General features: G+C 42.1%; 4 protein-coding genes across 12 annotated transcripts; 2 read left to right on the top strand and 2 right to left on the bottom strand.

Annotated features, from left to right (window-relative positions):
- Nucleotides 1–39,647: 39,647 nt before the first annotated feature.
- LOC132525253 (large ribosomal subunit protein eL21-like) lies at nucleotides 39,648–40,162 on the bottom strand. The gene has a single exon (XM_060157791.1). The coding sequence runs from the start codon at nucleotides 40,138–40,140 to the stop codon at nucleotides 39,658–39,660; it is 483 nt and encodes a 160-aa protein (XP_060013774.1). The 5' UTR covers nucleotides 40,141–40,162; the 3' UTR covers nucleotides 39,648–39,657.
- Nucleotides 40,163–45,644: 5,482 nt separating this feature from the next.
- Nucleotides 45,645–57,655, top strand: PTH (parathyroid hormone). Of its 3 annotated transcripts, XM_060157794.1 has the most exons (5): nucleotides 45,645–45,745; nucleotides 47,651–47,741; nucleotides 47,861–47,940; nucleotides 54,195–54,296; nucleotides 57,386–57,655. In XM_060157794.1, the coding sequence occupies exons 2-5, from the start codon at nucleotides 47,656–47,658 to the stop codon at nucleotides 57,535–57,537; spliced, it is 420 nt and encodes a 139-aa protein (XP_060013777.1). In that variant the 5' UTR covers nucleotides 45,645–45,745; nucleotides 47,651–47,655; the 3' UTR covers nucleotides 57,538–57,655. The 3 variants fall into 3 exon arrangements, with proteins under 3 accessions (XP_060013777.1, XP_060013775.1, XP_060013776.1); XM_060157792.1 differs by lacking the exon at nucleotides 45,645–45,745 and having other exon boundaries at nucleotides 46,787–47,741; XM_060157793.1 differs by lacking the exons at nucleotides 45,645–45,745; nucleotides 54,195–54,296; nucleotides 57,386–57,655 and having other exon boundaries at nucleotides 46,787–47,741; nucleotides 47,861–48,263.
- Nucleotides 57,656–65,980: 8,325 nt separating this feature from the next.
- BTBD10 (BTB domain containing 10) lies at nucleotides 65,981–137,938 on the top strand. Of its 6 annotated transcripts, none has more exons than XM_060159628.1 (10): nucleotides 65,981–66,149; nucleotides 66,677–66,724; nucleotides 113,792–113,988; nucleotides 116,019–116,304; nucleotides 119,101–119,203; nucleotides 120,699–120,819; nucleotides 130,683–130,880; nucleotides 132,670–132,774; nucleotides 133,408–133,518; nucleotides 136,837–137,938. In XM_060159628.1, the coding sequence occupies exons 3-10, from the start codon at nucleotides 113,835–113,837 to the stop codon at nucleotides 137,145–137,147; spliced, it is 1,389 nt and encodes a 462-aa protein (XP_060015611.1). In that variant the 5' UTR covers nucleotides 65,981–66,149; nucleotides 66,677–66,724; nucleotides 113,792–113,834; the 3' UTR covers nucleotides 137,148–137,938. The 6 variants fall into 6 exon arrangements, with proteins under 6 accessions (XP_060015611.1, XP_060015608.1, XP_060015605.1 ...); XM_060159622.1 differs by lacking the exon at nucleotides 66,677–66,724 and adding an exon at nucleotides 92,323–92,447 and having other exon boundaries at nucleotides 66,133–66,149; XM_060159625.1 differs by lacking the exon at nucleotides 66,677–66,724 and having other exon boundaries at nucleotides 66,015–66,149.
- Nucleotides 137,939–138,766: 828 nt separating this feature from the next.
- On the bottom strand, nucleotides 138,767–216,705 carry BMAL1 (basic helix-loop-helix ARNT like 1). 2 transcript variants are annotated; one of them, XM_060159629.1, is made up of 20 exons: nucleotides 215,869–216,705; nucleotides 212,047–212,119; nucleotides 174,666–174,794; nucleotides 171,866–171,989; nucleotides 170,674–170,819; nucleotides 168,394–168,432; nucleotides 168,060–168,101; nucleotides 166,329–166,486; nucleotides 164,498–164,577; nucleotides 159,604–159,696; nucleotides 158,366–158,483; nucleotides 155,709–155,858; nucleotides 153,002–153,248; nucleotides 151,383–151,489; nucleotides 149,848–149,998; nucleotides 148,981–149,069; nucleotides 147,321–147,444; nucleotides 144,300–144,393; nucleotides 140,162–140,264; nucleotides 138,767–139,409 (listed from the first exon to the last, which is right to left on the bottom strand). In XM_060159629.1, the coding sequence occupies exons 5-20, from the start codon at nucleotides 170,811–170,813 to the stop codon at nucleotides 139,249–139,251; spliced, it is 1,896 nt and encodes a 631-aa protein (XP_060015612.1). In that variant the 5' UTR covers nucleotides 170,814–170,819; nucleotides 171,866–171,989; nucleotides 174,666–174,794; nucleotides 212,047–212,119; nucleotides 215,869–216,705; the 3' UTR covers nucleotides 138,767–139,248. The 2 variants fall into 2 exon arrangements, with proteins under 2 accessions (XP_060015612.1, XP_060015613.1); XM_060159630.1 differs by lacking the exons at nucleotides 170,674–170,819; nucleotides 171,866–171,989; nucleotides 174,666–174,794; nucleotides 212,047–212,119; nucleotides 215,869–216,705 and adding an exon at nucleotides 169,840–169,928 and having other exon boundaries at nucleotides 147,321–147,429.
- Between the last annotated feature and the right edge of the window lie 71,653 nt (nucleotides 216,706–288,358).

A 288,358-nucleotide genomic window follows, 5' to 3' on the forward strand; every position in this document is an offset into this window, starting at 1 on the left:
AAATATATCCTTCCACATTTAAAGTTTTGGCTTTTAACATTCAAGACAATGATTCATCCCAAGTTAATATTTGTGTGTGAAATGAGTCAAGGTTCATTTTTTTTGGTAGAATATCCAGCTGTTCTGGCACTATTTGTTGAAAAAACTTTACAATACACACTGAACTTTCTTGGCACCTTGACAAGTGTCTTTCTTTTTAAATTTTTATTTAGTTTTTGGCTGCATTGGGTCTTCATTGCTGTGTGTGGGCTTTCTCTAGTTGTGGCGAGCTGGGGCTACTCTTCGTTGCGCTGTGCGGGCTTCTCATTGCGGTGGCTTCTCTTGTTGCAGAGCATGGGCTCTAGCTGCATGGTCTTCAGTAGTTGCAGCACACAGGCTCAGTAGTTGCGGCACGTGGGCTCAGTAGTTGTGGCTCGTGGTCTCTAGAGTGCAGGCTCAGTAGTTGTGGTGCACGGGCTTAGTTGCTCTGCAGCATGTGGGATCTTCCCGGACCAGGGATTGAACCCGTGTCCCCTGCATTGGTAGGTGGATTCTTAACCACTGCACCACCAGGGAAGTCCCGACAAGTGTCTTTTAACATTAGTGGGGTTTTTTTTGGTTTTTTTCTGTTGTTGTTTTTTGTTTTTTTGCAGTACGCGGGCCTCTCACTGTTGTGGCCTCTCCCGTTGCGGAGCAGAGGCTCCGACGCGCAGGCTCAGCAGCCATGGCTCACGGGCCCAGCGGCTCCGCGGCATGTGGGATCTTCCTGGACCGGGGCACGAACCTGTGTCCACTGCATCAGCAGGCGGACTCTCAACCACTGCGCCACCAGGGAAGCCCTAACGTTAGTTTTAAGAAGCATCCCTACTTCAGAAATGTTAAGCTGTGGGGCAAAAACTGCATCTTAGAATTGAGAAAATAGGAACTTCTTTTGGAGTCTCACAGCACCTAGCAACTGTATGTGGGTCACACACAGGGAGTGGCATAAGGAGTTTTGGAATCAGACAAACCTGCATTCTGACTTAACTCTTCATGGCCTTGAACAATTTATCTAATTTCTTTTAGCCTCAGTTTCCTTGTATATACAGTGAGGATCCAGTGTTGTGATGAGAAATTAAACTATGTAAAATGCCTGGTGAAGCTATTTGATAAATATTCCTTTCCCCTCATATTTTCATTTTTTCCAATAAATATTTATTATCTTCATTTGTCTCAGTGACTTGGGATGTAGGAGGAATTTCTCTACCTAATTTCTGTTTTGTTTTTTTTTTTTTTGTGGTACGCGGGCCTCTCACTGTCGTGGCCTCTCCCATTGCGGAGCACAGGCTCCGGATGTGCAGGCTCAGCGGCCATGGCTCACAGACCCAGCTGCTCCGCGGCATGTGGGATCTTCCCAGACCAGGGCACGAACCCATGTCCCCCGCATCGGCAGGTGGACTCTCAACCACTGCGCCACCAGGGAAGCCCAGTTTCTCTGTTTTTAAAAAAGACTTTCAAATTATTTCAACTCTCCTTACCTTTAGCAAGATATACCATCTAGTGTTAATCCTATTTTTCTCTGAAATATTCGACTTTTTCAACTTCTTGAGAGAGAGGTTTGCACATATTTATTTGGAAATTTCATCACGTTAAGGAGAAATTTAATAACAATGCTATTTGATCACCAGAAGTCAGAAATCTTTCAGCTTCAGTTAGATTAAAGCAGAGCCTCTCAACTTTAAGGGGCACACGACTCACCTGAGGATCTTGTTAAACTCTGATTCTGATTCAGAAGGTCTGGAGCGGAGCCTGATATTCTGCATTTCTAGTAGGCTCTAAGGAGATGCCAATGCCTCTGGTGTAAGGATCACATGTGCAGAAGCCAGGGATAAGAGGCTCGAATTCTCTGGGGGAAAAAAAATTGTTTTAACTCTGAGGTTCATGAATAATGTTGCCCTTGGCTGAGAATGCTTTGGTCGAAGGGAGAGAGGGGGTTGTTCATTGCATTTTTACTATGCATATACCGTGCAAGCATATGTATGGGGTGAAGGATACGCCGACTGAGCACAAATATTTTCTCTTTTAGGAACTCTGGATTTGGAGTCAGACGATATAGTTTCCTATCCCAGCTTCCCCACTTAGAATCCATTGTGATCTCTGGCAAGTTGCTGAGCTCTCCAATCCTCTCACAGGGTAGTAGTAAAGATGACATGAGATCATATAAATGCATTTATCCTGACTTCTCAATAACATTTACTAGGTATTACCTAAATATGCATTTCTGTGGCAATTCTTGCCAAACTATTTCACTAAATAAAAATAAAGAGCACTGGGTAGAGTGTCCGGTCCTGGGTTTGAGTCCTTACTCTATGCCCTAAGTAGCTGCGTGATCATTGGACAATTGGGAGCCCAGCATCTCATACATAAAATAAGGAGATTGGGTGGGATATTGTCTTACAGTCCTAAGGGTCCTCGCTCTGTAATGAGCCATGTGATTCTTGAGCACCTCTTCTCTGTAAGGCAGAGGCAGGCAAACATTAAATGAAGCTGTCTCTTGAGTCAGGATTATCTGAATTGACATAGCAAACCAAGAGTCAGGGGAAGAAAGAAAAAGAGAGAGAGAGAGAAAAAAAAAAAGGATCTTGAATGGTGCTGACCCATCTCCTTGGTTCTGTCAGCTCGTGCCAGCTTTCAAAAATGAAACAGCTCAGGGGAGGTGGCTTCCAGAGACACCTCATCTGTTTCAGTACTAATACGGGTTTTCAGCCCCTTAGTCACCACTCACCTTTAGGCCTTAGGACTAGGGGATGAGGGGTGGTACATAAAGTATGCCCAGTGGGTCATTGACCCTGAGGTTTGTTCTGAATGCAGCCATCTCTCTTGCTAGGCATATGTGAGACTTCCATCAAAAATGGACTCACAAGTCCCAAACACAAAATTAGAAACTTTAAGGTAAAGAAACCCAAAATGATACTTGATAAAACTAAAGGGTAAGAAAATAAAGCTCTCAACCACAGTTCAAGTTCAGTGTATTTTGCAGAATTCACAGAAGTATGTACAGAAGACATTAGGTACTAAGTAAACAAAGATCAAAGCCATATCAACAAACCATTATACTACTGTGACCAAATAATTATAGCTAATTTTTTTTAACTGTGAACAGTGTCAATGGGTTAAAATCTTAACATAGATCTCCTCATTTGAATGTTAAAACAACCTTCTGAAGTAGGTGCTGTAATCTACAATGTCTAGTTGGGGCACTAGGCCTTAGAGAAATTAAGCCATTTACCCAAGATCATGGTTAGGGGGCAGCTGTTATTTGAAATGAGGCAATCTAATTCCTGATCCCACTTTCCTGATCATGATACTACACTGCTGTGCAGCTTTGTGGACCTGGCTGAGATTTACTCAGTATCAAGGTCTTCAGTCCAGCTTATGTGGGGTTAAATTCCTCAGAAAATATGAAGTAGAGTCCAAGCTACCTGAGCAGCTCACTGTGAGACAAGATTAAAAACATGGAAAAGAAGTATTATCTTTAATCTAGTAATGATAGCCTCATGACAGTGTGCATGACAAAGCTGGCTTAAACTTCAAAATACAGGAGTGTAGAGATTATTTTAGATGAAGAGACTGAGGTCTAAGAGACTAAGTAATTTATCCACATGAAAGACTAATAGAGTTTTGGGCTGCAAGTAATAGGAAACTTCACTCAAATGGTCTTCAGCAGTGAGGAGATATATTAATCGGGTTTATTAAGTCTAGAGACAGGGTAACCTTCAGAGTCAGCACGTCTGGGTTCCAGCTGTACCTTTCTGCACTTCTCTTGGTTCTTTCCTCCATCATGGATTGGCTTTCATCTCACAAAGAGGCAAAAGTGGTTCCAGGCACCCCATTTAAACATGACAATGTACAAAGGAAGAGGGGACCATCTCTCTCTGAGTCTCTATTTTAGGAATGAGGAAATCTTTTTTAGAAGCGTATCCCAGTAAACTTCACATCTCATTGCCAGGATTGACCCACTCCTACACTGATCAGTGGTAAAGGGAAAGGGGTTGCCACTCTTGGACTTGAGGTGGATGGAGAGTAAGTAGCAAATAACCATCAAGATGACAGCAACATACCATGCTGCATCTCCAGACAATGTCTGTTTTGGCCCAGAAGACCTGCTATGGTCCCTGACCAGACTCTCTTGTTTAGTATTCTCTGCCAGGAACATGTCTCATCACATCTCAGGACTCCTTGGACTAAGAGATGGAGATACCAGACCCACAAGACATTTTATCTAATATAATGGATGAGCTCAGCCTTAATTCAAGTATCAGGGAGACTTTTGAGGGGCCCATCGGTTAGGCCACAGCCACCAGGCGAGGGAACAGGGACAAAGTCCCTAGGAAGAGGGCACTGGCAAGAGTGAGGCAGTGTAGCAAGAGCTAAAGTACACATAGAAAAGAACACCAAGATTCAAGGGGCACAGGGTTCCTTTACTCTCTGAGAACATAAGAGCAACACAGGTACTCACTAATCCATACTAAAACTCCTAGACTGGGAAGACAAATGATACTAAACTTCATCAGATACATGGACTTCAGATTCTTTCGTAATGCTATAATCTTATAAAATTTGGGAACTAGGACAGGGCAGATCCTGGGTCAGACCTGATGCAAGAGCCCCAGTGGAAGAGCTGGGGGGACAAAGACAGAACCAACACTAGGGTCTCCCTCCTTAGATGTGGAAGTCAAATGACCTCCTTTTAGACTATGCAAGGCCCTGGAATTTTAGATAGCTCAAGGAGAATAGGAAGCTCTAAGAGGGAGATCTGGAATCTTCTATTGACCTAGCAGATCGGGGCACTAGTGATTTATTGAAAAAAAATGGACCGTGACAATAATTCTATCCTGATTTTTGGGGGTGGTTTATACTGGTTGTACATATAATGGAATAGCGTACAGCTGATTTAAAAACTTATGATACAGCTATACATTTATTTCACAGAAAGATGTCCACAACATATTGTGAAGGGAAAAAAGCAAGTTACAAAATAGCACATGTACTATGATCCCATTTATGTAAAATGATTCACAAAGATAAGTATCAAGTATGTCTTATTTGCTTGAGTATAAAATAAAGTCATATTCTTTTACTGTTCAAATGATAATAACCTCAAGGCTATTCTTCTCAGCTTAGCAGAAAATACAATTTACCTTCTTGAGTCTCCTGCCCCAAGATTCCTCAGTGACATTCTTCAATGTCAATTTTGTTGATCTTTTCACAGAACCAACTTTTGGTTTTGCGATTTTTTTCCCTAATATTTTTCAATTTTTTATTTCATTGATCTCTGCTTTGGTCATTATTGTCTTCTTTCTAGCTTTGGGTTTAGCTTGTTTGAAGGTGCAACGTTAGGTTATTCCTCAGATGACAAGACTCTTACATGAATCTTCTGAATCAGTGCCCCTTGCCACTGCTAAGAAAGCTTGAGGATTCAAATGCGTCACTGCTTTCCAAAGTAGGCCTTGACTTCCCGACTTATAGCTCCTGATGGACAGGCTTTTCCATTGCTTCCATATACACCACTTGCTAGGATCACAAGCTTCCTCTCATATGAACTGAAACAGGGCAGAAGCTGATGTCTGCTGCCCCATTAACCCTAAATCTTCCTCACACTTAATTTCAGGGAAGAAGCCAGTCTACCACCTTCTGTCTTTTTGTTGGTCATGGGCATTTTTTGTCTCAGGGACCAGTTCTCTGCCACCCCAAATTGTTTAAGACCACTGCTTCAATTACTCTGAATATCAAAGAAGGATCTGGAACTTGCCCCTCTTAGAGGCACCAGTGATCCTTATACACATTTTTCCCTCTGTTGTAAATGTATATAAGGTAAATGTGTATGACTCTGCATATCACACACATACATGGAAATATAACTGGAAGGATTTTCACTAAAATGCTGACAATGGTCATGGACTAGTTTGGGTAGTGTCTGCTTTAAAAAAAAATTATATATTGCTGACTTTTTAGAATGGTAAGCATATATACTTTTTATAATCAGAAGAGTAATAAAGAGCTAGCACTTATTAATTACTTACTATGTGCAAAAGCTTTACATTTAATCCTTCACAAAACTCTATGAGGTAGCTACAATTACTGTCCTCATTTTGCCAATGAAAAAACTGAAGCAGAGAGAAGTTAAGCAACTTGCCTGAGTCACACAGCTGGAAGTAACAGAGTCAGGATACAAACCTAGGCAGTTTGTTTTTACCTGCTATGTACTATACTGTATAAAGAATTTTTCTTGGAGTGGGAAGGAGTAAATTAGTGAGAACCCAAAGATGAATGTAAATTATGTGCTCAATATATTAATATTAAATTGTTTGTGAGTTACTAAAAGAAGAATGTTCTGGTTGGGCCAAGAGATATATTTCAGGATCTTGCCACATTTTCATCACTGATAAAAAGCTGAAAGTATTTAAATGCTCCTGCTGCATATTCATATGCATGACCAAATGTTCTTTGCTTTTCACATTTGGTTTGCTCAGCAATACTTATTGTTTCCAGAAATTATGCTTTTATATTATTGTGAATCTGGAAACTTTTTCTAACGTTTTACTAAAGGCCTGGGGCAAAAATGATCGCTAATCAGATACTGCAAATGGTAGATCTCCAAGAACATTCTGCAACTTAAAGCAAGTTGCAGTTTTATTGAGATGCCCCAGCCAGACAGGCAGTTTTTAGACATTATTTTGCAAGTTAAGACAACATGTATGATTATATAGTCAATCATGTTTTAAAGGAAATGTAGGTGAGCAGGAAGGTAGGTGGAAAAGGTTGGAATGTAGGTGGAAAAGGTTGGGTTATTGCACGTGGGTGGAAAGAACAAGTAAAGGGACTAAGGTGACTTCTAGTTTCTTGACTTGAGTGATCAGGGATGTATCGATGCCATTGACCAGGGTAGAAAACAGAAGAATGGCAGGTTGTGGGGAAAATAACTGGATTTTAAGCATTAAGTTGTGAGACATGTGAAGGATGTCTAGGTGGGGGTGGCTGGTAGAGTGTTGGAGATGCAGGTCTGGGATTTGTGACGTTTCGGCTGGGAGTGCCAGTATGCGAGTAGTTAGCATATATACTTCAAGTTGTCAGACTCTGAATAAGTTACTCAGCTTCTCTGGGTCTTAGGATCCTCACATACAAAGTAAGGATGATTTAGTTGTTCCTTCACAGAGACATTAAGAGGATTGAATCAACTACTGTATGTAGAGTGCCTGGTATAGGGGCCAGCACGGTGCAATGACTGAATGAGTGACACTGAGAGGTGGATCATTGACTGATGGTGACAGGTCTAGGTGGCCAGGGGACTTACAGTATCATCAGGCAGAGTAAGCACCTCTGAACTGGAGCAAGTTGACTTCTGTACCATTATGTTAATAAAACTTGGACTAGATTGTATATATCCAATGTATTAATAAACTCCTCTGAAAGTAGACTAAGACCTAGCAGAGAATTAGTGACAGAGAGGAAGTGACATAAGTATAGTGGGCTTTAAAGGAATATATTCTTGAGAAATTATTGCACAACAGAAGAGGCTATGATAATATCATAATTTAGCTCTATTGTAGAAGTTATTTTTGTAAAAATTTTAAGTTATTTTCATTAATATTTTTCCACCACAATAGGCATTGCTAGCCTATAAAACACAGTATGTTAGAGTACAATGAGCTTTAGGTTTGGAGTCAGAAGGCCTGGGATTGAGTTCTGGATTCATCGTTTACTGGCCCCGAATCCTGTGCTCTACATGTATTTAATGGCAGTCTTACCATCCACCTGGTAGTTCAAACTTGGAGTCATCTTCTGATTCTCCCTTTCCCTTAACCCTCCAAATCCAACTGATTGCCCAGTTCTGACATGTCTGACTCCTAGAATCTCTTTAGTCTGCCTGTTTGTTCTCATCCTCATTGAGTCAGCCTTGGTTGGCACTGTCATCATCCCATGCCTGACTACTCCAACAGCCTCCAACTAATCCACTTCCTCCAGTGAAGCAGCCACACTGGCTCCAGAGTTACCTTCTTAAGACATTACTATGCTGACTTTGTAAGCAGTAGAAATACACAGATATTTTAAAAATCCAAGCTCTTTAGAATGGCATAGAGGCCCTTTACAATCTGGTTGCTACTGAGTTTCCCAGGCTCAACCCCATGACGTCTCATTACGTATGTAACTGATGCTCTCGCTAGTCAATGGAATTTTCACCATTCTCTCACTGCCTTGGTCTTCTGTGCTCCCTTGCACGTGATTTTTTTCTGCCTGGAAACCTCTCATCCCTCTACTTTACATAGCAAATTTACTCACACTCTGTGAGATTCAACTCATTACTCTTAGGAAATACTTCCCAACTCTCCCCATCACAGTGGAGGACTTCTTCCTCTGTGTTATAATTACTTTACATATTTACAGCCAACAGTGAGGTTCTTGAACTTATTTCCCTTTTTATTCCTGGAACCTGGTCAAGGGTGTGGTACATAATAGAAAGTATGCAATTTTAGAGTGCTTTCTAAAAAAGTACTCCTGGACAAATCTCTGCTTTTCTGAGCCTCAGTTTCCTCATCTGTAAAGTTAGAATAATAATACCTACCTTGTAAATCAAACCAAATAATTTGCATAAGAGCACTTTTTAAGCCATACATTTTTGTAACATTTAACTTTTGATGTCTCCAAGTATCCGTTCTCTATGCATCAATCTAACACTTAGGTAATAGACTCTTAATAATGTCTGTTGAATTACGTCCAATTCAAAGGCATTCTGTGTGAGCCAGGCTAGTCACAGTGACAACACAAAGGATCAGGAACATCTGAATCAACAAAAATGTCAAACTAGCCCTTTTATTTGTGTTACCCTGGGGTGTTTCTCCTCTCTTCCTGCTTGATGGCAGCATCGCCCAAGTGCAATATCAAGAAACTACACCAGGGGGCTCCCCTGGATTTTCCAAATGAAGTCTGTAAAACCATCCTTCACCACCCTGAATGGTTCTGAGTTCTCAAGTATTAAGTATTTGCTTTCTTTCAGAACAAGGCAATAGAGAAACACAAGACAAGTCGCAAGCCTGAAAAAATACCTTTTATTTATATCAAACCACTGTCTGAGACTTTCTTAGTTTTTCTTAGTCTTTTAAAGAGCTGACAGGGAGATTTATTAGTCCCCATTACCGAAGGGATTTAGGAACTGTAAGTCATTCAACTGAGGACTACAATGAATTATTTATTATCAACAGGCTTGATCCCAAGTTGAGCTAAATAGAAGACAAACCTGATAATAGAAATATTTAATTACTGTGTTCGCAAAACCAAATAAATGAAAATACATTTGTTGCTTTTCTTCTAAAAAAAGCTACAAGTTGTAATGCAAATAGACCTAAATAAGAAGTCAAGGACTGGTTCTAATGCTGGATGTACTTCCAACTTCCGCTACTTGTGTGATCACTCTCCTTTAGATTTCAACTTTTTCATCCTTAAGTGAGGTTTTGGGGTGATGCTGTTTTTAAAAATCAGCTTTAATGACATATTATTTGCATATGCAATGCACCATTTTTAAGTGTAATTTGAAGAGTTCTGAAAATGTATTTAGTCTTGTAACTACCACCATTATCATGATATAGAACATTTCATTTTCATCACCACAAAATCCTGACCCTTGGCAAACAATCTCTTTCCCTTATCCCTGGCCCATGGAAAACACAGATCTGATTTTTATCACTACAATTTTGCCTTTTCAAAAATTTCATGTCTGGTTTCTTTTATTTGGCACAATGTTTTTGAAATTCATCAGTGTTGTGCATATCAGTAACTTGTTTATTTATTGCTGAATTGTATGCCATTGTATATGAATGTATCAAAGTTTTCATCTAATTGTCAACTGATGAACATTTTGGGTTGTTCCCAGCTGTTTTGGGTTTTTAAAAATTTTTATTACTAAGTCTACTGTGAAGACTCATATACAAGTCTTTGAGTGAACATATTTTTTCATTTCTCTTGGGTAAACACCCAATAAGTGGTATTGCTGGGTTAGATAGTAAGTGTACATTTAGGTTTATAAGGAACTACAGACTGTTTTCTAAAGTGACTCTACCATTTCTCATTCCCACTGGCAATTGTAGACAATCTAGTCATTCCACATACTTTTTAACACTTGGTACTGTCAGTCTTTTTCATTTTAGCCATTCTTTTGCAGGAGGGGGCCCCCTTCCAGGGCCTGAGAGTGGGCTCTTGTCTAACACTCGGAAATGAATTGTCTAAGGAGACACACACGCTGACAAAGCAAAAGGCTTTATTGGGAAGGGGCACCTGGGGGCAGAGCAGTAGGGTAAGGGAACCCAGGAGAACTGCTCTGCCACGTGGCTCACAGTCTCAGGTTTTATGGTAATTATGGGGTTAGTTTCTGGGTTGTCTATGGCCAATCATCTTGCTTGGCCCATGTTTGGTGACTCAGGGTCCTTCCTATTGGTGCATGCATCTCTCAGCCAAGATGGATTCTAGTGTGAGGGCTTCTGGGAGGTTGGCAGGACATATCATCTCCTCCCTCCTCCTTTTGGCCCCTTCCAAATTCTCCCAATTAATTTTAGGTAGCACTGCATTCTTTATCAGGACCTCCTGTTGTGAGACAACTTGGCCAAGCAGTTATCATTGTGCCTGGCCAAGGGGGGTGGTTTCAGTCAACAGTTCCCTAACAGTTCTAGTGGGTATGTAACTGTCTCTAATGGTTACTTTAATTTGCATTTCTCTAATCAATAATGATGTTGAGCATCTTTCTTGTATTTATTTGTCCTTCATATGTCTTTTTTGGTCAAAGAAGGTATCTTTAAATCTTTTACCCATTTTTTAAATTGAGTTGTTTGTCTTTTTCTTACGGAGTGCCTTGTATATTCTGAATAAATGTCATTATCAGATTTTTTCAAATATTTTAACCCAGCCTGTGGCTTGCCTTTATAGTTTCATAATAGTTTCATTTGAAGAGAAAACCACTGGTACATATGTCAACACTCAAATTCTTTAGATCTCAATTTCATCACACTTAAAATGAGGTCTTTGGGTAAATGTTCTTTTCTTTTTATAATGCTTTGATTGAGGAATATTTCATATACCATAAAATTTATCCTTTTAAAGTATGTAATTCAGTGGTTCTTAGTATAGCCACAGAGTTGTGCAACTATTGAAACTGAGCAGGACCCTGTGGGGCCCTCCTGGGCACAAAAGCCTTTCACAACCCAGTTTCTTATTTGCAAGATAAAGGCTTCAGCCTCCTAGAACTCCGTGAGTTCCAAAGAGCAGATTCAAACAGTTGCTAATCAGGGAAGTAAAGTAATGCAGAAACAAATGAGGAACAATCAGGAAACTATAGTGCAGCTATTAAAGCAGGATCCTGGTTCCTCCTGAAGGAATATACATAACAATGTCTTTAACTCAAGAACTAAGGCCCCCCATTCAGGGGGAGGATGATAACTTCAGGCTGAGCACAAGATTCCTGGAACACCGCCTGGTTACCTCAACCAATCAGAAGACAGTCACACACCCTGTAGCCTTCACCCCAAATTTTGCCTATAAAAACTTGTCCCCAAAAACCATCGGGGAGTTTGGGTTTCTTGAGCATGAGCCACCCATTCTCCCTGCTTGGTCCTGTAATAAACCTTTCTCTGCTTCAAACTCCAAAGTTTTGGTTTGTTTGGCCTCACTATGCGTCAGGCACAAGAACTTGCATTTGGGCTTCCCTGGTGGCACAGTGGTTGAGAGTCCGCCTGCTGATACAGGGGACACAGGTTCGTGCCCCAGTCCGGGAAGATCCCACATGCTGCGGAGCGGCTGGGCCCATGGGCCATGGCTGCTGAGCCTGCGCATCCGGAGCCTGTGCTCTGCAACGGGAGAGGCCACAACAGTGAGAGGCCCGCGTACCACAAAAAAAAAAAAGAACTTGCATTTGGTAACACTATCATCACTATGTAATTTCAGAACATTTTCATAACCCCCAAAAGAAACTCTATGCTTATTAGCAGTCATTCCTCCCTTTCCCAGCACCTGGCAACCATTAATCTAAGTTCTGTCTCAATGAATTGACCAATTCTGGACATTTCATATAAAAGGAGTCATACAATATTTGGTATGTTGTGTCTAGCTTCTTTCATTAGCATAATGTTTTCAAGGTTCATCCATGTTGTAGTATATACTAGTACTTCATTAATTTTTATTGCTGACTAATATTCTGTTCTATAAATATACCATATGTTGTTTATCCATCCATCAGTTGATGGATATTTGGATCATTTCAACTTCTTACTTTTTATGAATAACAATTTTTATGAACATTTGTGTGCACATATTTTCAGTTCTCTTAGGTACATACTTAGGAGTGGAATTTCTGGGTCATATAACTCTATATTTAACATTTTGAGGAAATACCATATTGTGTTCCAAAGTGGCAGCACCATTTTACACTTCCACCAACAAGGTATGAGAGTCCAGTTTCTCCACGTTCTCACTAAAACTTTTTTTCACTACATATTTCTTTCCTTAAATAATTTTCTGCATTATTTATTGAAGTCTTTTTTTCCCCTGCTAATTCTTAGTAATGTTTGTATTTTTTTTTAATACCCATCCCATGGGTATGCAGTGGTATCTCAATTGTGGGGTTTTTTTTGTTTGTTTTTTGTTTGTTTTTTTTACTTGGCTGCATTGGGTCTTCACTTGTGGCATGTGGGATCTAGTTCCCTGACCGGGGATCAAACCCCGGCCTCCTGCATTAGGAGCATGGAATCTTAGCCACTGGATCACCAGGGAAGTCCCTCAGGTGTGGTTTTGATTTGCATTTCCCTAATGACTAATGATGTTGAGCATATTTTCATGTGCTTGTTGACCATTTGTATATCTTCCCTGAAGAAGTGTCTATTAAAATCCTTTGCCCATTTAAAAATTGGATTGTTTGTCTTTCTGTTGTTGAGTTGTAAGAGTTCTTTATATACTCTGAATATAACTCCTTTATTTAATATGTAATTTGTAAATATTTTCCCCTATTCTCTAGGTTGTCTTTTCACTTTCTTGACAGTGTCCTTTGGCACAAAAGTTTTTAGTTTTGATGAAGTTCAATTTATCTTTTTTCTTTTGGTTGCTTGTGCTTTTGGTGTCATATTTAAGAACCCATTGCCTAATAAAAAGTCACAAAGATTTACTCCCATGTTGTCTTCTAAGAACTTTGTGATTTTAGTTATATTTAGGTCTTTGATCCATTTGAGTTGGATTTTGTTTGTGGTGTGAGTAGGAATCCAGCTTCATTCTTTTGTATGTGGATACTCAGTTGTCCCAATATCATTTGTTAAAAATACTATTATTTCTCCATTGAATGATCTTGGCATCCTTGTCAAAAATCAAGTGACATAAACAATGTGGTCCTGGCATATAGACAGACATATATGTAGACCAAAGGAATAAAATAGAAAGCCCAGAAATAAATTCTTTTCTTATGTGGTCAAATGTTTTTTGACAAGGATGTCAAGACAACTCAATGGTAAAAGGTCAGCCTTTTTAGCAAATGGTGCCGGCAAAACTGGATATCCACATGTAAAAGAATAAATGGACTTTTATCTAACATAACATACCAAAATTAACTCAAAATGGATCAAAAACTTAAATGTAAGGCCTAAAAGTATAAAACTCTTACAAGAAAACATAGGACAAAAGCTGCACAATATTGGATTTGGCAATGATTTCCTAGATGTGAGACCAAAGGCACAGGCAACAAAATAAAAAATAGACAAATTACACTTCATGGAAAATTTTTAAATTTTGTGCATCAAAAGACACTATCAATAAAAGGGCAATCCAAAGGATAAAGGAAAATATTTGCAGATCATATATATGATAAGGGATTAATATTCAGAATATATAGAAAACTCTTAAAACTCAACAACAACAAAAACAAACAAACTGATTAAAAATTGGGCAAAGGACTTGAAAGGACATTTCTGCAAAGAAGATATATAAATGGCCAATAAGGGGGAATTCCCTGGTGGTCCAGTGGTTAGGACTCCATGCTTCCACTGCAGGGGGCATGGGTTCGATCCTTGGTTGGGGAGCTAAGATCCCACACAGCTGCATGACATGGCCAAAACAAAAAACAAAAATTAAAAAAGTTGTCAGGACTTCCCTGGTGGTCCAGTGGTTAAGAATCCACCTTCCAGTGCAGGGGATGTGGGTTCAATCCCTGCTAAGGGAACTAAGATCCCACATGCTGCAGGGCAACTAAGCCCATGTGCTGCAACTACTGAGCCTGTGCGCCACAACTAGAGAGAAACCTGCGCTGCAACGAAGATCCCATGTGCCACAACAAAGACCCCACACACCCAAAAATTAAAATTTTTAAAAATTAAAAAGTTGTCTATAAATGGCCAATAACCACATGAAAAGATGCTCAACATCACTAATCATTAGGGAAATGCAAATCAAAACTATAATGAGATACCTCCCCACGTCCATTAGGACGGGTACTAGCAAAAAAAAAGAAGAGACAAAAAAAACACACATGTTAGTGGGGATGTGGAGAAACTGGAACCCTTGTACATTGCTGGTGGGAAAGTAAAATGGTACAGCCACTATGGCAGTTCCTCAAAATATTAAAAATACAATTACCATATGATCTAGCATTCCACTTCTGGGTATATGCCCCAAAGAATTGGAATCAGGGACTCAAATAGACATTTGTACACCCATGTTCATAGCAGTATTATTCACAATAGTTCAAACATGGAAGCAACCTAAGTGCCCATCGATGGATGATTGAATGGTACAATGTAGTATAAACATACAATGGAATATTATTTAGCCTTAAAAAGGAAGGAAATTCTGGCATATGCTACAACATGGATAAACCTTGAGGACATTATGGTGATTGAAATGAGCCAGTCACAGAAAGACAAATACTGCATGTTTCTGCTTATATGAAGTAGATATTTAGAGTAGTCAAAATCTAGAGAGAGAAAGTAGAATTGTGGTTGCCAGGGGCTGGGAGGAGGGGTTATTGTTTAATTGGTATAGGGTTTCAGTTTTATAAGATTAAAAGTTATGAAGATGAATGGTGGTGATGGTTGCACAACATTATGAATGTACTTAATACCACAGAACTGTACACTTAAAAATGACTAAGATGGAAAATTTTAAGTTTGACATTCTACCTCAATAAAAAGAATTTTTTTAATTAACTGATAATAAACGTAATGGTTTATTTCTGGACTTTCAATTCTATTCCATTGATCTTTATGTCTAGTCTTATACCAGTACTGCACTGCCTTGATTACTGTAGCTTTTCAGTACGTTTTGAAATCATGAAATGTAAGTCCTCCAACTTTGTTCTTCTTCAGAGTTGCTTTGAATAAGAAAGCAACTTTGTTTCTTTCAACTATGTGTTCTATGAGGTAAATATTTAAAGAACGTTTATAATATACCCAAAACTTACATAAGTATCTAATATAATCCTCATAAAAATCCTGTAAGGTAATATTATGATTTTATTAATTAAACAATCATATTTTTACCATCTATTATGTGTCAGGCATTGTGGATGCAAGATACTGGGGCTGCAAGATATGCAACATGATCCCCGTTCTCACACATGAGGGAACTGAGGCTCAGAAAGTTTAGGTAACTCTCTTGAATTAGAATGGAGTTCTCGTGACTCCAAGTCCCATAATATTTTCACTGCAAAAAGGCTGATAGTTTGATCCCTTTTGCAGTTCTCAAACATCTTCTATACTTCCTCTCTGGTCTGAGCTAGGTAAGTGGCCACCTGAGTGGCATGAGGACCAGGATAAATACTGGATCTTACAGCCTTCTCATTTAGGTGGGAGTTCATTCAATTGTTTGTTCATTTAAAGAATATTTATTCAGGGACTACTGTGTGCCAAGGATTAGTGATATAATCAAGAATAGACAATGTCACTGCCTTCGTGAAGTTTACTTTCTTGCACAGGAGACATATAACAAGAAATTTCACAAGTAACAAAATAATTACAGCAAATAATTGCATATTGCTGTAACGAAAAGGAAAGTCTGCCATAATTGAGAATATCAGGGATAACTACTAAGCAAAGAGCACAGTGATACTAGAGAGGTAAGCAGCCAATGATTACAAGGTGTTGTAGGTTATTCAAAAACTGATTTATCCAAAATACAATTAGAAGCGATTAAAGGATTTTAAACCAAAGAATGTTGTGATCTGATTTATCTTTTTAAAAGCTCACTCCTGCAATATGTATAGAATGGATTGGGTATATAGAGTAAACAAGGTTAGAATCTTGAAGTCCAGCTAAGAGGCTATTGAAGCTGTCAAAATGAAAGAAAGATGTGTTAGACAAGGATAGTACTAGTAGAGATACATGGAGAAAAGTAAAAATATTCTAGATGTATTTTAGAAACAAAAGTAACAGGTTGACCCTCAAGTTTCTGGCTTTCCGAACTCACTGGATGGTGGCATCATATGCTGAAATGGGGAAGAATAGAAGAGAACTAGAGAATATATAGGTTTTAAAAAATCATCCAGAATTCCATTTTAGACATGTTGTATTTGAAATGCCTATGAGACATTCAAAAGGCATGTAGGATAAGGGTCAGAGTCTTCCAGCAAGAAAAACAGCTGAGGAAGGGAGCTTACTGTAAAGGGAAGTCTGACTTCTGGGGTGCTGGAGCAGGTGTCAGATGAAGGAGACCATTATCATGAGAACAGAGAAAAAAGAACCAAGAACTAAGAGTGCTACTGCAGCTCATCTTAGCAAATATTTATTGAAGGCCCATAAGAATCACCCTGAGACTACTCTCAGATAATAGGAAGAGGTATGAACTTGAAAAGAAAAGACATGGTTTAAAGTCTGGTGACTTTGGCAAAGTTTAAACTTCTTTGATTTTTGTCAGATGATTGTGAAGATTAAATAGAAAAATTCATGTGAAAGCTTCTGGCTGTGTAAATGGAGGTTTATATTGTACCTTGTGGGAGCAGGCATTGGTATGAGCAATCAATATGAAAAATACTCTATACCTATAACATTGTTTTCTGAAAAAAATCCAAAAACTTTGATGATGACTTAGGATCAAAATAAATGTATTTCACCCTGTACAGGCCAGCTCTTGCATCACCCAGGTGAAACAGATCAGGACAAAATGACACCAAGGAGACTGACGTGTATGTTGCGTTCCCATGTGGGTAAAGAACACACCTCAGAATCAATGGGTCTCAGCAGATCTTACCTTGATTGCATGTGACCATGACTAACAGCAACAGCTTGGTTACACTGGCTGCAGTCTCTTTGCCACTGCATCACAAACATATCAGAGTGTTGTCTGTACATCTTGTACGCTCTTTTAGAGCCCACCTGTCAGCATTAGCCCACGATGTTGGTAAACATGCCAGTGATGATCTGCCTTCCCTCCCATATAATCTCATAGACTTGCTGCTTCAACAGAATAGGCACTTTTTTCACTCCTTTGCTCTAACCATGCAGAACAACTAATTTTTCTCAAATACCATATACTTTCACATTACCAAACTTTTGTTCTTACAAAGTTTCCTTAGGCCTAGAATGTCTTCACTACTCACCTTCCTGCTGATTTACTATTTATACTTACAGGCTCAGATAAATGTAAATTACCATTTCTCCTCAAAATACTCAATGGAATTCATTGCATCCTCATCTATATTTCCAGTTCGTGCTGTTTATAGTTCAATATACTTATTCAGCAAACATTTATAGAATGCCTCCTGAATATCAGGACCTTTTAAGATGCAAATGACAGAAACCCAATCCAAGTAGCTTAAACAAACTAGCTCACCATTTTTCCATCCTCACCTATATTTCCATTTTACTCTATTTATAATTCAACATACTTAGTCAACAAACATTTCTAGAATGCTGCTAAATGTCAGGACTTTTTTAGATGCAAATGATAGAAACTCAAATCCAAATAGCTTAAACAAACCAGCTCACCTAATGGAAAAGTACAATGAAAAACATGGTGAGATCCAGCCATGCAAATGATGTTATTTGTATTCATCTTTCTTTTGTACCGCTTGATTAGGTTGGGTTCCCTAGAAATAGAGCCGGAGGTAGGATTCTCATGAAAGTGATTTATTGAAGGGATGCTTTCAGGAAAAGATGTGAGAGGAAAGAAAGCAGGGGAAGAAAGCTAACTAAGAATGCGGGCTCCACTGGAGAAAAAGCTCCACTAGTTTCAGCTTTTTCCCATGGGGAGATTTGAAGCATAAATCACACCATAGAGTTTATCCCACCTGGAGTCAAGGGGGGTTTGCCTTTTGCACTCCCTTGCCAATCAGTCAAGAATTGTTAGATGCGAAGGTTTGTGCTAATCTCCCCTGTGAACAGGACATGGGTGAGGCAGCAACAGCAACCATGTGGGAGGCATGGTGGCTGCCAAGATTCATCTGCAGCTTGGCCACCCTCCAAGGAAAGATCTTCTCCTTAAGTCTCTGAAAAGTTCAGGGTGAACTCTGATGTGTGCAATTCTTTTGCAATACAGATGGGATCAGAGTCAAGTAAACCACATGCAGTAGATGCTTCACAGGAAAGAGGGTTCTTTTATTAAAGAAGACGGAAGAAGGCTGGGTAGGCAAACACTCTACCAGGTTCCAGGCACTGGTGGGGGCAAAAGTGAGCAAAAAAGTACACACATCTCTGTTCTCACAGAGCATATGAGCCTTGTTTAGTGTATGACAGACTAACAAGAAACTGCAATGACGTAAAATATATGCTTTGGTCGGGGACGGATAGATTACTATGAATGCATTATGTGGGAGGGGTACCTTACTCTTCTCGAGGGCCCATATTTTATCCAACTTTATATATCCAGTGCCCAGATAGTACCCTCAGTATTGTAAGTGGTCAGTGAAAGAGTATATGCAGCTTGTTGTGTGAATTCAGGGGTTTGAGGAGGAAGTAGCGCCTCTCTAGGAGTTGTCTTTTTAGTCAGTTTATGGGCTGTGCAAGATAATCACTCACTACTTAATGGCCACATCATGCCTTTAAGTAGAATGATTCTTATACCTGACTTCTAATGACTTTTTACCTATTCCCAAATTCTGAAACCATTTTCAAATGGTAGATCTGCCAACTTTGAGGATATTTAATTTATCTCAGTTTAGTTCAACATACAACTCATTGATCAACTTTGTGTTAATAGAATGCTAAGTGTTGCAAAAGGTACAGAGATGAATAAACCATAGTGCCAGCAAGCTAACAATTTAGGACAGCTGCCTAGCAGGATCCATGTAATGACTTGTAATGGCAAGGAATGCAAATTTCACTTTGTGCATTCTCTGGTTAGCTGCTAGGGGAATTGCAGATTTTAAAATGTGCTCTTGATCATATTCAGTGTCATTGAATCTAAGGCCAAAAGGACATAAACTCAGAGAGAGAAGCATTTACATAAGTGCACTCAAGACAGGAGCAGCTGGGCTTCCCTGGTGGCGCAGTGGTTGAGAGTCTGCCTGCCGATGCAGGGGACATGGGTTCGTGCCCCGGTCCGGGAAGATCCCACGTGCCGCGGAGCGGCTGGGCTCGTGAGCCATGGCCGCTGAGCCTGCGCGTCCGGAGCCTGTGCTCCGCAACGGGAGAGGCCACAACAGTGAGAGGCCCGCGTACAGCAAAAAAAGAAAAAAAAAAAATTTATTTGGCTGTTTCGGGTCTTAGTTGCAGCATGTGGGATCTTCATTGCAGCACGTGGGATCTTTCATTACGGTGTGCTGGCTTCTCTAGTTGCGACGCATGGGCTTCTCTCTAGTTGTGGCACGTGGACTCCAGAGCATGCAGGCTCAGTAGTTGCAGTATGCAGGCCCTTTAGTTGTGGCATGTGGGCTTAGTTGCCCCATGGCATGTGGGATCTTAGTTCCCCAACCAGGGATCAAATCCACGTCCCCTGCATTGGAAGGCAGATTCTTAACCACTGGACCACCAGAGAAGTCCCTCCACTGTTTTTCAAGAAAATAAAAACAACACAAAAGTAGATGTTTTAGATGAAGCAGCTCAGTTTTCTGTTTGATTACATAAATTTGATGTGTTTTAGCAGTACTACTCTGCAGAATTTGTGCTTACTTGGGAAAAATTATTCTTTCTTTGATTGAATTTAAACAGCTTTATTGTTTGTTCTTATGGAAATATGAGAGTGTGTTTTTACTCCAAGAGATCTGGAAATCTGAAAAATGTACCAAAATATGAGATCCCAAACTTTTTCTGGAGCTGGAGAAAAGAATAGGAAGAAAGGAACTAGACTGAGCTAGACTGGACTGTTGGTTATTATCTACAGGTAATTTGAAGGAATAACCCAATTGTGCTGATGCTGAAATATTTTGATCTGAGATTTCATTTCTGTGAGCCATTGTGCACTGTAACCCTCCTGTGGATAGTAGAAGGGGTTTCTCATGGATGAAGTGGATATTTCCACTCCCACTCGTCCTGTCAGCCTAGAAAGACATTGGTTCTGGAACAGAAAATGAGGACTAGAGTGATAGACCTGAAACCTGCTTCATCATAGATGGAACTTCAACTTCACGTCAGGCGAGATGTTGAGGCAATTCTCTTTTGTGAGACAGAAGATGGTACCAACCAGAAGGTGATGGACCAGCAGCCAGACATCCTTCCATGACCTTGACAGGATGGGTCTGAAGACTCTGAGCAACCACATTGAGCAACAGGTGTACATTATTTTCTCTGTTCTACTTGCTATCCACTATCAATTAAAGGAAGGATTTATTTCCTTCTCTCACTGCCCATGCCAGAAGGGTAGTGGTAGCATATGCTTGACCATGGATGATAATCCCCAAATTGCAGCATGTGATTGGCAGGAAATGAGTGGCCATGCTTATGGATAGAAAAACCAATATTCTGAGGCCAGCAGCTTAATTAGGTAGCATACCCCACCAGGTTGGATTTGTGGGACATGTAAGCTTCTCTGCTGTTAAAACAACTTGGGAAAAGAGCCCGGGGAATGACTAAACTTTCTTCAGTCAAGTGAGATGGGAGCACAAAGCCCTCATAATTTGAATATTAAAGGAAATCACTTCATATTCTCAGTTTGGAGACATTTAGAATCATTAAGTCTATGACAGGTACCACAAGGAACACGAAAAGATTTTGCAGCAAGTTATTTCCCCTCTCAGAGCCCCAGACTCTTTGTTAGTGTCTCAGTCTGTCCAGGTGGCTATAACAAACTGCCATAGACTGGATGCCTTTATAACAAAAACTTATTTCTGTTCTGGAAGCTGGGAAGCCCAGGATCAAGGTGCCAGCAGATTCAGTTCCCAGTGAACCAGCCTTCTGGACTCACAGACAGCTGTTCTCTCTGCATCTTCACATGTAGGAAAAGGGTGAGGGAGCTCTCTGGGGTCTCTTTTATAAGGGCAATAATCTCACTCATGAGGGCTCGCCTCATGACTTAATCACCTCCCAAAGACCCCACCTCCAAATACCACCACATTGAGGATTAGGTTTCAACATATGAATTTTCCGAGGACACAAACCTTCAGTCTGCAGCAGTTAATAACCGTGAAGGTGTTTAAATCATCTCTAATGGCCCTTTTAAATCTGAAACTATGTTTCTTTCAGGTTCTCTTCTCTTTGATCTAGTTGTAGAGACAAGATATACCTGTAAAACTTTTAAGTAATAATGTAATTCCTTACTTTCAAGACCCAGCTAGAAGGCTACCTCCTCTGAGAAAATTTTCTTTACAACCTCTCCACCCCTATCCTGGGATCCGACAGCAGTTTGTGTTTCCATAGCTACCATTAAGACATTTATCCCATACAGTTATGTGGATGTTGGTGTGGAAAAAAATCAAAGACCAACCAAATGAAAAAAGCTAAGTCTATTTATTCTAAGCTTGCTACAGCAAGGGAGTCAGCCACTGTCACTTGTATTTTGTCATAGACTCAAAGGCAGGCAGAGGAGGGATAAACGTTTATAGTGGAAAAAGGGGAAGCTTTAGATATGCTCTGATTAGAGGCCGTTGGCATGGTGAAGCTGTAGGTGGACTAATTAGAAGTAGAGCATCCTATGTGGTTGGTTAAGGGTACATATTTGGCTTCCTCTGGTTGGTCCTCAGTTGAAAGCAGGGACAAAATTAGAGGAACCGTTATCAATCAAGTCTTTGCCATTAGGGGCCAATTGTTACAGAAATTACTGTTTAGCTTCCTGGGCTGTTACCAGAGATAGCAGCCTGGCTTTCTGCAAGTCTGATTTACAGCAGACTGGCTTCCTGTGTTGTTTATTTTGATGAGGGGCTGGTTTCCTGAGTATGTTGCTGCAGGTTGTGGGCCAAGGTCTTGCTTTTATATATGGCCTGTCCATTGTCCATTTGTATATCAGCCTTTCATTGGCTTCTGGTTCTCTTCCCTAAATTGTGAGTTCCCCAAGGTTAGATACTGTTTATTCTCACTTTGTTTTATGCCACACCTAATCCAAGCCTGAAATATAGTAGGCTCCCAATAAATATTTGTTAATGACTTTTTCAAGAAGCCAGTTAAAGCATGACATTGATATTTTCAGTTTGGACACATGGAGTTGGAGTGCAAGTCATAGGATCCAGTTAACAAGTGGAGATATACAATCAGAATTTGGGTGAACACTCGGGACTAATAAAAACATTTTAGAGTCATTGGAAGATTAAAACTTAAACTAGGGCTTCCCTGGTGGCGCAGTGGTTGAGAGTCCGTCTGCCGATGCAGGGAACACGGGTACGTGCCCCGGTCCGGAAAGATCCCACATGCCGCGGAGCGGCTGGGCCCGTGAGGACGGGCCGCTGAGACTGTGAGTTTGGAGCCTGTGCTCCGCAACGGGAGAGGCCACAGCAGTGAGAGGCCCACGTACCGCAAAAAAAAAAAAAAAAACTTAAACTAAAAAAAAAAAAGAAAATCAGTATTTCAAATTTAGAGAGATGACTTTAGCCCCAGACAATATCTTGACTGCAACCTCATGAAAGACCTATCACAAAACTGACCAGCCAAGCCACTGCTGAATTCCTGACCACAGAAAGAGTAGAAATCACAAATAATTATTATCGTTTTAAGCCACCAAGTTTGGGGACAATTTGTAATGCAGTATTGGATTACTAATACATATAGTATAACATAGTGTTAGAAACGGCCCCCCTGGCCTCAGTTTGCACCATGGTGCTAAGTACAGAGATATCAGACATCAAAGTGTATATGAAACAGAGCTCCATAAACAGAATTTACAAAGGAAATGAGAGAAAACCCATTCCATGACTCTTGAACTTTCTCACCCACTTTTAGACTATGAAGCAGTATAGGAGAGATTTTGTGGAAAAGATATCTTTGAAGAAATTGCAATTTTACCTTAAAACCTAGTAAGGGAGGCTTCTGCAGTGCTGTGTAATATGTGAGCCCTACAGTTAACAGTGCAAAATTGACTGTGTATGTATATGTAAAACAGGAGGTTAAAGTGGAAGAGACTTGGAAGGCTTTCCATTGGTCCTAGAAATTAATGGCTTGGAGCTTAGTGGGGACTGAGGGCAACTGGAAGGTGAATGGAATTTGCCATGGAGGAGCCAAGAAAAATCTGCATAGTATCTGGCTCAGAGACACATAAAATTGCTCACTGTTGTTTATACCCCGTAGCTCCCAAGCACATGAGCACTTGATCTCTCTCTTTAATCTCAGATAATTTAAGACTGATTGTGGGGGTTCATGGCAAACAAAAAAATTCAAATATGAAAAGAAATGATGACAGTACTCAAAACCACTATCACACAGCTTTTGTTTTCCTGAAAAGACAAACTCCAAGTCTTTATTAGCCCTCGTTTTGATATTCTTTGGTCAGTCTGCAAGTGTCACAGCTTAGAAGTTAATGTGAGAGGGCTTCCCTGGTGGTGCAGTGGTTAAGACTCCGCCTGCCAATGCAGGGGACATGGGTTCAAGCCCTGGTCCGGGAAGATCCCACATGCCATGGAGCAACTAAGCCCTTGCGCCACAACTACTAAAGCCCGCATGCCTAAAGCCCGTGCTCCGCAACAAGAGAAGCCACTGCAATGAGAGGCCTGCACACCGCAAGGAAGAGTAGCCCCCTCTCAGCGCAACTAGAGAAAGCGCCCACACAGCAACGAAGACCCAATGCAGCCAAAAATAAAATAAAACAAATAAATAAATTAAAAAAAAATCCTGCATTGGTGATGTAAACCAGGAAAATCTTTAAAAAAAGACAAAAAAGAAGTTAATGTGAGAGACAGTGAGAGTAATAGAAATAGCTGGACTTGGGTTCCAGCCTTGGCTGCCATTTTCAGTGCTTTGGTAGAGATGAGTACAAAGTGCCTCAGGAATATCTCAGTGTTCATGCAGGCATCACAGATGAGGTTATAATTGGTCTGGATCTTAGAGATGGGCAGGTATTTGTCAACTGGCCAAGGAAAAACCAGAGCCTCAGAAGAGAGACTTGGCTCATGTAAAATTGCATAGGGGTGAGAAGCAGACTTCTCATTAGTGATTTGAAATTGTTCACATTATCTGTTGAGTAGTGGGATTCTGAGGAAATTCTACTGTAGGATATTTTTTTAGTAGAAAAGGAGGGGGAGAGTGAAAAGAGGCGAGGTAGACAGAGGTCACTTCATGTCCAGCCTCTTTGGCCATGGTTAGGAGTTTGGATTTAGGTAGGTGTATGATGTGATCTGTTTCTGTTTTTAAGTGACTGTTCTGGCTACTGTGTGGAGAATGGATTTTCTGGAGGTTACTTTAGTGCCATTATCCAGATGCAGGGTATTTACAATGACCTGGGTGGTAGAGTTGCTGTAGAGATACTTTGTTTTTTTTTAATTTTTTTTTATTATTTTATTTTATTTTTTAATTTTTTTTAACATCTTTATTGGGGTATAATTGCTTTACAATGGTGTGTTAGTTTCTGCTTTATAACAAAGTGAATCAGTTATACATATACATATGTTCCCATATCTCTTCCCTCTTGCATCTCCCTCCCTCCCACCCTCCCTATCCCACCACTCTAGGTGGTCACAAAGCACCGAGCTGATCTCCCTGTGCTATGTGGCTGCTTCCCACTAGCTATCTACCTTACGTTTGTTAGTGTATATATGTCCATGCCTCTCTCTCGCCCTGTCACAGCTCACCCTTCCCCCTCCCCATATCCTCAAGTCCATTCTCCAGTAGGTCTGTGTCTTTATTCCTGTCTTACCCCTAGGTTCTTCATGACATTTTTTTTTCTTAAATTCCATATATATGTGTTAGCATATGGTATTTGTCTTTTTCTTTCTGACTTACTTCACTCTGTATGACAGACTCTAGGTCTATCCACCTCATTACAAATAGCTCAATTTCGTTTCTTTTTATGGCTGAGTAATATTCCATTGTATATATGTGCCACATCTTCTTTATCCATTCATCCGATGATGGGCACTTAGGTTGTTTCCATCTCTGGGCTATTGTAAATAGAGCTGCAATGAACATTTTGGTACATGACTCTTTTTGAATTTTGGTTTTCTCAGGGTATATGCCCATTAGTGGGATTGCTGGGTCATATGGTAGTTCTATTTGTAGTTTTTTAAGGAACCTCCATACTGTTCTCCATAGTGGCTGAACCAATTCACATTCCCACCAGCAGTACAAGAGTGTTCCCTTTTCTCCACACCCTCTCCAGCATGTATTGTTTCTAGATTTTTTGATGATGGCCATTCTGACTGGTGTGAGATGATATCTCATTGTAGTTTTGATTTGCATTTTGTAGAGCTACTTTGAAGCAACGACACAAATGTAAGAGGGGTAATATTATTTGAAAACATATTTATGTACCTCTTTTTTTGCATTTTTGAAAGTATGATGTTTTGTCTAACAGAATCTAAGCATCATCTGCTTGAGAGAGGTTGGAATTTGTTGCAGAAGGACTACAAAGAAAAAGAAATAAGTAATATCCAGCAAATTTAATGTTTAAAATAGGATATTACAGCAAGAAAGCCAGGTTTTGTGAAAGAATTTTCTAAATTCCTTTAGCTTATATTTAAAGTATCAAAAGTTAGATCTGAATCAGATCACAGTGTTCCTTCCATAAAGTTCCTTCCTTCAAGATAATCCCTCCACTTACTATGATTAGCACAGGAGATGTGCTGCCCGGTGGTAGGAGAGTATGTCATAGGTAAATTAAAATAAAATCCCACCACTTGTGGTCAAAATGGGGGTGGAAGGGAGACTTGTTGGAAGAGCAAGGAAGACTAAGAAGAGGAGAGGACAAGAGAGGAGAGGAGAGGAGAGGTAAGAAGTTATAGTCATGGATTCTCTTCACCTCTTCAGGATTTGCTCTGAGACAGAGTGGCATTGGATAATTTAAAATAAATTCCAAGAGCAGAAGAGTTCTTGCACTGATCCCCGTTTGAGACTTTGTAAGGAAATCACTATCCTGTGTGACTCCATAAAAGAAGGGAAGGTACAGCATAGCTAAGTGAGTTGAGTGGCCTTCTCAGGTAGAGAGAGCTTTCAGTTTGCTCTCTCATGTTCCCTGGGTTCCCCTGTGGTGGGTACTCTGAGTTGAGGGCCAGTGGTTCTGGCATGGGCTCACAATAGCAAAGTAAGATGATATAGCAGCAAAGTCATGAACAGTGGACAGGATAGGCCAAGGCCTGGTTCGAGATTGTGACAGAATCTGGGAGTGGAAACTGTAATACCTAGAGACAAGAGAAACTAAACCAGCAAGGAGAAGCCACTGGAAACTAAGTGAGTAAGAAGACCAAAATTTCATGCCAAAGGTCAGGGATGAACCAACTGTATCTGAATAGATGGCAGGTTGTGCATGTGCGTGGACCAACTTAGGTACAGGACCTTTTACTCATCAGTCTCACAGGATCATGTAGGCCAGAACCCTCCAACTGTGCCCCTGGATACCATCTTGGAGAGGAAAAAGGAGAAGGGGTAAATTTAGAAAGTTTAAATTAAATTTAGAAATCCCTTTAACTGAGTGACTTGAACTAATTTTTTGGTTTTATTTTTTATTGTGGAAAAATATACATAACATAAAACTTACCATTTTAACCATTTTTATGTGTGCAGTTCAGTGGTGTTAAGTACATTCACATTGTTCTACAACAATGACCACTACCCTTCTCCAGAACTTCATCCTCCCAGGCTAAAATTCTGTATCTGCTAACAACTCCTCACCCACCCCACCCTCTGAGCCTCTGGCAACCACTATTCTACTTTCCATTTCTATGATTTTGACTATGCTAGGTACCTCATATAACTGGAATCATACAACATGTGTCCTTTCGTGTCTGACTTATTTCACTTAGCATAATGTCTTCAAGGTTTATCCATGTTGTATCATGTGTCAGAATTTCATTCTTTTTTAAGGTTGGATAATAGTCCATACTATGCCTATGCCACATTTTGCTTATCCATTCATCTATTGATGGACATTTGGGTTGTTTCCACCTTTTGGCTGTTATGAATAACACTGCCATGAATATGAGTGTACGCATATCTGTTCTGGTCTCTGCTTTCATTTCTTTTGGGTATATACCTAAAAGTAGAATTTCTGGATCATATGGTAAGTCTATGTTTAATTTTTTGAGGAACCACCATGCTTTTTCCACAGCAGCTGCACCATTTTACATTTCACTAACAGTGCACAAGGGTTCCAATTTCTCCACATCCTCACCAACACTTATTATTTTCTATTTTGCTTTTGGTTTTGATTTTGGTTTTAAATAGCTATAATGATTGGTGTGAAGTGGTGTGTCATTGTGGTTTTGGTTTGAATTTCCCTAATGACTATTGATGTAGATCATCTTCTCATGTGCTTATTGACTAAATGTATGTCTTCTTTGGAGAAGTAATAAATACTCCTTATTCAAGTCCTTAGCCCATTTTAAAATCAGGTTCTTTTGTAGTTGTTGTTGAGTTGTTGGAGTTCTTTTTCTAATCTAGATATCAATCTCTTATCACATATATGATTTGCAAATATTTCCTCCCATTCCACAGGTTGACTTTTCACTCTGTTGTCCTTTGATGCACAAAATTTTACAATTTTTGTGAAGTCCACTTTGTCTGTTTTTTATTTTGTTGCCTGTGCCTTTGGTGTCATATCCAAGAAATCATTGCCAAATCCAATGTTGTGCAGCTTTTGGCCTATGTTCTCTTCTAAGAGATTTATACTTTTAGGTCTTACATCTAAGTCTTCCATCCATTTTGAGTTAATTTTTCTTTTTCTTGGCCGTTCTGTGCAGCATGTGCGATTTAGTTCCCCCACCAGGGATGGAACCCACACCCCCTGCAGTGGAAGGGCAGGGTCTTAACCACTGGACCGCCAGGGAAGTCCCTTGAGTTAATTTTTTTATATGGTGTAAGGTTGAAAAGACTGTCCTTTTCCTATTGAATTATCTTGGCACCTTGTCGAAAATCATTCGACTATGTATGCAAGGATTTGTTTCTGGGCTCTATTCTATTCTATTCTGTCGGTCTTCATATCTGTCATTATGCCAGTAACACACTATGTTGATTACCATAGATCTGTAGTAAGTTTTTAAATTATGAAATGTTGTTTTCAACTTTGTTCTTCTTTTTCAAGGTTGTTTTACCTACTCCAGGGTCCCTTGAGATTCCACATGAATTTTAGATGGATTTTTCTATCTCTACAAAAAAACACGACTGAGATTTTTATGGGGATTGTACTGAATCTGTAGATTGCTTTAGATAGTATTGACAGCTTAGGAATATGAAGTCTTCTTGGGAATTCCCTGGTGGTTCAGTGGTTAGGACTGTACTTCCACTGCCAAGGGCCCGGGTTTGATCCCCGATTGGGGAACTAAGATCCCGCAAGCCACACGGCATGGCCAAAAAAAAAAAAAAAAAAAAAAATTAAGTCTTCTAATCCATGAGCTTGAGCTGTCTTTCTATTTCTTGGTGTCTTTAATTTCTTTCAGTAATGTTTTGTAGTTATCACTATACAAGTATATAAGTCTCTCACCTCCATGGTTATGTTTATTCTTAAGTATTTTATTCTTTTTATGCTATTATAAATGGAATTGTCTTCTTAATGGGGGGGGATGTTCTTTATTAGTGGAAATAAATGCAACTGGTGTTGTTGATTTTGCATCCTAAAACTTAGCTCTAACAGGTTGTGTGTGTGTGTGTGTGTGTGTGTGTGTGTGTGTTGGAATCTTTAGGATTTTCTATGTACATATTGTCTGTGAACAGAGATAATTTTACTTCTTCCTTTCCAATTTGGATGCCTTTTATCTCTTTTTCTTGCCAAAGTGCTCTGGCTAGGACTTCCAGTATTATGTTGAATAAAAGTGGCAAAAGCCAGCATCTTTATTTTGTTCCTATTCTAAGAGAAAAGGCTTTCTGTCTTTCATCTTGGGCATGATGCAAGCTGTGAATTTTCATATGTAACCTTTATTATGTTGAGGTAATTTCCTTATATTCCTAGTTTGTTGAATGTTTTTATCATGAAAGGGTGATGAATTTTGTCAAATGCTTTTTCTGCACCAATTGAGATGATCATGCAGTTTTCCCACCTTCATTCTGTTAATGTTATACAGCACATTAATTGATTTTTGCATGTTAAGCCATCTGTACATTCCAGGAAGAAACCTCACTTAGTGGAAATTCCCTGGTGGTGCAGTGGTTAAGAATCTGCCTGCCAATGCAGGGGACAAGGGTTCAAGCCCTGGTGCAGGAAGATCCCACATGCCGGGGAGCAACTAAACCCGTGTGCCACAACTACTGAGCCTGCGCTCTAGGGCCTGCGAGCCACAACTACTGAGTCCACGTGCCACAACTACTGAAGCCCACACACCTAAAGCTCGTGCTCTGCAACAAGAGAAGCCACTGCAATGAGAAGCCTGAGCACCGCAACGAAGAGTAGCCCCTGCTCGCTGCAACTAGAGAAAGCCCATGCTCAGCAACAAAGACTCAATGCAGCCAAAAATAAATGAATAAATTAAAAAAAAAAAGTACACTGGAAATAACATTTAAAAAAAAAAGTTGGTTGGAAAGGAAAGGTTGCTGTATTCATATGGCCAGCAACCTGGGGAGAAGGAAGACTCGTGTTCAAGAACCAACTCCAAAGATTCTGCTTGACCATGAAAGTTTTTAAAGGGAAAAAGGGGAAGTTAATTGCAGGGGAGGGGATGAGAGTCTCTGATATCTTCCACTGTATGCAGACTTTCTTCTGATTGGTTGGTACTGAGGTAACAGAGTGCTGTTCCAGGAATCTTGTGCTCAGCTTGAAGTTACCATCCTTCACCTGGGTGGGGGCCTTAGTTCCTGCAGAAGATGGCAAAGATATTGTTATGTATATCTCTTGAGGGGGAACCAGGACCCTGCTTTATCACCGCACTATTATTTCTTGACTGCTTCTCCTTTGTTTCTGCATTCCCTCCCTTCCCGGATTAGCAACTGTTTGAATCTCCCTTTGGTCAGGGAAGCTCAGGGAGGCTGAATGAAGCCTATTTCCTACAAACAAGAAATGGGAGACACAGAAAGTATTTGTACCCAGGAGGGTCCCACAGAGTCCTGCTGGGTTTCAAATATACCATAATTATTATAAGTCATACTCCTGTGTCCAAATCATATCTCTGCCACTATAGTTTGATAACCCCAGACAAGTTTTAAACCTATTTATGTTTCAGATTCCTCAGTTGTAAAATAGTTGTCAAAATAGTCCCATTTTATGACTGTTGTAAAGATTAAACATATAATGTTTATAAAGTACTTAGAATAGTTCCCAGCATATAGTAAGGGCGCTATAAGTGTAACTATTATTATATTATTGCACTCTGACTAATGAAAGATATGAGTATTTCGCTGAATCCAAGCTTAAAATCAAACTGCCAGCTAAATTATTTAGTGGCAAGGAAAGCACTTACGGTTGAAAAACTATAGGCAGAAATCTTTATACTAGATAAAAGATTGTCAGCTTTATCACTTGTGAGTGTCATCTTATTTACACCTGAAAAGAAACCAAGATGCCTATCCTTCAGTGTTCCCTCAGGTAAAAAGAAGTAATCTTCAAATCTGCAGAGACTGCATTTAAGTGAAGGAGTCTGACCTTGAAACTTTTTACCACTAGCAGGAATGAGGTTGTGTGCACATTAAACACCTACATCTGCCTCTCCTTCCCACTCCAATGGTCCTGGTATTATTGTAAATCATATTTGTCTGTCTTCCCCCCAGCACAAACATTCATCAAGGTCAAGGTTCATGCCTGACCTTCTCTATAATACCATCCCTTCCAACACCTTAGCAGATATGTTCTGGATTGAATTCCCTTCTTCCATTCTATTCACCTGTATTCTCTGTAATCTGACATTGCAGGAAAAGCCATGGATATAAGAGACATAGATTTAAATTCAGACCTTGTTCCCTCACTAGCTGAGTAAACTTGAACCAGTAACTTCATAAGTCCAAGCTTCAACTTCTCACTTAAAAGATAGGAATAATGTTTACCTCAAATATACTGTGAGAACAAAATAAGACAATGTATAATATGAAGTGCTGTGGAAAGTGATAATAGATGATCAAAATAATCTTATTTGACTGAATTTTGCTGTATTGTCACCACTCTAATTCTCAATTTAATTCCTAAACTTTTTTTTTTTGCTTAAATTACCACTCATTTATTTATCTTGGCCTGCGATACCTCCATGAACATTTAAAAAATTAATGGAATTCAGGGACTTCGCTGGTGGTCCGGTGGTTAAGAATCCACCTTCTGAGAAACAAGAAGAACTACAATCCAGCAGCCTGTGGACAAAAGACCACGTTCACATAAAGATAGACAAGATGAAAAGGAAGAGGGCTATGTACCGAATGAAGGAACAAGATAAAACCCCAGAAAAGCAATTAAATGAAGTGGAGATAGGCAACCTTCCAGAAAAAGAAATCAGAATAATGATAGTGAAGATGATCCAGGACCTCGGAAGAAGAATGGAGGCAAAGATCAAGAAGATGCAAGAAATGTTTAACAAAGACCTAGATGAATTAAAGAACGAACAAACAGAGATGAACAATACAATAACTGAAATGAAAACTACATTAGAAGGAATCAATAGCAGAGTAACTGAGGCAGAAGAATGGATAAGTGACCTGGAAGACAGAATGGTGGAGTTCACTGCTGCAGAACAGAATAAAGAAGAAAGAATGAAAAGAAATGAAGACAGCCTAAGAGACCTCTGGGACAACGTTAAACGCAACAACATTTGCATTATAGGGGTCCCAGAAGGAGAAGAGAGAGAGAAAGGACCAGAGAAAATATTTGAAGAGATTATAGTCAAAAACTTCCCTAACATGGGAAAGGAAATAGCCACCCAAGTCCAGGAAGGGCAGAGAGTCCCATACAGGATAAACCCAAAGAGAAACATGCTGAGACACATAGTAATCAAATTGGCAAAAATTAAAGACAAAGAAAAATTATTGAAAGCAGCAAGGGAAAAATGACAAATAACATACAAGGAAACTCCCATAAGGTTAACAGCTGATCTCTCAACAGAAACTCTACAAGCCAGAAGGGAGTGGCATGATATACTTAAAGTGATGAAAGGGAAGAAACTGCAACCAAGATTACCCTACCCAGCAAGGATCTCATTCAGATTTGATGGAGAAATCAAAAGCTTTGCAGACAAGCAAAAGCTAAGAGAATTCAGCACCACCAAACCAGCTCTACAACAAATGCTAAAGGAACTTCTCTAAGCGGGAAACACAAGAGAAGAAAAGAACCTACAAAAACAAACCCAAAGCAATTAAGAAAATGGTCATAGGAACATACATATCGATAATGAGCTTAAACGTGAATGGATTAAATGCTCCAACCAAAAGACACAGGCTCGCTGAATGGATACAAAAACAAGACCCATATATAAGCTGTCTACAAGAGACCCACTTCAGACCTAGGGACACATACAGACTGAAAGTGAGGGAATGGAAAAAGCTATTCCATGCCAATGGAAATCAAAAGAAAGCTGGAGTAGCAATACTCATATCAGATAAAATAGACTTTAAAATAAAGAATGTTACAAGAGACAAGGAAGGACACTACATAATCATCAAGGGATCAATCCAAGAAGAACATATAACAATTATAAATATATATGCACTCAACCTAGGAGCACCACAATACATAGGGCAACTTCTAACAGCTCTAAAAGAGGAAATCAACAGTAACACAGTAATAGTGGGGGACTTTAACACCTCACTTACACCAATGGACAGATCATCGAAAATGAAAATAAATAAGGAAACTCAAGCTTTAAATGACACAATGGACCAGATAGATTTAATTGATATTTATAGGACATTCTATCCAAAAACAACAGATTACACTTTCTTCTCAAGTGCCCACAGAACATTCTCCAGGATAGATCACATCTTGGGTCACAAATCAAGCCTCAATAAATTAAAGAAAACTGAAATCATATCAAGCATCTTGTCTGACCACAACGCTATGAGATTAGAAATCAATTACAAGGAGAAAAACTTAAAAAACACAAACACATGAAGGCTAAACAATATGTTACTAAATAACCAAGAGATCACTGAAGAAATCAAAGAGGAAATCAAAAAATACCTAGAGACAAAAGACAATGAAAACGCGATGGTCCAAAACCTATGGGATGCAACAAAAGCAGTTTTAAGAGGGAAGTTTATAGCAATACAATCCTACCTCAAGAAACAAGAAAAATTTCAAATAAACAATCTAACCTTACACCTGAAGGAACTAGAGAAAGAAGAAAAAACAAAACCCAAAGTTAGTAGGAGGAAAGTCATCATAAAAATCAGAGCAGAAATAAATGAAATAGAAACAAAGAAAACAATAGCAAAGATCGATAAAACTAAAAGCTGGTTCTTTGAGAAGATAAACAAAATTGATAAACCATTAGCCAGACTCATCAAGAAAAAGAGGGAGAGGTCTCAAATCAATAAAATTGGAAATGAAAAAGGAGAAGTTACAACAAACACCACTGGAAAACATCCTAAGACTACTACAAGCAACTCTATGCCAATAAAATGGACAACCTGGAAGAAATGGACAAGTTCACAGAAAGGTATAACCTTTCAAGACTGAAACAGGAAGAAATAGAAAATATGAACAGACCAATCACAAGTAATGAAATTGAAACTGTGCTTAAAAATCTTCCAACAAACAAAAGTCCAGGCCCAGATGGCTTCACAGGTGAATTCTATCAAACATTTAGAGAAGAGCTAACACCCATCCTTCTCAAACTCTTCCAAAAAATTGCAGAGGAACACTCCCAAACTCATTCTATGAGGCCACCATCACCCTGACACCAAAACCAGACAAAGATACTACAAAAAAAGAAAATTACAGACCAATATCACTGATGAATGTAGATGCAAAAATCCTCAACAAAATACTAGCAAACAGAATCCAACAACACATTAAAAGGATCATACACCATGATCAAGTGGGATTTATCCCAGGGATGCAAGGATTCTTCAGTATATGCAAATCAATCAATTGTGATACACCATATTAACAAATTGAAAAATAAAAACATATTATCATCTCAATAGATGCAGAAAACGCTTTTGACAAAGTTCAACACCCATTTATGATAAAAACTCTCCAGAAAGTGGGCATCGAGGGAACCTACCTCAACATAATAAAGGCCACATATGACAAACCCACAGCAAACATCATTCTCAATGGTGAAAAACTGAAAGCATTTCCTCTAAGATCAGGAACAAGACAAGGATGTCCACTGTCATCACTATTATTCAACATAGTTTTGGAAGTCCTAGCCACGGCAATCAGAGAAGAAAAAGAAATAAAAGGAATACAAATTGGAAAAGAAGAAGTAAAACTGTCACTGTTTGCAGATGACATGATACTATACATAGAGGATTCTAGAGATGCCACCAGAAAACTACTAGAGCTAATGAGTGAAGTTGTTAAAGTTGCAGATTGCAAAATTAATGCACAGAAATCTCTTGCATTCCTATACACTAATGATGAAAAATCTGAAAGAGAAATTAAGGAAACACTCCCATTTACCACTGCAACAAAAAGAATAAAATATCTAGGAATAAAACCTACCTAGAGAGACAAAAGACCTGTATGCAGAAAACTATAAGACACTGTTGAAAGAAATTAAAGATGATACCAACAGATGGAGAGATATACCATGTTCTTGGATTGGAAGAATCAATATTGTGAAAATGACTATACTACCCAAAGCAATCCACAGATTCAATGCAACCCCTTTCAAAGTACCAATGGCATTTTTCACAGAAGTGGAACAAAAATTTCATAATTTTTACAGAAACACAAAAGACCCCGAATAGCCAAAGCAATCTTGAGAAAGAAAAATGGAGCTGGAGGAATCAGGCTCCCTGACTTCAGACTATGCTACGAAGCTACAGTAATCAAGACAATATGGTACTGGCACAAAAACAGAAATATAGATCAATGAAACAGCACAGAAAGCCCAGAGATAAACCCATGCACCTGTGATCAACTAATCGATGACAAAGGAGGCAAGGATATACAATGGAGAAAAGACAGTCTCTTCATTAAGTGGTGCTGGGAAAACTGGACAGCTACATGTAAAGGAATGAAATTAGAGCACTCCCTAACATCATACACAAAAATAAACTAAAAATGGATTAAAGACCTAAATGTAAGACAGGACACTATAAAACTCTTAGAGGAAAACATAGGAAGAACACTCTTTGACATAAATCACAACAAGATCTTTTTTGATCCACTTCCTAAAGTAATGGAAATAAAAACAAAAATAGGCAAATGGGACCTAATGAAACTTAAAAGCTTTTGCACAGCAAAGGAAACCATAAACAAGATGAAAAGACAACCCTCAGAATGGGAGAAAATATTTGCAAATGAATCAACAGACAAAGGATTAATCTCCAAAATATATAAACAGCTCTTGCAGCTCAATATTAAAAAAACTAACAATCCAATCCAAAAATGGGCAGAAGACCTAAATAGACATTTCTCCAAAGAAAACATACAGATGGCCAAGAAGCACATGAAAAGCTGCTCAACATCACTAATTTTTAGAGAAATGCAAATCAAAACTACAATGAGGTACCACCTCACACCAGTTAGAATGGGCGTCATCAGAAAATCTACAAACAACAAATGCTGGAGAGGGTGTGGAATAAAGGGAATCCTCTTGCACTGTTGGTGGGAATGTAAACTGATACAGCCACTATGGAGAAAGAGTATGGAGGTTCCTTAGAAAACTATAAATAAAATTACCATATGATCCAGCAGTCCCACTACTGGGCATATACCCAGAGAAAACCATAATTCAAAAAGACACATGCACCCCAATGTTCACTGCAGCACTATTTACAATAGTCAGGTCATGGAAGCAACCTAAATGCCCATCAACAGACGAATGGATAAAGAAGATGTGGTACATATATACAATGGAGTATTACTCAGCCATATAAAGAATGAAATTGGGTCATCTGTTGAGACGTGGATGGATCTAGAGACTGTCATACAGAGTGAAGTAAGTCAGAAAGAAAAAAACAAATATCGTATATTAACGCATGTACGTGGAACCTACAAAAATGGTACAGATGAACTGGTTTGCAGGGCAGAAAATGAGACACAGATGTAGAGAACAAACGTATGAACACCATGGGGGGAAAGCGACAGGGAGGTGAGGGTGGTAGTGTGATGAATTGGGTGATTGGGACTGACATGTATACATGTTAGTATATATTTTTATATTATAAAAATATAAATAAAATAAAATTAAAAAATTAAAAAAAAATAAAGAATCCACCTTCCCATGCAGGGATCACGGGTTTGATCCCTGGTCGGGAAATTAAGATCCCACATGCCACAGGGCAACTAGACGTGTGCGCTGCAACTACAGAGAAGCCCACATGCTGCAAATACTGAGTCCGTGCGCTCTAGTGCCTGGGTGCCACAACTAGAGAAGCCCACAATGAAGAGCCCACACGCCACAATGAAGACCCAGCGCAGCCACACTAAAAAAATAATAAAAAACAAATAAATAAATAAGTAAATAATGGACTTCATTTTTAAAAAATTAATTAATTTATTTAGTTATTTTTGGCTGCGTTGGGTCTTTGTTGCTGTGCGTGGGCTTTCTCTAGTTGCAGCGAGCGGGGTGCTACTCTTCGTTGCGGTGCGCGGGCTTCTTATTGCGGTGGCTTCTCTTGCTGCGCAGCACGGGCTCTAGGGTGTGCGGGATCAGTAGTTGTGGCGCACGGGCTTCGTTGCTCTGCGGCATGTGGGATCTTCGCGGACCAGATCTCAAACCCGTGTCCCATACATTGGCAGGCGGATTTTTAACCACTGCGCCATCAGGGAAGCCCAATGGTCTTCATTTTTTTGAAGAGTTTTAGATTTACAGAAAATTTGACCAGGTAACCCAGCACGTTCCCATAAACCCACCCCTACACACAGTTTCCCCTATAGTTAGCATATTATATTAATATGGTACACTTTTCATAATTAATGAGCCAATACTGATACATTTTTATTAGTTAAAAACTGTAGTTCAAACTAACATGCCATTGTAAAGCAATTATATTCCAATAAACATGTTAAAAAAAAAAAGAAACATAGTTCAATATTTATCCTGTTCAAACTGGAAGATTAAATGATTTCTGTAATTTTGTTGGCATTCAGTATTATCCAATTCTCTCACATTTAAAAGCCCACTGACTTCTCTTTCACAAACACAAAGAATGCTCAGTTTACTTGATGCATTAAAATACTTTTTAAAGAAAACATTCCCCAAATTCTTGTTGACTTTTTAAATACTCCATTAAATGGAGCCTTATTTCTTGTTCACAGTTTTCAATATTTCTTTGGCAATCAGATTATGCAAATTAAAAGAAGAACAGCAGTGTTATTAAAGTGCTCCATTGTTTATAGGAACTTTTAAAATATGTTCAATAAGAAAGAATTGATGAAAAGTGTTTCCCTTTAAGTACCTGTTCTTAAAACGGATAACATTACTTATGAATGGGAAAAAAAATTCCAACTTGAAGTGGACAGTAATTATGACACTTGCCATAGCTATCTTTTCCAATGGATTTCATCCCTTGAAGAATTTGATTCTTTTACATGGATAGTCCTAAATACTTATCCAGCATGGAAACAAGTGAAATCATCATGTACAGTGTTGAAGAAGAGGGGAATCAGAATTGGTGACAATATTCTTTTTTGTCAGTGGATAGCAATTTAAAGAGTCATTGATCAAGAGATGAAATGTAATTCTGAAGAAAGGGAAAAGCAGTTCATACCGTGAAAGATGATATTATGTGCTTCAACAAATCAAATTTGAAGAGCAGTTCTTAGAGTTGATTTTATTCCAGTACATGTTCAGGATACCCGCTCATATGATAATCTTGAGCATGTTTTCACATTAATGTATGTTCAGTCCAGAAAAGAATGAAATAATTTGGATGTGGCCACTGTAGAAGCTATGTAACAATGTAATTGGAACATAGACTGTAACTGCAAGAAACCTGGTAAGCAAATTCTACAAAATAGGACCTATTAAAAAAAACCAAGTCATTAGGGAAATAAAGAAAGAGGTACAGAATTCAGATATTTGCTTCAGATAAACTCAAATAATTTTTTTTACACATATGTCCCTTCCCTTGCAATATCTTTTTTATTTTTTTGCGGTACGCGGGCCTCCCACTGCTGTGGCCCCTCCCACTTCGGAGCACAGGCTCCGGATGCGCAGGCTCAGCGGCCATGGCTCACGGGTCCAGCCGCTCCACGGCATGTGGGATCCTCCCAGACCGGGGCACGGCCCGCACCGGCAGGCGGACTCTCAACCACTGCGCCACCAGAGAATCCCACAATATCTTTTTTAATCTCAGTGTACATTTGCATAGGTAATTAGAACTAATTCAAATTTAACTTCTTGTCCTGTGGGATTTTTTTAATTCCTTCTTTTTTTTTTGGCCGAGCCACACAGGGATCTTGGTTCCCTGACCAGGGATTGAATCCATGCTCTTGGCAGTGAAAGCACTGAGTCCTAACCATTGGGCCACCAGGGAATTCCCTAATTCCTTTTTTTTTAAATTGTGGAAAAAACAAAAACATTTAACATGAGATTTACCCTCTTAATAAAACTTTAAATATAGAATATATTATTGTTGACTGGTATTCTGTGTTTTTATTATTGAAACTGGTGACCCTAGTGATTTCAGGATCTGAACTCAGGTCTTCTGACTCCAAATCTAGTGCTCTTTCCACTATCACCTTCCCTCTAATTGATTTTGTAAAATAACCAGCCACATGAGTATGTTTGGAATTGTTTCACAGTGACTTTCCATACTTTACTGCTGCCCTAGACATCTGGAGAATGTCCGTGGCAGGGAAATATAGAATCTCATTTTCATGCCTCTCTTTGCACCCATTAGATCATTCTTTTGGACAGTTTGTTGAGTTAGGCCATGCTGAAGATTCTCTTCATTGTTGAAAGACGAAGTCAATAGCATTCTAGGTTAAGCCTTTAGAGTATCTCTGTGATGTTTGAAATGCCATGCAATCAGCTTAAAATGGGGACACAGAAAGCTACCAATTGGAATTATATGACCTTAACAGGATTCATGAAAATAATAATAATTATTATTATTATTTTACAGTCCAGGTCTTTTATTTTCTTTATACCCATCATGCCATGAATTCATAGGGAATGGGCTCCAACAGTTCAGGCTCCTTTCCATTGGTTCTCATGAAATGTGCTTCTCTGGGTGGTGCAGGCTGGCGCTTCAGTTGAACACAAGTACCTTTCTCTTTGGCTTCCTTCTTTTTCTGATCATTTTCCTTCACCCGTTTCAGGAAGCTATCTTGGCTCTTAGAGTGCTTAATATGCTCGATACGCACATTAATTCTCTTGGCAAGAATCTTGCCCTTAACTTGTTTGTTTACAAGGATGCCAACAGCATGCTGAGTAACATTGTAGACTCTCCCAGTTTTGCCATGGTAACGTTTGTGGGGCATTCCTTTTTGAACAGTGCCCATTCTCTTGACATCTACAATATCACCTTTCTTGTAGATTTGCATGTGTGTGGCCAAAGGAACAGCTCCATGTTTTTTAAAAGACCTAGAGAACATGTAGCGGGTGCCCCTCCTCTTTCCCTTTGTGTTGGTCATTTTGGCGAATTACTGGAAGATGGCGGTTCTGGCCGAAAAGCCATGAAAATAATTATTATTGTTAGTTGTGATTTTAATCAATACCATGTATGCAGTTGACAAAGTGCATTCATATATATTATTCTATGTGATCCTCACAATAACTCTGTGGAGTAGTTCATATCTATTTTTCTGTAGAAATTAAGGTTCTGTGCTAAAATGACTTGGGTTGTGCAACTAATAAGTGCCAAACATTTACCCTCATCTTCCATATTCAGGTCCTGAGCGTTTCACTGCATAGTGCTGCTAGGTGGATGTGAGAAAAACATAGCTTCTAGGGCTGCCTGTCAGTTTAACTTGCATTGGAGCCCACTCTCCAGTCACACTAGGCACATTTTACTACGAACAATAGAAAGATATGCTTAGTTTTAGTTTAAATTTTACAATTCTTTGTGCAATTAGCAAATTCAAAATGGAATTTATGAACACCATAACTGCCTACTGCCTCAGAATTCTTTGCACTTCAGGGGGCTGGGCTGAAGGAGGAAGAGAGCAGATTGAGCCCAGGAGCTCAACACTCTCCATGTTTAGTACTGGGGACTCCTGGAATGAGGTGGACGCATGTGAGAGAATGGGCAAGGGACAATTACCTTTCAGATTTAGATTCAACATGCATTTTTGTTGTTGTTGTTGTTCTGTATGCGGGCCTCTCACTGTTGTGGCCTCTCCCATTGCAGAGCACAGGCTCCGGACGTGCAGGCTCAGCGGCCATGGCTCACAGGCCCAGCTGCTCCACGGCATGTGAGATCTTCCCGGACCGGGGCACAAACCCGTGTCCCCTGCATCGGCAGGCGGACTCTCAACCACTGCGCCACCAGGGAAGGCCCCACATGCATTTTTTGAATGCCATTTACAGTCAAAACACTTTCACATATGATAGCTCATCTCTGAAAGCTCATAACTAAAAGGAGGGAAGGCAGTATTCTACTTTGAGTTGTAGAATTTGAGATCTGAAAAGTTAAGATGCTCTAACTTAAAAAAAAATCACAGGAAAAAAAAGTTAAGGGAGAAGATTGTGAGCAGGGAAATTGCTACTGTTTCTAGACTGGCTTATTTTAGGTGCTCAACAAATCTTTACTATGTTGGATTGAAATGGTAATTTGGACTGACATGCTGGCATTCCTAACTCAGAGTCTGAGCACCCAGATCATTTGACTTAAAGCTTCACTAATGGGAAACCAATACCCCCTGTCCTGCTTTATTTTCCCCACACTATTTTAAAACATAAAGAAAGAATCAAGGTACACAGACTATTGGCTCCAGTTGACTATTGGGAAGGGATGTGAAAGACATTGTATTTCTTTTTCTGATGTCATATATTGCATATAATATTCTACCAAGGGTAAAGGGAAAATGGAGCAGAACTAGGAATCTATTCCAAGGGAAGATTCACATTTACTGAGGAAAACATATTGTCTATACTCCAAATGAGAACACTTGGTCTGAAAAGTATATTTACGAGACAATAAAAGAAGAACGTTTAGAATTAGCGGTGACATCAGTGGTCTGGTCAGCTCACTGAAAAGGGTCATTAAAAATGTGAGACTTTACTTCTTCATTAAATTGCTATGGCCGTCCAACTTCCTTATGGTTCCAAAAATAAAAATGAAAACTCTCAAAGCCTACTTTCCCCCCGCACCTCCATTTCTTTAAGAAACAGAGGGTACAATTAAATCTCAGGGGGCTTTTGAATGAGGAACACTCAAGGACTTGTTCCAGTGCTTACCTATATCATGAGAACATTACAGAGGCATCTGCACTACTAGAAGTCTTTTCAATCAGTAAAGATCCCAAGGCTTCCCCAAGTGACACCCTGGTTTACACTGTGACATTCCTTGCTGTACTTAGAAGGACTCTCTCATCCCAGGCATCCAGAATCTTTTTACCCTCAGTCCCCACCTGCAGAGATGCCTTTTTCTAACTGTGAAAACAGTGCATGTCATTTTAACACTCCTCCATTCCACATAAACATGGAGAAGGAATACAGGCAGGGATGGACGCTCACAGATAGAATGGACAAAAAGCAACAACTAGTATTTTATTTGTGAAAGTAGCTGCATATTTCATCTTTGAAGGGCTACTCAGGTATAATGTATCCCAGGGTTTATAACAGCTTATACATTATAAAGAGATCAATGGCTTATTAAACACTGCCTATCAGAGAACCACATTTGAAATATCCATCAATAAAGATTATGGAGAAAGAAAAATAAAGAAATGAATATTATAAAAAACAAGTGGAAAATTAAACAGTTATTATATGCTGTCCTTTAAAACATTTTTACTCATTGTCTCTAACAACAGAAACGTCTGGGGGCTGGTGAGTAGGAGGGAGGAAAATTGTGTCTGACAGATTAAGAATTCAGTAGCTCAATAACCCACAGGAGAGCTTAGAGCAAAAGAGTAGGTCAACTGTTAAAGACAGTCACCAATTAATCTGTTGACAAAACATGGAAGTAGGAGAACTATAGCTGGATTTCCCAGCGCTGGAAGTTTCTTCTTGATGTTAAGTCCCCAAAGCCATACTAATTCCTATTGAGCAAACAGAAGGAAAAAGTATCAGTCTCAAATTAAACCTCCCATAATGCAAGGGGAAATAACACATGGCCCTTTATCCTTACCAAATGTGAGGAGGAATACAGTAGGTTGTCTGATTCTAGCTTCAGAGAACTTGAGAGCACTGAGAAAGGCTGAGCTTTTCAAAGGAAAAAGCTACGCTCAGCTCTTTTCTGTCACTCTGACATCAGCCTCTTGTGCCCACATAGCCCTTAGCCCTCTTATTCCTAAATGGTTTCCTTCTATCTAATGTCTACAGTCCCAGAGGCTGATGGTTCAGATAAACTATGTGCCAAATCTTGGCAGCTGTGTCTCTTCTTTGTGGGAAGGTCAAAGTAGTACTTTACAAAATCCCAAGGACACAAAATATTACTAATGCACACATGTGTTTAGAGAGGACTACAAGATAAAACTCCTAGGCATACACACAGAAGACTTCCATAACTTGTACCATACTTATTTTTTTAGGGTCATTACCCATCTCCCCTCTCCTCCCACTAGCGTGTATTCAGTCTTCATTGCCCCTATGCCTTTGCACATGCTGTTCCTTCTTGTCCTTTCTCACCTTCTCTGATGGAAAACTCATTCATCCTTGAGAATACTTAAGCTTCTCAGGAAAACCACTTGCAACAAGTACAGGGAAATTAGTCACTTCTTTCTCTGTGTTTTTTGTAAGCCTCTGTTAATATGGCTATTATAACGCCTATTATATTATATTCCAATTTATATGTCAAGTTTCAGGGCAAGGATCATGTCTCAATCATTTAGTGATTAACACAGCCTCCGGCAGATACCTAGTATATACTCAATGCATTTTTTGAATGAATAAGCTTTGTCTGTTTTCTTCATTTTTCTGTAAAACTAGTTTAATAATGTGGTTATCTTCAATATGGCAGTTTATTCTTAAATAATTGTAATAAGAGGAAGACAGTGAAAACAGTGTGCATTACTCCTGGAAGGCTGTCAGTTATACTGAACTTACCCAAAGAAGTGGGAAAAATCTCCAAATTAAAATGTTAAACATGGCTTTATAATAACAATCAAAAAATGTGTTTATAAAACCATTTATTTTTCCAGTTCTTCTACTTCTTAACAGAGCATAAGAAAAAATGGTACACAAACATCAGGTTTAGACTTTGCATCAGAAGAGGTCTTTTAAAGGATCAAAACAATAGATTTTTTTTTTAGTCGAAAGGGACCTCTTGGTTATCTAGTTCAACTCTCTGCTCTGTATGAATCTCTATGATATCTCTGATAGATGCTCACCCAGCTTCTACTTGAACACTTCCAGTGATCGGGAACTCACTACTTAGGAAGGTAATTGATTCTTTATTTTGACAATTACGATATCCAAGTTGAGCCCAAATCTGCCTCCTTGTAATCTTTAGCCATTGGACTCAGTCCTTCCTCCTTAAACCACAGAAGATATTCCTTCTTCCTTATAGAAGCCCTATAAAGAATTAAAAACAGCTACATCATCATCCCAAGTCTTTTCTTTTCCAGACTTTTCCAGTTTGATTCAACTCCTTCTGATATGTCATGTTTATCAACATTTTCACCAACCTGGTTCATATCCTCCAGGCACATTGCAGTTTGTCTCTAAGACTTCTGAAACGGAGCCTGGAACACTACTCCAAATGAGATTTGCTCAGTGTAGAGGATTCCTCAGAACAGCACTAACACATATCTTTCATTCTAGCCTCTGTACAGGTATTTGAAATTTGGACTGGCTCTTACTTGATGTAGAGTCAAAGCTTGGCAAGAGTTAGCAGGAAAGAGGATAACATGAAGCCTGGATAGGAGCAGAGCTAAGAGAACTGATCCAATTCTGGGGCTTTAGTTGGGAGGCAAGCTGCCTAAATGAACCCTAGATATACCAAGGGGATTCAAGGGGTTTTGATCGATAGATGGGGACAAGGCTGTAGCAATATTTGAAATTAGTCAGGTGGTAGCATCTTGCCTCTATTAGGTTTTGGAGCAGGCCCTCCATCACCAGGTGGGGAACATGAGAAAAAAGACCCAACTCCTGGCAAAGAGTCTGGAAAGGGTTAGGCAAATTAGAGTCAGGGAGACTGGGGTTCAAAGAAGGGCTACATTTCTGAGGGGAAACTGAGGTAGTAAGAATTAAAATAGCTCTGGAATCATAAAGACCTTTGTTGAACTCCATCTTCTTCATTTTCCAAACCTCAGTTTCCTCATGTGAAGATAATAGTATTTACTTTAAAGGATGGCTGTGAAGACTTAGTTGGGATGATACAGGTAAAGTCTGGCATACAGTTACTGCTTTTCAAATGTTTTTATTGCAAATTAAAATAAAAAGAGACAAAATGTAAGTTAAATGAATTTTAAAATAATTTCACCTTTGAAGCCTTTCAAATTAATTATGTACTAAGAGCATATTCTCAAAACATTTTTAACACTTCCTTTAAGAAAAGCACTATACCTATTTTTTTGAAAGATGATCAGGAATGATATGGATTGGTTGAATATGGCTTGTAAAGTAAGCATGATGTAATATGATTCATTATAATCCTCATAATAGTTGTGCCAATATTATGGTTATAAGAAATATACTTATTTTCAGATTTTACTTTCAAATAAGTGATGACTTTACCATAAATCTCTGAAGTCAGTCTTTTTTGTAATATAAATTCACTAATCCAGTCAGAATTACAATTCACTATTTGTTAGAAATCTTTGCATAAATCCTTTTCCCAGCCCCACACTGTTTTCCTTTTAATATCCAATTATCTAAAATTTAAGAGGAATGAGCACCGCCCCATGGGAGTGTGTGTGCTGCTCTGATCCTATAGTTAAAATTCAGAGAATTGGGAGTGACGTCATCCGTAACAATAAAAAAGCTTCTCTTGGTGTGTGGAAGACCTATATATAAAAGTCACATTTAAGGGTCTACAACTCAATTCATCAGCTTTCTCAGGTTTACTCAACTTTGAGAAAGCATCAGCTGCTAATACACCTGAAAGAAGATCGTGTCCTAAGACATTGTGTGGTGAGTAATCTTTATTTTCTCTTTTAAATTTCATATGAGTTCTTTTTTATGATCAAGCAGTTATTTAATGTGTACCATTTTCTACAATGTCATGCTGCTTGTTCAAGGTAAAATGTTAAGGGAGGGTTTGAATATTATTTAATCTAAAAATGCTGTAATAAAAAATAAATTTATGCTACTAAAATATGGTTAAATCATTTATTTTTGTGATTAAAGTCTTTTGAGAGGCCTTGCTTTTTATAAACTCATCTGAAATTACATGAAAAATAATTAAAATTTGGCATGATGTGCTTTAATGGTATCTTATTAAAATTTTGAAATAAAACAGCCTAATGAGAAATGAATAATTCTGATTTAAGTAATCAATGTAAATTTATTTCTCTGAGTTAAAATTCCACTTTTCCTCCAGAATATCCTCATAGAGAGCTCAATCTGTGTACTATAGTTGGAGAAACTCAAGTTTTACTGCTGAATATTTATTCCCTTTACATAAAGCCTTTTCTAATTTTCTATTCTGAAAACTGTACATGAATTTTAAGGATGTTTTACAACCATTTTTCAGCTTTTCAAATGACATTCTTGTAAGAACCTCATCTCTCTATTAAGAACAAGGAAGCAAGGCAGAGGCGTTTGGTGAATGTGACAAGGCTAGAATAGGACACCAAAGCTTCTGTCCTCTGGCTATAATGATTGTTTCTAACACAAACCAAAAATGAAGAATATTCATTTGTTCCTCCTTCAATAGCTTTATATTGCACAGTGAAAATAAATATAGTAGATTATAATGCTCCTTATGCTACTTCTAAATGATGCAGATTCCCTTTAAAATATGAGTACATAGCCACCCTATGTGTATGTTAAAACGGAGAACCTTAAGTATTAAGAAAAGGCACGTCTATGATAAAAGGCTTTGCAATTGTTGAAATGCAGATTACGGTAAGACTTTTCTATTTTGAGATGAAAAGCTTAAAAGCAAAAGAGGAATGTACTAAAAATTATACTCAAACAAAATTGTTAATAAAATAAGCTGAAAAGATAAGATACAGACAGGCATTTTATATGGAGTCAAAGCTCTAAATTCATATAACAAGTAATTAATTAGATGATGTTTAAATGCTTTGACACATTCTTTTGAACGGTAGGAGAAGTGTGTGTTAATTTAGTAAAAATCTCTAAATCAGAGCCTATTCATTTGACATTTATGTTTATCATTGCGTTGAAATGAAGTTTACTTATGAAAAAGAGATTTGCTAAGTCAACAAACACTGTTGACAATTTACCTAATTAAAAGAAGTAGGGACTTCCCTGGTGGTCCAGTTGGTAAGACTCCATGCTCCCAATGCAGGGGGCCCTGCATTGGATCCCTGGTCGGGAACTAGATCCTGCACGCATGCCGCAACTAAAGATCCCACATGCTGCAAGGAGGATCCTGCGTGCTGCAACTAAGAGCCGGCACAGCCAAAATAATAAATAAATACATAAATAAATAAATAAGAAGTAGCCATTTTCAAGCTTCTTGTGTATTTAGTCATAACACAAAATGTGGGAGGAAATTCTAAACAGTAAGGTTTTTCATTCTTCATGTAGCTTAAATTCATATATTAAAACTTGCACAAGAACTCTCAAAAAGATACCTAAGAAAGTAAAGCTAATCTGTCTGATTTCTAAGTCAAATTTTGTGTATACATAATATATACTAATTATCTGTATATATAATATATACTTATATATACTGTAAAATAAAGAGGCTGATTCCAAAAGTCTCTCATGAAAAACAATCCAATTAGTTACTGTCACACTCTGTACAAAGTTGTATGATTATAAATATAAACTACTATAAATTTAATTGTATTGTTTGGAATATTAAAAATATTTTAAATGCCTCCATTTCGCTTTTTCTTTTAGTGAAGATGATGTCTGCAAAAGACATGGTTAAAGTAATGGTTGTCATGTTCGCGGTTTGTTTTCTTGCAAGATCAGAAGGGAAGTCTGTTAAGTAAGTACCATAGCCTGTTCTGCACGGTGAGGGCATGGGAATTGGATTTTTAAGGTTGGCTTTATGATTTGGAAGAGGGGAGCTAATGGAGTGATCCTCTCTGATTCTGTTCCCTCTAGGAAGAGATCTGTGAGTGAAATACAGCTTATGCATAACCTGGGCAAGCATCTGAGCTCCATGGAAAGAGTGGAATGGCTGCGTAAGAAGTTGCAGGATGTGCACAACTTTGTTGCTCTCGGAACTTCTATAGCTTACAGAGATGGTAGTTCCCAGAGACCCCGAAAAAAGGAAGACAATGTCCTGGTTGAGAGCCATCAAAAAAGTCTTGGAGAAGCAGACAAAGCTGATGTGGATGTATTAATTAAAGCTAAACCCCAGTGAAAACAGATATGATCAGAGCACTGCTCTAGACAGCATAGGGCAACAACATTACATGCTGCTAATGTTTTCAAGCTCTATTAAGATTAAGTGCCAATATTTCTAATATTACCAAACTTTATGTGTAATCTATTGCTAACTGTGGTAGCAGCAATTTTAATTGATTATTTTGATTTTACTTTTATTCATCTAAGAGCTCTTTTAATAATTCTATTTCTATTGATTCTAAATAAATGAAGTTAAGTATTTCTTCCCTGTTATAAAAATATCTTTTGGTTATGAGTAACACCAATATGTTTAAATTGAATGTGACTAAGAAGAACAACACAAATTTTTTTTTAACCCTATGTCTAACATTCTGATATTTTGAAATTATCCTTTAAATATTATCAAAGTACCAGGTCCCCGAATCATCACTAGCTAGTTACTATTGTCCTCTTCATTTCAGGAAAGGAAATGAAATGCCCTGGTCATATTCCTAGTCTGGACCCCAAATTGCAAGGCATAGAATTTTTGTGTTTAATAGAATATAACTTTGTTCATTTGTCCTTCCTCACACGCATTTCTAACAAAACGGACTGACTTCACCAAAGACAATTTAGAATATCCATGGGCATTATGGGGAACTTTTGAAATCCCCAGACTCAACGTTCTTAAAACCAAATTGGACTACCACAGCTCTAAGAGTTCCAAAACTGAATGAAATGCCTATTTTGATTGGTATTTTGAGGCCTCCAAATATCACCAGGACCCTAAAATAGCCTGTCTGCAAAATAGGATTTTAAGGTTAACTGAGGCAAACAAGCAATTAAAGAAAGATGAAGCGGCTTCGGAAGCCTCGTGCTCCTCCTCCTTGGCGCCTTGTGCTCAGGCTTCACGTCCGGCGCCATCTTCCGCCTTCCCTTCTATACTTCTATACCCACACCTCCTCCACACCCTCAGCTCCCCCTTACTAATTCTCTCATTGAACTTTCATATTTCTTTGAAACCCTCCCCACTCCTTCTTCCTCTGAACTTATCAGAACCTGTCCCCTTAACATTAAGCCTTCTGAGGATCCAGAGACTAAACCCTGAATTTCTTATATTCTCTGGACTAAAGCTAAACTGCGAGCCACAGTCAAATATTTCCCCAAAGTAACCGAAGATCTTCACAGATTTGCTGAGGAATTTAATAGAGTCTTTCAAACTTGTCAACCTTGTTTCTCTGATTTAAATCAGTTAGTTCATATGCTTGTTGGTAAAGGCCCGGCCCAGCACTGCATGAAAACTGGTAATTGGGAAAATCCTGAAAGTCTCTAGAATCACAACTGGGAGACCAGCTTGCTAACTTATTATACGATCAAGCTTGGACAGTTGCTAGGCAACTTCATGAAGCAACTCCTAGGCCTTTTCCAAAGCCTGTTGATTGCAGCAAAATTTAGGTTTGCACAAAAAAATCAGATGAATCTGTTCATGACGATTACAATTGACTTCAGATTACTTTTAAAGAAAATTCTGGTCTTCCTTCAGATGTTTATTCCACCTGGGTAGCTTTTAACTCTATGTTTATTAATGGACTGAACCAGGACCTTTCCCTTCTAGTAAAAAGGATCAGGATGGAATGGGAAAATATGTCCACTCCAGACTTAGTTAATCTGACAAACTTACTCTCTTGCACTCTAGATGACTCACCTAAAAGAAAGACCACTAGGGAATTCCCTGGCTGTCCAGTGGTTAGGACTCCACGCTTCCACTGCCATGGCCCAGGTTCGATCCCTGGTCAGGGAACTAAGATCCCACAAGCTGTGTGGAGTGGCCAAAGAAGACCCCAAAAAACAAAACCAAAAAAAACCACACTAAAATTCTTCAACTCCAGCAAATAAAAACCCCTAAACAAAAACAAAACCCTCCTAGTTTCTGCTATTATTGCAAAAAGCTAGGACACTGGAAAAGAGATTGTTATACCTTTAAGTGCTTTAGGCACCTTCAGCCCTCTAACAAGCCTTTCCAACGTCCTCCCAATTCTCAATGATGGGGCTCTGAGAAAATACAGGGGCTCTTCCCAATCATCCCTCTTGATCTGCTTGGAGAAACGTCTCTCCAGATTGGGTATGAATCTGTTCCAGTCCTAACTGACACCAGAGCCACACTCTCGGTGCTTGACTCCACTACTATGAAATAGCCCCTGCCTCGAAGTACTAAAACAGTTCAAATAGTGGGGATCTCTAATCAACTGCAAGAGATGCCTCTCCCTGAACTTATTTCCTTTTGTTTGGCCCTTTGAGAGATACATGCCTTTTTCTCCTTAGTTCCTCAACCCCATCCATCTATCAGGCTGAGACTTCTTAGAGAAGTATCATGCTGGAATTTCTTTCTTCCAAAGGGAGAAAAAAAAAATCATAAAGGGAATTCCCCGGCAGTCCAGTGGTTAGGACTCCACGCTTTCACTGCCAAGGGCCTTGGTCAGGGAACAAAAATCCCACAAGCCACACAGTGCAGCAAAAAAAAAAAAAAATTGCAAAGGTAGAAATAATTCTAGAACTTCAGAGTAGTCATTGAAATAACAAACCAGGTGAATTAAATGACCCCTTGACATCTTTTATTTGTTCCATCTCTAATGATTCTAGAGCTGATTCTGGAAACACTGACAGTTTGTCCCTATCAATCCAGCTACCATCTTTGTTATGGGCAAAATCTCCAACTGATATTGGCAAAATTCACAGCACACCTCCCATCAATATTCAAATAGATCTCTCAAAACCTCTGCTCAGAATTAATCAATATTCTATAGGAAAGAATCTCTAAAAAGCATAAAGCCCATAACAGAAGATTACAAGGGCCAAGGCATCATTATCCCTTGCACTAGCCCCTGCAATACTCCCATTTTGCTAGTGAGAAAACCTAAGGGCCAAGGGTGGATGCTTGTCCAGGACCTTTGAGCAATAAACAACATTGTTATCCCTCAACACCCTGTTGTTCCTAATATCCATTACTAATATCCACTCCCACTGAAAGCAATTTCTTTACAGTAATTGATTTATGCAGTACATTCTTTAGTATTCCAGTTGATGAAACTAGCCAATACCTTTTTTTTTTTTTTAATGTTTGGCTGCGTTGGGTCTTTGTTGCTGTGCACAGGCTTTCTCTAGTTGCGGCGAGAGGGGGCTACTCTTCTTGCAATGCGCAGGCTTCTCAGCGCAGTGGCATCTCTTGTTGTGGAGCACAGGCTCTAGGTGTGTGGGCTTCAGTAGTTGCAGCATACAGGCACAGTAGTTGCGGCATGCAGGCACTAGAGCGCACGGGCTTCAGTAGTTGTGGCTTGTAGGCTCTAGAGTGCAGGCTCAGTAGTTGTGGTGCACGGGCTTAGTTGATCCGCGGCATATGGGTTCTTCCCAGACCAGGGATCAAACCTGTGTCCCCTGCATTGGCAGGCAGATTCTTAACCACTGCGCCACCAGGGAAGTCCCCTAGCCAATACCTTTTTTACTTCACTTGGTAAGAAAAACAGTTCACATGGGCAGTAATGCCTCAGCCCTTACTTATTTCTCACAAATCCTGAAGGCTTATCCAGGTGATAAAAAGTTCCCTAGAAGTTCTATTTTGTTGTAACTTGTGAAAGAAATCTCTGTGCTCTCCTTCTCAAGCCTCTTCACCGGAAGACAGCATCCATATGTCAAAGCTTTTAGCCTTAAAGAGACATAACATTGTCAAGGAAAAAAATCAGTTTGCCCAAACCCAAGTTTCATATTTAAGGCATCTGATATCAGAACAAGGGCCACACCCAGATCCAGATAGACTTCGTGGTGTCCTAAGTTTCCAAAAACCCAAAACTAAGTGCCAACTGCTAGTTGCTTGTTGCCAAAATTGGATTCCAAATTTCTCTTTTATGGCCAAAACTCTGTATGTTTTACTAAGCAATAACAACTCCAATCCAATTTGATGGGAAGAACCAGACAATATAGCTTTTAAGGCCTTAAAGGAGAGTTTGATGAACCTGCCTGTGTTTGGACATCCCAGTTATCAAATTCTCTTTTTCCTTTTGTATATGAAAAGGAAGGGAATGCCCTGGGGGTACTCACCCAAAAACACTGGGACCACCATTGACCCATATGGTATTATAGCCAATAACTGGACCCTGTGGCATGGAGATACCCTTCTTGCCTTAGAACAGTTACTGTCTCTGCCCTTTTGGTTAAGGCCACAAGAAAGTTATTGTGGGATCCCCATTACCCATTTTTATACCTCATGCAGTAGAAGGCCTCCCCAATTCTCATTACACTCAACCTTTCTCAGTGAGCCCCCTTAACTCCTATGAAGCCCTTTTGTTAACTACTCCTCACGTAACTCTTTTACAGTGTAATAACTTTAATCCTGGTACTCTTCTTCCCACCATCACCAATGACATCTCTCATGACTGCCTAATGCTGATGGATCACCTCCTGACTCCTGGTGATAATCTACAGGCAATTCCTCTGGGTAACACTGGCTTTTCATGGTTCACTGATGGTTCTTATTTAAAAGGTGACAATGGCAAATACTGTGCTGTTTAGTCTATTGCAACTCCTTTTGATACTGATGAGGCACCATCTATACGTATGACTACTTTGGCCCAACAGCCTGAATTATATACCATTACACAGGCTTGTACTTTAGTCAAGGGCAAAACTTCTAATATTTATACTGATAGCAGATATGCTTTCAGAGTAGTTCATGATTTTGGACTGTTTTACAAGCAATGTGGCTTCCTTTCTTCCAGCAGATATAAAATTTTAAATGGCCCCTTTGTTCAGGAATTGTTGGATGTAATGCTTTTACCCTCCACTTTAGCTGTTATTAAGATTCCAGAGCATTCTATTTTTTTAAAATTTATTTTGGCTGCAGTAGGTCTTAGCTGTGGCACGCGGGATCTTTTAGTTGCAGCATGCGGGCTTCTGAGTAGCGGCATGCGGACTCTTAGTTGCGGCATGCATGTAGGATCTAGTTCCCCAACCAGGGATCAAACCCAGGCCCCCTGCATTGGGAGCTCGGAGTCTTACCCACTGGACTACAAGGGAAGTCCCAAGATTCCAGGGCATTCTAAACATGACTCCTGGAAGTAAATCTCCGTGCTGGAATTTCCACAAGGAATGCTGCCCTTAAAGGAACCAAGAGCAATCAGACCTCTGTCATGGTCCAAAGAGATATTTCCCCAAATGACAAGTTAGAAAAACTGGTTAGAGAAGCCCAACAGTTGGCCTCAGAAAAGAAAAAACAAGGTTGAAAATTCACAGTTGTTGGTTTGAAAAAAGAGAAAGCTCTGATTCAAACCAAATAACATTCTAGTCCTACCAGAAACTCTAAAAATCCCATTGCTAGCCACTGTACATGCATTAAACCATTGGTCTATTCATAAAGTGATAGCATTCATGCGTCAATATTGGTGGAGAAACATTAACAAAGTCACAAAATAGTGCCTACCTCACTTGTCGCACTTGTTATAAATACAATCCAGGAAGCCTGTTTGTACCGCTCTCAGACATTTTAAACTGCCTCATGGACCGTTTGAGTTCTGCCCAATGGGTTTCATACAACTTCCTCCATCTCATAGATATACATATGTTTTAGTCATGGTATGTATGTTTTCACACCGGACTGACAGACTACTGCCTGTTCCGTGGCTAAAGTCCTTTTGGATATGATTATCCTTACCTGGGGAACTCCTCTTAAACTTCACAATGATCAAGGAACCCATTTTTACTGTTCATGTACTTCGACCAGTCTGCTCTGTTTGGCTGGTTTTACAACAACTTCACTGTGTTTATCACCTTCAATCCTCTGGTTTAGTTGAAGGTACACAGCATTATTGAGTCAACTGACAAAATTTGTAGAGGCCTTCCAAATACCTTGGCCAAAAGCCTTGCTGGTGGTCCTTCTAAATCTCAGATCTACCTCTTTTGGAACTCATAAACTCTCACCCTTTGGGATAGTCAGAAGATGCCCACTGTACTTGGCTCTTGCCTCTTTTGACCCATAAGAGATGAAAGATACTCCAATATTGCAAAGGTCTAATTGCTTCTACTACAAATAACTATGTTTGATAGAGCAATCTTTTCACAGTGCATTCTCGGGAGAGGAAGACCTTAAGCATTCTACCCTGCAAGCTGGAAAATGCACCTCCAGAAAGACTCTCTTCAACCTTGCTGGAAAGGCCCCTATCAGGTACTGCAAACTAATCCTGTGCTGCCAAACTCCAGGGAATAAACTCTGAGAACATGTGACACACCTAAAGAAAACACCAAACACTGACTGGACCTGCACATTATCTAGTGACCTGAAAGTAAAGATTTCCTGGAATTGAGGCAGACAATATCTGATGAGATAGCTTTCCAAAGATATCTGGACCAGGCCTGTTGGAAGTTTGTCTGCCAAACCATTGATGATGACATAATGCTTCAGGTGATCTCCAATGCCTAATATCTTGATAATATATAAACTTTAAATTAAAAGTGCCTGGGAGTTCTCTCTCTTACCCTCCTTGTTACTCAAATGTGACTTCAATAGGTTTCCACTCTGTGTTCTTTCCCTCTGATGTGAGACATTATACCCAGGAAAAGTCCTTCCTGGCATTGAGGGACAGGGAGCTGCTGAAACGAGAAAACCTGACTCGATCAGTGATACTTTCAAAGAAATATCTTGATTAAAAGAGGGAAATGTAAAAAATTAATAAACAGAAACCTCAAGTAGTCAGGAAACCAGAACAGGGAGCTCTCACGCCCTGCTACCAAAGTAGGACCCAACTGGAAGAAGAAAGACCTCCTCTTCTTTCCTGGCAACAACTCAGCCAATGAAAAGCCCTGGACTGTTTGTTTATTATAGCCCTCCCAACATCCTTTTGCCTTTTGAGAAAGAGTTCTCCTTCCCTTGCTATGTGAGGACTTACATGTTGCTCTCCATGGTGGCAGACCCTGAATTGTAATTCTTTGCTTAACACAAATAAACTTTTTTTTGCTGGGGAAATAACTAGGTTTATTTTAGCTCAACACCTTAAACTGTGAGCCTCCTGGGTCTAGTTCAACATCATCCTGAGCAAAGCTCAGTATGTAAATTAAGTTAGGTTTTAAAATCAATTATTTGTTTTTGTAATTCTTAGATAGTTTTCCCAATCATATAAACTCCTGGTAATATCAGGAAAGCTTGGGGATATATGATGCATCAGTTTCACCCTATATGCTCTTCTTTGGGGATAAGACATAACATATCTCTTTGAAAGGACTGTGGCCAAACTGCAACATCTGTAGCATTCTTGGCACAGATCTTCATGGGTTGTACATTTTCACCTCCTCTTGAGATCCCCAGGAAAAAGGGTGGGCACAGGAGACTCCAAGGTAAGACACATTTTTCATTCTCACCAAGAACTTTTTGAGCAGTGTATTCACTAACTGAACGAACTTTTTGGCCAACTCAATATTTGTGAAGATATATAAATGAAAACCATCAGAGGCATGGAAAAATAAAATGGCTTTCAGGTCCCAGTCCAGAAAAATCCTCACCTCTGTAAGTCTGAGTTCACGTGGAGAACAGTCCTGGTTTCTGTACTGGCAGTGACTTAATGTCTCCTCCTGAGGCTCACAACCCAGAACCCCAGACCTGAAGATACCAGGAAAGGGCAATCATGATATGCAGGATCCCTGCAAACAACCACAGCCAATTCCAGTGTTTCTCCAACTTCCACCTCCTAATAACGTCAGTCAGAGGTGAAGCAGGATGACCCCAGCACACAAGAAGCAGAGATAAATGTTTTGGCATTCTCTGGTTGTCTTGTCTGAACCTACCCATATTCAATGCTCTGCAGGTCATTAAGAGAATAAGAGGAAGTCACTGGCTATCACCAGAGCTAGAGTCATTTTCACATAGAATCTCAGCACAGACATCATCACTTAGATCTCAGTCTCACCAGTTTCCCCAGGGCCATGCTGGTCTGGATCCTCTGGATCTAGGAGATGTCAAGACACTGGAGACAAGAGAAAAGACTGTCCTGATGCCTAAGGCAGGAGAAACAGAAGTTATGTTTGCAGAATGTCAAACAGGGATCTTGGAAATAGTTCAGGCAGGTGAAATGTGTTGATTCTTTTCTGAGTTTTTCTGCCATGGCCATCATTTCAATACGGCTGTTATTAGTTTTGTGCTTCTCTGGGGTGCTGCAACTTCTTAACTGGATCCTAGACTTCTCATGAAGGTATTTTGCTCTGTATATTATTGCTAAATCAGTGTTTCTGTGAGGAACCAAGGCCTAGGACTTCCTATTCCACCATCTTGCTGATGTTACTAACATAGGTTTATTTTTGAGCTCTATGTGTTTATTCTGTTATATTGATGTATTTGTTCTTGCAGTATAAAGTACATACACACACACACACACACACACACACACACACACACACACATATCCTTCTTTATAGACCTTTATTCTACCATTCAATATTTACACTGAATTTGTTGGGTTCTCTTCTAAAAAAATCCAGCTGCAATTTTGATTGGGATTGTATTAAAATTATGTTAATTTTAGGAAGAATTGTCATCTTTATTATATCGTCCTATTCATCAACATAGTAAGCCTTTTCACTTATTCTGACCTACTTTAATACCTTTTAAATAGAGTTTAAACATTTTCTCTAGAAAATCTTATGTATCCTTTGTTAATCGCTAAATTCTATATGGTTTACTGTGAAAGTTATATAAATGTTTATTATATTTTTAATTGGTTATTTTTGGTATAGAGAAACATTGTTCATTTTCCTAATTTTCTCTTATAACCAATAAACTTGCTGAACTGTCTTATTAATTCTAATAACTTATGTCTTGTTTACATTTGCTTTTCTATGTAGATGATCATATAATCTCAAATAATGACACTTTTATCTCTTTTCTCCCTGTGATTACACTTTGTTTTTCATTTCTTATAGTAGTATCTGGCACCTCAGTACCATGCTACTGAATGATGCTACTGGGTTTCTTTATCATATTCTGGACCTTAATGGTAACGTGTATGTAATTTCTCAACAAGAGAATGGTTCTTAACATATTGATGACATTCCCTTCTATAACTAGTTTTCTAAGGGTTCTTTTGAAATTATAAAAGAACTTTATAAAATGCTGTTTCTCCAAAAATATGTAACTTTTCACTTTTAGTCGATTAATGTAATAAATCAAATATTTTTGCATGCCTGGAATAAAATCTACTTGATATTGACGTGTTTTTACTTTTTAAAATAGTAAAATTTATTGTACATACAAAATTTCTTGTACAGGACTTCCCAGGTGGTGCAGTGGTTGGGAATCTGCCTGCCAATGCAGGAGACATGGGTTTGAGCCCTGGTCCGGGAGGATCCCACATGCCGCGGAGCAACTAAGCCTGTGTGCCACAGCTACTGACCTGCACGCCACAACTACTGAAGCCTGAGCTGTGCCTAGAGCCCGTGCTCCACAACAAGAGAAGCCACCACAATGAGAAGCCCATGCACCACAACGAAGAGTAGCCCCTGCTTGCCACAACTAGAGAAAGCCCACACACAGCAACGAAGACCCAACACAGCCAAAAATAAATAAGTAAATAAATAAATTTATTAAAAAAATTTGTACATATATGTAGATTTTTTAAGGAAAAAACACCCATGACTCATTATTCAGATTGTGAAATAGAATATTGCTAGTACCTCAGAAATTCCTGTAAGTTCTTCTCTGTTCATATCTCCTTCATCCTCACTTCCTTATTTTTATATTTATCATTATTCTTTTGCTTTTCTTTATAGAAAGTCAATATCCCTTGGTTAGATTGGATAGTCTAATATGTATATTTCAAATATATGCTGTTGCATAGCATAGGCTCTGTCTTTCCAGCCTGTGGCATCTATTTTCTCACCATCCACTATGGCTAAGCCCCTGCTCCATATTTTTAGATTTTTACCAGTCAGCACCCCATTTAAAGGTACTCATTTCAGAATTAGTTAGGGTGAGCAAATTGCTGTAAAAAATAGTTCCCAAATATATAACCACCTAAATTAAATAGAAGTTTCTTTCTTATTCACATAATATTACTGGAATGTTATATTACTGGTCAGGTGAACAATTCAATAGGGTAGCCAGAGACTCAACTTCTACCATGGTAGCCCTAAGGTTGTCTCCTCTCTAGATAACTGTATGTGGAAAAGGTAGGAATGCCATGTGGGAAGTTTTTACTGGTCAGGCCTGGAAAGGTGACATCATCTCTTCCTATTTCATTAATTATATTGTAGTCATGCAACCATACCTAATATTTTAAAGTGGGGTGGGGTGGGGCAGCTGAAAAATGTAGTCTCTGGCTGCGTAGATACTTCCCAGTGACAACTCTGTACTAGGAAAGCACAGGTTTTGGTGACATATCTATCACAGTTCATATATATATATAAAACATTCTGTGTGTGTGTGTGTGTATATATATATCTTAAAAATTTTTTGTCTGGTTTTGGACAAAATGTCCAAATTTACCATATTATTTACCATATTTAGTATTTTGCATTCTGTTCTTTTCACTTGTGAGATTCATCTCTATTGATGCATGTAGCTGTAGTTTTTGCGTTATGCGGGCCTCTCACTGTTGTGGCCTCTCTCGTTGCGGAGCACAGGCTCCGGATGCACAGGCTTAGCAGCCATGGCTCACGGGCCCAGCCGCTCCGCGGCATGTGGGATCTTCCCGGACCGGGGCACGAACCCATGTCCCCTGCATCGGCAGGCAGACTCTCAACCACTGCGCCACCAGGGAAGCCCTGTAGTTATTTTAATTGTGTAGTATTTCATTGTAAAGTATACTTCAGTTTATTTATGCATTTATTCTTAATGGATATCTGGGTTGTTTTCAGTTTTGAGCTATTACTGACAATGAGCATTCTTTTAGATGTCTTTTACACCTGTAAGAGTTTCCTTAGGATATGTACCTAGAAATGGAATTGCATGTTCCACTTTTCTAGGAGATGCTAACCTATTTTCCACAGTGGTTGTAACAGTTTATATCTCATGCCTCCAGCAACGTATGAAAGTTCCTCTTGCTCTACATTCTTGCCAATGCCAAGTATTGCAAGACTTTCAAAATTTTGCCAATATAATGGGCATCTCATTGTTCTTTTTTTTTTTTTGCAGTACGCGGGCCTCTCACTGTTGTGGCCTCTCCCGTTGTGGAGAACAAGCTCCGGACGCACAGGCTCAGCGGCCATGGCTCACGGTCTGCGGCATGTGGGATCTTCCCGGACCGGGGCATGAACCCGTGTCCCCTGCATCGGCAGGCAGACTCTCAACCACTGCGCCGCCAGGGAAGCCCCTCATTGATCTTTTAATTTGATTTCCCAGGTTACTTGTGTGGTTTAGTGTCTTTTCATATATTTATTTGCCATTTGGGTTTCTTTGTCTGTGAAGTGCCTATTCAATTCTCCTTTCCATTTTCTTTTTTGGGTGTTTGTCTTTTGATATTGATTTATGAACATTATTTATTTTTAAAAATTTGTATTTATTTATCTATTTTTGGCTGCATTGGGTCTTTGTTGCTGCGCACAGGCTTTCTCTAGTTGTGGTGAGTGGGGGCTACTCTTTGTTGCAGCGCACAGGCTTCTCATTGCAGTGGCTTCTCTTGTTGCAGAACACAGGCTCTAGGCACACAGGCTTCAGTAGTTGTGGCATGTGGGCTTCAGTAGTTGTGGCTCGCAGGCTCTAGGACTCAGGCTCAGTAGTGTGGCACGTGGGATTAGGTGCTCTGCGGCATGTGGGATCTTCCCAGACCAGGGAATGAACCTGTGTCCCTTGCATTGGCAGGCAGATTCCTATCCACTGTGCCACTAGGGAAGGCCAAACGTTAATTTTTGAATACCACATTTTTGTCAGTTTTCTGTATTGCAAATATATTGTACATTTTGTGGTTTGCCTTTTCAGTTTCTTAATAATATCTTTTGATGAATAAGAATTCTTAATTTCAGTGTAATCAAAGTACTCAATCTTTTATAGTTTACTGCTTTGTGTCTTTCTTAAGAACTCATTAGTTAGCCACAGCAATCAGACAAGAAAAGGAAATGAAAGGAATATAAATTGGAAAGGAAGAAGTAAAACGTCACTGTTTGCAGGTGACATGATACCGTACATGGAAAATCCTAAAGACATTGCCTAAACAACTACTAGAATGCATCAATGAGTAAGTTGCAGTTTACAAAATTAGTATACAGAAATCTGTTGCATTTCTATACACTAACAATGAACTATCAAAAAGAGAAATTAGGAAAACAATCCCATTCACAACCACATCAAAAAACAATAAAATAAACAATAAAATATCTGAGAATAAGTCTAAACAAGGAGGTAAGAGACCTGTACTCAGAAAACTGTAAGACAATGTTGAAAGAAATTGATGACACAATCAAATGGAAAGATATACTGTGCTCATAGATTTGAAGAATAATTATTGTTGAAATGAACTTACTACCCAAGGCAATCTATAGATTCAATACAATCCCTATCAAAATAGCAATGGCATTTTTCATAGAACTAGAAGTAACAATTCTAAAATTTGTATGGAAACACAAAAGATCCCAAATAGCCAAAACATTCTTGAGAAAGAACAAAGCTGGTGGTATCACTCTCTACAAAGCTACAGTAATCAAAACAGTATGATACTGGCACAAAAAACAGACACGTAGATCAATGAAACAGAATAGAGAACCCAGGAATGTTCCCAAATTTGTATGTCTATTCAAGTCCTTTGCCCATTTTAAAATTCAGTTATTATTATTATTTGCTATTTGCTGTATAGTATGGTAGCTTTATATTTAACTTAAAAAAAATCTAACAATCTGTTTTCCAAAGTGGCTGTAATATTTTATGTGCATGCCAGCACTGTATGAGGGCTCTAACTTCTCCCTATCTTCATCTACACTTGTTATTGTCCGATGTTTTATTATATCCATTCTAGTGGGTGTGAAGTGGATTTCATTGTGGTTTTAATTTACATTTACTTAATCACTAATGACATTGAGCACCTTTTCCTGTGCTAATTAGCTATTTGTATGTCTTCCTATAAAAGTCTTTGCAAATCTTTTGCCATTTTTTGATTGGGTTGTTTGTCTTATTTATTATTGAATTGTAAGAGTTCTTTATGTATTATGGGTACAAGTCCTCTGTATGATTTGCAAACATTTTTCTCCATCTATGGTTTGTCTTTTCATTCTCTTAATACTGTCTTTTGAAGCATAAACTCAAAAAGTTTCCATTTTAATGAAGCCCAATTTATCAATTTTTTCTTTTATGCCTTGTGCTTTTGGTGTCATATCTAGGAACTCTTTGCCTAACCCAAAGTCATGAAGATTTTCTCCTCTAATTTTTTTTAGCAAATTTATAGTTTTAGTTCCTATATTTAGGTCTATGTTCCATTTAAAGTTAATTTCTTTGTGAGGAGAGGATCTAAGTTTTCGTTTGTTTTGGCTTTTTTTTTTTCTTTCCATACAGACATCCAATTGTCCTGGCACCACATACCATGTTTTTAAAAAGACTATCTTTTCCTTACTGAAGTGAATTGTCTTGGCACATTTGCTGAAAATCAACCATAAATGTAAGGGTTAATTTCTGGACTCTCAATTCTATTCCATTGATCTATATGCTTAGCTCATTGCCAATACCACACCATCTTTTTAAAAAATTTTTTATTGGAGTATAGTTGATTTACAATGTTGAATACCACACCATATTGATTCCTATAGCATTGTAGTAAGTTTTGAAATCTTGAAGTGTTAAGTTCTTCAACTTTGTACTTCTTTTTCATAATTCTTTTTGGCTATTCTATAGAACTTTTGCATTTATACATACATTTTTGGATCACCTTGTCAATTTCCACAAAAAAAGCCTAAAAGCATTTGTCAAAAACTGTGAAAAATCTGAGATTTCACTCTATTGCAAGCTAACAAGTTACAGAAAAAGTGTACAGACTCCTACTTTAATCTAATATTCCAAGGTCTTTTTGTCCCAATTTCAATCTTCCTATTCATTTTTTTTTTTTTTTTTTTTGCGGTATGCGGGCCTCTCACTGTTGTGGCCTCTCCCGTTGCAGAGCACAGGCTCTGGACGCGCAGGCTCCGGACGCGCAGGCCCAGAGGCCATGGCTCACGGGCCCAGCCACTCCGCAGCATGTGGGATCTTCCCGGACCGGGGCATGAACCCGTGTCCCCTGCATCGGCAGGCGGACTCTCCACCACTGCGCCACCAGGAAAGCCCTTCCTATTCATTTTTTAAAATATTTATTCATTTGGCTGTGCTGGGTCTTAGTTGTGGCATGCAGGATCTTTGTTGAGGCAGGTGGGATCTTTAGTTGCAGCATGTGGGATCTTTTAGTTGCGGCATGTGGGATCTAGTTCCCTGACCAGGGATGGAACCCGGGCCCCCTGCATTGAGAGCATGGAGTCTTAACCACTGGACCACAAGGGAAGTCCCGTAGTCATTCTTTTTAATTGCTTATTGTTGCCCTTACAAAATACTGAGTTTAGCTATTTAAATACATACCTTTGTTGATCTTTCCATAGGGATGCCCATTCCTACTATAGCTTCAAGCCAGACTCCTATCTATTCTTTAAGACCTCCAGATCAAACATCCTTCCTCTCCTCTCCTGTTTCTGCACCTTCTTCATATCTTCAGTTGGTAGTAATCTTTCCTATTTCTGACCTCCCATAGCACATTATCTCTATCTCTGTATGACCCAACTTCTTTTCCTTTTGTTGTTTAATTACACATCTTATTTTTTTCAGTAGAACCTGTCTATTAATAATGTCTGTATCTCCCCTAGTATTCTTACACAGGGACTTGATCAATACACATATTTGCTGAATAGGGATACAGTTTTTTTTGTGTGTATGATTTTCCTGTTCCTGACATTAGGTGAATGTGCTCAAACCATACTACAAAGAAATCCCAGGCTTTAAAGTTAAATAGGATTCTGGGTATGTGGCTTATCATTTAATTCTTTGAACAAGTATTCAACCAGAGGTCTATCTTATCCTCTGCTTTGAAACAATCTTGTGTTAACATGCTATGAAGTACAATAATATAGACAACCAAAAGAACTTGTTCATTCATTGTTTCTCCATGAAACTTCTCTTTATTTCTGTTCTGACCTCTTTGATACGTGGATTGATATTGTGGAAGGAAGACTTGCATTAAGGATCTGTACCTTAGCTCATTCAGTGAGCTAGCATTTACAAATTATTGTGCAAAGCAGGCTGTGATCAGTGGCATTACCTACTAGATGTATAGGTGCTACCATGCTCCCAAATATTTGAAAGATTAATTTTTTTAAGTGAATGACAGTGATAGCTTTATTAGATTCTTTCTTTCTTTCTTTCTTTCTTTCTTTCTTTCTTTCTTTCTTTCTTTCTTTCTTTCTTTCTTTCTTCCCTTCCTTCTTCCTTTCTTTCTTTCAAGAATAACAGAATAGGGCTTCCCTGGTGGCGCAGTGGTTAAGAACCTGCTGCCAACACAGGGGACATGGGTTCGAGGCCTGGTCCAGGAAGATCCCACATGCCACGGAGCAACTAAGCCCATGCGCCACAACTACTGAGCCTGCGCTCTAGAGCCCATGAGCCACAACTAGTGAGCCCACGTGCCACAACTACTGAAGCCCACGTGCCTAGAGCCCATGCTCTGCAACAAGAGAAACCACCACAATGAGAAGCCCGCACACTGCAACCAAGAGCAGCCCCCGCTAGCCGCAACTAGAGAAAGCTTGTACAGCAATGAAGACCCAATGCAACCAAAAAAAATTAAAAAAAAAAAAAAGAATAACAGAATAAAATGAACTATAGGCCCCTCAAAGCAAGTTTAAATGATTTGACCAGATTCCAGCATGGAATAAAGTTTCCATACTTCATCTGAAATCTTGCACTAATTCTTCCAATGTTTCCTGGAAAATTCCTAGAACTTGGAATAGAATGTGTGAATTATGCTAAGCAGAGCAACTGACTAGCTCACAACAGAGTTTGAACTACTTTTTCTAAAATTTTTAATTTTTTAAAAAATTGAGGAATTGACATACATTATATTATTTTCAGGTGTACAACATAATGATTCAGTATTTGTTTATGACCTTTTTTTTCTATTGGTACAGTAAGCCAAATGTCCCTATAGTATACATATACATAATAATATGAAAATAATATGTCTAAAGGGAGATTGGCAGAAATCCTATAGTAGAATATCAGGGTCTCTCTTTAGGAAATGATAGGTTCTATTTTGATATAGGGAAATAATTCCTCTTTGACAGACCTCACTAAAACTTGGACTATACAACTACTTCTCTTGATCTTATCTTATAGAAGAAAGCTATGATAATAAATAAGTCCAGTGAAGTTTTTGTTATTTTGTTGCCTGAGGGTTTTCCTGAAGTTTCTCCATAAGATACACCTGTATTACAAAACTATTAGATTCTTCTTCTGTCTTAGAAATCTTCAAAGATTTCCACTTTAGCAGAATGTGGCAATGATAATAACTTGGGATACTACGACAATAATCTGTTTCCCTTAGGTCTCTCATAGGTAGTGTCCTTAGGTGAGGACGAGGATGTTCACTATCCTCTATTGTGCAGCTCAACTGCTCATCTCCTTAGCATAAACACTGGTTTGAAAAACATTTTGGTTAGCACATGTAGAAGCCAGGGAGTTTTCCCTTCCCAACTCAACAGTGAGTAAAAGCTTTTCAGGACTTCCCTGGTGGCGCAGTGGTTGAGAATCCGCCTGCCAGTGCAGGGGACGCGGGCTCGAGCCCTGGTCGGGGAGGATCCCGCATGCCGCTGAGCCCATGCGCCACAACTACTGAGCCTGCGCTCTAGAGCCCATTTAAAAAAAAAGAAAGAAAAAAAAAGCCTTTCAGTAAAGTTCTTTCTGGCAAAATCTGTTTTCATAGCAAATTACTCAAACCAGGTCCTCTTCCTTTACGCTTCCTCTGCTTGCAGCGCTCCTACCACTCTTCTCAAAACTGGGGAACTCTTACTCATCCTTCAAGACTCAGCTCAAATGTCACTCCCTGGTGGAAGCTTCCTCAACATGGCAGACAGAGCCGGTTCCTCCCTCTCAGCTCACAGCTCGGCCTTTACCACTGTGTAACAGGATTATCTGTTTTCGGGTGGGTCTCGCCCCCAGGGTGTGAGCTTCGAGGTTGGGGACTGTGTCTTTCATTTTTCTGTTTGTGTAGTCCAGCATGTGACACACAGTAGGCTCAGTAAAGTTGAGTGACCGAAACTCTATTACCGGCACCTTCTGCCACAAGAAGCAATAATATCCCATCCAGGTTACTGTCGACGTTCCACAGGAGCCCAACTGCAAGAGCTCCAGATGGCACACCGGTTCCCGCCAACCCAGCGTTTAAAAACAAACAGCTGCGGACGCTAGGCAATAGAAGGTGGCCCTCACTAGGACCGCCTTTCCTCAACCCAGGCGGGTTAATACCCGCCAGCTGAGCCGCCAAAGGCGAGTTTGGAGTTCGCTCAGTTGAGGGAAACGCTTTCCTTGAGTAAACTCAGCGTCCTTGAGGTATTCTCCAACTCTGGGCTGGAGACGCTGTCCGCTTTTTTCTAACGGTGACAGGAAATCAAGGAAAAACGTGGGATTCAAAGATTTGGGGGGTAACTCTGCTCGCAGCCACTCAGATTCGAAGCTTGCGGTTGATCCCGACCTGACGTCTGTGAGGACCCGCGCCTTACACTCTGCGTCGCCTGCCCCCAGGCTCAACGCCCACCCCATGCAGCCACTCCCTCAACCGCCCGCCCTCTTCGCGCCCCGCCCAACTCCTGAGCGGCGAGCCACCATTCTCGCGACAACTCAGCTAATCTCGCCTTTTTGAACAGCGGGATCTCGCGAGAAGCAGCTTAGGAGCCGGCCTGTAACCTGCTGGGGCGGCTCTTCTAGTCGCAGCTGCCGCAGCGTCCGCCGCCTCAGACACCTCCGGACGGATTCAGTTGTGGGGGAAGCGGAGGTGTCGCTGGCCCCGGCCTGTGCCTGGACACTCAAGGGGGACTACAGGTTCGAGGGTGACTGGACTCAGCTGGAGAACTCGGTGGGGGCGGCGTTGGAGGCTGGGCTTTGGTGGGGACGGAGGGCGAGTTTGGGCTTGAGAGCCGGACTCCTCTGGTGGTGGTCTGGACGTCCCGGACCCTGCTAGGGGACCGTGGGTGAGGTTCTGGGCTCTGGCCGCTGGCGCCCAGTTCGGAGAGGCAGGGAAGGGAGTTGGGTTTCGGGGGTGCTGTTTTTGGGTTGGGAGTCCTGAGGCCTTTCCCCGGAGATGAAGGCGGTACCCTTAACCCTCCTTAACAGGGCAGAGGAACAGTTGTGCGCCGCCCCTTTTCTGTCATCCTGGGTTAACGCCGCGAGGTCCTGAGGAGGGTGCATCACAGTAGGAGCTAAGGTGGCCCGAGTCTCGCTCGCTTTGGGTGAAGAGTGAGACCCCAATAAGGTGTTAAGTGGTTTTATGCTGTAATGGTATCACGTGCGGTAACGCTTTGTTTTCCCCAAACTTGCACAGAAAAGCTGCTTATTTTTTTCTTTTTCAGATTCAAGTCTCCTAACACCCTTTATCCTCGGGAATGGGGTGCAGGGAGGTGAGACATCACTTAGTGATTTGTTAGTGTGGGCGCAATGTGACCATCACTGGGCTTCACAGATTTCGTACTAATCTTTCTCCTCAGTATTTTGAGTTCATGATAAGTCACTAGTCCTGACATGCTAAAGATAGAGCATCACTCGCTTGTCGCTTTATGCACTTAGCATATAAAATTTACTTAAATGTTTTTTAATCTTTAAGAGTCTTCATGCTTTTTATTTAAATTAACAATATCAGAGAAAAATCACAGTATATTGATTTTCTTTGGACAACTGGGTACACCCCCCCCTACAATTTGATCAAGACTTTAGAGAGGGAGTTACAGATAAATTTTGAATGAAATAGATTGTAGAAATTGGTATAAGAGATATAATAAGGAGTGCAACTATACCAGCCAAAAAAGTTTCTGTACTGGGGAGCCCGTCCAGGACTGAAGCCCAAGCCTTGAAAATGAGGACTCTAGTTGTCATTAGAATACAAAGCGGAAAGCAGTAGAAAATACTTGGGGGAGGATTTGATGGTGGATAAAGACTGTTAAAAAAGTGTGTGAGGAGAATTATTTTTGAAGGTGTAAATGTGTTTCATAAATTTCCTAACATTTCTCAGAGTTTATGACCTAACTGCTATTACACATAAAAAAGTGGGAAGGAAGGTTCTGAAGCATGGAGTATGGCAAGGAACCATGGAGTCAGGAAAGCTTTCAGTGTCTTGACAATGTTTTTGGGATTTCACCTTTTTTTTTCTCCCAAAAAAACTTTCAGATGGGCTTTTTACATTCTGTATGTCACCCTTCCACCAATCTGAATTTTTTTCTTTCTCAACCTTTCTTCTAAGCCTTGTGAAAATTTTTTATTATTAACCATGGAGTTACAAACCAGTATGTCCTGCTTTATGGCTTTTTACATTAGGTGGCTTAGTGAAGTGTTGAAGTGATCTGGAAAATATTATGCACCTTTCAGAGGAATAGGTTATGAATAGCAAACTCACATGCCTCCAGATACTACACATATGAAAATAAAAATGAGTGAAATACACTAAAGAGTTTATGCCTCATCTAAGAGGGATATCCAGTTCTCACATTCACCTGATCAGTGCCATAATGAATATGGGCCCAGTGTTCAGCCTTCTCAAGAGAACACAGGAAATCTAAATTTTTGCTTGCGGGTCTCCTGACTTTTAAAAATATTGACAGCTACTCGAAACAGTTAAAAATAACTTCATGTGGCCCAAGCAAACCCAAACCTGTCAGTAGTTGTATCCTGCTCTCCAGGTTTGGACCTGTGTTATGAGTAAGAATTAATAAATTTTACAACTGGAAAAAAAAAGATTTAAAGTAAGTATGCCAATTAGTTTGGAATTTCAGACCTAGGAGTAATTGGGGGAAAATGTCAACTCTTAATTGAAAACAGGTGAGTTTAATAGGCAAGTTTAATAGCCTTTAAATATGGTAGGGCAGATTGAACTGATACTTAGTAATATTTTAACTGGAAATAACTGAAGAAAAACCCTCTCAGTATATATGGTTTAATAACTGAGGGTTCTGAGCAAAGCAAAGGTATCTTGTAAGGCAATTGATTTATTGAGAAGCCCTTTATTGTATTTGCGATTAATATGTAAAATAAATCTAGAAGACCCTCTACTGACTCATCTATGGTTTTGAATGTTTACTGTTTGCTGTACCATCACACTTTGTCTTCCCAGTAATTGACTTTTATTGGAAGCAATATTGAGTCCTTGGATTTTATTCCGTGGCTGATGGTGCAGGGGGGAGGGGCATCGTGAGGGGAAGAAATGGGAAGGGGAAGCGTGAGGTGAAGCAAGCACTCATGTGCTTCTCTTTTACATTGTGCATTACAAGATTGATTTGAGTTAGCTAGTTTTTCTTGTTAAGAAGAATAGGTACTTTGATTGATTAAACACAGTGCCTTATACATAGGAGAGCTTAATGATATTTGTGGAATTGAGCCCCGTGGATTAAACCACATTTATCCATTAGTGGGAAGTACTTTAATCACATAATCTGATTCATTCTTAGTTGGGCTGCGGGGAATGGGAGTTTAGAGGTCAGTCCTAGGAAAGAAGTGAATCTTAGGCTTATAGAGGGCAAGGTGAAGTCTTCCATGGGAGTAAGGGTGAGAAAGGAGGCTAGGTGAAGGAGAGTTTGAAAAAGCAAGATAGAAATGGTCAAGTACCACTTAGTCTACCGTGCAGTTTTACAAAGAGCTCTGCTTTTTGCAACTAAATTTATCATAACTTATGCAAAGACTACATAGAATATTGTTTTTTTAATAGATCTTCATTGGAGTATAATTGCTTCACAATACTGTGTTAGTTTCTGTTGTACAGCAAAGCGAATCAGCCACATGCATACACATGTCCCCATATCCCCTCCCTCTTGAGCCTTCCTCCCATCCTCCCTATCCCACCCCTAGGTCATGGCAAAGCACCGAGCCGATCTCCCTGTGCTATGCTGCTGCTTCCCACCAGCCAGCTATTTTACATTCGGTAGTGTATATATGTCGTTGCTACTCTCACTTCGCCTCAGCTTCCCCCTCCCACCCCATGTCCTCAAGTCCATCCTCTATGATCCTCTATGTCTACCTCTTTATTCCTACCCTGCAACTAGGTTCATCAGTACCTTTTTTTTTTTCTAGATTCCATATATATGCGTTAGCATACGGTATTTGTTTTTCTCTTTCTGACTTCACTCTGTATGGCAGACTCTAGGTGTGTCCACCTCACTACAAATAACTCAGTTTTGTTCCTTTTTATGGATGAGTGACATTCCATTGTATATATGCGCCACATCTTTATCCATTCATCTGTTCACCCACCTCCTAGAGTAACAAAATAGAGTATTGGTTTTTAATCAGGACTACTTTGGGAGTTTGCAGACTTAGTTTTCTTTCTTTTAGCCCAGTCTTCTTAGGTCAAGTTAGTCTAATACCTCTTCACCCAATCCTTGCCTCTCTCTGGTGTGGGAAGTGAAATAGGAGAAGATGTGTATTCTGTGAGATGTTCCTCTTTGAGAGTTTAAAAAACATCCTGAAGAATCTGTTATGTATTTTTGGAGATTATGTTTGTTGAAGGAAGAACCATCATTTTCCTCTCCCCATGTTTCTACATGACTTGTAAAGTAAGGAAGTTCTCTTGGAAGTAGCTTTCCCCCTTCTTTCAACTCCTTGGGTGAGATGCCCTCTCAAGGAAGGATTAGGTGAGGACTGGAAGGAATTGAGTATGCTTTTGCTCAGTGACATCTGGTTCTGTTTTTAGAGCTCTCAATTCTTAGGACATAACATTCTCTACTCCCCTGTAGGATGGATTTATCTGAGCAGCCTGGACCCTATGAGGGAGAAGAAAATAAACGTATACAGTTCTAAGTTTAATTTACAATTGAAGTTAATAGGTAGCTGTTTTGGCCACTGATTTCAGCTATAATTTTACCTTTGTCTGACTCCTTTGTTTCTTTGTTGGTTATAAACCCACAGTAAGGGAGAAGGATGCTCATTAATGGAAGAAGAACTATTTTGAAATCTTGTCTCCTCTTGGATAGAATGTTTATTAGGGTTTAAGCTAATGTTGCATTTCCCTACTATGGCTTGCTCTGGTTTGCTTTGGCATCTTGAAACTGAGAACTGCCTTGTTAAGCAGGTAGCAATCTAGAGCTCAGAGGTGGAAGGTAAGCAATCAGAATTCAAAGAGATCCTCTTTGGGAGAGGATTAAGAGGTTGGTAAATGTTCGATGTAAGCAGTGAGAATACAATGAGCTAAAATACTTGAAATAGTAGAAACTTGACATTAAAGAGGAAAGATTTTATGTGGAATATGTGACCTTATGTCACAGAAGATTTCTGAAGATTTGTAAGATGCTAAAAGGTATCTATGCCAATAAAAGCATCTTTTTAAATCCTAATTAATAGTTTAATTATATTTTTCTGTTTAAAAATGTAAGATATCTGATTACATGGTACTTATTTTTATCTTTGTAGTTGAAATGAATGGTCTGTTAGTACTTTTGGTCATGAACTGAAATTAACATTTGTTATTTGGTTGAGGGTGAGTCTGTCATAGTGAAGTACTAATTGAAGTACTTGATTAGAAACTATGAATAACACTTTTCTAAGGTCATTTAACATTGTAATCATACTTTTCTTTTCATTGTAATCATACTTGGAATACCTTATTTGGGATCACTTAGATCTGTGTTTAAAGCCGACTGTTAGCTTTATGACATAAGTTACTTAACTACTCTGAGCTGTTGTTGGCTCACATGAAAAATGGAGGTAGAACACAATTGTCAGGAGTTTAAGAATGAAATTAAATAAAATATACACAAGGGCTATGTAAATAGTAAAGTGAATATAACTTGTTAGCACTTTGTACTGTGTTTATGCTCAGAAAATAGCATACTGTCTGGTGATCTTAAGACACATCAGGGGAATTTACATTTACATCTAGCTGTCTCATTTGTAGGGAACAAATTCAAATGGCTATTTGCAGCCTTGACAATATGACTCTTCCACTGGAAATTACAAAAGTTTTTTTTTCTTTTTCTTTATTCTAGTCCACAATGAACAGGAGGAACCTCTTTCTTTTCATGTTGGCATTGACTATCCATTGACACATCTGGTATTCTAAGTAATCTTTTAAAAATTGAAATATAGTTGATGTACAATATTATGTTAATTTCAGGTATACTACATAGTGATTTGACATTTGCATATATTGTGAAATGACAATAAGTCCATTAACTATCTGTCCTGATAAAACTTACTGTATAATAGTACTGACCATATCCTTATGCTGTATATTACGTCTCTGTGGCTTGTTTCGTAACTGGAGGATTGTACCTCTTAATCCCCTTCACCTATTTCAACCCCCCACCTGTCTCCCCTCTGGATACCACCTGTTTGTTCTCTGTATCTGTGAGTCTGTTTTCATTTTGTTTTGTTTTTTAGATTCCACATATAAGTGAGATCATATGGTATTTGACTTATTTCATTATAGTATAATACCCTCTAGATCCATCCATGTTGTTGCAAATGGCAAGGCTTCTTTTTTTTAATGGCTGAAAAATATTCCGCTGTATTTATATACCACATCTTCTTTATCCATTCGTCTATTGATGGGAACTTAGGTTGCTTCCATACCTTGGCTCTTGTAAATAATGCTTCATTGAACATAGGGTGCACATATTTTTTCAAATTGGTGTTTTTGTCTTCTTCAGGTAAATACCCAGAAGTTAAATTGCTGGATCATATGGCAGTTCTATTTTTAATTTTTTGAGAAACCTCTATACTGTTTTTCCTTCTGGCTGTACCAGTTTACATTTCCACCAACAATGCACGAGGGTTCCCTTTTCTCCATCCTTGCCGATACTTGTTATTTATTGTTGATGATAGCCATTCTGACAGGTGTGAGGTGGTATCTCATTGTGGTTTTAATATGATTAGTGATCTTTTCATGTGTCTGTTGGCCAGCTGTATGTCTTCTTTGGGAAGATGTCTAGGTCCTCTGCCTATTTTTTAATTGGGTAGTTTGTTTTTTTGATGTTGAGTTGTATGAATTCTTTGTATATTTTGAATATTAACCCATTGTTGGATATGTTGTTTGCAAATATCTTCTCCCATTCAGTAGGCAGCCTTTTCAGTTTGTTGATAGTTTCCTTTGCTGTACAAAAGCTTTTTAGTTTGATGTAATCATATTTGTTTATTTTTCTTTAGTTTCTCTTGCCTGAGGAGACAGATCCAAGAAAATATTGCTAAGACTTATGTCAGAGAGCTTACTGCCTATGTTTTCTTATAGGAGTTTTATAGTTTCAGGTCTTACATTTAAGTCTTTATTCCATTTTGAGTTTGTTTCGGTATATGCTATGAAAATTAGTACATTTTGATTGTCTGTATGTAGCTGTCCTGTTCTCCCAACACCATTTATTGAAGAGGCTGTCTTTTACTCATTGTATATTCTTGCCTCATTTGTTGTAGATTAATTGACCATATAAGTGTGAGTCCATTTCTGGGTCCTGTATTCTGTTTGTTGATCTGTGTGTCTGCTTTGATTTGTAGTGTAGTTTGAAATCAGGGTGCATGATATTCCAGCTTTGTTCTTCTTTCTCAAGATTGTTGGCTATTTGGGATCTTTTGTTTCCATACAAATTTTAGAATTACTAGTTCTAGTTCTGTGAAAAATACCATTGGTATTTTGATTTAGACTGCCTTGGGTTATATGGTCATTTTAACAATATTAATTTTTCTATGAGCATGGTAAATCTTTCCGTTCGTTTGCGTTGTCTTCAGTTTTCTTCAATGTCTTATAGTTTTCTGGGTCCAGGTCTCTTATCTCCTTAGATGTATTCTTAGTTATTTTATTCTATTTGATGCAGTTGTTAATGAGATTGTTTTCTTAATATCTTTTTCTGATAGTTTATTGTTAGTGTATAGAAATGCACAGATTTCTGTATACTGATTTTGTATCTTGCAACTTTACTGAATTTATTAGTTTAGCGGTTTTTAGTAATGTGTTTAGGATTTTCTATACTTAAAACATGTCACCTGTAAACTGGGACAGTTTTATTTCTTCCTTTCTAATTTGGATTCCTTTTAATTCTTTTTCTTGTCTGGTTGCTATGGCTAGGATTGCCAACACTATGTTGAATAAAAGTGCGAGAGTGGGCATCCTTGTCTTGTTCCTGATTTTAGATGAAGTGCTTTCAGCTTTTCACTGTTGAGTATGGTGTTGGCTGTGGTTTTGTAATATATGGCCTTTAATATGTTGAGGTATGTTCCTTCTATACCCACTTTGTTGAGAGTTGTTATCATAAATGGATTTGAAATTTGTCACAGGCTTTTTCTGCATCTGTTGAGATGATAATATGATTTTTATTCTTCAGCTTGTTACTGTGGTGTATCACTTTGATTTGCGTTTATTGAAAAATCCTTGTATCCCTGGGATAAATCCCACTTGATCATGGTATATGATCCTTTTTTATGTATTGTTGAATTCAGTTTGCTCATGTTTCGTTGAGAATTTTTGCATCTGTGTTCATCAGAGATACTGGCATGTAATTTACTTTGTGGTATCTTTGCATGGTTTTGGTATCAGGGTGATAATGGCGTTGTATAATGAGTTAAGAAGCATTCCTCCCTCTTCAATTTTTTTGTAATAGTTTAGGAAGGATGAGTGTTAACTCTTCTTTAAATGTTTTGTAGAATCCACCTGTAAAGCTGTCTGCCTGGACTTTTGTTTGTTGGGAGTTTTTGTTTTTTTTAATTGATGCAATTTCATTACTGGTAATTGGTCTGTTCATATTTTTTTATTTCTTCCTGATTCATTTTTGGGAGATTTTTATGTTTCTAGGAATTTATCCATTTCTTCTAGATTGTTCATTTTATTGGCATATATTTGTTCTTAGTAATCTCTTACGATCCTTAGTGTTTCTGTGGTGTCATTTCTGATTTTATTTCTTTCATTTCTGATTTTATTTATTTGGGCCCTCTCTTTCTTGATGAGTCTGGTTAAAAGTTTATCAGTTTTGTTTATCTTTTCAAAGAACTCGTAATTTCATTGGTGTTTACTTTTTTAAAATTTTTAATTTTTTTAGTCTCTATTTCATTTACTTCTGCTCTGATATTTATGATTTCTTTCCTTCTCCTAATTTCGGGTTTGTTTGTTCTGCTTTTTCTAGTTCCTTTAGGTGTAAGTTTAGGTTGTTTATTTGAGAGCTTTCTTGTTTCCTGAGGTAGGCTTGTATCACTACAAGCTTCTTTCATAGAACTGCTTTCGATGTGTCCCAGAGATGTGGATTGTTGTATTTCCATTTTCATTTGTTTCCAGGTATTTTTTGATTTCCTCTCTGATGTCCTCAGTAAACCATTGGTTGTTTAGTAGCATGATTTTTTAGCCTTCCCATGTTTGTGTCTTTTGTAGTCTTTTTCTTGTAGTTTGTTTCTAGTCTCATACTGTTTCCAGAAAAGATACTTAATATAATTTCAGTATTCTTGAATTTATTGAGGCTTGTTCTGTGGCCTAGCTTCTGATATGTCCATTTGTGCCAAAAAGAATGTGTATTCTGCTGGTTTTGGATGAAATGTTCTATACATATCTATTAAATCCATCTGGTCTAATGTGTTATTTAAGGCCAATGTTTCCTTATTGATTTTCTGTCTGGATGATCTGTCCATTGATGTAAGTGAGGTGTGAAAGTTTGCTACTGTTATTAGTGTCAGTTTCTCTGTTTTTGTTTATTAATATTTCTTTTATGTATTCAGGTGCTCCTATGTTGGGTGCATATATATTTACAATTGTTATATCCTCTTGTTGGCTTGACCTGTTTATCATTATATAATGTCCTTCTTTTACTCTTGTTACAGTCTTTGTTTTAAAGTCTATTTTGTCTGATACAAGTATTGATACTCCAGCTTTCTTTTCCTTGCCACTTGCATGGAATACCTTTTTCCATCCCCTCAATATCAGTCTGCATATAACTTTAAATCTGAAGTGAGTCTCTTGTAGGAAGCATATATATGGTTTTTTCTTTTTTTTTAATCTGTTCAGCCACTGTCTTTTGAATGGAGCGTTTAGTCCATTGACGTTAATTACTGATAGGTATATACTTTTTCCATTTTAATTCTTTGCTGGTTGCTTTTGTAGTTCTTTGTAGTTCTTCTCTTCTTTTGCTTTCTTCCCTTGTGATTTTTTTTTTTTTTTTTGCGTTACGCGGGCCTCTCACTGTTGTGGCCTCTCCCGTTGCGGAGCACAGGCTCTGGACACGCAGGCTCAGTGGCCATGGCTCACGGGCCCAGCCGCTCCGCGGCATGTGGGATCCTCCCAGACCAGGATTGCACCTGTGTCCCCTACATCGGCAGGCGGACTCTTAACCACTGCGCCACCAGGGAAGCCCTTTCCCTTGTGATTTGATGACTGTCTTTAGTGTTATGTTTGAATTTTATTTTTTTTTGTGTGTATGTATCTATTATAGGTTTTTGGTTTATGGTTATGATGAGGTTAACAAATAGCTATATGCACGTGTGTGTGCGCACACACACACGTATGTGATTGTTTTAAGTTGATAGATCTCTTAATTTTGAACAGATTCTAACCACCCTGAATTTTTACCCCCTGCACATTTAATATTTTTCACATATTTAAAATCTTTTTGTTGTTGTGTCTTATTATGGATATATATTATTACTTTTGTCTTTAGCCTTCCTATTAGCTTTATAATGGTTGATCTATTACCTTTACTGTATGTTTGCCTCTACAAGTGATATTTTTCCTTTCATAATTTTCATATTTCTAGTGGTGGCCTTTCTGTTTAGAGAAGTTCTTTCAACATTTCTTGTAAAGCTGGTTTAGTGATGCTGACCTCATTTAGGTTTTGCTGGTCTGTAAAAGTCTGTTTCTGCTTCAAATCTGAGTGATAACCTTGCTGGATAGAGTATTCTTGGTTCTAGGTTTTTTTCTTTCATCACTTTGAATATATCAGGCCAGTCACTCTGGCCTGCAGCTTCTTCTGAAAAGCTGATAGTCTTTTCAGAGTTCCTTGTATGTAACTAGTTGGCTTTTCTTTCACTGCCTTTAATATTCTCTATCTTTAACTTTTGCCATTTTAATTATAATTTGTTTTGGTGTGGACATCTTTGGGTTCATCTTGTTTGGGACTTTCTGTGCTTCCTGAACCTGAGTGTCTTTTCCTTTCCTAGGTTAGGGATATTTTCAGCTGTTATGTATTCAAGTAAGTTCTCTGCCCTCTGTCTCTCCCTCTTCTCCTTCTGGGACCCCTATAATGTTAGTATGCTTTATGTTGTCCCAGAGGTCTCTTAAACTAAGCTTATTTTTAAAAATTCTCTTTTGTTTTTTTCTCTTCAGCATGGGTGATTTCCAGTACTGTCTTCCAGATTGCTGATCTGTTTTGCTGTATGATCTAATGTACTGTTGGTTTCTTGTAGTGTATTTTTTATTTCACTTTATTGTATCTGTTTGGTCCTTCTTTGTATTTTCCAGCTATCTGTTTGGTTCTTCTTTGTATTTTCCAGCTATTTCCAGCTTCTCACCATGTTCATTCATTCTTCTCCTGAGTTTGTTGAGTATCTTTATGATCACTACCTACCTTGAACTCTTTATCAGGTAGATTGTTTGTCTTCACTTCATTTAGTTCTTTTTCTGAGGCTATACGTCTTGTTCACTCATTTGGAATATATTCCTCTATCTCCTCATTTGGCCAAATTGCTGTATTTCTTTTGGTGTATTAGGTAGGCTGCTTATGTTTCCTGATCTTGAAGTGGCCTCATGTAGGAGATGTCCTATGGGGCCCAGTAGCACACTCCACTCTGGTCACCAGAGCTCTATGCTCTAGAGGTGCCTCTTATGTAGGCTGCATGAACCTTTATGTTGTGCTGGGGCTGAGTACTGTGATTGTGCTGGTAGGCAGGGCTGTCTGCTGTCCAGTTAGCTGTGCCTTATGTGGTGGCTGCAAGCCTCCTGGAGGGCAGGGTTGGCTTCTTGTGTGGCTCTCTACAGGGCCTGGTGGGCACAGGGCTGGTGCTGGCTCATTGGAGGGTTGTGTTGGGTCCCTGGCACTAATTGGCTAGAGGGAGGATTCCAAAATGGAGCTTGTCTGTACTGGTGTTATCATGGTAGAACAAGCTCCACAAAATGGCTGTTGCCATCATTTCCTCCCCCAAGGGGTGTCCCATTTGCCTCCTACCTCTCTGGGAGGCTCTCCAAGATCAGCAGGTGGGTCTCGCCCAAGCTCCTTTCAAACTATTGCCTCTGGTCTGGGACTTGGAGCATGTTGAGATTATGTGTGCTCCCTTTAAGAGCGGAGTCTGTTTCCTAACACCCCTTCCCCACCTCCCATGCTCCCAAATATAAGCTCTCCTGTTTTCAAAGCTAGACATTCTGGGGGCTTGTTTCCTGGTGCACAACCCCTTGGACTGGGGAACCTGCTGTGGGGCTTGGACCCATTGCTCCTTGGGGAGGACCAGTTGTGATATTCCTCCCATTTGTGGGTTGCTGACTGAGTGATGTGGGTCCTGACAATACTGTGTCTCCGCCCCTCCTACCCCTCTCATGTCGTTCCTTTATGTCTTTAGTTTTGGAAAATCTTTTCTGCTAATCTTCAGGTTGTTCTTATAGATAGTCGCTCTGTAAGTAGTTGTAATTTTGGTGTGTCCGTGGACAGAGATGAGTTCAGGGTCTTCCTACTATACCATCTTGGCCATCTCCTCTATTCTCTGTAATTTGAATGCCAGGTGGAACAGTTGAGAAAAGAGAATATATTGTAGAGAGAAATGGCATGACATTTTAAAAACCGTCTATTGGGATACTGTTAACATCTCTAAAAATTTTTTTATTTTTATTAATTTGGATTATTTTTCTTTAAGATCTTTGACTGTCATTGCTGGTAGCAGATGAATAGAAAATTATCCTGAGTTTTCTATTTGTGGACTATGTTAAAAATAAATTTAAAAGCTCAGATACCTGAGGAAGTATCTCAGGGCATAATTGTGCAACAAAATGTTTTTATACTTTTCTCATTCTTAGATGGTCATGCAAGTAGTGCTGAATTATTTTAAAGGGAATTATTTCATTCAGGGCAGTTTGCTTTATACAATGCAGGATTGAATTTTATTTTTCTCACATCTTGAGAGCAAGCAATGCAGTCTGCTCTGTCCTTTTGTCTCCTAATTTGTTAATTTAGAATTTTCCTAAAGAAGTTCCTGTAAGATGGGTAACTGTGGGACACTATTATTTTCTTCTTGTTGAATATTCCAAATTGTGTGAGTTTCTCTTTTCAAAGAGAGAATATTTAGTTATTAAGAGACTAGTGAAGTTATAAAACTGTAATACTGGAAGTATTTTAAAATCATTAATACTCTAGTGTTTGGAAGAGATAACTAAACTGCAGATTAGGCCTCATTACCTGAGTTTGATAAAACTTATTTATTGTACCATATGAAGAAAACAGCAAAACTTCCATTTTTACTTATTTTTTTAACTCAATCTCTTTTTCGTTTTCATTTTTTGTGTATGTGTAATATATACATAGTACTATTTATATACATGTATGTGCATTGTTTATATATGTATGTGCAGCTACTCAAGTTAGTTGAATTGAAAACATTAAGAAAGGGAAAAAGTGTCATATTTTAGAATAAGAGTGATATGACATCTTTGATCATCTTTGCTTCCCTAGTGAATGATACTTTTTAACAGTAGCCTTGAATACTTGTTGGTTTTGAAATTGTTTTATGAGTACTTTGAAAAATTACTTATAAAAGTAGATTATTTGGAGTAATTTCTTTCTGAATATGAACATGCAATGTATTGCATGCAATTTGGGACAGTCACCAAAAAGCAAAGAAGAAAATGGCATCTTAATCCCATGACCCAATGATAATTGCTTCCAGTCATAAACACATGTATACACATACACGTGCATACACACACACAATTGGGATCATTATGTAATGACTTAAATTTTTTATTTTGAGAAATTAAAATAATATAACAAATACATAACTAGATTTAAAAATGAACATTCCCTTCCTCCTCCCCTTCCCCCTTTCCCTCTCCTTCCCCTTCCACTATAAATTCTTTGATAAACATATTTCTCAGGATAAAAATTTAAAAGTGGGATTCTTGTGTTAAAATGTGTGACACCCTTCAGGTTTTACAGTTTATATTCCCACAAGCCTGAGTAGCCTTTTCCCCTCTTCTTTAGCCATCACTGGTTATCATGAAAACAAACCAAGAAATCTTTGACAATTTGATCAGTTAAACATCTCACATTTAACTTGGGTTTCTTATATTACTAGTGAGGTTGAATATTTCCTCTTTTCCCCTTTTTGGCAGCCAGTATTCTTTTTGTAAATTGCTAACTTAATGAACTCTGTGTGTTTTTCCATCACAGTGTTCAGATTTTTTTAATATGGATTTATAAATATTCCTTATATTTAAGATTAAAATCTTATCTATTTGTTATATACATTTTTATAGCTTTTCCTTTATCTTTTATAGTTTGAATTTTTATGTAGTCTAACCTAATGCTTTTTGAAAGTGGTCTGCAGTCCCAATTCTGATCCCTGATGAAGTTTTCACTAGTCTTTGTTGCAAATGTGAGCATAAAGTGTCTGACTGCACGTTCCTGTTTCTCATATTTTTTTTCCTCTGATTTGAGGCTTAGAAATTCCTTCTTTATTCTGAGAGTCAGATAAATGTTCATTTATATTTTTTTCTTAATTCTTTATGGTTTTGTGTTCTACTTTTATTTTTTTTTAATAATGTGGAATTTGGGAGAGATAATATGTGAGGAAGGAAAGGATCTTCTGCCGAAATAGTTGATCAATATTTTAGAACCTCTCTATCTAACCTCGAATCTGTCATCTAGCTATCTGTCTCTTAGTGATTTGAAATGTGACCAGTAGCACTTTTTATTTTCTGGGCATAGCGTTTTGATGGGTTGTGTATTAAACTTGAGAGACAGTATAGTATGGTGGAAGAAGCACTGAATTTGACTGTACAGATATGTATTTGAGTCCTAGTTTATTTATTAGCTATGTGACATAGGCAAATAACATAATCCCTTTAAGCCAGTTTCTCAGTTTTTAAAAAGAAATCACCTTTATATAATAGAGGATACCTCTTGTGTCTTGTAGGCTTGATATATGGATTAGCGTAGAAAATGTATATGAAAATCCACCTTATTATCCAAGGCTTCCTGAATTAGATACTAGCATCTAGCTCCTGTACCTCTATCCTGCTTGAAAAATCTCACTGCATATTTTGGTATAGTTCATTTAGTGCTGAGGCATATCTCATACCTACCACCAGTCTGGTAACCTTTCCAAAGGAGGATGGTTTGAGCTTATTGTTCGGAACCCATTCTGATATGTATTGGTCATTGCTTATTATTCTATCATATATGGTAGTAACAGCCACATATGGCTATTCAAATTTAAGTGAATTAAAATAGAAAATTGAAAATTCATTTTATCAATTGTACATTTCAGGTGTTTTATAGCTACATGTAGCCAGTGGCTACTTTTTGGACAGTGCAGACGTAGAACATTTCCATTATCAGACAAAGTTCTGTTGGGTAATACTTCAGTCTAGAACTTGAATCATACTTAGAGCCTTTTCTAGCCTATTGAATTGAGGGCAGGTAAACAAGCAAAAATCTGAAAGGAATGGAAGGTAATGGGTTAATGAATGGGTCAAAATGCAACAGCATATTAAAAGTTATATGAAAAATGTAACTTATTAAAAAAGCCTCTCAGAGGGAAAAAGAAAACATTGTTTGAGTCTGACTTTGTTTAAAGGGTCATGGAGGAAAAAATAAAACATTGTTTGAGTCTGACTTTGTTTAAAGGGTGCTGGTTCTTAGGAGTTGAATGTAATCTCCTTTGATTTAGACACTTCATCAGCTTATTGGAGATTTGCCTATATTAAATTTTACGTCAAGGTGATTTGCTTCAACTAAGATGTTTCCGGTTTTGAAGGCAATACTAGTTAGTCATAGAAGAAAAGGAAAAATAGGGACATATGCATAGAAAATAAAACATGAAGTTTTTTTAGAAAATTAAAAAAATCATATTGCTTTTTAGTGAGTTTTAAGAATTTAGCACTATAAACAGCATCTAGTTCATTATAATGCTAATTATGTAATGTAGGTATTTAGAAAATGCCTAAGATAGGGAAAGATTTTCAAACATTGATTGAGCTGTTTAAGGTGGGTGGGGGAATAAATGAAATGGTTCTTGAAGTGTTAATGTCTTAAACAAGAAATCAGCAAAATTTCAGTAGAAATTCTATAACAGTAATAAAATCAATGAACTCAGAGATTTTATCTCCAGGTCACCTCTGGAAGATCAAGGGCTGAATATGAGCTGACTTTGGAAGTCTTAAATTTTGGTGGATTTGATAAGGAATTCCTTTAAATAGACAAAGTACCCTACTTTTAGTGGAAAATTCATGCAGTTTTATTAAATCTGTTTGTTAGTGTATCCCTAGCAGTTAGCAAAATGCCTGAAAAGGTACTAAGTACTCAATGAATAGATTTTGAATGAAAGCATAAGTCAATTGAATTTGATATCCTGGAACTAGTTACATAAAATTTAGTCAGATATAATCTAACTGATATAATCAGGATACAAAAATATCCTGAATAAAGTTCTCAGCTTTATTTACTTGCCTTATTTTAACCGCAGCAAATAAGAAAAATATAAGTCTTGACATTTGAAAGTGCTTCTATGAGATTTAGGCAGCTTTGAGGAATCTTTTGGGGAATATTAGGAGTCATTTGATAATATCTTTAAAAATATTTCCAGGGGTATTTGTTATGTTCCCTCTTTTAACACCATTTTCTTAGTGTATAGTTCCTAAGAGCAAGTATTAGCATTAGATACTTCTTGCTCGTTTGAGGATGAGATTCACATGATTGGTGGGTATGATTATACAATATTATTCTTTTTAAAGACAAGCAACTAAGTTAAAGACTCCCTATAAATCTTCATAATTTGCATTTCCTCTTCTCTAGTGTATTCTGTTAAATGAAATGCCTTTGGTTTCTTTCATCTTAATTTTATTAATGAGAACATTTTGTAAAAGTTTACATATAGCGTGTATACTAAGCTGTGGGAACACACATATGAGTTATCCTTTGTTCTTGCCCTCAAGGAGTCTTACAGTTTAAGGGAAGACATGTGGCAGAAACATATTCTACCAGTGCATAATGATGGAGTTCAGAACATGCTACCCCAAAGTATGGCACCTTCACATATTGAATATTTTAAGCAGAAGGAATTAGAGCAACAGCATGTGCTGGAGGAACTTCTGACCTGCCTCTAAAGCAGGTCATAAAACCCTCATGAGAGGTGTCCCTATGCCTAGAGGGAAGGAGCATCTTTAGCTCCAAAGGTGAAGGAACATAGAAATCTGAATGAGAGATAATGCTAGTAAGTTTTTGTCAATTTACTATACTCTTTCCATGATATTCCAGTCTTCATCAAACTTGGCATAAGAACACTCAGGTTTGTTTCTTCGGGCCTTCATTTGCTTATGAAGGCTCCAGTGTTGAGTAAAGTTTACATTAAATAAACTTGTATGCTTTTCTCTTGTTAATATGTCTTGTTACAAGGATCCCAGTTTAAAATTTAGAAGGGTAGGGGAAAAAGCTATTTTTCCTCCCCTACTATATGTATTGACCGTATTTAAGCAATCAGAAACAAAAAACAAAACTATAGGTAAGCAGTAAAATTAAACAAGGAAGAAAATTTTGATAACAAAGCCATTTCCAAATACTTAACGGTAGCCCCCCCCTTCCCAATTATGAAAACAATGTATGGTATATTCAAATAGTATAAGAGATGCAATGAAAAGTAAGTCTTTCTCTCATTTCAGCCTTTCCTCAGAGGCAACTAGTTAGAAGTTTTATGTGTTATTTCTAGACATTTTAAAAAACATATAAAAACATTGATGAGTGTTTGCATACATATTTTTAAAATATATTGGAGTATATAATACATATCTGTACTATGCTTTTTAGCATAACGTTATATCTTGGAATGTTTTTCTTATCAGTATGTATCTCATTTTTACTGGTTGCATGATACTGTGGAAATTTTTAACCAATTCATTTCTGGCGAACATTTAGATTAGTTCTAGGTTTTTGCTGTGACAAGTAGTGCTGTGAAGTCAAGGAGATAAAAGAGATGTACGTGTTGTGTGTGTGTGTGTGTGTGTGTGTTAGTATAGTGGTATGTATAATTAGAACAAGGGCTGAGCAGAATCTTAAACTTTCAGTGACGTACCTAGGCAGAATGTGTTGGACAATAAGATAGACCCTAAAGTAGTTCCCATGATCCCTGCCTCCTGGTGTTCGTGCCTTTGTATAATCCCCTCGCCTTGAGTGTGAGCAGAATTTGTGACCTCCTTCTAACCAAAAGAATATGCTAAAGGTAATGGAATGTTACTTTCCTAGTTATCTTACATAAGACTCCATTTGGCTAGCAGACTGACTACATCATTGGCTTTGAATCCTACTGCCATAAGGAAATGAATTGTTACAATCTCAGTAACCTTGGAAGTGGATCCTTCCCCAATTGAGCCTCCAAATGAGGATGTAATTATGGTTGACACCTTGACGTAGCCTTGTAGAGGACCCAGCTAAACTATGCCGGATTCCTAACCCACAGAAACTAAGATAGTATATGGTATTGTAAGCCACTGGGTTTGTGGTAATTTGTTATGTAGAAAGGAGGTTGTTATGTCCAAATGAGAGAAAAAATTTAATTTTAAGCTTCTTGGATACAGCAAGAATATTCTGGTAAAAATAACTGAAGGAGTTTTCAGAGAGGTTAGAAACTAGGATGATTTGTCTGTTCTTCCAGAGATTAAAATTTACTTTTAAGCTGAGTGAAATATGTTTTACATCATAGTTACTATAGGAATGACATAAGGTTTTTTTTTAATTAATTAATTTATGTATGTATTTATGTACGTATGGCTGTGTTGGGTCCTCGCTACTGCGTGTGGTCTTTCTCTGGTTGCGGTGAGTGGGGGCTACTCTTCGTTGTGGTGTGGGGGCTTCTCATTGCGGTGGCTTCTCTTGTTGCGGAGCACAGGCTCTAGGCATGCGGGCTCAGTAGTTGTGGCTTGTGGGCTTAGTTGCTCCGCGGCATGTGGGATCTTCCCGGACTAAGGCTCGAACGTGTGTCCCCTGCGTTGGCAGGCGGATTCTTAACCACTGCGCCACCATCAAAGTCGGATGACATAAGGTTTTGATTTAGCTACTGAAACTGTTGCCAGCTATTGTGTTCAAAGTACATGGCTCTTTGATGACCCTGTAAAAGTCTAAGGAAATTTTAATGTTCAGTAGAACAGGGGAAGGTCAGGTGTACCTTGGAGAAATTGGGAAAACTCAAAATGAGTAGAAATCGTATCCTCACTCATTCTTCCCCTGTTCCCTGTGTTGTGATTATTTTATAATTATTATTTAAACCAGGACATGGATGATATCATATTCACCTTTTTATTCCAGCCATCTAGCACATTATAGATGCTCAGTAAATGTTGAGCGACTGTCTAGGAATTCTCATCGTCTCTGGTGATCTCAAAAGGCAAATGGAAAGTTATAAATGAACTAATGAAATATTATGCAAAATTTGTATTTGGTAGTCTACTAGAGAAAGTCAGCAATGTGCCCAGCACTGTGTTATTATATAAGGTGTCCTGTCTTATTTATTCTTTATAATAATTTGATTGGCAGTTATATTAGTAATAGATAAAATAATGGTAAAGAGAATTGTATTATTTTCTTCATTTCACATTTAAGGAAATTGAGGTCTTAGAGGTTAAGAAGCTTGTACAAAATCATACAACTTAGTTTTATCTGATTCCGAAACCTTTTCTCTAAGTCACTTACTATTGTGGCAGAAGTAGAAAAATTCTCACCAGTTTTCATGATCAAAAATGTGTGTGTGTCATTTACGGCAGTGGGAGGGTGGCTGTGGATTAAGTATGCTTGGGATGGTAAGGGGGGCAGTGTGATGTGGGGGTTTTGATCCAAAAGTGCTTTAATTATGCCATGCTAATATGTTTGACATTTGTAAATATTTATTAAACATCTCTGCTGCTGTTTTTTTCTTTTTAAATTTCAGTGCAATAAAATTCTCTTTCTGGTGTACCGTTCTTAGGAGTTTGGACAGAGGCATACAATTGTGTAACTACCACCACCACCACAATCCAGATACAGATAATTCCATCACCCCCCAGAATTACCTTGTGCTATTACGCTCTAACCTCTTGCTGCTCTATCTATAATCCCTACAGTTTTGTCCTTCTGACAATGTTATATAAATGAAATCATATGGTATGGAACCTTTAAGTCTTGCTTCTTTCATTTATCATAATGCTTTTGAGATTCCATTTTGTTGAGTGTATTAGTAGTGACTCCAGTTACTTACATGTTGTATCATTAGATGCTGTCCCATCTGTGTCTGCAGAGCTGTTGTTTTTCTTTAATCTTTCCCTTTATTCTATGGGTTGGGTAATTTATTCTATGGGTTGGGTAGTTTTCAAGTTCCTTGATTGTTTTTTTGTTTTTTGGTCATTCCATCTGCTGTTGTGCCCATCTAATGGATTTTTCATTTTAGTTCTTTTCAGCTAGAGCTGAGTTTTCATTTTTTGTTTATCTATTGAGATTATCTATTGAGATTCCCTTTCTGCCACTCATTAAGACCATTTTCTTGTTTTATGCTTTGAATATACTTTCCTGTAATTGTTTAAGTATATTTATAATATGTGCTTTGAAGTCCTTATTTGCTAAATCCTACATCTGGACCTACTTGGAGTCAGTTTCCATTGACTGCCTTTTTACCATCTTGTTTCTTTGGATCTCGTAATTTTTGGTTGAAATTTTTGGTGTTCTTTTGAGGATTGTCAGGGTTTTTTTTTTAATGTATATTTTAAAAATTTATTTATTTATTTTTGACTGCATTGGGTCTTCTTACTGTGCACAGGCTTTCCCTAGTTGCAGCGAGCGGCGGGGGGGGGGTCTCTTCGTTGCGGCACGTGGGCTTCTCATTGTGGTGGCCTCTCTTGTTGCGGAGCACAGGCTCTAGGTGCGCGGGCTTCAGTAGTTGCGGCACACGGGCTCAGTAGTTGTGGCTTACGGGCTCTAGAGCGCAGGCTCAGTAGTTGTGGCACATGGGCTTAGTTGCTCTGCGGCATGTGGGATCTTCCCGGACCAGGTCTTCAACCTGTGTCCCCTGCATTGGCAGGAGGTTTCTTAACCACTGTGCCACCAGGGAAGCCCAGGGGGTTTCTGTTCTAGTGGACCATTAACTTGCCTGGACTCAATCTGCATACTTTGTTTCCTACACAGTATGAGACAGCTGATATCTGTGCTCAGTTCTTTTCTTCCAGCTACTTGTTTTTTTAGCTTGGTCTCCTGGGGAGTGGGGTAAGGGTTAGTGTTCTCTTGCACCTGTGTAGTTTGGTGGTCAGCCAAAAATTTGGGCAGAGATTATGCTCAGATTTTGGAGCTGATCTGCCTTGTGGTTCCTCTACTTCTGGGGATTCCCTCCTAGTATCTATTTTGTCTTTCTGTAGTGGTCTCTGCTCTCTGACATCCCAAGCCAGTAAGGGCTTCAGCTTTCTGCTGCTTGGGCTGTATGGTTGGGGAATACATTCAGTTTAAAAAGCATCAAACTCATAGATCTTACGCCCTGTAGCTTTCAATTCTTCTATAATCCACCATAGGGGCTACCTGGGGTCTCCCCCCATGCGTGTGTAATTTAACTGAGCAGAGTTTATGCTCAGATTTTTACACTTCTGTGGTTCTTTCATTCCCAGTATGTCTGCCTTAAATTTCCAGCTGCACTTCCAGCCCTGAATTATTTTCTCTACCACTTTGAGCTGTGTGGCTGCCTTCACCATATTTGTAGGGGGTCGGGAGGGCTCTCAGCATAAAAACTTCAAGCTGATCTCATGGTTGTGTACCCTTCCAGTTGGAGTTTTTCAAGAGTAACCTCTTTTGGGCTTCCCTGGTGGCGCAGCGGTTGAGAGTCTGCCTGCCGATGCAGGGGACGTGGGCTCGTGCCCCGGTCCGGGAAGATCCCACATGCTGCGGACTGGCTGGGCCTGTGAGCCATGGCCACTGAGCCTGCGCGTCCGGAGCCTGTGCTCCGCAACGGGAGAGGCCACAACAGTGAGAGGCCCGCGTACCGCCAAAAAAAAAAGAGTAAGCTCTTTTTTTACTACTGTATGCTTTGAGACACTTTCCAAAAAAATGCTATAAAACAATTAAAAATTTTTTTAATCCAAATTTAAATAATTGTTATCTGTATGAGGCTCACATGATCAATTCTCTCAGCTGCATTTGCAGGAGGTTCCTTTTCATCCCTCTGGTTCCTTTTAAAAGCTGCTTCCTCTTGTTCTTTTTCTTTCACAGTTATATCCATATCATGTATTTTGTGTCTTCAAGCTGGTACAGTCTCTCTTTTATGCCTATAAGGAGAGAAGCTCATCAAATGATCCCTCAAGTTTCTGGCCCTTCAGAAATTCTTCCTACATCTAGACCCCTAGCATTCAGGTGTTTGCTCTTTTAGTCTGCCAATCTCAAGCGATTCATTTGCCCTGGGGGGCTATCGCTGCTTTTGGTCTTTTCCATATAGGAAAGGTTACCTTAGGACATTTTGCTAGCTCAGGTGCCTTCTTGACTACCTCTTGGTCAGTCTTTCCCACTCCCACCTCTGGGTATTTGGCTTTCTATGCAGCTGAAGGCAGTCCTTGGTGTCTGGCCCTGGTATCACTATGTGATTCTGTTCTATTCACTTTTTTCCCTATCAGGTCTTTCTCTCCAGTAACCACCACACACTTTGTTTGCCAAGTTTGAGAGAGAAAAATAATTTCACTTATCAGAAAAGCTCTTGTGTAATGACGCTATTTAGAGTGAGATCTCAGTAGTTTGCACAAAGCCACAAGATGGCTGTGTTTAAAAGTGACATCTGGGGCTTCCCTGGTGGCGCAGTGGTTGAGAGTCCGCCTGCCGATGCAGGGGACACGGGTTCGTGCCCCTGTCCGGGAAGATCCCACATGCTGCGGAGCGGCTGGGCCCATGAGCCATGGCCGCTGAGCCTGCATGTCCGGAGCCTGTGCTCCGCAAAAAAAAAAAAAAGTGACATCTGTTGGCAATAAGGAGCAAATATATGAATTTCTGTGTACTTCACTTGCTACAGTATGGAAAGAACATGGGCTTTCAGTTAGACTGGGATTCTCATCTTAGCCCTAAGATTTCCTCATCTATGAAACAGGATAGTAATATTGGGTTGTTTTGAGCTTTAAATAGGAGAAAGTATGTAATTTTCCTAGCACATTGATAACAGGAAGGACAGCATAAATTGTCTCTGGATACTCTCCTGTTTTTTTTTTTTTTAAGCTCTTCTGTGGGTCATTGCCATTAATTAATAGTGCCTGGAAATAGTGTCCCTGGGAGTACTTACTTATGATACTGTAGTCTTGAAGATTCTGTCTCTTCCTACCCCCACCCCCCTCCTGTTTTAAAGGTAGTAATATCCAAGAGAAGGAGAAGCAATCGACGCACTCTTTCCCAATTGACTTTTGGCAGTTTCCTGAACGTATGTCTCTAGCCAATAGGCCCAATTGTTCCAGCCTCTGTATGGATTATTTCTAGATTATTTAGAATTTACATTACTTCTGTCATGCCTAAAAATATTAGTAATGAATTGTTACATATTGTCCAAGAACTTTGTTTCCAGTAGTCCAGAAATTATTTTTTGGTGATTACAAGATCCAAACCAGATCTTTAATTTGCCTAATATAAAGTAGACATTGGGGATCCAAGTGTCAGATTTTGAAGAACTTTTTATGGTATGGAGTTCAGATCAGGAAATGAAGAGCCATTAAAAGTTTTTAGAAAGATAATTCTGATTATAGCAGAGCTAATATGGAATCAAATGGGGTAAAGAGGTCAAGTAAGAGGCTTATTCTTAGCTGTTAAGGGTTTAAATGAAGACAGCAGCCTTATGATTGATAAGGAAGAGAAGGAGTCAAAAGAAAAATTTGAAGTTAGACTTGATGTTGGGAAAGGAGAGGTCAAGGATGACTTCAAGATTTTTGATTCATTGTATGTTATGTGTAAAACCTGGTGTTCTCAAGGGTTTGATCCTATTTCTTTGCTGTCTCCCTGGACCCAGCAGATGAAGATGGAATCCCAAAGAACACCCAGGATATGGGGTTGGAGGGTGGGGTAACAATGCAAGACTACCCAGGTAGGAGAGATACACGAGTAAGTGGTATAGAGCTGTTAGTGGAGTCTTTTCTCCCCATGCTAGGGTGAGTTTTTTTGAGCAGAAGAATGACATCCAGCTTGCTTTTAGCATGTGTAAATTTCTTGGCATGTTATATTAGCTGTTCAATAAGTACATGAATGAATGAATAAATGAGTGAGTGAGTGAAATAAGATTAATATAATGTCACTGAGTATGGCGTAGAGATTGGTTAAAATATAGAAGATCATTAGATGTTTCAAAATAGTATATAATGTGTGTCGTTTGCTTTTTATTTGTTTGTAGTTAAATCTGTAGCATTTAAAAATGTGCTAGCATGTGTAGGCAAACACAGGCATATTTTTTCCAGCTACCTTAACTTGAATTTCACTTCTTTTTTGTTTGTACCCTTGCTATTGGGAGTGAGGAGTGGGGTGAAATCCTTCACATGGTGATACTCAAATTTTATTGACAAGTGAAATGTAAACATGATTTTCCAGTTGACTTTTTCGATAGCCTTCATCTGAACATTCTTTACTTTCTTGTGGCTGGCTATAATGTACATGTTGTTAATTTCAGTAGGATTGATTAGGAATTCATACTGATATTTCCCAGCTACTAGATATGTGCCACCCACTGTAAAATAGTGGAAAATATGAATTGGAATTTACCTTATTCATTCCTTGTGGTTGTATTTTTTTAGTCACTGTCTCCCATGGTTTAGGATTATTCTTTACTCAGTGGTCTTCTGTGGGTTTCCCGAAGGGTGTGTCTTACAGTTAAGGGTTAGGAGCTAATGTGCCCTTTAAGGAAATGCTAATGCCTGAAATAGCTTATTGGAAGACCTATCCGGTAAGGAGAAAATGCTCTAAATCTCATTCTACATAACCTGCTAAGCCTCTACATCTTTCATTTCCCTCCTTATCAGTTTTCCCTACTATTCTTTTTTACCTTTTTGGTCTCTCTTGGTCTGTGACTATTTTTTCCTAACTGACTTCCTGCTTTGTCTCTCTGATTTATTCTTTTTCACCCTTCTCTTCTGCCTCATCTTTTCAAGACAGATAACTAGCTATAATACCAAATTGAAGTTTTAAAGTGTTTCTTATTTAGTAAATACATTTTTATTTTTCTAATTAAATGAAATTGAGATTTTATTTGTTTTCATAACAATTTGTGGTTTTTATGTTCATTTAACATCTGACTGATTTTTAATCAGTCATTCAGCGATCCTTCAGGAAAGGTTTCCTTTTCCAGGAGTATTCAGCAAATAAACTGCATCATTTGCTAAGGAATTTGAATTAGCCATTGTACAGTTCTCCTCCTTCCCCCTTTATTATTTTTATTTCACTCTTTGAGCTACTTATTTACATATTTATTATATTAAAATGTTAATTTATTATTAGATTTTTCAGTTGTTTTTGGAAAGAAAGTACTAAGTTAACTATTAAGAAAAAAATTCTAAAGTAGCAAAATAGTTTCTCTAAAATAAAAGTGTTTCTTTTAATGAGCTCTGAGATAGACTCACAATTTTCATGAGTTTATCTTTGGCATTTTTTGGTGAAATTGTACTGGCATAATCTATACAATTCAGTGAGGTACAGTATTTTCTCAATTCTGGATTCCCTTTGACTTTTTTTTTGGATGGAGAATGTAGGCATCCATCCCATTACCTCTCATCCCTTTGACTTTAATGCATAAATCCCTCCTCACTTCCCTCTATCAAATCTGGCTTGGAAAAGTATATACAAAGCATACAGAAGTGAGTGTCAGGAAACCTGGGTTCTAATTCAGTTTACATAACTGTTCAAATTGTTTAACCTCATTTGTTTTTTCTTTTGGTGTTTGCAATCTCTAAAAGTCAAATCTGACCTACTATTTCTAAACAGAATACTCCAGTCTGAGCATTTTTCAAGATCAAGACTTCATGCTATATAGTAATAAATTCTCATTGTTCTTTATAATCCTGCTGTTGACCAACATTGTGACCTTTGGCAAAGTTACTAACCTTCTCAGACTGTTTTCTGTTCTGTATATGAGGAGTATAATACCTACCTTGTAAGTTGATTGTGAAGATTAAATTGGGTAGTGAATATACTTTAAAGTGCTTAGTTCAGGTATTTCGTAAAGCTGTTGTTAAGTGAGTTCTATAATTTTACAGGACTGTCGTAGAACTAACAGTCATAAGCCTCACATATGAAAAGGCATAAAATACATGAATCATATTGATAAAATGTTTTTTGATAATTGCACTGTAAGGAAACATCAGGATGTTTGCATACTTTTAGTTTTGAACAAATATTAAATTTCTATTCATGGTCTTTAACTTGGTTAAAGAAATAACAACATTGTTATCTGGTCTTACTAGATGCTTTGTTAAGTATCTTAAAATTTTAGTGATTAAGAAATGTGTTCCAAATGAAATTTTGTCTGAAAGAATCATTCTGTGGAGTTGTTTTTGTCTCTTTTGGTTCTGTATTGATGTTTGGAAACATGAGGTACCCAAATGTCAATAAGTATGTTTACTAAATACAAATAGCACATTATTAAAATGTTGTATAGGAGTAACAAATTTAATCGAATAATCAAATGAAAAGTACCTAAAAAGGCTTTTGGTGTTTATTTTAATCTGATTTGTGGCATTTTGTGTGTCTGATGTTTTATAATCCTGTTCATCACTTTAAAAAATGTCACAGTAATGTCAGAAAGGATACAAAATTCTGTGACTTACTCTGCATGGAATAGATTTAAAGGTCAACACTACTCTTTTATGTAGGTTATGGGTGCTTCATATGTGCTTTCAGAGCAGTAGTGTGAGGAAGCTTGAAGTGGGATGGCAGGACGGCCTCATCCTTATGACAGTAACTCCAGTGATCCAGAGAATTGGGATCGGAAATTGCATAGTAGACCTCGTAAACTTTATAAACATTCAAGGTAGGTAGAAAGTATGTATTTCACATGTCAAAGCTCTGCTAAAACTGATTTTTATGAAGAATCAAACTGCATTTGGTGTGGCCAAGTACTGTCAGGATGGGAGCCGGTTTACAAAATATATGAATGTTTGCATTTCTCCTTAAATAACTTTGAGGGAAACAGTTTTTCATTTTGATTTTCTTATATTTGTATTTATATGAATTTTAATTTCTGTTTCTAAATAATGCTAAAATATCCTTAGTTGACCCCATGAATAAATGCTATAGTTAATTAAACTGGAAAGTCTGGCAAATCAGGTTAACTCTTTGTATTTAAAACTCTCTAATACGAATTTATTTTGTGCTCTAAATACATTGTGTATGATAATTTATAGGCTTTTGTCAGTCTGTGCCTCTGTACATTTTTAACTATGTGAAATTATGTTGTGTTATCATTGTGATCCTAATAGTAAAATCAGTCCATCAGTGACTTGCCTGGTTCATTTAAAGTTTGCTGCATTAAATGAAATTCAGTTGAAAAGTTTCAGCCCATTTATACATTATTTTTAAAGCTTTCATTTTGTGCTATGTGACTTATGGGGAACACCTCGTTTAGAACACTTTATGATCTGATATTTTAAGGTGTTGACACCTCATAAACCTCACATAATGTGGGTATGTAAGCATGTTTTCATAGAGAGTTGTGCTTTGTGAACATTTACTTAGGGGATATTATTGAACGTTTAACTTACTTGAATGTAAAATTCTCCTGATCACTGATAACTAATACCAGCTTTATTGAAAAATAATGAAAACATGCCGTGATACTGAAATCCTTTTTGTAATTTTAAAGAAATGATTCAGCTACTTTTATTAAGTTATATACATGGCTAGAAAATATGAGTGACTAGTACTATTTAAGTCTCCTGACAAGATGTGTACCTTTATTGTGGACTTTTAATGTGGTGAGGTCTAAAATGAAGACGTTGAGTTGACTTTATTTATTTATAAGTACACACCAGTGGTGTGTTTTTTGGTTTGTTTTTTTTGGTGTGTTTGTGTGTGTGTGTGTGTGTCCTTCAATTGGTGCTCTAGTTCTTTTTCTCCATCCTGTTTTACATGGATATTTATTTTGTCTTTGAGATTAAAGAGATATTGGTTTTATCTCATTAAATATGGGGCTTTATTTATATCTGATGTTATATACATTTTTTCAGGTGAATTATATCTTATCCTTGCTAGTTCTTAATATTTTTCTACTGATGTACAAGACTTTGTTGTATATGAAGTCGTGACAAGGTGAAAATAAACTATTGTTTGCTTTATAAAAGCTGTGGGCATACAATGGGAAATGTTTATTAAAAAACAGTACTTTTAGAATTACTGTTATTTTACTTCAGTAAAAACAGTTATCATAGCTCTTCTTGATTTCTATAGCATCAGTATCTTTTTGGTGCTCTTTTTAAAAAAGATTGCAGTAGTATTGGTTGTTTAAGTGAAAAATATTAGAGAAGTAAATGAATACCAATGTATTGATTTTTTTTTTTTTTTTTTTTTAATGGAAAGACCGTGAAATCCTTTGACCTTATCTTAACCTCATTCATGGAGAAACTTCCCAAGGGAAAACAGTTTACTTTTTGGGACCTCTTGTTCCTATGAACTTACAAACATGTAACTTCAGATGCTTTAAAAATATATTCAATTTGACTTTTTTAAAATGGTACCTTTTGAATTAATAGTAAATTAATTGAGCAGAATTAAAAACTAACAGCAGCAAGTATTCTTGAGAACCTGTGCTCATTTCAGGAGAGATTAAGTAGTTCGTCAGGGTACCATCATGGAATGCTTTAATATCCACGTATGGAACAATTAGAGGACAATAGAGCACTAAACTGTGGTAGTGAGTTGCAGTAAAATAAGAGTTCAGAGAAGGAATCAGTGTCAGTCTGAACAGGTGAAAATGAGACTTGAACTAATCCTTGGATGGTTAGGTAGATGGAGGGCATTCCTGCCAGGGACCTTCTGGAGATTACCTTGACTGGATCTAAAGGTAGAGCTCTGTGAATAGTATTAGTCCCCATTTAACAGATGAAAAAAATGAGGTTAATAAACTTGCCCAAGGCCATCCAACTTATAAATGACAAAGCTAGAATTTATAAACAAGCTTCTTTTTATTTTTTAAATTTTTGAATAACTTATTGTGATACATTTAAAATACATATACAGTAGAGAGAACAGGTATAATGAACCCCTATGTATCCGTTCCCCAGCTTCAAGTTATCAACTCATGGCTGATTTTGTTTCATCTATACTTCTGCCTACTCGCATCCTTTTTCTGAATCTTGTGTATTTTATTTAGGGATGTTTGAGTAGAAGGAAGCCAGATTAAACACTGGCTTAACTTAGGGGTTTATTTTTCTTGTACACAAAAAGGCTTCAGTATATTAGGGTCAAAGGTCTTTGATTTTTCTTGGTGTTTCCTCACAATCACAAGATGGCTTACCATAGTTCCAACTGTCATGTCCACCTTCCAGACAAGGAGGAGGAGGAGGAAGGGAGACGGGGACGATGGGAAAGAGGTTTCATTTATATCAGGAAATTAAATTTCTCAGAAATTTCCAGCGGGATTCTGCTTATATCAATAAATCATTGTCTAGAACTGTGTCATATGGTCATCTCTGGATTATGGAGACTGAGAAATATAAGTGCTCCCGTTGCCACCTCAAACAGAATTGGGGATTTAAATTTACAAAAACTAAATGTGTCAGTCTGTTAAGACTGCTATAACAGAATACCATGGACTGAGTGGCTGTATTATAAACAATAGAAGTTTACTTCACATGGTTCTGGAGGCTGGGAAGTCCAAAATCAAGGCACTGGCACATTTGGTATCTGGTAAGGGCTTGCTTCCTGCTTCAGACACCCCTCTTTTTGCTGTGTCCTCACATGGTAGAAGGGACTAGGGATCTTTCTGGGATCTCTTTTATAAAGGTATTAGTCCCATTCATGAAGGCTCTGCCCTCATGAGCTAATCACCTCCCCTCCATATACCATCACGTTGGGGGAATACATATCAACAGATGAATTTTGAAAATAAAAACATTCAGCCTTTAGCAATAAAGAAATAAGCATACTTTATTGGTTCAGTTTTTGAGGATTTTCAAAAAAGTTATTTAAATTTGCTTTTTGTTCTGTTCACATATTGGAATAGCCTGCTTTCTAAAATGTTTTTCCTTTGATTTTTTCCCCCTTTACCTTTCCTTATTAGCAAGGATAAAAATAAATTTCTTAAATTATAAAGGTAACAATAATAACTACTATATACATGTACTTACCTTGGAGGTTTGAGGGTTTGGTGGGCATTGCGTTATGGTTTCTCTTTTACCTAATACAACTTTAAGGTACTTTCTTTTCTGATGTTTCTTTGAATGTAGACTTAATAGGTATAACACTGATATAAAAGACAAGGCAGGGAAACTGATCTCAGGGTGCCTGCGATTCCTCTGCAAGTGCATACAAATGAATTAGATAGCTGAAAAATTACTGAACTTTATTTCTTTCTGCCTAGTAGTTGTATAGTTAATACTTATATTGAGGGGTTTGGTAGCTTGCTGAGAGGTTAAAGATCATTTCAGTTGAAGTTTATTTGGCTTGAGTTATGACAACTTTCTTTAAATTAGGAGAGTTTTTGCTATTTAAAAAGGAAAAAGAAAGAGCACCTTTTCTGTGTAACTGATGTTAAAACGCCCTAGAGTGACAATATGCTAAAAGCTCTTGCATATTTGAATTGGGTCGAATACAACTATTTAAAACTCAGATCTGCAGTCTGCTCAGGTTACTAAAGACAAATGCATCATACGTTCAATATCAGACTTTGCCGCAAGGGGTTCATTCTCACATAGAAGTACGCATGCTCCTTTCTTCTGAGACTGCACGAAGATTGAGCTTTCCATTTTCCTTTTTAAGTCACTCTTTAGTCCTAGCAGCAGTTTAGAAATGGAAAAGTTTGGTTGCTTTAAAGAGTAGTTCCTTAGTGGGTTCTTAAAGTACAGATAATATTTTCTCTTCAGTTCTAAAGAGAAGTTTTACTGCCCAGAATAGGTACACAATAAAATATTGAAAGGAAAAAAGAAAGTTAGCTGCATCCTAGTTTTCTAAAACCTGGCAAGCTGGCAGAGCTAGAATTAGCTTTACAGATGGCATTTGGCAACATATCTACATATCACTAAGCCCTCATCTCCTGAGTTTTCTTCATCCTGTCTATCAGTTACAATATCCAATCACTGCACAAAGATGGAGAAGTGGGACGATCACAGCTCACACGATGCTGTTTGGTTAGAAACGTCAGTGCTGCACAACCCACGGCTGAGTCAGTGTCTGTGAGAAAATAAACTGAATTAATATATAGCGGGGGTTGTATCTCTGAACATTTAAAGCCTAAATAACCTCAATAGCATTATTACACAGTAGAGGGAGGAAAGCTAAAGGAAGTCTGTAGACAGGTGAGGTAGGGTGACTGGGAAATTTTCTCATTGTTCAGAGGAATTCTGAAGATGATGGAAATATCAGACGTGCTAAAGTTTCCTAGTAATGCCCAAGGATGCTGACCTGGCTTTCAGTGCTGCATTGTTTGAAAAAGCAGAGTCCCTTTATACTCTGATTTCAAAATTTTTTTCTTGTTTTTGTGTGTCTGCCTTGGCATATACTAAAGTAAGGTGTGTATTCATTTATTACATGATAATGCTGGCTTATAATTCTATACATATATGAGAGAGGTTGAGAGAGATATGTTTAGCCTTTGTTTCATTATGATCATTTATGTTTCTGAATGTTAAAGATCATATGTCTTGATTGTCAGTTTAATGGCAAGTTATTTAAAATAAATGTGTTTTTATTGTTTCTATGGGTTTGAGGCTTTGTTTTTTATTTCATTTAAAGTCTTAGTAGAATCTTTATGTAATTGAGAATGCATTATGTTTGATATTGTTTCTTATGAATATCATAAAATTTATTTAAGGAAAAACTAATTTTGAAATAATATTTTTGATATATTTGAAAATAAAATTCAAGATAGAGAAATGAAATAATTTCCTAAAGAAGAAGGTGAATGTATTTTTACTTTTGGATGAATTAAGGATTAGTTAAATCACTATATATATTTTACAGAACTGAATGTATTTGAATGATAAAGTTTTAACTGGTTAAGATGACTTTTTTCCTAGTTTTTTGGAACACAGGCTCTGAATAGATGATCTAGATACTGCCACTGAAATAGAGAGTAAATCAGATAAGTTTTTGGATTGTTGCAACTTGATTTTCAACCAGAAAATGTTTCTAAATGAAGATAATTGTTCTTGCTATGAGATTTTAAGTCTTGACTGGTAACAGTGCTTACTTTATTAGGAAATTTTGGCACAATTTTAAATAATTTGACTAATGGCTTTTTTCTTTTGTCTTCATTATCCCTATCCTACTGAGCCTTCATTTGGTAGGGATTTGGGAGGATATACAACATTTTAAAATTATTTTAAATGTTATTAAGTAGTTTATAACATTCTTTTCCTTGAAATGTCAGGAAGTTCTTGTGATTTCCCTCATTTTATTTCTAAAAGTTTGAATGTTCATCTTGATGGTTATCATAACTTATTTGTATAGATAGGCTAACTGGTGGTATCTTATTTTGGCTTTTTTTTTCCCCCCTGGTTTTGTGTCCAGAAATGTTTTTCTAAGCTTGCTTTAGTAATAGAGTTATAAAAGCAGAAATCTCACGCTAGACTTATACTTTATAGAATATTTTTTTCTCTGGTTCGGCTTATTTTTAAAAAAATAATGCCTGTGTTATTATAAGAGTAATACATATTCATTACATAAATTTGATAGATACAGAAGAGCACATAGAATAAAATTAAAATGTTCTACCATCAAAAGAAAAACTTTAAATATTTTCACGTATAACCTTTTTTCCCTGTGTATATATAAAAATGTAAATTCACACATAAACACTTAAAAATGATTTTGGGATATTACTGTATACACTGTTATATAACCCATCTCTTGTTGTTTTCTTTTTCTTTTTTAATAAAAAGCAAACTTAATCATGAACGTTCCCTTTGTCATGAAAGTCTTCTATAGCATAATTCTTGAGAACTGCACAGTGTTTTATGTATATATATTTTGTAATTTATTTCACCAATCTGAGTTTTTCTGATTCGTGATCAGAGAAAATATCAGCTTGATTCCACAGCATAGATTTCTCTAAAAAGGAAGAATGTCTTAAGGAGTTAAGTAAAAAATACAATTTTGATACTTTTCAGAAGGAAAAAGATTCTCAGTGTGATTATACAATGAACTCTTTAAAGATATGCACACTACTTTTAAAACAAAGGAGATAAGATTGCCATAACAAAGTATAGAAAATCTTCTTAAAAATCAGGGAAACAGAGCTCAGACAAGCTGAGACTTTTAAGAAATGCAAAGGCCAACCAAAAGGGTTTCTTATATTACATTTTAAGAAGGAAATCAGTGAACGTGTAATAATAATATATGGCAATGAGGTAAGAAAAAAATTCCTCAAGTCTTATTTAGGAGCTTCTTTGTCAGAGAGGAAAAGCAAACCACCACCACCATCAATAATAATAGCAAAGCAAACATTTCTAGTAAGGACAGAAAACCAACATGAATATAGAGATAAGTAATGCCTCTAGCTAAATGAATTATCTTCTGGAACATCTTACAATTAAGGAACTGACTGTAAAATCTTAAAATTATTTATATTATTTGTAGTCTTTAAAGGTTTTAGGAGAATACAAGAAGTACTAAAAGATGAGGGGTTCTAGGCCTGGTTTTGAAAAAGACAGAAGATTTTAGAGCAAAAAATGAAGGATAGTTTATGACTGACTTGAAGGAAAAAAACAGGTTAAAGATGATCCAGAATGGGTTTGCTAAAAATAGATTGTCAGAACAACTTTGATTTTTCTCTGATGCAGTTGGTAGCCTAGTAGCAATAGGTATTTGGACTTAAACTTAGGTTTTGGTAAAAAAAATTTTTTATATCCTTGGGTGAAGGAAAAATGAGTTAGCCACTAGTTGATTGTTTTAATTAATCAACACAGTTTTCATTTTGAAGGATCCTCTCCAAAGGTTTTTGATCTTGGAAGGTGGCTTTGTTCTTTGCTTTTGTCTTATTGCTCAAATGGAGAAGGCAAATTATCAAATTTATAGGTGACAGTGAAGAAAGAAAGATCGTAAATAAAGCACTAAATGATCCATAGTGATCTCCAAGTCTGGATTGTTGGACTAAATTTAAATGAACTTTTGAGGCATATACATAAGGCCTGAAAAACACTAATATACACTAAGTTAGCATGGCCTTATATATAGCATCACATTTGGAAAAGACTTGAGGGTAGTTCTTGGCAGTAAACTTGATATGAAACAAAAGTACAGTATGGCTGCCATCATCCCATCTTCTCCCCTACCAGCCGCCCCCCCCCCCTCCGCCACCGCCTTAGAAACCATCTTAACGAATGGAAAGGAAGGTTAGAGCCACTTCAGTACACCAAAGTGTTGTCTTTACTTCTTTGTATATTCAGAAGGAAGGATGTGAAGAAATTGGAAGCCTTGTCAGCTTAGGTAACTAAAAATTTAGAGGTCTTGGGGACATCTCTGGTAGATGTTAAGGAATCTCACAATAAGAGCTGTCTTCAAATATGTGAAGAATTATCATTTGGATAAGAAACGACTGAAGTTTGAGTCAGACTTGTTTAAGGTTAAAAGCATGAGCTGCAAAATTGTATTCCTTTGGTCACATCTCAGACCTGCCACTTTCTTAGCTACATGATTTTAGGCAGGTTTTTAGCCTCTAAGCTTTCATTTTCTCAACTGTAAAATGGGTATGGTTTTGAGTATTTAATGAAAATATGTGTAAAGTGTTCAGTATTGTGCCTGGCATATACTAAATGCTGAAATGTTAGCATTGTTATTGTTGTTGTAGCAGATAGAATTAAGACAGTGGTTCTCAACCAGAGAGGTGATATTACCCCTCATTGAGCATTTAGCAATGGCTGAGGACATTTTTGGCTGTTACAACTAGAAGGAATACTAATAGCATCTAGTGGGTGGAGGCTACTGGGTGGGGGCCAGGAATGTCAAAATGATGACTCTGTCCTCTTTACCTTGTTTTATTTTTCTGCATAGCACTTATCAGCATATGATATTTAATATATTTATTTATATATGTTCTATGTTTTTCTACACTAGGATGTATTAATTTTAAGGGCAGAGGCTTTCTCGGTTATATCCACCAGGGCTAGAATAATAAGTAGCATATAATAGGTGTTCAGTGACTATTTGGTAGAGTGACTGCATGATAAAGCTAAAAACATTGCTAGAGAAGAGGATAAGAATACTTTTAGTTATTATAGGGTATAGTTGTCATTGTGTGTTGCAAGCACCTAATACTTATTGATGAATTAAAACCACAGTAGTTTTTAGAAGTAAAAAAGTTAGCAATATAACATTTAGATATTATAACTCCTATTCAGAGACTCCTCAGTTTGGAGAGGTTCTTTCCTAGCAACATCTTCCTTTATTAAAGTTCAAAATTGAGAAACAAGGTAATGGACATTTAAAAAACGCAGAAGAAACCTCCAGCTCCTTTGCTGTCTGCATGAAAGTAATTTTTGTCAGTTAGGAAAACCTTTACCTTGATAGTAAAATGTTAAAAGTTTGGCCATTAAGGGTTCCTTTTCTGTCAGAATTTTTAGTATCTAGGTCTTCATTTGACTTCAAAGAAAAGATGCTCTAAGTAGTCATACAACAGTATATCAAACTCCCTTGCTGTTGCTACTGCTTCTGCCTTACTAGAGTTGCTGATATATCTGACAATGGGGTTTTAGGAAGAAGAGGAAGACTAATATTAAAACTATTCTTGAGCTATATTTCTTGTCTTTTTGTGGGGAAATCTGGGACTTAAGTATCATTTAAACTATTTCTATGGAAAATATGCATCAACATACTTACAGATGACCTTTGAGTAGCCCATTCCTCAGTTGAGAACTGCCCTTTCAGTGATTAGCCTTTGTTTCTTGGGAAACTGATCATAAATTAAGAACTAAAGCTTATAGAAAAGGCAAATTGACAAAAAAGGGGAAAGAAGGGAGAGAAATTTGCATTAAATATGTTGAAAATAGATTTAAAAGTTTAATTGCATTTCTTATATCATCACAGTTACTGACACTTAACATGAGGATCAGCAAACGTTTTCTATAAAAGGCTGGATAGTAAATATTTTTGGCCGTATGGACTACATAGTCTGTCACAACTCCTCAGTTTTGCCCTTATGGAGTGAAAGCAGCCATAAGCAATATGTAAATGAATGGGTGTGGTGTTCTAATAAAACTTTATTTACAAAATGAGGCAATGGGTTGAATTTGGCTTTGTTTGCCAACTCTTGACCTAACACATTAAAAATACTTGTAGGGCTTCCCTGGTGGCGCAGTGGTTGAGAGTCCGCCTGCCGATGCAGGGGACATGGGTTCGTGCCCCTGTCCGGGAAGATCCCACATGCCGCAGAGCGGCTGGGCCTGTGAGCCGTGGCCGCTGAGCCTGTGCGTCCGGAGCCTGTGCTCCGCAACGCTAGAGGCTGCAACAGTGAGAGGCCCGCTGTACCGCAAAAAAAAAAAAAAAAAAAAAAAATTGTAAAAATCCCAATTAATGTAAATTAATTCTTAAAATATATTAATATAAAATCATTTAAAAGGTTTAGTTAAAAAATCTAAAACATAATATAGACTATAGTAATAGAAATGGCTTATTTTTCCCCAAAGTAATATTGCTTCTTTAATAAGGACAGACTAATTTAAAAAATGGATGCATGTAATCTGAAATTTACAAAGATGCTTACCTTGTCCTTAAGGAAAGATGCATTTGGGGGACTTCCCTGGTGGTCTGGTGGGTAAGACTCCGAGCTTGCAAGGCAGGGGGCCTGGGTTCGATCCCTGGTCCAGGAACTAGATCCCGCATGCATGCAGCAACTAAGAAGCCTATGTGTCACAACTAAGACCTGGCGCAGACAAAATAAATAAATAATTTTAAAAAAAGAAAAGAAAAAGACACACTAAATAGCCCCCATCACCAGGCCGCTAGCCTTAAAAAAGAAAAAATGTGTTTTTAAAAGCTTGATTAAGTGTTTAAAACACCTTGTAAACTGTAATGCTTCATATCTATATCTCTGTAGCCACAAAGACACACACGGAAGTATTTGACAAGGAATAAACAATTGTCACAGGAAATGCTTAGATGTTATGTATATCCTAAAACTTAAGCTAAATTCAACAAACATTAATAAGACGTACCAGGTTATGATGTTAGTTGCTGGAAGTGTTTAAAGATAAATCCTTAAAGCAGGAAAGTAATATAAGGTTGTACCCTGTGTATACTACACAAGGGTGCCATATATAAGTGAGTACTACTCACTTTGTAGATATTTTAGTTTTATGTATTTGTTACAACAATTTTCTGTTAGCAGCAGCGCTTGTAAATATCATTTATTTCTGGAAATTTTTCATGTATTATTTCTTTGATAACTTACTCCCCTCTGTTTTCTCTGTTCTCTCTGGAACATACCAGTATACATTTGAATGGTGACCTCCTTCCTCTAATTTTCTCGTCCTTTCAGTCTCATTTTTCATTTCTTTTTCTTTTATTCCCAGTTTTTTCTTTCAACCCTTCTAGTAACCTTTTAAAATTTCTGCTCGTGTTTGAATTTCTAAGAATTCTTTTTCATTCTCTAATTAAAAAAAAAAATTCCCGTCCTTGTTTTATGGATTTTTAAATAGCACTGAGTTTATTGATTACAGTTTTGCTTTTTCTTCCTGTCTCTACATTGTTTATTGCCTTTTTTGTTATGTTTATTAAACTTATTGTGAAATAGTTTTTGATTTATAAGAAATTAAAAGAAAATTGTACAGTGAGTTCCTGGGTACTCTTCACCCAGCTTCCCTCAATAATAACATCTCACATAAGTGTATCAAACTAGGAAAATGACATTGATACAGTACTATAAGTGACTATAGATATCAGTTTTTATACGTGCTTTTTCTGGTATATATTCTGTGATAGTTTATCACATATAGATTTGCGTAACTACCACCACAATCAGGATATAAAACTTTTGCATCACCACAGAGAAACTCCTGCATGCTACCCCTTTAGAGTCATACCCATTCCCCATCCCTAACCTCTGACAACCCCTGATTTGTTCTCCATCACTGTAATTTTGCCATTTTGAGAATGATATATAGATGAAGTCAGATAGGATGTAAACTTTGGGGTTTGGGTTTTTCATTCAGCATAATGCCTTTGAGATCTATCGCATTGTTGAACATGTCAGTAGTTTGTTCTTATTTAATTTCTGAGTACTATTCCATTGTATGTATGTACAACAGTTTATCCATTCAGAGAGAGGCATGGTTTTGTTATAAACTTTGCAATAATTGTTGGATTTAAAAAATTCTATATATATTACTTTAGTTTTATTACTCTCAACCCCCATAGGAGTCCGTAGTTTCACTGAACAAAATGATAGACACCCTAAAATTTCTCTTTAATTCTTAGGAACCTGTCTACCTTTGGAAGCTGTTCATGTATTTAGAATATTTAAACAAATTAGGTGGCAAAGTCACATGTGGAAATTCATGCAGAATTAATATTCTAAAGTTTGATATAAATAGATACTTGCTTCTGAGAGTCACTATTTTAGTAAGATTTTTAAACTTTTGGAGAGACTTTTTGCGTATTGATTTATCAATACTTTATGCTTCAAAGCATGATTCTTCTTTTTGTAGAATTATTTTTTTTTTATACAGCAGGCTCTTATTAGTTATCCATTTTATACATATTAGTGTATATATGTCAATGCCAATCTCCCAATTCATCACACCACCACCACCACCACCACCCAGTGCCACTTTCCCCCCTTGGTGTCCGTACGTTTGTTCTCTACATCTGTGTCTCTATTTCTGCCCTGCAAACTGGTTTGTCTGTACCATTTTTCTAGATTCCACATATATGCGTTAATATGATATTTGTTTTTCTCTTTCTGACTTGCTTCACTCTGTATAACAGTCTCTAGATCCATCCACGTCTCTACAAATGACCCAGTTTCATTCCTGTTTATGGCTGAGTAATACTCCATTGAATATATGTACCACATCTTCTTTATCCACTCATCTGTCGATGGGCATTTAGGTTGCTTCCATGACCTGGCTATTGTAAATAGTGGTGCAGTGAACGTTGGGGTGCATGTGTCTTTTTGAATTATGGTTTTGTCTGGGTATATGCCCAGTGGTGGGATTGCTGGGTCATATGGTAATTCTATTTTTAGTTTTTTAAGGAACCTCCATACTGTTTTCCATAGTGGCTGTATCAGTTTACATTCCCACCAACAGTGCAGGAGGGTTCCCTTTTCTGCACATCCTCTCCAGCATTTGTTATTTGTAGATTTTCTGATGATGCCCATTCTAACTGGTGTGAGGTGATACCTCATTGTAGTTTTGATTTGCATTTCTCTAATAATTGTGATGTTGAGCAGCTTTTCATGTGCTTCTTGGCCATCTGTATGTCTTCTTTGGAGAAATGTCTATTTAGGTCTTCTGCCCATTTTTTGATTGGGTTGTTTTTTTAATATTGAGCTGCATGAGCTGTTTATATATTTTGGAGATTAATCCTTTGTCTGTTGATTCGTTTGCGAATATTTCTCCCATTCTGAGGGTTGTCTTTTCATCTTGTTTGTAGTTTCCTTTGCTGTGCAGAAGCTCTGAAGTTTCATTAGGTCCCATTTGTTTATTTTTGTTTTTATTTCCATTACTCTAGGAGGTGGATCAAAAAAGATCTTGCTGTGATTTATGTCAAAGAGTGTTCTTCCTATGTTTTCCTCTAAGAGTTTTATAGTGTCTGGTCTTACGTTTAGGTCTCTAATCCATTTTGAGTTTATTTTTGTGTATGGTGTTAGGGAGTGTTCTAATTTCATTCTTTTACTTGTAGCTGTCTAGTTTTCCCAGCACCACTTATTGAAGAGACTGTCTTTTCTCCATTGTGTATCCTTGCCTCCTTTGTCATAGATTAGTTGACCGTAGGTGCGTGGGTTTATCTCTGGGCTTTCTGTACAGTTCCACTGATCTATTTTTGTTTTTGTGCCAGTACCATACTGTCTTGATTACTGTAGCTTTGTGGTATAGTCTGAAGTCAGGGAGCCTGATTCTTCAAGCTCCATTTTTTCCCCTAAAGACTGCTTTGGCTATTCGGGGTCTTTTGTGTCTCCATACTAATTTTAAGATTTTTTGTTCTAGTTCTGTAAAAAATGCCATTGGTAATTTGATAGGGATTGCATTGAGTCTGTAGATTGCTTTGGGTAGTATAGTCATTTTCACAGTATTGATTCTTCCAATGCAAGAACATGGTATATCTCTCCATCTGTTGGTATCATCTTTAATTTCTTTCATCAGGGTCTTTTAGTTTTCTGCATACAGGTCTTCTGTCTCCCTAGGTATGTTTATTCCTAGGTATTTTATTCTTTTTGTTGCAGTGGTAAATGGGAGTGTTTCCTTAAATTCTCTTTCAGATTTTTCATCATTAGTGTATAGGAATGCAAGAGATTTCTGTGCATTAACTTTATATCCTGCAACTTTACCAAATTCATAGATTAGCTCCATTAGTTTTCTGGTGGAATCTTTAGGATTCTCTATGTATAGTATCATGTCATCTGCAAACAGTGACAGTTTTACTTCTTCTTTTCCAATTTGTATTCCTTTTATTTCTTTTTCTTCTCTGATTGCCGTGGCTAGGACTTCCAAAGCTGTATTGAATAATAGTGGTGAGAATGGTCATCCTTGTCTTGTTCCTGATCTTAGAGGAAATGGTTTCAGTTTTTCACCCTTTAGAATGATGTTTGCTGTGGGTTTGTCATATATGGCCTTTATTATGTTGAGGTAGGTTCCCTCGATGCCCACTTTCTACAGTTTTTATCATAAATGGGTGTTGAATTTTGTCAGAAGCTTTTTCTGCATCTATTGAGATGATCATATTGTTTTTATTTTTCAATTTGTTAATATGGTGTATCACATTGATTGATTTGCGTATATTGAAGAATCCTTGCATCCCTGGGATAAATCCCACTTGATCATGGTGTATGATCCTTTTAATGTGTTGTTGCATTCTGTTTGCTAGTATTTTGTTGAGGATTTTTGCATCTATATTCATCAGTGATATTGGTCTGTAATTTTCTTTTTTTGTAGTATCTTTGTCTGGTTTTGGTGTCAGGGTGATGGTGGCTTCATAGAATGAGTTTGGGAGTATTCCTTCCTCTGCAATTTTTTGGAAGAGTTTGAGAAGGATGGGTGTTAGCTCTTCTCTAAATGTTTGATAGAATTCACCTGTGAAGCCATCTGGTCCTGGACTTTTGTTTGTTGGAAGATTTTTAATCACAGTTTCATTACTTGTGATTGGTCTGTTCATATTTTCCGTTTCTTCCTGGTTTTGTCTTGGAAGGTTATACCTTTCTAAGAATTTGTCTATTTCTTCCAGGTTGTCCATTTTATTGGCATAGAGTTGCTTGTAGTAGTCTCTTAGGATGCTTTGTATTTCTGTGGTATCTGTTGTAACTTCTCCTTTTTCATTTCCAATTTTATTGATTTGAGTCCTCCCTCTTTTTCTTGATGAGTCTGGCTAATGGTTTATCAATTTTGTTTATCTTCTCAAAGAGCCAACTTTTAATTTTATTGATCTTTGCTATTGTTTTCTTTGTTTTTATTTCTTCTCTGATCTTCATGAGTTCTTTCCTTCTGCTATCTTTGGGTTTTATTCGTTTCTCTTTCTCTAGTTCCTTTAGGTATAAGGTTAGATTGTTTATTTTAGATTTTTCTTGTTTCTTGAGGTAGACTTGTATTGCTATAAACTTCTCTCTTAGAACTGGTTTTGCTGCATCCCATAGGTTTTGGGTCGTCGTGTTTTCATTGTCATTTGTCTCTAGGTCGTTTTTGATTTCCTCTTTGATTTCAGTGATTTCTTGGTTATTTAGTAATGTACTGTTCAGCCTCCATGTGTTTGTGTTTTTCACGTTTCTTTTTCCCTGTAATTGATTTCTAATCTCATAGTGTTGTGTATCGATTTTGGAATATTCAACCAGTCTTGCATTTTTGGTACAAAATCCTTTAGACCTTGGTGTATTGACATTTTTATATATTGCTGTATGGAAACTACTAAAATTTTGTTTAAAATATTTGCATCTATGTTCTGAGGGATGTAGGTTCTGGTAATGTCTTTCTCTGGTTTTGGTATCTGGGTAATGCTGGCCTCATAAAATGTTAGGAAATATTATCTTTTCTTCAATTTTCTAGAAGAGTTTGTGTAGGATTGGTGTTATTTCTATCTTAAATGCTTGGTAGAATTATCAGTGAAGCCATCTTGGCCTGGAGTTAGAGGGTAAGTTCTTAACTATAAATTCAAATTCTTTCATAGACATTCAGCTGTTCACTGTATTTGTTTCTTCTGGAGTGAGCTTTGGTAGTTTGGAATTTGTCCAGTTCTTCTGAATTGATGAATTTATTTGCATAAAGTTGTTTATAATATTTTATCTCTCTTTTAATACATGCAGACTTTGTAGTGAGGTCTACTCTCATGTCTGATATTGGTAATTTGTATCTCCTCAATTTTTTCCCCAGTTTGCCTGGAGATTTTATCAATTTTAATGATGTTTTCAAAGAACTAGCTTTTGTTTTCATTGATTTTTCCCTATTCTTTTTCTGTTTTCTATTATTTTGACTTCCACTCTGATCTTTATTAATATTTTATAGTTTCTTTAGGTTTGTCTAGTTTCTTAAGGCAGAAACTGAGGTGATTTTTTTCTTTGACCTTCTTTTCTATCATAGGCATTTAAAGCTATAATTCTTAACTACTGCTGTAATATCATGCCATTCCACAAATTTTGATACACTGGACTTGTTTCACTTCAGAATTTTCTCTTTTCCTTTCTGATTTCTTTTTTGCTTTCTGGGTTATTTTAAAAGATTTTATCTAATTTCCAATATTTGGGAATTTTCCAGGTATCTTTCTGTTATTGAATTTTAATTTAATTTCATTGTAACCAGAGAACATACTTTGTATGATTGAATTCTTTTAAATGTATTGAGACTTGTTTTATTGCACAGAATATGGTCTGTCTTGATAAATGTTCTGTGTGCATACCAAAAGAATGGATTTTCTGCTCTTGTTGGGTGAAATGTTCCATAAATGTCAGTTAGGTTAAGCTAGTTGATAGTGTTGTTCAAATGTTATTCATCTTTACTGATTTTCTGTCTGCTTGTTCTGTATTTATATTTGTTTGTATCTGCGGCATGTGGGATCTTTCTGGACCAGGGCACGAACCCATGTCCCCTGCATCGGCAGGTGGACTCTCAACCACTGCGCCACCAGGGAAGCCCTGTACCTTTATATTTAAAGTTTGATTCTTGTAGGCAGCATATAGTTGGGTCTGGTTTTTATATCCAGTGGGATAATCTCTACCTTTTATGCCTTAGACCATGTATATTTAATGTGATTATAGATATGGTTAAGGTTAGGTCTATCATCTTGCTATTTATTTTCTGTTTGTCCCATTTGTTCTTGTTTCCCTATCCTCTTCCCCTTTCTTTTGGCCCTCTTTTAGATTAATTGTATCTTTTTTATGATTTCATTTTATCCTCTATGTTGGCTTATTAACTATAATTCTTTGTTTCTGTACTTTAGTAGTTGCTTTAGAGCTTATAATATACATCTTTAGTTTATCACAGTTTACCTTCAAGTGATATTAAATCATTTCATGTGTCATATAAGAGCCTTATAATAATGTACTTCCATTTCTCTCTTTCCAAACTTTGTGCTATTTCCAGTATTCTTAATTCCTTTGTGTAGATTTGTATTTTCAACTGGTGTTATTGTTTTCTTCCCCCTAAAGGGTGTCTTTTAAATTTTTTTACAGTGCAAGTTTGCTCATGATGTATTCATTCATCTTTTTTGTGTGTGTCTGAGAATGCATTTCCCTTTTATTTATTTACTTTTAATAAATTTATTTATTTTATTTATTTATTTTTGGCTGCGTTGGGTCTTGGTTGCTGTGCGCAGGCTTTCTCTCGTTGCGGCGAGCGGGGGCTACTCTTCGTTGCGGTGCACGGGCTTCTCATTGTGGTGGCTTCTCTTGTTGTGGAGCATGGGTTCTAGGCGGGCGGGCTTCAGTAGTTGTGGTGCGTGGGCTTCAGTAGTTGTGGCTCCCGGGCTGTAGAGCGCAGGCTCAGTAGTTGTGGCGAACGGGCTTAGTTGCTTCGCGGCATGTGGGATCTTCCCGGACCAGGGCTTGAACCTGTGTCTGCTGCATTGGCAGGCAGATTCTTAACCACTTCGCCCCCAGGGAAGTCCCTCCCTTTTATTTTTGAAAGATGTTTTCACTGGATGTAACAAGTGTAGGTTGGCAGGGGTTATCATTTTGGTTTGGGATTTTATTTTTTATTAAAATGTGTTTGGGATTTGTTGTGCGTGTTGCATCTATGGGTTTGTAGTTTTAATTACATTTCAAGACATTTCTTCAGATATTTTTCTCTTCCTCACCTTTCTTCCTTTATGGACTCCATTTATACCTATATTAGGGCACTTAAAGTTGACCCATAGCTCACTCATGCTCAATTTATTTTTCTATAAAGAATATTATATTCATTTTGGATATTTCCTACTGCTGTGTCTTCAAATTCATGAATCTTTTCTTCTGTAATGTGTAATTTTCCATTAATTCCATTGAGTATATTTTTTATCTCAGATATCATTTTTGTCTCTCGAAGTCTGATTTGCATCTTTTTAGTATTCTATATCTGTATATAACTTTTTGGAGGAATATGGTTATAATGGCTGTTTTAATGTCTTTATTTCTAATTCTAAGATATGTGTCAGTTCTGGGTTGGTTTTAGTTGAGTTTTTTCCTCATGGGTTATGTTTTGCTCCCTCTTTGCATACCTCGTAATTTTTAACTGGATGCCATACATTGTGAATTTACCTTTTTTGGTTGCTGGATATTTTTGTATTCCTATAAATTTTCTTGAGCTTTGTTTTAGGATTCAGTTTACTTACTTGGAAACAATTTGATTCTTTCAAGTGTTGCTGTTAACATTTGTTAGATATGACTAGAACAGTGCTCAGTTTAGGTCTAATTATTTCCCATTTCAGAGCCAAGACCCTTTAGATTCTCCCTTCAGTGCCCTTTTATGAGGTTTTCCATCCTGACTGGGGGAAACAGGCCCTATTCCTGGCTCTATATGAGTCCTGGGCACTGTTTCCTCTAATTCTTTGAGTTGGTTGTTTCCCCAGCCTCGTCAAGTTTCCTCACGTGTACGTTGATTGGTACTAGGCTCTGCACATCTCTGAGGTTTTTCTCTCTGTGCTGCTGTCCCCTCTCTGGTACTCTTTCCTTAGAACTCTAGCCACCTATTGTCCTCGGCCTCTCAGCTCCATATCCTTAACTCAGAGTCCATCAGCTTCTGCCTGGGTTTTGCCTCCCTGTGTTTTATTCTGGAAACTCTTCTTAAGGTAGTAATTTTGGGCAGTTGCTGGCCTTATCTTATTTATTTTCTATCTTTCAGGGATCACTCTCTTTCTTTTCCAAATGTATTGTTTCTTGTTATTGTTTCATATATTTCGTTTTTGGGTTGTTTCAGACAGGAAGGTAAATTCAGTCCTTGTTTCCCTGTCTTGGCTAGAAGCAAGATGTTGGGGCTGGTGCATTCTTCATCTCCTTACCTGTTCTCAATTCACGTATCCCAAACTCTCTTAGATGCAACATGAAGCAGAGTTATCCCCTGTGAACTTGCTTGCCCTCATTTTTGTTTGCACATATTATTTTTGCCCTTAGAGTGCTTTCCTGCTCTAAAATTATTTAACTAAATAGAGTAGGACATAATTAGTCTTCCATGACATCTGATTTTGAAGGTCTGATTCAGAGTACATTCCATTTGAGAATGAAAAGAAAGGACAGGAGTGTATTATGACACCTTTTGCATTGATTTAACATCTAAACAGTTTAGAAATGAAGCCAATATTTCAGCAGAATGCTTAGCAGCATTTAGTCTTTCAGCTAGAGAGATGTCTAGTTGAAATCCTTATTTAATTAATCAGTCTGCTTGGCCCTTACCGAACATTTATCCTGCATTTGCCTTAGTTGTAGTTGTGTTTGTACCTTGTCTGTTAAATTATCAATTAGATTCATATTTAGAAAATGTGTTTATTATTAGCACATTTAAAACTTAGCATCTAGAATAATTTAAGGAGTTATTTTTTCCAATATATAATCCTTATTCTATTATTGTGGATTCCTTTCTTTTTCCTACTTTAGGACACGAGCCAGAAATTCCATTGTTCCTACTCTGAAGGTTTTTAACCTGAAAGTAGGATCTTTTGATTTGTTCTATTTGAAGAAAAAAATTATGTTCCAAGGATGTGATCCTACTCTGATCTTTTTCACTAGAAGGAAGGTGGGAATAGAGGGTTTTGTTTGTTTGTTTGTTTGTTTCTGTCTGTAGGTTTGTGAGAGACAAATGACTGATACAAGCTGGCAGGTTGCCTTTATTTCCATAGAAGTCACTCTTCGGGTAGTGACAAAGTCAGCCTTTTGTCTTTTTAGTCTGTTATAGTGAGATGACAGCGATTTTCATAATGAAAGAAACCACTAAAATAACAAAATGAAGTGTTATAGCTAATAATCAGCAGAGGAGATGATCCTGGAACATTATCGGATTTAAAACTGAATCATCAAGATTAAATTTTTAACTGGTGTGGTTTTGGTGAAGGAGAGCAGGGTAACATTGTGGAGGGGGTACTGGAATGAATTGAAAGGATTAGGTTACAGGTTAATAGGGTATCCACTAAATTCTTTGTGACTCTGAGCAAGTCTTGTGATTTTGAACTTTATTATCTTCACCTGTTATAACTAAATAAACTAACATTTAATGGGTGATTCTATTGTACCAGGCACATTGCTGGTCAGCTTACTTATTATACTTCATTTAATCCTCATATTGAACTTAGAAAGTAAAAAGAATCTACAGCTTACAGATGAGGAAATGAAGGTTCCAAAATGTTAAGTAACATTCAACATGTTGAGCAATTAAGTCTTAATGGACAATTGATTCTAAGTCTTTATTACTCTAAAGCCATGAAGTTCTTTCTATTCCTGTTTCTTCTGTTTCTAAAAAGCACTTTAATATTTTTAAACTATGAAGCATGTGTTTTGTTTGCTAAGGTGGTAAATTTCCACCTGCCTTAGGTCAGGCTCTCTCATTTTTGTTCCTATCAGTTTTCCTACTTGCAGTGTATTCTGATTATTAAAATCTTATTTGTTAGTGCCTGATTCACCAGTGATTTACAGTGATGTCTTCTTCATGTGAGAACTTAATGCATTTATTATCTGTCACTCATTTATTAGTTATATATTTGAGATACATTTAGTCATTTTATATTTGAAATTTGGGATAGCTCTTGAATTGTTTACATTTCTGCATGTCCATGTATATAACTGCTACACTTAAATCATAAGCTCCCTGAGGGAGCTGCTGCTTTCTTGGCAGGTAGCACAGCATTGTGCACATAGCATATATAACTTAATAAATAATTGTGTGAATGAATGCTGTCAACTAGAATATTTTAATCATCATTCCCAGTTATTCAGTTCTCATGGGCAAATTTATGTAGGATGTTTTCAAAATATTAAATTCTGTAACTTTACATAGTCAGTGCCGTTAGCTTTTTAGAAAAATGCTTTTTAAAATTTTTGAAGAGGGTTCAATCAAAATCAAAATAGCATGTAGACTTATTTTGTCAGGGATACCAGTTACTTTGCCCATACCTCAGAGTTCCAGAAGCTGGTGCTCTTTCCCTCCCTTTCCCCCTGACAATCAAGGAAATCAAAAGAACACTTGAGTAATATTTAAGAGGTCTGGGTGGTCTCTGCCGCCGCCGCCGCCGCCGCTGCCGCTGCTGCTGCCGCTGCTGCCGCTATTACTACTACCACTACCTCCTCTATTACTAACTAAAAAGTCAGTTAACCATTCTGGGCTTTGGCTTTCTCATCCTTAAAAGAAGACTGAGTTGGAGTATGTGATCTTTAAAGACATAGTGTTCCAGAATTTTTAAAACCTGCAAGTTTAAAGTAAATTAGGTTTCAGAATTGTAAAGTAACATTTGATTCTTTCATTTCAAAATATTAGTAGCTTTATGTTAATTGGGGTTTTTTGGGAAAGCATTTGTGATTTCATGTTCTACTTTTATGGTTAATTTTCTTTTCTAATTTATCAGTGCTCCCTCACGTGTTGCTAAAGGAGTTGTTGAGCACACCAAAATGAGTCTACATGGTGCTAGTGGGGGACATGAGAGATCAAGAGATAGACGAAGGTCAAGTGACCGATCTCGAGATTCATCTCACGAAAGAACAGAATCTCAGCTCACTCCTTGTATTAGAAATGTTACTTCTCCAACACGACAGCACCATGTTGGTATGTAAAATCAACTAAGCTTCCCAGTGGTTTTTAAAAGCATGCATTTACCTTTTTTTTTTTTGGCCACGCCTCGAGGCTTGCGGCATCTTAGTTTCCCGATTGATCCTGGCATTGAAAGTGTCAAGTCCTAATCACTGCACTACCAGGGAATTCCCAATGCATTTACCTTTTTAATGCAGTAATAACAATGATTTGTGCCTAATACTTCAGATTAAAGTTAACTTCTTTCTTCTGTTCATTGCTTCTGTTTTAGCTTAGCTTGGTTCTTGCTGTGAAAAAACAGCTTATTAAATGAAACTTAAAAGTGAATTTCTTTTAATAGTCTGGGACAGTCTTATAAAAGAAATAATTTGAACAGCGTTTAAAACTGTAATATGTAGATTTAAAATTCTTTTACGTGATTTTTATCTTGTGAGATATTGAGCAGTGGTTTATTTTAAAATAGTTTGTAGTGAATTATTGATAAGAATCCTTGTTAATCATATTAAAAAAGTGAAAGAGTAAGCATCGTAAGGTAATTTATCTTGATTTTTGACAATATTTTAGATTTAATAAAAAAAATAGAAGAGGAAAAGGAAGGTGTGAAGTGGTTTTTTTTTTCTCTTTTCTTGACAACTAGCTCAGGTGTTTTTCTTCCTTCCTACTTATTACTGTAAATGAATGCTATTACCCCAGGTAAATACATTGTGTGACTGTAAAACAGTAGTCTGAAGTGGAGGTACATAAACAATGTGAGCTTGCTGATTTTTATTTTCCACTCAGAAGTGGCAAATTAAATAATTTGACTTACTATTTGAGGTAGTTTCTGAAAACCTTGTATAAACCAAAATCATTTATATTAGGGTCTGATTATGTGGAGATGTTTTCAGTATCTAAGTAGGTCTTAAAAGTCAGACTAATACTAATAAGCTAAAAACCAACAAAAGTATAAATAAGAGTTGACAGTTTGTTATATGCAAAGTTTAGTATCTGGAAGGAGAATAGGAGATAAATTATTTTATTACTTTAGCAAATTTTACTTTTGGGATGCTACCAGCCTTGTGGAAATAGGCAATAAAAGGGAGGTGTCAGGGTATCTCTGGAGATACACAGCAAACCTAATTATATAACCAGTAAAGCTGTACAGAGTGTTCTGAGTAGCTTGAGTCATGGAGGAATTTGGCAAAAGCTGATGAAACTGATGAGATGGAGGTATATTTTTAGGTCACCTTTAAAGTTTAGTAATCTAGCCTCTAAAGGAAACTTATCACAAAATCTTAGTTTTAATGTCCCCTTTGTAGACTATTGGAACCGCTAAAGAAAATTTTCTGACTTTCAACAATGTTTCCTATTAAAATTATACCTAATAATATGATCCTATAAAATTTTAGTAGTGCTTTATTCAAAAATGAGAATGAGAACAAAGCAGTATATCATAAGCTATTAAAACCACTTAATTTGCTAAGACATTAAGAGTCATTTAAAAACATAAATATACTTAATGTCTGCAGTGAAATTTTTTTCTTCCTTTGGGACCTTCCTTTTGTGAGACAAATAGCTGGTTTGGGGATTTCCTTATTAACATAGTAAGAGTCCAAAGTTTGTACTTTGTGTTTTCAGAATAGTGTTAATACTTTCAGTGTTTAGGAGAGTTAAAATTGTTATTAATCTTTTACTAACTTTTAATGCTTATTTATGTGACTTCTGAGAATATTCCTCTCCTTGGGTTTCTATATATTTTTAAGTAGAGCAATAATATAAAATTTACCTTACTTTTGATCTTAGTCTGGGTCAACATTAGTCAGCTATACATCTTTTTAAAAAAGTCTACAAAATTAATTTTTTTAGAAAACAATTTGATGTTTTAGCTTTCATTCCTAGAAAATAAATGAACATATATGATCTGGGAAAATTTATTTGAAATCAAAAAAGCAGAAATGCAGGGATATAAAACAGCTTTTCTAAATCACAGTTTTTAAAAGATATATATAAATCTCAAATTTTTAAAAAGAAAATTTGCATAACTTTGTTTAACATCTATATTTCAGAACGTGAGAAAGATCACAGCTCCTCTCGTCCAAGCAGTCCTCGTCCTCAAAAAGCATCTCCAAGTGGTTCCAGTAGCAGTGCTGGGAACAGCAGCAGAAACAGTAGTCAGTCAAGTTCAGATGGTAGCTGTAAGACATCTGGGGAAATGGTGTTTGTGTATGAAAATGCAAAAGAAGGAGCTCGGAATGTAAGAACGTCAGAACGAGTGACACTAATAGTGGATAACACTAGATTTGTTGTAGACCCATCCATTTTTACTGCACAGCCAAATACAATGTTGGGCAGGTTTGTATTGCTGTTCTTTGTATTATTAATTATAAATCACTTTAACATTGCTTTGGGTTTTTTTCATTTAAAGTTTTACAGTAATTCTCTGGTGGAATACAGTGTTCCTGCTGAGCTTTCGAGGTTAAATAATTTGCTGAAGTTAATCCGGCTAGAAAGTGGTAGAGCCAGATCTTGAACTTGTTTTTATTTCAAATAATCTTTGCTATACCAGTAGAAATAGCAAATATATTAGTTAAATGAAGACAGGACACTAAAAGATCTCTATAGGTTGAAAGCATAGATTGTATTTAACAAGGTGAATTTAACAGTGATAATGCTTCCTTCACTTAGGGCTCCCAAATTCAACCTCCAAATACAGCAGGTATCAGCATTTCATTAGCTGAAAAGTTAGCATGAGTTATCAATTTGATGTAGATACTTAAAAAAGAAATAATATTAACAAGTAGTTAGTAGAATGAAGGAGAGATAATTGTCTCTTAATCTGTACTAGTCTGGAGTAATAGATTAATATAAAGTTTTTAGTTATGGGAACCACAATCTAGAACTGATATAGACAATATGGACTCGTTATGGGAACTTCTGTCTAAGAATATAGACTTGATTTTTCAAAGTGTTCAAAACTAGGATCAGGGCTTCCTGGTGGCGCAGTGGTTGAGGGTCCGCCTGCCGATGCAGGGGACATGGGTTTGTGCCCTGGTCTGGGAAGATCACACATGCTGCGGGGCGGCTGGGCCCCGTGAGCCATGGCCGCTGAGCCTGCGCATCTGGAGCCTGTGCTCCGCAACGGGAGAGGCCACAACAGTGAGAGGCCTGCGTACCGCAAAAAAAAAAAAAACAAAAACAAAAAAACTAGGATCAAACACCTTTTAATTGTAAAATTAGTGCCTTTTTTCCATTCATTCTAATATAAAACGAAGGAGACACATAAATGAAATGGAAGTTTACATGAGGTAAGAAAAAAAAAAAACCTTGTGTTTTTTGCTAGGTTGCATATGTAACTATTTGGCATACGTGTGTGTGTGTTTGTGTGTGTGTGTGTGTGTGTGTGTGTGTGATTTGTAAGTATCTCTGAATACCGAATAAATGCCAGCATGTGACACTGTTTACATTTTGAGTAGACAAATATTTCCTTTTAACATTGGCACTAGACTTTACATCTGTACGAAAAAAAATACTTGAACTCCATAGGCTTTTATGTATTATTAGAAGCATAGGGAAGATTGTTGATCGGAGCTCCTAAGAGCATGACTCAACACTGATAATACTTTATATTTTTACCTAAACTGTAAAGGAACACAGTTAAAAGGTAGAAGTAGATATTTGAAATTTTTCTTCAACTGATAGGCTACATTTTTCTTAAAACAAATGCAAAAGATTTTTTGTGTGTTTGTGATCTATATTGATCTGAAAAGTATAGCTTTCCCCTTTTGTAAAAATTTCAAGTATTTGAGAAAATTGCATGACATTTGATTCCTGAAAGACTCTCTTCTTCTTTTTTTCCCAAATCAGTGAAGGCTTCTTTTCATGTCAGTTGACGAAAGCATATCTTTGGGGATGAAAATTAATATTCATGGGAACTGTCAAAAACAGTTGGCATTCTTTTGGAAACTTTGAAATAAAAAAGCTTTGTTGTTTATAGGTTTCTGTGTTATAACAAAAGAGGGAACTATTTAAATTGGGAAATTGTTGAATAGAAAACTTAGATCAGCCATATTTACTTTAGGAATGGTGGCATCATTGAATTCAGAGGTTCAAATTCCTTTAATCACAATTTTAAAATTTTCTTGGGAGTTATGCATTCAGCTTTTCATTTTGAAGGACCTGTTTTGCAAATTGCCTTTTTTCTAAATAGTTATTGTTAAAGGGCCAACAATATGACTTGAAAAAATATAAATTCATTTGTATTTTCTTTTTGTAAAAATTAAGAGCTTGTTACTTATTTATTTAGAATTTTCATTCTCTTCTTAACTTGGTCATTTCTCCCTACCCCAGCATTTGATGGCTTGTTTTTCAGTTCTGGAATGCAAGTATAAGAATCTTGTGCAAAATTTGTTACATTTATAGTTAAGATTGTAAAAAGTAACCTAATCTGCATACCCTTATTTTACTTTTTTCTAGTTTAGATTACTATATGTGCTTCTTTATAGAATAACTTTGCCTTGAAGACAGTAGTTTTAAGGAAAAGGCACAGATAGCATAGTTTTCCCTCCCTCCCCTCCCCTCCTTTCCCCCTCCTTTCCCCCTCCTCTCCCCCTCCCCTCCCCTCCCCTCCCCTCCCCTCCCCTCCCCTCCCCTCCCCTCCCCTTCCCTCCCCTCCCCTCCCCTCCCCCTGCCCTCCCCCTGCCCTCCCCTCCCCTCTCCTCCCCTCCTCCCCTCCTCCCCTCCTCCCCTCCTCCCCTTCCCCTCCTCCCCCTCTCTCCCTCCGTCCCTCCCTTCCTTCCTTCCTTTCTTTTTCTGGTTAAAATTAGTATAAGAATTTCTCCTAGATTGATGGTTTTTTTTCATCCCCTGAGGTGAAGGGACTGGAAAGTTTTTTAGCTTCTGAATTTTATTAATTTATTTTGTTTTCTTATAGGGAATCTTTACTACTGTTTCCTCACACAAAAACATATTTTAATATTCCTTCATTTATTACATTTGCCTGAATAAACTTCTGATAAACATTCTTGAACTAATTTAATGACATAATTTAATGCTTAAATTATAATTCCTTTTTACTTTTGTACATGAAAACAATTTTCCCTTTTGAAGGAATATCTTAGTGATATATTTCTCAATTATTTGCTACCATAGGATGTTTGGATCTGGCAGAGAACATAACTTTACACGTCCCAATGAGAAGGGAGAGTATGAGGTGGCAGAGGGGATTGGCTCTACTGTGTTTCGAGCTATTCTGGTGAGTGCTCTTTCTTATGTGTATTGATTGAATCAGTTGACCCCTTCTTGTTAGGTACTTGGATTGGAAGCAGAGTTCTATTTGGATATCTCTATGGAAGTATCCAGGGCATTTTTAAAAAAAATACAATTTATCTTTTTTTGCTGTGTAAATATAATATGATATAAATAAATTAATTTTATAACCTTCATAAAGATAAGATAGGGGATAATTCATCTCTTAAGTCTGCACAGGCAATTCTTTCAAGAGTTTAGTGGTAACATTTCTATAGTCACATTACTCCACCCTCCTTAATTCTATTAAATACAGTAAGTTGATAATTTTTTACTACCAGAGAATAAATGTGGCTACTGGAATTCTAATATTTTATTGCATATAACTAACAATGGACACTTACGAACATTTAAAAGTCATCTCTAAAATGTATTTCTTACCATCTTTGTTTTAAAACTTAAAAAAAAATTTAACTTTTTATTTTGAGAAATATTTGAATTAATACTACAAGTCCCTATTGTAATTTTAAATCAGTGATAAAGGTTTGATTTACAGTGTGTGACAGTTTATGCCACAGTCTGAAAATATGGTTTCCTTAAATAGTTTTGTGGGAAGAGGAGAGGGAGGATCCTGAGGTACAAGACAGGAAAAGTAGTTGATAATGATCAGTACTAACAAGTACTTTGAAAAGTACCAGAAGATGTCTTGCTTCCATTCATGTAGCAACTTCAGAAATAATGTTGCTGTGGCTCTGAACCTCAAGAAGCTTGAGGCAGATCTTAATTTTGGGGGAAGTGCCTTTTCAGCTTCCCATACTTCCATTTGACCCCCAATGGAGTTGATAAGTTTACTCCATGACTCAGCTATGCAGTAACTTATCTGTAGTTCTCGGCCAGCCCCTAACAGCATTTTAAGTAGATTTTGGAAATAATTACTATTATTGTTCGTAATAATGTGGGCAACACCAAAGAACAGTATTTGGAAGAAGAATATCTAATTATGTGTTCTGTTTGCATGTATTTGAATACTTGGATATGATTTTGAAGTTCTTTACTAAAAACCTTAAATTTTGCTCAATTCTCTAGGTAATATTTAAGGTAACTTAAAATATATCATTTAACTTCCTTAAAAAATTTTTTAAAAATGCATGGTAGTTATGTAGACAAATAATTTGTAAGGGGGAGAATACATATACATTAGCATGATATAGTAGAGAGAAGAGATGCATAATTAATGAGGAGACCTGGGTGCTAATCTTACCTCTGCTGTTAAATAATTTTATAATAACTGGGTGAGTCAGTGAACCCATTTGGACATAAATTTTTCTTGTTGGTAAAATGAAAAAGTGGTTAGGTGAACGGAGGTCCCACCTAACTTTAAAGTTCCACAATTCCTCAGAGTACCACGATTTTTGAAAATTCTACCAGCCCAAGCTTAATAATAAGTTTTGCCTACCTCGTGCACTAGATGTTTTATGCATTCTTTACTTTTTTTTTTTTAGGATTACTATAAAACAGGAATAATCCGTTGTCCTGATGGCATATCTATTCCTGAACTGAGAGAAGCTTGTGACTATCTTTGTATCTCTTTTGAATATAGTACTATTAAATGTAGAGATCTCAGTAAGTATGATGTTTTGTGTGTGAGTGTTTGTAGAGTTAAAATATATTGGAATGAAATGCCTGAAATAATGCTGTTTACCTAGACTTCAAGTATTTGTTTAATTGAATTCTAGAACACTAATACCATGAAGATTATTTGTGAAAGTCCACAGAAATCTTTGTAAGCTCTTGGTGTAATTTTCCAAAACTTTCTTTCAACTTTAATAATTTTTTTGTTTATAGACTCTCCCAGATTTCCTCTTCAACTGTCTCCTCTATCATTTGTTGCCAGTCTTCATCTCCCAGCTTGGGAGCCCTGGCTTTGGCCAAGTGTGGTATTTGCCTTCACTCCTTAGATCACATCAACCAAAAATTTATAATTTTTTTGTACTTGCCATGTAATATAACATCCTAAGCCACTTTGAAAGATATAAATAATTCTCAAAAAGAGTATTTGTCATTAAAGATTTTAGATTGAATACCAAGTACTTAGCCCTCATTTATACAAAGGGTTAAATGACTTTATCCAAGAACTTCAAACATAGTCTCAGAGCAGGGTCTAGACCTTTGGAAATCTTAACTCTGTGATTGATATTTTCCTGTCACTCCCTTCCTTAGCACCCCTCCCTTTTACTGTTACATCATGCCTAAGAAAAAAGGTGATTATACACAGAAAAGTCAAAATGTATATGAGAATTATCAAATTTTGACTTGTGTATTAAGTGGTTGGAAAAGTTCAGAAGAAGCATATGTCACTGTGGGCTAGTGGGATTGGGGAAGAGTTCAGAGGAGACAGGTAGTAAAGAGCGAATAGGAGTGATTTAGCAAGAATGGAGTAGGAAGGTTACTCATTTGGGGATTACAGATGTAAGTGATAGACTTTGGAAATAACCTAGTTGGTGCAGAGACTATATTGGGACTGGAAGGGGATGGGAATAAATAGGGGGGCCAGATTATGGAAGGTCTTTAAACTAATATTCTTACATTTTATCCTATATAATGTGGGAAGCCATTTTAAAAGTTTGCTACCTGTGATTATAGATATGTGTTAGTCCCAGATATATGGTTATCTTTACTTCATTACCTAAACTCAACACTAGTTTAGCAGAGTGGGGTCATACCTTCTCAACATTGATGTGTTAGAAATTGTGAATGGAAAATTTTATTTAAATTTGTAAGGCAACTACTATATATTTAAATGTAGCGAACCTTCATGCTTAATTATGATTTAACTTCTTGCAAATGAGTGGCCTTATTAGGTCTGTTCCTAAGTACCATTTTCTTTTTGCCAGACATTTAAAGTCTCCATAGGGACAAAGGATTGGATGGTCCACCTTTGAGTCCATTTCTATATAAATGATACTTAAAAGTTTAAAGTCAAGTAGCTGGACAGCTGAAGCGTACAGCTGTAAACTTGAACAAAGTTTTCACATCTTAAAAAATGTTTTTTTGAAATCATGAGCACTAATTATTCTAATTTATAATTCTTTGACTTCAAGTTTTGTGTTTTTTTATTCATGGGACCATTTTAATTTAACTTTATATGATTAAATGTTGAATTTTGGTGACTGTCAGATTAAAAAAACACAAGATTCCTTATAGATGAATGGATTTTAGTTCTGTAATCCTTTGGACATAGTTTACCTTGTCATCACTGTTAAGTATCATTTATTTGTTATGGAATTAAAGGTAAGAATATTTATGTGTAATAGAAAGAAAATATGTGTAATATGGTTTTTCTAAACTTCTGGCCTTTAAATAATACTTGTGTTTCTAGATTACTTGTAATATGTATTACTGGAAATTTAGAGATTCTCATAGACTTTATTGCAACAAAGCTATATAGAATTTGAAGAGATAGAAATGGTCTTGTAAAATATAAAAGGATACTGTAGGTGTAGACTTGAGTCCAAAAATGAATTTTTTCCTGCAAATATGTGCTTTTACTGAATATTGTAATGGCACTTTACACCAAAATGTCTTTTTGTCTCTTACTTAAAATTACAAAAGTACTAAATGTATATTGAATAGAGCACCCTGGATTTCTTGGGCAAGTTACTTAAAACCTTGTTTCTTAGTTGCCTCATCTTTAAAATGGGAGACAGTAATATTACTTACTTCACAAGGTTGTTGTGTAGATTATTAAATGGATAGTGCTTGACACATAGTGTTAAATAAGGGTTTGCTTTAAAAAAATAGTAGCAAAATTAGGAAATAAAGGTAAAGTAAAATAAAAAATATTAAAGGATCATATTGTACATTGCTATTTTATATTTCCACATGAAAATATATTGTGAATAACTGTATTAGAAAATATGCTTTAATAACAGCTTGTTTAATGGTTTACATAGTTATCACTCATTTTCTGCATTTTTATTGAATACTCGCTTTATACTAAATATTAGGTGTGTAAAAAGCAACAAGAAAAGACAAGACCCCTGTCCTTATCATGCTTGCAGTATAGTGGGAAAAACAGATAAGTAAATTATATTGTGTTAGAGGAAGAATAGGGTACTAAATGAGCATGTAGGAGCTGTACCTAACTTCGGTGTGCGGGCTTGAGGAAGCTTTCTGGAGGAGAGGGAAGAGGAAGAGTGTTTAGGCAGAAGGAATGCTATGTTTAGTGGCAAGAAGATTAGTACAGTGAGGAAATGACTTGTTAATCTTCTGTCATAGAGCTTACCATATAGTGAAGGAGCTTCGGTTGGTAGCTCCCCAACTAGACTATAATTTCTTCACTGTTTATATTCTTTTACCAGATAAGCACTGTAATCCAGAAGAGGTTTTGAGAACCAGGGCTGGACTCACAAATGAAGGCCTGGGGCTAAGAGAAATGAAAATATAGTGTCCAGGGTGAAAGTGGTATGGAAAATGAAATTTAAAGTTTGCAAAAGGACCAGTTCAGAAGGCCCAGGAAGAAAGGCACCATCCACGTGGGAGATAGTGGGATTGTAAACAAATATCAAAAAACTGAAGTTACATTTAGTTTGAGAAGGGAGATAAGAGGCAGAGACTACGTTTGGAGGCACAGAAATATAGAGACACTGAAACGACAGAGACACTTCTATGTTTTCTCTTTGTCTCCTCTCTCTTTCCTCCCCCCCTTCTCTCTCTCTCCCTCCCCCCCGCCCCCCTCTCTCTTTTTCTCCCCCACCCCAGTCTTGCTCTATTTTTCAGTTTATAGCATTAAATCAGTTTGAATTTGAGGACAGGGACTATACCTTTTCAACTTTGTGTCCGTAGTGCCAGGCACATAGTAAGGATTCAATAAACATTTGTTGAAAGAATAAACTCTTTTTATCCCTTCATGCATTGTTTAGGACACTGTTCCACTTACTGTCATCTCCTCTAGTATCATTAGTCTTTCCCTCTTTGTATAGAGTAATCCTCAGGCTCAAACATACTAAAATCTGACCTGTGTCTGTTGTAGACATTCAGAAAACTATATCATTTGAAAACTTTTGAGCTTTTCATTGATTCTTTGAAGTTAACTTTTTGCAAGAATTAACACGTTTATTATACTGACTCCTGCTCCAACTGCTATGTCTTTCCATTTATTCACTTTTCTTTTTTGTCTTCTTCTGCAATGGTCTTATTAAGTTTATTCTTTGGTATTTTGTATTTTTGTTACTGTTGTGTGTAGAATATGTTCAGATTTTCTAACTGCTAACGTATGAGAAAATTATTGAATTTTGCATATTTATGTTTAGCCACCTAACCAAACTCTGTTTTATTTCTAATGGTTTTTCAGTTGTTTCTTTTATATTCTTGGTAGATAATTGACCCTGTTGTAAGTTAAACTTTTTATATCTTTTTGTCTTACTGAATTGACTATAATATTTTGAACAACATTAAATTTAGTGGTAATTCTGGTACCCTTGTCTTTAAAGGCATTTCCTTTAGGTTTCACTGTTAAGTCACTCTTTCTTCAAGACTGCCTCTTCGACATCCATCTTTTAGGTCTTCTGCTTTTTTTCCTCTCACTTGCTCCCTGATCCTTCATACGTTGAACGTGGTCCTTCCCAACTGTTCTGTCTTCAGCTACCTTCTCTCTCACAGAATCTATACAATTAATCTAAGTGATGCCATTCATCACTGTGGCTTTAGATACTACATATACACCATAGATTTCCAGCTGTTTTTTTTTTAATGTATTATTTATTTTTGGCTGCATTGGGTCTTTGTTGCTGCGCACGGGCTTTCTCTAGTTGTGGCAAGCAGGGGCTACTCTTCGTTGCAGTGCGTGGGCTTCTCGTTGCGGCTGGCTTCTCTTGTTGCGGAGCACGGGCTCTAGGCGCCCGGGCTTCAGTAGTTGTGGCTCGTGGGCTCTAGAGCGCAGGCTCAGTAGCTGTGGCGTACGGGCTTAGTTGCTCTGCAGTGTGTGGGATCTTCCCAGACCAGGGCTCGAACCTGTGTCCCCTGCATTGGTAGGCAGATTATTATTATTATTATTATTTTTGCGGTACGCGGGCCTTTCACTGTTGTGGCCTCTCCCGTTGCGGAGCACAGGCTCCGGACGCGCAGGCTCAGCGGCCATGGTTCACGGGCCCAGCCGCTCTGCGGCACGCGGGATCTTCCCGGACCGGGGCACGAACCCGTGTCCCCTGCATCGGTAGGCGGACTCTCAACCACTGCGCCACCAGGGAAGTCCCTCCAGCTATTTATCTCTAATTCCTACCTACCAGTTACGTATTTCTAGTTTACTATTTAACTTGTATAATTTTTTTCTTCTTAATCAGGCTTTTAATGAGTTCCATGCATATAGTACATATAGTGATGAACAAGACAGACATTGTCCCTGCATTTATGGAGTTTACAGTCTAGTGGGGAAGACAGGCATTCAACAAGTAATGAAAAGCTGTGAAAATTCAGTGACGAAATGAGATGCTGTGACAGGTGTATGGTAAAGGGGCTATGGAGGATGATTATCTGAGTCAGTGACATTAAAGCTGAGACCTAGGGCTTCCCTGGTGGCGCAGTGGTTGAGAGTCGGCCTGCCAATGCAGGGGACACGGGTTCGTGTCCCAGTCTGGGAAGATCCCACATGCCGCAGAGCGGCTGGGCCTGCGTGTCCAGAGCCTGTGCTCCGCAATGGGAGAGGCCACAACAGTGAAAGGCCCGCGTACCGCAAAAAAAAAAATAAAATAAAATAAAAAATGCTGAGACCTAAGGGAATGGAAAAGAGAGTGAGAAGCTCTCCAGGCAGCAGAAATGGTATTTGCAGAGGCTCTCAAGTTGGAAGGAATATGTCATGCTTAAGGCACTGAAAGAAGGGAAACATGGCTACAGTGGAGGAGGTAGAGCATGAGTGGTGAGATATAAGGCCAGAGAAGTAGGGAGAAAACAAAACTTATTAACTAAATAAATGTTTATTAACTGTACATTCTCTACCAAGCCCTGTGCTAAGTTCTGGGGATGCAGCAGGAACAAACCAGGCAAAACTTCCTGTTCTAATGGAACTTACACTCTTTTGGGGGAGACAGACAATAGACAAGGTAAACAAGTAACATATGAACAAATAACATGGTATGTTAGATAGTGATATGTGCTGAGGAGGGAGAAAAAAGTAAGGAAGGGACAAAGAGTAATATGAGAGGCTTTCATTGCAGAGGAAAATTGAAGTAAATTCCAAACAGAGGTTAACAGTGAGAGCAAATGTTGAAGCAGTTTGCCTGGCATGTTTGAGAGCAGCAGAGGCTAGTATAGTTGGAGTGGAGTGAGTGAGGGTGTCAGTAGTAGGAGATGAGGTCCAGGGGAGCGAGGTCGTGTAGGGCCTTTATCTTTTGGCTTTTACTCTGAGTGAGATAAGCCATTGGAGGGTTTTGAACAGAGAAGTGATATGATCTGTAAGGCTGCCATGTTTTACCATTTCATGGACTCGCTGTTCGCACAGAATTCAATGTAGACTCATGCAGTGCTGTATTCCTGATCTGACGTATGCTTTAAAAGAATCACTGTTGGCTATTGGGTTGGAAATGGACTGGAAGGGGAATTAAGATACAAAGAGGTAATTAGGAAGCTATTATCATAATTCAATTAAGAGATGATGGTGGCTTAAATCAGGGTGGAAACAGTGAGAAGTGATCAGATTCTGGATATATTGGATGGTAGAGTTGTAAGCATTTGCTTGCTGATTGAATATGAGGTGGGAAAGAGAGAAAAGGACTTTACCTGGAAGTGTGGAGTTGCCATTAATTGAGATGGGGGGAGACTTCATGGGGAGCAGAAATTTAAAAGCTTGATTTTGGACATGTTAAATTTGAAATACCTATTAGACCTTCAAGTAGAAATGCTGAGTAGGGCATTGGGTATACATGCCTAAAGAGAGAAGTGTGGGCTGTTTATATGCGGGAGTCATCACTATATGGATAGTATTTAAAGGACTGTGCACACTGATCTGGAACCTCCTTTTACACATAGCAGGCTTAAGGACCAAGTTGAGGATTTGGGACTTTTATTCTAAGGATAGTACAAGCCATAAAAAGTTTAAACTAGAGACACCTATTTAGATTTGTTTGTCTGCGGTGGGGGAGATGAATTACACAGGGGCAGAGGCAACTGATGGGTTCTACAGTAGTTTGGGTTAGAGTTACTGATGACTTGGACTGCGGGGGGCAGGGGTGCAGTGGGGCTGGACTGTGTTTTGGTTGTAACTGTTGTTCTGTCACAGACCATTCCAAACTTGGTAGCATAAAGTGTGATTATTCTTATTTTGTGGGCCAAGAATTCAGGCAGGGTACAACAGAGATAGCTTATGTCTGCTTCACAATGTTTGCGGCCTCATCTTGTGAAGAATTGAAAGGATGAGGTGACTGAAAAGGATGAAGGCTTCTTCACTCACATGTCTGCACCTGAAGTGGGACAACTCAAAGGCTGCGTTCAGTGAAGACTTTCAGACAGAGTAGCTCCACGTGACCTCTTCATGCGGCTTGGGCTTCTCCAGGCCTGGAGACTGGGTTCAGAGAGGAAGCATCTGTAGAGCAAGCATTCCCAAGACCAAGGCAGAACCACAAGTCATTTTCCACTCACCTCTGCTGTGCTCCCCTGGTTACAAGCAAGTCAGTACAACCAGCCTAAATTGAAGGAGAGAGGAATTGGACTTCTTTTGCTGGGAGGAGATATCAAAGTCACATTGCAGAAAAGCATGTGGCATAAGAGATTTTGCAGCTATCTTTGGAAAATAGCATCTTCCAGAGAGGAAATGACACAATTCAAGATGTATTTAAGAGGTGGACTTGTTAGGTCTTGGGGAATGATTGAATTAAGAGATGAAAAAGGAATCAAATATTCATTCATTTATTCTACAAATATTTAAGAGCCTGTTATATGATTAGCACTCTCCTGTGATGATTCTGAGAACTTGAGTGGATGGTGGTGCCATTTACTGATTTCGAAAACACTGCAGAGAGATAGAGACAGAAATGATTAAGTTCAATTTGGAGTATATTGAGTTTGAGGTGCCGGTGAGGGGGCATCCGAGTGGAGATTTCCAGGAGGCAGTTGAGTATAATGCATCTAGAATATAGAAGGCAGAATTAGTAGAATAAATTTGAGAATTGTCAGCATAAGGTGAGAGAAAAAAAAACGTAGAACTTCCCTGAGAAATGACAATACTTAATGACAGGCTGGAGGAGAAAAAGTTGACAAAGGTGACTGAAGAAGAACAGCCAGAGAGGAGAAAGAAAACCAGGGACGGTAGTATCAGACCTTAGGGATGAGAGTATTTTAAGGAGGGAGTGGTCCCTGTAAGGCATTCCATCAAGAGGTCAGATAAGATCATGATTAAAAGTTGTTGATTGTCAGGCAGAAGACCTAGATAGACATTTCTTCAAAGAAGAGATACAGATGGCCAGTGGGCACATGAACCGATGCTCGTCATTGCTAATTATTAGAGAAATGCAGATCAAAACTAGAGGTACCACCTCACACCTGTCAGAATGGCCATCATTAAAAAGTCTACAGATAACAAATCCTGGAGAGGGTGTGGAGAAAAGGGAACCCTCTTACACTGTTGTGAGAATGTAAATTGGTGCACTCACTATGGAAAACAGTATGGAGGTTCCTCAAAAAAAAAACAGAGTTGCCATATGATCCAGCAATCCCACTCCTGGGCATATGCCCAGACAAAACTAATTTGAAAAGTTACATGCACCCCTATTTCATAGCAGCACTATTTACAATAGCCAAGACATGGAAACTACCTAAATGTTGTCTGTCAACAGATGAATGGACAAAGAAGATGTGGTGTGCGTGTGTGTGTATGTATGTGTGCGTGCGCGCACACACATACACACACACACATACACACACTGGAATGTTACTCAGCCATAAAAAAGAATGAAATAATGCCATTTGCAGCGATATGGATGGACCTAGAGATTATCATAGTAAGTGAAAGTAAGTCAGAAAGAGAAAGACTAATACTGTATGATATCACTTATTTGTGGAATCTAAAATATGACACAAATGAACATATCTACAAAACAGAAACAGACTCACAGACATAGAGAACAGACTTGTGGTTGCCAAGGGAGAGGGGCATGGGGGAGGGGAGGATTGGGAGTTTGGGACTAGCAGATACAAACTATTATATATAGAATGGATAAACAAAAATGTCCTACTGTATAACACAGGGAACTATATTCAATATCCTGTGATAAACTATAATGGAAAAGAATATGAAAAAGAATATATGTAAAACTGAATCACTTTGCAGAAATTAACAACATTGTAAATCAACTATACTTCAGTAAAAGTTTTTTAAAAAGATGTTCATTGTCTTGAACAATCTAGAGGTCATTTGGAGACTGTATGTCAAGGGCTCTTTTGAGTAGTGAGTGTGGAAGTCAGATTGGAATTGGTTCAGAAGTTAGGGGAAAGAGAATGTGTTTATATATATATATAGGAGTTTGACTATAAAGGGAATTTTAAAAATCACAATAGAAGTAGCCAGCCTAGAGAGAGACATGGCTAAATCATAATATTATAATTATTTAATCATGTATTATATTAATAGTTATTATATAATTAGACAACATGTTGTAGGGGGGAAAAAAGCTCTAATTTGGGAGACTACAGATTTGAGTTTTAGTGTCTTCTCTTACCCTCCCAGTAGTTCCTGCGATGGTAGAGCCTTAGATAAGAGATAGGACATTGCCATTGAAATAGGAATAAAATAAAAATGATTAGGTCAGTGCAGGTGAGTTTGTGACTGTGTATTTGGAAACTTAAAGTTGTTCATTATGGCTGTACTTAAGAAGGATCAAGTGAAGTGCATCTTTCATTCCTCTCAATTCTAGGGTCACATAAGCAATGTAATTCCTGTACCGTGCTATATTTTGCTTGACCTTTTACCATCCTTATCCCAAAGCCAGTTGACCCTTTTCATCTCACTCCTCTTCCTACACAGTAATATCAGTGTTGTTTGTAAATAATTTTCTGAGAAAGAAAATGTGGGAGATGGAATATGGGGGCTATTTTATTTCGTATGGATAATCTGAAAAAATATCCTTAGGATATACTTTAAGATATAACTGCATACATTGATGGAAGACAAAATGATGTAGTAAAAAATACCCTGGAGGGTAGACTTAATTCTGATTGTGCAAATTAGTTTTGTAACCTTAGGCAGATTGCTTCATGATGTGTAAAATGAAGGGGCTTGTGTTGGATGGCTTTAATTGGCCCTTCTTGCTGTAAGATTATACAGTTCCATAAGAACTCTTCCTGGGCAAAGTTTTGTTGACTAAAGAATAACCACTATATTGTCTACAGGATCCCGAAGTAGATGCTGAACTACTCTGCTGTTTTGTTTGTTGTTTCTGCTCTTCTTTTACTTATCAGTCACCCCCAAAATGAAGATATTTTTGTGGCTTTTATTTCAGGTGCCCTAATGCATGAGTTATCAAATGATGGTGCTCGTAGACAGTTCGAATTTTACCTGGAAGAAATGATTCTGCCTCTCATGGTAGCTAGTGCCCAGAGTGGGGAACGTGAATGCCACATAGTGGTGCTTACAGACGATGATGTGGTTGATTGGGATGAAGAGTATCCACCACAGATGGGAGAAGAATATTCACAAAGTAAGTCCTGTGGCATATTTTCTCTCTCAAATCATCACAGATTTTCTCTTTATCTTTTACAATATTGATCAAAGGACAGTTTTTATAAAGAAAGTATGTTGAACTCTTACTTATACCAGGAGTTGGCAAACTACAGCCTGTGGGCCAAATCCAGCCTTTTGCCTGTTTTTATAAACAAAGTTATATGTATTGTCTGTGGCTGCTTATGCGCTACAATGGCAGAGTGGAGTAGTTGGAATGAAGACCGCATGGCTAGCAAAGCCCAAAGTGTTTACTATCTGGCCCTTTACAGAAAAAGTGTACCCGCCCATGTCATGCACAGAAATGGTTTGCTTTTTGTTGAGTATCTGGATCTTAATGATTTTTTTTCTTTGCATTTAGAAGCATCCAAGAGAAGTAGATCCTGGAATAGTAGATAATAAAAAAATAAGTTGTTTTTTTTTAGATGAATTTCTATGTGTATATAAAATGAGAAGCTTCAACTCAGTGATTGCAAAGATGACTTTAAGTTCTAAGACATTACTTTTTTAATGTCATAAGTGTTCCTGGAGGATAACAGTGACCCTTCCGAAAAGCTTTGCAGAACTTTAGGTATTTCTGACCAAAACGGCACATCTTGAGCAGCAGTGACTAACTTTTTTCTTATTGCGCTTCCAAACTTTTTCTGATTAGAACCTTTTGATTTTTTTTTTTCTGTTAGAAAATTTATCTCATATTGGTTTGGTTTTGTTTTCATGGTGAACCCAATCTAGTATTTTTGAACAGCTTCATAGATTGAGAAAAAGAGTTAAAAGAATGATTTGAGGAGCTAGGTAAAATAGCCCAACATCTTGTTCTGTCCTCCAGTCTGTGTTGACTCGGTAAGGATTAGGGTTTAAGTAAAAAGTACACGATTATAGAAAGTATGGAGCCCTTTAAGCTCTGATTTTTCCATTTTACTTACCCTTTTCTAAAAATAAAGCAGACTAAGTGGTATTCTTTTTTATTTTAATTCTAAAGATTTTCATTAGATTACGTTATCGTAGCGCTTTTCAGAATTTACATTGAGACATTTCTTTTGCATGATACACTTGAACAACTATTCTGACTCTTCTGTGGACAGTTAGAATAATAAAATGTTACTATTTCCTCATTCCTAGGCTCTTTGCTGACAATGGTTTTCTATAATAATATGTGGAATAAAAAGTTGAACAAAGCACAGGAAAAATAAAAGGTTACCAAAAATCAGAAGAAATACACTAAATCATTTTCTGTGTAGAAAAAGGAATGAACAAACTTTTACTTTTCAAAAAGTTTGACTCCGAGAGAGTAGAGCCAGCTGTAGAGCACAGAAATGATATTATGGTGATACAGGAATAATAATAGACCTGGGCTTTTCCTTTTTAGTTATTGAGCTTTTCATTTCAATGTTTTTTGGTTTGTTTTTTGTTTCTTACCTTAAACATTGAAGCTTAAAAGGACTGGAAACATTTTTACTCAATTTGTCTATAAATATGTTTCATTTTGTGCCAAGATGTTCCAACGTAAAGAAGATACATTTGAGTAGACAGAGATGAGATATCAGTCTCTTCAGCCTGATTTTCCTAAATGTGACATTATACCACCACCCATTCTGAGATGTCAAAAAATCTTTATCTTAAAATAATATCAGTAGTCTTAAGGATGTAGTAATAATCACAAATTTACTCCATGAGTAGCTTCTGTATACGTTTTTTTCCTTTTATTGGCTCTTAAACCAGCATGTTTGGTTTGTGAGTGTGTTTTTCTTTTTTTGAAAAAACCTTTGCAGTTCACCTTTTAAGGGAGATAACTCCACCTGAAAGAGAGAAGGCGAGGAAGGTCCATCAGTCTAACTCCCTGAAGTGCCCAGCACATTTGGAAGACTCAACATGTTGTCAGTGGAATGTCTGTCCTTTGCAAAGCCAGTTTGCTCTAAACAGACTAACCTAGGCAGAACATGCTCGAATCTGCCATTTTTAACATCTATATTAAATGGGACTGTTCGCCTGAATGGAAAACAGTTTGTGGGGTGGGCCTTTGTTTTGGGGGAGTTATTAATAGTTGCTCAATCCATGAAATGCAAGATGTATCCATTTTGTACTTTCTGACAAGGCAGTTTTTTCCCCTCCAGATGAGGCCTTGTAGGCATCAGAGCAAAGTCCTTTACTTTGCCTGCTTGATAATCATGTGATACCTTTTTTTTGGTTCTCTTTATTTGAAGAAATTGGGGCAGATCCCATTCCAATAAGTTTGTATATGATATATCTTTCAGAAGGAGATTCTTCCTATGGATTGGGTTATCTGATTGGTTATTAAAGCTTTTCTTGTTTCAACTTATGTAGACATTTGCTTATGTATTAACTGTACTGAATTGTCCTGTCATGTTGGCTAGTCATCCTTTGGCATCACTGCATCCATTATTTGGGCTTTTAGGGTTGTCAGGCCCCTTTGATGATCAAGATAAACTTGAGTCATCTCCAAGTACTTTGATTTTAATAAGAAAATATTTTTGTCTCTTTGTTTCCAGTTATTTATAGCACAAAATTATATAGATTTTTCAAGTACATTGAAAACAGAGATGTGGCCAAATCAGTTTTGAAGGAGAGGGGTCTTAAGAAGATTAGATTGGGAATAGAAGGTAAGACATTTTCACTATTTTCTATTAATTTTCTTTTGAAAAAAGCAAGGTTAAACAACTGGATCCCATTGAGAATATAGTTTGAATATTTTGAGAAAAATTCAGACAAATGATTACTGAATGCTCATGCAGTAGACATATAAATAACAAAAATCAGCTTCCTTTATCTGAGATGATAAATAGAAGGCCATTAGAAATTATTATTCATTCCATAAGATCCCTAGCAATATTGAGATATGAATTTGTCTTTTCTGCCGTCGCCCGACTTAATGCATTTTTGACTAAGCCCATGGAGTGTGTTTGGCACGCATGTGTGTATATTCCCGTAAGACTGACAGGACTCTGCCTAGTAGTGATCGTGATCAAAGCTCAACAGAATTAAAATCTAGTACTTTCTGAAAATTCATGTAAAAACAGTGCTAGTAGCTTACTAGTGTCTTAAAGTATAATAGCTTATTTTCAAATTAAATTGAATTGCAAATATACTTCATCTTACTTAAATGCATACTTTTTAGATTGCTTTTTACTTTATGATTTAAATGAATTTTTGTCAGATGCTTCTTTTATTTTAAAGTGTCCTTACTAAAAACAAAATATCTTCTTTGGCATACCATAGTAAAGGGTAAAGACTGCTTGTGTTCAGAGCCTATGATTTAATAGCTGTATGACCTTGGCCAAGGCACTTTACTTCTCTTTGCCTTCGTTTCCTCATCTAAAATGGGAGCATTAATAAGTACTTTATAGGGTTATTGTGAGGACAGAATGAGTTAAAATAGGGCCTAGCACATAGTAATTTCTGTGTTTGTGATAACGAAGATTGTGGTGTTCAGATCAATGACCAGATAAGCTTCTGGAGATCGCTGTAATGGGCTACTGAGACATATGGAAGAATGACCAGAAACAGGGTCTTTGTGGGAAGGGGAGGAAACTTTGGGCTTAAAAAAAAGGACACATTAGCTTCACCAGTATGTCCCCTCTTCTGTGATTTTGCAAACGATGGGATTTAGCTGTTTCCTTTCAGAGCTAAAGAGAAGGTAACTGGAGGGAGCTACTTTAGATGAGTGGGCAGGGGAGCAGTTATTTGATCTGAAGCCTGATGACAAGTGGGTTGGAACTAGATTGTAAAAAATAAAGCCTTATATACTGTGCTGAGGAGGATGGACCTTCCTTTTTAAGCATGAGGGCGTCATTGGTAGTTTTAAAGCAAGGATGTAATATGATTACACTTGTGTTAGAGTGGTGATTCTGTGTGGAGAGCAGAGTGGAATACACTGAGATGGGAATTTTAAAGACTTTTAATAGTCCAAAAGCAATCAAGGACAAGGGAATAATAGAGGGTAGAAACCTTTCTGATCTCTACTGCTGCCCTTCAGCTGGTAATTGAGTGGAAGTATGAAACGAAGAAGACATTCTACAAAAGGTCCTTAGAAGGTATTTAGTCCTTGCCCCTGTTCCCCCTCACCTCAACCACATACACACGCCACACGTGGCTAAATATACTAGCTACCTACGATGCCTACATAACATCCTCCTATGCAAGAATCCTTAATTGAGTCCCTACTATGTGAGGCCTTTGTATTTTTTTCTGATTCTAACTATGGTCTAACTATGGCCTATGGGCCAAATCCAGCCCATTACCTGTTTTTTATAAATCAAGTTTTATTGGAATATAGACATGCTCATTAATTTATGTATTGTCTGTGGCTGATTTCACTTTACAACAGCATAGTTGAGTGGGTGTGATAGAGACCATATGGCCTACAAGCCTGAAATATTTACCGTCTGGCCCTTTACAGAAAATGTTCACCAGTACTTGGTCTAAACTAGCAATTCATGCTAGTGGGAAGGAGAGAAGGAACTTTTGATAGCATCTAAGGAAAGTATGTCTTCAGAGAAATTGCCTTACTAGTAAATGACTGAAATTTTTCCGAAACCAGAATGGTTGTTACCAGTTGTTACTCTTCAGTGGTTATCATCTAAGATGAGGAAGATATAATTAATTAGGGAAAGCTGTGTTGACTGAAAAAAATGCACAACCTGAATGTTCAGAATTATGTTTTATTTGGTGGCCTTACTGAGGACTATAGCCTGTGATACAGCCTCTCAGACAGCTCTGAGAAACTGTTCCAAAGAGGTAAGGGGGGAGCCAGGATATATAGGAGTTTTTCCTGGAAAAAAAAAAAATTAGAAGATTACTGCTCATCACAAAAAACAAACATCTCAAGTTAATGATTTTAGCGCCTCTCTATGTTTGGGGAGGTGCAGGAGTCTAGGCTTGTTGCAATTATTCCTTTAATATGCATCTTAACTGTCTAGGGCCAGTATCCTGTTTTTCTCCATCCTGAATTCCCCTCAGGAGCATCCTTGGGTGGGGGTGGCTGCAGTGGCTGATGGCTTGATGGCCGCAACATCCTTGTTTACTGACATGGCAAGCAACGTTTTTTTTTTTGTCCACAGCTGCTTTGGCCATTGGCAGTTTGTCCATTGCCAATCTAAATGAACTGCCTGGTTGTTGGGAGTAGTAACATTTAAATGATATAGGGGTTAAAATATTGGCTTTGCTGACCTAGGTGCAGAAGTACCTGGAATTAGCGAAGCTGGAGAGTTCTACGGCTCCTTGTCACTTAACAGTAAAAAGGAAAGAAAAACCCAGAAAAATATGAAGATGAGATTTACGTTTAAAGAAAGTAGAAGGCTACGGGGACTTCCCTGGTGGCGCAGTGGTTGAGAGTCCTCCTGCCGATGCAGGGGACACGGGTTCGTGCCCTGGTCCGGGAAGATCCCACATGCCGCGGAGCGGCTGGGCCCGTGAGCCATGGCCGCTGAGCCTGCACGTCCGGAGCTTGTGCTCCGCAACGGGAGAGGCCACAACAGTGAGAAGCCCATGTACCACAAAAAAAAAAAAAAAAAAAAAAAAAGTAGAAGGCTAATACTGCAGTAAGTTGCAGGCCTTGAGGCCAGATAATCCTGCGAAAGGAAGGGTTCAGGGATATTAAGGATATACAACTAGAGCCCATGATGCACTAGATTACATACCATTGTATTAGGGACCCAGCCCCTCCATGCTTTCCGCATGTTATTCTGGTAGTTGGTGGATGGTGGGAGGTTTTGTGAATTACATCAGTAGAATTTCAGTTTCTTGCTGTTGAACTAATGACCAAGGGGATAGAATATTGAATTCCCTTCTTTGTTTTGTTTGTTCAAGAACTACAGTAACCCTCTTTAGGTTAAATTGGGTGAGGAATGTGGGGACCCATGTGGGTGTGCATACATGTGTGTGTGCGTATCCTCAGTTTTTAAAACCTCCCTCTCCTTCAGGTTATCCAACCTACAAAGAAAAAGTAAAGAAAAGGCCTGGGGGCCGCCCAGAAGTGATTTACAACTATGTCCAAAGGCCCTTTATTCGAATGTCTTGGGAGAAGGAAGAAGGAAAGAGTCGGCATGTAGACTTTCAGTGCGTAAAGAGTAAATCTATCACCAACCTTGCAGCAGCTGCCGCAGACATTCCCCAGGACCAGCTGGTGGTCATGCACCCAACTCCTCAAGTGGATGAGCTGGATATTCTCCCTATCCATCCCCCTTCTAGCAACAATGACCTCGATCCTGACGCACAGAATCCGATGCTGTGATGGTGATGTTGCTTGAAACCATAGCATGCTACTCTTCGCAGTGACGCTGCACTCTCCTCATCCTGCACTGCAAGGCCACTCTCTGCACTGTGAGATGCACAGATGTTTAGGATATTGCAGTGTAGACTTTTTTAAAGACCAAAGGTAGCTGAATGGTTTTTTAAGTGAGTACAACTCTAGCATCTTGAGGTTCCAGTTATATAAATGTATTTGTTTACCGGTAGGTTTGTGGAATTGGTTCTTTGTATGGGGGACAGTCCTTTTTCACACATCTAGATCTTTTCAGAAGTGGTGGAAATTGGCAGCTGGGGTACTTTCAGTCTAGGTTGATATTCATCACACCCCAGATAAAATGTAGAATATTATATAGTTGCACTTTATATATGGTGGTTAAGTGGAACTGTTCAAGCCATTTTTATAGTTGTGATGCACAATATAATTTAAATAAGTGCTTCTATCAGAGTATTCTTTCAGTGAAATGTGTGTAGTTTGCTGCCCATGATGAGCAAAAAATGAGTATCATTGGGCTTATTTGAATGATTAGGATGAGATTCAGTGCCCATATCAGTTATCTCCAGTGCCGTTTTCATCCTTTTCAAGTGAGTCACATGCAGGGAGTGTGAACATCAGGTGGTTTATTATCCAGTCTGCCTTACCCTTAATCTGTTCACAGATATTTATTTACTAATGATTTTTTTTGAGTTATGGGATAGGAAGATGAAGTGTTTGCTCTTCATTTACTAAATGATTGTAAACTCGTTTTTCATCAAAATAAAATTCCATTGTTTTAATGTTTCTGATCTTTATAACCACCTTGACCAGATTTTCCATCTCATAATTAGCAGATATCCTGTCTTGTTGGTGTCAGTATAACTAGAAACCAGGTAGCTCAAGGAACTCCAGTTTGGTATATGTGTGATGAGGCACTTATATTCCCCACTAATTATAAAATATAAATCCAAAACATTGTTAGAGCTGAAAAGGGAATATTTTCATTTTCTAGCCCAACCGATATGAAGGATGAAATACCTTTACTAGGTCCTACAGTAACCTTAAGTAAGTTTCAGAGCCAAATTCTGACACCGGTTCAGTGTTTTCTCCATTATACTGTGATGTTCTGCCTAGCAAATTTTTCATGAAATGTTTTTGTTTTGTTTTGTTAATATTCTGTGGCCCAATTCATGAAGAAATCAGAAGTATTTAGGTGCTTTGGGTCCAGGGTCACTTACTGTTTGAAGCCATACAGCTGTGAGTAGTAGAGGAGTTGTTCATTAGAGAAGCCAGTCTGTTCTATCTAATCTTGATTTTGTAAAATTTCAGAGGATTTGCAGTTTGTGTTTAAGCAGTAACATCTTTCTTTGCTCTCACAGAAACTGAAATTACAGTATAGCAAAAATACAGTACAGCTAAACTAGTAACAGGGAAATTATGTATGCCCTAGAATTGTTATGAAGGCCAGAAAAGCACTGTAAATGCTTTTGGTGTGGCTCATCCTTAAACACACACCCACCATGGAAAATTGATGATCCAGCCCTGTGGCATTTTTTTCCCTGTAGGATTTTTCTAATTATTTGAAATGTGAACAATATTTATAGAACAAGGGAGACATTTATTAAAAATATTTAACTAATACATTATACTTTAACCCATATTTATAGTAAAGGATTCTTACAAGGAAGAATAAACGGTTTTATGATACAATTAGTATAAGAAATATCCACGTGGGGAACTTCTTTGTAGTGTAAAAACACCATACATCTGAAATGACCATCTGCATATAAAAGCTACCAATGATGCTTCTGTGCACAATGATTGATTAAAAAATTCAACACAAACAGAATCCAAAATATACAATTAATGCAAGCTATCCACAGCTAGCCCAATAATCATCAATGATGAGGAAACACTGGAGCAGGCTTAGTTCCACTTTGTCTGAAGTTACACATAGTAAGATTGACTTGTATCAATGGCTCTGAGATGGCTTTTATGAAGACAGTACATAAAAGCTGTTCTCTCCTTATCCGGTAAGCTTCACAGACTGTATAACTCCATCAGTAATGCACTTTGATACTGTAGCTGTCGCCAAAGCAACATGTAGTGTTTACAGCGGCCATGGCAAGTCGCTAAAGTCAACAGGACCACCGAGCCCAGCATCTGCTTCCAAGAGGCTCATTATGACAGCCATTGCTGCTTCATCATTACTGGGACTGCTTGAGCCTTGATCATTGTCTATCATATCTATGCCTATGTGAGGGTTCTCACCTGTGCAAAGAGATGAAGACTGGTCAGTGATAATACCAAAGCATGTTTAACTTTAGTAAGCGGTTCCTAAGCACACTTGCAATAAGAACGTTATACCTAACAGTAGGGTGAGAAGGATGAGAGAGGCTGCTTTTTTGGGGGGGGTGGGTTGCCATATTTCTTTTTAACGTTGGTGTTTTTCAGAGGGAAGACCCAACTTTTTAAGAAGAAAGTACTTAAAATTCAATGAAGAGTATAAAGTATGAGTTGACCTCATTTTAATATTCTGATATAACCAGTTATAAGGAGAGAATTATTACAGAAGGAACAAAATAGCAAGATAGAGATTAGGGGAAAAAAGATCTAGAAAGCTAAGTAGAGAAAAAGATGGGTGGGGTGGGAGAAGCAAACTCTTCATTGGCTTAATGACTTTTAATACCCTCTGAAATGCTTACTGATGACCCTTTTAGGCTTTATCTGAACCTGCGTGGCTCTCCCTCCGAAGAGATTATGTTCCACACATTGGGAGAAAGCCCATGTCCAGGGCGCTGTAGCCTCTTGAGTTCGAGGGACAGGCCTGGACCCCAGCGAGAATCCAACCATTAAACTCAACTTTGAAGTAAAGATTTAAACAAATTTTAAACCTTTACTTTGTTCTTATCAAGTTTACCTAGAACTGGTTTGTTTTTCCAGTTCAGTTCTTAAAACTGACTTTATGCCACATGTTTTTTTGCAAGCTCTTTGCATTGGAAGTGAATAATAATGCTACTTACCAAGAATAGAAGAGCTATCAGAATATGGATAACCTGGGTTCTCCTGAGCCTGCCCTGGTAGTAGGCCACTGGAAGGAATGTCTGGAGTCCCTCCATTTAAAATCTACAAACAAAAGTAAAGTTTTCTCATCATCAGCAGTTTCAATCAGTATTTTATGCAGTGTCACCAAGAAAATGAAGCATGTTGAAAAGAGGAAGGTGGGGAGAAAAAGCTTCAAATGGCTTCAGTTTCTTATCGGATGATTTCACAGCAGAGACTCTTAGGAATGGTCACAGTAAGGAAAAAACCTCTCCCCCAGACTAGTCTTCTCTTTATTGGATTCAGCCCACACAGGCAATTTAAAGGCTGAATAAAATCCCTAGAGCATTCACATGTTTAAGGCCAAGGACTAAACCTCAGGGAGCCCAGCTGGGCAGGTCCCCTGTAAGGGAGGAAAACTTCTTACAGCAACAGATGTTGCTGAAGAAGAAAGAGCTGTTACACTGTGAAGAGACACAGCTCTGAGGAGTCGCAAATGAACAACAAAACACTAGAATAAATCATCACTATAGTTATACCACAGATGCCAACATTAGTAACCACCGGTTTAAGTTCTTAAGAGAGGCTACTGAGAAGTATTATTACCACTCCTCAGTAGCAGAACTCTGTCTCCCCCAACTCCCCACCCCCCATGACTGAGTCTCATAGAAAAGCACCTTTGAGAAGTATTTGGATGTAGGTGCGGAAACAGTTTGGTAGAAGCTGGGATTTCAGGAGAGGCAGTGATTTCAGGCCTTGCCAGTAGATGGCACTACAACCTTATCTCCGCAATTCAACTTTTTGAAGAGACTCTCAAAAAGACTTTACACTCTAAAAATTATTGAGGACTCCAAAGAGCTTTTGTTTATACAGGCTATATTTGTCAATACTTACTATATGTGAAGTTAAAGCTAATACATTAAAAAATATAATAAAACTATTACACATTAACATGAATAGCATTTTAATGAAAAAACTATTTTCAAAAATAACGAAAAGTTAGAAGTGTCATTTTACATTTTTTGCAAATCGAATGTCTGGCTTAACAATTTAACTAGATTCTCATTTGCTTCTCCATTCAGTCTGTTTAGGTATGTTGTTTGAAATACATATCTGAAGGAACTCTGGCCTCTCATAGATAGGCAGTTAGAAAAGGGAGGTATATTTTAACAGCCTTTTCAAATAATCGTGGTATTCTTTGATATTACATCAAAACTCAGCAAGCTGAAGTTTCTTAAAGATTAGTTGCAATGTGGAGTTTGAAACCATATCAATGAAATTTTGATACTCTTATGTTGAAATCCATTGGTGTATCTAGGCAATTAGGATGGATCTTTTTTACCTTTGCGTGATTTTGAAATATCTTACATCAGTCATTTGGAAAATACTGGTTCACTGAGTTACGTGGATCTTCCAAATGTGGACACACTTCATTGTACAACATCAAAACATCACCACTGTTAATATTACCTACATCAGAAATATCTTAAGTTTTGGGAAGCAGTCAAGCTCAAAGTAGCAGACACAAGTTTTCCCCAAAATTCTAATTTTTGCCTGAAAGCTAAAATTTTATCACTGTCAGTTGTTTTCTTTGAAGTCGCAGGTTCATTCATTTTCAAGAAAATGTACACTAAATACCCAAGTCTGAAAAACCATAGTTTGCGACAGTAAAAATGGTTTCCTATGAAAAAGGTGATTGGGTTCGGTTTATAACAAACAGTTGCACAAGTGCTTTTCCTTGAGACAACATCATACTTCGTGTGCAGCACAAGTGCTTTATGCACACTTCCCATTTTGTAACAGTTTTAAAAAGATTTACTCAAGGATTTTATAAAATTATTTTACTGCTTTATTAAGGACATTCTTAAATGAAGCTGGCTTTTAAATTCATTATTTTATTGTGAGTATATGGTGTGAAATACACTGTCAGTACATTCTGGTGCCACGGGCTTGATTTTTGTAAAAGCACCAGCAGTCTTACCCAACATTGCTTTTTCACTATCAGTTCACATATCAACACAGTGAGAAAAAGCTGTTTAGCATTATTACGAAAATACATTTGACCATGCAGACCCCTGAAAAGATGCCCTCTCCCTAACCCCACCAAAAGACCACAGATGACATTTAGGGAACTGCTGCTTTATCTCACCCTGCCTGGGTACTTCTGGATGTCCAGAGTCTCCTGGAACCTACGAGGCTCACTAAGCCTCCTCTTTTTGTTATATTTAGGCAGGCTAAATGGCTCATTTTTGGACCTGCCAATTTTGAAAGTGACTGGGAAGGGTTGGAAGCCTGCGGCCACCTTTACTTTTGTGGCTTTGGTACACTATTTAATGCTGTCATTTTTAACTCCATCTTGTTTAGATGCCTTTCTTATAAGGTCCCGCTGCTGATGACTCAGAATACATTCAGAATTTCTTCTCAGACCCACTTTCATAAGCCCAAAGAAAACATTTTTCAAAAATGCCTCAAAAATACTTGGGGCTTTGTGATGCAGAGTATACTTTTAGATCTCTGGCATTTGTTGGTGTGAAAAGAATCAGAAGTCAAGAGACCTGAATTTAGTTTGGGGCCATACTTACTAAATTCTGGGCTAGTCATGTAACATTTGGTAGCCTGGATTTTGTCACCTATGAGGTTGTGAGGATAGATGAGAGATTGTATATGGAAGTTCCCTGAGTAATATTTAAGCACTGAACTGGAGTGATGACCTTCCAAAATAGAGTAGGGGGATTCTTGGTACCAGGAAATCAAGTGCCTAAAAGTTGAACTGAGACACAAAGAAGGGGATACCGTGCTAGGGAGATGGTAGATCCAGTATGGAGGAAGGACCTAGCGGTGTAACAGAACAGAGCTAAGAGCTCAGCCTGCGAGCAGGGGGGAGGGGTGTGCCCAGCCCAGACTTCATCTGTCAGTACTATCTTCTGAGTCATTACCGAAGGCCAGGCACTTTCACATATATACTTTCATAAGAGGACTTCATGTGCAAAGATGCTGGCTGCCCTAACCTATGTTAGCCGCATTATAGAGAAACCTAAGGCTTAAAAAAATTGTATAGGGCCACATAGCCAGCACATGGCAAGGCTAGGCTTCAAACCCAGACCCATTAATTTATTGGCTTTCAAACCTTTTTGGGGGAAGCAAAACCTTTTTTCAAATAAACACTTTTACAGAAGAGTCATTTTTCAGAAGTAAAGCTTCCCTAGAAGCAGGAGTCTTCCTACCTTGTCTTCCTCATCACCTGCCCCTCGCCCCAATCCTACCTGGCAGCACCACAGCTCCTGGTAACCTGAGTCTCTGAGGAGCCTAGTTTTGGAAACCCATGTCCTGCTTTTGATAGAGTTTGTGCCCTATGTAAATTACTCATATTCTTTCTCTGTGTACATGTCTTAGGAGATAGGGGAAGGAAGACTATGTCTCAAGATGCTGGCCTTTGCAGCAGCCTAACCTATGTTAACATCAGACACTATAGATTTATGATTTACAATCAACATTGGCCTAGGCTTGTAAATTCTCTCATCAGCACTAAAGATGAAAACAGATTATTGGTTTCTAAGACTATAATATAGTCTTCTGGCCAGTTCTTCATGAGGGCTGGCGACTGATAAACTACTTGTACTCAATGCTGTCCCGTCGTAGGAAACCCAGGCAGATACCTAAGTATTCTGCAACTGCAAAGGCATGACTTGCCTTCCGAAGGACTGCTGGTGGTATCACTGTTTCCAGGACCTGCACTAGACACTAACAGTATTTTCTCCCTTGAAAACTCCTGGCAGAGAACTAGACAGTTTTAGGTACTCACTAACCCTTCCCTCACGGGAGCTCTTGAATTCCTCCCTCCATACAATGGACTGATAGCTCCCCAATCCTTAGAAAGATCTCTTTCTGCCTTCCCCCACTCACATGGGATAAATCCTCTAACAATGTCAGCAAGGCTCCCTAGCTCCACTGGTATGCTTTGTACCTCACCTAACACAGATGCATTTACTTCAAGGAGGAAAAAAGGGCCCTACCTGTTTCAGCAACCACAGTTATATACTCCCACTTCCAGTATTTCAGAACTTGGGCAAGAGCTCTCTGGATGAAGAAGGGCCTTAGTCTAAGAGTCATCAGCCCTACCTTCTTGCCTCCTGGAGAAGAGGCATCAGGGGGAGGTGTACTTGTGATGTTCAGTGGGCTGGAGCCACAGCTGGAAGGCGATGACCCTCTTATCCTGTCAGAGAAAAGAGGAGTTAGTTACATTGCCTTTCCTTTTTTTCATTGGAGTGTGTGTGTTTTGTTGAGGGATGGGGGTGAGAAGAAGGATGAAGATCTAGAATAGGGATTGGCAAACTTTCTGTAAAGGGCTAGAGAGTGATTATTTTAGGCTCTGTAGGCCATGTGGTCTCTCACAACTACTGAACTCTGCCACCGTAGCCTGAAAGCAGCCATAGATGATATGCAAGTGAATGGATATAGCTGTGTTCCAATAAAACTTTATTTATAGGTGATAAGCTGGATATATCCCATAGGCACCTGATCTAGAACACAGATCCTGGAGGCAAGCTTCTCACTGACAAAGCCCTTGGATTAGGGTTTGGATTTCAGGTTTGTGAATTTCAAGTAGGTGGCCAGTTTCATTTGCTCACAGAATCCAGATCTCAGAGTTGGTGGCATTCTTATCTTTGATACAGTGAACTAGAATCCACAGCAGATGACTTATTCTCTACCCTACAAACACTGCTTAGCTAGCAACTACTCAGGAAATGGAGGGTGCTGCAGTGGTTTCAGCCCCACCTAGAAAGTGGCCTCAAGTGAGCAGTCACCATTGTCATCTTCTAAGGCAACAGGTGATGAAAATGGGTCCAAGCCTTCCTCAGCTAGCTTATTTCTCAGCATAGTAGGTTTACAGAGGGAAAGACTTAGAGCTGTAAATCCACATAAACTCTTGTCAAGCTGAAGGACCTCAGCAAAGGAAGCCATGACCTGGCACCGCAGCTAGAGTTTAGGGAAACTTGAATGGCAGCTGCGTGACCACCAGGCTCTTAGCACCTACATGGATGAATTGCAGCTTCTGGGTCTCCCAGGGACCCCCTCCACTGCCTGGCAGTCTTAGCTTTTGGCCTGTACTGCCTAATTCTGTAATTTGTGAGTAAACAAGCTCTCTCTCTCTCTCTCTCCTGGATCATAGGCTTCTGAAAGGCGGGATACAACTAAATACCAGGTGTTCTTCACCCACACAGATGACTACTAATTGCTTACTGAAAAATTGTTGAATGTCTCCCATTTTTCCCTACCTACATCTACGGAACCACTGTTTCCCCAGCTTCCCTATCTTAGAATTGCCTTTTCGTAGTTACTTATTTCATTTTCAATATCTAGTCCTTAAATTACTGATTTCTCTTTTGGACACTACTATCACTGTAAGGTCGGCCTCATTCCTGGTTTGTTAAGCATGCTTACCTTCATCTCTTCCTATTCCAATCCAACTTCCACGATGCTTATTTTTTTTTGTTTTTTTGGGGTGTTTTTTGGCTGTGCCCCGCGGCATGTGGCATCTTAGTTCCCCAACCAGCGATCGAACCCACACCCCCTGCACTGGAAGCGCGGAGTCATCACCATTGGACCGCCAAGGAAGTTCCCAGCATCCACGATGCTTATTAACACACCACTTTGGACACCTGCTCAGCATCCTACAATGCACAAGGTCTTCCAATTTTCATCCAGTCTCAACTGTTCAACATCATTTCTTAGAACTCTTAGCAATCTCCCATCACAGCTCTGTGGTTCCTTTCTACAAAGAGGCTGCCAAGGTAGATGGCCTGCTTTTTGTGTCCTGAATACACCACTCACACGCCCATTCCAGCGTGTGCCTGTCTCTTCTAGAAGGAACACCCAACATTCATCATAAAACCCAGCTAAGGCCAAGTTCAAACCGTCCTCCCTTGCTTGCTTCAGCCCATGCACTCTCCGTTTTTTCTTTTATCATAAAGAAAACAGGCTTCGCAAAGATTGTAAGACCTTTGCGTTCAAGGACTGTCTTATACTGTCCTTGGATGGTCTCGAGCAAAGCACAGGGTATGCCGGGACTGATCAGCACCAGATTATCAGTGCACACTGCACCCACACCTTCCTGAAGTATCTTCAAACAGCCACATCCGTCATTCCTGAAGGGCTGGAACAGAACTGTGCTGTTCTGTTATCCCACTGGGATAAGAGCCCCACTGTGGCCAATTAGAAAACAAGGCCAGCCTCCAATTCTCCTGAGAGAATCAATCCAGTGGCAGCAGGGATCCTATGATTATGTTCCATTAAGTTTGTATGCCTGAGGACCTGGTTACCACCCTCTCCATTGCCCAAATTCAAATGGACTTATAATTACTGCTTCCCTCTCAATGACTGTTCTTAAAGACTTAATTAACAATTTTTGAACACTCGCTACATGTCAGTTCTAGGAACTTTCCTGAGTTCTTTCACAATCCTAGGGCAATTTCAGGGAGATAGATATTGCCTCCCTTTTATGGCTGAAGTCAACAGAGTCCAATAAGTTAAATGAATCTCCTAAGCAGAGGCCTAGGACTCAACCCCGATAAACTGCTTCAGAGCTTCTTCTCTTTCATATGGAACAGGAGTTCCGCCCAAGGGAGCTTCTATTACTAGCTGATTTGCTTGGTCTCTATTACTAACCCTAGGCAACTTTTTGACTGGAAGAAGCTAATGTTTTGTTAAGGCCCAGATCAAGGCAGTTCACAGCTCTGCTCCTGCAGTCCTGTAATGTTAGTGTTCATCTACCCACTGGGAAGCTCCTTGGGTCATATACAAAGTAATGAGAAAGTTGAGCCTCCCAGAGTTCCATTTAGCTCTGGCCTGTTTGGGTTTAGCTTCCTTATTTAAAGGCAGGATTTCTCAGTCTCGACACTACTGACATTTTGGACTGAAAAATTCTTCCTTAGGGGTCAGGGCTTGGGAGGGCTGTCCTGTGACTGTAGAATGTTTAGCAAGCAGCATCCCTGGTCTCTATCCACTGGATGTTTAGCAACAACCTCCCACTCAGTTGTGACAACCGAAAATGTCTCCAGACATCAACAAAACATCCCTTGGGGGGCAAAGTGCCCTGGGGTTGAGAACACTGGTTTAAGGGAACAACTAGGTGTTACTTGCCTGTGGATTTCCATGATTTCCTCAGCAATCATTCGACCTATTTTTCCTGCCCCAGCCCTGGTTCCCCCTGGAATCCCTGGAACAGTGGGGTGGGTCCTCTTTGGGCCACCTACAACAGAGGAATCTGAGAGTGGGAAAGGGGAAGAAAGCAGAGGGAGAAATGCTATTATGTGTTAAATTAAATCCACTTCATCCCATGATCCACTTGAAGTTCAAGCTTAGGGTTGTGCCCTGAGGGACATGAGAGCCACAGCTTGTCAGGAAAAGGCATTCCGGCAGGGAAAAGCTCAGGTTTCCTTCCAGGATCAGAGATGTTGATATTAAAGCTTCTAATTCCTCATGCACTCAACATATGCTGGCCGAAAGCCACTGGGCTGCACACCAGAGTCACAGAGATAAGTCGGCATCCCTGCCCTCAAGGAGCTCACAGTCTAATGGGGAGACACACAAGATAAACAATGGCTAGAACAAACTGCGATAAGTTTTACAGGTCAGCAAGAAGCACCCAACTCATGCAGGGCCAGGTGCAACCTCCTGGAAGAAATGAACTCTGAGCTCAGTCTTGAGAGAGGAGCATAAAGTAGGTTGGCAGAGAGGTAAGGAGGGGAAAGCACTCCAGGCACAGCAACCAGTGTATGCAAGAGCACTGAGGCAGGACACAACTTGGGAGACTACGCCAAGAAACTCATTACAAATGAGGATGGAGGAGTGACAGATGAAACTGAGAGGCAGGTACCAGTCAGACCGTGAAGGGCCTTGGATGCCACACTAACAGATTTGAACAGTATCCACAGGGGACAAGGGGCACTGAAGTGCTTGACACAGAAAAACACAAGTTCACCGTGTGGAGAATGAACCGCAGTGGAGGACGTGGGCGCAGAGGAGGGCAGGGCGACTAGAGTTGGGCAGTTATCTGTAGGAAGCCAAGCAACAGATGGGGAGGGTGAGGTAGCAATAGTGGGGTTGGAGAGGTTTAAAGAGAAGGGACAGGAGTGTGTGTTTTGATATAATGGGAGAGGTAGGCGTCACGGTTTCTGGCTTAACCGACCAGACTGTGGGTGAGGGTGTGTGCAGAGAACCCATCTGGATGTGCGGAGTTATAGGTGCCTGTGGGACTCCAGGTGGCTTCGCCCAGGAGGCCGCCGGAAAGGCAGATCTGGAGCTCAGGAATGAAACCGGATGTAGGATTCATCGATGCAGAGGCAGGGGCTGAAGCCATGCAAGAAGAGGCCTGAGGAAGCAGGAGTCAGGTGCGGAGCGCAGCGGCCAAGGCCGAGCCGGGGGAGGGCCCCGCCGGGTACAGCACACCCCGGTGCTGACAGACACCCTCCTCCCACCACGGGATCCCGGCAGCCATCCCCGAGAGCACTTCACATCGCAGCCGCTGGGAAGCCAGGGGGAGGAGAGCACAGGCAGCAGGAGCTGCCCTGTCAAGGCTTCCGGGGTCCAGGCAGCCTCAGCAAAGGTACAAACAAGTTCCCGGCATTCCAGGCTCAACAGAGAAAGTAAGATGACAGCGTCCTCAGTGATCATCCCCGCGAGGCCTCCCTTGTTCCACAGAAGATGGTGGCCGGGGACCCCAAATACCGGGGGCTCAGGGATGGGGGCCACGAGCAGCTTCTCAGGGGCAAGCCCAGACGTCCCGGCGGCACATAGTTACCTTCTCCAGAGGGCAGCGTGCTGTCCATGCTGCGGGGGGATGCTGTGGGCTGAGGGAAGCTTGGGTCCCCGCCTTCCAGGACGTTGGCTCTGTGAACATCCCAGCAACAAGGAAACGTGAGTCAGGCCTGCTCAGAACTGTGCACCTTTCACCTTGGCCAAGGTGTACGGTGTCCACTCTGGACCTGGACAGGCCACGAAATGAAGTGTCTGAGCGGCTCACAGGTCTCCTCACTGTCTGAGGACACGATGGACAGCACCCCGGCCTCTGGCCTCCCTGGTGCAGGTGGGGCGCAGTCCAGCGGAGGTGGCAACTGAAGCAGCCCACTGCCGGCCCCAGCCCCTCGATCGGCTCCGCCTACAGGTGGGGGGTTTGGACCTCATGGGGAAGGAGATATGGGGAGCAGGCCAAAGAGGAGGGCCTTCCCTTCCCTGCTCACCCAGCAGGTGGCAGCCTTTGAGGGGGCATTCCAGGGGCTCAGGCCGCCAGCCTGGGGGCGCAGATCCTCGCCCCTCCTCAGCCAAAGCCAGTATGGGCTGGTGAGCCTCTCAAGGATTACCAAGCCTTCCCTCCATAGTGATACCAGTGGATGCCAGGCCTGCGGAACGCAAAGGCTTTACCGGGTAGGAAACGCTGCTGTCTCCGGCAGCAATTCCACCAGCCGGGGCCTCAGAGGTATGAGTACTGAAGCTCATCCCTCGTTAACCACCTTTTGGCTTCCGCCAGTCCCAAGGCTTCACAGGATATCAGCAAGACGGCAGTAAAGGATGCAATACTGGCTGTCACCTGTACCCCCTTTCCCAGGTAAGGGGCCCAAGGCATTTCCCTGTGAAGCAAGGGAGCTTCTGATATACGAAAAACACTTACAAAACAACGGTGTTGGTGGAGACAATGTATTCTACTTCCTTGGTCCAAGGGTTCATGAAACTGAACCACCGACTCCGTAGTGTGATGAAAGAACCATCTTTGATTTTAAACTTATAGCAATTAGTTGTAATCTTTTCTCTTGTCTGTAAAACTGAAAATACAAAGAGACCATGAACATCATTGTTTCCTCAGACAAATGCATTAAACTAACCAAATCCTAAGTGCGCTCGGGCTCCGAGGCCGTCCCTCCTTAATGAGCCATGGGAGCTGGCGCTTCAGAGAACAGGCTGTTTCTGAGGGTCTGACTCTGAGCCTTCCAACCTGCCACTGTTCTTCAGAGTGTATGAAATGAAGGCTCTGGGAATAACTGACTGCATTCTAGACATCTAACTGGAATCAGCTATGAAGTAAACACCACACAACGAGAAGGCACTGTCCAAAGGGCCCATGTTATTTCCCCATCACAAAGCCTGAAGGCAGTACAGCATTTTTAGGACATTTGGATTCAGAGAGGTCACTCACCTATGGAAACCTCATTCTTTCATGTAACAAACATGTAATGAGCATCTTTCATGTGCCAGGCACTGGAGGTAAAAGAGGAGACAGGATGTGACTCCTGCCCTCAGGAGAGGCAGAGGAGATCAGTCTTGAGGGATGAATACAAGTCTGCCAAGGGGAGAGAGGGAAGAACCCAGCACTGCCCGAGGAGTGGCGGGGCCTGGTAGGGCAGGGAATGGAGAGGTGGTCAGGGTGGCTGGAGCACAGGCCTCTGCAGGCGGAGATGGGGGCAGGGGTAAAGCTGGGGAGGTGGGTCAGGGCCAGAAGGTGGAGGGCCTTTTGAATGCCTGTCAAGGGTGATTGGGCTTGAGTCTAAAGGCAGGAGGTTTTAAGCATGGATGTGACATTACCAGGCTCGATCTATCAGAGCATAGATGGGATAGTGACGGAAGATGGACTGCGGACAGAAGCGAGTGGGGAGGCCTGTTAGGAGTCCGTCACAATTATCAGGTGGGTACAAGGGCTGAACCAGGGTCTTGGCAGTGGAGGTGGCAGAAAGGGGCCTCTTTGGAAATGCATGTCTGAGGTGAATGAACAGTTCTGATGGAGGAAAAAGTAAAGGAGGGAGTCGATGTTGGTTTCCATCTCAGGAGGCTACACATTTGGCCATGCCATTAATCAAGAGGGAAATGTAGGAGGCGATGCAGGGTTTTGCAGAAAAGAATTGGATCCGTTTGGGCCATATGAAACCTTTGTAGGGTCCAGATAAATCCTCTGAACAAGAGATGCCTTCCGGAAATTGCCCTGGCCCAAGTATAGAAATCTGCTAGGCAGTGGGGTAGGGGGTTATCCGTAAGGGGCTAGATGGGGCTGGGCGAAGCAGAAGCCTCCTCTCCTCACAGATGTCTTGGCCTGAAGACTCCTGGGCTGGTTGACTCCCACGTCACAGAGGCAGATTTCTCTGTGAGGTTACGTGGACTAGTCTAGAAGCAGGGGGGGCACTTTAAACTTAAGACCTGTTGTACAACCCAGCTTACCTTGCCTATGACATTCTGCGAGATGTCCTATGTCATCTTGGTGAAAATATTCATAACATGAGGTGCCTAGAAGTTCTTGTGGTAAATATGCCAAAATAGCTGTTGCCCTAAAAGGGAATTTTTTTAAAAAAAAGAAAAAGCCATTCAGACGATTAACAGCATCTCTGCACCAGCTGAATCCCGCTACAGCCAGTGAAAACAAGGTCAAAGCCGGGTGGGTTCAGAGGGCTTACTACATGGGTTTTGTTTTTTTCTCATGAAACTGACCTTAATCAGGGCTATAAAAACAGAGGGAGGGCTTCCCTGGTGGCGCAGTGGTTGAGAGTCCGCCTGCCGATGCAGGGGACGCGGGTTCGTGCCCCGGTCTGGGAAGATCCCACATGCCGCGGAGCGGCTGGGCCCGTGAGCCATGGCCGTTGAGCCTGCGCGTCCGGAGCCTGTGCTCCGCAACGGGAGAGGCCACAACAGTGAGAGGCCCCACGTACCGCAAAAAAAAAAAAAAAAAAAAAACAGAGGGAAAGAAAGCAAAGAATCCTTTCAAAGGGGCTGTTAGCACAAGATATCAAATTTTAGGACGTTTAAAAGTAGTAACTGTATTAGATAAAAATGTGGTCGAACTCTAAACTCCAGGGCAAAGCTTCTCCAATTTACCGGCTGCTTTTTAGCAGGATGACCAAACACCAGACGCTCCAGCAGCGGGGCCCACAAGGACCTTGAGAGGTGGCCGCCTCCTTTTCCAGTATTTAGTGACTATTATCTAATAGCCAGAAAAATTACTACCCTGTGAATACTCTTAAGGAGGCAGCAGAGAACAGTGGAAATTTGGGGACATCTGGGTTCTTAGCCCAGGTCTACTGCCGATGGGTTGTGAATTCTGGAGAAGGCCAGGCTTCAGGCTGAGTCTCAGTTCAACCACCATAAAAAATGAGACTGGACTAGATCAGTGTTGTCCAGAAGAACTTTCTGAGAAGACAGAAATGTTCTACCTATGTGGGAATAGAATCTGAAAAAGAGTGGACATATGTATATGTATAACTGATTCACTTTGCTGTACTGTAGAAACTAACACAACATTGTAAGTCAACTATACTCCAATAAAAATTAATTAAAAAAAAAAGAAATGTTCTGCATGGATACCATTAGACACATGTGTCTGCTAAGTACTTGAAATGTAGCTAGTGAGCCTGAGGAATTGAATTTTTAATTTAATTTAAATTGATTAAATTAAAATTAAATTGCCATATGGGGTTACTATAGCAGATGACTGACTGTATTGACAGCTCAGGACTAATCTTTTCCGAGTCCCACATGCCAGAATTTCAGTCACAGTAATTAATGGTCCTGGAACCTTCCATGGATTCAGATAGCATACTATGCCTACTATTTCTCTTTTAGCCATGGACATCAAACCACCCCACTTCATTGTCTCTACATGCCAAAGAATGACATGGAGAAAAATCTCTGTATTTATGATGATAACCCACTGGGTCTCATTGTTCATCAGATACACCCATCATTTCCTTCTCTCTATCCCTAAGAAAGACAGCCGATGGCCCAGTCTTCTCTGCTTTACTCATTGTTCTACCATCATTGTTCAAGCGTAATGTGCAGACTCTTACCTCTGGTCTACAAAAACAAACTTCCCATCTATTGCATGCCGAGAGACATATTCCATAGATTTCACCCTGATTTCCCCGTTCGCCGGTTGTGGAACCATGTGAGAGTGCAGTCGTCCGATGGCGACAAGGCAGCTGAGATTACACCCCTCGTTGTCTGGTTCGTTGTCTTCGTCTAGCCCCATTTTTGTGGGCGGCCAACTTTTCAAATAGCCTGTGCTGTGGATTGTGCAGAAGCTTTTTCGATCTGCTAGAAAGCAAAGTCCATGGTCAATGTCAGTGTGGCTTTGGGGCCTGGGGGCACAGGCAGCCTAGTCGGGGGATGTAGGTAGGGAATCAAAATATAAAAACCAAAGCCTTACTGTTCAGAAGTTAGCATCTAGTGAGAGAGAAGACAGAAAAAACAGGTATCATCCAGTGTCATATACGCCTTGTAGAGCTGGTTACAGCAAAAGGGCATCACATGCACCAAGGAAGCAGGAGCTAAATCTCCCTGGGGAGAAGCAGGCCGCCCCGAAGAACTAGGAAGGAGGTGGATCAAGAAGGATGAGCACTGGGTAAGGGACCAGAATCTGTAAAGGTCTGAGAACATACAAAGGCACAGAGAGGCATCCTGTACAGGAGACAGCAAAAAGCTCCGTGTGGTCGAAGGGAAAAGGGAGGCGCTGGGGGTGGAGTTGGAAGGGCAGGCTGGGAGCATATCGTCGGAGCCTTGGATTATTTGCTCACAAATGTGTTAACCTTTTCCAGGTAGGAAATGGAGAGCTTCTGAAGGTGTTTAAGTGGGGAAACAGCAAAATCACATCGTGATTTGGATGTTCTAGGAGCAGAGTGTTGGGTGAACTGGAAGACATGCACGAGATGCTGAGGACTGTACCATGGCAGTGCCGTGAAGATGAGGCAGGGCAGGACACAGGAGAAATTTCTGAGCTTGAACTGCTGGGATTTGGTATGAGTATCAAAATATTTGGTATGAAAAAAGAAAATAAAGATGACTCCAACTTTTTCAGATTGAGTGGTTAGCTGGTATTATACAATTTATTGACTCAGGGCAGAGAATACAGAGTAAGTTTCAGAGGAGGGGGAGAAAAGATTTCAATTTGGGACACATTAAGTGTGGAGCACCTGTGGATTCCAACAGTAACACATCCTTATGGAATAGTTTACCAAGCATCAGGTCTGTGCTAGTTACTGGGAAACAGTGGAAAACAAATCAGACCTGCCTTTGTGGAATTCACAGTCTAATGGGGGAGAGATATTTTAAACAAATAACTACATAACTGCAACTGTAAGCAAGTGTTAGAAAGAAACCCTACAGCGTGCTACAAGCAGACATAAGGCAGCCTGAGGGAGGGAGGGAGTGACAGACATTGAGGTCCACTCTAAAGGACGAGCTCGAGTGAGCCAGGGAGGGGAGCTGGTGGCGAGAGAGGGGCATTCCCGTCAGAGGTGACAGAACATATGGAGACTTTGGGTAGAAAGGGTTTGGAGGCATCAAAAGGAGGTCAGCAAGTCTCAAACGTATGGAGTAGTGTCAGGGGCGGGGGTTTGCAAAGTCACATGAAGGATTTTAAACTTTTCTTCAAGAGCAGCGGGAACCACTGATGGGTTTAAAACAGGGGGCTGATACGAAGATTTGCTTTTTTTCTTCTTCTATTTTTTGGCCACGCCGCGTGGCATGCGGAGTTCCCCAACTAGGGATCGAACCTGCACCCCCTGCAATGGAAGCGTGGCGTCTTAACCACTGGACAGCCAGAGAAGTCCCAAGATTTGCTTTTAGAAAGGTCACTCTGGCCACGTGAGGGGCTGGAAAGCGTGAGGAGCCTGCTTCACCAGGCCTGTGAGATCCAGGGTAGCCTCCATCTAGCGATAGTAACAGTAAACATGGAGGTGGGTAAACATACTTCAGATAACTTCTGCAGGGGCAATTCATGGCAGCAAGACATTATAACTGACTAGATCAGGAGGGAGGGAAAGGGGGTGAGGGTGCCCCCCAGGCTTCTAGCACGCACAGCTAGATGGACAGTAGTGCCATTTACCTTTGAGGGGAAGCTCAGGTGGTTACTTCTACATATATCACGTTTGAGATGCCCTTGAGATGTCCAAGCAGGTAGATTAAATAAGCAGTTAATTTACAAATCTGGAGTTCAAAAGAGAAGTGCAGGCTAGACATATGAACTTGGAAGTTAGTGGCATATAAATGTCATTGAAAGCTAAGGGGCAGATGACATTACCTATGGATGAGTATATATATACTCTTAAGAGAAGAAGGCTGGGGACAGAAGAGGAGGAAGCAACAAAAGGAACCCGGAAGAAAGCCCGGAGTGGGAGAGGACAGGAAGAAAAACACTTCACAATGGAAGAAAAATGAGAAGTGTCCACTGCACTTAGCCACCTGCAGGCACTGGTGAACTTAGAATAATTCTGGTGGGCTCGTGGGTGCTGGGGAGGCAGGGGGCTGTGACTTAGAGAGTATTCTTTCCCAACCACAGGAAAACAAACAGGACTTAAACAGAGGGAGCCGTCCCACAAACCTGTGTCATCGTGACACCATCAGGGCCTTCCAGCTCCCCCCCACTGCTCCCCAACCGCCCCCACTGAAGGGGGGCTAGTGAGGTCCTGGCTGCAATCCTGGGACCCGCTGCTCTGAGCCCACCCCCTGCTGAGCGCTCCACCTGTGATAGGATTTAAAGAATTGTTAAGTGGTTACCTTTTTTCTTTGAGCAGGTGGAGGGGAAATCCTTGTCTTCAACCTTTACGGAAGGCCTGTTACACTTCATCCTACAGAAGAAAGAACGCCGTGCTCCAGAACATAATCGAGATGGCCCAGGGGTTATATCTGTTTTAACTGGAAGTCCAGCTGCAAATCAATACACAAAATGTGATAAACTGAGGGTAGTGTTGTCTGTCAGGAGGGGGAGCGTGCCCTTGAAGAAAGTCTTTTCTTTCCTGCCTTGCTGTTCTGTAACAATGACGTGACAATAACCCCTCTCCTCAGTCTAGGCCTTAACAGATGCTGTATGGACAGGGGCGCTGTCAACCCGGAATGCTTACAGATCACAAAGAATGCAGCGACTGATGAACGGACTAGGTGCTCCAGGGAATAAAGAAATACACACAGGGTTCCTGCCCAGCAGGAGTGGAGGGCTGAGAAGGGGAGATGGAAGTTCACCAGGAAAAGACTAATGATAACACAACGTGACGTATGAGTGATCAGTGCCAAGTAAATGGCAGAGACAATCGGTGTTTCCCAGAGGCAGAAGCAGGTGGGCTGGGACTTGGAGGATGGGCAAGACCTGGATACTGGAATGGAAAGGAGGCAGCAGGACGCCTTAAGTTCTCAACCCTGGCTGGATGCCAGAACCGCCGGATGCTTCATCAACCTGCAGATTCTGGGACCCCATTCTAGATCTGTGCTTCCCAGTGTGGTAGCCACTAGCTACGACGCAGCTACTGAGAAGTCGAAATTGGAGGTGTGCTGTACGTGTGAATGAAAATAGGATTTCAAAGACTTAGTACCAGAAAAAATGTAAAAGACCTCATTTTGGATTTAGTGTTAAATAAAATACAGTATTAAAGATAATTCTGCGTTTATTTTCACTTTTTTAAACGTAGCTACCAGAAAATTTTAAATCATATAAATTTCAAATATAAACTGGCTCATATCTGTGGTCTGAATTATGGTTCCGGACCACCTGAATTAGAGTCTCTGGAGAAAAAGCATGACTGTGGTCCTGATAGAAACATGGGCTACTTGTCGGTGCAGCAGCCGGGGCTGCAGATCACGTCTGGGGGGAACAAGCGCCCACTGCCCACCGCGGGAGCAGCCATCACGGGAATGGCTACTGCCGGGGGCTCCTCCTGGGTCTCCCTGCTCTCACCTACCTCCCGCACTGCTGCCTCAGTGATCCTCCCCGAATGCCAATCCGAGCCCGCCCCGCCTGGTTCACAGCCCTTCACTGTGTCCCCACAGATGAAAAGGTCTTCGTGGTCCAGCCCTCTCCCTCCCCTGCATGTTCTGTTCCAGCAGCACCGCAGCCCACAGCACCGCACGTCTGCACCCGTCCACAAATCATTTCCTCTGCTCCTTTCCTCCCTTCATCATTTGGCAAACACTAATTCATCTTTTCAAACCCACCTGGAGCTGTCACCTGCTCCGTGATGCCTGTACCCACGCCCACGTGAGAATTAATCATCGTTCCCTATGCCTGGCACTACATCTATGGCTGCACCCGTTATGAATGGCGCCGTCTCCTTTTCTCCCTGACTACATGGTAAGAGCTTTAGCGGCAAGGACCAAACAGCATTCATCTTTCTCTTCTGAGGTCACTAAAAAAATTGCAGGACCATACTATAAAGGGCAACAGGTACCAGGGACTGCATTGTACTTACAGGAAGAAGAGGAGTGCCTTAGTGAAAAGGATGATTTAAAGGAGATTCCTCTGGTGGTTATTTCCTTCCAGAGATTACAATGGAGAGCTTGGAAGCAAGAAACTAGTTAGGCTATGATGGCACTGGGCCAAGGTGAATATACCACGTTGTGCTTACTCTGTGCTGGAAACTATGTACTCCGTTATTAGCATATTAAATCCTCACAACTTGATGAAATAGGTAACATTTTGCAGATAAGGAAGCTGAGGCACAGAGAGGTTAAGTAACTTGCTCAAGGTCACACAGCTAGTAAATGGTGGAGCCATGATGCGAGCCCTGCATTTGACTCAGAGTCCGTGCTCTTAACTGCTGGAATGCACAGCACCCCCATGGGGCTGAAGGAGAAGAGAGCTTCTGCGGCCTCACACAGGAGGCAGGGAGCGGGTGCAGGAGCAGGAAGCTGGGGGAGAACGTGAGTGGTGGCCTGCTGCAAGAAGGAAGCAGGGAGGCGGGCGGAAGGGCGGGGCAGGGCATCTAATGAAGAACCACTTTGGTCAAAGAAGCGTCATATTTACACTTGAAGTTTTCTTACTTTCATCTTATGAGGCTGCATGAGTGCAACTCAGATAAATAGAGGTGATTTTTTCAGGGGGAACAAATCAAACTGATGTGAACCCTTTTAATGCAGGAACATACAACTTGGAATTTCTAGATTCTGAAAAAAAAATGACTAAAAATCAGAAAGAATCAAATGAAAGTAGCTGTTTTTCCTCTCACGAGTTTGGACATTGAATTTTTTTCTTCTTTATGTAAAACAAAAGAGAAACAAACACAAAGTAACATAAACAATCCCACTGAGCCAAAGACAGCACCTGGGACCCAGATAAAGGGCAGAGAGGTAGGAACCCAGAGGCTGAGGTCCGCACACACTGCTCAGCCCGGCGCTCAGCCGTCTGGGCAGGCAGCTGAGGAAGCAGCGGTGGATCCCAAACTCACTTTTTGCATCTATGAGCCGCTCCCGGGGTGCAGTGTCAGAGGAGGAGAGCTGCTCCTTGACTTTGGCGATATCTTTAGGATGCAGGTAGTCAAATAAACTCTGACCAATCAGATCATTCTGTGGGAATGTATCATCAAAAAGGACAAGTCAACGGCACGTGGAACATACATTAACCAACAAGGGCTTGGCCTTTACTCTGCATTTTTAAGCACGAGAATTTCAAATATTTCATGTGTTAACATGTACACACGTCCAGTCGCTTTGCCTAGATATAGACACAATGAATGAGGCACTGGGAGTGTGGTTTTGATAAGACACGAAGGCAAAAGGGCTCAACCACATACATAAATAGTTCATGCTCCTCTACGGCAAAAGTCTTTCAGTATGTATTCCTTTTCATTTATTTCTGAGGCCCACAGATTCCCTTCTAAGTCCTCAGAGGGAGGAATGTAGGGCGTGGGCTCTGACTCTAGCTCCATTAAACCTCTGTTCTTAAACAAGTTGTGTCATACTATTCGCCTCACTAGCCTAATTGTTAGCACAGATAAAAATAACTTCTTCCATAGCTTTGCTCTAAGACTAAAAAGAGCAAAACACCTTGGAAACACTAAATTTACATTAATTCTAATGTATATAAATGTTATTTTGATTCTGCAATTCTTCTGCTTTACTAAGTTTCCATGCAAATACCAGCATGAATGAATGAAAAAAACGAGTAAAAACTCTAGGGACAAAATAGGTGAAAAGCTCTGTTCTAGAAGCATTTATAAATGGTTATCTTATATGATCCTACAAACGGTCATAGATTGTATGGATTATTACAATCATGTTTTAGAGGACGCTGAGGTTCAATAGAGCTAATAAGTGACATATCACTGTTAACACAGTATGGGTGGATTCCCATTTTTCTTATTCCCTGGTATTGTATGGTCTGCCTACCTGTCTTCCTTGTCAGACAGCCCCTTGCCCCCCTACCCCTACACTGTGGGCTATTTATCTTGCAGCAGTGAGAAAGTTACAATGCTGGTAAGGTCGAACTTCCCAGTGGTGGAAGCACATTAAAGGAAGTTTTCTAAGTTTATATTCATTTCTGTGTACAGAATCTTCTGGAAGAAGGATGGGGTGGGGGAATATATAAGCACTTCACATGTCACTTGTCCACCATAATTATTCTGAGAAGTGGGGTGACCTTTTTGGCTGCTGTGAGGCTGCCCAGAACCAGCAGCAGGAGCAGTACCTGGCTGTAGTTGAGGATCTTGAAGACAGACTCTGACACAAAGAGGATCTTCCCTCGGTCACATCCTACGACAAACAAAAATCCATCTGCTGCCTAATCAGGAGAAATGGATAATCAATTTATCACACTTTAGGAAACATGATTTATAGTCACTCTGATAGCAAATAAGGATTGTTTTCTAAGTATCCAAAGCACAGGACTGCAGTCATTGACAGTTTCACAGGTATCCTGAGAACAGGATGTTCAGAACAAATGCCTTCCGAGAATGGTAAGATTCTCTCCAAGGCGGATATACACACATGTATTATCTAATGATTACAGGGGACAGTGCCATTAGAGTAAGTTCTGTTTCAAAGCAGAACTCAGCTTAAGAATTTTCCTTTGATTGCATCAAGGTCCAGAGAAATACATTTCATTGCTCTAAGTATAACAATGCTGTAATATCATAGAATCTGAGAGCGGAAGGAAACTTTAGGATCAGAACCCCCTGGTCCAATATCGCAGCCTCCATCTGTCCTCAACTCGAACACCTCCATTTCCAGGGAGCTCTCGGGAACAGTGGTTCTCAACATTTGAAGTGGGGTTTGCTTTCGGTTTTTTATGCTGATGGTCTGGAATGGGGCTAGATCACTGGTATGATTATTACCCCCTCCCCATCCCACCCTTACCCCCACCCCAAAGTGATTCTAACGTACACAGGCTCGAGAAGTACTGCTCTCAAGTATTATCGCTTGACCCAGGGCTGGGCTGTTTGTATCCTAAATTATACAAAAAAAAGAAAAGCAAAAATTTCCCCTGACTTTCTTTTCACCTCTTCTTCACTTTAAATACAGGTAAAAATCCAAAGGGCCAGTAAAGATAGGTGTGGAGACAGGACAGTATTTGTTGGATAGATTGAAGCAGGTAAACACCAAAGCTACGGTACCTGAGAGCTTAGGATGTTTTGTGCATGTGTGACTGAATCCTATCCACGACTTTCCAGGCGGGCAACTACTCAACTCCTGTTGGGGCCTTCCCGGTGCCAGGGAGGTGCTCCGTTCTCTACCATGCACTTGCTCTACATTCAGCTACCACGGGCTAAATCACAGTGCGTCATTATCTTGCGTTATTTGCTGGGCCGCAGCCTCTCCTTTGGAAGAATCTAGAGAACGCTTTTCCACAAAAGGGCCTTCGGGATGCAGTTTAATTCAAAGAACTAGGAAATGAATTCATGTGCCAGAAGGTAACAGAATGGTACATGCACTTGTGCTGGGATAAAAGAAGTGAGTAAAAGGGGAACAGATTCACTATTGCTGTGAGAGGGCTTGGCAGGCTGTCCTGCCAGAAGGAAGCTGGGGATGATCCTTTCCTAAGTTAGGTCTCTGAGCTGGCCCAGGGGCAAGGGATGACGGTGAGGGGGAAGCGACTTCCCAAGCACCATCTGCTGGAAGCCTCATTCTGTCAAAAAAGAGAGTATTAATAACTTCCTCACTTGCCTTGCTGACAATCTTATATCTAACAAGAGAAGAGAGTATTTTGAGGCTTTTCATTAATGAAGCGATGTGGCACAGAAGATGCCTGGGAAGAAGGTGCTCGTGACATCCTGGAAAAAATGCTGGGCAGAGTCAGGCCCAAACTGGTGACACGAGTGCAGTGGATTTGAACACATGCAGGGGAGGGAGAGGAGGGTCCAGAGGCTGGTGAACACGGTCGGCACAGGGGAGGCACAAAACATTCCGACACTGCTTTACTCGGGCAGATAAACACCAGCAGGTGAAGAAGCTGGGGCTGAGGGGACAGCCAGAGGGCAGAGGGGTGAGACACGAGCACCACGGGGCCAGGAAGACCAGGGCAGGCTCGCCCTCAGGGAGGACGGTGTTAAGTTAATGAATGACACGGAGCCGAAGCAGCCGCCACGTTTTCAAAACTCGGGACATACAGGATTCAGACACTATAAACTGATCAGGTTCACTGCTCCTTGACATACCGGTTATTAAAGATATTTTGAAAGCACTTAGTAAAGAATGCTATTAGTCAGATTTGCACTGGTAAGGAAAAGTGGAAGTCCAGTTCCTGCTGCCAAACTGTTCAAACATCATCTGAGTGGACCCTGCCATCTGTTGAAGCAAATTCCCAAGAACTGGGCACCTGGAAGCGGCAAGGAATCAGACAGTACTTCACAGCCACTGCGATGGGCCAGAGATGTGAGAAAAGTTCCATCAGGGAAGACAAGTCACCACTGACGTTGTCTGAGAGAGAAGAGCAGAAAAGGCAAGCCCAAGATAAAGTATTTAGCTTGGATAGCATTAAAACTCTTATTCCAGACCTTGATAAGTGTGGGCATCTAATAGGAAATCACTCAGAAAAGCAGCAACAAGACAATTATTAAGCACTTGTCATCACAAAAAGAGCTGGTTTTTATACATATACACACACATATATTTTTTTCTTTAAAAACACCAAATTTGGACTTCCCTCGTGGTGCAGTGGTCGAGAATCTGCCAATGCAGGGGACACGGGTTCGAGCCCTGGTCTGGGAAGATCCCACATGCCGCGGAGCAACTAGGCCTGTGCGCCACAACTACCGAGCCTGCACTCTAGAGCCCGTGAGCCACAGCTGCTGAGCCCATGTACCACAACTGCTAAAGCTCCTGTGCCTAGAGCCAACGTTCCACAACAAGAGAAGCCACCACAATGAGAAGCCCGCACACCACAACGAAGAGTAGCCCCCGCTCGCCGCAACTAGAGAAAGCCCACGCCCAGCAACGAAGACCCAACACAATCAAAAAAATAAAATAAAATTTTAAAAAGTACCAAATTATCAGTATGGCAATTAGGACCAGCTACATAATCTGTAGGGCCCAGTACAAAATGAAAATGTAGGGACCCTTGTTCTCAAATACAATTTTCAAGATGGCGACAGCAGAGCATTAAACCAAGTGCCAGGCCCTGTGTGACTGCATAGGTTGCATGCCCGGGAGGCCAGCCCTGGTGGTCTCTCTGGAGATGCTGCAGGTATAGTTTACATCTTAACTCCAGCAAGTCCTCCCTGAGAACAAGGACATCTTTATGAAAAGGATGGAGAGGTGAGGGCAGAGTTGGGTCTTCCGAGCATGCCTTGAGAGGTAACCAAATGACCATCGCCAACTTCCTGAGAAGCCTTGGTCCCACCCTATAGCGTTTATCAGTGATTGGATGTTTGTAGGACAGGGCCATGCATAACCAGTAAGTACTAAAGTGTTTGCTCAATTAGCTAGTGAATGAAAATGGAAGACAGAAGACACACCTATCCAAGCTTCAACTCACATGAAGCTCTGAAGGGTCGCTAATGATAAGCTGGAATATGGGACTATCCAATAAATAGATACTTATTGGATGGACAAAAGTTCAAAAAAACTGCACCTACGCATGATGTAAAAAACCTGGCCTAACAATAATTCACGTACAAGAGAGCCGGGGAGGGCCACTATTACAGCTACCCCGGATGGGGCTTCTACTGCAAGGGAGGCTACCAGGCCATCCAACCCCAGGCCAATCAGGCCACAGCTGGAGCTCCATACTGGGTTGTGGCAGCCACTCCTGGAGGGAAATCTAGCAGACAGATGCGGTTCTGTAATGTGTGGCAACCGCTGCTCCCGACCCCCTTCTCTCCTGCCTGCATCTACGATACTTGTTCTGCAACATGCCTTGCAGCTATGGGGGACCAGGTGACATCTTCTGGATAAGCTGAAGTCCACTACTGTGCTTCCAGGAAGGTGCACCCTTTCTTGGTACAAAAGACGGCTGGCCTGGAGCCTCCCCTGCCCTTTTTCTGGCTGATCCGCTACCGAGAGCTGGCACAGGCCGTCTCACTCCAATGAGGCAACAAGCTACATGCTAGCTCAGCAGGGTTGTGTGAGAGGACACAAAGAGCCTGGTTCCTGCTGACCTCACTGAACCTCTATACGAGCCCCTCACAGCCTACCCCAGGACTGGCTATGCTGGAGAAACAAAGCCCTGTTTATTCAACACGTCTTCTGTTCCTTGCATTTAATACAGCACGTCACGAGGGGATGGATAGAGACTATTGGAACGAGCAGGCAGGCCAGGCTTACAGAGGGCCTGAAGCCGGGGTGAGCTGAAAATGGGTAGCGAAGATGCAAAAATGCAGCTGGACTAGCCTCTGTGCCGGGGCTTTGCAAACTTCTGCTCAGAGAAGTGAGGTCAGCCCTGGCTGCGGCGAGATGGGGCGGGTATCCTTGCCTTAAGTTAGGCTTCTCTGTTTCTCTCTTCACAGTTTGCAAGAGAACACGTTTCTGAATTTGGTGTCTCTCCCTTCAATTTCCAAGTGAATTGCGCTCTGCCCAGAGCAGACCTGACTCAGCACAGAAGCCGGGTTCCCGCAGTGCCACCTCAGCTGCCTCTCTGCAGAGCCTGGCAGGAGAAAGTGAGCACTGCAGTCACGCAGGTGAAAGCATCACCTCCTCCACTTACTTTCCTCCTCAGGCCATGGTGTCTTTGGAAGCTTGTTGTTTTGATGGAATTTTGGTATAAAGATTTAGGTGGCTGTTTTTGTGCTAGTGGTTAAGTGATGAGAGAAATTCTCAGCTGCTCTCAGTTTCAGTCCCTTTCTAAAACCTTCCTATTCAGGAAGGGGATTCTTCATTACCTCCTATTCTAACAAAATCTGCTCTTCTTATTTAAAGTCCCAGTAGCATAGACCTTCAATTTTTGCTTGAGCAAGGGTAGAAGAGGAGGGTCTCAGGGAAGAGATGTGAAGCCTGTTCAAACAGTAAGAACAAGGTGGAGACCCCAAAAGAGGAAGTGAGCCTAAGCAGGTTCAGTGTTGAGACATCAAATTCCCACACGCTGGTGCTTAACTCTGAAATTTGTAAAAATAAATGTTGTGTAAAACAATCCCATAATTGCAACATACCCTGAGAATAAGGTGTTTCAATTCATCATCTGAGAGAAAAGTCGGTTTGTAGTTTGCTTCTGTGTATGGATTGGTGGCACCTTACAGGGGAAAAAAGAGAAAGCGTTGGAACACTGTATTTTCAGATGTCTCATTCCATTCGACTGCCTCAAACCTTCCAGATGCGGCCAGTCCTTACCACCTGGGATCGAAATTTTGTCTTCTTTTTCCTTTACGGAGACAGGGCTAGATCTGACTTTGGACAGGAGCCTCTAATGCCAAAGAGAATTCCACCGAAAAGCAAACACTGCTGCCCACAGGAGACTTAGCAAGCTTGCTTTTGTCACTATAGTGAAAATCAGGAGCTGACACAAGTTAAAAAACTGCTTCTAAGAGAGAAGGCAGCTCTAGGAGCAAACTGGTAGAGACTCCTGGGAGGTTCCCTCCTCCCAAGATCTATATTAAATGGGTTGTCTAGCAGTTGCTCAAATCTCCACTCTAAGTGTTCTTGGGAAATCATCCAGACTGCCAGGCCCTGAGTAAACACCCTGTAGAAGGCATTTACTGAGAGCTCCTCTTCATCAGGGTTGAATTAAATGAGCTTGGCAACCCGGAGAAATGCATTTCTTCAGTAAGTGCAACTCGAGCTCCCAGGACTGGAAGGCACAAGACTTATGTTTAAAAGGCTGTCAATCTGGCATCTTTCAGGAGAATAACTTAGAGAAAAATGCCAGCAGGAAATGACTTGAAATCTGCAGAATGGTTAGTAAAAGAGTGAAGAAGTAAAATGAAACGATCCATAACAATTCTAAGTACCACCGGGAAGGAGGGAAACAGAACGTGTCCTGACTTTCATATCAGCCAACAAGGCACACGTTACTGACCCACGTCCCTGCTTTTTAGGGTAACTTGAGCTCTGCCACTCTTTTCCTTCCAATGTAATAGAAATTAGTTATGATTTAATCTCTATCTTCACTAATATGAATTTTAAAATGCCATTCTCCGGGCAAAGGACACAACGTTTATATTTTTGAATAATGATCAAAAGTCAGACAAAACCAGCTACTTCTCATTTCCGGTGGCTTTGTAGAAATATAAAAGACGCAATTCTTTCACCACACAGGTCAGAGATCTGAGTGAGTGCCCACTTTCCAATTTCCTCAAATAGTCCAAGACTAGCTGTGGAAAATTCCAGGAACCGCAGTCACTCAAGTGCCTGATACAGTTCGGATTTCTCCTGTGGTGTGGATAAGTCACTTCCATGTCTCTGCCTCTGTTTTCTCACCCTCCCCGCACTCAGAAAAGAAGGAAAACACTGCTTCCCTCATAAAGAGTTGATCTGGTTTGGGAAAATTCCAGGAAGATGAAAATATCATCAGTGTTCATTCCTGACGATAAAACGCAGCAAGTCCCACCAACCAGTGACTCACTCTTCAAAAGGAACCATGATGAATTTTCCTCTTCAAAACTGAAACTGACTTTCCTGTGTCACTAAGGGCACCTACATTTCTGATGTATAGCATTGTATGCGTGGGGCCCAGGCACCACATATGCACAAGCTGGCCCTTCAGCAGGGTCCTCTCTGACATGTATGTGCATATACACACGCACAGGACATAGCCTCCACCCTCTGGAGACGTAGGACAGCAAAACTGCTTCTTGATACCCACAGAAGCTCAACAATCGTTTCATTTGGCATCAGGTCTATTGCTGAAAATGACAGGCATATTACTCAAGGCTACACATTTGCAAGTAATAAACATTTGTCCCTAAGGAGACTCGGGAACATTCTAGGAAAGGGTGGTAACATTTGTGAGCAAGGGCATAAAGGACAATAAAGCCGGGACCTCACCTCGTAATGTTTTCATGTGCTGAACAGCCATCCTTAGCACAGTAAGTTTATCTAATTTCCTGGACATCGCGTTGCACGTTGGTACCAAAGAAGCCAGTTCATCAATAAAACTGTTCATTTTATCCCGACGCCTCTTTTCAATCTGGCTGTGAGCTTCCCTGAACAACAATATGAAAAATGATTTCTGTAAAATGTAACAGAGCATCAAGGAAACGATGAAAATAAATTATAGCTGTTTTCAATATTCATCTGTCAAGGCAAATTTAAAATCTGCAGAATGTTTCAAACTAGGCCTTCCTACTAAAGTCACCCAAGAAAGTGGGCTCACTGCCAGGTCAGTATTAGGTTTTTTTTTATGCTCACCTCATCCTTAGAATTGAGAAATATTACAAAAACTGTCTTTTCAGAGTAAACTGAGCTGTTAATTTCTCATTTATTTTCCTCTCAGCCCCGATAAAGTTGGATTTTAAGACAGGGGTGAAGGAAAGAAGGGAGGTGGAGAATTCAAGGGCAAACATCCGGAACAGACATCTGTGAGGGCGCCACGCTGAGCTGTCTCTGAGGTTTGTGGGGAGCCTGCTGTGTGGCCCGTCGGAGACTGACTGATTGAGACACCAGGTAACTAACGCCACTGTCCTTGGATTGGCCATGACCCCACCTAGACGCAGCACTTGCTACATCTGTCCCCAAGAGTTTCCACTGAGGAATGTCACACGCCTTCCTCCCTGGAATTGCTGCCTGGCGAGTCAGCGTGACACTTCCATGGGCACACACTCTCTCCCTGACTGGTTTGCACCTGTCATTCGTGACTGTCCCCCTCAAGAGGTGTGTCAACAGGGCTTCCCTGGTGGCGCAGTGGTTGAGAGTCCGCCTGCCGATGCAGCGGACACGGGTTCGTGCCCCGGTCCGGGAAGATCCCACATGCCGCGGAGCGGCTGGGCCCGTGAGCCATGGCCGCTGAGCCTGTGCGTCCGGAGCCTGTGCTCCACAACGGGAGAGGCCACGACAGTGAGAGGCCCGCGTACCGCAAAAAAAAAAAAAAAGAGGTGTGTCAACAGTGGAAACGTAGTTTGCTGCCACTGCCGTAGCAACAGAACCGTGGGATCTCTTGCCAAAGCTGGTCCACGAGGGAAAAGCCAGAACTGTCGGGTCAAAGTCTGCAGCCCCTGGTTCTGTGTCACGATACAGACTCAAATGGCCCTGGGGCTACTGGCAGGAGAGCTCAGGATCTGCATGGAAAGGAGTCGCAGGCATGGTTGGAAGCAGGAAAGACGGAGTTAGAGAATCTCCTTGAGGGAGCAGGGCACCCCCAGGTCTAGCCTTCAACTGCACCTTGCAGAGCAATAAGGGCACTTTCAGAGGCTTGGGACAGCCCGGGGAACCGAGTCACTGAGCCAGGTCTCCCCGAAGGGCCCTGAGTCAGGAAGGAGTAACCTGCTGAAGACGGAGAAAACCTTTAGCCTTGATTTATCTTCTGCTCCCCCCAAAGCCCCCTTCCGGTTAACTATGCTTAGACAGCAAAGAGTGAAGGCAGCTCAGCCTGGAGGGATGGAGGGAGTGGAAGAAGGCCACATCAAGCCCGGGCCCCCCATCCCCTTCCTCCTTCCCTAAGGACGTGACAGTGTCAAAGACCGTCTGACAGACAAGGACCAGATATGCAGAGCCTCCTTGGCTACACACCAAGCAACCAAACCAGGACAGTTTATAGACAGAATGAGGGTCCAAGCTCACCTTGCATTTTTGATCCTTCCTTGGTGCTCTGTGTATTCTAACCTGGAAAAAAAAAAAAGAAGAAACACAATGTCCTGGAGATTGACAGCAGTTACACATCTGTTTTCTTCCCTGCCTTAGCCCTGTCATCTCTACATGACACACAAGAGCTTTGGTTGTTGGCCACACTGGGGGTGGGGGGAGGGAGACAAGTTCAAGCCCATAGGCTCAAGGTCTCCTTGCTTATCCCTAATCAAGGACATGGATGGAGCCTGCACCATGTAACAGAATGTTTAATTATGCAAAGAAAATGGCTCTAAGGATGCTGAAGTTCAAATGACTAGATTCGTGGTACCTTCCATGAGGGTCGTCTTTGTCTGTGTCCATGCTTTCTCTGAGAAAACAAGAGAGAATGTGACTGTTAAGACATACAAAATAGCTTCTTATCGTAATACAGAAGGCCCTCATTTATCCAGAAACCAAACAATTAGAAAGCTCAAATAGTCATAGTATTGACTCTTGATGTATAAAAGTAAAACAAACAAAACCAACTTGAACCTACTATAAAACCCAGACCAAACAAAAGTTATATATACTGTCTCAATAGAGTTCGCGTGTTAACATATTTTTACCGTATTGATTGTTTGAGAAAATTGGGAATACATACAGCATTTATGGAAACTCTTAGGTAACCAGAGTATCTGAGTAACTGTAACACCTCATTCCCCCCCCATCATTCTGGATAAATGGGGCTCATTCATTTGCAAAACACGTCAAGCATCAAATATACTATATATTTGGTGACGGTGGGTGAGGTGAGGAGGGGAAATCAAAGTACCCACAAAGAAGTACTGAGCAGAGCCCCAAGCCAGCTCTTCAAAGGCACTGCTACCCAATGCTCTGGTTCTCAGCTCAGCGGGAAACCCCGAGCCCTGAGAAACTGGGACAGAGGGAGGCATGGGGTTGGGGGGCCACAGAGATTCCTGGGGCCACAGCAGGGATCTGCCTTCCTTGCATGGACTCCAGAATCCAGTTTTCACATCACCTTGTGGTTCAGTAGAAAACAGATTGAAATCCTCAGAGGAAGGAGTTCTAAATCCCCTGGGTCAGCTCACACCCTTCTCCAACCCCTAAATTGCTCAGGAGGGCACTGGCCAACATCTGGGCCTCCTCCTTTCTCCTGTAAGAAAGGAGGGATTATGGCCTTCCAAACAATGTCATCTCAAGGGCAAAAACAACTTTCTCAGGAGCACTGAGGCACATCACGGGCATTCTAGAACAGTGGTTCCCAACCAAGAGCCCTCAATTTCCTCATAGGCAGAGACTTTCTCTAGCTAGTCCTGAAGTTCAGAAGAAAATCTACAGGCCACAGGGGAAAACGACAACTCTCTCTTCCCTTTTGTCTAGACTTGTATCCGCTCACTGAGGCAAATGACCATCTCAGGTGAAAAGCAGCTCTGCCCTACAGGTATGAGTTTAGTGCATTAAAATGATAAGATAAAGGATTATGGTCGCTTAACTAATAGGGTCTCCACGAATTACAGAAGACCTGCAAACTGGGGTCCATGCAGGAAACCTGAAAGTTCTGGATGGAGACAAGGTTGGGAACCACAGATCTAGATAGCAGAGGTCTTAGAACACGTCAAGGCCTCCATCAGCACTGGCCCAAGACAAAGGCTCCACAGAAAGCACCTAGTTTCCCTGTTGGGGAGTTACTGCCATGGAAGAACACCCTCTCGGTCCTCACACCCACTCTCCATCCCCTGGGCGTCCACTCTCTTAATCATCTGGGATCACTTACATATTACTCATAGCATCTCCTAGTGGGCATCTGACCTCCAGCCACTGTGCTCCCCAAATTCGACCTGTGAACTTCAGCAGAAAGGACATCTGCTGTAGGGGGATACCTCCTTGGAGATTTTCCCTCATTAAACAGAAGAAAACCTCTCAAATGGACATTTGGGCAAGACTCCACGGTTGCCTCTACAAAACAAAACGTGCCTTTGGATGTTCTATGCTGACTTATTCCCTAGATGTTTGTTCAGCTACAGAAGAGCTGACTATAAGTGTGAAAACTTACTTACTCAAAAGAAAAGCCATCTAGTCTAAAAAGAAAAGTACTATTTAATGTAAGAGGAACAAACTAATTTAAATAATGTTTAAGGACAATGTCACTGTTCCTATACTGTTTCCAGAGATGACCTCTACTTATTCACTCCACAAACGTTAAGCAAGCCATTGATGTCCTCCTAGAGAGAGGCCTTCAGGCAAAGCTCTTTTTGAAACCAGGGACTTGGCCATCTTGCTCACAAGAGCAAAGGAAAATGAAGAAAGGGGTAAAATGTGGAACCTGGCTTTAAGGCTATTCTTTTTCCCTCGATGTGGAACAATCTGGGGACAGGAGCAGGGAGTAAACACCTCAGCAGTACTGGAAGCTCCCTCCTGCTTGCAATCCAGGGGAAAGATAAAGGGCAAAATCAACTACTGTGTGGCCAGCTGGAGTTGGATCTTTCATTCCCACCCCTTTTCACAGAGAGGATCCCTTCTTCCAGGAGGGACAGTAGAGGCCCTAGATGTTCGTGCCTGTGAGCCGACACCAAGTTTAGCCAGAGGAAGACGAGCCCAAAGGCCTTACTGGTAGTCCGTGGAGCTGCCCTTGCGTTTCCGGTTGCAATCCATGCCACCGGTGCCCAGGGGGCTGGAGAGGAGGTCGGTGGCACCTGGGGACATGAAGTCGCTGATAGTTGAAGAAATGTCCATTCTCTGTTCGGCCATTGGAGTCTGGAATAGGTACAAGGAGGCACAGAGGCACGTTTATTTCTACGTGCTCTTCTAAGGTGGAGGACGACCAGGGTGGCTCTGTGGAGGAAAAGGGACTTGATTACAGCACCAACATCTCTCTCGCCCAGCCAACCAGAACAGGACCAGGTAGAACTGGAAGGGGCATCGTATTTACTCTAGGAGTTACTATAGGTAATTTAGGCTCACCCACTCGTTTTTCTTGTAGACACAAAGCTCAGAGAAACTGGGTGGCTTCTCCTAGATCCCCGTGCCAGGGCATGGAAGAACTAAACCAGAACCCAAGGCTCTAGAAGTTACAGCCCTGTGCTCCTCCCACGGAGGGGACCAAGTGTCCCAGATGTTCTGACAGTCCTAAATTAATCTTCTTCTAATCAAATCTAATCAATGAAATAAATATGATCTACTTGTTATCTTTGTGTTTTTAAAAATTTATTATTTTATTTATTTTTGGCTGTGTTGGGTCTTCGTTGCTGTGCGCAGGCTTTTTCTAGTTGTGGTGAGCAGGGGCTACCCTTCGTTGTGGTGCGCGGGCTTCTGAACGCGGTGGCTTCTCTTGTTGCGGAACACGGGCTATAGGCATGCGGGCTTCAGTAATTGTGGCACGTGGGCTCAGTAGTTGTAGCGCACGGGCTTAGTTGCTCCGCGGCATGTGGGATCTTCCCAGACCAAGGCTCGAACCCGTGTCTCCTGCATTGGCAGGCGGATTCTTAACCACTGTGCCACCAGGGAAGCCCTATCTTTGTATTTTTATTACAATTTTTTATCAAAGTTGTAGGAAAGCAGAAAATATCCTTTCTCAGCCTGTAAGTCCCACTTGGGAGTCAGGAAAAAGTGGTCCCTCTCCATCACTGGCCCAGGCAAAGTCTGTCCTGTCCTCCCAAACTGTCCTTTTGTACTCAGGATTCCACTGCAAGGAAAACCTAGCATAATGAAGTGAAGACACTGCAAACACTTGCAAAACATTTTGAGAATTCATATCTTAAAAGCGCAAAGTGAGTTGGCCCAAAGGAGAGGCTGGCAAGTACCTTGCAAGGGACTCCAACTGCAAACCCAGTTGAAGGTGGCCGTGCACTGCCCGCTGTCGGGGTCCAGCTCCAAGTGACGTGACTGGGGCTGTCACTCCCACTCTCTGGGCCCGAGTTTCCTCATCTGCAAAGTGAGAGGCAAGGGTGAGCTCTTGTTTTCACTGTCACTATTGTGCCCACACATTAGAGACCTGAGCCCTCCTGGTTAGGCATGTGCTGTGTTTTCACTCTCACGACCATTGCTGGAGTGAACATCTTTGTGTGCGTAGCTCTGCACATTTGAGCTATTATCTCTAAAAGTCAGACTGACAGGTCTAAAGGGGACACACATTGTATGTTTTGGTAAATACTGAAACACTGTGCTCCAGAAAAGAACCAATAATTTACATCCCCAATAAGAGCTCTTGTCAATCTGAAAGAAAAAAATGAAACCTCAGTTTTTACTTGTAATTTAAAATTATTATGGATGGCGTTCCTACGTTTATATGGGCATTTTTTGGTTTTCCTTTGTGCCCACTCATGTCGTATTTTCCTACCATATTGTCTTTAGGATCGATGGGCCTCCTAACTCATGCTCACCCGGGCACCTGAACTGGTGGGAGAAAAGCATGCAACGATCCTTGACTCTTCTGCTCCATTTATTCTCCCACTCTGCTACCATACTTGCTCTTTCCTCCTCAAACCTCCAACATCTCCCCAGTCCTCATGCTTAGCTGATACTTCACTAAGAGGCCAGCGACCACTTCTACCAGCTACCTAGATGCTGCAGGCTAGGACCCCAGCCCCAAAGCATGCTGACCCCATCCTCTTTTACTAGTCCAGACCATTCGCCCCAATCCTGCATCATCCACTTCCCCCACTCTAAAGCATCACTCCCATTAGGATAAGAACACACTCAAACAACTCTCATCTTGGGGGGGAGAAAAACACAACTTTTTTGAACTCCACTCCCTGCCAGTTACTGCCCCAATTCTTTGTTTCCAATTGCTTTCCTCTTCCCTCGCTATAACTCAACTCAAATCAGGCTTTTGTCCCCATCATCCCACTACAACAGCCCCTGTTGGGTTCACTAGTGACCTCCTCATTGCTAAATCCAACAGCAAGTTCTCCATTCCCTCCCTACTCATCCCATCAGCACATCTAATAGAGTTGATCTCTCCCTCCTCCCTGTCTCTCAGCTTCATGGTTCTCCTACTTCAGTGGCCACTCCTCTTTGGTCTCTTCAGCTGGTTCCTCTCGTCTCCTCGCCTCTAGCTGTCCTCGGCCCTCCTCTCTGTCTATACTCATTCCTTAGGAAATCTGTCTAGTTTCATTGCTTCAAATACTATCCATGCTATGACAACTCCCATATTTACATCTCCAGCCCAGATCTCTCCCCAGATTCCAAACCTGTATAACCAACCATCACCCTGACATCTCCCTTTGAATATACAATAGAAACATGAAACATCCATGACCAATCCCTGGTTCTCCCCAAGCCAAGCCTCTTGGCCATGCCCAGGTCAGTAAGTGGTACTTCAGTCCTGCTTGCCGCTCAGGCCCCAAACCTAGGAGTCACCCCTGACTCCTTTCTTTTCTTCACAACCTGCATCCAATCCATCAGCAAATCTTATCAGCTCAAGATTAAAAAAACATCCAAAATTCAACCACTTCTCCCCTTTTTCTTTCATATTTCTGCTCAGATGAAACTTCATCAGTGAAGCTTCCTTGAAGAGCCACATAATATGACCTCCCCACCAACTCTTCCTAACCACCCCAGGCCTGCTTAATTTTTTCCCATCGCCCGTATCAGCATTTGGCCTGCAATAACCTACTTAATTTACTGGCTGTCCTCTCCATTAGACTATAAGCATCAGAAGAGCAGGGACTTTGGTTTACTGCTTGCACCCTTAGTGCCTAGAACACTTTCTAGCACACAGTAAGCACTCAAAAAATGCATGTTGAATGAATAAATTTGTATATCAGGAATATTAATCTTTGCTCGTTATAGATGTTGTAAATACTTCCCCCTGCTTTTGCCTTTTAACTTTGCTTATGGTATTTGTATATGATACTAAAAGTGACATGTTTTAAAAACCCTGTCACCCCCAAATAATAAAAACATTCTCTTCTTTGCTGATGTTTTTATAATTTTTTAAAAAAAATTTATTCTTTAATCCACTTGGAAATTATTTTTGGTACACGACCTAAGGTTGGGAATTTCTTATTTCTCTCCAAAGAATAGACAGTTGTCCCAACACCACTCACTAGACCATGTGTCCTGTTACCTGTCACTTGAAATGCCATCTTTATTGATTTGTTTTCTATTTCTGGACTTTCTCTTCTTTTCCTTTGATCTGCTTATTTCCATCCTGGTACCACACTATTTATGATTGTGGCTTTATAATACATTTTAATATCTGGTAGAACAATTCCTTTCCTGCTTCTTACTCTTATTTTTAGAAATTTCCTGGCTAGTCTGATGTATTCTTCAAGGAGTATTTTATAATCATTTAATCACATTAAAGGCCCTGCCGCAGCTGTAGCTTTTGTTGTTATTATTATCATTATTACTGACATTAAGAGAAGTAGGCCAGCAGTGAGCACAGACCTCAGGGTCTCGGTGGCCCTTTGGGTGTCAGACCTGTGGTGCCCCCTCTAGCCCCCACTCCTCTTTTTGAACAGCCATACATTTGCATGAGGTGGAAAATTTCAAGTTTCAGGGCTCCTGGAAGAAACCACACTTCCTGAGGGAAGGACTACCATCAGAGCTGCCAATGATAGTCACTCTAGGCAGGGGTGGGTGGGATAGGATTGTTACCTGAAGTTACGGTTCTTAAACCCCAGATCCACCTTGGGAGAGGCAAGGGGCCACTGGACTTGTTGGTCACCTCAAAGCAATTTTCATGTTTTGTCGCTTCCTTTCAGGCAGTCAACTTCTTCCAGAAACCTACAGTGGGGCCCACAGGAAAAGAAATCCCAAACAGGTCAATTTGGAGTAAATGAAAAGTCTCATAGCAGCTGAGGAAGATGGGGAACTTGCTCATGACTCCTGATTACAGGGAGCAATGCTGAGCTGACCGTCCAGTCCTTCAACTGCCTGTTAAACTCAACTGCAAACACATGAGGAAGTCTGCCAGGAGATATTTTCTGTGAAAAACAATGCCTTTTAAATTACTAAACGTAAATTCTTGGACACGGCCTTAAGAGGAAGAAGATAATTATATTTTTCATTTCTCCTACGGGGTCAAGCAATAATAACAGTGAACAGTGACTGAGCGTGTACTTGGCGTCAGGCGCTGTTCTTACTGCACCATGTGGATTAACTCACTCAGACCTGAAAATAACTCTGAGGTAAATACTGTTGTTTCCACATTTTACCGAGAAGATCGAGGCAGAGAGAGGTGAAGAAACCAGCCGAGGTCACATAGCAGGAGAGCAGTGGGGCTCCAGGAGCTACACCTGCGAATAACGACACCACTCAACTCTCTCTCCAGCCAGGTGTGTTACCTAAATGCACACAACGAGGAACCACAGAAAACAAGTCTTCAGGAAACATTAAGCCAGACGAAATGCCAGCAGGGCCAATACCTGAAGCCGCTGGGAGCTCAGACGCTGAAAGAAAACGTCCCTGAACTCAAGCACATGTGGTAGAGAAATCAGTTCTGAAAAGCTGCTCATGGTAAATTAAAGCGGGGGGAGAGTTTGCTGCCCTGCCCACCTCCTGCTGGCAGGATACAGGGGTCTCCTCTCTGGCCCTGCGACCCCTGTGGAAGGAACAGGCTCTGAAGGAAGAAATGGGCTGCACCCGCCCCACTACTCCCTACCTGCTCCACCTTGAGACGGAAAGACAGATTTTAACTGGGGCCTTCCTGACCTTCCTGAAGCACAAATTCTGGCGCTTCACATTCCACTGGCTAATTCTTGCATCTTCAATGACCTGCTTTTGTCTTGATCATTATAAAGGTCTTCAAATGAATATCCAGGGATAGAATGGACCGTGTCCTCCCGATTTATTCTTCCTCGCAGTCTGGTTCAGAAACCCTCACTGTCTGACACAGGTAACCCTGTCTGGGCAAGTGCAAACGATGTGACCAGGAATTCTGGACTCCCAGTCCCTAAGCCTCGATGGATAAGCAGCAGGGATGCAAAGTCCCCAGGGCAGGGCTGCTTGGGGGAGGCTCAACACACACGATCCCACCTAAATCTGATTCCCCATCCAGGTCCCACACGATCCTGCCAGCCCCCAAATTCGCAACCCAGGATCCACCCTGGGCGACCTCCCTTCTCCTTCTAACAGCCCCAGAGCCCACACTTGGCCCTTGGATGGGTGGGTCCAGCCACTTCATCCATCCTTTATCCATCGCCTCCATCCAGGCTGCTCCCCTCTCCAGTCTCGTCCCCTCCTCACCGTGGTCAGATGTAGGACACCCCCTTGCTTAAAATGCTTCAGTGGCTTCATTGCTCTCCCCAAGCCTTCCAGATAAAACCCCAAACACCCCTAGCAGGATACACCAAGCCTCCGCAAAAGATGTGCTCGCTCTCCAGCCCGACGGCTCATCTGCTACCCGAGGCGCCAGGCTGCTGAAATACTTAAGCTCCCAAAAGCACGCAGCCGAGAGCACGAGGCCTCAGCTGTGCCCACTTTGTTTTACAGGCGTGGCTCCCTTTACCCACTCGGTCACCGGGTGAACGCCTGCGTGCCTTTCAAGTGCCCTCAGGTGTACCCTCAGAGAAGCCTCCAGCTCTCCCGGGCTGCCCCGCCCCTTCCCCTCGCCCGCTGCGGCCTCTCTGCCTAGACCCCGCCCAGCCCCGCCAGCTGCGCCTGGATCTCACGGCTCAGCATCTCCCAGCACCATGCCTTGCATTTTCTTTCCCCCACTTCCCTGAAATTTAGATAAAGGTTCTCCGTACCAAACTCCATACGAAATTTCTTATTTTGAAAATTTTTTTCCAGCACTCATGTTTACTTTATAGAAATAATAAATGCTAACATAGATTTTTGGCACTGTATTTTGCAAAACAAAAACCATGTTTCTTATATGCTTGGACAAGGTAAGGAAGCTGAATCAGCTGTGACAGTTATTTTTTGGAAAACTGTTTTCTCTCCAGGAAGGTGTTCTTAGATGTAAGACAATAAATGGAACAACGAAAGAAAAGGGACAAAAAACGTCTTCTGTGCTAACTACTTCCAGAAGAGATTTGAGCCAAGAGAGGGGGCTCCAAGAGGCCAAACGTACCTGGGAGAGAGACCCTTGCTGACTGGGGGCTCAGGGCTGGCCCTGGTGCTGCCATCCAAGTGACGCATAGCGAGGACGCTCTTGGGAGAACCTGGCCATGGTCCTGGAGTCAGGGGTCACACGTGTGCCCACTTCTGACCTAGAGATTTCCGAAGGTGGGAGGGAGGCTCTCTGGGTGGCCAGAGAAAGCCAGGCATGAAGGGACCTGGGACGTGTACCTGGCAAGAGCTTGGGGGCACCCTCTGTCCCACCTCAGTCCCCTTGTGCTCCTCGGAGCATAGGGAGAAGATTCTCTGGGGCTCCACACAAAGGAGCAAGGGTGCTAGCAGAGGTGAGCCTGTCAGCCACTATTAGGCGCCAAAAGGAGACAGCTGGTACTCAGAGCAGAGTGGGGCAAGGCTGAAGCGCCCCTAAAGAAACCCACACACACCATCCGCAGGAAGATGGCCACAGGGTGCCCTCCAGCTGTGGACCAGGCATCTCTGGGCTTTCCCTTCTCCCTGCCCCAGCACCCCAGAATGACAAGTAGAGAAAGGGGAGCATGTGGATTGTATCCAGGTTCACACATTAGCTGCTCCTCTGTGTGGGAAGTCGGCAGGCTGCCTCATGCCAGGCCTGGCCAAGTGACTCGCCCTGATGGATGAATGTGAGTGGAAGGGACAGTGGCAACCTTCAAACTGACCTTTACTGCGTGTCCCCCTGTTTGTGCCGAGACCAGCGATTCCTGGATAGAGGCTCCTCCTTTAGCCAAGACCCTGTATGGATGCAGCATGAACAAGAAGTAAACCTTGGCCACTGTAAGCCCCTGAGATGTTGAGGTTGTTTAACACCAGGGTGACTGGCTCTTCTGTTTGCCTCTGACCTTCCTGATTTAGCACTGAAAGTCCTGCATCCCCGGAAACCCCTTGGTCCCCTAGTTGACACAGGCAGGAAGAAGGAAATAGACTCTGATCCTGGAGCCACAGACCAAGCCTGACCTGGGAGGAGGGAGCGGGAATAGTGGCGGCCACACTGGTGGAGTTTAATCTTCACAGTAACCTATCTGTTAATTATGGTCATTATCCCAAATTTCCAGGTAAGGAACTAAGCATTGAAGAAGCAAAGACATCTTGCTTAGCAAGTGGGGACTGAAACCCACATGTGTCTGGCTCACTGGTGGTGGTTCTTTACTCTGCCACACCACTGCCCATCCTGCCCCCAAAGCCACCCCTACAAAGGAAAATACAAATGCCCCCAAAACAAGCACTCCTGAGGAAGGAATCAGGGAAATGTGAGGAGAAGCAATCCTGGTTCAGGAAAGCTACAGAAACTGAAGTAAGAAGTTGTCTCTGGGCTTCCTGGAAGCCAGGGCAGAGAGGGAAATGCTCCTCTTACTTTACTAGGGTTAGCAGGGAGAGGTATCTGTCCAAGAGACTTGTTGGGGTTTTTTTTTTTGGCCACTCCAGGTGGCTTGCGGGATCTTAGTTCCCGGACCAGGGATTGAACCTGGGCCCCGGCAGTGAAAGCACCGAGTCCTAACCACTGGACCGCCAGGAAGTCCCCGGGAGACTCTTTCTATGTGACCTGAGCAACGCTGTGCCGAATGGCTCTGGCTCTGGGGAAACAAGCTTTGTGAAAGGACAGAGGGCTTCTCCCTTTATAAAATAGGACCCTGGTAAAAGCATGTTTCCCCTCCTGCCCCCCCCTGCAGGTGTAACAGCTGGATGGAGCTCTACTGAGACCACTTTGTGAAGCCTCAGGACGTCACTGGGGTAATGGCTTTTGATGATGTTTAATAAAAGGGCACAGCTTAGGAAAATATGGACGACAGTGAATCAACACCCTTGCTTACCCGTGTCTAGTAGCTACATGCTCACCGATCTACTTTGCCACAAAACCCCTAGCTGCCTGCAAGGACCCCTGTGTGGCCACCTCTGCATCCCCACCACCTTCAAGGCGCTGGCCCTGGACACAGCATCTGCTCCAAAGTACTGTCCTTCCCCCATGCAGAGGAGCAGGGCAGCTGGCCCCGGTTCCATTCTCCATATTCTCAACTCAAGGTTTAATGAGGGGATGAATGTGGAGTTGCTCTGGTCTGTTCAGATGGTGGTGGCCTTTGAGCAGAGGTGAGAGACTGAAGGGTCCCTGTCCCCTCTGCAAGTCCCCCTGATCCTCTGATTACTCTGAAAGTTTGTGGGGAGTTTGGTTGCCTCACTTTGCAACAGACGGATTTAGAGAACACTCACCCATGAGACCAGGTGCCTCGACCCTAAGATAACCGGGGTTTGCACCACGATCAATCAGCAAGCATTTCTATAGCCCTAGTGGAAGCCAGGGCACTGGGGACACAGCGGGGTATGTTTAAGATCCCCTCAATCCTGATCACTGCAATAGGCAGGGCCGTGCCTGCAGTTGTGCAAGCAGTGCACTGCCCCATGTCAGTGTACCTGCGCCTCTGTTAAGTGGCAGAGATTTGTGGAGCCATTACTACAAATTTCCAGCAGGTGGCAGTCAAGTATCTTGAGGAAGAAATGCCTTTTTTCCCCTAGCTGTGGGGCATATGTGAGGTACAGGAGCAGAACAGAGGAGAAAATGATTAGCTTATTTGCCGGTGTGTGTGGGGTAATGGAAGGAGAAGGGACCAGGGAGGAGGGGAGACTTGAACCAGGTTTGCCTGGTGGACTGGATGATTAGAATGATGTTCTGAGCAGAGGAGAGCTCATTTGCAGTGGCTGTCAGGGGCCTGGGGAGAACCCCGTTTGTGGCACTTGTGTACCCAGTCCTACTGGAAGCTCTAGATGCTTGGGAATCCTGAAATCAAACAAAAATCAAGGAGGTTGCATTTGGAACGATGGGGCTAGAGAGCCTATTGAGAGGGTCTCACAAGAGGCAGGGGTTGGGAATCCTGGAGTAGTTTGGGAATCAAAACAAGGCTGGTCCGGGCCTCCCTGGTGGCACAGTGGTTGAGAGTCCGCCTGCCGATGCAGGGGACACGGGTTCGTGCCCCATTCCGGGAAGATCCCACATGCCGCGGAGTGGCTGGGCCCGTGAGCCATGGCCGCTGAGCCTGCGCGTCCGGAGCCTGTGCTCTGCAACGGAAGAGGCCACAACAGTGAGAGGCCCGCGGCCCGCATACTGCAAAAAAAAAAAAAAAAAAAAAAAAAAAAACCCAAGGCTGGTCGGACCTCCCTGGTGGCACAGTGGTTGGGAATCCGTCTGCCAATGCAGAGAACGGGTTCAACTCCTGGTCCGGGAAGATCGCACATGCGGCAGAGCACTAAGTCCATGCGCCGCAACTACTGAGCCCGTGCGCCTAGAGCCTGTGCTCCACAACAAGAGAGGCCACTGCAACGAGAAGCCCGCGTACTGCAGTGAGGGGTAGCCCCTGTTCACCGCAGCTAGAGGAAGCCCGTGCACAGCAACGAAGACCCAACACAGCCAAAAATAAATCAAATAAATAAGTTTAAAAACAAGGCTGGTCTATGTGGAAAAGGGCCCCAACACCACTGACGGAGGACAGTCTACAGCATTCCAGTCTTGGAGGGCTACTGAGGGCTGTTAGGAAGATTCTGAGATCTACTTAAAAGGCACAACACAGAGCATGCACCTAGCCCAGCACACGAACTCAGTAACTGTTTGTTGAACGAGTGATAAAAGGGACACCTTCTTAGACCGTCGCCACGTCTGTCACTGAAGTACAGGAAAGAGAACAGCCTGAGGAACAAGCTACAGCCCCACTGTGCTTTCTGGGAGGACTCTTGGTCCTGGACGGGGATGCATGGACCACTGATGGCACCTGTGTGGGAAGTGGCCCAATTCCAGCCGACAGCTGAGCAGCTGCCCACATTGAGGTGGATCATTATATGGAGGCAAAGCAGAGAGGCCATAAAGAAGGGTCGTAACTTTCTGGACACTTGCTGAAGGAGAATTTTTATTTTATGTGCAGAAAACAATGAGTGGACAAGCAGGTCCAGATTATTCCTTTAACAGGTTTGATAAAAAAGACTGCAGAATAACTTGGAGTCTGAGGAATGTCCGGTTCCCCTTCAAATATCCATGAATCACCTGAAAAGGGAACTGATATTCCTTATTGCTTTTAATGCACCAGGCCCTTTATGACACAGTGGTTAGGAGCATGCTCTCTCCTGAGAAGTGATGGTCAGGTTTCAAATCCCGACTCTACCAGGTGTTAGTGTCTGGGGTGCAAATCTCAGTTCCAACATATACACGACCCTTAACTTTGCGTGTCAGGGTCTCCTGACCTGGGAGATACAGATGATAACATTACCTACCTCAGAGCTGTGGTGGAGAAAGGAGATGAAGAAAGTGCTTAAAGTGGTATCTGGCACATAATACACCCTCTATACGTGTTAACTATTATTATTTTGTCATTTAAGCATCACCAAAGCTCTATTAGATGTCATCTCTCCCACTTTAAAAATGAGGAAACTAAGTTTCAGAGAGGTTAGGTAACTGGACCAAGGCCAGGGATTTTATAGGAAGGTAGATTTAAACCCAGGTCGGTCCTTTCCACTATGTGGCATGGCCTCCATGCAAAATAAAAAATGGGCACATTCCAGAGTATGCTGTTACGAAATTCTTCACACCAGCACTTCCCAAAGATCTCTTCCTGAATACCAACCCCATGAAACTTTAATGATGTTACATGGGGGGAAAAAAATCAATGGCCAAAGAAGCGTGGGGAATTCCAGGCTAAATGCTGGGTTTCTCCTCTGCAGGGCTTCTCGGAACCTTAAACAGGGCCCTGCAGAGGGCGAAGTCCAGGAGTGGCGGGGTCTCCACCTGCCCACAGATGCTGGTCCACATGTTTTTCTTCACCTAACATCTAGTGGACAAAGGTTGGATGGGGCACATTAAGGGGAACCTTGCTCTGCAGAATCATTCAGGATGCAGTGATCCTGCTTCCCCTCCTTCCCTGCCTATTTCCTCACCAGAAGGTGGTCGGCATGGCTTTGTCAGCCTCCTGGCTCCTCTGAGAAAAGCCGAAGTTCTGACGACCCTGTCCCACTTTGCCTCGTGAGTGGTCCCTGGCCACTTCCTCCGCCCAGTGCCTGCCCTCTGCCTCTCAGCACCCACATGCATTCAGCCCACCCACCAGCCCAGACCCAGGGTTTCTCTGCATTGCCTGGAGGACCACAGTGGAATGTGAAGCCGCCAGGGGGTTCACATGTGCTGCCTCCCCGGAGGATGCAGGCCTTGTTCTCCTCGGTGCCCCAGTGCCGGGGAGGCAGGGCGTGCTCTGTACCGGTCACATCCTGGCTGCTCTGGGAGGCTACCTCTCGAGGGCCAAGCTCTCCTCCTGGCCCTCAGCCTTGACACACCCCTGCATTTGATGATGGTACAGGGGTGGTCATCAGGAGGGACCAGTGAGTCACACTCAGTAACCAGAGACACACAGCCTGCCTCCAGGCTGTTGGGGGCTTTTTCTTTTCTTTTCTTTTCTTTCTCCTTTTTTTCCCCCTTCTTTTTTTAAAACCTACAGGATAAGAGAATAGAGCTTGGCCCTAAAGACTCAGGGGAAGAACGCTCTTTCCACCAAAACACCTGCTGCCTGAAGTTGAAGAAAGTCCTAGAAAACATCTGCATCTTGTTCTAAAGGAAACAGAAGGATGCACTACTGTTATTGGCGGTAAAGAGAAGGATGCTGGTGTGAGGGGAGCAGAGTCAAAGATGGGGCAGCCCGAAAGGTGCTGAGTTTCGGGGTGGGGCTGTGGATGGAGGCCGGCTGGGACAGGCAGCAGGGGGTGGACCCGAGCAGCGTTGAGACTCAGAGAGGAAAAGGGATGTGCCTCCTTTGAGAATGTGGGGAAGGGAGAGAGAAGGACAGAAAAATGGGAAGAATATCGAGCAGTGGTGAAAAGAGATGGAACAGCCTTCGCCTTTCTGCCACGGCAGGGAGCAAGGCCGACTACAGAGTGGGCAGGGACCTGAGGACAGGCCAGGAAGCGGTGCAGAGCAAGGGTGGGCAAGGCCGTGCACTGGGGGCTTGTCCAGGCCTGTGACCTGCCCGCACCTCCCCCGGCAGGAGCAGAGGAAGAGCCAGGGTTCTGCCCTGGAAGGCGGGGCTCGCGGGGCATGGACGAAAGGGTGAGGGGATGATATGGGTGTGAAGAGAGGTAGGACGGGGTGGTGGTCAGTCCTCTGGAGCCAGACAGCCTGGGTTCAGCTCTGCCGCTTACTAGCTGTGTCCTGGGCCAGTTCCGTGACCCCTGGGAGCTGCAGTCTCCTCACCTGGAACAGGAGGAGGATCCCTCCTCAAGACTGAATGAGGTCAGTACATGAAAAGCACTTAGGATGCCCGTCGGGTTAACTGCGGTTACTGAAATGGATGAGCTGTGAGGTGAGACAAGGAGAAGAAGGCTGTGGGAGGTAAGCACGGAGGTCACAGAAAGCAAACTCAGACCACAAGTCTGGGGTGAAGGGGCTCAAAAATGGTGGGAGCCGGAGCACCTGGGCTGGCAGGGAGTGCCTGGCAAGTGGACAGTGAGCTCTGGGAGCAGAAGGCAGCCGATGAGCGACGGGGAAAGGCCCGGAGAGGGACCTGGCGGGGTAGAGACCGTGCCAGACACCCGCGTCTTGCAGCTGGAAGCACTGAGGGCTCCTCAGAATTTGAGAGGGAGGTGTTACTTTAAGAAGTCCATTGGGCCTCCCTGGTGGCGCAGGGGTTGAGAGTCCGCCTGCCAATGCAGGGGACACGGGTTCGTGCCCCGGTCCGGGAGGATCCCACATGCCGCGGAGCGGCTGGGCCCGTGAGCCATGGCCGCTGAGCCTGTGCGTCTGGAGCCTGTGCTCCGCAACGGGAGAGGCCACAACAGTGAGAGGCCCGCGTACCGCAAAAAAAAAAAAAAGAAGTCCAACCTCTTCATTTGACAGTCAATGAAACTAAAATTAGAGAAATAACTCCTACGGAAAGCTGGGAAGAGGATAATGAGAAAGTAAGATCAACAGGTGATGATAACAAAACGTTAGAGTGACCCAGGAAGACGAGATGGCGAAAGCAAAGGATGACGATTTCCCTGGATGGAGACCGCAGGAGAAGCAGAAGCCAGTGGCTGACAGTGTCGCCCAGGGCTGGGCTGCACGGGGGACTCTGGGTGGGGGGAACACCCGGCTAAGAAGGGTCGGGGCACAGTCCCACCCACCACAGGATTTTGCTGATGGGTAAGGAGGCCTCAGAGGGCTACCACGGCCCCAAAGGCCAAAAGCAATGCATCCAACAGAACTTACTAAGCGTCCATATGCCAGGTAGTTTGTACAGTGGAAGAACTGGTAATTTGAGTAAACCTGCACCCCAAATTGCCTGTGGCAGTCCAGTTTCAATTCAGGACGGTTCTGTCATAATGGAGACACTAGGAGTGTGCTGTCCCACGATGGTTCATTAACCTTTCAACAGACATCTACTGGGAGCCCCCAAGTGCCAGGCACTGTTCTCCATGGCAGGGCTGGGGCAGGGGACAAGGAGCCTTCTGCTCGTCTGGCATACATTCCAGTGACCAAGGCAAGCAAAGGGTTAAAGGCTGAAGGATTCTGGGAGGTGGGGAGAAAGTCGGAGATGGGGCAGGAGGCACACTGGGGAGGAAAGTCGAGCTGTGGGGAGACGGGGGTGGGGACAGGAGTGCTGCAGGTGAGAAGAGCCGGGGCAAAGGGCTGTGGTGGGGGCCACAGGGTGCTGGGCAGACCTCTGTAAGGCTGTGACCCTGAGTGAAACGGCGACGACATGATCCCATGTGGGATTTAAGTCTGGCTGCAGTGTTGAGAAGAAACCGTGAGGAGGGTGGATCCTGTTGGGGGTCTGTGCGCGTGTATGCGGTGGGGCTGTGTGTGCATGTGCGCTTGTGCGGTGGGGCTCTGTGTGCGTGTGTGCGGTGGGGCTCTGTGTGCGCGTGTGGCGGTGGGGCTCTGTGTTCATGTGCGCGTGTGTGGCCGTGGGGCTCTGTGTGTGCGTGTGTGCGGTGGGGCTCTGTGTGCGCGTGTGGCGGTGGGGCTCTGTGTTCATGTGCGCGTGTGTGCATGAGTGTATATGGGGTGGGGGGGTAAAGAGAGCACCACCAGTGAACGCCAGTAAGGAGACAACTACAGTAGTCTGGGGAAAAGATGATATGCTTCAGGCCTGGTCTGAGGAGTGGCTAAAAGAATTCTAGATATATTTGCAGGTAGGCTGTGCTGATGATGGATGGACGTGAGGTGTAAGAGGAGGCGGGGCTGGGTGGCCATGGGGGGGTGATAAGAAGCTGTCGATTATTGATATGTTGTGAGGGAACAGCCGGCGGGATTTCATGTCTTTCTGCTGTGAGGGGTGTAGCCGGTCTGTAAACTACACAAGGGCCCCCAGCCCAGGGGGCCAGTGGGGGTGAAGATCCCACCTGAGCTCCCCCTGCCAGGCAGCGTGCCCCGTGTGACAGCTGGGGGAAGAGGTGCCTTCTTTTCATCCACCCAGCAGGGCAGGAGCTGTTGGTCTGGATCGTGCTGAGTGGGGGATCTGCATCACCGACTACATTGCAGCCCACGTACCCACCTCCTGCCTTCCTGGAGCAGCGCCCACCTCCTGTTGACTGAGTATCCTGCGTGCTGAGGATGGTGCTAGCCCTTACCCAACTCATTTGGTCCTCAAAATGACCTTTTGGGGATGGTAAAAAATCACCATCATGTAAAAGATGGCACTGAGGCTCAGAGAGGTGTAGCAACTTGTCCAAAGTCACACAGCTGGAATGGAGGAATCAGGGACAGAGCCCCGATGTGCCTAACTCCAGAGCCAGGACTCCATACATACTTTGTTGCTTCAGAGACTCAGCAAAGAAAAGCAAAAGCTCCATCCCAAGCAGGAGGAAGAGGTAGGGCCGGCTCTCACCCATCTGCCTCCCGCCTACAGTGCAAGGATGCCCAAACGGGTCACAAGGCCGTGAATCGACCAGAGTGCTGGGGGCACGGCAGGTGTGCTAAACTGGTTAAACAGTTAACCAGATGATCCTTCCTGTTTCAACTCGGAATGACTGGGAACCTTTGTGAAATGCACTTGTCCACTTGCCTGCCCTGGCAAGCACCGTTTGAGGGAGACGATTGAATTGTGTGATAAGCCTCAAGGCCTCTTGCCAGGGCCCTGGATCTAAGATGTTCATCTGAGTGTTTCCTGACCCCAGGAATAACCCTGCAAGTTCCTCTTTTAACTAAAACGGAATCAGCTTGTTTTCTTTCATTGGTCTCCTTCCTACACAAGGAATAAATAAAATTTCAGTGATTTCAGTTTCATTTTTCTGAGCTTTGGTTACAGCAAGTGAGTGTTACATGTCTAAGAATCTGAAACAACATGAGTTGTCGAGCTCAAGATACTTTTTCTGAGAAAATATGCAGTGCAGGAATCACAACAAAAATAACAACACAAAAACTGCAGCAGCAGAAACCACACACTGGGCTTTTATTCTGTGCCAGGCAGTGTTTTTTTCATTTAGTTCTCAGTTAGAAGTAACTAAGTCTCAGAGAGGTCAAGTAAACTGCCTGTAAATCCTCAGTGCATGAGTGGGAAAGCCAGGATTCAAACTCAGGTCTGTCAGACTCCAAAGCTCTGCGACAGGTAAAGGAGTTATTATCCTTTCTGAATTAAGTGGAACAAAACAAAAATAAAACCTGCTGTAAATCAATAAAAAGGCAATCACCCTAGTGGAAAAATAAAGATTATGAATAGGTAATTCACACAATCCATTTGCGCAGGCAGAGGCCACAAAACAACAAAAACAAACTTGGTAAAAAGCAAGGAGCCTGACTGGTTTTCCTTTTGGTAAAGATCTACACATGGATGTTAAAATACATAAATACATACATACAGTTGGGAGGGGTGAAAAAAACAGAGATGGCAAAGATGAAAAAAGAGAACAAAAACTATGTTTTAGACTCTTTAAGATTATATATTTTCTAAAACGGCCAGGGGAAACATCCAAACATCTTATTTCTCTGGCAATGGATGCAGTTAAATTCTGACTTCTATTATATATCCTTATGTAAAAGGACATTTCTAAGATAAGTGAAACCATTTCTTTTTATTTCAAGTCTATCCTAAGGTTTCTCCAGCTGATTTATAGGCTAAAATACACACACACATTCTCTCTCCTTCTCCCTGTCTCTCTCGTACTTTCAAAGACTCAATACAAATATTTTCAACATTCTTTTCATTCTCTTGAAATAAAATTTGTAAATAATATAACCTTACCAACACTTATAATTTCAAAAACAACGTGACTGTAATACAAAGAAGAAAAAAAATAAAGTTAAAATAAAATAATATGTCTATCAATACACAAAGATTGGACACAGCTACTCTAGAGACATAGTGAAAGATATAATGAGATGCTTGTATCTATTTATAACAAATAGGTAAACCTCATATACCTGGTGGTTGTGTTCCTGGAAAATTCAGTATATATTAAAAACATGAAAAAATTATTTATGTTTATATGTAAAATGGAGTCAGACTCTAGGCCCAGATCATTATAAACAGGGTCTCACCTACATGAATGCCCACTGAACTTTGGGAAGTTGGGCAGGATGTTGGACAATCCTTTATTCTCTACGTGTTACATCCAGCATCCCTGCTGCCCCCCAGTGAAAGCCCTGTGCCCCAAGTTGTGACAGCCCAACCACCCTGCACATTCCTGAGATGTCCTATAGGGGGCGCTACGTACCCATTCACAACCAGTAGTACGTTTCACCTGCATTTTCTACAAAGAGAAGGGTCAAGGAGGGCTTAAGATATTTACTCAAAGCCATATAGGAAATCAACAGCAGAGTATACAGTAGAGGAGGAAGGGAATTATTATAATATTTATGTTTATTAAGTGCTAGACATTGTGCCAGGTGCCTTTTGTTATGTCCATCCAGGATCTCATCTAATCCTCCTACCAACCTTGGGGTTAGTTCTATTAGCGTCCCCCGTTTTCAGACAGAGACACTATGTATCAGGGAAGCTAGGACACTGCTCAGGGCCCCGTTTTAGGTAACTACAGAACTAGATTTTATCCAGTCCTTTTTCTATTGTTTCAAGCTGCTCTCCCTCCAGGTTTTGGGCCCACACCTTGGAAACGAGGTCCCTCACTTTGCTGCTTATCTCTCGGAAATAGTAACTGGGATACACGCTATCTGAAAAGCAACCGACAAAGATAAAGATGGTTCAGTCCGTTTCTCAGCCCTTCTGGCTCAGCCAGTGTGGCCAATGCCTGGACCAGGAAAGCCCAGGGGCACCTGAACACAGGAAGCAGACTCTTGATAAAGTCATGAATCACCTTTTCCTGGATTCTTGGGGGAACTTGGCCTGAGCTGCCAGGGTCAGGGCAGGATGACCAACGTGACTGCAGGCTGGGTTTTGGGGACTGTTACTGCCCCAGAAGACCCCATGCCTCCATAGTCCCACTCCATGCCTCACAAGACGGCTGGCAGCTGAGGGGCTGGGGCCCATGCCACTGAAGCAGGAAGGGCCAGACAGTGAAAGAGGGCTTGGTCACCAAACCTTGAGGTATCATCAGGTGTGGGGAATGGTTTGAAACAACAACTGCAGCTTCATGGCACATCTGTCTCTGCTTATTTAACCCTCAAAACATCCCTAGGAAAAGGTACTGTTATTTCTATCTTACAGAAGAGCAAAGAGGCAGCCAGTGACTTGCACTTAGTTACACAGCTGGTGAAGGGCAAGACCAACACTCAAGCCCAGGTTAGACTGGCCCTGACATGCCCCTTCCCACGTCCCTCTCCTGCCCTTCCAAAACGCTTCCTGATGCATGCATTTCAGGAAAATGTGTATTCGGCACCTGCCATCCCAGCTTTGGAGGGTAGGTGGGCCTTGCACCCCTCTACTCCACAACCGCTGGGGCTGTTCTGGGAGACTGAACATTGGATTAGGAACTTGAAGATATGGTTCAGTCTTAGAATTCTTAGGTACCTTTCTCCCTCTGCTTTCTGGCTACAAAATCATGACGAAGCATTTTGAACAAGAAACCTATTGCATTTGACTTCATGTGCAGGAAAAGAAAATACTAAGAGCCCACATCTGTCACCCTGATCTAAACTCACTGCATCATGAACCCTGCAGGCCTGGCAGAGTTCAGATGAACCCATTTGTTGGTGACAAGGCAAAGGTCTCTGGGGCCTCTGGGGACTTCCCTGGCGGTCCAGTGGTCAAGACTCCGTGCTTCCAGTGCAGGGGGCACGGGTTCGATCCCTGGTTGGGGAACTAAGATCCCACACACCACACGGCCAAAAAGTAAATAAATAAAAAATCAAAAAAATTTAAAAAAAGAAAACAAAACAACAACAAAAACAAATTCTGAGGAGGTTTCATAGGAAATGGTTCAACTCAGGCTCCCTTCCAATGATTTCTTGCAAAATAAGTCAAAGTAGGACCAGCCCCAATCTAATGCACCACGGGCTTACTTTTAGCGCTAAGATTATGAGATATTATAGCTCTGTGGCTCAGTCTTCACTCTGCCACTTCCTTGTGTGATTCTGGACAACATCTGACCTCTGCTCCTCAGGTTCCTCACTGGCAAAATGCAGATATTGACAGTACCCACCTCACAGGTGATTGTGAGTAGTAAGATAAGTCATATAAGGAGCTGAGAACAGTGCCTGGTCCATGGTAAGCACTCAGTGAATGTTGCCAATCATTAATATTAATGTGGACTGCCATGTCGCACAAGGATGGCAGAAGGCACTGGAGACATTGGACCCTGGGGAGGGAGATAAGAAGGTGGGGAAGAGAAAGGAAGGGAGCCCATGAGCACAACTTCCACACTCAGAAAGTGGAGTCACGCCACGCCTACGGACCTTTGTTCTGTGCTGCTACAAAGGGCAGAACTAGGTCAATGAGGAAACAGTGCCAAGAGGCAGATTTGGATTAGAATAAAGAAGGGTTTTCTAACAGGCAAACATATCTGTAGAGGGGGAGCAGGAGGCTTGGTATGTGGGTGCCCCAGGGGGCCAGGGGCCTGACTGTCCTGATCAGTACAGATGGGATTTACCTGCACAGGAGGGTGGCCAGAGGAAGTGACCCCTTGATGCCCTTCCCCTGGACCATTCTATCACTCTGATAAGGAGCAAATAAGTGCAGATAGCCAGGGTGTGGCTCATCAGGCCAAAGGAAGGAGGATGGACTTTGGACAGGTCTTAAAATACACAACCTTCAGGACTTTCACTTAATGCTCTGAGAACACCAGGTGGTAGTGACAGCGGGGCTCTGACCAGCAATGGCTCCATGAACCAAAAGTGTTTCTGGAATGCCTGCTGCGTGCCTAGCACAGTGATTCAGAGAAAGAGTGAAATGACAGGGGTGTGGCAACAAACCATGAACATTTCCTTACTTGGGAGAATTTAAAGGCAGCATCAGTTACAAACGCCACCGTTACTGGGGACACACAATATGAAGTGATCAGGCCTGCTAACTCCATGGGCTGGGACTGGGACAGGAAGAATTGGGGCCGTCCTAGTCCATAGGCAACTTCCCAACCTCTTCTCAGATGAAGGTGTCAATGTTCTTTACCACTGAACCTTTTACTGACACACCCCCCGACCCGGGTTTACTTGGTCTCCTGGGCTGAGCTGCACACAGAGAAAGGTGCTGGGACACGGTGAAATGCCCGGGAGCAGGAAACAAGACAGAGAAAGGGGAGAATCTGCTCCTTGAAAACTGGTTCAGAGGTGGGACACCCAGGAGGTATCCTCCATCTTGAAACTGTGTTACCTTTATAAACTATAATAATGAAAATTTTTATTTTATCAGCAAAAATATTACTGGGCTGTATTAAAACTACAATACAAATCTGAGAAAAAGTATGAAATTCCCAAACTAAAGCTCATCAGCTATTTTCCAGGTAGTGGAAACTGCTAATTTATACATTCTCAACTCTGAGAACTCAAAAGCAGGTGAGTGGCAGTAGGTATCAAAAGATTAAGGAAAAATAACAAATTACGGAGGTGACACTGGCAATGTTCTATGTACTGATTTCATTCTTTGCCACTTGGAAACGCCTGGCAACATGTTTGAGAACCACTGTCCAGGGTGGCTAGGAGCTCACTGGGCAGGAAGACAGACCCTCTCTGCTCAAAGAAGAACGTGCTCAGTAACCCAAAGGCCCAGCCTAAGTAACACAGGCCCCTAGCCGCTGGGTCTGCCGTGGCCGATTCCTCCCTCCCCACGCGGACCTCCTCCCCTGCGGTTGTAGGTTCAGTCCCAGCACATCACTGTCCTTCCCTCCCCATTTGTCTGTCTGTCTGTAAGTAACTCCCACTGCTTCTTCCGGCCTGTGATCCGTCCTCTCCTCTCCCACTCACTCCTCTCTCACTCACTCGTCTCTGTGCTGCCCACTACAACCTCAATTTAAAACCACTGGCCTCCAGCACTGTAAGAGGAGTCTTCTCCAGAAGCTTCCACAGTCTTTCCTTCCTTGAAAAGGCTTCTTCAGCTCCCTCTGTCCCCTCCCAGCCTCAGAAAGAACTAACACCCAGATCCCACCCAGCCCAGGCATGTGCTGGGCATCGGCCCAGGGCAAGAAAGAGACACATGTTCCAGCTTCCGTGCCAGCTCTAGTCCATCGATACTGGCTGCCCAGAGGGCCGCGCAAAGAAGGATCCTGAGGGTCAGAAAAAAGAAGACCACTGTGCTCAGTTATTACCCTTCTACCTGGCGGTCAGAGGACTGGGAACAACAGCACTCACGCCGCCCTCCCCCTCAACCCATGCTGTCCCAGGACAGGGCAGAGCATCCCAGGAACTCAGACCACCTGCCCCTGGCCTGCACCCAGTCCTTCATTCCCTTGGGTGTTCCCTTGAGATCTCCCCAATGACCCATTCCCAGGCTCCTCCAAAACTTCAATATTTATATTTACCTTCACTGACACCCACTGCTGCACCGCACTTTCCCTCCTGCAATATGCAGCAAATGTGCTGCACCTTTCACAGCATCGGGACTTCCCTGGCGGTCCAGTGGTTAAGACTCCGTGCTCTCAATGCAGGGGACATAGGTTCCATCCCTGGTTGGGGAACTAAGATCCCGCATGCTGCATGGCATGGCCAAAAAAAAAGAAACTTCACAGCATCTATAAAGCTTTTCCCAAGTAGGTCAGAGAGCAACTGATTTTACCTTTGCCTTGGTATCCACACACAGATTCTAGAATTCCCCACTTTACCATCATCTCCTCCACTCACTAGCTGGTTTATTGCACACATATAACTTGGTTTACTCATGCATATGGTGATTATTGACCATCTTGATGTCTGTCTGTCTGAGACTGTGAACCCTGAAGGGCAGGAATCAGATCTGTTTAACTCACTGGCTCTGAGCTTGGTAGAGCAGGGACCATCAGAGAAAGGCACAGAGACTGCGGCCCCAGCGCAGCTCTGCCGTGACTCACCATGGGGCCCAAGTCACTCTGCTCTCTGGGCCTCAGTTTCCCCAACTACAATAAGATGTACTTGAACTAGAGGCTCTCTGAAGTCTCAACCAGCTCTAATGCACTATGAGAACAAAGGCCCAAAAGTGTTAGATCCACGTCTTTTCATGACATGTGTGGGCAATATTTACTCAGGGTCTGGCTCAGCAAGATATCACAGTACAGCTCCTGTGAGTGGCGTGGATCCGCCATTGCGATGAGTGAAAACTCTACAGTGGGTATTTAGTGCGGTGGGATGTATGCTTGGATGGCTAAGTATGATGGACAACAAAGAATAATTTTATTTCCCTTTGAGAACATAAGTACACTATTCTATATTTATACCCTCCATCTCCTAATTTAGACAGTGTAGAACTTCTGAATAGCACTCACTTGCCAATAACTTCCTTCTACATCTAAAAGAAGAATAGGAGTCATATAAGTTCACAGATTGAATGGATGGTTGATTTACAAAGCCCTTAAAATGTGGCTGCAGGCTGACGCTGGCAACCCCATAATTAGATATGGCATATTCTGCAATGATGTATTTTTTTTTACTGTTTTTTAATAACTCAGTTCTCCTTCTGGGATGAGGGGGAAAATGGAATTTGTTAAAAATAAATCGAGATTTAGTGGCTTTTCAGCCTTCTGCTGCTTGTTGCTCACAATATTCTATAAATAAACGAAGCCCTGCCCTATAGTGCACTGTAAACACCCACAGACACTCAGAGCCAAGTTCTTCCAATTATGACCCTGTGCCAGTTGCCAAGCTACTGCAAGGACCCACTTGAAAGGCAGCCATCTAGGCCGTTTCCTGATTAAGCTGCCCAGTAGCAAGGAATCAAGGCCTGCTGCCTTGGCATCGTATCTAGTCTCAAAGAATTGCTCGATCTAGTCTCAGAGAATTGCTCAATGTCCTTGAAATTAAGCCTTTTCCTTGTGATCGAATTACAATTCAGAGGTAAGTGAAAAACTAACTACCTATCCATCCATCCATCTGCCTGGGTCATGTGTGTGTTTCAGATCCTGGGCTGTCACATATTAGACTTAAATCAGCAGCAGAAGTGCATTCACAGCAATGTCTTTAATTGCAGCGAGCAAATCAAGGTCAAACAAAAGTAGGTCAGCAATGAATGTGACAGGTGAGTCAGAGGCAGCTTGCCCTTCCGCTCAGCAGCCTCACTCACCAATCGGTTTGGGTCACTGTTGCCCAATGCAGAGGCTGAAATGGTCATTTAAAAATGCATACTATACCCTGAGAGGGGCGATGCAGATGGCGTGGAGTGTTGGGCTGACAGTTCTGTGGTCCAAATGCCAACGTACAGGTTGGATGGCCCCAGCTTTCACATGGTCTCCACAAGCCCTTTAAAAACTGCATGTGGAGAATCAGGGGAGTGCAGCGTGCCAGAACCTCCCTGAGAGAGAAATTGCTCCAAGCAGCACTGGAGCAAAGTGGGCTCTGGCTAGAAACCGATGACCCTCCCTCCTGACACGGAGGCTCTTCATTCAGTGTCAGCTCCACTGGGTGAGAGGGAAGCAGCACTTCTCCAGCTCGCCAGGAGGCCTTCAAAAGGCCCGGGACTTGGCTCCCAGCCCCGGAGCTCATACTCGGAATGGGGAGCCAGTTAGTGAACAAGCACCACCTAACTGAGAACCGACACGTGCTCAGTGGTCAGAGTATCCAGACTTAAAACTGGGACCTACCCTTAGAGGGCAGAATTGTTAACAGCGGGTGTCCTGGAAAACCTGGGGTCTAGGGGGTCACATAGTACCACGCCTCCCCCGCAAGGTCCCCCCTGGCATTGACCTAAAGTGGCCCTGCCTATGGCTTGCACCCCACCTGGGGGTTCTAGCTTCCTAATTTCTGAAATTGTTTCTTTGTGTCTCCTCTGATTAGAATGTGAGTTTCAGAAGAGCAGAGAGACCCCCTCTGTCTTGTTCTTGAGTGTTTCCAGAGCAACTAGGACGCTGACTGGCTCAGAGTGGGTGCTGAATAAACAGTCACTGAGGAAAAGAATCCATGCCAAACCTCTGCAAGCGCATCCCATGTACCAATCTCTCTGAATCCTCACAACGATGTTAGGGGGTGAAATTATGCTCTCCTGCACAAGGAGAAAATCAAGCCTTCAAGGAGGGTATGTGCTTTCCCAGGCCTGCACATCTAACGAGTTGATGGAGCTGGAATTCCAAGCCAGGCGTGAAGAGTTCTAATCCTGGCTTTAAAGTGAGCATCTGTTGCTTTTATAATTTAGAAAAAGAAAAAAAGAAAAACTTTAAAGAAAAAACTACGCATCAGAAAAAGCTTTATATTAAATGATCTAATATGTGAAGAATTTAGTTCCTGTGCCCAAAATCCAAGTCCCTCTTCTAGCTGCGGAGGGCACTGGCACTGTAGCCCGAGCAGGAGGAGAAATTCAGGGGCCTCCTTTGTGGAAGGTTTGTTCTTGTCTTTCTGTGAAGACCCAAAGGATGGACAGGGAGGGGAGCGGGCATCAGAAGCAACCCCATGATTCCTGTTACAAACAGCAGGCCCATTCCATGCTCTGCTGGAAAGGCTCTAAGGAGATGCCGACAAGCAAGTTAGAAGACTAAAGAGTTAAGGTGCTTGGAATCTGCCTTCTCCCAGACCCACACCTTGAAAACTGGAATGAGAGGAAAGAAAAGGGGAGGAAGCATACTTTTTAAGACTAAAATTTCAAAACAAAAAACGTAAGTTAAAAAGTAGAGGGACTTCCCTGGTGGTGCAGTGGTTAAGAATCCGCCTGCCAATGCCGGGGACACGTTTGAGCCCTGGTCCGGGAAGATCCCACATGCCGCGGAGCAACTAAGCCCGTGCGCCACAACTACTGAGCCTGCGCTCTAGAGCCCGCGAGCCACAGCTATGAGCCTGAGTGCCACAATTACTGAGCCCGCACGCCTAGAGCTGGTGCTCCACAACAAGAGAAGCCACCGCAATGAGAAGCCCGTGCACCACAACGAAGAGTAGCCCCCGCTCGCCGCAACTAGAGAAAGCTGGCGCGCAGCAACGAAGACCCAACACAGCCAATAAATAAATAAATAAATTTATATATTAAAAAAAAAGTAGAGATTTACATTTACCTGAATTTAAACCACTAAACCCTACTGAAGCTAAGCTTATGCACCTTTATAATCTATATATCACAATAAAATTCTTATTAGTCTGATATTTGGGGCCAAAAAACCCTCTCCAGTTGGTCTCCTAGATGCAGTTATGGCTTGAATTTATGTGCACATCAGTAGGTCAGTCTCATCAAAAAGACTAGGCCAGTTCTAATGTGTGGATACACTTCTCAAATATGGGGAAGAAATGAAAATGGCAAATCATATCAGTAAAACAGGTATTTCCAACTGCTACCAGGATGGCCCAATAGCCCTCGAATACAAACATCCTACAGAAACAGACGCCCTCCACAGTTGTGAATGAGGAAAAGCAGGAGGATAAAAGAGCATGTGAATTAACCTACTGGGTCTCAGTTTCTCAGCCAGGACCCCTGGGTGGGCTGCGGAGAAAATATTGGGCTTATCATGGCATTTTTCGGGAGAGAGGCTCCATACATTTCACCAGATTCACAAAGTGATCTGTGACCCCAAATGATAGGAACACTCACCAGCCCTATCTTTGCCGTGCCTGTTTTCTCTGGATAATCCTCCTGATATAAACAACAATACAGGAAGCCCCCCACCCCCACCCCCGCCATGCCTCTGGCTTTCACAGTGGACGAGATGACACTGACGATCAGGGAAAATTGTCCAAGCTGTTGCCTGAAGAGCCCAGCCACTGAGGACTGCCCAGTCAATGACTGAAAAGAGGTCACTGGGCTGGAAGAGACCGAAGATCTTTTACGCCTTAGCTTGAGCCCACTGCCCACACAGGGACAAACAGCACAACCAAGAAGACCGAGAGTAAACTTAGGGACCAGAAAGTCTTAGGCAAGATTAACTTGGGAGCAACAGTGTGGGACGGGGGAAGAACGTGGGCTTTGGAGCCAGGCAGGGTTAGGTTCCAATCCTGGCTCCATCTACATGCTAGTCATGTAGCCTTGGGATGGGGATGATGACGGTGCTGCTGATGAAAGCAGTATCTACGATGAGCTATTATTTACTGACAGCACAAAGTCTAGCATTTAGTAAGCCAGTACTTATGAAATAACATGTTATTTTATTTAATTTTTCACAGCAACCCTGTGAATACTCTCCATATTATCTCCATTTTCTACATCTGGAAAAAGAAGGTTAAGAAGGTTAAGTAGCATTCCCAAGGTCCACAGCTAGGGGGGATGCAAACCCAAGTCTGTTTGGCTCTCAGCCCAGGCTCGTAACTACTAAGCTTCACTGCACTGCCAAGCCTCAGCTTCCTCATCTGTGAAAAAGACAATAATACTCACCCCTGCAGGGTGGGAAGGATTAGACAGAATGCATGTGAAGGGTTTAACACAGTACCTGGCACACAGGAAGCTTTACAGTGTAGCTATTAGTGTCATTCCTACGACATCTGGACCTTTGGAAGAGAGAGGGAGATGTGGTAGGCGGGCATCTGGCTACACAGATGGGACAGCATCTCACACCACAGGGCTCGGCAAACAGGATTAGGAACTTTGGGCCAAGGCTTAGGGGCCTGGGATGATCTACTCCCCCTTAGGGACAGAGAGGGAACACCTCAGCAAGATGGGTAAGAACGTGTTTACTCAGAGATGAAAGGCTTTGCATCAAAATGTGGGGAGGATTGGGGATTTGGGGAGGAAGGAATAATTCAAGTTCAAGAAGAAAGTTCTCAAGAGGCAGTGCCAGACAGCATGGCTGTGCCTGGGCTAGGAATGCGGGCCCACTGTCCTTTCTGACTCCCTGACACCCAGGAGAGGATACGAGTTCCTGTGCATGTTTGTGATAAAGGAGATGCCTAGCCCCCAGGTTATCAGTAAACCCCACGCGGAACTTGAGCAGAGCCTAGTCATTCTTAAAGAAAAAGAGAATTTGTTAGAGCGAGTCTCCCTTGGAGTTAAATATGAAGAAATGTACTCATTGCAAGAAAGAACCAATGACTTAGTGTGGCTTGTAGTGTATAACATCAGGGACCCATCTGTAGGAAGACGAATCAGACTCACTGATACCATCTTGACTACTTTCTTAGTGGAAGACTGAACGGGGAGTCTAGGAACAGCAGAGTCACTCCTCAGAGAGATAATAACTGCACTGCAGGGGATGTGCATCTGGGGTGTGACATTTGCTTGGGGAGAGAAACATTACAGAGTGTCACCAGCCTCTCCCCAGACCAGCTAGTCCCCTCTTGTTTTTCTTTTAAAAGAATTGCTATACCAAGTTATTCCAATAGGAACCAAAGATACTCAAAGGTCTTCAAAACCTGTCCTCAGTCCCCTCTTTTCCTCTCTACAGCTCTACATAGGGCTCGCATCAATTTCCTGGACCATTTTATCTGCCTCTAACTAGTCCTGCTGCCGCCTCCTACAGTCCAGCCTCCACACTGCCACCAGCTGGCTTTCTAAAATAAAAGTGCTGACCACGTCACTCACCTCCTGAAAGGTGTCTACTAGATTCGCACTGCCCATGGAATAAACACCAAAGCCTTAAATTGCATTCATTCATTCATATTTTTCATTACCAACCTAATGTGTGATGATCACCTACTGTGTACCAGGCTCTGTTTTGGGCCCTGGAGATAGAGTGGTGAATGAGACAGATTAAGACAAGGGCTCATCCTCATGGATTTACATTCTAGATAAGACAAAGGATAAAGAATACAAATAAATCTATAATATAAAATCACGTGCTAATGAAGAAAAATAAAGCAGAGTAAGAGAACAGAGTGATGGTGTAAGGGGTGGGGTAGGACAGTGCCTTTTAAATAGAGGAAAGACCACTTGAACACAGACCAGAACAGAGTGAAGGGAGGATTGCTGGGGAAGAGTAATCCAGGCAGAAAACAGCTAGTGGAAAGGCCCTGAGGCAAGAAAGAGGAACAGCAAGAAAGACACAGGGGCTGGAATGGAGTGAGCAAAGCAGAGAGTGCTAAGAAATGAGACCAGAGAACTAGGAGGGGCAGGAAGGACAGGGCAGGGAGTTCAGATTCTACTCCAAGGATGCTAGGAAGCCACTGGAGTGTTTTGAGCAGGGGAGTGCTGTGATCTTATTTACTTTTTAGAAGGTCATTCTGGGGGACTTCCCTGGTGGTGCAGTGGTTGAGACTCGAAGCTCCCCATTCGGGGGCCCTGGGTTCTATCCCTGGTCGGGGAACTAGATCCCACATGCATGCTGCAACTAAGAGTTCGCATGCCACAACTAAGGAGGCCTCGAGCCACAACTAAGGAGCCTGCCTGCTGCAACTAAGGAGCTGGCAAGCCACAGCTAAGGAGCCCACCTGCTACAGCTAAGACCCAGTACAACCAAATAAATAAATAAATACTTAGAAAAAATAAATAAATAAAGGTCATTCTGTTTGTGTGGGAGGCTGCTCGCAGTGGGGCCAGAGTGGAAGCAGGGAGACCTGTTGAGAGATAGGGGACCTCTGGACAAGGGGAGGGAGGTGTGGCGGCTTTCAGGATATACTGTGATAGAACAGCTGTCAACATTGTAAACACACAAGGTGAGGAGCGAGGGAAGGAGCAGGGTCAAAGGTGAAACCTACATTTTGGGCCTGGGTAACCAGGTAAATGGTGGGGCCACATAACACGGGGGAGACTGGGGAGGGTCACATTTCTGCCTAAAACTTCTATTTCGTTATGTTGGGTCTGGAATGCCCATACACACTGAGGGGTGGATGCTGGGTGAGCAGTGGGTATGTGAGTTGAGGGCTCAGGAGAAAGGTCCCAAAAGGTCATCAGTGTGCACATGACCGCCAGGACGTGGCAACTTGGGTCCTCGCCCCGTGCCCCAGCTCCAGACAGATAGCCAGTGTGACCTCCCTCAGGGCTCTGGCCTCTGCCCCGTGGCTCCTGCTTCCTGGCTCACTCTGCCTGGACTTCTGCAGTGTGGACTCCTCCTCACCTCTAAAGACTTGCTCGAAGTCATCTCTTGTGTGCTGGGTCCCCAGGAGAGGCCACTCGGTCCTCTTCTCCCATCGCACCCTATGACATGCCTGGGTGACAGCACAGCTCGTGTGTCATACTGTCTATTTGCACCTTTCCCCCTGTGAGCTCTTGCGAGCAGTGGCTGTGAGTCAATTCCTCTCCATATCCCACCTCCTCGCATGAGGCCTGGGCACGGCGAACACTGGCTAAATGAATGGAGTTCTCTCTGCAGAGAGATGCAGAAGAATTTATACACAAGCAACTGACTCACGCTGCAGCTGCTGTCTGCAGCCGAGACAGGGCAAGAAAGGAAGGCGCTGTCACGGAGGCACCAGCAAAGCTCAGTGGGCTGTACGCTTCCTTTGAGGAGTTTCTCGACCACATAAAGGAACTTCAAGAAATCCGGGAGTCAAGAATCTCAGGGTGCTGGAGGTGTGATGAGCACTGCACCTAGGGAAGGTGTTTTGGGTTTCCTCTGCAGAAACCCTGGCAAATCCCCAACCAAAGCACTCAGGAGTCGGAGACAGAGGGAAGGAAACTGACCTTGTTCCCAGGGACTCCCGTCGTCCAAACAGTGAGCCTGGAAGTGGGTCCTACTTGCCTTGCTTTACAGATGCAGACAACAAGTGTCAGAGAGGTTAGTGGATGTGCCCAAGGCCACAGACCTGGGAGGTACGGGAGCCAGCCACACTCAGGTCTTCCTCAGACCAAGGCCTGCATCCCTTCCAGTACACTCCAAAGTCCTGCTCCATCACAGGAGCTCCTACGGCAGCGAGCAGGATGGTTAGGGAGCACCTGAGCCCCAGGTCACACTGAGGAAATGCAGCTCTGGAGTGGGGATGAGGTTTACCCACTGTTACCGGGGAGTCACCAGCAGGATGAAGCTGGAACGACAGTCTCTGACTCGAAGGCCAGGTCCTTGGAACACTGTGCCCACACCCTGTCATTTATTTCTTAAAGGCCTTGCCCTGATCCCAGGATCCCCAGCCAGCAGCTACCAGTTTGGAGCATCCCCAGAGGAGAACCTTCTTTCTATAGAGGAAAATGAGAGAGGACTCACATTTATAAAGTGTCTATTCTGCACTGAACATCTGAGAGGCACCTTTCAAATCTTCATTCACGTATTTCTCAAAATGCCTGTATGAGAGAATCATTATCACTATTTTGTAGAAAAAGGATACTGAGGCTCAGAGACATAAGGTCAACAGTGAGAGGTTCACACTGCTAGTAGTAAAAGCGAGGGGGCCAGGATTTGAACCCGCTCTACCTGACTCCAGATCCCTGTTTACACTAGACCAGACCCCTGCTTGGATCTAACGAAGCTGACGGCATCCTGGAAGGATAAGTGGTCCGGGCATCAAATTTACCTGCAGGCTCACAAGTGAGGTTACTGCTAAGGAGCTTTGGCCAATACAGGGTAACCTGTTAGCAAGAGCCAGACACAAGGTCAGAGAGGCAGAAAAGAGGTCTCTGGAGAAGACGAAATTCAAAATTTTACACACAGTTAGTAGGCAGTAAGCTGACCATCTCCTGAGACCTGTCCTTTTTAAGGAGGAGATATAGTCAGCAGTTCTCAACCACCTGTGATCAGTTAAGGCCCCTGGTCAAGAATTCACAGATCCCTCCCAAAGGCTAAGGAAATATTCGAGAACATGACTGTAAATGTTAGCACTGCTAGGAGAAAGCTGTGGACAAAAATGAACGCAGGAAGTCTGGGAATATCACTTCCCTTTCCTTTCTCCGCCCCCAGTTCAGTAAAGGAAACGTCTACGGTGTCCTATAGGCAAAAAACTACCACTCAGCCTCACAGGGCTCTGACTCCGCCATATCTGGAGTCAGAACACCCGGTCCAGTGCACTGACCCTGACCATCTGTGTGACACTCACTAAGTCAGACCTTTGACCCTAAGCGTTTCCAGATATAAATGAGGGGAGAGGGGAGTGCCTGCTTCACAGGGAGGTCATATGGATCCTATGAGAAAATACATGTGGGAAGAACCTGTCAATGTAAAACGGCTTCATGTGTAAGGAGGGGATGCTGGGAATCCTCGGGTACTTCACCACATCACTGCTGTCTCCCCCTCCCCAAGGCCTGGCACTCCCATTTAAATGCTGATCCGACCTCCGTCCTGAGCGCTCAGCCCTTGTAAGGAAAGACAAGGCAGCCCTGGCGGACCAGTGGAAAAGGAAGCCGTGATTTGTCTGTTATTCTTCCAAAGGCTCCCTGGCACAACTGAAATCCTCACATAAGTATTTAATAATTAAATTGGTAACAACAGTTGGGGAACATTTTTGTCACCTTGCAGGATGATAACCATCACTAGGTATGAAAATCATTTAATTAAATCTATAGCTATATATTTCGAATGCTTTTCTAAGACAAATGTGTCATTTTGATGGCATATTTGTGAGTTTTTAAAGTTTACTTTTCTCATGCATGGTTAAGCAAAAAACTAGATTATTGGAGCCATAATTGGATACTCTTAAAAGGAGCATGAACTGGTACAGCCTTTTTGGAGGGCGATTAGGCAATATTGATTCAAATTTTAGATGGCAAACTACTTAGGCCAAAAGTCCCACTTTCAGGTGTCTATGAGCAGAAAAATTTCATGCAGAAGTTCACAGGTCGGTGTAACAATTTCCCCAGCAGCAATGGTTGCACAAAAATCGGCAACAACCTGGGTGTCTACCAATACAGGGATGATTAAATAAGCTTAAAATGCACCCATACCATGGAGTACAACTGTTACACATAATAAGGTACATTTATCTGTACATATGGACTTGAAAAGAAAACCGTAACAATTGACAGTTAGCTTCAAAAAAAAAGGAAAACTGCAGAACTATAGGTATAGAGAGAGTCTATTTCTACAAAAGTAAAAACGTGTATGTTGGGCATGAGGGCAAAGGAGGTAGGAGTTAAGGGGATACAAGCAAATGAAAAAGTCCAGGACTATACCCACCAAAAAGTGCCAATCTCAGGGGAAGGTTGGGAGTGGGGAGGCGGGTGTCACAGAAGACCTTCTTCCTTTATGTTAATGCACTTCTTCAGGGCTGTCTAAATTTGTTACAAGTGTATACTCTTTCATGATGGCAAAAAATTTTTTAAAGCTCACAGGATAATAGTAATTTAAAAAATTGCTTTCAAGGACTCCCCTAAAGTAAACACTGTGGGGCTCAGCACCGCCCCCCTCCTGCATATGCCCCCATTTCTGTGCGTGCTCACAGGCTGGAAGGGGGTATGGGCTTGCCTGAGAAAAGCCTACAAATGGGGATGGTCTCCAGTGTTAAGAATCCCAAACTCCTCTTTCAATAAGGATTCTGCCAATTACAACTATTTCAATGAGATGGCTAAAAACGACTAAGTATCTTCAATTGTTCAAATTTACATCATAAATTACTGAATTAAAGCAGGTCACTTGTGTTCAACCTCCCTTAAATAGAAGCAATCAAAATGTATACCCTGCCTTATCCAACATTTTACACTGACTTGTAAGTCTGGCTGAAGACTCTTTCAAAATTACTAATGAGGAAAATTCACAGGGAGGAGAGAAGGTGATTCTACTAAACCCAAAAGAGCCTAAATAAAACACTATAGCTACTTGGCTTATAAAAATGAAAACTTAGCAAGTGAAATAATCTTCTCTATGGTCAACGCTGCCGGTAAAAATAATTCTAAACTGATGCACAGTGTCTAAGAAATGTTGGTTACATTTAGCACAGATTACAAACTCAGTTACCTACAGGCCATGTACAGGAGCAGGGGCTTGGGCAGGGCCGGGCAACTGGAGAAACATGTCCCCATAAGAGGGCCCACCATACTTCATCACCGCCATGAGGGTCCAGCGCTGCTAGACTTTCGGATTTTTGTAAAGATCTGGAAATCCAGATTTCTAGATAATATCTACCAACTTTTAAATGTTACCCACTAACTTAAAGGTTTTAAAACATTGTGAGCACTTAACAAAATACATCTGCAGGCCAGATGCAGCCAATAAGTAGAGAATTTTCAACCTCTGTCTAAAAGTATCTACATTTTAAATTTTTGTTTGATTTCGTTTTTGGAAGGATGGGAGGAGACAATGAAATGGTATGGGATGGAGATAAACACAAGAAAGGCAAGCAGTTGATGTTAAGAAAATATTTCTAACATACTTGAGAAAGCAGTGGTATTTGTCTACATCAAACGCTGAATAAATTGCTTACATTTCTTCAGCTATATTAGGTACAAAACTCTGAGAGTGAGAATTTCTTGAGCAAATTCTCAGGAATTTGTCCTAAGCAAATGCCCACAATTTACATCAATGGACTTACGAGAACTTACTATACCACTATGTATTAAAAGTTTATCATAAAAAATTTAAAATAATATGAGCAGCCACAGAACTGATCCTCTGCGCCAGGGGCTCGTCAGACATTGGGCACCTGGGATCACCAATGTGGGTCACACAGCCTCTGGTCAAGATTCCAATTAAGGCCTGTCTGACAAATCTCCCTCCAAAACAAAAACCAAAACCAGTAAAGAACTTAGACTCAACATCATAAAATTGTGCTCTGTCATTTTTTTCAAAGCCAAAACAATAAAAGAGTTATTTGTGCTAATAATAATATCTGCACACAATTTGCAATTCACAAAGTGCTTTTCCCACACACCCATCTCATTTACTGCTCACAGCCTTTACCTGTGCATTTTAGACTTTGTATGCTGTCCAAAGTCTTCTTACAATTATTGACAATGCTACTTTTCAAAAACAACAGTAAAATGATAACAAATATTTGGCATTTTCTACACACCGTGTACAGTGCTAAGCATGTTTTCATTTCACCCTCACAAGGACCTCACAGAGGTGATTACTATGATCATCATCCTGTTATACAGGTGAGAAAACTGAGGCTTAGAGAGCGTGGGTGATCTGTCTTAAGCCCCACCACTAGTAGGTGCAGAGCCGACACCGTGAAGCAGGTCTGCTTCCAGGGCCTGAGACCATTGTGCTGGGTGTCCCAGAGGCTGTAGGGTGATCTCAGTTTGTTTCCAGCAAATGTAAGGAAGCCAGGGGCTTCCCTGGTGGCACACTGGTTGAGAGTCCGCCTGCCGATGCAGGGGACACGGGTTCGTGCCCCGGTCCGGGAAGATCCCACATGCCGCGGAACGGCTGGGCCCGTGAGCCATGGCCGCTGAGCCTGCACGTCCGGAGCCTGTGCTCCGCAGCGGGAGAGGCCGCAACAGTGAGAGGCCCACGTACCGCAAAAAAAAAAAAGAAAAAAAGATGTAAGGAAGCCGGAAGCCGTGGCTAGCGTCCTCCTGCTCCCCACCCCGCCCCTGCCCATGCCCACTTTCCCCACTTGGTCAGAAACCATTTTTAATTTTTATTTTTCCCACTCAAAACCAGTGTGAATCTCTCAGAGCTCAGCCAGCTGGGGCCCCGGAGGCCTGGTGAGGTGCCCCTGGGGGACCGGGCTTCCCTGCTGCCAGCTTGGGCAATGTAGCCTGGCGCTCTGCCAGCCTGCCAAGGTCTAGATGGGGCTTTCACATCACTGCTGTCTGAATGGGGTCTGGGAAGGGGGTCCTGATAGTCACAACAACCCTATGAAATGGTCGGAGAGGTACCAAAGTGGGGATGGGGAAAAGGGGAGGCGCCTTCAGCTAGAGAGAGGAGGAAAGATCTGTTTAGCCAACAGCTCTGAAATATCTATTATTCAGAGCCCTACATTAGACCCGAGAGAAGGAGGCATGGTCTCTAATGTGCACGAGGATAAATTATGCAAGTAAAAACATCGAGCAAGAAACACACACCCCCCCATACATGCTCACCAGCACAGGTACACCCCACACACTCAGAATCATGGTGCAACGGCTCTTAGGGTAGTAACTTCGGTCCTCTTACCCCCTCTGTGGCCCCCTCAGCCCTGACTATACAAGACACTGCCCGGTCACAGAGGCCACACCAGGGATGGTCCTGAGCAGCTGCAGAAGGACAAGGAGGACAGGAACACAGGTCAGGATGGCCCATTGTGGTCAGAGCCATCCCGAGCGCGTGCAGGTCCAGAGGAGCAGAGGACAGGTGAGGGCTCTGTCCTGGGGGAAGAAAGGGGTCGACTTCTTTATACAAGGATGAGGACGGGTTCACAAGGTGGAGGAAAGGCAAAGGGACAGACCCAGCTAGGGACAGATGCTTCCTTAGCACCACTAGCTCTCACACGGAAACAGGAGGGGAGGGTGCAGGCTAAATTGTGGGGACCCCCCCAGGGAGTTCATGTTCACAGCCCAGACTCTTGTGATGCAAGGGGCAAGGAGATCCAGCGGGTGAGCGGCTGTCTAGGCAGGCAGGCTGTCGGTCAACTCTGCCCTGAGTGCCTGCCTAGAGGTCAGGCTCCTGCCGTCCTGGGGCTTACCAGGCTGCCCAGTGGGAGAATGAACATTCATTCATCTATAACCACACAAACAAACATAAAATGGCCTCTGGGGTGAGTGCTGAAATGAGTGGGAGGATGGGCTGCTGAAGGCCTGGCAGAGGGGCCTGCAGAGTAGAGAAGAATGGGCAGAAGCACAGACCCAGTCAGGCACCTGGGGACAAACCCTGCTCGCATGCCCACAACTGATCTGGGCCCCAGTTTCCTTGAAAGGTATCTTTGGGGTAATAATGATAACCCTGACCTCAGCCAACACCTACTGAGGCCCTAATACTAAGTGGTTACCCACCAAGCACTTTGACAATGTCTGCCCCATTGTGAGCAATCAATAAGCAGTATGAAGTGATAACAGTAATGGTGATGATAAGACCTAGGTTTCTTATCAAGGTCAGGGAAGGCTTCCCGAGAAGAAGCAAATCAGCTGATATCTGAAGGCTGAATGGGCATGAACCAAGCAAAGCAGAAGGAAAATGCATTCCATGCTGAGGGAAGAGCTTCTGGAAAGTCCCTGAAAGGGAAAGCAGCAGCATCATCAGTATTTCCAGGCAAGAAAAGCAGCCCCAAGTGCCCGCTGGAGCACCCTGGTCAGTAGGACACGTCTGTGTTGAAAATGGCTTTTGCTTCAAGGAAGCCTTCCCAGATAACTGTGAACCCCCAAAGAAAACCTGCATTCTCCGCACAATTTCCCAGTTCTGTGGCAGAACCAGGAAGTGAAGGAGAGGCAACAGCATCAAACTGAAAGCCCCACATGAAAACATGAGAAGGTACCAGCCTAGCACCTAGGTGCATCACAGCAGCTCCCATGGTAAATACAGACACAGATCTGGCATCCCTGTGCTCAGAGCCTCTTCCTATTTGCTACTCCTCAGGATTCACTGAGGACTTTACAAGGTTCCAAATGAAGATAAAGATGCCGTCGGGCACCTCCACAAAGGACCACCAGCTATCCTCATCCCCCAGCCAGAAAAGCACTCTCAGCTTGAATGTGAAAGGGAGAAGCTGTCAGTGGTTAGCAAGAATCATTATTTTGGCTAATTTAGGAAACTTGGGATTCATCCAGGAAGCTGGGTGGACCTTACTCCTCAGCATTCCTTGATGGACTATTTTTCACTTTGCATTGCTTTACTATCCCATCAACAACGGGAGTTAAAAATAAAAAAGTCAGGGGCAAAGAATATAGAGAAGATATATTCCCGAGGCCTCAGTAGGCTGAGAGATGCAATAGGCAACCACAAACCCAGGCCCACAACAACCTATCCTGCCATCAAAACTGAGAAGCAAGGAGGCCCCACCCAACTCAATAGCCAATGAACCTCCAGTTTCAAATACATTTGATCACGTTATAAATCTGTTGTTTGGCTGCACAAACAGACTTTGCTATCCTCACTCTTTCAACAAACACTTCCTGAACCAGGTACATAGTGCTGGCACCGAGAACCCAGAGATGTGTGTGTGCGTGTGTGTGTGTGTGTGTGTGTGTATGTGTGTTCCCCACCCTTAAGGAGCTCAGTTTACTGAGCATAACAGATAGTAAATCAACAGTTACGCCAATAAATGTTTTGGGAGAGAGAGAGATGCAGGGTGTTCTGGAAGCCAGGAGGAAGGTCACCTCCAGGTCACAGAGAAGTGCAGGGTGGGGAAGGAAGGTGTCCAGAAAATCAGAAACTTGACCCGAGTTAGCGAAATGGGGAGCAGGGGGTGGGTCATTCTCAGGAAAGGGCCCAGTTCTGGCAAAGGCACCAGGAAGTGATGGCTGTTGAGAGGCCGGGCTGATGTGAGAAATACGGGTTAGGGAAAAAGTGAAATAGGGAAGGTGGCCAAAGGCCAGTTATGAAAAGACTGCAGGCCCGCTGTGGGGGTTTAAGTTCTATTCTATAAGCAATGAGGAGCCCCTGGAGAATTTTAAGCAGGAGAAAGCCATGATAGATGTGTGAGTTAGAAACATCATGCTGCTAGGAAGTGGAGGTGGACTGAAGGAGGACAAAAGTGTGCCCGGGGAGACCAACCAAGAGGCTGCTGAAACAATCCAAATGAGGAGTCCTAAACGAAGGGGTGGGCAGGGAGTGACAAATTAGAACACGGGCTCTTCCAGAAAAGGTAACCAATGGAAGACGACAGCTGAGGGAAAGGACAAAGCCAAGGGTGACTCCTGCAGTCGACATGACTGAGGGGGTGCAGTCCCACCCCAGGCAGGCACCACAGGGAGACAGACACACTGGGTACCAGGCGAGGGCTGAGTTGGAGGTGCCCACAGGATAGGAGCTAGGAAGGAGGGCTGGGCAGAGGTTCTGGGCTGGATCTGCAGATCTGGGTGACTTCAGGAGAGAGGTGAACAGTGGATGAGCTCACCGGGGAAGAATACTGGGACTGACCAGAAAGGGATCAAGCAAAACTTTATTAAGCTAAAGGTAGAGAAAAGAGAACCGGCACAGCAAGCTGCGGAGTCGAGGTCTACGGAGTTGGAGGAGAACCAGGGGGTGGCAGGCCAGACAGGAGAGTGAGCAGAGGAGAGGGGCCAGGAGGGGAGCGCTCAGCCCTGCCAGAGGCAGGAGGCTGCTCTGGCCCCAGGAGGGAGCTCTCGCTGGGGGGAGCAGTTAGCTGGATGCTAGCAACCACAGGCAAGCAAAAGAATTAGAACAGAGTGGACAGCTTAGACGACATATCTGCAGTCACCCCGAAGTGCATTATTACGACTTTTTTCAGAGGATTATCCTGCCTGCCTGACCTCAGACTGCACATCTCACCTGTCTATTCTGTCTGTCTCCCCTGCTGGCTCATCTGCCTCACGAGGACAGAACCTGTCCTGTGTCACCTGCAAAACTGCAGTGCCGACGGCAGTGCCTAGCACACAGAGGTGAAGCTCCTTGTCCCAAGTTGCCTGGCTCGCTAGAAACAACAAATATTCAATCAGCACATGCTACACGCCTGATACCAGGCTGGATGCTGGGGGTACGGTGGGAAACAAGTCAACGCAGGACCCTGGCCTCGGACCTTGAAGTTGGAGGTGAGCAGAGAGAGATGCAAGTATTTAAACAAAAAGTAGATTATAACTGCCTTAGAGCTAGGACTGGAATCTGACTGTCATGCCTTCTAGTGAGATTTCCTTTCCAAGCCCAAACCTGCCACCTTCTGCAACTAAATGAAAATTTCAGCAGGGGAAACAGTTAGTGTTTGAAGTTTGGCCTTAGTCTCCCCCAAGGATCCCATACTGCCTCCACACTTTTAATAGACTCCTAAGGAGCAGAAATACCCACCACAGCCTCTGAATATTTAACCTTAAGAACTCATTCTGTCTCCAGTCCTTCTATGTAAGTTGGAGGAGAAATTCCAGACCCAGCTGGGAGAAAACAGAAAGTGGCCTAAACTAAGGGGGTCAGATAGGTCTGGGTTCAAATCCCTTGTAACCTCAGGCAACCTCTTGTGATTTAATTTCCTTATTGCTGAAGTAGGAACACTAATTCCTCTTTCACAGGTGGTTGCAAAGATGAAATAAAATGATACCTACAGAGTACTCGGCACTATGCCTGGGATATAGTGAGACTTTACTAAACGGAGGCTCCAAACCAGTTCCACCTGTTGCTTTTATGACTCCATCTCTAACTGCTATATTTGCAAAAACCGACCCAAAGACTACTCAGAATTCAAACCAAGGAACATACACTCGAAATGCTTGGCACATAAATTGCTATCTAGTTGAGCGACTTGAGGAATTATCGCAAATTCCCATACTTGGGCAGACTCTGCAGTAAGGAGTTTAATTTCCGTTTCTTGCTCTACCCTATTTTCTCCTCCAACTCAGGCAAATGCAACTATTTCCCCAACAGATCACATCTTGTCTCATGGCAAGGGTCCAAACATGGGCTAGATTCCGTTGGTGCAAGTTATGACAGAGCTCAGAACACCACACCTCAAAGAAAGCATAAGAACGCAATCACAAGCCCAAGGTACACACAAACTCCCAAACACACTTGGCTCCAGAGACGGACAAGTGAACTGGTCGTGGCTTGCTTTGCTTGCCTCAAAGCTAAAGAAAGGGTTATTTTGGCATGCAGACGCTGAAATCTTTGTGTCTCCGTTCTTTTACCATCCAAACTCTCCGTAAGTGGTCACTTTTACTAATATATCTGATTCTTTACCCGTCATTTATGATGGACCCTGTGCAACCTGGCTTCCTCCTCCATTCCCCCCTCCCCACATCTCATTCTCAAGGCCAGCGGTAGCCACCTTGTCACCAATTCGGCAGCCTTCCCTCAGGTCCCTTCTCTGTGGTCTCTGCTGTCCCATCCTCCTCCCTTCCTGGGACTCTCTCCTTCAGCCCTCTGCTCATCACGGGGAGAACTTATTAATCCTATGGTTTCTGTTCTACACCTCTAGACCTACCCTTCCCAGCCCTGGCTTCAGCCCTGCATTTCTTTTTTTTTTAAAGATTTTTTTTGATGTGGACCATTTTTTAAAATAAATAAATAAATTTATTTATTTATTTTTGGCTGCGCTGGGTCTTCGTTGCTGCGCATGGGCTTTCTCTAGATGTGGTGAGTGGGGACTACTCATCACAGTGGCTTCTCTTGTTGCAGAGCACGGGCTCTAGGCACGTGAGCTTCAGTAGTTGTGGCTCATGGGCTCAGTAGTTGTGGCTCGCGGGCTCTAGAGTGCAGGCTCAGTAGTTGTGGCACACGGGCTTAATTGCTCCGCAGCATGTGGGATCTTCCCGGACCAGGGATCAAACCCGTGTCCCCAGCACTGGCAGGCAGGTTCTTAACTACAGTGCCACCAGGGAAGTCCCGATGTGGACAATTTTTAAAGTCTTTATTGAATTTGTTACAAAAATGCTTCTGTTTTATGTTTTGGTATTTTGGCCACAAGGCATGTGGGATCTTAGTTCCTCAAGCAGGGATCAAACCCGCACCCGCTGCATTGGAAGGTGAAGTCTTAACCACTGGACTGCCTGGGAAGTCCCCAGCCCTGAATTTCTAATTGCCTACTAGACATATCCTGTGGATGAATCAGTACCATCTCAAATTCAGTGTATCAACAACTGGACGCATCAACTACCCTTCTCCATCCCCAATAGCCACATTTCTGTCAATGTTACCATTGTGAACTATCAAGTTTAAACTTTCATCTTCTTTGGCTCCTGTCTTTAAAGTCTAAGAAGACCATAAATCCTACCATTCTTCCTTTGCAATATCTCTCCTATTGGACCTTTTCTCCATTTTAAGCACTGTTAACCACATGACCTCACACCTGGATTGCTACTGCTGCCTTGGAACAGGACCCATGCTTCTTGTCCAGCTATCAGATGAATGCTCCTAACTTGTTACTTCGGCCATTTCACTTCTTTGCCCCAAATAACTTCAATGGCTTCCCACTGCCTTCAGGACAAAGTCCAAGTGCCTTAGCCCAGCACAGCATTCAGGGTCTAGAAAAGGAGTGGGCAAACTATAGCCCACAGGCCAAATCCGGCCCACGACCTGTTTCTGTAAATAAAGCTTTTTTGGAACACAGCCACACCGTCATACACATATTAACTATGGCTGCTTTCCCACTATAATGGCAGAGTTGAGTAGCTATGACAGAAACCATATGGCCTAGGAAGCCAAAAATATTTACCATCTGATCCTTTACAGGAAAAATTTGCTGACCCTGGTCTAGAATAGAATAATCAACCACCAGCAGATCCTGAAGAAGTTCTTACTCACCACCCCTTTGGATGAAGTTTTTGTTCCTGTGGGTCTTCTGCTGAGCCCACTTTCTTTACATCTTACACCCACCTTCTCAAGCCTGAAAAGCTTATTTCACTCCCCCCCGGACTGGTCCATCCTTCAAAATGCAGCCAAAGCTGCACCTCTCTGTGAGGCCAGCTGCGTCCATCCCTTGCACCCCTGGGTGTTTCTCCTCTGGCTTCTCCCTCTGCACCTACTGCAGAAACCTACAGTGGGATCCACTTCTCCTGTGGATCTTTTCCACCTATACTGTAGGCTTCTCTAGGGTCCAGGCTTGGTACCCTTCACAGAGCAGCACCAATGATAACTACCTTGCCCTTCATTCCAAATACCAATCCTTGACAGCATAATTTGGTAAGAAGGCATCAAACAAACTTACCAATGAAGGCCTAGCATTCCACATTTGAAAAGTTAAGCTTGGGTCCAAAAGCATGCACTCTAGCCAGCACCACCTAAAAGCCAATGAAATAAGAGTTTAACTTTAAAAGAGAATATTTACATGTTTTCTTTAAATTTACAACCCCAATAAGTTTTGATTTACTGTCCTCCCAGGATGTCTACCTCTGCTTCTCTGCCTAGAAAATACTGCTCATCCTTCAAATCCACTGGACAGCCTTTCCCTGGAAGCCATCCCAGTGTCCCTGACAGGCCAGGCACCCTCCTCTCGGCTCCCATGGAACCTCGGTGAGACATTTATGGTAACATGCGGTACAATGTAGCATAATTTCTTATTTGGGAATGGGGTCCCTAGACTGTAGGCTTATCAAGAGAAGTGATCTGAGAAATTCACCCCTTCCCTTACCTCCAGTGCCTAGAATACTACGGGCATTTAGACAGTCCTCAATAAATATTTGTAAAATGGGTGGAAAAATAACCTACTCAATTCATGAACACATGCCCAGGCATCTAAAATTCTGCTAGGCTGCAATTTTCATCAGAGAAATGCATGCTTCAATCCGAGTGCTTTTAATAGGCAACGGGTTTAACAGGAAGGATTAATGAGATTAAGCTTCTAAATGCACATCTCTGGAATGACACTCCCATGGGCAGAAACCTTTAGAGGCTCCCAGAACCTAAGAAGGCAAGCCCAACTCCACAGCCAGGCTGCCAGGCCTGCAGCAACTGGCTCAGCCTGAGTCTGCAGCCTCAGCTCCTGTGATCTCCCCCAGCGGATGCTTCAATCTAGACAGATAGGACTGGTGCCCAGACCCTTCTCTCAGCATTCCTTCCAGCTGGATGTCTTCCTCCCCTTCTCTCCACATGATCTCCTTCTACTGAAATGACTTCCATTTCAACATCATATTCCCAACCAAGGTCATGGTGGGGCTCAATAAGATTTTTTTTTCCTTTCTGATTTTGTGTGTGTGTGCGTATGTGGTGGTAAAACACACATAACAAAATTTACAAGCTTAGCCATTTTAAAGTGTGCAGTTCAGTGGTATTACACACATTCACATTGTTGTGCAACTACTACCAGTCATCTCCAGAACTTTTTTTTCATCTGCAAAACTGAACCTTTATACCCGTTAAACAACAACTCTACCTTCTCCCTTCCTCTCAGTCCATGGCACTCAAAAAGTTTTTGTGGAATGAATGAATGAATCATTGAACGAATGAAGACATGAATTAATCTGACCTCAACCCTCCCCACAAAAGCCAGAAGTACTGTCTGTTTCTGCTGGGCTCCCACGATACTATCTTCACATCTTTCTCAGACTTGTTTCAATCAATCTTAAATGACCCTTTTTTGCACACCTGTATTCTCCTTCAAGGCGGGAACTATGACTTATTTGAAAGGCTAAGTTTGGGTCCAAAAGCACGCATTTAGCTTCTCCTCCATGTTGTTAGATCCAAAGGGTGAGTCTTGAGTCCTCCTCTTACAGCTTTTGCTACCAGTGAATCATGCCCTCTTGTTTGACTACTCTCTTCACTTGGCTTCCAGGCTAGCACTCTGGGTTTTCCATCTACCTCACTGGCTGTTCTTTCCCTTTGCTGGTTCTTCCTCATCTCCCCACCTCTTAATGTAAGAGTGCCCCAGGGCTCGGTCCTGGTTCTCCTGTCTTCTCTGTATTCCTTCAATCACCCCCTGGGTGATCTCACCTAGTCTCATATTACCTATAGGCTGAGGATGCCCAGATTTCTCTCCAAGTGCAGACCTCGCCTCTGGACTCCTGGCTAATATATCCTACTGCCTGTTTCAGGTAAGATGTCAAGTGGACAGGAGGTCTGTGTGAGATGTGTTCCATGTCTCAAACTTGACACGTCTCACACAGACCCCTGATCTTCCCCCAGACCTGCCCCTCCAGAATCTTATCCATCTCAGTTTAAGGCCATGGTCTTCCAGTTGCCCAGGCCAAAGATTCGGAGTCATTCTCGTCTTGTCTCGTCTCTTTCTCTCTTATTCTCTGTCCAATCCTCTGGTTTTTACCTTCAAAATATATTCACAATGTGACCATTTCTCACCTCCTCCACCATTACCAGCCTAGATTATTGCAATAGCCTCCTAATTGGTGTCCCTGCTTTCCCTGCTTCTATTTTTGGTGTCACTCCCACTTCCACCCATAGCCTATTCTCAATACAGGAGGGAATCTGTTACAACATAAATCAGATTATGTCATTTCTTTGCTTAAAATTCTTGCAAGCCTTCCCAGCAAGGACAATGCCAAAAGGATAAATGTTTCCAGAGCAGACCTGCAGGCCCTGGGGCAGCGATGGGGGAGGCAGGGCCTTCAGGCCTGCATCTTCCTCTCAACCATCTACTTCTCCACTGGCAGTCCTGACACACCTCCTATTATCTGATTCCTTAAAGAAAGGAAACTTTTTAAAGGGAGAAAAGTAGAATCAATCAGCTTCCTTTTCCAGTTAGGACACCACAAGAAGCCAGTAACACCCACATTTCTTAAGAAGCAATAAGAAAGATATGTCAAGTCTGCCACCACTTAATGACTAGTTTCCAAAGAGAAAGCTAGCCTCTCAGGGAACAGTTGGTGCTGGTGGTGAGTCCTCCTGAAGCACCCCCTGCCCCCTCCAGCTGTTCACCACGCCTTATTTGCCTAATTGTCTCCAGACTCTGTCCCCCTCCTCAACCGCTCGACGCTGTGGCTGGAGGGTGAAGTCCAAATGACATAAGGATCCAAGGACTTGAATTAGCTCAGGTCTCATCTGTTCTCCCCAGAACTACAGCAGCAGCCTCTCTACCAGTCTCCCCAGCTCTCCTCATTTACTTATTTCCAACTACAACTTTACACAGTGATAATTTTAAGAAAACCTAAATTTGATCAAGTCCCCTGCTTTAAAACTCTCCAAAGAGTTCCTACATTGCCATACTATAAATTCTTCAGAAGATATTATACAGTGAACCATAGTAAATATTCTTTTCTATCTTCCGTAGATGCTTTTCTTCTGCCTTCTTCCTTAAAAGTCCTTGCTTGCGAGCCCCCTGGTGGCCTAGTGGTTAGGATTCCGAGCTTTCACTGCCATGGCCCGGGTTCAATCCCTGGTCGGGGAACTGAGATCCTGCAAGCCATGCAGTGTGGCCAAAAAAAAAAAAAAAAGGCCTGGCTTGATCTAATGGGGGTGGGTAAACCATCCGGCTCAGATTAGTCTACTCCCTGCAACAGGGATAGGTCAAAAAGGACAAGCACATCGCCCAAGCTGGGCCAACCATAGCCTTTCTCTAGGATCAGTATATGCATGCAGAGAAAGGAGCTCTCCCTTCACTGGAATTGGTGAGTGGGAGCTGTCAGCAGTGGTGCCCCCCAGGGAGGGTGGCCTGTCTGCAGTAGGAAAGACTGATGTCAACACACAAAGAATGTAAGGTGCCAGATAGACCACCAGCAGCATCAACTCCCATTCCAGAACCTCTTGCTTTTGTGAACTCCTACAGCACCCTTCCCAGTTATGGAACCAAGAACTACCCACTTATGCCTCAGCTAGCTGGAGTCCCAACAGGCCCGCCATGACGTTTCCTGTATCTGTGCCTTTCCCCACAATGTTTCCTCTGCCCAGAATGTGTGCTCCTTGGGTTTTACACAGCAGCCAGGCTTACTCTGCGGAGCCGGCCCTGAAGGGAAGCACAGTTAGTCCAATCTTCCGGTCATGCTCTAAAAGGCCTAGAATATACCTACCCTGTTACACTTACACCACTCCCCTAGCTCCCCAATCTCCTAGCTAGTTGCCCAGCTAGAAACCTCAGACTCACCTGGTCCTCGGACTTCCTTGTGGCCCGCATGGACTCTCCCTTCTTCCTTTCTGCCCCACGTCTGCTGTCGCAGTCCAGAAATGCATCCTCACCTCCCTGGGCCCAGGCACCAGCCTCCGGGTCTCTCTGCCACTCCCCTCCCCATCCCTGCACACTGCTGCAGAGTTGAACCTCCAACATCCCTCCTGCCACCTACAGAGTCAAACCCCTGGCGTGAAGGCCCTTCGCACACTGGCTTCAACCCAATCCTCTAATTTCTCCCAACCACTTCCACTTCCGGGAGGATGCGGTAGACACACCTTTCCCTATTCCACCTGCTGTGCACAACAAAAACCCCTGCACGTGATATGTAAAACAAACAAGAGAGGACTCTGAAAGGCAGAGTGAAGAAGGCAGACCAGTGAGGGGCCTCAGGCCTGGAGGAAGGACACCATGGTGAGTGGCCTGCATTTTCTTTTTGCCTCACTTGGAACGGAAAAACCTGGAGATGCCAACAAGCACAGATGAAAAAGGCTCCAACAAAAGCTTGCTGCCTCGAGCAAGATAGACAACTTTTAGATAGTAACTGCCCTATATCAGCCAAACACCACAGAAAACCCCATGGTCCCACCCACACCCATACAACAAAGTGCAAATGACATGTGCAAAAATCATCTACAGCTAACCATACACTTAATGGTGAAAGACTGAATGCTGCCCCCCAGGATTAGGAATAGGCAATGCTGCCCACTCTTACTCAGCAAAGAGCCAGCACAAGAGGCAACAAACGGAAATAAAACAGATTGGAAAGGAAGAAATCATCTGTATTTGTAGATTATGTGATTGTCTAGATAGAAAATCCTGTGGAATATACAAAAAAAAAAAAAGCCTGCAACTAATTAGCGAGTTTATCTAGGATGTAGGATACAAAATAAAAACTCAATTGTTTTTCTGTATACTAGCAATGAACATGTGGACACTGAAATTAAAAATACAGTACCATTCACAATCACTAAAAAAAGAAAAAGAAAAGAAAAAAAAGAAAATGAAAGAAACACTCAGGTGTAAATATAATTTCTTCCAGCAAATCACTGTATGATCTAGCCACATGGGTCTACTCTGTCAGGAGGGCAGGAACAGTACATTTGTTTCCCTCTCCAATGAAACCAAAATACCCAGCCAGTGCCCAGCACCTAGTAGGCATGCAATATTTGCTGCCACAGCTCGTACCCTGCTCTGTTTAAGATAGACTTTCTTCCTCTTATGCTCCTAATGGGAGCACCATCTACTGAAAAATTCCATCTCTCATTTCTGCCTTGGCGGGTCATGATTGCCAAGTAAGAACCAGGAAAACTGCTTCCGCTTCCACTCCCAAACACACTTATATTCTTACATTACACACAGCATGGATTGGAAGTGGCCTCTGCAGGTATCTCTTGGTTACCCAGGGGGATGCTGGGTCCCTTCCACATCAGTCCAAGGGGTCCCAAGACTCAGTCCAAAGATCCCAGGCAATGATGTGAGACCATTGCCAAAGTTGTTCCATCCAGGCTCTGTGCTGGGAGGAGCTACAGATGTCCTCCCTCTGTCTGAAAGCTCCGTTGTGGAAAAGAATTGCCCATCTGTGCTAAAGAAAGTACTGTGGAGGAGAAGAGGCTACGCGAGATACATCAGGGCCCAGAGGGCGTCCAGATATCTTTTTTCAAAAACTTTCCCCCTCTTTTTACTTCTGTGGGTAGAAAGTGAGTCTAACAGTCATTAAGCAAAAGCCAAAAATCTCAGAACTATCCCGATTCCTTTCTTTCTGTCACACACCACCACCAACCCCGCAGCAAAACCTGTTGTTCCACTTTCAGAACAGATCTCAAATCCAACCACTACTCCGCACCTCCACCATCACGACCACTCGGGACCTGGCTGCTCTCACCACTCACTGGGTAACGAACGGCAACAGACTCGACTTCTCTCCCTGAGTCCTCCCTCAACACAGTAGTCAGGGTGAGCCTTTCATGATGCAACTCAGATCAGTCACTCACAATGCAACCAAGTCCTGACAATGACCTTAATGGCCTGGCCCCCTTCACTTCCCTGCCTTCACTTTCCACCATGTCCTCATCTTCTCCTCGCTCCACTCCAGCCACCTTAGCCACCTTTACTTGCTGTTCCCATGCCTAATGCTCTATCCCAGTTAAACCCACGACTCACTTCTTCCCCTCATTCACCACTATACTATGAGTTCACCAAAACCCTTTTTTTTTACCTTGTGAGCACATGGCTGGACTACATTTCCCAGCCCTCCTTGCAGTTAGGAGTACACTGAGTGTGACTGAGTTCTGGGTGGGAGGGATGCATGCTTCTTCCAGACTGGCCCATAAAAACCTCCCCACAAAGTCCTCTCTCTTTTTCCTCACCCTCCAGCTGAATGGAAAGGAATCTGAGGGCCTTGAAAAGGGCAGAGCCACAAGATAGAAGAAGTGTGGGTCCCTCAATAACCACCAGGAAGGGTGCCTGCTTAACCAGGAGCAGCCACATTGGAACTTTTCTATATGAGAAATAAAAGTTCTCTTGGGTTGATATGCTGAGATTTGGGGGGCTGTTTGCTATTCAACCTAACAATTTGGTCTCCTTCTCAATGAGGCCTTCTTTGATTGCTCTATTTAAAATGCTCCCAACGCTTCTTAGCTGACTGCCTTGCTTTCTTTTTCTCCACAGTCCTTATTACCATATAGCGTACTGTATATTTTATTTATTATTTTTTTCTCTACCTCCCCAAATTTGAATGTAAGCTGAAGGCAGGAATTTTTGCTTTTTTTTGTCGTATCCCCTGGGTCTAGAACAGTGCTTGGAATGTTGTAGATAATCATGTGTTGTTGAATGAATGAATAAATGAATGAATGAATGGACTACATGGGCTCCAAGGTCAGAAAGGCCTGGGTGGAGGCCCACTCTGCCATTTACTACCTGTGTGACCTGAGGCAAGTTACTCTCCCTCTGTAAGACTCATTTCCTTCAACTGTAAAATGGGGGTAACAGTACCTTCTTTATAGAGACTGGGAATAATTAAGATCATGAACATAAATCTTTCAGTATAGTGCCTGGAAACAGCTCAGGCTCCATACACGCTAATTACCAGCACTGTCAACTCAAGGCCAGAGGACAAGACTGGGTGTCAGGTGCTGGCAAAGTCACTGGTAGGACACCTATCAGAGAGGAAGAAACTGAATGGATTATTTACATGCACAAACTCTTCTAGAAGAAATCGTGGCAAACACCTAGGTAGTGAAATTCAAGAGCAGCCTAAAAGTTCTCAGTAAATTGCAAACGATCAGAAAAACATGACAACTGGTGTCAGGGGTGATGAAAAGTCTGCAGAAAAGCACTGCTCTGGAGAGAGCACAACCCCAATGATGAGAGATCACTTTGTGCCTTTTAAGAAACAATTTTCACAGCAAAGCTCCAGAAAAGAGAGGCCGCTTGCATCATGAGGACAAGGTAATAAGGCTATAAAAATGGAACTCAAATAAACGACACACAGAGCCTACATGGGCCCAATTTTCCAGGAAAAACAGTGATCGCTACAGCATTCAGATGAGGCAGTCACACTTGTGCCTAAGCATAGCAAATAGCTTTCAGAAATCATTAGGCTGCAGAAAAGCCACTGAGTTTGCCAAATTAGCAGTGCCAGCTCTCACCTGCCCTTCTCTGTCATGCTCTCGTCTTTCTACTAAGAGGACACGGACAATCATAGCCAATGTCTGCACCTGCTTCACCATCTTCAAAATACACAGCATCCTGGAGTGAGCAGCACCTCAGTCAGAACCCTGCAGAACCCTGCAGAACCCTTCCATTGCCCTTTGTGTCTGCAGCCTGACCAACCCCTCTCCCAGGCCCTCTCAGCTTTCACTGGCTCAGACCTGCTCTCAGATCTCACCTCCTGGAACTCTCTGCAGTGCTGGGCCTTGTTGACAAACCCCCTTTTTGAAACTCCTTCTTCCTGTGGCCCCTCACAGCTCTCACAAACTCCCCCATACCCACCACTGCGATCCCTCTCATCTCCGTCTCTGGCCCCCTCTTCCACCTCTGCACCTCTAAACATTGGTACCCCAAGCCTCTACGATAGGATGTCTACCCACCTTTCTGGTTCTAGTGCCTGTTCTTCCCCTCTATTGGAGGCAGGACAGCTTGGTGGTTAGAGGCAGATATTCTGGAGCCAGACCAACTGGGTCTGATCTTAGCTGTACAGCACTATGGTCTTGGACAGATAATAAATTGTTTTATGTCTATTTCTTCATCTGTAAAATGGAGACAATTATAGAAGACCTCACTTGGGTCACTGCAGGGATAAAATGAGCTAATATAGATAAAGGTCTTAGAACCATGCCTCGCACCTGATACACTCCATAATGTGCTAGCTATGACCACTATTACATGAGCCCATTGTTTCAGCCAAACCCCAAACATACACCATGTCCTTCTACCTCCGCTTCCTCTACTCAGGCCTTTCACTTTTCCTGTGAATGTCTATCTCAGCCAGGCCTTAAGGTGCTGACAAAAGCAACCACTCTTTAACACCTTTCTATATTCCCTCACCCCAGCTGTCCAATGAGATGGAATACCTCCCTTCTCTAACAGGGTGGGGCGGACTTCTCCCAGGGCCCTCTTCTTAATCTCGCTTGAATAATCATTAATTTTAGATGTGTCTTACCTTCCCACTCCCAGTTCATGAACTCCTCAGAAACAGTGGTGCATTGGGTTTTTTCTTCCCAAATTTTTATCCCCTGTAACCTTATACACTGTAAAGACTCAGTCAACATTTGCTGGGTTAAGCTGAAATGCAGAGCCTAAAGCCTGGGTCTACATAACAATCTACAGAGACTAAAACAACAACAGATCAGCAGGACAGGGGAAGCCTCCCCCATCACCCCAAAGCCAACACAGATTTCAGGTTAAAAAGAATACGGGGGAACTTCCCTGGTGGCACAGTAGTTAAGAATCCACCTGCCAATGCAGGGGACACGGGTTCGAGCCCTGGTCCAGAAAGATCCCACATGCCGTGGAGCAACTAAACCCATGCGCCACAACTACTGAGCCTGTGCTCTAGAGCCCGCGAGCCACAACTACTGAAGCCCGCATGCCTAGAGCCTGTGCTCCACAACAAGAGAAGCCACCACAATGAGAAGACTGCACACTGCAACGAAGAGTAGCCCCAGCTCACCGCAACTAGAGAAAGCCCACGTGCAGCAACGAAGACCCAATGCAGCCAAAAAAAAGAATACAGGGAACCAAGTCAGTCATATTTGTTTCTCAGTTTCATTCTAGCCATTTCCTAATGGCCAACAAAAAGCCAACATTTTGGCAAGTTTGCAACCTGCTTCCACTTCTAAGAGTACTTCCTGACAGGCTCACTCTGTCTTAGGGAGACATGTTTTCTTCCCTCAAAAATCCTATTTACTTTTTGTTTTAGGCTACTTCTTAAAAACATCCTTAAGAAGAGATCATTGTTTATTTTATTTTGTTATTGTTTTAAATAAAGTGCCAAAGATATAGGGACACATAATTCCTCAATTTGAGCAGGTAGATTACTCCTTAAGAGAATGTACTGGGCTCACCTCCACACTTAAGAACAAACAAGCCATGTATTACTTGTAAATACACAGCCTTTCACTTACATCTAGTTTCACATTACTGTTAGCCTGCTTCTTCATTCATGGAAAACATGACAAAGACCTTCCTAGCATTTAAAGTAAAATTTGAATATATCCTCATTCTTCTTGGAAAAAAAAATTCTGATTCTCCATCTAATCTTGGGCCATTGCCATTAGCTAGATAAATGCCAAACTAATGAAATGATTCTGTAATACACAAAGACGGCTTAATGCAGCATGAGCTGAAAGAGCAAAAATTAGAAGTAATCTAAATGCCCCATAACAAGCTCACGTCTTATTGAGGGCATTCCCTTGATAGTTATGCAGCCATCTTAAAGAAGCATGCTGAAAACGAGGGAGCCACATGGAAAAACGCTGAGGATATCATCTTAAGAGGAAAGGGGATGCAATGTGTAGGGATATGTGTTTGTGCCACTAAGGTTGCCCCAGCTGGGCAGATTAGGTCGCAGGTTAGAAGTAAGAAGCAAGGAAAATTAGGGGAAAGCTGAGAGAAAATCTCAGTAAACAGGGCCAGAGGGGCTGGTGGTAGGAAAATGTGAAGCCTGGGCATGGGGCAGGGACCCTACTTAGGAGTACAGAATGGGAGATAGGAAAGGCGCCCCAAAGCCAAGGTCATTTCAGGAATTCTATCCCAAAGCAGGCAAGGGGAATGGAGAAGAGAACCCTTCCATTGCAGAATGAATCAATCTCTGGGTGAGAAAACAATTTTCAAACGCCTAAGATACTTAAAGTCAAGCCTTGGCCTTTCCACAGCGTTGCCACCAGGCTCCCACTGGAGGGCTCGGCCCTTCCTAAGCCTCTGAGGCTAATCCCGCCCCAAGGCAGGAGGGATTTAAGGGGCTCTAGCCTAGAACACAGGGATTTCGCTTGTTTGCTGATAGCCTGGCAGATAAAGAAAGTGAGCCCCAGTGAGAACAAGCATCTTGGCCAAGGCCACACAGAGAGTTAGGGGCTGAGCTGACACTTGAATCTGAGTCTGCCAGTCTCTGGGTTTAAAGCTCTTCCGTAGAGCAACCTGATACAAGACTGACAGACGAGTCAGACTGGCCCTGCACAAAGTGTCGGCACCCAGCTGCTGACAGAGATGCAGTGGCTTATGAACAGGTGAACCAACCAGAGCAGGGCAGGAAGATCCCAGGGACCCCAGGGTACCAACAGTTGCCCCCAAAGAGAAAAAGCCCCCTCTTGTACCCCAGTCCATGCCAAACCCCTGCCTCTAACCCCTCAGCCTCCTGTACTTTGTGGGTTCAGATGAAGCTCACTGCCCTTGTAGGCGTCAATGTTGGTCCCTAAAGGCATGACCTCCGGCACTGCTGTGCCACCTGCGGGTTCCACAAGACAACTCCATCTCTGGACAGGAGAAAAAGACTCCAGAGCTCCTCCCCACATCTCCCGTCCCCCTTGATTCCTACCCATACCCCTACCAGAATCCCCAGTCTAGACACCTCCTGCCAATACAAGAGGCCAAACTTCCGGTCTGGCATGTAAGGTCCTCCCTCAAGGGGCCCACACCACCTACCTAATCAGGCCTCCTAAGGCACCCACACCCCTCCCCAGGCTGGCCAGGGGCTGCCCTCTCGTCCCTATGCCACCTCCAGAAGCCATGCTCTCCTCCCCTACCCCAAAGCCCCTAAGCGCCAGCTCAAGCTTTCTCTCATTTTCCCAGGCCTCCTCCAAACACATTGGTGTTGCTCACATTGTCTCCACTGAATGACCCCAACCCTTCGTGGGCTAAGTAGCCAAAGGGCCAGGCTCTCAAATATGGAACAAGCAGGTCACCCAGACACTGCCATCCAAAGGACTATGCACAGGAGGCCCTCTTTTCCCCCAAACCTGCTCTAAATACACCATTAGAGATTCCATCATTTAAGTGGTTGTCAAACTCTCCCTTGATCCACCTTGGGATGGGGTGCAAACATTAGGCAGTGATGCTGGAGCCAGGACAGCTAGTAAGGGTCCTGATGGATTCCAGAGCATCCCACCTACCACAGCTGCCTGCAATGAGCACTTCCTGGGCTCCTACTACGTGCCAACCAGTGGGCACAGGGCACAAAGACACAAATCCAAATGCACCAGTCGTTGCAGGAATTCAGACTCAAAGAGAAAAGAGTGAGATAAGCCTCTCTAATGCAGCGTGACAAATGTCACCCAGAGAGAGAAGGCACAGAGGGAAGAACAGCAAGGAAGAGAGGCAGCCAGGATTCAATTCAACAGAGAAGGGGCTGGGGAAGGGCTCAGAGAATGCCGAACGGTCCCTGAGGGGTCATCAACAACAACAAGCAGCAGAAGAGTCGCCAGCATGTACTGGGCGCTGACTGTCTGCTGAGCACCGCACCGAGCACTTCGCTTGCTCTACTGCAAACTCATGCACTCGTTCATTACGGACCCCTACTACCTGTCAGGCACTGTTTTAGGCACTCCGGATAGAGCAGTGAACAAAATAAACACGCGTTTCTGCCCTCAGAACTATTGAAAGAAGACAATAAACCAGATAAATAAGTAAAATGTATTATATGTTAGATGGCAGTAAGCACTAAGAAGAAAAGTAAAGCAAGAAAGGGAGACAGGGAACGTGGGGGTGGGGCAGTGGGCTGGGTGGTACAACTTTAAACCAGGTGACATCAGAGAAAAGACCTGGAGAAGCTGCATGAACAAGCCATCCAGGTATCTGGGAGAAGAGCATTCGAGGCAGAGGGGCAGCCAGTGGAAAGAGCTTGGACAGGAAGCACGCCTGGTGTGTTTGAAGAACAGCAAGGATTCCAGGGTGGCTGGAGTGAAGCGAGAGAGGGACAGGCAGGGTCAGTGCAGACAGCCGCACGAGTTGTGCACTGCACAGCTCAGGAGGGCGCCGCTCACATGCACCACAGTGCGCTACGCAGAACCCAGTCTGCTCAAATCCTCACCAGGCCCTGGGGTGGGAGATGAGGTCAGAGAAGTACTGGGAAGCCCTGTGGGCCAGGAGAAGGCTTTTCCTCTGAGTGAGACAAGAAGCCACTGTCAAGAGGGTTCTGAACTGGAGGCATGACCTGAGCTGAGCCCCTCTGCACAGGATCACTGGGCAGAGAGCACAGAGTAAGGAGGCAAGGTTGGAAGCAGAAAACTGCTTCGGAGGCTATTGCAATAATCACACTCAACTATGTATCGTATTATCCTCACAATCCCACGAGGATGGTTCAATGATCACTCTCTTTCATAGATGAAGAGATTAGGCTCAAGAGAGATTTGGTAACTTGCCCAAGGTACTCAGCTAGGCAGTGGCAGATCGGCCAGGACTGGGAAGCAGGGGATGAGTACATTCCAGGTGGAATGAATAGCATCAGTCATAGAACAGGAGACTGGCAGGGCTTGCACACTTGGGGAAAACGGCAAGGGCAGTCAGCGAAGGCCTGTCTGTGCCCTGGCCACTCTCACACAGAAGCCTGCTAGCAGTGTCCAAGCCAGCACTGCTCCCTGGACCAGAACCACCACCGCCTAACCCATCTCCCTCTCCACGCTTGTCATCCCCACCTCAGTCCACAGGCAGCCAGAAGAGTCCTTAAAAAACATAGATCAGATATTATTTTCTTGCTCTCAACACTCCAGTGGCTTCCCTTCGTGCCAGGTGACCAGTAGACCCTCAAGTGATGCTGAGTGAATGGCTGACTCCCTCATCCCTGCAGCCTCATCCAGGCCATCCTGTCTCAAAACAGGGGGAAGGGCTACCTCTTCCACCCCTCCTCAGCAGGTGTGGCCAGGACACCATATTAACCAGTCAAAATACACGAGGAGAGAGGGCAGCATTCAGACAACCTCGGGGCAACTTTCAGATTAAATTTTTTAAAATAAAATTGCTTACTCCAGAGCAAACTGGACACACTTTACCACGTTGTGGCCGAGGAAAAGGAGGTCTGCAGATATGCTTGGGCTGGAAAGACTGTAACAGGTGCCTTGTCCCTCTGAGTTCCCAAAGCTCTGGACAGCACTCTCTGTGGGGACGATGTCTAAGAGCTGCATGAGCTGGACAGAGTCATAGGCACTAGGTAGCCAATGAAAGGCCTTCCTCACTGAGTCTGTGAATTTAAGGGGTGGAGCCAATGACTATTCTCTTCTGGAGGCTAAATACAGTGGACCAAAGTTATCTCAGAAACGAGGGAAAACTATGAAATTAAGGCTGAAACAAAACTTTACCAAATGTGAGCCGGCGACTGTTTGGAACAAAAGGATTTATTTCCCAAGGATCACTACCACTCCCATGGTTTAAACCCAGGCCCGCTGAGGGTCAACTCCTTCCAAAGCCTTTGTTATAAGTAGAAGGAGATAGATAAACATACACACATACACTTGCATGTATGCAGATATATTTTTACAGGAATGGTAACAACACCAAAAGAATGAAAATAGTAACAAGCTCTCCCCCACCCACCCACCCAAGAAAACCGAATTTAGTAACAGAGAGCCTCCCAAGCAGGCCCTGGTAGGAGTGTTAAATGATCACTGCATGAATGACTTGTTCTCTGGTTAAACGGCACAGTTTGTGGGTGGGAGAGGGGTGGGGGGAGCTCTGGAAGCCAAGTGAGTCCCCAGACCCCTTCAGGAGGCAGATAACTTCAAGTTTTCCTATACTGCATCAAACCGGTACGTGGCAAGCTTCAAAGGCTTTGCTCTTAGAGCAGGAAGATGGGAGGAAAAGGGTCAGAGAAGCAGTCGTAATATCTGTAGAGGAAGGGGGCTGAGTCTCCATGGGGGTGAGGGGCCTGTCTGTCCCGGTTCTCGGAAAGAGGAGACACGAAGAGCAGGATGAATGGCTGAGTCCTAGTCTGACAGAGAAGTATAATATAAAAGAAGGCTCAACAAGGGAGTTTGGGAAAATTACTTTTATTTGACCAACTCCAAGCTTTTCTGGGCAGTCAAAAGCCAAGCAGATAAGTGAGGCAAAAAGGTCCTGTGAGAGCTGGTCATCAAGACTTTCAGAAAGGGCAACAGCTCAGTGAATTCTTCCAAATACATGCAAAGGTCAGACTCGGGCACAAGCGAAAGGACTGGGGGTGGCTGGGTGATGGGGAAGCAGGGTGAAGCTAATGGAAACTAGTTGCCCGAAGGTAACAGCCCAATGTCCCACTGGAGGGACAATGAGAAGCTGGTCCTCATTAAAAGTTGGAAATTAGGGAGAGAATATAAGCTTATCTTTAGACAAAGGTGTGGCATGCACAAATCCAGACCCCTATGTGCAAACTGGCTCATCACTGTTCGGAAAACACAGACATGCACCTTGGGCAGTCCAGAGATGGGCAGGTGGAGGGACCAAGAGAGCCGGCCCCTGGCTCATGCCTTCAGCTTTTGCTTTCTCCACCTGTAGATCCTGGCTGGCCCAGGCTGACTGAATGGGAGAAGCAGCTCAGAGGTCTCCTTGATCTCACCCCTCTGCGCCAGAAATTACCGAGGACATAGCAGGAGCCAGGCCTTGGAAGCTTTCCAACTCTGGTCCCCCTGCTCCACTACAAATGGGCGCATGTAACCACCTCTGGGGCCACTCTTACAATCTGTAATTATCTTTATCATTTATTTCTCCGTGGACTGCTTCTCTCTCCCACCAGAATGAAAGCTCCACGGGAGCAGAGGCCAGGCCTGCCTTGCTCATCGCTGTGTCCCCAGCCAGCATCTAGAACAGTGGCTGCCACATTGCAGGATCATAGCAAATGAGTGCATGGCTCGGAGACTGCCTGGCTTCAAACACCAAGCAGTCATCTCGAAGAGCTGTGCCTGAGCCTGCCCTGCCAGGAGTGGGCTAAGTGCTGGATGGATGGCCCAGTGCCTCCCCAAAAGCTCTCGGCCAGCGCAGGGCCCCCACCCCTTCCCTGCAGTCCCGACCCCTCCTCCTCACCGCACCCCAGAAGCACTGCTCAGGCCACTCACTTGAGCCATGACAAGGGAGAAGCTGCTACGGGGAAAAGGACAACAATGTGCCCTCTGCATTCTATAAAAATGTCGGTGGGAAGAAGCCACAACCAAAACTACAAAGTCATGAACAGATGGAGGGGACACTAGAACTGGAAGGGTCCTGAGAAAACAAAGGACAGGGTCACGCAATCCCAGGGTAATAGAGCCAGAGGTACCTGAGGGACACAGGAATACAGTATAAAGGAAGACAAGTCACACAGCGAAGGGGAAACCTGCAAAATTCATTTCCTTAAGTGACTGTAATAAAGGCTAGTCAAATTCCAGGAGGAGCATTACTCAGGACATCTTTCCTAACACATTATAAATATTTAGCTTTCTATGTTAATTTCCAAAAGGAAAACATCCTCTTTATAACAAGTTCCTAAATGCCTCAGTCAGAAAATAATCTGGATAGGTCTGAGTTCACATGATGGTTTGAAACCCAGGCCAGGTTGCCAAAAATAAAGACTCTTGATTTGGCTGGAGAGTATTAATTTGTGGGACTAATTTTTAACTGGCCTTTTATGATTATAAAAGTAATACATGCTTATCGTTGAAAAACAGGAAACCGCAGAGAAGAAGATGAGAATGAAAATCACCTCTAATTCCACAAGATGAGAACCACTGATAACACTGGTGCATTTCCCTCCTTCTATGAATGAAATTTTAAGAGTTGAGTGCACATCGTGAATATAATTTCAGTTCCTGCCCTCTTCCAGTAAAGTTCACTTAAAAGCACTCCATTGGTTTCCAAGAAAGAAGTTTACCCTTAGTGAATAAACAAATTAAATAACAAAATGAATAAAAGAAACCCTTCATGAAGTTAAAAAAAAAAGTGATTATTCCACTGAACCCCCATTTCCTTAGCAAAAGAAAAGAAATCACTACAGCTGAGACAAAAATGGCCCATAAGATAGAAGGATTAAACTCATCTTTGTATTCTCTTACCTATATCATATTTTCAAGAAATATATTTTGAACAAGCCACACATTTTTCAAATCAACAGAAGAATTTTATAACTGTATCTTATTGTTTTGAAGCAAAAAATCAAGTCTTAATGGTCTTGGGAAAGTTTTAGCTTCCAATCTGCAGGTGGACCAAACCATTTAAAGATGATCAGTTCACATTCACAGACCGTGACATCCAAACGAAAGTCTTATCTCCAGTTTTGTTGTATTCTGTGACCTAAACTGTGGAGTAAGCAAATAGCCTTGCCAAGGACATATGTGTCATGTGCTACCCGGCTGGGAGCTGCCCTGATGTCTGCCTGCATCCTGGTGGGGTACGTAGTTTTACATGTAGGCCCAAGGCCTTGGCCAGTGGAGAGTAGAAGAACCTTTCCACCTAGCAGAGAAGACTATCCAGGATCAAGAGCTGCTTAGCACAAGGCATTTTTTTTCACCTCTCATAATAGTTCACACTTCATTCAACAAACGTGTCCATGTCAGGCACTGGGCTGGGTGCTCTGGACACAAAGGTGAACAACACTGAATAACACAGACGCTGTGCCCACTTCCACGGAGCTGCAGTTTGCAGAGCTCTTCCCCATCCATTATCCTCACACTAAGCCTGGGAGACAGAAAGGTCATCGCCATTGTTCCCATATTCTAGATGATAAGGCAAACATTCACTGGAGTATTTTACCCCAGGTTATGACATGGAAGAGCTAGACTCAAATCTAGGTTTTCTGACTCTTCATCCAGTGCCTAGTTTCTGAGCAATGAGTTGCCCTGACTTCTAGATGGCTGCACGTGTCCTGGTTTCTGGAAGCCTTCTTAGATTCTGACCCTGGACTCAGGCATCCTCCCAGCTTTCCTGGCAAGAGTTTCAGATCCTATTTACTCCCTTCTACAGTGTAGCACACTGCTAGCCTCCCCCAGTGTTCAGTCTCCTTTCCACCCTGAAAAACAAATTTTGCTGGACTCACGGCCTCCCAACTGAAGATATTTCCCAGCTTCCTTTGCAGCTAAATGTAACCATAGGACTAAGTTCTGGCCAATGGGATAAAAGAATGTGTTACTTCCAGGTCTTGCCCTTAAAATTACTGCATGTATTACTCCCTGATCCTTTCCCCTGGGAGACAGTAAAAACTGAAGCTTCCACCTTCAACCACCAAGTGGAAGCCACACGTTGAAGACAGAAGGCCTGGACCCTTATCTACTCTAAACTGGTACATGAGAAAGAAATCAGCTTCCACCCAATTTCAGCCAATGTGTCTGTGGAGCTCCCTAATACAGGAATTTGCTCTGTGTCCCATCTAATACAAGAAGCTTGAGTGAGACCAGTTCTACATTCTCTTAGCAAAGCCCCTTGTCGCCAATTAAATACCTTAAAGGGGATGTTCAAAACTATATAAAAAAGTATTCCATTCAGGTTTATTTCATGGAAAACTTTTCAAAAATGAAATTAACAGGATCTCCAAGATGATTTATGTTCAGGTCACAGGAAAATTGAGAGGGCCCAGAAAAGCAAACCAGCCTCCTATAGTAACAGGAGGGGAGACAGCTCTAAGTGATAACACCACCAGTTCTCTCTCCTACAGCAGTTTACTCCATTCCTAGAAAAGGCACCAAGAGCTGAAATCATGTGAATCAAGGCTCATTTCTCCATGGAAACAATGAGATAATAAGAGCTTGTGTTCCCAACCAAGAACTCGATGGTCAACTTTTTAAAGAAATTACATAAACTCCATGTTTTAGCATCTATTAAAGCCTTGGGACTTTTAAAGCTAGAAGGGCTGCTGGTCCAATAATATACCGCAGAAGATCTTTGTATGTTCTGTACCATCAAAAGTAGGTGCAAATCAATTAAACCTAACACAATAACCAATCACATGACCTTTCATTTATTCTGATTCAGTAACAGTATAGTTTGTAGCACTTCACTTCAATAATTCCTGCTGACCTCTGAATATAGTAAATCAGAACACTTAAGAACATCTTCAACAGAGTAAGCAAAGCGGAACTTGGGAAGAAAGTAGAAGTTGTCAGAAAAGTGGTGTTTAAGCCTGACTCTGCCACTGACTAGCTTTGGGACCCTGGACTGTAGTTTAAATTCTCTAGGTATTTCTAGCCTGCAAAATGTGTCTTGATAACTCCTCTCCTCATAAGGCTGTGGTGAAGACTAGACAAGACAATACATGTAAAAACTACTTTGTAAATCACACATGAAAGGTGGATGGCATTGTTATAATGACCGTGACCTCGGGAAAGGCTTTTGTGAGATTTTGATGAGCATCAACGTGAAAATGGAGCAGACTACCAACTACCCAGCCACTTTTTGAAAAACTGACCCAGAGCAATTCTTTCGTAGTCCTCTCTTTCCCTCTTTAAAATCCCCCCATAGGCACTGGCTGGCAAGAGTTAGTCAATCTGCTGCATTCATCCTTGCCATCCATTTGCTCACAAGCCACAGGGAAGCCGGCAAGAGCTGCTAGATGTCAGCCATGGCCATGAAGGAGGGAGAGACATGGCCACTATCAACCAAAAATGCCTTCCAAAGACCCACTGTGCTGTCAGAAACCTCAAAACCAGATTCAGAAAGCATTTTTGGGTCCCAGGAAAAGGGAGGAAGAAGAATGCATCAGGTAAGAGTGCAGGCTCTGGAGTGAGACTGTCCTGGGTTTGAATCATGGCTTTTCCACTCACTGTGTACCATCAAAGGCACTGGGTCTCAGTCTCCCTAACTAGAAAGTGGGACTGACAGTGCCCACCCCACAGGGCTATTGTGAGTACTAAATGGGAAAAGTCATGTGAGCACTTAGCATAGTTCTCAGCAAAATGGTAAATACTCGAAGGTTAAGTACGGCTATAATTATTATTATGAATAATAAGTACATCATGCAATACTAACAGTAATTAAGATTTGGCAAATCTATAGTCCTTCATATCAAGACTTTGCTACAAGCTTTATAACCAAGTATTACCTGGACAGCATGCTGAATCACCCACTAATTCCCCAAACTAATCAAGGTTCTTCTGGACTTCCTCCTATTGCCCCAGGATAGGTGAAACGTCTAAGAATGCCCAGCTGGCCAGCTGGCTAGATCCTGACACTTGTTTTTCTGGTTCATAGCTGTCCATCACTAGCCTGAGAGGTGTGCACAGAGGAGAAGAGATTAACTAGGATGTCTGTGTCTAACTTTTCTATCTATGCCGAGGCTGGCCCCCCATCTCTCAGGGTACAATATATCATCATCTTTAAAACACGGCCCTACACCAGCAAAATGAAGCTAGTCAGCACCCATTTGGTGGACAGCGCCACATCCCTAAACACACCCTGGAGGCAGGGGAACTACCTTGGTGCCCTCCGGGCTCTCCCTGAAAGGCTAGTACACCTTCACTATTAACACCACGGCTGCTACTCCCTACAACCAAGGAGCAACTTTACCGCTTCCCAAATCCCTACTCTTTCCTTATCTCACTCCAGCATCAAAACCACACTGTAAGGGGCTGGACAGGAATTGTTATACCTGTTCCACAGATAAGGCATCAGCCACAGTTTGAGACATTAAGTTATTTGGCTTAAACTATCTGGTGCGTAAGTAGCAGAAACAGTCTAGAATGCAGGTTATCCGGTTCCCAATTAGGGAACCTTTCTGGAAAATGTGGGTATTTGTTTTTAAACATTTGACTTCCATAATGGTGCTTTGCTTCTCAAGAATTCATTAACCAAGGTGTCTCGGTCACAGTACAGTGCAGATTCACATACTTAAAAGCCACTCACACAAGCAGATGTTCCCCACACTCTAGAATTCTGAAGGGCAACTGAAAACAGCCATGCCGATTAACATAACTGACAATTCCCAGTTCTGGCTCCGCTGAGATGAATCTCTGTCTGGATTCAGCTAGTAGCCTCATATCAGGTCTCTGCTGCGGTTAGTCCCTCTGCTCCAACCCAGCTGGAACATTCATACTGGACTAATGCTTTAGGGAGAATCATTTCACATCACTAAAATCATAATCATAATAAAACAACTTCAGTGGTTTTTTACCACTCTCTACCTCACTAGGTAAACTTTGACTTGCCACTTAACGTTGCTGAGTTTCTTCTTCTACAAAACTAAGGAGTGGACTAAATAGAGTCTTGTCCACTTCCAGCTCATGACTCTAAAACCCCCAGCCAAGCCCAAATCCTGCATCTGGAGGACAGTGGGAGACAAAGGATTCCACTGGTCAAGAGTCTCCATGGCTTGGTTTTTACACCTGGATCCACTGCTTCTTAGCTATGTGACTTTAGGCAGGTTACTGGATAACTCTGCTTCAATTTCCTCATTTCTAAAATGATGCTAATAATTGTACCTACTTCATGGGGTTTTGTAGGCATTAAATCAGGTAATATATGTGAAGTGCTAAGGACATCATAAGAACTCTATATATATTAGCAATTATTATCGTCTGAAATGAAGAACCCTCCATTCTAGGCAAGGCTGTGTCCCTGAATACAAGCTGGTCATTCCTACCTCTGTGCTTTTAATTATGATGTGTTCCCACCCACTTGCTCCCTGGAAATACCTGTGCTACCCTTTTCTGTGAATCAAAATTCTACACATCCTTAAAAAGTCTGGATTAAATCTGATCACTTCCATGAAGCCTCCTCCCTCACATGGCAACTCACAAAGAACTCTCTAGTCTCTGAATTCCTGTAGCAATTACAGATCGTCTAGACCACTTTATTGACATTATATGTGGCCTTGGTTTATCCATCTGCAGATAAAACTGCAGGCTCCTTGGCCACAACAACTATTTCTGTTCTTCCTCTGGGTCTCTATGGTGCCTGGTATATTGCCCTTCAGGTATTTGTTGACTGAATAAAGAAATGTATAGTACTACACCCAAAGAAATATGCAGTAGGTTTTCTTTTAGTTGATGTGGCTCAGCTATTGATTTGCTGTACTTTGGAGCCAATTAAAGATAACATAAAGATAAACATCAGCAGGGCAGGGACATCCATGGCCAGCTGAGTCCTGATCATCAATAAAAGATACTGATATCTGGCCAACCTGAAGAATAAGAAAAACACAGGTGACAAAAGGAAACAGTATCCTAAAATCCAAAGTACACTGCAAGACCAAGCACATGAGCCTATATACTGTTAGAGTGGGAAAGCTGAGGTTTTCCCAAGCTGAACTCACTCACTCAGCAACAATTTATTGACTACTCTGTGCAGACACTGTCTTAGTTGCTGGGGATACAGCAGAGAAAAAAACAGACAAAATTCCTGCCAGTATTCCAGGATCTAAGGAGGAACGCTGGGTATAATGCCACCCTCTAGCTCCCAAGTGAAATCCGCAGAGCAACAACTTCTTGCACCAACTCCTCTTGTTATGCCTTCAAGTAACGGAAAAAGAAAAAAATGAAACATACTATTCACAAGTAATCAAACAGAGGCAGAGCTCAAAGTGCACTGTCACTCCCAATGAGGCTTCCCTCATTCTAGAATCTACTGGGGAAGTTCGCCACGTAGCACTCTGCACCCTAAGACAGCTGAACTCTAAGCCTCTAACACCCTAAGTCCCAGCTGAGCTCTGAGACTAGCATTGCTTAAATATCAAACCTCTCAAATAGCAAATGTGGCTCTTGAGGCCAAAAACAACTCAGAGGTGGGAGAGCAGGAAGGGAGGGGTGGTAGGTAAAGGATCGGGTAGTTTTCACCACTGCAAAACCTGAAGTTCTTCTCCTTTGGAGCAGGAACCTCTTCTAATCTAAAGCCTCAAAAAAAAAAAAAATTTTTTTTTTTCCTCCAGCAGGATACTGAAAATAGCTTTGCATTTAACATTTAAAATTGTTTTTGATCCCACACTCCTTCAGTTCTGCTCTCTCCTGCAAACTCGTTCCATTCCCTAAGGGCACTTATAAGTATATTTCAAAAGCAACAAACCAGAGTCACCATTTTTATCCCTAAGAGTTAAAAGAAAAAATGATTTACATAATTACATGGAAGATAAGTTGAGGAAGAACACAGGAATCTTATCTGGACCAAAAGTTCTAGGACAAAATTTCTTTCAACTCGTCAAGAGAGATAGCAGATTAAAATCAAGGTTCATATTGAAGGCATAACTGTTGGGTACCACACATGGGAACTTCTTGAGTTCCGCATTGTTTGTGTGCCACCTACTTCTTCAAAACGAAAGTGGAGGTAGCTACTGGAGGGCAGGTTTGAACAATGAAATACATGCATGTTTTCCCGTGACACTGAGAAAACAGGATTTTATAGCCAAAGAAGGACCTGAGAAATCAAAGTTCAATGAGCGCAACTTACTCAAAGTTACTCAGCAAGTCAGTGGCTGGCAAAGACTGGAGCCCAGGCCTCTCCCAGCTCCCAGCCCACAGTTTTCCCCACTCTCCACACCACTGTCTCATTTATAACACATGAAATGAAATCTTAAAGGCACAAAGGCAAAAATCCCTTTTATAAACCTTTTTGTCAGACTAGAAAAATAGTAGGAGAAGTGACTTAGGTAAATGGGTCCCATTAACGCTAGTAGTAAATGACCTTTAATGCTATATAGATGGGGGTCTAGCTTTAGAAGGCTTAATTAATGCTGATAATGCTTTAGTACTAAATAGTATGGTTTCAGCTAGAGTCAGCACTAAATGGCTTTTGTGGGCTTGCCTGGGACCCAAACCACCATTTAGTTCATTTTTTTCTATAGAAAAATTGATCCCAAGTTTCCATCAACTGCCTTACAAATGAACTTTTGAAACAAAATCTGTTTTTAAGATGGCTGTGCATATAAAACAGAATTCTGAAGTCTGAAGCTCTGCACTAGACATAATTAAAACAGTAATAGGGCTTCCCTGGTGGCACAGTGGTTGAGAGTCCGCCTGCCGATGCAGGGGACGCGGGTTCGTGCCCCGGTCCGGGAGGATCCCACAGGCCGCGGAGCGGCTGGGTCCGTGAGCCATGGCTGATGAGCCTGCGCGTCCGGAGCCTGTGCTCCGCAACGGGAGAGGCCACAACAGTGAGAGGCCCACGTACCACAAAAAAACAAAACAAAACAAAACAAAAACAGTAATAGTTGGTGATACATGCTAGGAGTATATTTATGAGAAAACCCTTCAAACCCTTAATTTGTTTATGTGCAATATAATGTTTTATTAAAAGCCTTCTCAGCAGGATATGGTAAACTGCTTTTTGTACAATGTATAACCAAGGGCAAATGCTCCAATTTTGAGTGCAAGTATTTACAGGGCTGTTGGCACTGAGCTAAGGGTTACAGGGAGGATAAAACATCTAAACTCAAGGAACTAAAAATCCAGTTACACTGGCCTTTATTTTACTTCAAAAACAATCAAACTACTTCCAATCTCAGGACCCTTGCACTGGTTGTTCCCTCTTCCTAAGATACTTTCCCAACATCTTCCTGCAGCTGAGCTCAAACGTCACCTCTTCACCCGAGGACCCAGCTAAAGCAACCTCCTTCATCATCACTACGTGGTTTTTACTCTATGTGGTTTTACTCTATGTGGTTGCTCTATGTGGTTGCTTACCTAGCATCTAGCACTACCAGGAGTTAACATGCTTAACTGTTTACGGTCTGTCTCCTTGCCCTGGGACTCTGTTTTGTTCACTGCTGTACCTTCAGTGCCTGGAACACTGCTATGCACACGGCAGGCATCAATAAACTTCACTGAATGAGTCAATGAGTAGAACTGGAGGGTGGGAAGTGAGGACAAGATAATTATTCATGAGACAATTAAAAAATGAGAGAACTGACCATTCTAATTGGAATCGATATGATCAATATGCTAATTATGAAGTACCAATGCTTCTGAATGAATGGCTGGCAATCAAAAGTAAAAAAAGTGTGAGAGAGAGAGCGCAAAGGGGACAAATGTCATCAGAGGAAGTTTCACAAAGAAGGGAGTTTCAAGGCAGGCTGGGGCCAAGAAGAGAGGCCTCTCAGGTCAAGGGAGAGAGCTGAGGGAAGACAGACAGAAGGAGAGAGTAGGGCATGGGGTGGCCTGGGCAGGGACAAGCAGAACTGAACCCCAGGCACTGGGCTCGGTCTGTAAATGGAGGTAGAGGCAGGAAGCAGGGCTGGTGAGCAGGGAGAACAGGGTCAGACTCTGGAGAGCCTGGAAGACTGGATACAGAAGTGTCAGCCACAGGCCACTGGCAGCAGGGCTGTTCTTGGAAGGCAAAGTTGGCCACATCATGTGGGAGGAACTGAAGGAAGTAGAAGGTAGAGCAGAAAACTGGTTAAAATATGACCTTGATGGTCTAAGCATGAGGGAGGCAAAAAGAGCCTCTTCCCTCTGCTTAGACATGAGAGAGATATAAGTGAGCAGGAGACATCCCCCCTCTTCGCCCCCCCAAAAAAGACGACTTCCAGAGTATTTCACAGTAGCATTCCATGGCAGATTCGGGTCAACTTCCCAAACATTCTATACTTGGAGCATTCAAGAAGGTGAACAGAGATTTGAAACAATAACTCTGAGGGCAGGGCATGTCTTTCCATGCCTTTCAAATCTGAGTTTAATTACCTTCAGTATAGCCTGTGTTTATTATCTTTCTATTCTTTGAAAAAAAAAAGTAGTATCTAATTTCACCGTGCAGTATACATTTGAACATTATATAACACATTTTTATGTAACAGGTTCTTGAGATAAAACAATGTTTCCCTTACTATCTAAATGTATTTGCGGAACAACTGGCATTAAAAAATATATTTATATATTCGTACACATTAAGGCTGTGGACATCTGTCTTTGGGGTAAGAAGCTGGAGAGGAGGAAGAGGTGAGAGACTTTACAAAAGGTCTCCTCCCCGTGACGCTCTCTGCAGATGGCCCGGCGGGGGCAGTGGGTGAGGAGTTCTGTTAGGAGGTTCATCTCACACAAGCTGCCTGGGGAGGGGCTGGCTGAGCCACATGAGGCTTACGTCAGAGCAACGCCGCAGAAAGGCAGGAGGAAGCAAGAGATACAGAAATGTACAACAGGATGTGAGATGCACGCTCACAAGCCCCTGTAACTCACACTTGGGTAATATCCAGACGCGCACCCCTTGTGTCCCACCACAGAGGACTTCAGTCCTGCTTAAAAGGAGGTATACACCATGTCTGTCAGCAATAAGACTGGTCACCAATCACCTCGGGCCTGCCTGGCTCCTGGCCTGGTGCCGGCTGCTTCAGACACGGGATCAAATCCAGTGGTTCCTCCCAGCAGGCATCTACCGCAGTGGTTAGACAGCAGACTCTGGAAGTGTCCGTCCCTCCCCCGTCCCCCTGCACCAATCTGGCTCCACCCCATACCAGCTGGGCAGTTCACAAAACCACCTCACTTGTAAAATAAGGATAATCATGGTACCTACCTCATAGGGCTGTTATGAGGATTAAACAAGTTAATAAACATGAGGTGACTAACATATCTGCTGGCACTTAGAGAATGTTCAATAAATGTTAGCTGCCGTTACCATCATTATTATTATTTCTATTTTGCAAATGAGGTAAATCAGACTCAAAGAAGCTAGCTAATTTGCCCAGGTCACACATTTCAAACAGTAGTTGAAAGCATAAGTACTTGTAAATGTTTTACTCAGCATATGTACAAAATCTAATGGGTAGAGTATTAACCAGAATATTAGATTAGACAGACCATCCATCCCCTTCTTTAACCAGGCTGGATAAACATGCGTTTACCCTATTTAAAAGGACAGCATGTACTAACATAAAAATAATTTCCCATCTTGTGCCAGCACTCAACGTTCTCCTGAAGCAAAGATGACTAAAGCTTACCCAATCTCATCTCCCCGACTTTAGGTCCCCAACTCAATCCCTCCTTCCATGCAGACCTAACTACTCATGGCCACGCCCACTCGTGCCCCTGTTGCATCCCTCCTCTCATGCTCCCACCTCTCCACAGGTATATCCCCTTCCCTCCATGTGCTTAGTCCCTGAGTGCCTATCCCACCCCATCTCCTCCTCCTCAAGATCATTAATTGGCATTGGACAAGCATATCCTGAAGGCTCCCTATGCCTGTGATTTGGGGAAACCAAGATGAACTCCCCACAAAGTGCTTGGCCTGGAACCCGCAGGTAAGATATTCCCAGAGACAGCCCAACACGATATGGGATGCAGCAGTACCTAAAATAATTAGAGCTAGATCAAGGGCTGGGGACACTGCCGCCCAGTGTGGGGAGGAAGAAAAACAAAATGAAGAAATAGCTCCAGGAGGACCAAGCATTTGAGCTGGGTCTTAAAGAAGAGTAGGATTTGGATGAGAGAAGGCTGAGGCACAGAACGGGCCAAGGGCTGGTCCAGGGAGCAGACAGCTCTTCAGCTTGACTGGACAGTCCTGTGCACACAGCCAGGCGGGCTGCGTGTGGAGACGCAAGAAGGAGCAGCAAGACTGACAGCTAACATCCATGAACGTTTACTATGTTCCATGAAGAGCTTCATGTATTTTTAATTCTTTAACTCATTGAATCCACACTGCAACACTCTGAGGTAAGGACTAAAGTGACTCCAGTCTTACTGATGAGAACACCAAGACAGAGAGAGCAAGAAACAGTAAGTAACAGCTAGTAAGAAACAGTTAGGATATAAAATCTGGCTCCAATGTCTGTGCTTTTAACCACCCAACCAAAGTCCCTCTCAGGACAGCCTGATGGTGAAGGGGTACAGCTGTCATGAGGATGAAATGAGACCATGCTTGCAAGCAGTTTGCAACCTGTAACTCCAAGGCCACGGATGCTGGCAATAGGCTGCCGTGAATGTCTACAATGGACCAGCTAGCAGCTGAAGCAGGAGAGACACATCAGGACCGGAAAGGGGACCTGAGCCCACTGGGCTAGTGTGAAGAGCAGAGGCCCAAAAAGACACCTACTTTTAGGGTGTGCAGGAAGGAAACCAAGAAAGCAATGTGACCTAAAGGCTGAGGGAGGAGGAGATTTCAAAAAGGAGGGAAAGACAGGTGGGTATAAGCTGCAAAAGGGCCAAGAACAACAATTTAGGACTAAGAATGAGGCCCTGCAATTCAAGACTTAAAGTTTTTGGAGATATTTGAGATGAAGTATGAAGAAGGACAGTAGAGAGGGTGCAGGAGCTAAGAGTGGAGCCGATGACAGAGTGGAGGGGGTGACCGTTCACAGCCCTGGGAGAGGCTGCCAGGCAGGGAGGGGAGCGAGACAGGGGCCCAGGGGCACCAAGTGCAGACACATGAAAGCTGCCCGCTGCACAGTGGCCCACAGCAGGCCTGTTTCTTCCCCTTCCATCCTTCCCTCCTCAATCAAGACAAGGGCTTTTCTAGGGTTGGTAAGGAGACTGAGGGCAAACAGCATGAAGGATATTCCCATGAGAGGACCGACAGGACCTCTGAGAGGCAGCACTGAGAGGGAGTGTCAGCAGACACTGAGGGAGGGCTTCCTGTGTGCCAGGCGTTTTACCCACATCATCTCCCCTGATCCTCACAGGGACTGTAGGAGGCAGGCTCCTTCATCACACCACAGAGGAGGAGCCTGCAGTCAGAGGAGTCTAGCATTTGTCCAAGGACACACCACCCAACCCAAGTCCCAGGTCCTGCTACCAGAGACCAGGCTCCTGCCCAAATTGAGGGTCTAAGAAGAGGGAACAGGGGAGAAATTCACTTGCTTTTTCCAAACTGGGAGGAAAAGAGGAGAGATGGGGGAAAGGGACAAGACATTCTGAGCCGGAAGGAAGAGAGGCTGAGGGAGCTTAAGTCGGAGCAGGTCTTGTTTAGAGACAGAGGGAGGAGAAAAGCCAGGGTGGGTGTCTGGGGTAAGTCTGGGTATTATGATGAAGTGGCAATGAGAGAAAAGACTGTGGAGAAGGGTGACATACCTGTATTTCTAGGCTCCTAACTAAACCTCGAGGTCTAAAAAGGAAGTAAAAAATTACTTCCCTGCAACTGCTATCACGATGTTAACGAAAATCACTACCTATGACTGTAACATCACATGGGGCAGAAACTGTTTCTTTAATATCTGACTTTCTCCAACCACCATGAGTTGATGGACTCATAAATAGAAGAAAGCCCATAGAAGGAAGGCAACCCTTATACCAAAGAGAGATACAGAATTTTTCGTTTTTACACATGCTTATGCATTTTGTTAACAAGTCTTTCTACAGTGCCTGTCCATTGTTTAGTATATAAATTGCGTAGAGATCGCTGGTATGGAGCGATAAATCTGAAAGTAGGGCCACTTCCTTTTCCTCTCTGTGGTAGGAGAACCTCTTCTGCAAATAGCAGACAAATTCCTGAGTAGTCATCATTTTATAAATCATTTGAAATGGATTCTTTAAAACACCATCTGTTGATCTGTTTAAGTTTCCCCAGAAAATAGGACTTCAGCTCAGATATTCTGGAGGCTCCAGCAGGTAAATACCAACCTGAATTCAGCTGTATTAAATATTTAGAGATGCACAGAACTTTAGAGCAGCAGGAACCTCTGAGATCACCTAGTTCAACTGCCTTACTTTCCATCTGAGGCAAGTAGAACTCAGAAAGGTTCAGGGACCTGCCCCAAGTAGCACAGCCATGAAAGCCCAAGTCTGGGCTAGAACCAGGAGATTCTCTCAAACAAGTGCTCTTCTACCACACCTGCTCCTTTCTCCTTCCCTCTTTCTAAACTCTAGGGGTTGGAATAAGGTATAAATTTAACCATAGTTTTAACTTACTATTATTGTGCACTGGCTACATCTACAATCAAAACCAAAAATGCCCCTACAGATCCAGCTTTAGATAATACAGGCAATTTCAAATCCTGCCCAGGAAATTTTAAAGTCTTCTAAATATGTTCAACAAAGTGTTTTAAAGACTTATTAGTAAAGTGAATTCAGTAACAGAGCATGGAGTGAAAGATTCAATTTTGTGTTAAAAAATATTTTAGAGTTTCATTGATATGGAAATCAAATTTAACAGCAGTGATTTTTTTTTTTCTTTTTAAAATCTTGCAAGCACGGAGAGCATGAGATTATTCGAAGCTGCTCAGGAGCAGCAATGATTATTTTAAGCTCATGATTCAACCAGTACATTAATTAAAAACTCCACCAACCCAATTGACAGATCCTGATATCAATGAGACAAGAAGAATTAAAATAATAGTTGTCATATAAAAATAGATTAAAGGAAGGAACAGCAGCAGATGTCAGGAGGACAAATGACAAGCAAGCACTGTGCGAAACTAGATGCAGCTAATGGGCAGCTTTTATGGATTTTTTAAAAAACGAAGATCCTGGAAATACACGTACGGTCAAGAAATGCTTCTTCGAATCTAATTTCTGGAAGCTGAGTGATAAAACTTGGCTAATAATTCCTTGCCGAGGAGTAGCTATGTAAGCAGGGAGAGGAGACAGCACGCGCAAAAGTGCCAAAACAACACTAGGTGACTCGGAAGGGGCCGAGGAAGGGGAGGGAAAAGAGGATGGGAAAGGTGAGGTGAGGGGGGACAGCCTGATACCCCACCGGCCCGCACAAACTTGACAACAGACGCCCATGTCCAGTGCAGCCTTTCCTTCCCCCGCGCCTGCCCTCGGTTCCGCAGCCGGTTCCCACGACCCCTCGGGGTGACTGACTCGAGCCCCACAAGGTCGGCATTAATTTCTATTCTTCCACTTATTCCTCTGAGCAAACAAGAGCTCTCTTGGCTGTCAACGTCCGGCAATCGTGAGCGGGAAGCTTTTTCTTTGACATCTGTCAAACCCCGTGCTAAACCCAGCCTCGCTGCGGTCTCCAGGACTCCAGGGCGGGCGGCGGGCCCACACCTGGGCGCCGGGCGACATCCCCGTGCCGTGGAGCACCTGCTCGCAGACCCAAGGGGGATCCTCCCCGGGCTGCCCAGGACCCAGATGGCGCAGGCCGGACGAAAGTTCGCAGGCTCGGGTCGGCCGCATCTCCGGCGGGGAATACCCGGGTGCAGCCGCAGCACCCGCGACAGGGCCGAAGGGGCAACGGGGGGCTCGGACTCCCCAAGCCCGGCGGAGACGCCCTCCCCGCCCCCACCCAGCCCCGCAGGCTCCCGAAAGGGAAGTGGAGGAGGCGGAGGAAGAGCAGAAGCAGCATCTCTCGCCCAACGCCCCTGGGGTGCAGCCGTCAAGGATGGTCGCTTCGGGGGTCCCCGAACCTTCCAGGGATACATCCTAGGACTCGCCCTCAGCCGGATCACTGCTCCCAAAGGGTGGAGCTGTCCCTTTAAGAGGCAGCTGGCTGCTCCTACCTCCTCTCCCCGCCACCCCCCGGGTCAGGTAGCGATGCCCGCAGAGGGGAGGTGGGTATTCCCGCGGACTCTTTCCCGGTCCCTTTAAGGGCGCCTGCGGCACCTCTGCCCGCTCTACCCCGCAGCGCCAACCCCCGCGAGTGAGGATGGGGGCGGACGGGCGCGGCGCCTTTAAGGAGCGCAGCCTCCCCGCGGCCCGGGTGGGGGCAGGGAGCGGGCACCGGCCCTTTAAGGCCGGCAGCGGGCACGTCGGTCAGGGCTCCCCGGCGGCCGGGCTGCGCCCCGGGCGGCGGCTGAGGCGCCGCGCCTGCCAGGGTGCTAACGGCCCCGACGGGGTGCCCGCGGCCGCGCCGCTGGCCGCGGCCAGCCCGACACTCACCGTGGCTCGCCGGGAGCGCCCGCACCCGCGCCCCCACTCGGATCCCGCGGCGGCGGCGGCGGTGAGTCCGGCGCGGGTAAACAGGCACCTCCGTCCCTGACCTACTTTCTGCCTTCCCTAAATGTCGCACCACTAACCTACTTTCCGACCAATCCGCTCCCCGCCGGCCCAGGCCCGGCCCCCCGCCCACCAATCGCTGTGCCCAACCCCCCTTCCCCGCCCACCAATGGAGGAGTCGCGGAGCCCGGATACCTGCCTCTTCCCGCCAGCCAATCCTAGCGCCCGAAGGGAGCCGGTCTGGGCGGCCGCCCCCGGCCAATCCGCGCGCGGCTCGGCGGCCTGCGGGCCAGTTGTGTGGCAGCTAGAGAGGCCGCTGACCAATGGCGAGGCGGCGGGGGCCGGTTTACCTGCTACTTTCCCGCCACCAATCGCTTGGCGCACAGAAGCGCACGCCCCAAGGAGAGGACCAATCCGCGCGCTTTCCCTGGATTTCCTCGCCCCTGTCCTCTCTCCCCTCAGGTCTCCCGCTAGCCTTGGCCACTGCGGGTGCAGACGCCGCACTCCTTGCAGTCGCCTGCGATGTCCCTCTTCTCTAGGTCCCTGACTTGCTTCTGGCTCAGGGCTCTCACTCCCCCTCGCCCTTTTTCACTCGGGACATCCTGACGAAAGCAACATTCCCTCACTCCCCTTCCTCCAACTCCATCTAGGAGACCAATTTTAGGAACACAGAGTGCCAGACCCTTCCCAAAACATCTTGGTTTGCCAAAGTCCAAACGAGAGAAAAAATACTTAGTATTTCCAGAAGTCTTTTCCATCCAAGTGTTCTTACGTTCTTTTCTTTCGTCCTGACCTCCAAGGATCCCACTGGAGCTGTCATTCTTGTTCAAAAGCGGAAACTCAAGCCTGGAGCGATTCCATTCAGTGACCACACCTATTGTGTGGCAGACAACTTCCCGGTGGCTCTAGTCTTTACCGTAGAAAAGCTGTCCAGTGAGTGAGACGGAAGGAAACAAATAGTTACAGAAAATAAACATTTCATAACAAGATACAACTTGAGTACTGAGAGGACGGAGAATCTGTCTTATTTTTGCTTCTCAAGCATTTAACAGAGGGCCTTTAGCTCAAAGAACTCCCAACCCTTTTAGATGTTAAACTCCTTGAATACAGGGACCTTGTCTTTTTTGTTATACTCGCCCCTCCCCTTTAATACCTAAGGGGGGGGGAAGGAATGGAAGTGTGGGGAGGGTGCATGTTTGTTGACTGGATATATGAACAAACAGATCTAAATCACTCAGTCCTGTGACCCAGACTAGCCCCTATGACTCTAGAATTCCAGCCTTGCTCCTTGAACAAAGATGCTGCATTTAAAACATTGTAAAACTGTAGCCCATCCCCAGCTCACTGCCAAGCACATAGTGGTTGCCCAGTATGTGCTTGGGGCCTGAATGTTGACGGTTTTCAAGGTTAACCAACTTCATTGGTAGCTTACTACTTTTCCTAAGTTTACATGCAGGTAGAATCTGACTGCTGTTTACTCTTTCTCTGCCCTGATTTCATGAGGAGACCACACTATGTAAGTGGGATTTTAACAATGTACTTGATGAGATGTTGTGGACAAGATGAAGAAATATAAGCCTGGATTCTAATATAACTAATTGGACGAATAACTGTTAAGTAACCATCACCTAAAGATGCTGATTAATGAATCCTTGCTGACCTGAAGGAAGGGTGGAGGTAATAGATATTTGTGCAGCATCTACTGCATGCTAAGTGCTTTCCCTGCATCTTCCCCCTTAATCCACACAATCCCATTTTACAGATGAGGAAACTGAAATTCAAAGTTTAACCAGCTGACTCAAAGACACAAGTCAAACCAGGTTCCTTCGACTTCAAAACCTTCAGACCACACCAGTTACCATCAGGATGGCAGAAGGCTCTCTCCATGGCCCAGACTTCGGGACTTTTATTACAGTGCTCTGAATGAAAACCCAGAGGATCTGCACTGAATTTCCAGATAACACAAAGCCAGGAGGGAAAAAGACACCATTATGTAACATAAGTCAAATGCAATGTTGGAGCAATGGGCTGACTCTAACAGGGATAAATGTGGGGAGTCCTGCCCTGGACAATCAACTGCTGAAAGGCAGCTGGGGCCAGAGGTATCTTAGCAGATGCATGTAAGAGTAAGACTAAAGGGTCTTAGGTGACTCACTCTGAGTCCTCAGTGAAGTGTGGCTGCCAAAATAATGCTGATTTAGGCTGCATCGATAGAAGTCTAACATGTAAAGCATGGTGGAGTTACAATGCTGCCCAGTGTTTGTCATTATGCACGTGGAATACTGTCTCCAATCAAGGCTTGGCAAAGAAAAACTATGCACAGAAAAGGGACCAGGATGTAACAAGGCTGGGAACTATGTCTTACTAGGAAATATTAAAGGAAGCAGAGGGTTTCGCCCCAGGGGTACAAGGTAACTGTCTTCATAAATTTGAAGAGCTGTCAAATAGAAAAGAAATTAGACTTATTTTTCAGGGCCCCACAGGGTGGAAGGGGGACCCCTGTGGGTAGAAATTCTAGAATGACTCAATATGAAGAATCTTCTAAAAAACAGAGCTTCTTCTGCCTTGATAAGTTGAGTTTTTTGTCACAGAACTTGTCCAAATAAGAACTGGATGACCACATGGTGGGAATGGGGTTGGAATAGTTATCTTTCAGGACGCTTCCCCCCTGAGATGATGTGGTTCTACTTTCCATACCTTGGTTTTCCTCTTTTAAAGTTTATCACTCTGCCGTTTCCTACCCTCAGTGGCCAAGCTACTATTTGTTCTCACATGCACCTGCTCTTCCATATGTAATTATGTTTTCCCTTGTTTCTCTTTGTTGGAGATCCCAAACACCTCCATCTTTCTCAGGTACCTGCTTCCCTTTTATTTGTACCTTCTAGAATACCAAATTTCCAATTCTCTGGCCACCAATACGGTTGAAGTATTGTCCTCTGTCTAAAATTCACTGGGCATGAATAGAATCCCTTGGATAAAAGGAAGGGAAAAGAGAACCTTTTTTTTTTTTAATTTTATTTATCCTTGGCAGCGTTGGGTCTTTGTTGCTGCACACGGGCTTCCTCTAGTTGCGGTGAGCAGGGGCTACTCTTCATTGCGGTGCACAGGCTTCTCATTGCGATGGCTTCTCTTTTTGCAGAGCACGGGCTCTAGACGCGCAGGCTTCAGTAGTTGCGGCACATGGGCTCAGTAGCTGTGTCCTGCGGGCTCTAAAGCGCAGGCTCAGTAGTGGCGCACGGGCTTAGTTGCTCCGCGATATGTGGGATCTTCCTGGACCAGGGATCGAACCAGTGTCCCCTTCATTGGCAGGTGGATTCTTAACCACTGTGCCACCAGGTAAGTCCCGAAAAGAGAACTTTTATTGGGTACCTACTGTGTGCCAGGTGATTTAAATGCATTATTTAATGTAATCCTCACATCACATTAACCCCAGCAATTGATACGCAAGCTCTCTACACTTGCTAAGTGGACGACATTTATCAAGTAACTTAACCTCTTTTGCATCACAGTTTCCTCATCTGTAATATAGGGACAATCTAGTATCTACCTCACAGGATTGTTGTGAGAGTTAAGTGAGATAATAGAAAGCCCTTAGCACAATGCCTGGCACACAGTAAAGATTCAATATATATTAGGTTAACAGTTCAATGAAATAGACATATTACTGCGCCCATTTTACAGATAAAGTTAGTGAAGATAAAGTAGTATAATCCAGACTCTGATTCAATGATCAGACCCACTAGAATTAACTGAAGAGTTTTAAAACATACAGACTCTCAAGCCCCAATCTAGAAGATTCTGATTCACTATATTTGGGATCTGAGATGCAGTCAAATTTGGGAATGGCTGGTCTAATGGAATAAGCACAGGCTCTGAAGTCAAACAGACCCGAAGTCAAATTCCAGGACTGCTGGATTGAATGGAGAAGCCAGTGACAGGACCAGGAAGTTATGTAGTCATGCTCTCTTTGGAAGGAGGTTGAGAAGTCCTGAGGTGGACATGTTAAAGTTCTTGTGGAAAGCCAAGTACGAATGTGTTGCTATAAATAGTAGTAATAATAACAACAATATTTACTGCAGGTTGACAGTGAGTCAAGCACTGTTCTAAGAGCTTTATATGCATTACCTCGTTCAATTTTCACAAATTCCTCTAAGGCAGGTACTTCTATTATTCCCATTTTACAGATTGGGAAACTGAAGATCTCAAGCTGTTTAGACAGTCTGACCTCAGAGCTCACACTCTTAACTACTTCAGTAATTTGCCTCTTCCTTTGGACAGTTCCTCTGGAAAACAAATAAGCCTCATATTTTAGAGACATAGGTTCAGGAGTCATCAATTCAAAGACGGTGAGCATTATTATTTTTAAACATTTTCCAATTGATTAGAGTTTCATGTAGAGAAAAGGAGAATATCCAGGACTATGCCTTAGAGATGGGGATGTCATCTCAAACTTAGGGAATGCAAGAAACAGAAGCCTCCTCAAGTAACTTAAGCCCAAAGGGGGAGATTTCTTGGGAGGAGACAATGGTGACACAGAACCTTAGAGTAGGAAGCACAGCAAATCCTCACAGAGGACTAGAACTGGGGCACCATTAGGCATTAAACAGTTCTCATCTCCTCCTCTCTCTGGGGTTGTGTGGCCTCTGGACTGGTCTTTTCTCTGTCTATCTGCCTGATGATTCTCTTTTTCTGTAGCTCTTTACCCTCCACCCCATTTGTACATGGTCCTTCGTGGATGCTTTCAACCCCTGAGAGAAAGAGAAAGAAACAGGAGAAGCTGTCAAAGTGGGAGGTGTGGACTGAGCAGAAGTCCCCAGATGTGTGCCTACTGAGGTGAAAGAGAATCAGAACAGGAGGAAATACAAGAAAAATAAGAGCAAAGGCAGGAGGAGTGAAAAAGTGAAAAGCTGGGTTTGAAAAACTTTGGAAGAAAGTCTCAACAGACAGGTGTGGAAGCAAGATGAGGGAAGCTTACACTTGAGCAAAAGGTTTTGGTTAGAGCAACAAAGACATCTGAGTGTAAGAAAGCTGTTTCACTAAAACTGCTCCTAGAGCCAGAAGCTCGACGTAGGATATTAGGAAAATCAGGGATGGAAACCAGTGAAGACATGACGCCAGGGAGTAACAGATCGCCTTTTGAAGACGCTGGTTATTTAAGGGGAAATTAGAAAAAGAATCATAGCTCTCTCTTAGCAGCCAACCCAACTGAAAGTGGTTTGTGTTGATATGTGTATGTCTGCTTTGACTTTTTTTAACCAAGGTGCACATATCTGGGTGTACAAAAATGGGAACTGTAAAAGGTCAGGCGTTGATGGGTTAACCAGTGTTTCTTTCAGCTACTTTTTATAAAATGAACTCCTTTGGCTCTTTTCTGAATGGGACGGTCCTAGCAGCTCAGAACGGGAGAGCAGTAATACCTTATTTGGAATGTGCCCTAGACCGTGTAATTGGGCTTTAGATTAGATCTTGTTTGCAGACATGGCCAAGATTTCAGAGATCTTGGTGTTCAGATGTCAAAGGGGCTTTTCCATTTGACTGAGGGGTGTTTGCTAGAGGGAGCCAAAGCGCCCGTGACCACACTGCTTCTCGACAGAAGCCCTGAAGAACAAATAGACACTGTCTTCAGAAAACTGGCATAGGTTTTGCCCTGCTTTGCTAGAATGAGCAGCACTAAAATTCATGCTCCAAATTAAAAAAAGAAGAAAGAAACTTTCTAGTTAGTAAAGCAAAGTGAAATGTTAAGTCAAGCCATTTAAGAAGTACATTAACTTAAAAAAAATTACAATATACTTTTGAAAAATAAAAGAGGGCATGGATTGGGGGTAATTTGACCTAACACATTATCAAAGCACACTACAGAAGTGTGGCAATTAATCTGGTATTGGTTTAGAAACAAACCAATAGGTGAATGAAAAGGCATAGCATCCAGAAACAGACACAAAGGACATGAAAACTGAGTATAATATAAAGGTGAATTTTAAATTATTGGGAAAAAATATGGGTTTTTCAATAAATGCTATTAAAACAACTAGCTAGCCATATGGAAACACATGAAGCTTGCTCTCTACCCTAATCTTTACACTAAAATATAACCCACCATTATTTAGGATTTACATGTAAAGAGTGCAATCTATAAAAACATTAGAAGAAAATGTGAGTAAAATGTTTATAAACTTGAAAGGCCTTTCTAAGCCTGACACAAAATCCAGAGACCACAAAGATAAAGGTGGATTATACAAATACATGCACACAGCTACACACACCCCCACACATCATGAAGAAAAGAAAGGGCCAACCAGCAAACAGGCCCAGAGCACACTATTAAGAATGCACCATATATATTCCAGTTAAAAGGTCAAAAGTTGGGGTAGTGAGATGAAAGTGGTACTACTGGGGGCATTATTTAAACCTGTCACTTGTAATAGAAAAACTACTCTTTTTAAAGCATTATTCCTTGTAAAGCTGTCTTATTTTACTGGGCTTCCCTCTCTTTGTTTCTTGAAAATAAAAGTCAGTAATCTCTTAGAATGTCTATATGTGTATAAATGAGTCACTTTGATGTATGGCAGAGATGGGCACAGCATTGAAGTCAACTAGACTTCAACTTTAAAATGTGGCAGTAATAATAATAATAATAATCTCCAAGCACTATCCCAAGCAACAAATCCTGTCTGGGTTCTCTGCAGTAACTCTGGGTCCTTTACTTCTCTCACATAAAAGCTACTGATTCAAAATCCACCTAAGGAAAACTTTCATTTTTGCACACAGATGTCTGTGCATTAAAAGAATGATTGCTACTCAAACCTCTCCTTTCTCTTTGCAATTAAAAACAAAAACAAAGAAAGAAACAAGAACAAAGAAAAAAGAACATCTGTTGCTTTTCTCCCCCAGATTATAAAACCAATGAAAAATTGACAAAAAATTTACAAACATGAAGAAGAAAATAAAAAATAATCTATAATCTCATTAAATATATATAACCTCTGTTAAAATACTGATGTATATTCTTTGTCGAATTTTCTTAGTAACTATATTATATTGTGACCTAATTTTTATCACACCGAAATTTTCTTTTGTATCCTACTTCTTATTTATAAATTTATTTATTTTTGGCTGCTTTGGGTCTTCGTTGCTGCGCATGGGCTTTCCCTAGTTGTGCTGAGCGGGGGCTACTCTTCGTTGCGGTGCGTGGGCTTCTCATCTTGCAGTGGCTTCTCTTGTTGCGGAGCATGGGCGCTAGGTGCGAGGGCTTCAGTAGTCATGCTGCGTGGGCTCAGTAGTTGTGGCTTGCGGGCTCTAGCGCACAGGCTCAGTAGTTGTGGCGCACGGGCTTAGTTGCTCCGCGGCATGTGGGATCTTCCCAGACCAGGGCTCGAATCCGTGTCCCCTGCATTGGCAGGCGGATTCTTAACCACTGCGCCACCAGGGAAGGCCGAGAAGTAAGAAGTCTGATTCACCTTTGAGAAAATAAGTTGTTTTATCAACTGGATATGGTATTATGCCATCCTTTAACATGTTAAATATAATGTTAGACCAGAACTAGGCAGAAAAAGTCGAAGAAAATAATACAAATAATGCCACATGAAAAGTAAGACCCCCATCATATGCAGAGTGGATAAAAGTTAGTAAATAATATGTGTACATATGGACAAAGTTGTAAATGTTCACAGAGATATGCCAGTAATTTTATTGAGGCGGTTATGGGATAAACTTTCTGCAAAGCTGTTTATAATAATAAAAATAATTTTAAAAGGAAACTAGGAGAGCCAAGTGTCCCAGAACACTTTGTGTGTTCTCTGGCATCACTTCATGTTATTCTGGTTTTCTCTCCTTAGTTAAAGTCACCAGTTATTCACCTTCAAATCGCATAGCCCTTGCGACGGCTTGCTGTGGCTGGGCTGGAATCCCTGGAAAATCCCAAGGTGATCTGCTCTTTGGCCTTGGAGCCCCTTTTTGTCTCAATAAACTGAGAAATACCAAGAGTTGCATCGTGAATTTCCAATTCCAAGATGAATTCAAAATAACTTAAACAGTGTACTAGTAGTCTTACTGTTATTTTTACTTTCAAATATTCTCCAGCTTAAAGCCCTGCTTCTGGGGAAGACACTCTGCTGCCCAGGAACATTCGGAGCTAAGGGACCACCACAGTGTAACACCACAACCCCATACACCGCACCACGTCACCGCCTTAACCAAGGATCCCAGTCTGGACCCAGATGAGCAAAGTATATTTATTTTCTCGGTAACTTCCTGCTTCCTGGGGACAGCAGGTTTTAGAAAGTGAAGGTGACTAGATTACTAGGTGTTCTCATGTAATCCCTACCTCTTTTACTTCTCCACGCTCTCCTCCTATCACAGGGTACCATATGGGCATCTTGGAAGGCTGGCCCTGACTCCTGCTTCATTACAGTGTTTCCAAGCAGGTGAAGCTAAAATCGTTGACAACCTCCCTTTTAAAATCACATTTCCTCCCCGACCCCTGCGTAATCCTAGGAGTTAAGGATATATCTGATAAAAAAACAATTTCACTGTACCAGAAAAAAGGAATACATTAAGACTTTCAGTCTATTTAATACTTCAGACTAGGTTTTAAGCATCCAGCTGTCTTCAACTGCAAGGCATCTCATATTTTCATATTCCACACATGGGGCTATTGAGCAATGATGAATGAATGAAGTACAATGCAACTATTTTTAGTATGGTAATTGTAATTAAAAGGCAGTGGAATGATAATCTTGCCCAAGCACGTCTGAGATCTTTCCACTTTCTCAAAACAATACTTTCTATATCTGGCTGCAGAGACTTGTTGCTTGTTTCCCTTCTGGTGAAGAACAGGTAACACTTGACATTCTTTCTAAACCAAGTGAAATTGTGGTTTTGGTTAGACACAATCCTCGTTTCTCCATTTCTCCATTTGCACATCCTGGGGGATGAAATTTCTTTTCCATACATAGTGATAAATTACCACGAACCAAATTAGTTTCTTAGGAAAGTAACTCTATTATCTATCCATAGATTTTTTTTTTAGCCTATGATGGTTTGTTATTATTGTTTAAGAAGAGACAGGAAGCACACATCATAATGGTAACTAACACTTTTATAGTGGATCATCATATGCCAAATGTTATGCCAAACGCTTCCTATATATTGACTCAACCCAATACAATCCACACAACACCTCTAGAGGTGTTTCTATCTTATTCTCATTTTATAAAATGAGGAAATTGATGCATGGAGAAGTTAAGTCTGAGTTAAGTCCAAGGTTCCTAGCAAGTAAATGGCAGAGCCAGAATTCAAACCTTGCATCTGGCTCCAGAGTCTCTCTGCTCTCAATCCATGTGCTGTCCTCACAGCAGCAACCCTGGAATCTGAGCATTATCCCCATTATATGGGTGAGGCCACTGAGGCTTGGAGAGGTGAAGTTACTTGCCCAACATTTCGAAACTGGTCAGCAGCTGACCTAAGATTCAACCGAGGCTCCAATCTCTTTGGCTCCAATGTCTGTGTTCTTTCCATCCCTTAAATAGCACTACCTCAGTACTTTTTATTACTACTGTCCTTTTAGGTATGTCATAGCTTAACTAGACTTGTGGGCTAGTGTGAAAATCCAGTCATCGCAAAGAAATTTTTCCCCCATTAGAAAGTGCTTTCCGACTTCCAAAGGCTCACCTTATAATTGACTATTTACAATTCATTACATCTGAAAGTTATGGATTAATCAAGATTAGAAAATAGGATCAGATTCTAAAATGTTAGTTACTTTAGTCTTTCGAAAAGGTAGACGAACATTCCATTTTGTTTCTTATCCTGCAAAGGGTCCATCAATTTGGTTGCAATAGAAAAATACATTTTCTCTAAAAGAAAACAATGAATAGAAAAACAAAAAATATATAAGTAATGCTTTTTTTTCTTGATTAGTTACTATCATGCTTCTGAACTGTGCTTATTCTCCACCAACAAGCAATAAGAGGCCGTTAACTACAATACAAAAAGGTTTTGTGTTTTTTTTTTAAATTTTTTTAAAGCTTCCCTCTCCAGGTTTCTGTTTGCAGGAAAGTCCTTGGTGAACACTTGAACACACCAGGGGGATGAGCTTGCCTGGGGAATGAATCTAAAGATAAAAGCTCCTTGGAAAACAAGCAGTCAAACCTATCATAGAACACCACAGAATAACACATCACTCATATTTTCTTGTACACATGAAGACCCAAAGGGCCTCATGTATGTTTTTATTTCTGTTTCAGCAAATTTTAAGCTGAAGTGTGACTTCAATGTTCAGCATTAATGAGGCTTTTGCTGTGCTTTGAAATTTGCTGTCATCCGTTTCCTGTGCGTTACTGTTTTTGAGACCAACTCAGCCAACGACAGAGTCCTGCCTGCTCTCTCCTGCCTGGGTCATTAGAACCTGATTTATTGGGCAGTGTTCTTCTTCTCACAAGGTGCTGCCCATTTAAAAATATTTATCCTTTAAAACAGCGACAACCTATAAAACAGAAATATTTTAAGTGCTGCTTAAAAGAATAGGCTTGGGAATCCATTAGTAAAGGAAACACCCATGGAAGGAAACATTAAAATGAGCTATATGTGTATTTGAACATTTACTTCACAGAATGTAGAGAAAAAAAAAATTGCAGGACTTCAGATTTAAGAATTCCTGATACTTTGTGTTAAAACCATTTTGAATCTGGTATATATATACACACATATATATAAAACGAATGTATAATATTCATTATATATATATTTCTTATACATTTCTAATGTCAATGGAAATATTTATTTTCTACAGATACATCGTTCAAAAAAATTTGCCATTATCTTTCTCTGCCTCAGATTATTTGTTGACACACTCTCAAAAAACGTTGTCTATGTTTGTGGCCTTCTGTTATTCACTTCAAAATCCTTCCTTATCCACCCATACACCCATTTTTCTGAATCAGGTTCTTAGAAGTCATCAATGACATCCTAAAGTCAAATGGCTTTTCCTCAGTCTTCAGTCTCCTTGACTTGAGAGTAACACAAATGAACAGAGTCTAATGTTGGAAAAATAATTATAGTTAATTTGACATATATTAAGTGATAGGCAAAATAGTATTTTGCCACTTAGTAACTGGGCATAACTATTAAGCAAGTATTGTAAATTGCTTTAATTGACAATGTTACTTTTACCCAGCCCAATGGTTTCATTTTTCAACTGTTCTTTTTGCTGTATTTTATCATACTTTAAAATTATTTATTTATTTATTTATTTATTTATGGCTGCATTGGGTCTTCGTTGCTGTGCACTGGCTTTCTCTAACTGTGGCGAGCGGGGACTACTCTTTGTTGTGGCACGTGGGCTTCTCATTGCGTTGGCTTCTCTTGTTGCAGAGCACGGGCTCTGGGCGCATAGGCTTCAGTAGTTGTGGCTCGCGGGCTCTAGAGCACAGGCTCAGTAGTTGTGGCTCGCGGGCTCTAGAGCACAGGCTCAGTAGTTGTGGCGTATGGGCTTAGTTGCTCTGCGGCATGTGGGATCTTCCCGGACCAGGTCAGGGCTTGAGCAGGCCGATTCTTAACCACTGTGCCACCAGGCAAGCCCCTATTTTATCAAACATTGAATTTTATTTTATTTTATATTTTCTATGTGCCAACCACCATGCTAAACATTTTAGGCATATTATCTCATTTAATCCTCATGCTAAGATTATTGCCCTTATTTTACCAATGATAAAACAGAGGCTCAGAATTATTAATTTATCCAAGATTACATGGCCAATGGTGGAGCAAAGATCTGAACCCATCTTTGTCAGACAAGAAAGTACGTGCACCCAGTTCTCAATATCTACACACAGTATCAATTGTGATAGGTTTTTCTTGGCACCACATACATTTTAATACTCTAAACACCCATTTATCCAGTTGGTCTGGCAGTCAATAAACATTTAGGGGTTAAGTGAGATACCAAAATAAATAAGACACAGTCCCACCTATCAAGCAATTCATGGTCTAGTGGGGAATATGGGTCAATAAAAAAAATTCATAGTCCAATAAGACAGTTATCATAATAGAGAGATGCATTAAGTTCTATGAGAGTGGGGAATGGCTAAAATCTGCCTGGGAAAATGAGGAAAGTTGTCAGAAAATGGCTTTGACTTGAATAGAGACTTGAAGGACACGGAGAAGTTTGTGGGCAGAGAAGAGATGGACTGGGGTCCAAGGCAGCTAGGCTCCAGCATCTGGGAGCTGTGGTTACCAAGCCTTCAGACTTCTCTGTCCCTCCAAAAATCTCTGGAGTGTGTGCACTTAACTGGACTACTTCCCAGCTTGCTCGTCAAGGAGAACAACATACCTTAGAGATAAGAGGTATCTGATTCTTCTGGCTTAATACTCTTTTAATGTTCTGTTTCCCATCCTCCCATATACTTTATTCCAGTGGTTCTCAAAATGGGGTTCTTGGACCAGCAGCACCTGGGAGCTTGAGTGAAATGCAAATTTCTAGACTCCCCTCCAGATTTATGGAATCATAAACTCTGTGAGTGGGCCCAACAATGTTTAATGGGCCCTCCAGGTGATTCTCATACACGCTGCAGTTTGAGAACTACTGCTCTGCATGTCTTCTCCTCTATGTGTACTTTAGAACAGTACAGCTAATTTCCCTAACAAGCTTTGAAGTGTAGTGCATCTGTTTTTTTCACCCTTGTACAACCAGCACCTAGGCCAACACTGGACACATATGGTAGGTGTTCAATAAATGTTTGTGGTAAGAACAGATGAATAATTTAAAAATGAATTCCACAAGCGCCAACATCCCTTGAAGAGCTAACCTAATTGCACCTCAACCTCAATGTCTGATAAGAATGGGAGGGGGCAGAAAGTGAGAGGCCTTGGGAGGGAAAGAGAATTAACATCTGTGGGGTGAAAGGCTTTTCAGAGGCTCTCTAATATCTTCACAACAACCCTGAGAGGCAGGTGTCACCATCCTCACTTGAAAGATGAAAAAGCTAAAGCTCAGAGAGGAACTCTTCCCAGAGTCTCACAGCTGGTGGTGGTGGTACGAACCCAGGGCCCTCTGGCTCCAGAGCCCTTCCTCTTTTGTCTTCTCCATGGCACTACCACTAGCAGCCAGGGAGGGGACAGTTGGAAGCAGAAAGCCCTGAAGGGAAAGACAAACCTCATCAACCACAACTTTGATCCTCACCATCACCACCACCTGCACACGTGTCTGTTTAGGACACGAGGCTACGCAGAGTCTTAACCCATTAGCAGTGAGTTCTAGGGCATGTTATACTGTTGTCGGTCTCTTCTTGAGAACCCTCCTCCTCGCCCTTGGCCCTGATGTCACACCATCTCCTTCTCAGGCACCTTCACTGACCCTGCATGGAGGCATCAATTTGCTGATCTGTCCACGTCTAGGCTGTGTGAGGTTTTCCACGTTGGGTCAAACTAAGCTTCCGGCACCACTCCCGATGCTGCCCTTCATGAATTCCTTTACGTTTCAGTTTTGTGATCACATCCCCCCTGGAACCCAAAGATTTGTGTTTCCAGTAGCGGCTTCTCTTTTTTCTTCCTTCCCTACCCTTTAAAGATTTCTTCCATTCTGAGAGCTTTGCTGACATTTTCATGACTCTGCAACTGGCAGCTCCAGCCCTGGCCTGGCCCTGAGTTTCACTACAGCACCATCTACCTGCTGGATGTTTCACTTGGGCATCCTGCCTTCACTGTAAATGCAACATGTTAGAACTGAACTCATCAATTTATTCTCCAACCTTAATCTCCCTCCCAAACTATTACTGTTTTGGTCACTGGCATCACTTTCTCCCAGTCATCACGTTTTTGAACCTACCCATTTGAGTACTTAGCCTTAACCTTCCATTGTGGTTTCTCTCTCCCTCCCTCTTCCTTCCTCCCTCCCTCCCTTCCCCCTCTTTCCTTCCTTCCTTTCTTCCTTCTTTCCTTCCTTCCTTCCTTCTTTTCTCCCCCCACCTCTTCCCTCTTCCCTTTCTCACCTACTCCTCTTTCCACAAATATTTATTGAGTACTTACTATGTGTCAGCCCAGGCACTGTCTTCGGCTTCCTGGAGCCTACATTATAGAAAAGGGAGAAAACCAACAAGGAAGCATATAAACGAATTGTAGCTTGTGCTAAGTGCAGTGAAACAAATACACAGGGGCGGGGGAGGCTAGGTAGAGAATAATGAAAAGGGTGGCCATGAAGGGCCTCTTTCATTTAAGCTGAGACCTGTGAGGAACACTGCACACAGAAGGATGGGGTGAGGCCCCGTTGGGGACCAGAGCTTTATGAACTGGTGGGAGAGTGGAAGAACCAGGACAGACATGGGCAGGGGCAGATCATGGGGGAACAAGAGGACAAGTAAGGAGGCTGACTTCATTCAGAGTGCTGTGGAAGCCTTCAGAGAGATTCACATGAGGAGTGGCCTAATCTAACTTACACTTGGAGGAAACATGGAGTGGGCCATAGTCTTTCCAGCTCTTTGTAGGAAAGGACTGGAGACATGGGGAAACCTGGGAATTTACTTTTATCTTTCAGCGTCCTCCCGATAGAATGACCCTCTAATTAGGATTGATACTCTCCCTTCCACCAAAAGGATGAGAGTTACATTCTGCACCACTCAATAGCTGTGTTTCAGAGAGAGAGGGTCTTGGGCATTGGTAACGAGCCACATCGGCAGCAACAACAGAAAATTTTATTGAATGTTACCATGTGCATGTAATATGAATACTTATACATATGTTTTAACGCTCAGCAACGCTCTAAGTAGTATATGATGATAATCATTTCACAGGTAAGGACAGAGAAGTTAATTAACTTGCCCAAAGTCACACAGCTGCTTAGACAAAAAAGAATAAAGAGACCATTTCCAAATAAACATGGTCAGACTTTGTTTGTTTGTTTTGTTCCTTACTGTTTTCCATACTCATTAGGGAAAACTCAAATTGTACAAAACTATACAAATTAGAAAGCTAGGCTTCGCTATAATCCTGCCCCTAAGGTATGAAGTTGGTCTTTCACCACGGCCTTGCCCCCAGCAATGCTCATACTTCACATTGGCAATGCTGAAAAGCTCTTCAGTACCCAGGTCCTCTGAAGGGGCTACTTCTCTCTGAAGCTGGTTTAGAAACAGAGGGATACGGAGCCACTTTCTTACCATCTCTGCTACAGGCAGTGGACGCCAAACTGTTCTGGCTCCAAAAGAAGCCACACCCATTTGGGGTGAAAGAACTTTAGAGAGTTTACATCACTGCTTGGAAGGACAGGCCAAAAACAGCAGAGAAGACAATGGGCGATTCCCTACACCAACAACCCAACAAGAAGAGTTCAGAGGTGAAGTATTGTTGTTTATTCCCCCTAATTTTCACATCTCATTAAGAGAGATCATTTGGGTTTCCTCTGTAACAAAAACTGCAACTTCAGCCAGAATATTAATCACGGCAAAATGATATTCTGGTGTCATTTTATAATTCTGAATAAAAGCTTGGAGGTGTTCAAATTTCTAAACTCTATGGTGCAAAAGGCAGTTTTCCAAGCAGGGGCAGGCCACACTAACTGTTGAAGATGAAAAGTAATTAGCATCCTGTGTGAACTATCTTGTCTTTTTTAGGACCGGAAATCAAGTGGGAAGGGTTCCCTCCTGTTCCAAGTGAGTTCCAGAAGAATTACTCATGCTCCTTAACCTATGAGTCAGACAGGAGTCTAGGAGAGTGTTTCCAAAACAGGCCAACAATAAGATAAACAGAGCAATTGATATGTGACAGTCTGGAGAGGCAGGACTGCAATTGGCCAAAGCAAGTGATGGAGCGTAGAGCAAGAGGACAGTAAACCTGGGATGGCTGAGCTTCCCTAGAGAAGCCGTGGATAACTGGAGCTCAGCAAACCAACACAGAGCGTTTCCTGAAAATGAACGTCCACGAGCAGGTTTGTTTTCAGATCCTTTTTTCAGTTTCATTGACCTAGTATCTTGGAATTATAGCATCTTCCCCCCCACCCCCATGACTCAAGGGGCTGACTGCCATCACACTGCACTGCCTGGTTCTCTAAAAGCTTTGGCTATCATTGCGTTTTGACATCTCACAGCACAGGATATTAATCATTTTGGGACTCTGGGCCTGTTCCCGGTGTCCATATTTGCCATTGTTGATCTGCAGCCAGAAAAATAACTCCTAAATGACAAAGGCTTATCCCAAATTGAAATATAAAGTCATCGAGAACGCTCAGCTTAGGAAATAACCCAGCATCAAGCTGGACTGTCTCCTGGGCACATAAAGGATAAGCTTCCTCTTTGCTCCCTCTAGGAAGGAGTCTGAAGCCAGGTTTTAGCTCTGTCTGAGCCTGTGAAGGGACTATGGGCATCTCTTAAGGGCGGTGGGGGTAGGAGAGCAGTGGTGTGCACGGGGCTTCATAAGGACACTGCCCCACCCCCCTGGTTCCCATCATCCCTAGAGAAAATGGCTGGGTGGGTGTGCAGAGTCCACCCTACTGGGGAGGAAGGGCTAGAACCAGCTGATATTTTCCTCCATCCCCCATTAAAACCACTGGGGTACAGAGGCCAGGCTGGGGTGAGGGTGGGGGGTCTCCTCCACACAGCAGTTAGAGTGATTCCTAAACACTGCTCTGATCACCTCCCTCCTCCTAAAGACCTTTGAGGGGCCACCCCCGCAGGAGAAATTCTGAAGTTCTTCATAGGCCATTCAAGGCCTTTCATTCCTTGACTCTCTGCCTAACTTTCAGCTTCATCACCAGCCACTCCCTGACCTTCTCACCACAAATGCCTACTAGTTATTTCCTGAAAACACTGTGTACTCTCAGCTCTGCTTTCTTTATTCACGCTGCTGCTTCTACGTGGAAGGCCACCCGTCTACTGACTCTCTCCTACCCAGCCCCCCAACATCACCTCTTGCTGCAGGAGGGCTCCTATTCCCACCCCTCGCTGAGTGCATGGCTCCTGGATGTGTGTTTCTGTTGCATTATAGGTAGGCTCCCTTCTAACAGTTACTAGCTGGTGGGGTTGTCCCATGTGTCAGCCTTCCCCACTTGTCTGTGAGCTCCCTGAGGGCAGGCACTGTTTGCTGCATCTTTGGCTCTTGAAAAAATCAACAATATTTAATTGGATGAAGGAGAGTTTTGCATATCAGTTATTATACTCTTTGCTATTCAGATAATGGCCAGGAGTTTTAAAATGCTGTACCCCAGCTCCATGATCTCCTTCCTTGTAACTTTTTGCAATTTCAATCTGACTTTCAGTAACAATCAGCTTGCACCATGAAACTTAGGGTATTCAGTTTCAAAGGGTAATGGTTTCAGGGTGCACTGATTTCTGTGCTTAATTGTTTAAGATAGAGACAGATAGCATACCTATATTATACTCCAAACCTCTCTCTCTCTCTCTCTCCCCCCCCCCACACCCACAAACGCATCACAAAGATAGAAATTCCTAATGATACATGAATAAAGCTTACAGTACACAATTCAGCATGTAATAAAAATTTTAAATGCCACTTAATACAGAAAGCTGATAAGTGCACAGGTATTTCCAGGTGTTCAGCGGGGCTAGGTGCATGGTGTTATTTTGGAAAATAACTTGTCTTCCATTCTTAAGCCTTTTCTCTGCTCAGTGTTGTACATGCTGTTCTCTCTGTCTAAGAAGCCTCGGCCCCTCCCCCACCCCTTTATTAATCGAGTGCCCTCATCCTCCAGGATTCAGCTTAAACGCAACTGCCTTGGAAGGGTCTGCCTACACCCAGCCTCCTCATAGCCTCCATTGTAGAACGGTATTTTCTTTGAAGTCCTTGCCAATTATTTTATTTTATTATTTTAGTTAAATGTATTTGATGTCTTCCTCTCCCATTAGACTGAAAACAACTTGAAAGAAAGAGGATTCCTGTGGGCTTTATTTATGATTGTGTCCAAAACACATAGTATATGCTCAATAAATACTTTTGGGTGAATGAAGCCGCAGCTGACCCTTGGTATCCGCAGGGCATTGGTTCCAGGACCCGCTATGTATACCAAAATCCTCTGGATGCTCACGTCCTATAATTGCTTTCCGGATCCCCAGTTCCACATCTGGGAATTCAACCAACCCGGGACAGTACACAGTCCGCAGTTGGTTGAATCCAGGGAAGCGGAACCCGTGGATACGGAGGGCCGACTGTAGTCTTTTAAGCCAACATTCTGCTTGTAATTTGGAGGAGTTGATTTCATCAATTCAGTGACTTGTCTTGCCTGGTCAGTTCCCTGGCCTCACTCGCCCTTGTCTCCCAGGCGCCTACTCCCTCATCCTGGGGGTGTCCTTTATCATCTTCTCCTCTTAACACATTCCTGTTCACCTCGCAGCACCTTGTCATACCTCATCTCCATTGTGACACTTTCCCCAGGCTGTTAGTTACTCCTGTTTCTGGGCTCCTAAAACACTTTTGACTTCTTCCACATTTTCCCATGTTTGTTTCTTTTACCACAAAATTAGAAAATGCTCCTAGAAAACTCAAGCAAGCATCAGAGAGGTGTATAAAGTCAAAAGCAAAATCCTCCCTTCCCACTCCCAGGTGGCCATTGGTATCACTGAGTTCTTTTTTTCTGCACTTACAAACATACATTAACTCTTTTTTTAAAAATAAAGAAAGGAGGGCTTCCCTAGTGGTGCAGTGGTTGAGAGTCCGCCTGCCGATGCAGGGGACACGGGTTCGTGCCCCGGTCCGGGAAGATCCCACATGCCGCGGAGCGGCTGGGCCCATGAGCCATGGCCCCTGAGCCTGTGCGTCCGGAGCCTGTGCTCCGCAAAGGGAGAAGCCACAACAGTGAGAGGCCCGCATACCACAAAACAAACAAGCAAACAAACAAACAAAAATAAAGAAAGAAAGGAAAGTAAAAAAAGCATCATACAATAATACTATGGATCGACATTTTTCAATTACTATCTCTCATTTTTCTTTTCACATTAGAAGGTAACAACCTTGATTTTCAATGGATATTTTATTGGTCCATGTGCTTGTACCATCATTTAAAAAATCAGTTTCTTGATAGCTATCTAGGTAGCTCCTATTTTTCTAAATTACAAGCAATACTGAGATAAATCCCTTTATACATTCGAGTGGCTATTTCTCTGTTACTGCACCAAATGGCATCCCATTTTGTATCTTGATAGCTACAGCCTGATTGTCTTCTAAAAAGGCAGTGCCCAGTTACACTCCCATCCACGGCTGGTAAGAATGTCTGAATCTTTACAGCCATGACTGGATATTATCACTGTGTTTCTCCTTTGTTATCTAATTGGTCAAAAACTTCCCTGTCTTCAATTGTTGTTGAAGTTGAATAGTTTTTCGTGTTTAATCATCACTTGTGTCCTTTGTCTGAAAATGATTATTCACATCCATCGCTCATTTTCCTACAGCAGTGTTCAATTTCATTTTTTACTCAATTGTAATGGCTTTTTAAAAAATTGTGGTAAAATACACATAACATCAAATTTGCCATCTTAACCATTTTTTAAGTGTGCAGTTCAGTGGCATTAAGTACATTCACATTGTTGTGCACCACCACCACCATCCATCTTCAAAACCCTTTCCATCTTGCAAAACTGAAACTCTGTACCCATTAAACAGTAACTCTCCATCCCCCCTCTCAACAGTCCCTGGCAACCACCATTATCTTTTCTTTCTATGAAGTTGACTACTGACATGGTTTTTAAAATAGTATGCATGTTAATTTTTGTTTGTTGAAGAGGTTAAACACTTTTTTCAGATTTTTAGTTTTAACTTTATAAAGTCTTCTCATTTAGAAGGTGCACATTTTTTTAAGCTTCATATTTTTATGTCAGTAAATATGAACATCATTTGCTTTATGGCTTTTGAGTTTCATGTTTTGCTTTGAAGAACTTCCTCACCCCGAAATAATCAAGTATTTTCCTGATTTATTCTGGTAATAAAAGTACTCTGGTCATACCTATATCTCAGCACTTCTCCTTTTTATTCTAATTAATATTAATGACTAGCATTGATGAGAACTGTGTTCTAGGCACTGTGCTAAGTTCATTTCATGTTATTATCTTGTTTAGTCTTCATACCAAGGCAATGAGGTGGGTCCTATTGTTATCTCCATTTAATGATGAGAAAATTGAGGTTTAGAGAGTTTGAATAACATGTCTACTTCAAGTGGCAAGTGGCAAAGCTCTGCTTTGAACCTGAGCCATCTGACTGCATTCTAACCATGAAACTATGAATCTGTTTTCTCTGTTAAGTGGTGCTCCTCTAGGGTGAGAACTGCGTCTTATCTGTATTCTGACTCTGGCATATAGGTCCTCAACAATTGTTTTTTGAGTGAATTAATCCCTGTTACTTAAACTCAGCATCCAGAGCACAGCCTCAGATACTGCTATTCCTACCTCTTCCTTCGCTATCTCACTCCTTAACAAATTCAGTCTTGACCTTCCTTCTAAGCCCAAAGAGCTTCTGCTTTTGCATAGGAATGAGCTTCCCTGGGTGGTCAGTGATCTCCTCAAGCGTTGCTACCACTGTCTCAAGGGAACTGGACTGCCTGGTCAAGACCCTGCTCCCTTCACAGAGTTCTCCCCTGGGGCCATTCATGATCCACCTCTCTGTGCTTTCTTCTTGGGGAAGCGATAAGCATATGACTTCCTCGCCAGCACATAGGCCATAGTCCTATCATTGTCCTTCAATGGACTTCTCTCTTCTGGAGTCCACTTCCATCCATTTAGCATTCCCTCGTGCCAAGACTTACTGATTTCTGGGCAGGTCCCACTCCTTCTTCAAGAAGTTCCCCACCAGGCTCATGGTCTTCCCCTCTCCAGCTCCCACTGCCTCCCTTAAGGATTCCCACCCTCATATTGATGACCTTTCCACTGTGCTGGCTTCAAACCCTTCATTTTCACAATCAAAAATCCTTCCTCTCCTAATGTCTGTAACGTCAGCCCAGTCCCGACCCCAGATTCAGTCATTGCAAAGATGCTGCTCTTTGTCTGGCTCTCTTGTCTTTCTGCTGCAGTCTCCCCGTTCACCCTCCTTGCCAACTTCTAGGCCTGACCAAACCCTTTCTATTGTCTCCACTCCTCCATGTTGCTGGGGAAGTTCAGGGAACCAAGCTGTTTGGATCCGTTCCAAATTCCTCTGGTGCAACTTCAGGAGGATCCTCTCTGCTGCTTGGTCAGCCTCTCATCACCTGCACCTCGCTTCCTCTTGCACTTGCTAGCACCTCTTCTAAACCTTCCCATCTCCTAGAGCTGAGCTCCACTTCCCAGAGATGTCTGTGTCTCCTCCTTGACTGCGGAGGCCATCTCACTGGGGCTCTCACCACCTCCCTGCACTCCTCCACATTCCCTTCTTTCCCATCTCAGAGGGAAAAATCTTCCTCTTCCCCTTCATCCTTTAGGATGCTCATGAAGAATAATGGAAAAATACGAGCTTTGAAAACTGACAACCTTGGGCTTGAATTCCAGCTCAGTTATCAAGTAGTTTTGTGTCCTGGAATAATCTATTTAATGTTTCAGGTCTTACTTTCCTTGCACCTTGGTGGGCATGAACACAGTATCTGCCTCAAAGGGATTTGTAGAGAGGCTGGCATGGCCTGAGGCATACGAAGCACGTGGCATCTGCCCAGACTTTCTGAGTCTTCTCCCCTCACTCCCACATCCAGCTTCTCCACCTGAGTCCCCAATCCCGTTCCCTTTCTCTTCAGGTACTTTGCCCCATCAATTATCTCCTACTTGTTTTTAAATATTTTGTCTTTCCCTTTGACCAAATATTTTCTGTTGACATAAAAATATGAAGTTCTCCTTTACCCCCAAATTCCTTTCTGTGATTCTGCTAACAATTCCAGCCTCCGTTCTCCCTCCCTTCTTAACTTTATCTCTTGAGAGAGTAGGCTGCACTAGCCGATTCTGTTTCTCTCCCACGCACACTCTCCTTCATCCTTTGCTGTCAGGCCTCAACACCTCGTCTCCCTCCCTCATCACTGTACTTAAATAGGGTTCCTAAAGCCGTGATAATCTAGGCCCCTGGATTCTTGGTTTTCCTTTATCTTCAGCCTGTCACACTCATCTGCAGCACTGGACCGTGCCAACGTCCTGCTTCTGCTTGAGAAATCTGCCTTGACTATAAGTCATTGTTACGAGTTTGGTTCTCCTCCTACCTCTCTTTCTACTCTTTCAGTTCATTCATTCAGCATTTTTTAAATTGAGCATCTATTATGAACCACAACTGTGCTAGGTGCTGGGGACACAGTGGTGAATTATACAGGCATCGTCACTGGTCCACTGGCCCCTGAAGTGAGTGTATGGTCTAAGAGGGCAGACATCAGACAAACAGTCATCTGTTATCTCTGTCTCAGTTACCTGTTGCATCCCTGTGTGTGTGTGTGTGTGTGTGTGTGTGTTCACCTATTTGCAAGAATGTTACAAAAGCATATAACAGGGAGGAAGACTGAGAGAGGGGAAGCCAAGGAAGGACAGTTTGAGGAAGTGATATTTAAGCTGAGATCTGCAGGATGAATAAGTGTTAGCTGGGTGAGGAGTGGCGAGTTTGGGGGGGTGGCTTCCAGGAAAAAGAAGGAAAGCTGTGAAGGCTCTGAGGTAAGAAGGTGCTTGGTAAATTCAAGAAACTGAAAGCAGGCCAGTATCGCTGAAGGTGGTGGGGAGATGAGGTAGGAGCCCTGAACAAAGATCATGCAGGGTCTTGGGAGGCATGGAGAAGGTTTGGGATTTACTCCCAAGAACAATGGGCAGCTACTGACAACCTCTCTTCCCCTGCCTGTTTCCTCATTTTGGGTGTGCCTCACAGATGGGTTTGGTGCTCTGCTCTGCTCTTGGCCCATTCAATCCTATGGCTGGGTAATCACTTCTCTGTGGTCGATTCCTAAATCCTAATGCCCTCCTGAATTCCAGTCCTTTTCCCAGCTACCATCTAAGATTACATACTGGGGTCTCTTTCTGATACTGCAGATTAAATGTTAGAAATTAACCTCATTTTTCTTTTCAAAATCCTTCCTTCTCCTGTATTTCCCATCTTGGTCAATTGCTCCACTGGGCCTCCCATTAACCCAGATTGGAAATGCTGGTGTCTTCTTGACTTCCCCCTTTTTTTCACTCATTCATTTATGTTGAGGATACAGCAGGGACCCAAACTGATGGAACTTGCATTCTGTGGGGACACCCAACAATAAACACATTGGGACTTTCCTGGTGGTCCAGTGGTTAAGGCTCTGCACTCCCAATGCAGGAGGCCCAGGCTCGATCCCTGGTCAGGGAACTAGATCCCGCATGTCGCAACTAAAGATCCCACATGTTGCAACTAAAGATCCTGCGTGCTGCAACTAAGACCCAGCGCAGACAAATAAATACATATTTTTTAAAAAAACAATAAACACATCAACATGTATTATAATGTCAGTTAGTAAATGCTATCAATAAAAATAAAGCAGCTAGAAAGTGAGGGATGCTGTCAATAAAAATAAAGCAGCTAGAAAGTGAGGGGTGGAGATGCTGCTTATTTTCATCAGAGGAGGTCTCTTTGAGGGAGTAGATTTGAGCAGAGGCCAGAATGAGATGAAGGAACAAGCCATGTGGGTATTTGGGAAAGAATGTACCAGGCAGAGGGAATAGCAAATGCAAGGTCCAGGGATAGGAGCATGCTTGAGGAGCAACAGAAAGATCAGTGGCTGGAACGCATCAAGTGACAGGTTGAAAGTACAGAGATGAAGCCAGAGAAGTGGCACATACAGACTGTGCTGTAAAGAATGGAAAGGGGGGGACTTCCCTGGTGGCACAGTGGTTAAGAATCCGCCTGCCAATGCAGGGGACATGGGTTCAAGCCCTGGTCTGGGAAGATCCCACATGCTGCGGAGCAGCTAAGCCCGGGCGCCACAGCTATGGAGCCTGCGCTCTGCAGCCCACGAGCCACAGCTACTGAGTCCACATGCCACAACTAAAGCCCGCGTGCGCCTAGAGCCTGTGCTCCGCAACAAGAGGAGCCCCCACTCGCTGCAACTAGAGAAAGCTTGCATGCAGCAACGAAGACCCAACGCAGCCAAAATTAAAAATTAATTAATTAAAAAAAAAGAATGGAAAGGGGTTTGGAATTTAGTTCTAAGTGTGATGAGAAGCCTTTGGAAGGTTTTGGTCAGAAAAGTGACATGATCTGATATACAAAGACCAAAGGGTCCCTCTGGCTGCTGTGAAAAGAATAGACTACAGGGGGCCAAGTGAAGACCACATAGTAATCCACATCCTCTCCATATAACAGGGTCTTGCCCACATCCATCCCTCTCTCCCATCTTCATAACCACTGCCCTAAGCTAACCCCCTCCATCTCATACCGGAATTGTTGTTGGGATCTCATAAATGATCTTCCTGCCTCCTTCCAGAGCAAGGCTTTCCCTTGCTCAAACCTTCAGTGGTTCCCCACCCCACAGAAATGAAGTACAGGAGAAGACTCAAATCAATAGAATTAGAAATGAAAAAGGAGAGGTAACAACTGACACTGCAGAGATAAAAGAGATCATGAGAGATTACTACAAGCAACTCTATGCCAATAAAATGGACAATCTGGAAGAAATGGACAAATTCTTAGAAATGCACAACCTGCCAAGACTGAATCAGGAAGAAATAGAAAATATGAACAGACCAATCACAAGCACTGAAATTGAAACTGTGATTAAAAATCTTCCAACAAAGAAAAGCCCAGGACCAGATGGCTTCACAGGCGAATTCTATCAAACATTTAGAGAAGAGCTAACACCTATCCTTCTCAAACTCTTCCAAAATATAGCAGAGGGAGGACCACTCCCTAACTCCTTCTACGAGGCCACCATCACCTTGATACCAAAACCAGACAAGGATGTCACAAAGAAAGAAAACTACAGGCCAATATCACTGATGAACATAGATGCAAAAATCCTCAACAAAATACTAGCAAACAGAATCCAACAGCACATTAAAAGGATCACACACCATGATCAAGTGGGGTTTATTCCAGGAATGCAAGGATTCTTCAATATACGCAAATCTATCAATGTGATAAACCATATTAACAAATTGAAGGAGAAAAACCATATGATCATCTCAATAGATGCAGAGAAAGCTTTTGACAAAATTCAACACCCATTTATGATAAAAACCCTGCAGAAAGTAGGCATAGAGGGAACTTTCCTCAACATAATAAAGGCCATATATGACAAGCCCACAGCAAACATCATCCTCAATGGTGAAAAACTGAAAGCATTTCCACTAAGATCAGGAACAAGACAAGGTTGCCCACTCTCACCACTCTTATTCAACATAGTTTTGGAAGTTTTAGCCACAGCAATCAGAGAAGAAAAGGAAATAAAAGGAATCCAAATTGGAAAAGAAGAAGTAAAGCTGTCACTGTTTGCAGATGACATGATACTATACATAGAGAACCCTAAAGATGCTACCAGAAAACTACTAGAGCTAATCAATGAATTTGGTAAAGTGGCAGGATACAAAATTAATGCACAGAAATCTCTGGCATTCCTATATACTAATGATGAAAAATCTGAAAGTGAAATCAAGAAAACACTCCCATTTACCATTGCAACAAAAAGAATAAAATATCTAGGAATAAACCTACCTAAGGAGACAAAAGACCTGTATGCAGAAAAGTATAAGACACTGATGAAAGAAATTAAAGATGATATAAATAGATGGAGAGATATACCATGTTCTTGGATTGGAAGAATCAACATTGTGAAAATGACTCTACTACCCAAAGCAATCTATAGATTCAATGCAATCCCTATCAAACTACCACTGGCATTTTTCACAGAACTAGAACAAAAAATTTCACAATTTGTATGGAAACACAAAAGACCCCGAATAGCCAAAGCAATCTTGAGAACGAAAGAAGGAACTGGAGGAATCAGGCTCCCTGACTTCAGACTATACTACAAAGCTACAGTCATCAAGACGGTATGGTACTGGCACAAAAACAGAAAGATAGATCAATGGAACAGGATAGAAAGCCCAGAGATAAACCCATGCACATATGGACACCTTATCTTTGATAAAGGTGGCAGTAATGTACAATGGAGAAAGGACAGCCTCTTCAATAAGTGGTGCTGGGAAAACTGGACAGGTACATGTAAAAGTATGAGATTAGATCACTCCCTAACACCATACACAAAAATAAGCTCAAAATGGATTAAAGACCTAAATGTAAGGCCAGAAACTATCAAACTCTTAGAGGAAAACATAGGCAGAACACTCTATGACATAAATCAAAGCAAGATCCTTTCTGACCCACCTCCTAGAGTAATGGGAATAAAAACAAAAATAAACAAATGGGACCTAATGAAACTTCAAAGCTTTTGCACAGCAAAGGAAACCATAAACAAGACCAAAAACAACCCTCAGAATGGGAGAAAATATTTGCAAATGAAGCAACCGACAAAGGATTAATCTCCAAAATTTACAAGCAGCTCATGCAGCTCAATAACAAGAAAACAAGCAACCCAATCCAAAAATGGGCAGAAGACCTAAATAGACATTTCTCCAAAGAAGATATACAGACTGCCAACAAACACATGAAAGAATGCTCAACATCACTAATCATTAGAGAAATGCAAATCAAAACTACAATGAGATACCATCTCACACCAGTCAGAATGGCCATCATCAAAAAATCTAGAAACAATAAATGCTGGAGAGGGTGTGGAGAAAAGGGAACCCTCTTACACTGTTGGTGGGAATGTAAATTGATACAGCCACTGTGGAGAACAGTATGGAGGTTCCTTAAAAAGCTACAAATAGAACTACCATATGACCCAGCAATCCCACTAGTGGGCATATACCCTGAGAAAACCATAATTCAAAAAGAGACATGTACCAAAATGTTCATTGCAGCTCTATTTACAATAGCCCGGAGATGGAAACAACCTAAATGCCCGTCATCGGATGAATGGATGAAGAAGATGTGGCACATATATACAATGGAATATTACTCAGCCATAAAAAGAAACGAAATTGAGCTATTTGTAATGAGGTGGATAGACCTAGAGTCTGTCATACAGAGTGAAGTAAGTCAGAAAGAGAGAGACAAATACCATATGCTAACACATATATATGGAATTTAAGAAAAAAAAATGTCATGAAAAACCTAGGGGTAAAGCAGGAATAAAGACGCAGACCTCCTAGAGAACGGACTTGAGGTTATGGGGAGGGGGAAGGGTGAGCTGTGACAGGGCGAGAGAGAGTCATGGGCATATACACACTAACAAACGCAGTAAGGTAGATAGCTAGTGGGAAGCAGCTGCATGGCACAGGGATATTGGCTCGGTGCTTTGTGACAGCCTGGAGGGGTGGGATGGGGAGGGTGGGAGGGAGGGAGACGCAACAGGGAAGACATATGGGAACATATGTTTATGTATGACTGATTCACTTTGTTATAAAGCAGAAACTAACACACCATTGTAAAGCAATTATACCCCAATAAAGATGTAAAAATAAAAATAAAAAATTTAAAAAAATAAAAAGAAATGAAGTACAACTACGTCAGTTTTTTTATTTATTTATTTACTTTTCGCTGCCTTGGGTCTTCGTTGTTATTTATTTATTTACTTTTGGCTGCCTTGGGCTTTCTCTGGTTGCGGCGAGCAGGAGCTACTCTTCATTGTAGTGCACAGGCTTCTCATTGCAGTGGCTTCTCTTGTTGCGGAGCACGGGCTCTAGGCACTGGACTTCGGTAGTTGTGGCATGTGGGCTCAGTAGTTGTAGCTCATGGGCTCTAGAGCGCAGGCTCAGTAGTTGTGGTGCACAGGTTTCGTTGCTCCACGGAGTGTGGGATCTTCCTGGATCAGGGCTCGAACCCGTGTCCCCTGCATTGGCAGGCAGATTCTTAACCACTGCACTACCAGGGATGCCCAACTTCTTCAGTCTTATATTCAAGGCCCCTCTTGTCTCCCAGCCTTATCTCTCATTGCTGCCTTTCACATACCCCATGCTAAAGTCACAGAAAACTACTCAGTTTCCCATGTAAGCTTCTTGCCTTCCCATCTCCAGGTTTTTGCCTAACTTGTTCTATCTTGTCATGAAGAATTCTCTCACCATCATCCATCTCTGTATAGCCCAGATTTCCTGACCCTTTCCTGATCATCCCAGGCATCAGGGATTCTTCCTGCATTTGGACTCTTACACCTTTCCAATGACGCTAGTTATTCTCTACGTGGTTATAACTCTTTATTGTACACATCTTATCTTCCTCACTAAATCATAAATTCCTAGAGGTCAGGGTCCAACTCGGATATATATCTGTGCACTTTCCATCCACAGGGCCTAGCCCAATGCTCACAGTGAGTACACCACAGATATTTGTCCAATGAGTGAGTGGCTGGCATCAGAGTACTTAAACAGTCTATTTGGAGAGACACAACCAAGTCGTAAACCCATGCAAGTGAATAATATGACAGTATATAATGGAGGGATAAATCAGATGGCACTAGTCTATGGACCAGAGGAATCTAGAAGGGAGATCAGTAGGAGGTGAGTGGTCAGGGAAGACCTGATAACGGCTGATGCTCCTGGAGTGTGTGTCACATGCTGGGGTCTGGGCTGAATGCTTTACAGGCATTATCTCACTCTTCTCACCTACCTTGTGGCACAGGCACGTGCATGCAAGTAAATGCCTCATCTACAGATGGGGAAGGTGAGGTAGGAAGGTGAAGTAATTTCCCTGGAGTCACAGCGTTAGAAAACCTGCAGACTTGTGATTTGAACCCATGCCTGTCTAACTGGGTAACCTATAGCAATCATCCCAGTACTCACACAAAGGCTCAGCTGTGAAAACGGGGTTTGCATTTCCTTCCCTGTCTCATCCCAAAATGGATCTAAACAGCTAAATAGGAGATGAGCTGTGCCTGAGAAGATGACTAGGATTTAAGGATGAGGTAGGTGTTTCAGGTTAGGAAAGCAGCTATTTGTGGACTATAAGGCAGACTTGTTCCCGGGTAGCAGCAGTGAGCGGACTAAATTGGTGGATATATCTGGAGACTGGCTGGGTGGGTAAGTGGATACAGTGTGTGGAGGGCATTCAGCGCCAGGGAGCATTGTTGAGTGTTGGCGTGCTAGAACGCAAGGAGAGGTTGAAGGGTGTGTGAGCTGGTCAGGACATAACTCCATTGAAAGAACATTCACTGGGACAGGTTTTGCACCAAGCAGATGAATGGAACTGTAGGATTTCCCTGAGTAAGCCCTTGCTCTCAAACAGCTAACAGTCTTCTGGGAGAAACAGCCCATAGCATGCAAACAAAGCACAGTGGAGACCGAGCTGGGAAAGAAGAGTTTTAATGAAGGATCTGGGGTACTTTCTGGGGCTGTGGCATTTGGAACAGGCCTTGCAGCTGAGTGGGGTTGGAAGAATAGAAGAGGGTGGCCACTTCTGGCACTAGGGGAAGGTGGTTTTTGGAGAGCATTACCCTGGCTGGACCAATGAGCAGTCTCACACATTTCTGAGGAAGAGATGCACTTTGGGCCAAAAATCCATCGGCACAGGGAGCAGTACCGTGAAAAAGACTTAGGGGTCTTAGCAGTCAGCAAGTTCAATGACAGAACAGAGCTGCTTAATAGTCAAAGGAGCTGAAGTAATCTGCAGCTGTCTTACAAGATGGTCAGTGTTGCATATCCAGCTCCAGACTATATCCTGAGAATTTTGTCAATTTGAGGGCCAAGCTCTACACCAGCAGTTCACAACCGGGGGTGATTTTGACCTTCAGGGGACATTTGGCAAAGTCTGGAGACATTTTTCGTTGTCACACTGGGAGGGAATTCTACTGACATCTAGTGGGTAGAATCCAGGGATTCTGCTAAACATCCTACACTGCACAGGATGGCTACTTCCCCTGACCCTTCACAACAAAGAATTATCCAAACCAGGTATCAGTCCCCTAATTGATAGAGGACTGATAACTGGTCTGGAGGACGCTCTAGAGGATGAAGCAACCAGAGCGTGGTTAGTGGTAGGGACAGTTTTTACAGCAGTGTCACTAGGAGCAGTTGAAGAACCTGGGAATATTTATACTAGAGGAGATTTAAGGACCTGAGAAGTATCTTAGAGCAGCAAAAAGAACTGAACTGTCCAGAGCAACTGCCCAAATTTCCACCATCGCTCACCCTAACTATTGCAACGGGAGTCCAACCAGACCCAATGTTGGAAATTTAAGAAAGTCATTGTAATAGCAAACACTTACAGCATTTACTGTATTTCAGGCACTCTCCTAAGAGCTGTACAGATGCCAACGTATTTAATTGTCACAACAGACCCATCACACCTATTTTACAAATGGAGAGACTGAGTCACAGAGAAAAGGGTAAGTGATCTGCTTAAGATCACAAAGCTTAGCAAGCAGCAGAGCCAGAATTTGAACCCAGGCAGCTGTACTCTTAACCACTGTGCAGTGTGGCTATGCTGCATTGGAAAGAAACAGATCTGGGCTCAAATCCCAGCCTTACCACTTAACAGCTGTGTAACAACTGGCATGCTACTTAACCTCTATGAGCCACACAGTTTCTTCATCCTGCATAATAGGGATAGTAAGGTGATAAATAGTTACCAGTTCTTCCATACAGTGATGAATGTAGTTCTCACAGGAACTCAAGGACAGGCATATTTATTACTCTTGTTTTATACACATGAGGATTTTATGGCTTAGAGAGGTTGAATGACTTGCTCAGGGTCACACAGAGAGGAAGAGGAGAGTTAGGATTTAAATCTGACCCCAGAACCTGTTTTTAACTACAAAGCCGTTACATTTGCAAGTCTGTGCTGAAGGGAGCATGACAAAGCGTATAAAATTTCCTGGAACATAGTAAGCAATGATAGCTATTTATTATTGTATTAGTGATCGCAGTTGTTATTTTCATGAGCAGAATGCACAAGCAGGTGCACAGAAGGCAATGTACTATCCCAGCCCAAAGAACGAGATCAGCAGAAAATGAGTGATGCAGGGGCTCATGTGCAGATCACAGCCCCTCAGCCGGCTAGTCCCTAATCTTGGGCTTTAGCCTCCCCAGTAAAGTGGTGTCACGTTTGATCCATTTGTCCTGCTCTCAAAACAGTCTACTATTCATAGAACAGGAGTGGGAAGAGAAGGGACGGTGTGAGGCTAATTTAATGTCAAGGTTTCATAGCCCATACATTTCAGAGTCATAATAAAAAAAGAGGAACGTAGCGCCTTGTGCAAAATGGGAAAAGGCACCACATACTCACATACTGCACTGTGAATAAAACCACAGCTCACGGGATGGTTAATTCTACCCGGGAAGGATTTTGTTTTTAAACAACTGCCTGATTTCATTGTAGGGAATGCTGTGTTAGTGCTTTCTACAGAGAGAGGGTGGCATCTGCCTGGCTGGAGGGCTGGCAGCACACAGAATCTGCCTGCAATGGATTCTTAAACATGGAATCGTGGCTAATGGGATGTCAGACAGGAAGAGACTGAGAGCTGCTTGCAGTGATGGAGGTAGGTACTGAGGGCAATGGGAGCTCTGGGCAGGGGGCCACCAACTGCCTAGGTGGGGGAGAATGATCAGAGAAAGTTTCATAGGGAGGGGATATTTGAGCTGGATCTTGAAGGATGAATAGGAGTTTGTCTGGTGGAGAAAGGGGGAAGGTATACAGACCAGAGAACAACAGTACTGCAAAAGGTCTGTGACCTGGGAGCACATGACCACTCCTGAAATACCTCATGGATGATTGTGGCAGGAGCTCAGGGAGAGAGGGGCGTGGAGTGAGGGAGATAAGGCTGGAAATGTGGGATGGAGTCAGCTCATAAGGAGCCTACAGCCCTACAAAGGCTTCTGGACAGTATGAGATAATGGAAATGATTTCTGCAGTGCAGTATGAGGAGAAATGTCCTGGGGTTTGGAGCGAATTGACTCTGAGTTCCATTACTTGTTGGCTATATTACTGAGGACAAATTACTTTACCTCTCTGAGTCTCAGATCCATGTTTATAAGATGGGGACATAACGCCTGCCCCAGAGGGCGGTTGATAGGATGAAACAAGGTGAAGTATAAATTCCTAGCACACTCACGGCATATTGTAGGCTCTCGTGAACGTTGATCCCCCTTTATTGGATAGGTGAGGGGGAGTTGTTTCCCACAGGGCAGAGTTTCCTTCTGATTTCTGTTTTAGAACAGCAACTCCAACAGATTGTACTAGGGATAGACTGGAGGCAGAAAGAAGACTCCACTCAGGAGGTTGCTTTGCTGGTCTTGATCTATAAATGTTGAAATTTAATAGCTTCAGTTTCAGTGGGTTACATTCTCAATACCAGGTTCCAGATTCTGGGCTACACCTGTGGTTCCAATACCTGGACCTCTCTGAGAAGACTGGATAATGAACTGTCTTAGCTCCCTCAGTTTCTATAAGGTTGAAGGTACACAATTCAAGCAAGTTCAAGTTTATTTGACCACATACAATCTGTCTCACTCCTGTTCTCCATTTCATTCATTCATTCATTCATTCATTCATCAGGCAAGCATTTATTGAGGGTCAACCAATACCTGGGTTGCAAGGGTTTGGCAGATACAATTGCCTACTCTCCCATCTGTGTGGTTTTATAGATCAGAACTTGAAAAAACAGCGATGCCAACCCTTCCCAGGGCCCACACATCACTGAGGCTTCCCATGGGTCAGTTCAACTCATTCCTGGCTTTTGTGGAAGGTAATTAGCTGGAAAGAGATCATGGACCAATGAAGACAGTCCTGCTGGAAAATTACTTCCCTGTGCCACACTTTTTCAAGCTCCCAATTTTCTAAAATCTCAGCAAGAAATTGTGAATCTGAGATCAGAGATCCTGAACAATGTTTTTCTGAGAAAGAGATCAGAAAAAGATAGATGAAAAGAAATAGCTGATGGGCAATGGTGGCTTCTTACTCCTGATTGGACTTTAGGAAATATATCCAGAGAATAAAGTGGATTCCTCAATTTGATAAATCAAGGAATCTTACCTCAAGTCATGAGAATTTAGAGAATTAACCAAGAAAAACTCTATCAATGTGGTTAAACAACAGTGCTATCACCAAAACTAAAAGAGTGGAGTCTATGATGTCAAAACTTCCACATCTCATTAAGAAACCCTCAAACACTTGGCTTTTCCTCCCAAATCCAGACCATTGTCTCTTCCTCTTGTGGACCGTTCCACGAGCCTTCTCACGGGTCTGTGGGCTACGGTGCAGACACTATCCCGCCCATTCTCCATGGTGTCCTCAGCGTGCTTGGCCCAGACAGAGAGGAGGACCCCAGCCCCCCTCTGCCCAGGCGCCTCTCTGACTCCCCGTCTCTCTCAGGGGGTGTGTCAGGCTGCTAGCCGGGTATCAAGGCTGCTCCAAGCCAGCCTCTCCTGAGCTCCACCTCTGACAGCTCTCCTTCTTCCACTCAACCTTTATTACACAGCGGGATGGAGCTGGGACACAATGCTGTGACTTTGTAGCTGAGTTATTTTCTTTTCCATCCCCATTTCCTTAACATCCAGCCCAGTTACCACTTCTTCCAGGCACCATTCCCTGCCTCTCCCTCCAGAGGGAATGCCCTCACCTGCAGGGTCACCTCTGTATTCTAATGTCTCCCATGTGGCATTTTCAATGTTGTGTTATACTTTATTGGATACTGTGTCTTTCTTACCTGCAGTGACATTGACACAAAAGGACATGGACTCTGCCTTATATTTCCTTGTTTCTCCACCGCCAGGCACAGTGCCCAGCACATGATACACAGCTCCATATGTGATTTTTTTTTTTGAGTTGAATTGAATAATGAAATGGAAGGGAGGGGAGGAACAGGTGTTCCAAAATAGAAGACAGGAAATAAGACCAACCAAATCTGGTTCCTCAGCAAACAGTCGACACCCCTCTATTGTGGGGGGCTTCTTTGTGCAAAGGGCTGGGAACTGGGCCCTGAGAACCACCCAGCCTTTGCCCCTGTGGCCTATTGCTTCAGACTGTGGGCTTTGGAGCCAACTGTGTTGGAATGCCAGGCCTGCCACTTTCTGTGTGATCGCAGGCAAGCTACTTAACTTTCCATACCTTGGGTTTTCATCTGTAAAACCAGGGCAACGATGATCCTTAATCATAAAGTCTTGTCATGAGAATAAATGAAAAGGTCCTTGTGGAGCACTTAGACTAGTGCCTGGCAGAGGGAGCATGGGATAAGTGTCAGCTATTATTACAGAGCTCACAGTCAAGCAAACTTAAAGTCACCTGAGGATCAAGACAGTCATCACTGAGATAATACTATTTTCTTGGTGGAATCTGCACACACACCTGCAGAAGGGCTCTAGATCTGTTGGGTAAAATTTTTGATGAGATGCTCAAGGATGGGGCTTTGATGCCAGAGGCATTATTGGCGGGAGAATAGATATGGTGGTTGAAATGCTTTTTTAGGGGTGCTGGGACCAGCCAGCCCTCAAGTTTTTGTGGGATAGTCAAGGCAGTGGCTAGAGCCAAACTGCTGAAAACACCACAAGGAATGGGTCTATGGGAAAGAAAAGAGGAGATCAGACTGTCAATACCTGGGCAGAGGGCTTTGGCAAGGAAAGTGAGTTTTCAAAGCTGAACTTTTGATCTACTTTTCTTTATGGTGTGTGATACAGTGCTCTCCTGACCTTCCTAAGAGGTCCTCAGTGGAGTCCTCTGCACTCTCTTTGCTGCTTGGAGTCGGCTTTTTTAGCGAGGCAGTGTGAAGTCTGGGCTCTACGTGGTTGGTGAGAGTAGTGGTGTCCCCAGGAGGCCAGCCACATCTGGCCCAATGTGAGAGGTTCAATGAGAAAGGCACTTTGGGTACACAGAAGCCAGAGAGGCAAAAGCAGCCTTGGGAGCAGCTAGAGAGAATCAGAATATTGCCATTGCTAAATGTAGAGTTAAACAGTACAATACAGTCAAGTTCTAGTGTCTTGTGTCTGCCCCTCAGGAGTGCCAGCAGTGGATAAACTAACACTAATCACTGCACATCCCTGGGAAGTTACCATCATCTCTTACGTTGTACCCAATTATGCTGTTTCCAGCTGGGACAGGTAAGGAACGTGGCACCTGCCCAAAGAGTTGACATGGATGGCTCTGTGTGCCTGAGATGCCAAATAGGACCAAAAGACACAGCACTGGAAAACCTCCAAAAGCCTCCATGATAGTATTCATTAGTTAATGGATCAACCACTTGGATGCCCGAACTCAAATTTGAGTTCAGACCTCTAAACCCAACTATTCCTAGACAGTTTTAGTTTTTTTTCATTTTCAGCTGACTAGCTTTGAGCACTTACTACCGGCCAGGCGCTGTGCTAAGTGCATTACTTGCATCATTTCTTTTCGTCTTCCCTGAAACCTGATAAGTTCGGTAAAATTATTAGCTCCACACTGCAGATGAGAAAATTGAGGTTGAGAGAGGCTAATTGACCAGTACAAGGTCACACAGCTTGAAAGTAGTGAAGGTGGAGTTTGCACCCCACCAGGTCTCTTGGAATCCAGAGCCAGAGAACTTAATAACTATGTTAACTGGTTTGGAAGGGATCAGAGGTTATCCAGTTCAATCAGTTGTGTACCTAGAGGGAGCAACTTGCAGTTGGAAAGTACATGGGACCAGGAGACTGTTTTTGTTTTGTTGGAGGCACTCCTGTATGACACTGGGCAAGTCACTGAACCTTCCTGGGCCCCAGTTTTCTCTTGCAAGAGAAGAGAAGAGTTAATGCTCTGTTTACCTCATAGGTTTGTTTTAAGGCCTAATATAAGGAGTGGAACAGGACGAAAGCTACTGCTTTGCCTTGAACAGACAGCAGGCATATTCTAGTCATCTTTCGTGGGGTAGCAAATTTCTGGTACATCCAGCCAAATGTGATTAACAAGGAAAAATTTAATATAGAACCACTCCCTTTTCTGACTCACTAAGAAAATGAGATAATCTTGAATACTGCATTAAAATAAATAATTTAAAAGTTGACTTTGATTTTTGGCGGCTCTGTGCTAGGCATTTTCATATGCATTTAATCTCCAGTAAAACAAAATGAGGCTCCCAGGTGGTTAAGTGCTTTCCTCCAACCACACAGCTAGTTAAGTAGTGAGGATTTGAACCCAGTGCTGCTTGGTTTTACCTGTAGGCACTTTTGCATGCAGCAAGGACTTAGACCAGATCCATTCGATTTGCTTATAGTAGAAGTGAACAATTCTGTTTTCATAGAGCTCCACTGTTTCAAATGAAGTCACCGTAACAACCCCGGGAAGGCGCCTAATGTCTGCAGGCACCCAAATGGAAGAGCTTCTGTTTCATCCTCTGCATGTCAAAGTCTAAAACTTTAGCAACATCCAACCTCTGCTAAACAAATTAACCAGCCGCAAATTATACAAGAGCCAACAGAAACAGAAGACATAGGTATCACTCGCTAAGGGATAACTTTCATAGCTTTGAAGTAAAGGAAGAATTACATTAAAAAAAAAAGTGATGGGGCTTCCCTGGTGGCGCAGTGGTTGAGAGTCCGCCTGCCGATGCAGGGGACACGGGTTCGTGCCCTGGTCCGGGAAGATCCCACATGCCGTGGAGTGGCTGGGCCCATGAGCCATGGCTGCTGAGCCTGCGCGTCTGGAGCCTGTGCTCCGCAACGGGAGAAGCCACAACAATGAGAGGCCCACGTACCGCAAAAAAAAAAAAAAAAAAAAAAAAAAGATGAACTATTTGAGTGCAAAACATTTAAAATGTAAAACAATGACATAAAATTAAAAGGTAGACAACAAACTGAGAAAATAATTGTATAAAGGTGATTAAGTATTCAACTACATGATATATGTATATGAAGAAATAATTCAAATTTTAAAAGAAAAATAAAACCCAAGATCTCAATAGATCAGTGACCTAAGGACCTGAAAACTTAGAGAACAAAATACAAATATTAAACACTTAGCCTGAGAAACATTTTTCCTGAGTAATAATCAAAGAATTATAGATTAAAATAATAGTTACCATCATAATAACATTTAATATTTTATAACTCTTCACATTTACTAAGTGCTTAATATATATAAATTCATTTAATCCCAAAAACCTCCTTAGGAGATGGTGCTATTTCCATTTCATAGATTTGGAAACTGAGGCCAAGGGAGGTTCAGTAACTTGCTCCAATCAGACAACTAGTTAGGATATAGCTGAGGTTTAAATTCAGACAGTTTGGCTCTTACATCCATGTTACACTTAGGAAATTAACAAAAATAAAAGCACTTGAAAATATTTTTACTTTTTTGAATATTCCGTGCCAGTAAAGTTCTCGAGAGACCCAGTGCTGGTTTCTTTACAAACTGGTACAACTCTTTTGAAAAGCAATATAGTGATAGGTAGCAAGAGCCATAAAAATGCATGTTTTGATATGGAAACAACCTAAATGTCCATTGACAGATGAATGGATAAAGAAGATGTGGTACATATATGCAGTGGAATAATAGCCATAAAAAAGAATGAAATAATGCCATTTGCAGCAGCATGGATGCAACTAGAGATTATCATACTAAGGGTGGAAAGAGAAAGACAAGTACCATATGATATCACTTATACGTGGAATCTAAAATATGACACAAATGAACCTATCCACAAAACAGAAACAGACTCACAGGCATAGTGAAGAGACTTGTGGTTGCCAAGGGGTGGGGGTGGGGGGGTGGGGAGGGAGAGGGGTGGACTGGGATTTTGGGGTTGACAAATGTAAGCTTTTATATATAGAATGGATAAACAACAAGGTCCTACTGTACAGCACAGGGAACTATATTCAATAAACTATGATAAACCACAATGGAAAAGCATATATATATAAAAAGAATGTGTGTGTGTGTATATATATATATATATATATATGTATGACTGAATCACTTTGCTGCACAGCAGTAATTAACACAACATTGTAAATCAACTATACTTCAATTAAAAAAAAAATATGTGTTTTGTTCTAGTAAGCTCCCTCACTGGCATGTAGATTGGGGAAATAATTCAACAGAAGCAAAAATCTATATGTAGGCAGTTTTCACTGAATTGTTATCTAGACCAGCCCTGTCCAGTATAAATATAATATAAACCACATATGTAATTAAAAATTTTCTGGGAACCATATTAAAAGAAGTAAAAAGAAATGTGAAACTAATTTAAATAATTTATTTATTTAACCAATATATTCAAATATAATTTCAGCATCAATAATCAATATAAACACTTGCATTTATTTCTTTTTGAATTTTATTTTATTTATTTTTTATACAGCAGGTTCTTATTAGTTATCTATTTAAACACTTGCATTTATTATTTCTTATGCTAAGTCTTGGAAACCTGGTGCATATTTTATACTTAAATTACATCTCAATCCAGACTGGACACATTTTAAGTGCTCAATAGCCACATGTGGCTAGTGGCTGCCATACTGAATAGCACAGTCAGACCTGGAATAGCAGAAGGTGGGAAATAGACAATGATATCAAATGGTGAGAATGATTTAGAAAATTATGGTATATCAGCCTCTGAAATTGTATTAAGTCATTACCAATAGTAATACTAAAATCCATAAAAATATATTAAATGTTTATGCTTTGTTAAATAAAAAATTAAAAAATATAAACTATTAGTTTAGTAGATATTTAAAATGTGTCTATATGCAGACACATGGATGAAAGAGGATGTGCAAACATTAAAATAGTTGTGTTAGCAAAGTGGGATTTAAAGTTGATTTCTTTGTCAAAAAATTTTTTTCATTTAAATAGGCATTCAACATCTATTTCTATTAAGAGAGTTTTCTGAACAGAAAAAGGACAAAGAAGGAATATTCCATACAATACACAAATATTTGGAGATTCAATTTTCTATGTTTTAAAACTATATACCCTAATAAATTTCCCATACTACTTATCATATGGGTTTACTCACACTTTGGTATTCTCCTGATAGAGAATTTGGTATTTGAGATTGCTGGTCTTTTTTGTTTGCTTATGTTAATGTTCTTAAAGAGCAGATTTATTTTTTAAAAAAATCATTCACAAACCTTTGAATAATATATTTTCTGGACAATGTGATGTTAGGACCATCGTTCATACTTCGTAATATATTTAATATACATTTTTATATATTATATTTCTTTTCTTTGACCTATGAGCTATACTGAAAGCTAACCCAAAGATGCCCAATTTTTCTGTGGATTTCTAGAGACAGAAACTAATGAATAAAAGTCTAGCTATTTCAGAAAAATACAGAAAATTTGATTTTAATTTTCATTAATATGCCTAGCTCAGAAGTAAAATGAGAAATGGATGAGTTTGGAAAAGAAGAATGTCTGGAATCACAAAAGTGATTCTAGAATGGAACCCAGATTCCATCCATATTCCAAACTGATTCCAGAAATGGATGGGTTAGATAAAGACTGATGATTGGATCCTGAACCTGGAGAGGCAGCCTCTTCAGAGGGAAGGGCATGAGTGTGGGGTCAGAGAAAATAGTTCTTTACCTTCCACTACCTTGGGGAATTGCATCTTTGTTTCCATAGCTGTAGAATCAGAAGGCATAACCTCAACCTCATAGGTAGAGAGGATTAAGTAAGAGCATGCCCTTCATTATTCGTTGCACCGTATTATTATTTTACAGTTGAGGAAGGTAAGTCCAGAGTGGTGCCAACAGTCTTGGAACCCAGATGTCTTGCTTGAGTCAGGATTCTTCAAGCACAAAGGCCGGTATCCCAGGCTCTGGAGTCAAAGTGCTGTTACAGCATTGGCTCTGCCAGCCTCTGACACCGTGACCTTGAGCAAATTGCATATACTCTCTGTCTCAGTTTCCACACATGTACAGTGGGGACAATAACTGTGTCTAATTCAAGATCAGGTGTGGTAATTAAAAAGTAAAGCTAAGTATGGTATCTGGCATATTGCAAGCTTTCAGTAATTGTCCCCTATTATTAGTGGTGGTCCCCAAACCAATTCTTATGATTGACTTTATTTTACATTCAGCATGTATAGTTTACTCACTAATTGGTTGCATCTTTCCTTTAGACCTTAATGCTAAGGAATTAAATTTCGGTATTTCATAGAAAAATAAAATGGAGTTGGGAAAGGGGGCCACTGGACCACCACAAGAGGTGGTATTGGCGAATTTAATCTCAGACATTTGGGGGCAGGCAAGTTGTGCAGGGGGAGAGGGACTTAGAGAAAAGGAAGGGAAGGAGGAGATGGCGGTTCAGGAAAAAGCAGGGTATGGAGGTGTGGTTCTGATGGAGGAGAGCTTGCAAAATGTGAGCAAGAAGGCAGTGCAGCACCCTGGTAATAGCTGTCATTTATTGAGCACTTACTGTATGCTAGGCTCTGTGCCTCATCAGCATTAGATCCTGTCTCTGGAAAATGGGAGGAATCATAGTACTTCCTTTATAAGAGTTGTTGTAGGTACTTTATGAGACACTATGTGTCAAACATTTGAACGGCGAGTGCTTGACACATAATATAAAGTTAGTTGTTACTATTATTATTAAATCCCTCCTGTTTCAGATGAGGAAGGCTAAGTAACGCAAACCATGGAGCTACTAAGTGGCAGAAATCACTTGCTGTCTAACTGCGAGGCTCTAAAACCCATAGAGCGCCCAAGTTAAGCAGAGTCTTCCATCCTCCTCCAGCCCTACCTCTCAACCTTCCAGCGATGTCAAGGTGGGCTCTGCCACCACAGGGACCTGGAATGGAGCCCTGGCTGTGTGACCTGGGCAAGTCACTTCCCCTACAACCCAGTTTGCTCATTTTTGAAGCGGAGGATGGTATATCTCACAGGGATTTTGTAGGAATTCAGTAATATTTTCCAGGTAGAGTTGTTTAGCCTAATTGGCACATGAAAAGTACTCAATGGGTATTAAGCTATTATTGTAATGTGGGCTCTTGGGTTCTTCTCAACTGAAGTTCCCAGCCACTGACATTTCCATACTTAATCTTTATTCTGGAACAGTCTGTGACAAAAGAAAACTCTCAGAAACCTAGGCTTTAACAGCTCCCTTGCTGTCTTTGTAATATGCCATTTTCTTAATTCAACACCACGCGAAGCAACACGGCTATCTCTTCTGGCTTCTAAATTCATTGACGGTGTCAGTTGGTGATGAAATGTCAGAGCACTTGGATCCAACTGTCCCACTGCCGTTTCCTGGCTTTCCCTGGGTGAATGGTAACATTTTCAAATGGATAAAAATCTCCAGGCAACGTCGCTCTCCTCCTCCAGAGCAGATTTATTACAGAGTGGTTGGCATTTCCACATGCTCCGAATTTGTCAGTGTCAGATTCGTATGTGTTCTTAGGTCTCTATACATATACAGGCATAATTTAAATCCCCAGCAAACAAAGGCTATTTTTCTAACTTGGAGATATTCCAAAAGATCTTTGCATTTCATCTATTTTTAAATGTTTGTGCAATTTAGAAGTATGGTAATATCAAATGGTACAGGGGAGGACTGAATATTCAGCTTCCAGCAACTGATCATGTGCCATGCGTCAGGCACTTTATATGCAATATTTTACTTAACTGTGGGATGGGTATGCATTATTTTCGCTCTACAGAAGGGGAAACTGAGGCTCAGCGAGATGAGCTACTTGCTCACAGTGACACACACACACACACACACACACACACACACACATACACGAAAGTCATTACCGGCTGAGAGTGGCTGAGGTGGGACACAAACTGCTTTGATTTCATATTCTCCGTTCCTGCCTCTGCAGAATAAACTATTTACAGAGCACCTACCATGTAGCAGGCACTATGCAAGGCTCTGGTGATATAGCAGTGGAAAAAATAAGCAACAATTCCTGGCTTCAAGGAGCTTACATTCTGGTGGACAAATAACACAGATCAATTCTGTGACTTGGTGAAAAGTTCACCTTCACTGGGTGGGATGGAGGTGGAGGAACAGGTAGAATGCAAGGATGGCTGAGAGCACGGTTTCTGTTCCGTCTCAGATCACACCAGCATGAGACACGTTCAGGGTAGGTCTTTGGCGAGGGTTTGAGAGGCCTGTTGGCGCGTTGAGCTGTGACACTTCCAAGCAGGCCTCTATCCTCTCCCTGCAACATTTAGGTTACGTCAGGGTTTTGATGGCACACCGTGCTCCTCTAGAGCAAGTAGAGATAACGTGGGCGACTGGGCAGCAAGCCATGGGGCATGGTGTTGTCAGGGCAGTGAGCACGGAGGAGCTGGAGTTCCAGGATGCCTCGAACAGGTACTCAATATGTAATAGGCACACTGTGACCACAAGTACTCCTTTCCTCAAAATTCTATAGTGGAGTAAATGGAAAAAGAACAACTTATCTTCCTGTTGTTATTTTCAAAAGTAGAATTGCTAGCTACCACTGATGTACCAGTGTCTCCGTGTCAGGCACTGTGCTACATTTTTTGTGTGTATTGTCTAATTTAATTCCAAAAAAATGAAATTTAGACTCAGAGAAGCTAGTGAGTGGAGAAACTGAGATTCAAGCCTGAATCTCTCCAACTTCACACCACGCTGCCTCTGTGGCTCCCCAGCAGGCTTTAAGGAGAATTAGAGTTAATTCGTGGTTTGCTCTGTGTCCTCTATGTCCTTGCAACTCAAAGTGTGGTCTGTGGACCAGCAGCATCGGGAGCTTGTTAGAATGCAGAGTATCAGGCCCCAACCCAGACCTACTGAATTAGAATTTGCTTTTTAATGAGACTCCTGGGTAGGCTGCAGTTTAAAAAGCCTCTTAAAGTATACACTCCCCTGTATAACTTGCCAAAACATATGACATACACACTCTGGAAGATGGGGGGGGATACTTCCCTCTGACTCCAAAACTTATCATTTCTAGAGTTGAATTGATGGCTATTGTTAAATTTAATCAAGAAGTGAAAGTTTTAAAAACTTTTCTGGGTGCCTGTTAAATAAAATTGAAATGGAAGAACCACCTAGTGATCTACGAAGTTAGCTAAAATATAGAAAGAATACTTCTGTTTCAAGGATGTTTTTCTAGGCTTTCTAGGACAAGGGTGCTCATTGTTAATGACTTTTCTTTTGCCCAGTGGAAATTTCAGATCACATAGACAGCAGTTTGGAGGATGAATAGGGTATGGGTGGCAGCCCATTAACCTGGATGTAGGATAAGGTGTGGTGGATTTGAATATTTATCCCAAGTTTGCCCATCGATTCACTTTACAGTCTTGGGCAAATCATCAAAACCTGTCTATTTATCCGGTGGTCTTGGCCTGGGAACCTCAGCATAATGCGTGAGTGTTCTCATGCCATTATAAGGATAATAAGGGAAACCTGTTTTAATGGCAGGACTATGAAGTGGGTTAGTTAGTATTCCAGAACCTCAAAAATTCATAGGAGTTGACTAAATTGTTTGCTAGTCCCTTCCATCAACCAACAACCCAATCAATCAAACCATTAACAAGTACTTATTGGAAAGTTGCCATGTGTCTTGGAGTACAAAGGAAGTAATGCTCCTGGGGCAAAAAAACAGTAATTATGAATCACTTTTCACCTGCTCTCTGTTCTACAAAAATTAAGCAAAGGGCTTCCCTGGTGGCGCAGTGGTTGAGAGTCCGCCTGCTGACGCAGGGGAAAAGGGTTCGTGCCCTGGTCCGGGAAGAGCCCACATGCCGCAGAGCAGCTGGGCCCATGAGCCGTGGCCACTGAGCCTGCGGGTCCGGAGCCTGTGCTCCGCAACGGGAGAGGCCACAACAGTGAGGGGCCCGCGTACCGCAAAAAAAAAAAAAAAAAAAAAAAAAAAAAAAAAAAAAAGAATTAGAATCCCCTTGGGCTTCCCTGGTGGCGCAGTGGTTAAGAATCCGCCTGTCAATGTAGGGAACATGGGTTCGAGCCTTGAACCCTGGTCCGGGAGGATCCCACATGCCGCAGAGCAACTAAGCCCACAGCAACTGCGCCACAACTACTGAGCCTGAGCTCTGGAGCCCGCGGGCCACAACTACTGAAGCCCACGCGCCTAGAGCCCGTGCTCCGGGACAAGAGAGGCCACCGCAACGGGAAGCCCGCGCACCGCGACAAAGAGTGGCCCCCGCTCGCCGCAAGCAGAGAAAGCCTGCGTGCGCGCGCAGCAACCAAGACCCCACGCAGCCTAAATAAATAAATAAATTTATTTTAAAAAAAACACAAAAAACTAAGCACAGTGATGAGTGTAAAGATGCCGAGATGACAGGACCTGAGCACCGGGAACTAGGTGAGTGACAGGAAGAGGACTGTGGTTCTTTTCCTGTTCGCTCCTGGCCTGACCTTTCTTGCCTGGAGCAGAGTTTCCAAAGGCCTGTTGAGCATCTACCCTGGGACACCAACGGAGGTCAGGTGCCGCGGTATGAGGGCAGAGAAAGTAGGGGCTTGGAGTCCCCTTAGCCCTTCTCTCACTTCTCCATTCCGTCCCATTGTACCTCAGTGATTTCTCGTCTCCCTTCCCTCCACATTCCACTCATTAGCTCGAGCCCTCTGGCCTCCCTAACATCCAGGACAGATCAGATCTTCTGCTTCCTCAACAACCTTTAATGGCCCCTCATTGGCTTCAGAAGTCCCACTGCCTTAGCCCGGCATTCGGGACCCTCCATGACTTGGCACCACAGTCTTTCTAGCCTCTTGTTTCACTCTGTTCATCTCTTCCCAATCTCTGGCCATGAAAATGCAGTCATCATGTCCATACCACACCATGTATGTACCCAACACCACGCCTTTGTCCTGACTGTTCATTCTACCTAGACTGCATCTTCTGACATACTCCCCAACTTTCAGAATCTTCCTTCTCCCTCAAGTAGGTTTACACTTGAAGTCAAGGAGACATGAAGTCTGTGAAGACCTTCCTAATTTCTACTTACAACTTTTCAGAGTCTGTCTGGCATTATGACTAATCAAAATTTGTTCTTTGTCAGGCTGTGGGCTCCCAGAGCACAGTGGACATATCTCAAGCATCTTTGTGTCCTCAGAGGCTACCCAGTCCATGCTTTTTTTTTTTTTTCATGCTTCTTAACTGAAGAAGATTCCTAAGCAAAGGCCACCACCCATGGGACGCTACAGGAATCTACATACTTAGTATAAAGATGTGCTGGAGGGTATCTTCATACAAAGGCAGAATGCAGCCATCACTTACTAGCTGTGTGATAAAGGAAAAATGAATTAACCTCTCTGAGCCTGTGTTCTCCTTGGTAAAATGGAGGTCGTGTTGTTGCAAAGATGTAAATGACTGTAAGTTCAGGATCATGAAGTTCCTGCTGTCTGAATATTTACAGTTCTGTGACCTTTACCCTTTCTCCTCCCCCGGCCCCTTCCCTTTCACCAGACTTCTACCAATTCTTCAGATCCCAACTGTGA

This window comes from Lagenorhynchus albirostris, chromosome 9 (genome assembly GCF_949774975.1).
Source record: "Lagenorhynchus albirostris chromosome 9, mLagAlb1.1, whole genome shotgun sequence".
NCBI lineage: Eukaryota > Metazoa > Chordata > Mammalia > Artiodactyla > Delphinidae > Lagenorhynchus > Lagenorhynchus albirostris.

Coding starts and splice junctions, on each gene's coding strand:
- LOC132525253 (XM_060157791.1), bottom strand. CDS start 40,140: ATGACCAACACAAAGGGAAAGAGGAGGGGCACCCGCTACATGTTCTCT.
- PTH (XM_060157792.1), top strand. CDS start 47,560: ATGATTATAAATATAAACTACTATAAATTTAATTGTATTGTTTGGAAT. Junction 47,742..47,860: donor TCAGAAGGGAAGTCTGTTAA/GTAAGTACCATA, acceptor TGTTCCCTCTAG/GAAGAGATCTGTGAGTGAAA. Junction 47,941..54,194: donor GGAAAGAGTGGAATGGCTGC/GTAAGAAGTTGC, acceptor ATCTTTTCACAG/TGCATTCTCGGGAGAGGAAG.
- BTBD10 (XM_060159622.1), top strand. CDS start 92,347: ATGGCAGGACGGCCTCATCCTTATGACAGTAACTCCAGTGATCCAGAG. Junction 119,204..120,698: donor CTGTGTTTCGAGCTATTCTG/GTGAGTGCTCTT, acceptor TTTTTTTTTTAG/GATTACTATAAAACAGGAAT. Junction 132,775..133,407: donor TTTGGAAGACTCAACATGTT/GTCAGTGGAATG, acceptor CTTTGTTTCCAG/TTATTTATAGCACAAAATTA.
- BMAL1 (XM_060159629.1), bottom strand. CDS start 170,813: ATGGCCGAACAGAGAATGGACATTTCTTCAACTATCAGCGACTTCATG. Junction 168,433..170,673: donor GGCAGCTCCACGGACTACCA/GTAAGGCCTTTG, acceptor TTGTTTTCTCAG/AGAAAGCATGGACACAGACA. Junction 158,484..159,603: donor AGATCCTCAACTACAGCCAG/GTACTGCTCCTG, acceptor ACATTCCCACAG/AATGATCTGATTGGTCAGAG.